This window comes from Vombatus ursinus, unplaced genomic scaffold (assembly GCF_900497805.2).
Source record: "Vombatus ursinus unplaced genomic scaffold, bare-nosed wombat genome assembly UNPS02014786.1, whole genome shotgun sequence".
In the NCBI taxonomy this organism is placed as follows: Eukaryota; Metazoa; Chordata; class Mammalia; order Diprotodontia; family Vombatidae; genus Vombatus; species Vombatus ursinus.
Window position 1 is genome coordinate 8821638 of NW_020954564.1, and position 261312 is coordinate 9082949.

The 261312-nt window shown below is 37.6% G+C and overlaps 2 protein-coding genes and 1 pseudogene across 4 annotated transcripts in view; all 3 read right to left on the bottom strand.

Annotated features, from left to right (window-relative positions):
* The window catches only part of LOC114046851 (CDK5 regulatory subunit-associated protein 2-like), a 144203-nt gene extending 84375 nt beyond the window's left edge, over positions 1 to 59828 (bottom strand). Inside the window, exons 1-12 of one of the 3 annotated variants that reach the window (XM_027867409.1) lie at positions 59691 to 59828; positions 50422 to 50486; positions 46158 to 46225; positions 31110 to 31220; positions 23026 to 23102; positions 21361 to 21484; positions 19744 to 19898; positions 17239 to 17401; positions 16130 to 16183; positions 14565 to 14684; positions 13816 to 13908; positions 9036 to 9254 (exon numbers count right to left, since the gene is read on the bottom strand). In XM_027867409.1, the coding sequence (XP_027723210.1) occupies positions 9036 to 9254; positions 13816 to 13908; positions 14565 to 14684; positions 16130 to 16183; positions 17239 to 17401; positions 19744 to 19898; positions 21361 to 21484; positions 23026 to 23102; positions 31110 to 31220; positions 46158 to 46225; positions 50422 to 50486; positions 59691 to 59746 (1305 nt within the window). In that variant the 5' untranslated portion in view covers positions 59747 to 59828. The remainder of the gene's footprint in view (positions 1 to 9035; positions 9255 to 13815; positions 13909 to 14564; positions 14685 to 16129; positions 16184 to 17238; positions 17402 to 19743; positions 19899 to 21360; positions 21485 to 23025; positions 23103 to 31109; positions 31221 to 46157; positions 46226 to 50421; positions 50487 to 59690) is intronic. The other 2 variants (XM_027867408.1, XM_027867410.1) reach the window with 2 other exon arrangements.
* A 56522-nt stretch (positions 59829 to 116350) lies between these two features.
* Positions 116351 to 242482, bottom strand: LOC114047112 (multiple epidermal growth factor-like domains protein 9). The gene is made up of 6 exons (XM_027867852.1): positions 241945 to 242482; positions 162338 to 162545; positions 136560 to 136699; positions 124380 to 124523; positions 121619 to 121888; positions 116351 to 119508 (listed from the first exon to the last, which is right to left on the bottom strand). Exons 1-6 carry the CDS (start codon positions 242480 to 242482, stop codon positions 119057 to 119059), a joined length of 1752 nt encoding a protein of 583 aa, XP_027723653.1. The 3' UTR covers positions 116351 to 119056.
* LOC114047414 lies at positions 195665 to 195763 on the bottom strand (annotated as a pseudogene).
* Positions 242483 to 261312: the final 18830 nt, after the last annotated feature.

The following is a 261312-nucleotide window of genomic DNA, read 5'->3' on the forward strand; positions in this document are numbered from 1 at the left end:
AGGTTAAGTGATTTGCCCAAGGTCACACAGCTTCCCAACTCTGAGAAGAGCCCTCCATCCACTGTACTGTCAGCTGCCCCTAAAAACAAACTATTTCATCTTTGTAGCTCCTAAGGCACCCACCAAATTATTAACACAGTAGGTGTTTCTTCATTCCCTTCTTTGCACAGGTTAGGGCCACGGGTATGGAACATTACGTGTGCTGTCACTCTCAGCTGATGTGTTGATAAACTTTATTGAACTACTTTTTTTCCCTCTTTTTTATTTTTAATTACATGAGATGACTTACTACATGAAAGTGGAGGAGACAGATTCAGAAATAAAAGTGATATAAAAACAAAAGATATCACTAGGGAAAAAATATAGCAGATACTTAAAAAATATTTTTGAAAAGAGGAAATAATTCCTTTAAAATGGAATCCCTTACTAGACAATACGTTCCACTTAAACAGGAGTCATTTTTTATCTAACCTCTGTATCTCCTCCAATGGCTAACACAATGCTCTGTTCAAAATAGGGACCAAATAAGTATTTGTTCAATGAATAAAAAAAGAAAAATCACATTCAATAAATATAAAGCAATAATCAGACTCGTTTCTCCCAAAAGGTGTTAATCTCAGATTACTATCAAATGTTCTCTTTTGGTGAGGTATAGTGGAAAGAAAGCTGGACTAGGAAGCAGGAGATCTACATTCGAATCTAAGCTCTGCCAGATCTATGACCCTAAGCTAGTTATTTCCTCTCCTACTGGAGTTTCCTAATCTATAAAATAGGTAGGGAGGAAAGAGAAGCAGGTTAAATGATGTCAAAAGTCTCTTTCAGCTCTCATGATCAGAGGCAGCATGATGCTGAATTAAGCACACTGGATAGGAAGTGTGAGCATCTGGGTCCAAGGTTTACTTCTACCACTTACTAGCTAGGCGAACTTGGAAAAGTCCCTTCACCTCTTTGGGACTCAGTTGCCTTACCAGTAAAATGGGGGAAAAAATTTGTACTACCAGTCTCCTAAAGGTGCTGACAAGAAAGCTGTATGTTGACTGTAAAGCACTAGAGAAATGTGAGCCACTATTCTCATAAACTCTAGTTATGCCAAAACACTGAAATGTTACGAGTACGCCTCTCAACATATTTTCCTATAATGGCTATAAAATTAACACGAAAGCCATACCATGATGTTCCTCCCTACCTCTGTGCTTTTGTTTATAATCCATTCTCTTTTCCCAGAATGCCCTCTTACCTCTTTTCTTATCATCTTTATCATCCTTTAAGGCCCAATTCATGTCCCACTTCTCCCAGGAAATTTTCTCTAACTATTCCACCTTTCGCTGATTTTCCTATCTTCAGGACTTCTGCTCTTCAATACTTAATTATGGTGTCTTCTATAGTTCACTGTTTCAATGTCTCTTAGTTTTACTTCCTCAGCTGTGCTTAACTGAAGGTTAAGACCATGTCTTTCACTTTTTGTATGTCATCCTCCTCACCCCAACAGCAACAAACTTAGGGCTGAGTACATAATAAGTTGTTAATAAATACCTATTTGATTTACAAGGTGAAATTCTAGGAAATTAATGAAAACTAGCCTGGTCTTTGAAAATCGGTCCATCCAACATGAAACAGGATCTTCTGATACTTTGATGTAAAATTGGCCTATTTTGGATCCTATCCAAGAGGATTTCATTCCTAAATTCCATTCTAGAGCAACACATGTTATACTAAGAGTTCAGGAAAATAACATTAAGTGAACAACTGAAATTTCCCATGCTTCCTAGGAATTCCATTTCAATACACTGTTAGAAAACTCTAGACCAAAAGAGAGGAAAAAGTTTTGAATGCTACATCCGTCTCTTAACAAAATTAGAACTGTGGACAGAATTTGAAAAGAGACCACACCTACGTATGGGATCTTGGAGTTTTGTATATTTACATAAGAAATAAAAGGCCATATACTTGATTTCTTTCTAAACTGAATTTGTTAAACTTTATCTTTGGTCAGGTAAAGAAGAGGAAGTTTTTCATCCATCAAATTTTATCTTATCAAGTTTCTCTTGTCAGAAAGTCGGCCGTTCTTCTCAGGGAGTACCTTCAAATATTTGCACATAAATTCACTCTGTAGAACTATCATTAATTTTAAGATACCCTCTGAAATTATCCCCATCTAACCAGTAGGAAATAAATCAGTCTGTCCATAAATGAATATCCTCTAAGTACCTGGCCCCACACTAGGTCTGTAAAAGACAAGAAAAGGCAGAACTATGAAAGAGAAAGAGCAATAGACCTACAGTTCAAATCACAACTCTGACACTTACTAGCAATGTTTCTGTTGGCCAGTTATAGCTCCCTCCCCAGCCTCAGTTTCATCATTTGTAAAATGGGAATAATAAAACATCACTGCCCACACAAAACTTAAATGAAGAAAGCAATCTGCAGACAGCATTAAAATGTGAACTATTACATGGAAGAACTGTCAGATATGGCTCTTGTCCTCAAGAACCTTACAAAGTGATTTGGAAGAGAAGACTGACACACAAAACAAAAACAGACAGAATTCTTCAAAGATAAGAGATGTCTTCAATGTGAGTAACCCCCCAAAAGTCCTCCAATACAGACTACAACCCACTGTGACTTAGTAGACTTATTAGCAGCAGCATGACTTCAAGAATGGCTGTGATTGAAAAACTCATCACCCTGCAACCACCTTGGTGATGAGCTTCTCTGAACTGAGCTAAGCTGGTACTCAGATGACTTACAGTCCATTAGCCCATCACTGGCCTATGTCCAAAGCCCTTCCAGTTTGAAGAATTGCCAGAGCTTCTTGCATCTCAGAACATAAGTCCACCTGCACGCTACTATGAGAAGTCCCAGAATAAGACTTCAGTGGTACATACGCTAGAATAAAACCAAGTGAATAAGAAAGACCATAAATATGATAGAGGTAGAGAAACGGGAGATCAGCAAGGCTGATAAAGAGGAAAAGTGGTGTGAAGGAATGTGCCCTAGACTAACATAGGCCTGAATCACGGCTCTACTACTTGTTACCTCTGATGGAGATCTTTAAGCAGTGGCTAAATAACCAATTGTCAACAATGCTGTAAGGTGGAATGCTTGATCAAGTTCAGACTAGAAAGATTCTGAGGTGTTCTATAGTTCTTAGATTCTCTAATACCGATGTGATCTTAGGCAAGTCACTTAACATTTCTGGACCTGAGTTTATTGATCTATAAAAGCAAAAGGTTGGAACAAATGGCCTCTAAGGCATCTTCTAACTTTAAAAAAATCCACAATCCCATAATCCTACACTGGTTATTCTGAAGCTCCATTATAAAAATATTCAGAAACAAAAACCTGAAACAGGACACAAGATTCTAGCCTTCAGTGTCCCAAAAGATGCTGTTCCAACTTGAGATGGCATTAGCTGATGGGAGACTCTTCAAAGATGTTATTGGCATCTGAAGTGCCTGCTGATCCCTTCTCACAGGCCAGTGAAACACTTCGGCATTACTCCAAAGAAGAGTGCTTTTGACTAGCTCAGTCTGGGGGAAAAAAAAAGCTTGAAAGGCACAGACAGGCCCTTTTGTGAAGAACAGAGGTTACCATGGATGCTGGGACAAAAAATTTACTTTTTCTTGCCTTGACTAGTGAATGTTGACCCCAGGAAATCTTACTTATTAATTAGATGTGCTGACTAGATGACGGTAGACTGGTGTACTCCTTAAGGACAGGAATTGGTTTCATGCTTTTGCCTTGTAACTCCAGCTTTTAGCACAGAGCATAGCACTGATTGACTGACTGGTGACTTGCCACAAGAAAGACAACTCTGTACTTCCATTGGAATTAGGCTTTAAGAGATATACCAGATTCAAGTTTCTACTATGACATTAACTCTCATGGTACATATGACCATAAGCAAGGCACTTCACCTCTATGACCCTCAATTTCCTCACCTGAAAAACAAGGATAATAACAGTTACATTATCTAAATTATGAGGCTATTGGGAAGAAAATTTTTTGTAAACATTAAAGCACTACAGAAATGTTGGTTACTATCATTATTGTTGTTGTTGTTACTAGTAGTAGTAGTAGTGGTAGTAGTAGTAGTAGTAGTTTCTGAGTTAGCAACTACCATACATTTAATATGCACCTAACCTGGTACCCAGAAACTTAGAAGGAGCTAGGTGCCTCTTAAAAGAGGCTAGGATTTGCTATGACTGAAATTCCTCCAATTTATCATTAAAAACCACCTTATTCTAGAAAAATACTGATTGCCCTAGCTACATACCTGATACAAATAGCCAAGTAAGGTTTAAACCTTTGTTAAAGCTCATTTCTTCAGGTTTGGGGTACAATACACAGTTCAGAAATGCAAAAACATTTTTTAAGGTGGCACGTTTAGATGATTATTTGCCAAAAGATGTTCCTAATGTTGTTATGATCTTATTTCCAGAAATCCATCAACCAGCAGGAGTGTGAGAAATGCGTACTAGAGGTGTTCTGAGTCTAACTGCCCTAAAATTAAAACTGCTCCCCGTCAAAGTACACTAGATTAGCCAGCCGGGTGAAGGGTACAACTTTAATTAGATTGTTGGTCTTCAGCCAGCAGATATGCCTCTCCAGAGCAAAGACAGCCAAGTATTGAAGAACGCACTTGTCAGGTAAGATGACAAAAGCTCCAGTGACAGATGAGGGCATTATAAGACAGTCAAGGGAATACTCTCTAAACTGATTTCTAATAAATGTTGCTTACAAGGGAGAAGAAAAACAATGTGACTTGCTCCCATCCAGCACCAAATACTGAGAGCCACAGCAAAAGATCACACATCTGAGAGAGCTGAGGCCCTCCTTTTCACTCACACAGGATAAGCATCATTCGTCCTTGCTCTCTCGTTCCAGACATCAGAGCAAAGAGGCAAGTGGAAATTTCAGAGGGAGCCAAGGATGTGTGATTTCTGGCAGCTCCCCATTTCCAGCACAAAGAAGCTGTGACACTAAGTGAAGCTAAGAAACAGATTGGGAAACGCTGAATGAAAAGGCTCCTGAACTTGCTTACGAGGATTTGGGTCCCTCTGGTGGCATAAAGTAACATAACAACAATGCTTTAAATTTTCTTTTTAGGAAGATTGTTTTCAAAACAAACAAACAAAGAAAAACAAAGAAAAAATATTTAGGGGCAGCTAGGTGGCGAAGTGAATAGAGCTCTGGCCTTGGAGTCAGGAGGACCTGAGTTCAAATCCACCCTCAGACACTTAATACTTACTAGCTGTATGACCCTGGGCAACTCACTTAACCCTGACTGCCTTACCAAAAAGCAAAAAAAAAGACTATTTTCAATAGAGAGATACTCCCATATTATTTTCCAGGTTGGTTCAAAAAAGAGACCATAAGGAAAGATGATCATATATTGACCTAATGGCTAGAAACCCGCCAGCTTGATAAAATCAAACTTATTTTAGATAAAATGGTTCAAGTTAACTGGGGGTTTTGTTGTCGTAGTTTGTTTTTTTTTTAAACTTTGAGCTACTGAAAATCATCCTAAAGTACATAACTTTATTTTTCTTCTTGAACACTGCACACTAATGGCCATTGCGGTGCTCTAAGATCATTGTAATGAAAATTAGATCACAATATCCAAGACTACATGTAAAAAATCAAAGGAGAATCTGAGAATATTAGATCTGGATGGGACCTTTGAACACAGAATGTTAGAATATAAGAATATAAACCATTAGAATTAAAAAACCTCATAACATTGAACGTTAGAGCACAGAAAGTAGTGGAAGTGGGGAGGATCTTGGGACATAGACTACATAGAAGGGTCCTTCAAGATTATCGAATGCAACCTCTTTATATAACAGATGAAAGAAAAGTAACTGGCACAGCTAGTTAGTTGCAAAGCTAGCACTAGAATCTGGGCTCCCTAACTTCTAAACATGTGCACTGCCCATGGCTGTGTGCATTGACAATGAATGTGTACTGAATCTAGGACACATTCAAGGAACTGATATTTGACTTGCTTCCTTATCACCTGCCTCTGTGGAAATGTGTTACAAGGAAGAGAGCCTGTTAACAGAGGGTCTTAGGATGAAAGTTTTACTGCATCATATGCAACAGCACGGTAGAGTGGAAAGTAAGAAGCACTGGAAATCAGGAGACCTATGCTCTAATTCTAGCTTTTGGATGTTCTCACAACCTATATTGAAGCTAACATAGGAATACTCTCATTACCGGGAAAGAGGCATCTCCTCTCTTTTTCTCCTTGTTTCTGTATTAGTGGACAAGAATGTCATGACAGGGCAAGAGTCACAGACATCACTCCAAGAAGAGTCTATGAGGCCTTTCTTGGCATACAAAGGAAACAAATCCCTCTTTTCCCTTGCCTACAACAGGATAGGTCACTGAAAGGTCTTGCCTTTAATCCACATGCAGCAACATCTGGTGAGTAGGAAGCTCTTTAGTTAATTAAAGTGCTTAGTTAACTGAAACAAGCTGATAAGACAGATAAATCTAAAGAACTGTGTTCTCCCGCTGCATTCAGCATGCAAAACAAAAATCTTGGCTACATGGAAAGATTCCATGCCACTTCCCAAGCACAAATCGCTGGGCCTCAATTCTCAGCTTGGTCAACATAAGATTCCTGGACACTACAGAGATTCTTAACCTCAAGTTCATGAACTTGTTTATTCTTTTAATACAATAACTAGTTCAATGTAATTGGTTTCCTTGGTAATCTTATGTCCTTTATTTCATGAATTTAAAAATAGTCTGAGAAGAGGTCCATAAGGTTCACCAGACTGACAAAAAGGCTAAGCAGTTATGCTGTAGACAGATGCAGAACTGCTGAAATGGGATAAAATACTGAACTGTTCTAGACATGAGCAAACTCGGAAAATACTAGGTCAGCAGAAGTTAAGTAAAGTTCTCAGTATTAACCTACACTGTAAGAAAACTTATGCAAAAGGGAAAATAAAGTGCCAAATTCCATCTTCCTGTAAAAACAACATTCTAAAAACCTTTCAGATTTGTAGGGCTAGAACGAACCTTAGAATACAGAAATGCTTAAAGCAACCTTAAAATACAGAATGTTAGAACAAGGACAAAAACTTACAGCTGAAAGAGCCCCTGGAAGCCACCTAATCCAATTCCTCATTTTACAGATAAGGGAACTGAGAACCAAAGAAAAGTGCTTCCCAGAGTTACACACATTCATGGCAGAGCTAGGTGTAGAACAGCTATCCTGTCTCCTGGCAAGTGCTCTTTCCACTAAACCAGAAGGCCTTTCACCAAACAATGTTAACACAGAAATCAAGTAGCAACTACTATGAATGCTCTGATAAAGTATTTTTGCATTTCTCTACCTAGGCCAGCAATGCAAGACATGTACCACTCTCTTCCAACCCCCAGGACTAGCGCAGAATGCACATTCCCCAACTACTCTAGCCCACAGTGGTCCTGCCTTTCTCAACTTTTACAGCACCAAGTAATCACTTCATTTTACATACTGTTTTGCACCAGACACATATCCTGTCCTTAGAAAGTTGCACAATAATGGGGCCCTTAACTTCAGAGGCTCACAAACTCCTGCCTGATAACAGCTGGAATTCAGGTGGCACCTTTCTATTTATCACAAAGCACTTTCACATGTGTTCTCATCCGTCCCTTACAATATCCCTTTAAGTGAGATGGTGTAAATATTCTAATACTCAATTTCTAGATGAGGAAACTGAGGCTCAGAGAGCTTAAGTGCTAACTGAAATAGGGATAATCAAGAATAACCATTTTAAAAGAACACAAACACTTGCATTCAGATTGTTTCTTTTTTGGTCTGACAAATTATTTCAAATTATATACATGTGAACCGATGACAATAAAAAATATCAGAAATTATAAGTACTTTTTTTGATTCTTGAGAATTATAGACTCCTAGAGCTGGAAAGGTTCACAGAATACAAAAGAGTCAAACATAAAGAAGAGAAATCAAAATAGCCTGCAAACATTGAGTACAGGGGTCAGCAAACTACAGTCCATAAGCCAAATCCAGCCTTCAGCCTGTTTTTATTCAGCCTGAGAAATATGTATTTTAATATAGTTTTACTGTTTTTTAAAATGTAAAAACAATTCTTAGCTCGTGGGTCACTGGCTGTCATGATTTGCCAAAGCCCAATCTAGTCCAACCAATTCATTTCACAAATGAGGAAACAGACTTACAACAGTTAGCTTTTGCTCAAGGTTCTACAGTCAAATCGAAGACTTAACCTCAAGTCTCCCAGATGTTACTCACATGCTCTTTCACAGCCTCAAGCTGCCGACCAAGCCATCGGCACTTTACTGATTCCCTCCAGAGCTTCTAACATAGCAGCCATGAGGAATGGATGCACACTAAATGGTGAAGCTGGCCACACTACCAGAGTGTGGAGACTTGCACAGGCACGGCTTCCCTTCAATAATAATAGCACCTTTTGTTGAGCTCTTCATGAGTTTAAGATCTGATGGATTTTTAGGTGTTCAAGTGTAAAAGGTGTTTCATTTATATTTTTTTAATATTATACTCACCATACTACACATACTCAGTAAATAAAATTTATATTAAATTTTTTACAAATTTCCTTTTATCTGCATTAACATGTTTCCAAAATTTTATAGCACATCCTTTAAGAGCCACTGATGTGAAGAGAGATATACAACAAAAGACAATGTTACTGATAATTCTTAGTGCAATCATATCCTACAACATGAAAAATCACTGAAGTTAAATGGCTCAAGGATCTGCTCTAACAATTTCTTGCTATGTGATCACGGTCAAGTCATTTCATGCCCTGAAGCTTCTGAAACTTCATTTGTAAGGTAAAAAATTAATACTGCTTATACTACCTATCTCATATGGTTGTTGTAAAGAAAACAAGTTATTATTTGTTGGTGCTCTAGAAGCCTATGTTAGGAGATTCTTTAAAAAAAGGTACAAACATGAAACAACATAAAAACCCCCTAGTGATTGTGCTCCCATCTGAGAACCCCACTAAAAGACAAGAAGGAGTGATAACCACATTGATGGTTTTGTCTCCATGACTCTTCTGTCGCCTGGCTTCATCCAACTCCTTCTCCAATTTCTCCCTCTCATGCTGAAAATCATCTATGTCTTGGCTAAGTTTTTCAATGGTTCGCTGTAGTTTATGGTTCTCAGTATCTTTCCTTCGATTTTCAGCATGCAGCTGTGCTAAAAGGGTTTCTTTTTCCAGCAAAATAGTCTCAAAATCTTCAGTCCCCTGAAAGAGGCAAAGAAATATCTACAATCAGTATTAGACAAACCAATCTAAGCTCCTACTTTATGCTATTTCAAAGGATTTAGGTATTAAAGGGACAAACTTAGAGACATCTGGTCCAACACCCTCAATTTTACCACCCGAGGCTCAGAACAGGCAAATGACTCACCTAAGCTGATGAGGGTATAAGTATCTGAGCAGAAATTTGAAGGTAGGTCCTCTGACTGCAAATCTAGTGTCTAGCAGGGAAAAGGGTACAGAGGAGCTGTAAAGTTAGCTTGACAAACCCTCACAGAGTTTAAAGGGAAAGAGTGGGAAAAGTACTACATGTGCACAAGTCCCTTCCACATGTGAGGCAGCCCTATGCGACCCTGAACAACGCACTTTTTCCACACCAGTCTCCACATTTATAAAGTAGGGATACTCCTTATACTGGCCACTACATGGGGATTTTCAAATCAATCTCACTAACATGTATTAAATTAAGTACCTATTATATACAAAACACTGTGATAAGATAGTTGAAAGGATCAAGAAATAAGTAAAGCACTTTGTAAGTAAATCAAAAGGTGCTACAAAAATGCCATGTATTGTTATTAATAGAGTGGAAATAAAATGACTGTCATCTGAAGAGTACAGATGGATTAAGATCACTTTGTGATGAGCTTGGGGCAAGCCAGCAAAGGTCAAAGGTTCAGAAGAGAGCAGCTGTCAACATCAAAGGGCCTAAGTGAAATGAAAAGATGACAGCTTCAGCAGAGAAGGTATGTATGAGGGCTAAGTGTGCTAAGAACACCTGTCCTTGAGAAACCAGACTGACACTTGGAATTCTATATAGTCATAGGAGACAAAAAAAGCACAAAGACCTCAGGGTCACAATGGAGATAGACAGGAAGGCTAAGACAGTGGTCTGGGCTACATACACAGCCTATGTGAGTAGCTGACCTCAGCCTCCATCAATATTAAGCTGTCAGTTTTCCCCAGAAAAAAGGTTAATTTACAGTTAACCCTTTAAAGGACTATACTCTGAAAAGGAAGATCTACTGTTACAGGCCTGCTATCAAAAGGCACAAGAATTTTGTCATATGTTCATTTGAGCCATAATTTAGAATGCATCAGTGGAGAGTGTGTTAACCCTTTTAATGGTGAAAACCAAGTTTAATGGAAGTATCTGCTAGCGTCTGTGGCAAGACACATCTATCAATGTCACACACACACACACACACACACACACACACACACACACACATTCATCCTCTAAGATAAAGTATAAACTGCTCAACCTTGTATTTAAAGCCCTCTGAAACTGAATCCCACCTACCTTTCCTAATTTCATATCTGTCCTTCATGCACTCTAGTCACTAGGCCAGCTAGCTATTATTGTCCTTAAACCATATTCCATCCAGGATAGTGCCTTGCACAAAGTTAAAGCTTAATAAATGTTTGTTGAATTGAATTAAATAGAAGTTGTATTCCCATTTTACAGGGGAGTAAACTGCAGTGTTATAATTTCATATTCATAGTCTATCTACAAAAACTATCTAGTCTATCTATAAGTTTAAGTTCATTCATTAAATCTATATTTATTAAGTTCTTCCTATGTGCCAGATTCTGGGCTAGATGCTGGAAATAGTACTCATCAGGGCATCAGGAAAGGCCTCTTCTAGGAGGAGGCACTGGAGCCCAGCACTGAAGGAAGTTAGGGGTTTCAAGACGTGGAGGTAAGGAGGGAGAGCATCCCAGGTTTTAGAGATTGCTTGTGCGGAAGCATAGACATGAGAGATAGAATGATAGAAAACAGCAAATAGTCTATGTATGCTGGAATGAGAATTGTGTGAGGAAGAATGAAGTCTTATCAAGTCTGGAAAAATAGGTTTGAATTAGATTGTGAAGGGCTTTAAATGCTGAATTGGGGTGTTACTACCTTAGGAAGCACCAGTGAGGTGGTGAAGTTTGTTGAGCAGGAGAGTGGCATAGTGACTAACTTCATAAATGAATACATAATTCCGTGCTATGAGAACAATTGCCCTGCAATTCCTCCAATGATTTTTACTGTGTATACTAAGAGGAAAAAATTAAATCCAGATTCCAAATTTGGTTCATGGTAAAAGTAATAGGTCAAGGTCATAGGGCTTTGGAAGTATAAATCCATTTTACCTGTGGATTCTCTGACTTGTTTTTCTTTTTTTTTTTTTTTTTTTAAACAGATTGATCAGAAAGCTTAGATTACACTTGATATTTGAATTTTACTTTTTCCGGACAAAACGTAGCATGTTTAAGGCTGAAGCGGTATATTTCACCTTGCATAGAAAATCAAATAATCAACTTGTTAAAGATATTACTGAAAGGGATAAGGTATTCTTGTGGCTGTTTTTTTTCCTTTTTAAATTGGGTTGTAGAAGAAGGAAAAGACTGTAAATGGGAATGCTAATTGAGATTTGTCACAAAGGTTTATTAATTTCATCATTTGTTTTATAATAGCAAGACTTTAGGTTGATTTTTGTCATGAAATTCACTCTGAGATTTATTATATTTCCTCTTTTTTTGAACTTAATCCTCAATCATGAACTACAGTGGAGCTCCTCAGCCATCTGCTGGTTATATTGGGTATTGAGTCTCTCCTCAGTTCAAGGCACTATGCACTCACATTTCATACAGACAATACCTGTAAACATGCACATAGACATATCTACATACAGATTTGTAGGCGTATATGGATGTGTACATGTACAGGTGTCTGTGTCTATACAGGCACAGTCCTGGATGGTGAAGATAAAAAGCCAAAAAATAAAATCATCTTTGCCCTCAAGGAATTTACATTCCAGGAGACAGGGGAATATACAAGTAGACAAGTTGGGGGAAAAAAATTTTTTTTTAAATTTAAAAAAAAAATCTCTTGACAAGTTGGTAAACATGAAGTAATTTCAAAAGAGAGAGGGCTCTTAACTTAAGAGGATGAGGAAAGATCTCCTACAGAAGGTGGCACCTAAGATGGACTCTGAAGGAATGTAGGGAATACATCCTAGACATGGAGAACCATTTGTCAAAGCAGAGTGGGGCAAGACATAGAATATAGTCTAAGGCAGGAGTGGGGAACTTGTGACCTGGAAGCCACATGTGGCCTTCGAGGTCCTTGAGTGCAGCCTTTTGACTGAGTCCAAGTTTTACAGAACAAATACTTTTATTACGGGGATTCATTCTGTGATCAATTCAGTGGCCTCAAGGCCACAGGTTCCCCACCCCCTGGTCTAAGGGTAATAGCTAGCAGGCCAGTGTGACTGGAATCAATAAGACACAAAGAACAGACATACAAAATTAGGAAAGGTAGGTGGGATTCAGTTGCAGAGAGCTTTAAATACAAGGTTGAGCAGTTTATACTTTATCGTGGAGGTAACAGGGAGGTATAAAAGACTGTTTAAGGGGGAAGGGAAGGATCAGATCTGTTCTTCAGGAATATCAATTGGTGGCTGTGTGAAGGATATATTGTATAGAAGAGAGACTGCAGGGATGGGAGAGGAAGGGGAGGGGATAGGGTGGAGACCAATGAGGAGGCTGCCAATAATCTAGATTAGAGGCAATAATGGCCTAAACTAGAGGTGACTATCAGTAAAACAAAAGCAACTTATGTGAAATGTATTGTGCCAATTATTAATCTGTCTGTGAAACACTTCAAACAGCTCTTTTTAAGGAGTTTGTTTCCAAAAAAAAAAAAATACAGAAGAGAGTCAACTTTGTTAACTTTACGATGACTGTACCTCATTTGCTTTTCGGAATATACAAATGCTTTAAAAAGTATTCATATATATCTGAAATCATTTTCTCTACTGAGTTGGTCTCAGTGATGGTAAGAACACAGAATATACTATATTTGTGTGAACTAGCCTGGTCCAAGTTACCTAGAATTTCTGTCTGTCTGACAGTGGTACCAAGGAATATGAGCAAGCATGGATGTCAACAATGATATACTATGTAAGATATTAATAATCAAAGGATCAAAGGATTTCAAACTAGAAATCACCTTAGCTATCTTCTAGTCTGACTTCTTCCTTTTACAGTAAACTGGCTAAGGTTACATAAGCAGCACAGCTAGAATTCAAACCCAGGCCTTCTGACAGCAAATCCAGGGCTCTTTCCACTATACCATAAATAGTTTTAATTAATAAAAGAACTTTACAATTTGCAAAATGTTTTACATACATTCTCTCATTTGAATTTGAGTCTCATTACTCTTGAGAAGTGATATAAATATGATCATCCCCACTGGCTCCAAGTACAATGCGGTCAAACCCAAACAGAAACATGGGCCAGAAATCTGTACACAAGGATCCCTGTGGGCCACACAGTGACTTATAAAATGTAATGTTATCTATAGTTTATTGTATTTTAATTTTGTTAAATATTTCCCAATTACATTTTAATCTGGTTCCGGCAGCATGGGGGGGTGCTGTGAGCTCCTCAGGGAGCAGGTTTGACAACTCTGTGCTACAAAATATTGCCTGCCTCTGTGTATAAATTGAAAATCAATATAACCTAACCAGTGACAGAGCTTTCTTCAGCAGCTTACCTTGATTTTCTCTATCTGGGCACTGTGGGTAGCTTCTCTTGCTTTAGCCAAGGAAGTAGTCAACTCTTCAATTCTGGATGTAAGTTTTTCAGTCTTTCAGAAAACAAGACACAGGAAAAAAAAAAAAACAGAGCAAGAATCCAATTATATTCTACCTACAACAAATTCTTCCCTAAATAGTCTTCTGTGATTATATTAGATGTTATTCTATGTAAGCCAAGTTGGCCGTTACACCCCCAAAATATGACACTTAGTGGTAAATAATAAGTTGTATTTCTTTAAAGAAACTTAAAAATTTCCCTGTCTACAACATAGATCCTTTATAAGGGAAGCTACACAAAGAGTAGTCAATGATTTGAATGAAAAAGACAATCCGTAGATCAAGCCCCATATAACGGGAAGAGAAAATGACAGCAGCAATACACCATCCTAAACCCCAGAGGTAGTGAAATATCCTCCAGTAAAAAAAATTAATTTCTGTTTTCAAGCACACCAAAATGAGTATCACACAGATATGGCCTAGCCCACATGCTAATTCCTTTATGTCAAACCCCTGATGGCTTAACCAGTCACCTACTTGTATAGAAGCTACCCACGGACAAAAGTTCCCATGTCGCTCAACACTTTAAGAGTTCTGTCATGCATTTTTTATATAGGGCCGAAAATTCAAGAAGAAATAGGCTAAAAGCAATCATTTTAACTAATAGTATCTATACTGAATAAATCTAAATTAAAGTAGAGAGACATACCTCTTTATCTTTTGTTTTTAAGGCCACAGTTAGACCCTGAATTGTTTTATCCCTCTTCAAACCATTTTTCCTTTCAAGAGCAATTTCTTTTTCTTTTTCTTTTATGTCCTCCTGAAAAGACTAAATTAGATAAAAGGATTCACTAAGTAGACCAGTCCTAACTGTAATGCATTGTTATACATCTTTAAACATATATTTAAATACTGTTTTATTTATTTATTTAAATGCTATTTTATTCATTTCAAACTGTATTTAATTCCACGTGAAAATAAACATAAAGGAACCAGCTCCAAAGTTACAACACTAGATCTCACAGCAAGAGGACACAGCGAAAGGAAAGGAGACCTGCTACAAAAGTAGTCATCCCCATAGGAAGAACACCAACGCCTTCTTGAATTGGCATATGTCACATCCAAGCAGTGGAGAGCATACCAAATAGTACTGAAAAACACAAACTGCCAATTGAATCCTGGAATGCCACAGAAATTCCCAAAGGATTTGATTTCACAGGATGCTAAACTCTTGAGCTGGAAGGGATCTTGGAGCAAGTGCATCCAGCAAAACTCCTCTCTGAAATATGAATCCCCTCCACAACACGCCTACAAAGTGGTCATCCAAGCTTCCACTTGAATACCTCCAATGTGAAAAATCAGCCTCTCAGACATCACATCACACTACTGAGCAGCTCAAACTTTTAAGAAGTTCTTATAATAAATTCAAATTTACCTCCCTGTCCCTCCTTCCACCTCTTCTGTCTGCCTGATTCTTCCCTCTGGAGTCATGGAATGTAAGTCTATGGGTATAGTATAAAGAGTATTAGATTTGGAGGCACGGATGTAGGTTCAAATATGGGTTCCCTACTACTTGTCTGACCTTGGGCAAGTTTGCTAAATTTCTCTGGACCTCAAGTTTCCTTATTTCTAAAATGAGGGGACTGGCCCACTGATCTCCAATGACTGCCAGTGCACAGCATAATGCCTAGCACATAGGTGCTAATTAATGTTTGTTTACTGATTAATTCCAAGGTCTCTTTCAACTCTAAATCTATGATCCCATGATCTTCCTTATTATATTCACGGACAACATATCATCAAGGTGGCTACACGGCACAGAGTGCTTAGGCCTGATCTGAATCCAAATATGGTCTCAGATACTGTCTATGTGAGTCACTTAATCTCACAGGGCTGTTGTGAGAACCAAATGAGATAATATTTGCAAAGCTTTGCCTGGCACAAATTAGGCACATAATAAGTCTCTCTTTCCCTCTTTTCCATCCGCAACCTCAGTCTTCTTTTAACAAAACATCTTCATTTTCTTCAGGCAATCCTCATGACATGATTTCATATCCCCTCACCACAATCCTAGCTAGATACACCCCAGCTTGTCAATATCTCTTTTAAAACACAGTACCTAAAAACAACTACAACACTCCAGATATAGTCTGGCTATGGCAAAGTACAATAGGTTTGGTCAAATTTGAACTCAGTCATTTATGTTTAGAATGAGAAATAAGGCACTAACAAGTTTATAAATCTTAGATTAATTAAAATATAATTTAAACATACCAGAATTCTCTTTTCAAAGCAATTTCTCTCATTTCTAAGTTCCATTTGAATAGCCTAACAAAACAAAATAAATGTTAACTCCAAAGAAAAATGCACTAAAAATATTTCCCCAGAAGTCCTCTCATTAAATATCATAATCAATTAGAACAAAGCTTCATATACTGAATTTACAACGTTTCATTTTGACTCATTAAAACAAAAGTGTGTTTCTCTCACCCAGTCCCCCTAGTCAAATTAACAAAGCTTAAAAATAAAGCAGGGGAAAAGTGAGCTGACACAAAGAGCCAAGCATGACATGAAGTAATCATTGATCGTGGCTTATTCAGTCCCACAGGGGTTGAATAAATAAAAGACAGAAGATAAATAATAAATAAATAAAAAGAAGAAAGATTGTGAGAAATGCAAGTGAGTTCAGAGAAAAAATAAAAGTAACTAATCATGGGAACAATATTCTAAACCATTAAAATTCCAGACTAAACCTAATCTATAATGCTAAAAATGTACAACTGTTAGTTAGGTCAATGATCTTTCTTAATATAGAAACAGAGAATCTAAATAAATATTACAGATAGCCAATCAACTTTAAATGTCATCTAATATACTGCAGTTTGTATGAAGAGCCTCCATTGTACAAGAATGGAAGGTCACAGCTAACACTTGAACTGTCCAAGTCACTCTTTTTTATGATCTGTTTTTGCACGAATGCTTCTAAAGCTTCAGATAAAGGCTATATGCTTCTAACTGTAATTTTGGAATAGTCAAGAACAATAGACCACATTTTTATCGTAGGAAATCAGAGCATAGAGGGAGGAGAGAAAACTGGAAAAACTCCTCCATGTTAATTCATTAATAATATGTAATTCAACAACTAATATTAAGGCTGCCTGTTCTCACAGACACGTAATACAAATACATATTATTTTTAACAATTCCCAGAATGCCATGACAGCAGTCATTTCAATTACCCTTCAACTGACAGGTAGCTGTGAGTAGTTAGATACTGTATATGTTTATGTATGTACACACAAAATATGGGAAATGTACAAGCACCCTCCATAGAAGAACTACTAATATTAACTAAAGTTTCCATTTGTGGACCACTGCCTCACCTCTATCTCTAATTCCTTTTCTTCCCTGAAAGCAGCAGTAAGTTCTCTGAGTTTTCCAGATGACAAGTTCTCATCAGGAGATCCCATTTGAGATTTTGCCTCTTCAAGTTCCTGAATTAAAGCATCTTTTTTCTTCAAAGTCAGCCTCAAGTCCTCTATCAGTCTAAAACAGAACAAGATGTAAATATTAATTTTATATTATACTCAGCCCAGTGGGACAAAAGTAACTAAGAAATAAACAGTGCCAGACATCTTCCAAGTGGACAATCCCTATACACCAGAATAAAAGGAATCACTCTCTACAGTAACAAGGTCAGTGACCAGAATATGCTCCATTTAGGACAAATACACTGAGGAAAGAGGATGGCACAAAAGCCTATGTTAACCATGACACTGTATCTTTAAACAGCAAAGAAAGGACACTCATTCTTTACCATAATGTTCGTACTAGAAAAGGACAAAGACTAGACCTCAGATTTCACTACTATGGGCAACACCAAGGTGAGAAAACTCCTTCTGCCAATACAGATCAGCATCTTCTTGACAACTTAAGAAAGCTGTCTGGAGAACCGAGAGGTTCAGTGACTTGCCCTGGGTCACATGACCAGTGTTTGTCAGTGATAGGACTTAAACTCAGGCCTTCCTGGCTTAGAGGCAAGCTCTCCACCACTGTGGCATATTGCTTTTCTCATAAATACCACACAGAATTTCAGAACATAAAATATTAGAGCTGGAAGGGACCTCTAGAACACAGGATGCCTGAGTCACTAAAGACTTTAGGTAATATTGGACTGAAGTCCAATCCCAATATTGTGCAGATGAAGAAACCCCCAGAGGTGAAGTGATTTACTCAAGGTTACAAAGGTTACAACGCAACTATTTCTTGTTTACAGGATAGTACATGCAGTCTTGGACTACTCTGCATGCAAAAAGTTATAGCTCTGACACCTCAATCACGCACTCCTAATAAAACAAAGTTGAAGCACTCTGCTGGCCTTATTATTGAGATCCCCAAACTATTATGCTCAAGGATCTCATTGTCTCATTAAGGACAATTCCCCCATTTTGGGCCCATTATCTGCATTCGCAAATAAGAAGAGACTACAAGCCAGGCACCACAAGCACCTGGAGAGGCTCCACAAAAGGGTTCCATTTCCAGAGTAATCATAAGATTAACTTCCCTATACATACATGGAATTTCTTAAGTGGAACAAAAGAAAGCCACCACATTAAGCAGTTAAAATAAACCTCAAAAAAATGCAGAACAAGCATGTTCGAACAGGGATGGGCACGATGTTCAAAACTGGAACATCCTGCCTCTGGTTCAACATTTGGCTGTTCCTTAGTCACACAATGTCACCACAGAAAGCTAGGAAAATATAATGGGAAAGGAGTCAGAAGAACTGGACTCAAGTCCTACTTCTGCCATATTCTAACAGGGTGACCTTGAAGAAGGTCCTTCGACCACCCTGACCCTCAGTTTTTTCATCTGTAAAGTGGGGAAAATACTCATACAACTTAGTTCACAGGGATGTCACGGGAATAAAATGAGCCGATATGTGCAAAGTACTTTCTAAATATAAAGCTCTCTAGATAAATGCCCAAAATTATTATTATATTCTAGCCATAGGAAAGCTGGAACTGCTCACCTTACCAGCAGGGATATAAAGAAACTGGAAGGAAGCAACAGCCACCCCCCAGATAAAAATGAGAGTAGCCAAGCTTCTGAAGTTTTTACTTAATAGTAAACAATTACTTTTAATATTCAGCAACCACAATTCCAAATATCTAGAAAACAGTTAATAACCCAGAAACAAAAAAAAAAAGAGAGAGAGAAATTAATACAGATATCACAAAGTCCATGTAGCACAGCTCACACACAAAATCCTCAGGCCCACAAGGCATTCAGAGCCTATTAGGCTAAAATACAACACATTTTGAATAAGCTTGGTTACACAGTCTCCTAACCCACAGATTAGGAACGGCAATTAAAAGGGAGGTGAGTGCTGCTAAAAGCGAATATACTTAAGTCAAAAAGAAATGACAGATGTTAGCAACAGAAAAGATAGATATACTACAAAAAGCAGACAAGAACTCCCCAAGCACAGCAATATGAGAACATCTAGCATAAAGGCAGATTTTAATGAAAGAGGTATTATACGTAAATGAATTTCCAAGATAACCATAGTTTCCAGTGCCAAAGCTTTATTAGAACTGCTTTGGCAGCTTGCTAACCCCCAAGGCATCAGAGAATTACAGCCCCATGCAATTCCTGGAAGGAGTAAGGACTCCATAAAAGGTAAAGGATGTTCACTGTACTTTAAGAATGCTCCAGGGAAATGGCATCTGTTTCCAAAAGCTTTCCAACTAAAGCAGTTACAAATAACAAAGTTTTGGCACTGGAAAGCATCAGTTATCAGGGAAAATCATTAGTGTATGATGCCTCCTTCCCTACTGATGCTGGATAAATGAAATGTCACTATATCAGAGTGATAAAGGTCAGACCTGTCTTTTTCTTCCTCATCTAGGGCCTCCTCCAGTTCTCCCTGCTGTGCTATCTTCAGAGATGAAAGTTTTTCTTCCAAACTCATTCTGAGAACCTTTTCCTTCTCTGCCATTGCAAAGGCTTTTTCCACTTCTGCTTGGGCTGCTTTGACATCCTAGAGTTAAATTAAATGCATCCAATGTGATTTTTCAATACAATCGGGAACATTTTGAAAGGAAATTGGATTAAAATATAAATATTTATGACTTCTTCTCCAGCAGTTCTCCTTCCCTGAATTGTACTATATACATGGTGAAAATTGGTAATAAATACATTTGCCAACCATTTTTTTCCATTACCTCTTATATACTGAAGAGTTATAAGCGTTTCCAAAGGAAAAGACTTAATTAACTTACAAAGAGCTCTTTTTCTAATTTTTTTCTAAATCAAATCAATATTTACAATTTCAATGACAATGAAATGCTCCCTACAATAATGCATATTTATAAATAAATTCCAAACAAGAACCATACAGTAATTCACCTACAAATTTCACCCCCTCATAGTAACTAGGAACTAGAAAATCTGAACCCACATTTTCTAAATCTCTGTAGTGATTGAGGTGGTGATAAATGCAACACACTCCCCTTGAAAGCTCAAGTAAGCCAATAGGGAATTTATTTGTATCACCAAAGGAAAAAACTCTAAGCCTAAGTCTATAATACAGGAATACATACCAGTGTTAATCAAAATGACTTGGAAGTGAATTGGATCTCAGAGCTGATTATACAAAGTTTTACGCAATGTTCTTTGCTATTTCTATATATACAACAATGAAAGATGTGGTATTATTCTCTATAGTACATCACATTACCGTCTGCCAAAATACGGTTTTGCCTCATGATCGCAAAGATGATGGTGCTTATGTAAAGCATTTTTAAATCTATACTGAGAACTATACTGTTAACTCTGAGTAAAAGGAAGGACTACCTCCTCCCATTCCAGTACAAGCCCAGTATTTTAACTGGATTATAATGTTAAGAAGCCGTGTGGAAAATATCCAAGACCCAAAATCAGAGGACTTGTGTGTAAATCAAGGCTCTTGCCACCTACCAGTTGTATAACCCTGAGCAAGTCACTTCTGCCCTCTGGGCCTCAGTTTCTTATTAAATAGTCTTAATAACATTTGCTGTCCCTAGCTAAGCAGATTATTTCAATGATCAAATGAGATGACATATGTGAACATGTATTATAATTGTAAATAAACCATTATCACTACCTGTACTGTCTTCTCACACACTTAAAAAGGGACATTTGTTCTGGCAGTGTAAACAATAGGAAAAACAAATGACTTCAAGAATTTGATAGCGTAAGATTTTATTTAAAATGGAATAAATATTTAAAAGTCTGTGATATAATAATTTTCTATCAAATAGCAGAAACTGAATTTGCGGATGGAAGAAACCTTTAGAAATAATCTAGCCCATAGATGAGGAAACTCATTACAGATCATCTTCAAGTCCCAGCCATTGCCTAAAAACGAGCATCTAAGCAAAAGTTACAGAATAATCCTAGCCTCTTCCCCCTCCTCAAAGGCTCTAGGAAAGCAGCATTATTCCTCCAGGGTTTACACTTGCCTCTTCTAAATGGAAGATTTTCCTTGTTAGATGGTCTTCAACTTGCTGCATCTTTTTTCGAGCATCTTCTTTCACACGCTGAATTTCTGAGCCACCCCCTTCGGCCAGGCTTTCAACTGCTTTGCTGCAGAGATGTAGGGAAAGCATAAACATTGAGGAGAAGGTGGGTCTAATTCTGACCATGAACAAGCAGACTGAAGACATGAGGTATTGACAACTACCTTTCCAACGTAACACATACAGTTTCCTTTGTAACTGGAAGAGAGGGTGACTGAGCCAAAACCAATAAAAATAAATCTGGAGAAATTAAGGGAGGCTTAATGCAGCATATTGTGCCAACTCAGAGGAAAAGAATTTTAAACACAGCACAATCGATCTGTTTGAGATAGGAGATTGTGCAAGCAAAACAAAATCAGTCTCTGCCTACACACCCCATAGCTATGTGTCATTCAAAACACAAAATGCCAAAGTTATTACTTCTAGAACACTAGGAATGTGTTCTCTGCTTGGTTAATGGTAAATCAGACTTATGCACCAAAACCATGCTGCTGTGATTCCAAACCCAAATCCTTATTTCTTTTTAAGAAAATGATACTGATTAGGAATACATGAGAAATATATTCTAAACATTCCTTAAAAATTCCTCCCCCTCCAAAACTTAGTTTTATGGCAAACATAATAATAAAAGAAATGTATCTGAATTTTTTTGTGATGCCTGGTTTCCTATGCCCTAATGCCTGAATCTTCAAAAAACATAATCTTAAACACACAGAAGTATACAACCTTAGGAATCAGGAAATCAGGAAAATGAGTACTACTCATGGCTGTCATTACTAGCCATGTGACTATAATCAATTGATTCCACCCAGTCCCTTAGTTTCCTCATCTATAAAATGAGAATAAAAATATTTGTTCACCAACATAATAGGGATGTCTGATTCTTTGTAAACTTTAAAGTACTAACTAATTGAGCTATTGTTATCTAATCCCAACTGCACCCAATGCAGGAATACCTTCATTTCGTCTATAAATACTTTTATTTCTTTACCACTGTCTTCCTCTTTATGATTGTCTTCCTGAACCCCGCAGCATGTAAGTTCCTTGAGAGCAGGGCCTATTCATCTTTGCATTACCAGTCAGTTGTAGTACCTGGCACATGGTAGGTATTTTTAATAAATACTTGCTGATTGACTGATTAATTGATATGATCTCATAGTTTTAAAATTATAGAAGCACAAGATTTTATGGTCATATAGGACCTTAGAGATCAACTATCTTATACATCCCCTCACTTCAAAAATGGGGAAACTAGGACCCTGGGCATTGAAGGAGGACGCCTCCAAAAGCAAAGAGGAGTTGGTTCCAGTCTAGATCAAAGCCCAGGGCCAGCTTTTGACACTGCAGAGTACTCTCTCAGAACTTCTAGCCTCTTCTGTTAAAGGAGGCTTTCCACCATTAATCACCACATTTTAAACCAGAGAGGATTGCATGTCAAAGGCAAATGATGTCTTTTCATATACACAAGCTTGGTTGACCACACAGTGGCTAATATGCTACATAAAAAAAATTTATCAAAACAAGAGTTTTATTCATCTACTTGGCCAAAACTTCATTGCCAAAATCACTGAAAAGGTTACAAAGTTTTATATAAGAGGCAGCACTTACGAGGCTTTGATGAGGAGATGCTCCCTCTCTAGCAGTTCACGTTTCAGGCTTTCCAACTCCACCTTCAGCTCAATATTCTTGAAGTCAAATATGAAAGAGAAAGGGTATGTTGTAAAAATACAAGAAAGTACACAAAAGCCATCCACCAAGCAATGTTTCAAGTACATATTCACTATGCATTGCTTATGGTAGGCAGAAGGTATACTCAAAACCTCATTAGCCTTAGGGCACACTAGAAAGGGAATTTATTAAAGATTCTATCAAGAAAAAAGAAAGATTGGAATTTCTCATGTCTCAGAATAATCATGTAAATTTTCCAAGCTTCTAAAAAACCAAGGCATTTAAACATCACCATATAAATGTCATTCAAGTGAAGTTGATTTAAAAATTTTTTGCCCTTTGCCAACCAAATTTATGGGCAATTCTGCAGTTTGTTTTTACCATTCTGAAGCAATTACTTCTGGTTGTTTACAATCCTGCATATGGTTGTCACAGCCGTGGGAATGTGTTTAAGCTTTAAGAAAAAATTCAGGAGGAGGGGAGAAAAATAGCGAACTCTAATCTACTACTTTTAACAAATCACATTACAGAACGAAAACATAAGAAGATACAATGGTGTGATATGATCCATCAGCAACGAACACAAGCTCTCTACCCAGTTTTCCGTGCTCGTTAGTAAATCAAAATGTCCTGATTCAAATGTGGCATGAGACCTACAACTCTCAGCAAATGAGATTAATACAGGAATATCTGGAAATTTTAATGAGCTGGGTAAATAGAAAATATGGCAATGTACCCTACTGATAATATATATAGCCTTAGGTATAACACCTGTAGCACTAAAAATGATGGCTTAACAAAATGGTTTCTTGAGATAGTGGGATCCTTACCAAGAAAAGCATAAACTAGGTGGTCACTTGGCAAGGATGCTGCTAGAGGAGAAGCATATTTCAAGGAGGGAATGGACTAGATGACCATTAAGTCTCCTTCCAACTCTAAGACTCTATGTAACTATCATATAGCAAAATTCCTCTGAATAGCGGACACTTTTTTAATGAAAAGAAAAAAAATTTAAACCTTATCCACTTCTAGTAAGCTCCCCCCCACCAAAAAGTGGTTTGACTTGTTAGGAAAAAGATGACCGTTTTGCTCCATTCACATTACAACATGGTTAATAGATTAATCAGCAAACCCTGACCTGAAAGACCTCTATAACTCCCAATTCAACTATGTAATCTTGTCAAAATTCTATTTGGTAATTTTGATGATATAAAATTACTAAAGAGAATTTTCACAAGATTGCCACTTCATGCCACCTTGTTTCAAGGGCTTTTTCTCTGTTCTCTCCATCAGAACCCTCTTCTTACCCTCTCTCTTCCACCTGTGGGGTTTTTATTCCTCAAACAATTATCAACCATCCTCCCATCTCCCTAAACCTCTTTCTCTCTTCCTACCTCTCAGGGTTATTGCAAGGATCAAGTGAGATAATATTTGTAAAGCACTCAGCAAAGTGGCTGCTACATAGCAGGCACTTTATAAATGCTTGTTCTTCCTTCCCTCTTGTCTTGTGCCAGAAGTCTTAAGCAGCTGCCTGCAATGAAATACTCAAGAAAATCTTGAACAATTCAAGAATATCCCTTAACATATGCATATTGGTTGCCATTTACTTTTGGGGAATACAGTCTCTTTAAGGGCATCTGAAAGTTCTTTTTTTTTTTCCCAATATAGCATGACACTACAAGAAACATGGATATCTGTATTGTGCAGTGGAAAGAACATTGATCTGGAATCAGAGAAACATTAGATTTGGAGTTGGAAGGAACCTTAGAAATCATCTTGTCCAATGAGCCAAGACAATTCCAAAAGACTCATGATGCAAAATGCTATCCAAAGAGAGAATTGATAATCTCTGAGTGCAGATTAAAGCATACTTTTTTTTTACTTTATTTTTCTTGTTTTTGTGTGTACATTTTCTTTTTTAAAATGGCTAACACAGAAATACGTTTTGCATGACTTCATATGTAGTAATGTACAATTAAGGCCTTCTCAAGGTATGAGGGAGGGGCAGGCAGGAGGAAGAGAATTTGGAACTCAAAACTTTTTTTAAATGAATGTTTAAAAAACATTTACATGTAATTAGGAAATATGGGAAGGAAGGGAGGGAGGGAGGAAGGAAGGAATCCTTTAGTCCAATTCCCTTATTTTACCAGGAAACTGAGGGCCAGAGAGGGGAGTAAAATGACAAGTCAAACAAGAAGCAACAGAACTGGAAGTCAAACCCAAATCCTTTGACTCCAAAATTAAGTGTTCTTTCCCTCCACCCCCAAATCTGTGCTCAAGGGCCTGGCTCAGTCACTTACCAGTCTCGTGACTTAGGCAAGTTTAGCTAATGGATCTAAGTTAATTTTCCAAGTGCTAAAAGGAAAATACTCCTATTTGTAGCACCTACCTCACAGAGCTTTCATGAGAAAACTCCTTTGCAAACTATAAAGCTAGAGGTAAAAGTAGGTTGTTATTGTTGGTGTTATCGACTGGACAGAGCACATTTTGGAAAAACAAGAAATTTGCACTCGTGATGCTTGGACCTGCCACTGATTTCACAGAAGACAATAGGTAAGTTACATCACCCTTCAGCATTTCCATTTTCTCTACCTGTAAAATGAGCTACAAGTACAAATGAGAGATGGCCTAGAAAGTGCTTCAGACTGAGATAAAAGCATAGGAAAAGGCAACCTTGACCTGCAAAATTTCCAAAGTTGCCTTGATATAGAAGACAAGAGTTGATTTAAGAGCAAAATAAATCCTATTAGGCCCAAAAGCAAACCTCGAGACACTGCAGAAGATGATATGGACTGAAAGTGATAGAGATCAATGATAGTATGACTGGAAGAGCAATAGCTGACATGGTGCTGAACATGACAAGTTTTGTGTCTTCACTGTCCTTGGAGTCAAAGACAAAAGCTCCTTTGTGAAAGGATTTAAGTCCAACACAACGTCCAAGGCAATGACCAAGTCTTGGGAAATGGAATACTGTAGCACAAAGGGATCACAGAATAAAGGCTATTACATTGAGGAGGGACCCTAAAATGTATAATATTAGAACATTAAACACTCAAGTTGAAGAGGAACTTGAAACTACCTAATCTGACCCCCTTCATTTTAAAGATCAGAAATCTAAAAGTTAAATGCCTTGCCCAAGGTCCCACAATGGTTAGGACTAGAACCATGGTGTTCTAACTTCCAGAACTTTCCTACGATGCCACAGTGTCCCCATGAGAAGCATGGTTCGGAAGTCAGAGGACTGGAATGCAAATTTGATTTTTCACAATTCCTAAGGCCGGGGAAGTCAGATAACTTCTCTGGGCCTCAGCTTCCTAAACTATAAAATGAAGGGATTGGACCACATGACCTACCTAAGGCCTCTTCCAGTTCTATATTATAATATCATAATAACAATAGCTAGCTTTAAAGTTTGCAAAGCACTTAACATTTGTTATCTCACTCTATATAGTCTTTGTTCTTATGAGCCTACATCTTTTCAAACTGCTCAAGAGGTCAGAAGAAATAAATTCCTGACCTTGTAGATGTGATCTGAAATTTAAGCTTTTAGGAACATGCAACTCTTAGTATTGGAACAGAACTTACTTCCAAGGTATGACCTAAAAATAGCTACAACTTGAAATGGTGAAAATAAGTTCATACCAACAAATGAAGAAATTCAACCCTTTTTTTCAGAGAACTACGTAAAGTTATATAAAACTGAACCAATGCCACTGTTAAGTAACACCCAATTTCATAAACAAAGTTTTAGAGAGAACCACACAGGTGATGTAAGACACAACCCAAGAAGCAGAATCTACAATGCTATGATTCTCTAGCAGTTAGGAATCATTGACTGTAGTATGACCAGAATACTGCATTAAGAATGTGCACAGGGGCAGCTAAGTGGGCGCAGTAGATAGAGCACCAGCCCTGGACTCAGGAGGACCTGAGTCGAAATCTGGCCTCAGACACATTAACACTTACTAGCTGTGTGACCCTGGGCAAGTCACTTAACCCCATTGCCTAACTGGAAAAAAAAAAAAGAATCTACACAGCTTTTTCATGGTCTCAGTTACACCACTAAACTGGGACACTGGATAGGTTACTTCCCATCTCTGGGTCTCAGTTTCTTCATCTGTAAAATGAGGGGACTGGACTGAATAATGTCTAAGGTCACTTCCAGTTTTAAAATTTTGGGTTAATTCAGCCCTAATTGCTTACAATTTAGATCTTGAATACCCCTCATGAGGATTTGAGGGAACTTATATTAAAACACAGTGAAAAATAAGACACATAGGGATAATATAATATAGGCCCCAGTTTGATGTTTTAACTTTTCAAATACTGGTTAAGGTGTGATCTGTGTAAAAACTAGGTACAAAACTACTGTCCTAGGTCCTGGGAAAGATACAACATGATCCCTGCCCTCACGGGCAGGTCCCTGTTCTCCTCAGGACCCTAACTCAAAAGAATTTATCATGTAGTCCTTGCACAGAAAATACTAAGGAACATGGTGGTCAATATCTTCAACAAAGTTTTACAGAATCACAGAAACGCTGTTTAGATTGGATTCTTGTATTGACCCTCTAAAAAAGACAGAAAGCATAATATTAAATCATAACTCAGGAAAAGCCAGGAAGATAAAATAGGAAGACTTTTTCACATAATAATGGCAGGTATTTTGCTTTCCGATGCTATAATTCACCCATTCTGCAAGTTTTTGGTACTGGAACCCTCTCCCCCGCCCCCCCTTCCCCTGAGAGCTTTTGCTTATGTAGGTTTTATCTATTGATATTTACCATATTAGAAATTGGGGTAGCTAGGTGGGGCAACGGATAGAGTGCTGGGCCTAAAGTCAGGAAGACTCATCTTCCTGAATTCAAATCTGGCCTCAGACACTTATTTGCTATGTGACCCTGGGCAAGTTACTTTACCTTGTTTGCCTCAGCTCCTCATTTGTAAAATGAGCTGGAGAAGGAAATGGCAAATGACTTCCAGTATCTTTGCCAAGAAAATCCCAAATGGGGTCACAAAAAGTCAGACATGACTGAAACAACTGAACAACAAAACATTAGAAATTAAAACCTATTATTATGGAAATTGTTTTTATCTCATGGACTCTCTGAAAGGGTCTCAGGGACCTAGATCACACTGAACCACTGCTCTAACTTAACACAGAAATAGAACGTGCAAAATCTAGATAAACTTGTTATTTCCCCCACCCCTAAACCTTCTCTCCCCAACTTGTATTTCTGCCAAAGCTACCACATTTCCAGTCGCCCAGGCTCAAAACCTGTCATCCCCAATCTCTCACTCTCTCATTCTCCATATCCAAACTCTTGACAAGACATAGCTATCAATTTTACCTTCATAATATCCCTTGCATATGCCTCCTCCTGTCCTTCAATACTGCCACAGGCCCTCATCACCTCACTCCTAGATTATCACAAAAGCCTGCTGGTTGCTCTCCCTGCCACACGTCTCTGCACATTCTTGTCTGTCCCTCACTCAGCTGTCAAAGCAATCTTCTTCAAGTGCAGGTCTATGTCACCCAGTCCGGCATGCCCCACCTCTCTTAATAAACTCTGGTGGCTCCTATCAACTCCAGGATCTAATATAAAATCTTCTTCTTGGCATTCAAAGCCCTGCACAACCTGAGCCACCACCACCAATGGATGGGCTTCTTAGATCCCACACCCCACCACATATATTCTGACCTGGTGACATTGGACTCCTTCGTGTTCTTGGCTCAAAGATGCTCTGTCTCCTGACTCCAGGCATTTTTATTAGCTGTCTCTCATGCCTGAAATGCATCTTCACCTCCTGACTTTCTTTAAGTCTCAGTTAAGATCCCACCTTCTGTAGGAAATCTTTCCCAATTCCCCTTAATTCTAGTGCCTTCCTTATATTGATCATCTCCAAATTTTATTGTATAGATCTTGTTTGTACATAGTTGTTTCCACGTTGTCTCTTCCACCTTGACAGCATCAACTGTCTTTTGCCTTTCTTTGTATCCTCAGAGATACCTAGCACATAAGTTTTGTTTTTTGTTTGGCTAGGTCATGGGGTTAAGCGACTTGCCCAGGGTCACATAGCTAGTAAGTGTTATGTGTCTGAGGCTGGATTTGAACTCAGGTCCTCCTGAATCCAGGGCCAGTGCTCTATCCACTGTGCCACCTAGCTGCCCCTACATAATAAGTTCTTAATAAATGTTTAATGACTGACTAAGAATATGTACAGTTCAACAATGTCAAATAACAGACATTTTATTCTATATTTATTAAAATTATTATTTTCCTTCAAATATCAATTTTATCACAACCCTAACCTGCTTTAAATGTATAGTGGAAAGAGCTGGTCTTTAATTCAAAGAATGGTTCAAGTACTGGCACTGATACATGTTAACTCTATGATATTTGTAAAGTCATAACCTCTCTGAGCTAGCTGCTCTCCATCCACCTTCATGCCATTACTCGTCACCAATTCAGGCTCTCCAGTTCCCACCCTGGGGCCAGGAGTTTCAGAATAATAAGAAGACCCCATAATTAGATCAACCCAGACCCACCACACCTATACTGAGTCCAAAGCTCCAGATTAACCAAAGTTACCTATAACTTACAAAACCCAGACACATCCCACAGCATGTGTTTCTCTGGCCAGCTTCATCCTAAGTCACAGCTTACCTACCCTCACCCCTTTCCACATCTAGTTCAGAGAATAATAATCAAATCAAAATTACCATTCCTGAAAGACATGTCAATCAATATGGCTCCACTGACTATGCCTGTAGACTCTCCCTTCCAAAACACTCATCGCTGGCCACCACTCCCTTCATATATGTTGTCTTCCCTTATTAGAATGTAAGTTCCTTGGGGGAAGGCCCTGTAGGTTTATATGGGTATTTTTATATTTATATCCCCAACACATTGCATAATACTTAGTACACAGTAAGCATTTAACAAATTCTTTTTCACTCATTTATGTCAGTAAGATAGTACTTGCACTCCCTACTTCACAGAGCTCTTGTGAAAAAATTGCCATGTAAACTTAACCCACCACAAAAATCTGATTTATTATTATTTCACAAAAACAGGGTATTAGACAAAATGTTACAGGAGACAGTCATTTAAACATTTGGGGATACCCCTAAATAACATTGCCCTAAATAACTGTTAATGCCCATGACAATGGGGTTAAGTTATAATGTATTAACAAAGTTACCAGACAGAAGCAAAGTCATTATCTTACTAACTCCATAATAAGGGGTAGAAAGGCTGTCAAAAACAAAGGGGCTTTCTTCATTCTTTAAAAAAAAAAGGGGGGGGACCAGAACCAGAGTAAGTTCTCTGAATTTATAATTGATTAGCTAAAACTCAATAGGGATTTTTTTCCTCCTTCAAAAACGTCTACTGATACTAAGTTCTACAGTGAAAAGACGGAATAATTCCCAGACATAAGGCTAACTATGCTAGAAAAAGACAAAGAAATGTACCCTGAAATACTGTTTGTACTTGTTTCTTTTCAAGAGAGCCAAGAGCTTTTTTTTTTCTTTTTTCAGATCCTATAACAGAAGTTTGTTCTCAGTTAGAGACCTCAGGGTCAAACTTTCAGACAAGAGCCAATTTCTATGACAGTTATAAGTACACAAGGAATAAAGAAGTGTTGCATAATGGAAAAACTGCCACTGCCACAATCTTAACTTCAGGCTTCTGCAGGAAGCCTCAAAAAAATGTAGACAATAATTAGAGAAAGACATACTAGATAAGGAATGAGGATCAGAAGGCACTTCTATAACTTACCAGTCTTTGTTTTATTTTACTCTGCACAAAAAGCCTTCCTTAAATTAAAATTAATCTTCCATATGGCTATTTAATATTAGGGTCATGCTAATCTCTTCTAACTGCCCATAATCAATTAAAATAAAATGAGAATCACTGTATGAATCATACTAATTCAGGGAACAAATATTAATCAAGCAGAAACGTCTGGTTAAATTAACTATGAGAAAAAACAGATGAGAATTCTCTATTTCAAATGCTTACAATTTTATAGACATCTTCATTGGGGCTGTCAAATTTCTGCTGTATCCGTTCCTCAAGGAAATAGATGCGAAGTTTCAAGTTGAAATTTTCTTTCTTCAAGTCAGTGATTTGCTGCAACAGAAATTTAAATGTTTTTTCTTGGGTAGGTAAATCAAGGCAGGGTATTTATACCAAGAGGGAGAGAAGGGGGAGGTCCTGATGACTGCAGGAATTCTTTAGATAGTTAAATGATTAGATCCAGCTTAAAAGGTACCTAATCAGTTCAAAGCTTACTACTAAGACTAGCTTATTACTGTTTCATTCACTCCAGCTGAAGAGATTAGGAGTACATTTTCTGTGAATCAAGTTTTACTAATAGAAATGTCTTGTGTTGCAATATTGCAAAAATAGTTTTATGGAAAGCAGTTTGGTGGAAATTGGTTATAAACCAACATCTCATCTGCATAACACAATAAACTTCAAATGGATACAAAACAGATTTAGAGGTGACATCACAAGCAAATTAAAGGAAAAAAGATGCAATTACCTTTTAGATAAATGGATAGGAGAGTTCGAATTTGTGACTAAACAGAAGACCACATAAAATAAAATGGAAAATCCTGATAATATAAAATTGAAAAAATTTTACACAAACTGAAAAATATCTTTGCAGTAAATTTCTCTTATAAAGATCTCATATCCAAGACACACAAAGGATTGATTCAAATTTATAAGACGAAGTCATTCCCCAATAGATAAATGGTAAAAGGATACAAACAAGCAATTTTCAAAGGAACAAACCCAAGCTATCAATAGCAATATGAAAAAATGTTCCAAATCACTAATACTCAGAGAAATGCAAATTAAAGCAACTCTTAGTTTCCGATTCACAACCATCATGCTGGCAAAAATAGAAAAAGGAAGAAAATTACAAATATCAGAAGGATTATAAGAAAACAGACATATAATGCACTGCTAGAGGAGCAGTGAACTGGTCCAGCCATTCTGAAAAGCAATCTGAAATTATGTTTGACAATTTAATAAACCTTGCATTCCCTTTGAGCCAATTAGGTAACATGTAAGATATGAATGTGTACAAAAATAGAGCAGCTCTTTTTGTAATAGCCAAAAATTGGAAACTAATAGAATGCCCACCTACTGAGGCATGGCTAAACAAATCATGGTATATGAATATAATGGAATATTACTGTGCATAAAAATGACAAAATGGATAGTTTAAAAGGAAACTGGGAAGATCTCTATGATCTGAAACAGTAAAGCAAGACTAGGAGACAAATTTAAAGAATAACATCATAGAGAAAAACAACTTTGAAAGACTTGAGAACTCTGATTAATACAATCATAAGCCATGAGTCTAAAGGACTGAAGATGAATTACACCACCTACCCTCCCTGCCAGCAAGGTAACTGACCTAAAACACAAAATGAGACAAGCATTTTTGGATATGACCAATGTGGGAATTTGTTTTGCTGGACTATGCATGTTTGTTATGAGAGTTTTGTTTTGTTTTGTTTTATTGTTCAGTGGGGAGTGGGAAGGGGAGATATAATAAAATAAAATGGTTGCAAAAATAAATAAATGGATAAGTTTTTTAAACTTAACTTCCAATCCACATTTACAATAATGACAGATTATTTCAAATACTAGAGCTTTAACTTATCAAGACACAAACCAGCTTTATAGGAAGACAACTATGAAATGATTTTAACACAAATAAAGGAAAAAAGAGGTAACTAGGTGATCAGAATCTCCACCCCCCCCCACCCCTCCCCCTCCTCCCTCCCAGATCCTCATTCTACTCAATTTCCATGACCTACTCCTCCACTCCATCTCACCCTGAACCACACCCAGACATAGTCTTGCCCTTGCTTTACAATTACCCATAAGTGTCCCACTTCTGTGCTCAAGAACTCCAAAATTCCTTTCTATGATCATACTCTTACCCTCTGCCTTACAATCCCTAACCCTGTTCTTCAACCTCAGGATGACCTCCCATCACTCTACCCCACATTTCTTTCCCAGGGTATACTCTTCTCCCTTCCCTATCTTGACCATTTTTTGAACCAGTTCAACTCTACATTAGTCTTTACAATAGGATCCTTTATCTATCATGCTCTGTCAAATCCCAACCCCTTGGATTACTCCTACTTACTGTCTACCACTATTCATGTACTTCTAAACAGACCTCAAGAAAAATCACAAAACTAAGCTGAATGGATCCACTACAAATTTATATTAAGAAATCTTAACTAGACCCTCACTGCAGCAAGACATTCCTGTTACACCTCCATAAACAATTCACTATCCCACTCATCACAGCAAACAACTACCAACCTTTTCATGCCTCCTCAAACTTCCTATGGCACCCTCTCCCTTCACTTTCTCAGCTAAGGACCTTGCTTCGTACTTCCCCCCCCAAAAAATTAAGGCTATTTATTGAGGGCTCCATCTTCTCCCCTCTTCCCCATGCCCTCACTCGGAGCTCTTCCTCTACTATTTCCTCCTTCCCCCAAATCATATGAAGAGACAGTCCTCCTCCTTGACAAGACAAACCCCTTTAAATGTAGCTGATACCGTTCCATCTCATCTTCTCCAGCAGACAGCCCCCTCTAACATCCTATCTCTCATCTTATCTCATCCTAATCCTCAGTCTCTATATACTGGGCTGCTTCCCTAATGCCTACAAACATGCCCCCCATGTCCCCATCCTTAACAAAGCTTCCCTTTATCTGAAAATTCCAGGCGAGCTATTGTCCTGGCTAAATTCGAGAAAACTAACTACACCAAGTGTCTCTTCACTTCTCTTCTCACTCAATTCTAAACCCTTTGCAATCTGGCTTCCAACTTCACAATTCAAGTGAAACTCTTACCCTTAAGTTACGTATAAGTATTTAATTGCCAAATCCAATGGCCTTTTCTCAAACTGCATCCTTCCTGATCTCTCTGTAGCCTTTGACACTATCAATCATCCTCTTCTCCAGGCTACTCTTTCCTCTATTTTTTCCTGACACTGCTTTCTCTGGGTTCTACTAATGACCGGACCACTCTTAAATCTTGTCTGCCGGTTTTTCATCCTGGCCAAGCCCTCTAACCACGGGTTTCTCCAAAAAGCTATCCAGAGCCCTCTTCTCTTTTCCCTTTATACAAGGGATTCTTGGGGTCCATGAACTATTTTTTTAAAAAATAACTATTTTAATATTAATAGCTTCCTTTATATTTCTATATATTGTATTTTATTCATTTAAAAATACCACTCTGAGAGGGGGTCTGTCTATAGGCTTCATCAGACTACACAAAAAAAGGTTAAGATTCCCTGCTCTTTACTATCTCTTTTGTGATCTCATCAGCTCCCATGGGTTCAACAATCAGTTCTATGCTGATGATTTCCAGATCGAAATAAATCACCTTAGTCCCTCTTCGAAGCTCCAGTTCCAATTAACCAACTGCCTATTTAAAACATCTCAAACTAGATGTCCTATAGACATCTCAAATTCAACATGTCCAAAATAGAATTCATTCCTCTCAATCTTTCCCCTATTCTGAGCTTATGGATTTCTGCTAAAGATACCAATATCCTCCCAGTCACTCAGGTTCTCAACCTTGGTTTTATCCTTGACTCCTCATTCGCCCTCACCCCACATAGCCAAACCACTGCTAAAAGAGAGGGGATTGTGTATCCAATACACAAAAGAGGGTGTATTGATTGGACAGAGAGCCAGCCAGACCTACATTCACATTCTGGTCTTTGATACATACTGCCCATATGACCCTCAAATTTTTTAACCTCTCAGTTTCCTCCAAACAACTCTAAGCCTATAAATTAAAAAACAGTTGCCTATCTGCACTGGTAGAGGAGGTACCTCCTCCCTCTGAGGGGGTTGCCTACCTTAATAAAATTACAGGTCAAATTCCTCATCTCACCTAAAAAAATCTACAAAAAAATAATGGAAGCTATACATAGGGGAAAAAAGAAAATCAATATAATATACAGTAGAAACAAAACTTGAAAGAAATACACAGAAAAGAGAGTTCTTGGGGGCAGTTAGGTGGCACAGTGGATAGAGCACCAGCCCTGGAGTCAGGAAGACCTGAGTTCAAATACAGCCTCAGACACTTGACACTTACTAGCTGTGCGACCCTGAGCAAGTCACTTAACCCCAATGCCTAGCCAAAAAAAAAAAAAAAATTCTTAAAGAGAAGGAAGCAAATAAGATATTTCTATTAAAGTTATATATTTTTTAAAAAATTATAAATAATCAGAAGTTTGGTATTACATACAATCTTTTTTGTACTTTATTTGAATGTTTTAGGGGCTCTCTGATGGTGAATAAGTTTATAATAAAAGAATTTTTAAAATAAACACCCAGCCCATAGGATTGTGAAATTAAAGCTAAAAAGGAAGCACAGAGCCTGAAACATAGTAAGCACTTAATAAATGCTGGCTGACTGAGAGGTGTTCCTATATTCTTTTTTTAAGTGTTTATAGCTTTATAACTTGTACATCATTCTCAATTTCACCTCTTGTTCTGTCAACTAAACATTAATGAGCTAGAACAACACTAATGAACAAAATCAAAAAGCCCCATTTTATGAGAGCCACCCAACAAAGGAAAATTTAAACTCTCCTCTCTCAACTTCTTACCTTACTCATTATATAATACTAATATATTATTATATCACTAAAATAAATCACTAATAACTGGTTCTCAAACTACTAAGAGTCAATGCTAAGAAAACAGACTCGCAAAAGATTCTATTAGGAAAGGATCTTGGGGACCAGATTAGTCCAACGAACCTCTCTCATTTTACTGAGAAGAAAACTATGGCCCATAACAGGGTAATTTCTTGCCTAGAGTCACCTAGGCAATTAATACCAGGGCTAAGATAAGTTCTCCAAGGTCAAATACTTCCAAGTATGTTGGTGGGAATCCTTCTAATAATGAAGGGCTGCAAGTTCTGCTATAAAATGATATGAAGGGGAAAAAAATAAAACTAATAGGTTTAAATTTGAAGCCTATTCAAGTGAGGAACATATATTTGTCCAGACAGATGCCCCAACTATGACTGAAAGTTAAAACATCATCTTTTCTCTGTAACTTAATGATAGGTAAGAAGAAACAGAGACAGTAAAAAGACCTCAGGGGGAAGAATGTGGTGGCTGGGAAAGTGGATTAAGACATCAAAAAAGCCTCAGCTAAAAAGCTAGAAAACATGTGGGGAAACATTTGATCTCTCTGGGACTACTCACTTACATTGACTTAATTCTTGGCACAATATTTACACTAAATTGAAAATATCTAGTTTGTTTTTCCTACAAGATGATCTTGCCAAACAGAAGGAATATGCCCCTCCAGTGGCAGGGATGTCAGTTAATATGCTAAAAGCTGACTTCTTGTACTTTTGTAACTTTTTTTGTACAACAAAAAAGTCCTCCAAGATCAGGACCCTATTATTATTCAAATGGTACCCAGAATATATAGGTTTATATAGCTCTCTGGGCCACCTCAAATGGCTGGCTTATTGATTATCTTTCCCTTCCTTTTCTTTTACTGGTTTCCCACTTGTACACGGCTCTAACCAATTTCAATTCCATTTCAAACTGACCAAAGAATTCAGTGGGGTATGTAAAGAAAGAGCAGCGGCAGAGTCAAGGTGATTGGGTTCTCTACCACTGACTAGCCAGCTATTTATAACTTTGGACCTCAGTTTCTTCATCTGTAAAATGAGAAATTAGACTACATGATCTCAAAGTCTCTTCTGGCTATAACATTATATAAGTCTATGAATTTATGATTCAACTCCCCTTAGTCACTATGAAGAAACCAGTAAACATATAGCACATTAAATGTATTTTTCAAACTCTCAGCATTTTGCCCTCCCTTTAACACTTGCTGTTTCAATTTTCTGGGTAACAAGAATAGTAAAGGAAATGTTTGTTGGCTTCATTAAGAACCTCCTTTTAAATGTTTTAAGGAGACAGAGCATGAAACATTTATCGAAATAAAAACATGTTCCTAGCCAGATGCATGCTGTAAAGAGAAACATTACTCAGCTACCTATAAAATATTTATGTAGGTTTGCTTTAGAATGCCTGTTGTTTTGTGTGGTGAGTTAAAATTCTTAGCAACACTTCAAAGACTTTGTCCTATTTGAGCTAAAGTAGTCAGGGGGCCTTCAGTTTATGGCCTCAAGCTAAAAGAGATTTAGGTTGGTCACCACTATAAAGTAGGACACCAAAAAACAAATACATTCTCATTCTTTTTGCAAGTCGTTCAAATGAAACCACAGTGAATACTCAGAAAAATAGGTGCTAGCTTTTCTCCATACACTGACAGTCAAGTTCCCTAAAGACAACTGTCACCATTTCTGTAAAAAGAAAGGTTGTTTGTGCTCAAAACACTTTGACAAAACTGAAAATATCTCATCAGTAAGAGTACCTCCACCACCAGTAAAAATGACAATAGCTCACATTTCTACATCTCTTTACAGTTTACAAAACACTTTTCTCACAAGACTCCTGTGAGCTAGGGAGTTCAAGAATTATCACCCCTATTTTACAGATGAGAAAACAGAGCTGAAATCATTACACACACACACACACACACACACACACACACACACACACACACAGTCACAGAACTAGTTAATGGGATCAAATTCTGGGCTCCAGACCCCCAGTATAGTGCTCTTTCCACTATAACATACTGCTTTCCACAGACACACACACACAAAAACATGCAAACTACATTATACTTAGGAATTTAACACAGAAAAGTAAGATAATGCCACAGCTAAAGTTTTCAAATTCATGTCACCTTGGATGAGTGCTCATTTTTTTTGTCAACCACCTAGAATGAAGAACATCAGAAAATTAAAGTAGGTAAATATTTACCAAGGTTAGAAAAAACACTCTACCTCCATGACAAACAATAAGGAAATTAATCACGGGCCTAACTATTCCATGGCCATTCTCTACCATATACCTCACATGGCCAAAAGCTGTGTTAAACCAATCTTTCTGCTAACTCAAACAATTTTATCTCCATCCGTTCTTCTGTAATCCTATTAACAGTTGATACTGGCTTTCAATACGACCCACCTGGACTATTACAATAGCCCCCTAACAGGTCTTCCTGCCTCCATTCTCTCTACCCTTCAATCTGTCCTTCAAAATAAATATAAATTTGATCTTGTCATTTTTCTGTTTAGAAATGTTCTGGTAGCTCCCTACTCTCTCCCAAATAAAATTTCAGTTCTTTTGTCTGTTTTATAAGGCTTTCGATAATACAGCATGACTCAAACTTCAGAATCTTATCATATTTTGCTCTCCTCCATGCACTCTAGACTCCAGACAACTCTATGCAAAGGGCACCTCTTGCTTCCTGGACTCATATAACAGTTACTTCCTTACTTTGTTAGGCTGTTTCCCTAGGTCCCTTAATGTTTTCCTTCCCTCTATTAACCTGATGAATCTCTACCCATAATTTAACTAGGGGTTCTTAATCCAAGGTCCATGAACTTTTAAAAAAATTTTTAACTGTTTCAATATAATTAGTTTTCCTTTCTATGAATTTTGTGTATTTAAAAATATTAATCTGAGTCTGTAGGCCTCAGCTGCCTATCAAAGGGCAGACACCAAGAAAGGTAAAGAATCCCTGCTTGGATGATCAACTTTGATAGACTTGGCTCTTCTCGGCAGTACAATGATCCCAAGACAACTCCAAAAGACTCATGATGAAAAATGCTATCCACATCCAGAGAAAGAACTATGGAGTCTGAATGCAGATCGAGGCATATTATTTTCACCTTTCTTTTTGTTTGTTGTTTTCTTTGTCTTGGTTTGTTCTTTTTGTTCTGATTCTTCTTTCATGACATGACTAATGTAGAAATATGTTTAATATGATTGTACAGGTATATCCTACATCAAATTACTTGACGTCTTGGGGGTAGGAGGGGAGGGAGGAGGGAGAAAAAAAGTTTGGAACTCAAAATCTTATAAAAGCGAATGTTGAAAACTTTCTTTACATTAATTGGGAAAAAATTAAATATTATTTTTAAAAAAAGAACCCCTGCTTGAAGCCCACCACAAATGCCACCTCCTCAGTCCTCCAGACCTCACATAAACATTTTGTTTTCCAATTGTCTAATGCATTTCTCATGTAATATTACATCCTAGAGATGTCTTTGTTGTGAACTTGTTGGGATACAGTCTAATTGGGGGCTAGACCTATAATTTCATTAGTATAGGAAACTCCCTCTACCAATGTAGGTAGGGACTTTCTCTGCAACTTACAGGGTTTCTTAAACTTTTTCCACTTATGACCCTTTTGGCACTTCTTAAACTGTGGGTATCAACCTTATATATGCCCAAGAGCACTCAGAGGCTGGTTATATGACTTGCCCAGTATCACACGGTCAGGAGGTCTCAAAGGCAAGAACTGAGCCCATCCTGTTAAGGCCTACTCTTTAACTATTATGCTCTGCTGCCTCTCCCTAGAACCTTACACCCCCCACACAACTGTTCCTTCCTGGTAGGCACAATGCCTCATCTAACCTTTGTCTATTCTCTCGGACCTGGCCTCCTATGTTTTCCAGCTGATACATCTCATCAAAGTAAGAGCTTATGCACAAAGTAGATGCTTCATAAATATCTGTTACATTATACTCCTATGGAGACAGACTGAATGAGGTCAGGGGGAAGTATAAAGAGGCAGACAAGTAAAGAAGAGGATTATAGATTTGGAACTTACAAGTCCTTAGACGTCTTCCAGTCCAACTCCATTTTCAGATGAGGAGCCTGAGGCCCCAAATAGTTAAGTGACTTGCCCAAGAACTGAGGTAGTAAATGGCTGAGTCAGGATTCAAACCTACAAACTGTGACTCCATATCTTTCTACTGTACCATGGTACCTCCCCATCAAAGGGACCCTCCCTCAACATAATCAAAAATGAAATCTAGGCACAGGAAACAACATTGTCATGGACTGGGCAAAACCAGATGATTATGGTATGGTTTGAGCTACTTTCAATAAATTCAAACATAAAATCCCATTAACCCATTTAAAGCTCCTATTTAGAATAAAGAGAAGTCCCTGGGAGCCACCATTCATTAAGAAAAACAATCTCTCAGACATCTGGCTAAACAGTTGCTCTTCAAATCCAATCTTAAAAGACCACATAAAAGAACATCCAAAAGGGCTGTTAAGTCATTACATTCAAGTCGTACACTCAAAAGGCCAATGACTAAGGCCGGGTGATGCCACGTCACAGGACTACCTACAGTGTCAAAGCCTTCAGCTCACTACGTGGTATTCATGTTCGACACCTAAGGCATGCCCAATATAGAAATTACAAATGCCAACTTCTAATTGAGATAGGGATAGGGACGAAATTCAGTTGGCTCAGGTTAATCTCTGATAAATGCCCCTACCTAATAACAGGGTCTTGCTAAAGGTGGTTAAACGAAACATTAATGAAAAGGAAAGTAACCAGACTAGCTACGGGGTTCAATCTTCACTCCAGTGCACCATGATTCATTAAGAAAACTGTTCTTAGGATACTTCCTGACCTTCTGTTTTGCGTGGTTAGTGTTAAATGGGTCTGTGGCAACCAGCGATAGTCAAATAAGCACGTAAAAAACCATCTTCCCAGTGTCCTGAATAAAGTAGCTCACATTTATAACTCCAAAGCATTCACAAGGTGGTTTTCTTTTAACAAACTTTCGAGGCAGATAGGACAGAGACTCTCTGCATTTGGGGGGAAGTAACTTAACCAGGTACGTGGTGGGGGGAAAGGAATAAGCATTTATTAAGTACCTACTATGTGCCAGGTAGAGCAAGTAGTTGGTGAAGTGGACAGAGTGCTGGGTCTGGAGTCAGGACGACTCACTTTGCTGAGTTCAAATCTATCCTCAGACACTCACTAGCTGTGTGACCTTAGACAAGTCACTTAACCCTGTTTGCCTCAGTTCCTTATCTGTAAAACGAGCTGGAGAAGGAAAGGCAAACCACTCCAGTATCTTTGCCAAGAAAACCCCAAATGGGGTCACCAAGAGTTGGACATGACTGAAATTGTGCTAAGTGCTTTATAAGTATTATCTCATTATCTCAGGGACTCATAATCTAGGTTTTGTGTTTCCAAATCCAGTTGTTTATGCAATTGGCATTTAAAGGGTTTGATAATGGTATGAAAGATGATAACCAGATTCTCCTGTCTTTATTCCCTAGCACTAGGCAGCAAATACTTTCTAAGTAAGTGGTTTTTTGGTATGTCAGTGGCTACGTGAGAAAAATAAAAAGTCAGCCCATACACAAAACTTGAGACTCTGAAACAAAATTTACTTGAATAAAATTATGGAATATATTACACCCTTCTTTGCAGCAATGAAGGATAAGGGATGTAAAAAACTGCACCCATAGTCGAACTTAGTTGATGTATTTAAGGAGGCTTTGCTCAAATGCTTTTTTTCTCTCCTTTTTTTATTCTTTGTTACAAGGAGTGACTTGCTGAAAAGAGAGGGGGATATTTCCAGAAATGAAGATGCTGTTTTAAAAAAAAAAGATATTTAAAAATGTTTTTAAAATCATGGAGTATAGTCAACCGGCCTTAGGCTCATGGCAAGGTACAAGAAGACAGCTGCTGAAAAGGCCCTCAAGGTACTTCTAACTGAGAGAAGGGAATGTTCTAGGCCTAAAACAATCTGCTGACCCCACTAATGTAAGTACCAACAAATGGGACACAGATCAAATCACTGCTAGGTGGCACAGTAAATAGAGTTCTGGCCTTGGAGTCAGGAGGACCTGAGTTCAAATCCAGTCTCAGAACGTAAACCTTACTAGATGTGTGACCCTGAGCAAATCACTTAACCCTGATCACCTCACCAAAAAGCAAAAAAAAAAAAAAAAAAATATAGAAGCTCCTGGCATTCTCTTATATATATAAAGAAGAAGCTTCACTTCCCCCACATAGGCCATGCTGTTCCTAAGTCCTTATTGCTTCTAAGAGTCCATGTTTGGTTCAGGGGGTCAGAGGCCAGGCTTCCATTTAACTTTTCAATTTAACTCCATATTTTCACAGACCTTGGGCCTAAAGCCTTGGAAATCCCTTTATTTGGACATCCCCAAAAGTTAGAGGGGACCTCCCTGCCCTGTATAGTCATTACCAGTGAGAGTTTTACTTTCTCAAGAGTTTAGACAAGGGGCTTGACTGAGATATGAAAGGTGGCAAATAATAAAACAAACAAGAATGAACAAGAAAATGCATGATTTAATTCTTCAATTCAACAAATTAATCTCTAAACCTTAAAAATGCTATAAAAGTATAGTAAGTAAATTAACATTTATTCATGGCTTCATATAGTGTGATATACAGATGGATAAGCAGGCAAGTATAGGGGCATTAAAAAAAAGGCTGCCATTACATTCATCCCTCTCCACTAGAAAATACTTCCAACACAGGCTAACAACTCTGGCTTACCAGGGGTGCCCACCTAAGAATGAACCAAACTCACATTAAATACCAAAGATCTGTACTTGATACTAACTTCCACTTCATGAGGCCTTAAAGTAACATTCCCCTGTCCCCAAACTAATGAAAAGGCTGGTTGCATTACAAAAGGAAGGACACGAACTTGTAAATGAGCTAATACCCAATACCTTCTTGCTCTGTCACAGGTGCGTCACATAACTCAGTGATGTATAATATCTCAGTGTCTCAATTCCTGAGGAATTAAGGAAATGGATAATACTCTATAATACTGAGCTATACAGAATGGCAGAAATGATTGTAAGACACGCAGAAGAGAGCAATAGCATTAAAAGGCTGAACAGGTAGACGTGTAACAATTGAAAGGCTAAATGAACAACTTCTTTCTGAATCGGAGGCTCATCCAACAACTGGATACACACCTCTGCTGCCAGGTCCAGCATGGCCTAAAAGGAAAATATGCTCTCATCCCAAAGTGAGCCATTTATAATTCTAAAGCACCTAAATACATATTTGTATGTTTAATTTGGACATCATTTGGAAGCACAACTATTCCTGGCTGAACCAAAAGCATATGCCACCTGTATGATTACATCCATCACTAGAATGTGTAAAGTGAGGGGCCTAAACTCACTTACCTCTAAGGCTTTCCAGCTCTAAATCCATGATCTAGGGACCCTCAGAAGGCAAAGTAGGGGGAGAGGGGAAAGGAGGAGGCTTTGAGTCATAAGACTCAGGACTGAGTCCTGTTTTTCCCACTGACTAGCTTTTCAAACTTTGAGCAGCTCCCTTTGCCAATCTGTACCTCATCTACAAAATGAGAGCTTTAGCAGTGCAACATCCTTTCCAAGTCTGAAATTCCATGATTCTATGAGTAGGATAAACACACTGAGTTCTTATCCTAGATCTGTCAGTTTATATGAGGTTTCTCCTCTCTGAGACTCAGTTTCATCCACTGCAAAATGGGGTTTATAACTATCTTTCTTAGAATGACATAATGTGCATGAAAGCCATCTGCAAACTATAGAACACTGAATATGTGAGCTATTGCTACCATTAAATGAAGTCATCCCTATCCAGAATTATGTGTACAATTCAAGAAACCAAAAAAAAATGCATCTTTTACAAGCTTTCCAAAGAAATGCTGAAACTATCTTGGGGAAGAAATCAAACATTTAATGGTTCAGCCCAAAAGAAATATTTGAGTGACTTCAAAAAAGAACTGAGAGGGGGACATCTAAAACAGGGTGGCCATTTCAATTTCAACTATGGTATTTGCTCCTGCAAATGCTATAATAAAAAATATTAATGTCATAAAACCTAACAGCAGCCAAAGGACTCCAGTCATAAAGAAAAAAACATAAATCCTTAAAGATATTGGCACCATAGGCAGTAGGCTGCCTTCATAAGCTCACTGGCTTTGCAAGTTATTAGGTCTTCAAGACCACTTTGACTCAGGAAAACTTGAGTCAAATGAAAAATGAACAAGAAACAAGAAAGACCATTTAATAGTAAAGCACATTTTAATTATATGCAACACATGATAATCAAATCTTATCCATTTGAGGACTCAAACACCACAACATATAGTTTGTACAGTTGAAATTACCACCGCTCAAAGCTCAGAAATTACTTGTTTCCATTATAGATCTGACAAGTAATTTCTTCAATTGGTCACTGGTGGTTTGCAGATAACTATTAGAGGTAATGAGTATTCTAAATTAAATCCAAAGACAGCACTGCTCCATTCCAGAAAGACAATCGGGGATAAAGAAATATAATTGCAAAGCATTATCCCATTTGTTTCCTCCAGTCCTTCTTTGATGAATATCTATTCCATCTTCTACACTATGGATTTCAGTTGGATACAAATGAAGAAGGTTCTAATTCATCCTGTGATGAATGAGTGAATCTTACAGTTAACTTGTTCAGAAGAACTAGAGTTGGGGAAAAAAGGCCTATTTTCCTGTTAGCTTACAATATAGTCATGACCTCCCCTACTAAATGGGGAAAACCCTCAAATACAAACTTGAATGTTCTAATACACTAATTAGCAACAGGATATGAAATAAACTCTATATATATTCTAAATAAATTCTATCCACTATTGAACATATACACCAAGGAGTTCAACCATAGGAAGAAAAGATGAATAGCAGCACCTTGTATAGTGGCCAAAAACCTGCAAACAACAAAACGAGTGTCCATCAATTAGAGAGTGGCTAAACTGCTATTTTGTAACAGAATGCTGTTCTTCAGTAGAAAAAAAAAGAATATAAAAATTCAAAGGCACATGGGTATACCTGTAGAGACAAATGTAGAGGGAAGTAAGCAGAACTAGGACAATAATAGACACAATCACAACCCGCTTGTTTTTGTTTTTAACTTGACTCCCTGTGCCAGGGATGGGAAGCCTGAGGCCTTTTGACTGAGTCGAAGTTTTACAGAACAAATCTCTTTATTAAGGGGATTTGTTCTGGGAAGTTTGGATTCAGTCAAAGGGCCACACTTGAGGACCAGGAAAGCTACATGTGGCCTCGAGGTCACAGGTTCCCCACCCCTGCCCTATGGTTTCATCAGTGAGGGAACTCCTGGTGAGGAACTTCTACTAATGCAGGTTGGTCTTCTCTACTATTTTTAGTCATAGAGAGAGGCCTGTGGAAAGGGGTGGTCTACTGACTTGCTCAGGGTCATGTGGCCAGTATCTGTCAGAGATAACACTTGAACTCAGCTCTTCCTGGCTTCAAGGCTAGTTCACTATCCACCATACCATGTTGACTACACTAAAACACCAACAAAAGACAGCTCGATAATGAAATAAAACACCCTCTCTCATTAGAGAAATGGGCGACTTTAGGTATGACACACTGTATTTGCTGTTAGATATTGTTACGCTGCAGGATGGCTTTGATAGACTGTTTTTGTCTGTTACAAAATCGAAAGGTCAATGGGGAGAGAGGAGAGGAAGATGGATGTGGGAGAGAGATATTGGGAAATCACTATAATATAAAAGGGGCAAGGGGCAGCTAGATGATACAGTGGATAGAGTGCCAGGCTTAAAGTAAGAAAAACTCATCTTTGTAAGTTCAAATCTGATCTCAGACACTTAGTAGCTGTATGATCGTAGCCAAGTCACTTAACCGTGTTTGCCTCAATTCTTCATCTGTACAATGAGCTGAAGAAGGAAATGGCAAACCACTCCAGTTATCTCTGCCAAGAAAACCCCAAATGGGGTCACAGAGAGTGGGACACAACTGAAAAACAACTGAACTACAACGACAACAAAAAAAAGGCAATGATAACTTTTTTAAACTAGCAATTCCAAATCTCATTTAGCATCCTGCTTATCTGACACTTAATGCAAAATATCATGTTATACTATGGCCTCACAATAGAGGCCAAAAAGATTTGACATCAATCTAAAGGTGCCACCAGGAAAATGTTTCTTCTCTGCTGGTATTTAGCTTTAATAGTTCTCTGAAAATACAGCTCCCTCTGGGTTCTGGATTGCAGGAGGTAACAAGCTTGATTTGTTAACCAGGGTAACAGAGATAGCTCCACTTACATTTTCAAAGTCTTTCATGTTTCGAACTCTGGTGGGAGACACAGTTTCTTCCGAAGCATTTGGGAACACTAAAAATTAGAAGACAGACACTTGAAAAAAAAGCACAATATGCAAATTACCCAAAATTCATATTGGAAAGGGCCTGAAGAAAACAAAATGAAAAGAAATACACACTGTGCTGAGCCATATAACTTTTTTTTCAGCTACAATTTATTAATGTGGATCTAATTAAATCCCCAAAACACCATATTTAACATTTTTAAACTGTATAAACTTAACCCAAGTGTAAACGGATGATAGAACATGAACTAACAACCTCCAAACAAAATGTTCTATACACATGGTAATATGGTAGCAATTAGGCTCATAGGGCTGGAGAGAACCTTACAGGATAATCGAGGCTAGTCCAACCCCTCTATTTTGCAGGTAAAGAAACAGAGTCCAGACAGGACAAGGTTATACAAGTGGTAAGAAACAGAGCCAAGATTAAAACCCAGTCTATTCGAAGGAAGACAAGGTTTCTGAAATGAGGATGAGGGGAAATTCATTCTAAGCATGGAGGGTAGGAGAGACTGATGGTATAATTTCATGGACGTAGGGGATAGGATATCAAGTTTTGCGAACAGCATACTTTCTGTTTGGCTGAAAAATATAGTCTATCAATGTATATAATGTCAAATGAGATCTGGAGATAAAGGGGATATAGTTGGATTCTAGAATTACCTACAGATAATTGCTCCTATCTTTTTCTTTTCTTTCTTTCTTTCTTTTCTTCTTTTTTTTGGTGAGGAATTTGGGGTTAAGTGACTTGCCCAGAATCATACAGCTAGTGAGTGTTATGTATCTGAGACTGGATCTGAACTCAGATCCTCCTGACTCCAGGGCCAGTGCTCTATCCACTGTGCCACCTGGCTGCCCCCAATTGCTCATATCTTACCAACAATCTGACATTGATGAGTTTTACCTCCTCAACAAAAATCTCATGGACTCATTGAGAGAAGACTACTTCCTGAACTGTTCACTGTGAACTAGGGAAACTGGAAAAAGAAAGGCACATGACAGAACCCAATTTTGCATTAGAGGTTTGTACTTTAAGATCCTTTTATGGGCATTTACATTCTAATCTGTATTCTATTTATCTGTATGCCTGTCTTATTTCTTCCTCCAATATAAAAAGATCAGTGAGAACAGGGAACAGATTTTATTTATCTTTGTACTGTCCACAGAACATTGTAAACATTTGCTGAATAAATGTGTACCCCAAGTTCTATACATTCAATTCAATTAAACAGACATTTATAAAATCACCTAAAAGGATAGTTTTCAAAATAAGTGAAGCTTATCCTTCTATACGCTAAAACTTTTGGAGGGTGTTTTAATCATTTCTCATGGAAATATAAAATAATAATAGTAAAAATTCACATTAATATAGTGTTTTTAAATTTATAACATCCTTCCCCACAACAAGCCAATTATTTAGGTGATTCAAGTATCATTATTCCCATTTCATAAATAAGGAAATAAAGGCTCAGAGGTTGTGACTTTCCCCCAACGTCACACAGCTAGTAAATGACAGAATCAAGACCTGAATCCAGAAACTCTATTTCTGGTTCCAGTGTTTTTTTAATTATACATTTCTGACTTGTTAAACAAGAGTATAATGATCACCAGCTGTGTCACCCTGGGAAAGTCACTTAACCCCATTGCCTAGCCAAAAAAAAAAAAAAAAAAAAAGGGTATAATGATCAGATAAAAAGAAGGAGCACAATATCACAGAAAGAACACAAACTTCTTGACACTAGACTAAGGTTCTCATCACTCTACTACCTAACTCTAAATACCTCTCTGGGCCTCACTTTCCTCCTACATAATATGGCAAATGGGAAAATGGAAAGAGGGTTAGGCTTAAAACATAGTACCTGGATGATACTGGGCAGGTCACTTCATCTCCCTGGGCCTCAGTTTCCATATCTATAAAATGAGGTGAGACCAGTTCACCTATGAAGTCCCTTCCAGCTCTAAAAATCTATAATCACTAATGTCCCTTCCAACTCTCTGACCTATATAACTAATCACTGGACTTTTCATTAAAGATTCAGGGTCATTATGAACATCAATTATTGTACTGCAACATAATGCTATGTTGCCCAGAGAAGTTACTGAAGTACTACAGGGCTGTTCACTCCTATATTAAATAATCCCATATTACTTTGCTTTTTCAAGTTCCTATGTCTACTACTCATCCTATCTCTTTCATTGCCATGGCAGCAGTTTGCTTCAAGCAACTCAGAATTACTCTCCTAATATGCTGTTTCTAATCAGCTGCCAATTGATAAGGAAAACAACAAAGCTAGTTAAAATAATGTGAAAAGTAAAAGTAAATGGACCCTAAATGAGAGTCTCTAGGGATCTCCTATTGGGGGAGGTGGGGGGAGTCTGTTTCAACTACTCAGAGGCTTTTGATCATTTATTGGGTTTTTCACTAAATAGTTGAAATTTCTAAATAAGTGTCCACCAGAGGAAGTGAAAAGTTACTAAATAAAATTCTTACAGATGCATACATGTTCAAGTAAATTTCAGACACATGATTATACATTATTCTGACAAAGTACAAAACACAAAAACTTGAAGGCACAAGGCCTAAATTAACTTTAGGCCAAGAGGTTCTTAGTCTTTTTTTGTGTCATGGGCCACTTTGGAAATCTATGGACCCCTTTTCAGAATAACATTTTTAAATACATAAAATACATGGGATTACAAAGGAAACCAATTATACTGAAATGAAGTTGTCTAAATGTTTAAAAAAAAAAAAAGTTCACAGACCCCCTTAAATCTATCTATTATCTATTGTGGGTATGTGAAGCTCAGGTTAAAAATTCTGCTTTAGGGAGTTTGGTAAAGTACAAACAGCACCCAGCTGGAAATTAAGAAACGGGAGTTCTAGTTAGGGCTGTATGATGTTATGTTCCAGTTATGAACCGCATGATCTAGGGCAAGTCACCTCCCTTTTCTAGACCTATTTCCTCCTTAGGGACAGCTAGCGTCGAAGTGGATAGAGCTCTGGTCTTGGAGTCAGGAGGACCTGAATTCAAATCCAGTCTCAGACACTTGACACTTACTAGCTGTGTGACCCTGGGCAAGTCTCTAAACCCTGACTGCCTTACCAAAAAGAAAAAGAAAAAAATTAAGGGAATGGACCAAGTGTCTCCATAAGCAATTCCAAATCCAACATGTTATTACTGTAAGATATTCCAAGAAAGTAAACTGGTTTTTTTTCAAAGAAGACACACAAATAAAAGCTCTCATTTCTAGAGTACTTTAAAGTTTACAAATTGCTTTCTTCAGAACAACACTTTTAATCAACAGCTCAGCAATAAGCACTTATTAAGCATCTAATACATGCCAGACATTGTGCTTGGTGCTGGGAATCCAAATACGAAAATGAAATTGTTCCTGCCTTTGAGGAACTACATCCTAAGAGAGGGATTAAGCATGTTCACAAGTGAATGAAGGGTATATACAAAATAAATTGAGGGGAGACTGAAACGAGGGCTTGATGAAAACTTAGGGTTCCAAGTGTTAAAAGTGAGGAGATGAGAAGGGAAAGCATTGCAGACTTGCGGATTGACCTATGCAAATGTACAAAGATGGGAAATCAAATATTGTTTACATGAAACAGAAGTAGGCCACTTTGTGTGGTGCACAGGGTAGATGAGGGGGATAGGGCAAGCATCACCATCAACAATTTCAAGACCAGGAAACTGAGGCTCAGAAAGGTTAATGACTTGCCCAGGATCACATACTGCAATAGGCTACAATGAGAATTCAAACCCTGGTCTTCTGACCCCAAGATCAGTTTTCTCTCTCTTGGTATTACATTTATTTTCCACAAAACTGTAACTGCTGATAATGACAGCAAAACACAAACTGCAAAAGAATTTTGTGCCAAATAATCTGGTTTAAGCATGACGTAGTCATTTTTTATAAGAGCCATTCCCTGTGGTCTAGTCAGCTACATGATCCAAACAGTCCCATCTCAAAGTGACTGGAATGCAGCTGGCAGACAAGAGTTAAGCAGTTTCACAAAAAGGATTTGGCAGAACAAAAAACCAAGATACAGTTTTTACTGAGCCACCAACCACCCTTTAGCAAGGGCCATTTCGGCCTAATTTTCTGACCTATCACATAGACATCCTCATAAATCTAAGAATGGCCAATCTAGAGTCCTTCTTAATGAACAAAGCACATCATTTGCTGTACTTACCAGTGCATTCCAGACCAAAATTAGGATCAATGTCTGAACCATCTGGTAAATGTGAAATAAGAATACTAGGAGAAAACATGCACAACAAAGCAAAAGATTAGACAGAGTTTTAACAACAGACAATACTAAGACTGCCTAGGGCTACTAATAAGACATTAAACTATACTAGCCTCAGCTAACAACAAATCAAGAAAATGTGCCCATGATATAATTAGGGAATGACACTACCAACAAATCTTTAGAATGTGACTCAGGAAAATAATGGTCAATTCAGGTGCTTGAAGAATATCATAAAGACCAAATACAAGCACAGAGAACTCATTATCCTAAGAGGTTGTAATGCCTCAAAAAAAAAAAAAAGAAATAGGTTGGAGAAAAAGGGGTAGAAACACATACAAATAGAACTATAATGACTTACTACATGAAACTAGAAGCATTCAAAGAACATTCCTAATTTTTGGGGTGGACATCACAGAGCGCATCATACTGTTAATAATCATGTGAAAAGATGCTTATATTCCTTAAAAAATCAGAGAAATACAAATCAAGAGAACCTTAAGATACCACCTCACATCCACCAAAAGGGAAAAAATTGATAGTAAAAAATGTAAAAATTTCAATATTGGCAGAGTGATAGCGGAAAAAGCCCTTATTACACTGTGGGTGGGGCTGAAGACACATACAAATATTTTAGAGGGCAATATAAGAGTCATTAAACCAATCATACCTTTTGACCCAGTGATTCCATTGCAAGGACAGTATCCCACAGACACCATAAAAGGATAAAAGGGCCTACTTGTACAAAAATATTCTAGGCTATTTTATTTGAAATAGCAAGAGTGGAACTAACCTCTATGTCCAATGATCAGAAAATGGCTAAACAAATTATAGTATGTTAATGTAACTGAATATTATTGTACCAGAAAAAATATAACTATAATGTATCCAAAGAAACATGAAATGGGAAGTAGTGATGCCTGCATTCCCATAAAGGAATTCCACAGAAGAGGAAAAAAAAGTATTCACTTGCATGTCCTAGCAGAAAATTCATAAGTAAGGAATTAATTCCATTTGAGGGGGGAGAAATTAATCAGTAAGTATTTATCAAGTACCTATTACATGACAAGTATAGTGCTGGGACTGGCCACTGAAAGACAGAAATAAAACAGTCCTTGTATTTAAGGAGATTATATTATATTAAGAAAAATGTGCATATAGGTGTGTATGTATATACTTATACATAAGTGTATATATATGTGTATGTATGTTTATATATAGAGAGAGAGAGATCTATATCTCTATATACATACATACACACACAAAATAAATATAAAGCAATGGGGGGGAAGAAGGAACATAAGCAGTTGGCTGGATCAGAAAAGGTTTCATGAAGGCTGTAGCCTCAGACTTAAGGCAAGTTTTGAAGGAAACTAGGGATTCTTAGAGTCAGGGGTAAAGAGGAAGTACATTCCAAGTTGGGAGACAACTTGTACAAAGGCATAGAGATGGAGGATTATTTGTGAAAAACAGCAAGAAGACCAGTTTGGTTGAACCACAGAGTATGTGAAGTATAGTAATAAATAATAAGCCTGAAAGGTAGAATCTAATTCAATTGTAAAGGACTTTAAATGCTAAACACAGAAAATTGTATCTGACCCCAGAGATAATAGAGAACTATGAGAGTTTACTGAGAAGCTAGGTTGCACAGTGAATAGAGAATGAGACTTGGAGTCAGAGACCTAAGTTTAAATTCATCCTCAGCCACTTACTAGTTATGTGACTCTGGGCAAGTCACATAACTTCTCTGTTTCTCAGTTTCCTCAACTGTAAGATGGTGGATAACAACAGCACCTACCTCATAGGGTTATTACAAGAATTAACTGAGTTAACATATATGCATATGTTGGCCTAGGAAACACTATTAAACTGAAAGTAACAAAGGAAGTCCCCTTCAACAAGTGGCAACTAAGCTAGGTTTTAAAGAATGTGTGTAAGTATATCTTTTGACCACACTGGGCTTGGAGTTGGGATAGACGTGGATTTGAATCCCACCTCCAACATTTACTAGCTGAGCAACTATGGACGTGTCTTTTTCTTCATCTGTAAACTGGGATAAAAAATGTTAACTACCTTACTGGGTTGTTCTGGTGAATAAATGAGATAATATATGGAAGCTATATAAATGTTAACTATTATTATTACCAACTCATACAGTTAATTAACTGCTGCCTTATATCTTCAAGTTTGGCAGGTAGCATTTACTACACTTAATTAGCTCAGGTTAACACCTGAACCTCCTGTTTACTCTTGCTTGCTATTTAGCTCGTCCCCTCCCCAGCACCCTCTGCAGAGAAACTATATGAAGCAGAGGCATTTAACCTCAAGCCCTCTGGGCTGCTTCTACTTGGGTTGAAATTCATCAGCCTGAAAGGTCATTCAAAGTAGTAACACTTCAGAGCAGATATTGGGGGGAAAACTGATTTTGGGGACAGGGAAGGATACGATGGAGAAATTGGCTATCTTCTGAACTTTATCAATTCTCAGCATTTAAAATTGGATCCCTTCATGTGAATTTTGTTTGAAAGAAATTAAAGAAGGGCAGCGTAGTGCTGTGCAGTGGTCTCCAAACTTTTTTTTATCCTATGCCCCAACAGTAAAAAATTTTTACACAGACTCTCAAAATACATGGTGTTTTTATTTTTTGTTTATAAATTATATTATGAATCATGGTGATAATTTCATAATTAAAAAATTTACACAAAACAGAGACATTTTTAAAATAAGATAAAGATAAAATAATATTTGAGCTTAGAGCTAAGGAGCTACTAAAGTTTACTGAGTAGAACAGTGACTTGGCCAAACCTGAGCTTTAGAACAATCACTTTGGCAGTTGTGTGGAAAATGAATTTGACAGGAATTAGAGGCAGAAAACCCAACTGGGGGCTACTGTAAAAGTCCAGGTAAAGCCCTTAACTAGGGTGGCGATCATGTGAACAGAGAGAATGGAACATAATGAAGAGCTACTGTGGAGGCAGAAAGGACAAGGCTGAATATGCGGGGTGCGGGTAAATGAGGTGTTGAGGATAACACCAAGGTCACTGAAAGGAAGCTGGCACACTAAGCAGAAATAGGCAAGTTCGAAAGGGAGAGAAGTGGTGCGAGATATGAGCTCTGCTTTGGACATGATGAGTTCAAAACTCTGATGGGACACCTAGTTCTAAATGCTCAATAGGCAGCTGGTGATGTGGATTGGAGCTGAGGAGAGAGATTAGGGCGAGATATAAAGATCTAAGAGTTACCAGCATTAGAAATGACAATAAAGTCATAGCAATTGATAAAGTCATCAATGAGAGAGTATACAGAGAGAAGAGGCCAGAGCCCTGAAATACAGCCACAGTTAAAAGTGGGGAAATTCTGAAGGGGATAATGAAGGGGGGGTTGGGGGGAGAAGTGGAGGGAAGAAGCAGATAACAGAGTGAAATGCAATCCATCTTCCACTTTTTGAATGGCTGATCAACCATTCCTTAGGGTCAAGGCATGGATCCCTTGGGGTAATGGTCATTCCATAGCCCCCACTTTCAAGATCACTGGTGTAATAAGTAAGGGGCAGGCCACACAATCACTAAGCATGTATCAAGTGCCTACTATGTGCCAGGCTTATGCTAAATGCTGGAGTTCTTATCTAAGCTCTGCCACTATTGTGTGACTTCAGACAAGAGACTTTCTTTTCCTGGGCCAAAGTCTCCTCAGCTGTAAAATGAAGTGGTTGGATTCAATCTCTCTAATTCAAATGAACAGAGAAGAAATAACTCTGGACACCCAGATATGTCTCCCTTGAACAAAGAAACCTTATGCTCACCAGCTATGCCTGTCACCATTTCCCCATCTCCTCTCCTCTGCCACTAAAATCCTGACAAAGATGTAGTCTGTCCTTCCCTCCTCCTATCCTCTCAAATGGGTGGGGCTCTTATAGACTGCCAAAAGTTACCAACTTTCACTCAAAGTTGTTTGAGGAGCTCAGTTGCCTGTCCCTCTCCCTCCCAACCAAAGATCCCACTGAAGCAGCTACCATGGGTGCCACAGAGGCTTCCTTCATGTGTTTGCGTAGAATCGTGATCTTCCTTACCAAGTATGGAAGGAAGGAAGTGGCAAGTCACTTGGGGAAAGCTAAGGTGAGAGGAAACAAGAAGCCAAATCACTAAGAAGGCCAAAGCTCTCATCAAATTTCAGAAAAGTGATAAGCAACCTATTAATGAAAATCCAAGCTGAAAACAAGTAAGATAATGTCTGGCTATTTCCTTGGGGCACTGGTAGCTACAATTTCAGTTAACAGGTACAAAAAGCTGAAATATAGTTATCCTTCATAGTATGAGCCCCTGGGACAATTTTGGGCTCCATCAAAGACAAGCTGTCTGTTTAGATCAAGTTTCTGACAAGCCAGTGGATGGGGGAGACAGTATGGTACCATTACAAAAAACAACGGCTTTAGAATCAGACATCCTAGCCAGGGGTAGGGAACAAAAGGATTTGTTCTGTAAAACTTGGACTTTGTCAGAAGGCCACACCCAAGGACCTAGAAGGCCACAGGTGGCCATAGGTGGCCTCGAGGCTGCAGGTTCACCACACCTGTCCTAAGCTTAAATCCTGTCTCTGGTGCTCACGATTTCTGACATTCAGCAAGTCACTTGAGTTCCCTGGGCTTTAGTTTCCTCATCTATAAAATAAGGGGACTGGACTAGCTAACCCTTAGGTCCCTTCCACTTCTAGAGCTAAGATCCTAGGATCCCTGAGAGATAAGAGATCTAAAAAAGTATAGTATCTCTGAAGCCAATGAGGAAAGTATATTCAACAGTAGAGATAGCTAACAGTGTCAAATGCTGCAGAGGTCAAGAGAGACAAAGTGGGAAAAAAAGGTCAATATGTTTCGCAAGTAGGTCGCTGGGGACTGTGGAAAACCTTTCTGATAAAGTGATGAGTATCGAAGCTAAACTGACACGTGGTTAAGAGAGTGGGTGCTAAGGAAATTGATTGTAGGAAACTGATTTAAAGAAGCTTAACTATAAAAGGGGGGATATAGATGGAACAGAATTTTTAAGGGAAATGTTTATTAGGACTTGGAAGGCAGAATGCATATGTATTAACGTATGGAAAGGAACCAAATAAAAGAGAAAACTGAAAATTTTAAAGACTGTTGGAACAAGGTCCTGAAGAAAGCAAGAGGAAATGGGACCAAGAAGAAAGGTAGAGAGTCTTAACCAAGAATAAAAATACCCCTTCTGTGACCAGAACAGAAGATAAAGTGGGCGATGACAAAAAGTTTTAAGGAACAGAAGGGGGAATCTCATGTTATATGATAGCCATCTTTTCAGTGAATTAGGACACTAACTTAGCAGATATAAGTAGACTGTCTTGTCTAAAAAAAGGTTCAGAACAGTCACTGTGGGGAACAAGTCCAACCATTCTGGAGAATAATCTGAAACTACGCCCACAGGGCTATAAAACTGCATACCCTTTGATCCAGCAATACCACTACTCAAAAGAAAAAAGAAAAAAGAACTCTATGTACAAAAATATTTATAGCAGCTCTTTTTGTAGAGGCAAAGAATTGGAAATAAAGGGTATGCTCATCAATTGGGGAATAGATCAACAAGTTGTGGCACATGATTGTGATGGAATACTATAAGAAATGGGGGGAGCAGTTTCAGAAAACCATAGCAAGACCTACATGAACTGATACAAAGTGAAGTGAAAAGAACTGGGAGATCCTGTATACAGTAAATGCAATGTTGTAATAACAATAAACTGTGAAAGACATGGTTACTCTGATCAATACAGTGATCCAAGACAATTCCAAAGTACTTAAGATGAAAAAATGCTCCCCACCTCCAGGGAGAGAACTGATGAATTCTGAGTGCAAACTGAAATATAATTTTCTTGCTTTTTTTGGTTGTTTTTTTATGATATGACTAATATGGAAATATGTTTTGCATTATTTTACATGTATAATTGATATCACATTGTTTGACTTCTCAGTGTGTGGGGGAGGGATGAGAGGAACAGAGAATCTGATACTAAAAATTTAAAAAGAAAACAATTAAAAATAAATAATAATTAAAAAAAATAAATAGAAGCAAGAGAATAATATATCCAATTACAATATAAATGAAAAGATAACTAAAAGTTAACTCTAAATAACAGAAAAAACCAGCGAAGGCCCTAGAGAAGGGATAATGAAACATATCTCCTCCAGTACAGCAAGAATTGGCAGTGACTACTGTATATACTGTCAAATTCAGTCACTGTTATCAGATTTTTCTGTTTGATTTTTTTTTTTTGTCACACTCTTTTATATTCAGTCTAGAGATTCAACCTCATCTTCCCCTCCCTACATACAGGTAGCCTCATTCTTTATCAAGGCCAACCCTCCTACCCATGAACCCTTGATATCATCCCATCTTTGTGTCCTCCAGCTCAGTGAACCTTTAGTCAATTCCCTCCTTAGCCTTTCCCTATCTATTAGTTACTTCTCTACTGCCTACAAACATGTCCAATTCTCCCCCTACACTTAAAAAAAACTTTTACTGGATCCTACCAACCCCTTCACTCCACCCTAAGCTATGGTCCTTTATCTCCTCCATTTGTCAGCCAAATTCTTCCTCTCCTCTTACTCCTCAATCTTTGTATTCTGGCATCTAACCTCATGACTCAATTAAAACTGTCCCCTCAAAAGTTTGTTTTTCTTAAGTCGTTTTTCAGTTGTGTCCAACTCTCCAAACTCTATCTGGGGTTTTCATGGCAAAGATAAAGAAGCAATTTGCCATTTCCTTCTCCAGCTCATTTTACAGGTGAGGAAACTGAGGCAAACAGGGTTAAGCGACTTGCCCAGGCTCACACAGCTAGGAGTGCCAAATTTAAACTCAGGAAGATGAATCTTCCTGTTTCCAGGACCAGCACACATCTAATAAGTGTTATGTGTCTGAGGCCACATTTGAGCTGAGGTCCTTCTGACTCCAGGGCTGGTGCTCTATCCACTGTGCCACCTACCTGCTCTGTCAATGATCTTTCAATTGCCAAATTTGATGCTCTTTTCAGTCTTTTTGTGACACTTTCTCCTGGTTCTTATATTTGTCTGACCACTCTTTCTCAGTCTCTTTTAGTGATTTATCATCTACTCAGGCTTCCCCCCAATTGTAGGTACTTCCTAAGGTAGGATCACTTTTTTCCCTCTACACTTTATCTCCCACAACTATCATCTCTCTGCAAATTACTCTCAGATTTATAACGAGCCCCATTGTCTCTGAGCATCAGTGTCACATCAAACGAGTTATCAGTTCAGATATCTCAAACAACTGAGTCCAAAACTGAACTCATTGTCTTTCCCCCCACCCCCAAATCCTCTCTTCTTCCAAACTTTCCTATTTCTGTCAAAGACACGACCATCCTTCTTAATCTCCCAGATTTGTAACCTGTGTTCATCCTCACTCACCCCCTTATACTACCTCACCTAACATCCATTCAGTTGCCATTTTATGCCATTCCACATTCACAAACATCTCTCACATCAGACCCCTCTCTCCACTCACATAACTGTCACTTCAGTTCTGGTACTCATCATCTCTCACCTTAATTATCACTAACAATGAACCCAAAACTAGTTCCTGCAACCGAAACCATACCAACTCCTATATCTTGCCTTTCAGTGTACCTTAAACTATTTCCAACACCCCTATATACATCCCACTATATGCCTACATGAATCTTCCAACATACCCTCACAAAAACTATCCTCCCATTCAAATTATCCCTACACATGAAATCACTTCACCAAAGTCTACTGTATACACAAACTATTCTTTAATTCCAAGTCACTTTACCCCACTACACCCCCACACACTAAGAATACTTTTCCATACCCTCAAATTCACTCCACCCTAAACTCTAACCCCTACAAAACCTAATTACTCAGTCCTGAATATCCCTAAAACACTCCTTTGACCTCAGCTATCCATATACCCCAACTACATCCCTACCATCTCAAGACCTCATTCATGCCTGGACTATTGCCATAGCCTGCTGGTTGCATGCCTCCAGTCTTCCCCACACAAATACACCACTCAACTGTCTCAGTGACCTTCCTGCAGAGCCCCACCCCCCAATAATCTCCCTACTGCCTCCAGGATCAAATACAAAATCCTATTGGGCTTTTTAAAGGCCTCATAACCTGGCCTCTTCCTATCTATCCAGTCTTCTTACATCTTACATGCCCACTACTTGCAATCCAGTGACATGGCCTCCTTGTGGTTTTTCTCAGATGACCCTCCATCTCCTGACTCTATGAATTTTCCAGGAACTCTAACTCTTCATCTCTGTACCCCTAATTAGCTCTCCTCCTAAAGTACATCTGCCCCTCAAAATCATCACCTCACCCTAGAGTACTATTACACACACAAATCCTTTGCCCTAAAGGACACCCCCTACTCAAATCACTCCAACCAGAAGCTATCACATACACACAAACCACCTCCTCACCCTAAACTACCCCTAAAATCTTTGATTGATCACTCTACCATAAACTCCTATACCCCCAAATTATCTCCCTTCTTCTCAGACTACCTCATATGCCCGCAAAACCCCTAAACTGCTTATGCCCCTAAATAATCTCTTCACCCCATACTATCGCTACACCCCTAAACATCCCTTAACCCATATTACCCCTACATTTCCAATGCATTCCTTTACCCTAGACTACCCCATCCCCCAAAATATCCCTTCACCCTATACTACTCCTAAACCCCAATATCCCTTTGTCCTAAACTACCTGTATACCCACATATCACCCCATCATCCTTAACTATCCACACACTTGCAACTAGCCTGGACCCCCCTTTACCCAAAACTACCTCTACACCCCCAAATTATCCCTCTTCCCCTTAAAATACCCCTACACACGCAAAACACCCCCTTCCCTAAGTATCTCAGCACCTCCAAACGTCACCTGGCCCTAAAGCACCCCTGCACCCCACTGCCCTAACCTACAACCACCCCACAAATCACCCTCATATCAACGACCCCATCCCCTTCCATGCCCCCCAAATCAAACTATTCTGCACCCCGAATTCTCCCTATAAACCATCCCCAGGGACCCCCCCAAAACGGCTCACCCCAAACTACTTCTGCGTCCTAAGCCCCTAACCCGCACCCTCTACGCGGTAACCCCCAAGCCCGTGCCCCGGGCCGGCTGCCGCCCCCTCCCCGCCGCCGAGGCCCACCTGCTGCCGTTGAGCCCCACTGGCAGGGTGACGTCCTCCCCCAGCACCGAGTCCATGGCGATGGCAGCGGCAGGCTGCAGCTCCCCGGGCCGGGCGGGAACTGCCCCCGCTCCAGCCCCGCGGAGCCGATCGTCCGGACTCCTCTGGCGCCGCTAGAATTCAAACCCCAAGCCACCGCCCCCGCCCCGCCAGCACCGCCATCTTCTTGGGCCTTTTGTCAATCTTTTTTTTTCTTTTTGATGGCTTTCTCCGGAAGTGAGGCGGGGCTCCCGCGCTTCCCATGAAGCCAAAGGGGCGGGGCCAGAATGGGGGTTGTCCCATGGAAATCACAGAGGGCGCCATATTAACTGAGGGCAAGCGGCCGAGGTCCAGGCAAGGTTAGGGCAGCCGCCATCATAGCTGAGGGCAGATTCCGCCGCGGACAATGTAGGACTGCCATGTTACTTAAGGGCAGTCAGGCTTCCCAATTCTGCTCGTTTCAAAAAGACGAAAGGAGTCCGCGCTCTGACACACTTAGTCTTCCCCGCGCAAAATTTGTTCTGAGCTACGCTAGGTTGAAGAGTCTTAGCTTCTGGAAAATGGGTGTAACTTATTCCAAATGGCATCATATGCAAAAATCTGGCACTGACCTTAGGTTAGATCAGGGGACAGCCTCGCTTTAAGAAAACCAGATGTACGAAATCCAAACCAACAGAACATATATAAGGTGGACAACGAAGCAAGACCCCTTTTTTTACCAAAAAAAAAAAAAATCCTTGAAATACCCAAACTTGCTTGGAGTAATAAGTGAATATAATAATCATAGCACTGATGTGGGTAGTTTTGGTTTTTTTGTTTGTTTGTTTTGGGTTTTTTTAGATCTGGAAAAAACTTTAGAAATCGTCTGGTCTAAACCTCTCGTTTTTTTACAGATAAGGATACCGAGGCTCCCCCAAAGCAAAATGATTTGTGCATACATTTAATAAGTAACAAAACCTATAAACACAAGTTCTCCTAATTCCAAATTCTGCCTTCTTTCCACTACAGCACGATCTTTCCTTTTTTTTTTTTTTTTTTGGCTGAGGCAATTGGGTTTAAGTGACTTGTCCAGGGTCACACAGCTAGTAAATGTTTGGTCTGAGGCAGTATTTGAACTCAGGTCTTCCTGACTCCAAGGCCAGAACTCTATCCACTGCACCACCTAGCTGCCCAATGTTTCCTTTTAATGGTCTGGAAATAGCTGGGTTCAAAGAAGGAAAGCAAAAGGGAAAGGAGAAAGGGAAATATATACCTAAATAATACAGAATTCCAGAGAATAGCAAGGAGAGGTAAGGTTTTCTTAAAAGAGCAATGCAAAGAAATGAAAGAAAAAAATAGAATGGGAAAAACAAAAGATCTCTTCAAGAAATTTAGAACTCTCAAGGGAGTGTCATGCAAAAATAGGCATGATAAAAGACAAAAAAAAAGATTTAACAGAAGCAGAGAAGATTAAGAAGAGGTAGCAAGAATACATAAAAGAACTATACAAGAAACATCTTAACATCACTGATAATCACAATGGTATGGTTACAGATCTAGAGCCAGACATCCTAGAGAATGAAGTCAAGTGGGCCTTAGGAAGTATTGCTAACAATAAGTCGAATGGAGGTGATGGAAATCTAGCTAAACTAGATCAGTTTACTTCCCAATCCTAAAGAAGGGCAATGCCAAAGAATGTTCAAATAACCGAACAATTGCACTCATTTCACACACCAGCAAGGTTATTCTTAAGATTCTGCAAGCTAGGCTTCAACAATATGAGAACCAAGAAATACCAGACGAGCAAGCTGGTTTTCAAAGAGGCAGAGGAACTAGAGACTAAATCGTTGGATTATGGAGAAAGCCAGGGAGTTCCAGAAAAACATCTGCCTCTGCTTCATTAACCACACCAAAACCTTTGGCTGTGTAGATCACAACAAAATTGGCAAGTCTTCAGAGAGATGGGAGTACCAGATCATCTTTTTTGTCTCCTGAGGAACCTCTATGCAGGCCAAAAAGCAACAGTTAGAATAGAACACGAGGGGCAGCTAGGTGGCACAGTGGATAGAGCACTGGCCCTGAAGTCAGGAGGACCTGAGTTCAAATCTGACCCTCAGACCAAACACTTACTAGCTAGCTTTGTGACCCTGGGCAAGTCACTTAACCCCAACTGCCTTAAAAAAAAAAAAAAAAAAAGAACTGAACATGGAACAACTGATTGGTTTAAGATTGGAAGTCAGAAGAATCAAAAACTAGAATTAAAGTTGCTGAAAGAAATATCAATAATCTCAGATATGCAAATGATACCACTCTGATGGCAGAAAGTGAAGAGGAATTAAGAAGCTTCTTGATGAGGGTGAAAGAGAAGAGTGGAACAGCTGGCTTGACACTTAACATCAAAAAAACTAAGATCTTGGCAACTGGTCCCATCACTTCTTGGTAAACGTAGAGGGAGAAGAAATGGAAGTAGTGTCAGATTTTATATTCTTGGGCTCAAAGATCACTGCAGACAGTGACTGAAGCTATGAAGTTAAAAGCTGATTGCTCCTTGGAAGGCAAGCTGTAGCAAATCTGGACAGCATACTAAAAAGCAGAGACATTACCTTGCCAACAAAGGTCTGTATAGTCAAAGCTCTGGTTTTTCCAATAGCAATGTGTGGATGTGACAGTTGGACTATAAAGGAAAACTCAGTGCTGAAGAATAGATGCTTTCTAATTATGGTGCTAGAGAAGACTTTTGAGTCTCTTGGACAGCAAGGAGGTCAAATCGGTCAATACTTAAGGAAATTAATTCAGGCTGTTCACTGGAAGGTCAAAAACTGAAGCTGAAACTTAATTACTTTGGTCACATAATGAGAAGGCTGGACTCATTGGAAAAGACCTTGATATTGTAAAAGATTGAAGGCAAATGGAAAAGGGAACAGCAAGGATGTGATAGATAGATAGTATCATGGAAATAACAAAAATTAACTTGAACAGACTTCAAGAGATAGTGAAGGATATGGTCTATGAGGTCATGAAGAATCGAATGCAACTGAACGACCAAACAGCAGGGATTTGAACCCAGGTATCACCTGTTTATAAGTTCATTGCTCTGTTCACTACTTCCTGCTACCTCTCAATATATAGCTGTATCCTTACTGCATTTAAAATAGGATTCTACTTACAGAAATTCAATTTACAAAATTTTTCAGGAAGACAGCTATTGTATAATACAAGGTCCATTCCTACTATATTACAGTAGAATATGCTTTTCAGCACAGTAAGTAAAAATAACACCTTAAGTCTACATATAGTTTTCCAAAGCATTTTCTCACAACAGACCCATCAGGTAAGTAAGTATTATCCCAGTTTTAAAGATGAGGAGATTGAGATACAGAGAAGGCAAGTACCCTGCCTAAAGTCATTCTTCATTAATTTGCTTAATACATTTTTTCTTTTTAAATAGTGAAAAGGTAACATCTGGGGTCATATAATATGAATGGATGGAATTCAAAATTAATGAACTCTAAATAACATTGTTACTTCCTCTTCAATAAATAAACATTTCATTGAAAGGCTCTGTGCTTGAGAATATCATAGAAATAACCAGATTGTAATTTATGGCTTATCAGCTTGCCGTAACTCAGTGGAAGATGAGATGCTTACTTTCCAGGGATGCTATAAAAACCAATAAGATAACGTCAAACCAATGGTGTTTATTGAGGACCTCTGGGGATACAGAGGATCATTTGATCATAGGTGTAGGGCTGGAAGGGATTTTAGAGGTCATTGAGTTTAACCCTCTTATTTACAGATGAGGAAACTGAGTCCCAAGAAAGATAAGTGACTTGCCCAGGCTCACACAGCTAGTATTTATCTGAGGCAGGAGTTGAACCCAGGTCTTCCTGACTCCAAGTCTAACACTCTATGAACTGTATCTTGCAGATTGTTCTATCAAGTAAAGTAATTAAGCACTTTGAAAATCTTAAAACACAACATCTATATCTATCTATATAGATATATGTATGTATTATCTGTTATACTATGTAATGTTAACTATTATACTATACTGCCTCAAAAAGTAATGTTGTAGTAGGAGTTCTACTAAAAACCCAGCTAACCCCAAGTCCTCCAGAGAAAGTCTGGTTAAGGTGACCCTCTAATGCATAGGTTAGATTTCTTGGTTAGTGTTTCAAGACAGATGAGGTGGTTAAATGTCATCACTTTAATTATTGCCCTTTTATTCCCCCCATTGAAAATCTGGTATGGGTCTCTAAGGGTGGTGATTGGATGCATTAAAGGTGTGGAAGACAATCCTGATAAGTTAAATTCATTTGTGTCAGAGAAGGTCAAAGAGTCTGGTCTGTGCCTCCAACGCTGATCTGATGAAGTCCAACACTCTCACCTCCAGAAGAGAGGGAAGGGTGAGGCAACAGGTGAGGGAAGGTGGGTGGGAGATGTTAGCCCTAGGGGAGTATGATTGTCATTGATCCTCAAGGGGTTAGCCTGGGGCTTCAGCGAGAGGCTGGGGAGAGAAGAATTATAGCTCTACTTGGTGCTTTTTTTCTAAAATGGATAATACTCCATGTAAAATGCTCCACAAAAATCAAAGAATCCCTGAGTTCAAAGAATTTTCAAAGGTTATCCAGTCAAACCCTTACCTGAACAGAAAGCTGGTCTTTCCACAGTATAGATTAAGATTTAGAAAGAGATAAATTAGAGTCAGGAAAGGATAAACAGCTGGCACTTTAAGTTCTGTTTAAGCAAAGCCGCACATCCCAATTCATCCTCATTCAACTATGTTAAACTTTAATAGTTCAGAACACCATTAGACCTAAAGTTTATACATATGAATATTGAGAATACAATTACTCCTTCCTATTACATAGTAGTAGCCTTGGCTAAAACCCACACATGCTTAAGCACAGAACTTTCTCAAGCTTACATGAGAATTCAACTTCAGAATCAATCCAAACCTTCCATCTATTCATTTAACTTTCCACACTAAACTTGGCCTGATTAATGATCATGTATATACCCATCTATTTACACATTGAATCTCTCTCCTCCCTCCCTCCCCAAGCCAGGCAGAACTTCCCATTAAGGCAGTAACCTCAGTGCACAGCACATTACTAGCTACTAGCCAACACTAAATAAATGTTTCTTGGATGGGATAGGATTGAATGAACTTCATCAGTTCTTCTCAAGGGGAAATCACTATCACCACAAATCATGCTGATGCAGTACTTTACTGCAAGTATTGACATCTCTTTTTACAGAGAAGGAAAATGAGGCTCAAATATACTGAATGCCTTGTAAAGACCACACAGCTGCTAAATATCTGAGCTGAAATGCAAACACAGGTCTCCTAATACCCACTCTTGTGCTCCTCCTAGTATGTCCACTGCCTTTCAAGGTTCTTTACTCACAACAGCCCTGTGAGGTAGAAAATAACAATAACTCACATTTCTATAGTACTTGAAGGCTTACATACTCTTACAAGTCCTTTGTATTCCTCACCACAACATTGACTACAAATATAATTACCTCCATTTTATAAAGAAAATAAGGGGGGTAGCTAGGTGGCACAATGGATAGAACACCGGCCCTGGATTCAGGAGGACCTGAGTTCAAATCTGCCCTCGGACACATAACACTTACTAGCTGTGTGACCCTGGGCAACTCACTTAACCCTATTGCCTAGCCAAAAAAAAAAAAAAGAAAGAAAGAAAAAAGAAAAGAAAAAGAAAAGAAGGCTGAGACAGGAGCTATGACTTGCTCAAGATTGCATAAGCTAATAAGTGGCAGAGATAGGACTCAAATCTAGCTCATGTCTACACATGGCAGAGAGAGAAAAACGCTCATTTAAAACAAAAAGAAAACTCAAAGATCAGATTTAAAATGACACTGAATGGCTCATATTCCATATGATAAACCAGAAGACTCCAGTATTTTATGAGCTTTTTAAAATTTTACCGGGAAACTTTTTAATGACTGAGTAAGGGGTTAAAAGAGTGGGTACTAACAGGAAAGTCCCTGGGGAAAAAGGGATGACAGCAAAGACCCCAAGAAAATCACAGAGGCATGGAACTTTCAAAGTAAAAAGTGACCGTAGAGGTGATCTACTCCAATCATCTAATAATATTTTTCTAGATGAAGAGTCCAAGGTCAGAGATGGAAACTGACTTTTCAAAGGACATACAGCTAATAACTATTAGCTGGGACCAGGATTCCAAACCCAGACCACCTTTTTTTTTTTTTTTTTTAGAGGCAATTGGGGTTAAATACTTACCCAGGCTCATACATCTATTGTGTCTGAGGCTGGATTTGAACTCAAGTCCTCTTAACTCCAGGGCCCATGCTCTCTCCACTGTGCCACTTAGCTGCCCCTCAGGTCTTCTTTTAATGACAAGTCCAATATTCTTTCTGCTGTACCATGAGATGTACTGGTGGAAGTTGCCATCCTTTCTGAACTAGGAATCCTGTCAAACCAAAAAAAAAGAGCCCAGAGCAATAGAAAACTGGCTTGGAGATCTATCAGCTTAGACTTTAAGATCTGTCAGTAAATCCTGACCTATTCAGACCAAACGTCCTTTAAGCTCTTGTGCTCAACACTGGAGATACCAAATGTACAATTTAATTTTTTGTATAGTCTAAGTGCCTAGCACAGTGCAGAATTAAGCTTAGTAGGTACTTAATAAATGTTTGTTGATTGATGTGACCCAAACACTGCTATCAAGGAGTTGACAGCCTAATGGGAGAAAATATTTGTCTATAAATGAGATGTGATGAAGTGGAAAGGAAAACAGTCAAAAGACAAGTTTGAATACTGGTTTTTCAGCCTTCTATGTGCTTGGCCAAGTCACTTAGCCTCTGAGGGACTCATCTGAAAGGGTTGGACATCCAATGATATCCAATGTATTTTCCAACTCTAAATCCATATTTTTGTTCCTTAAGTGTGGTAGAAGGAAAGTGAGATAAGCTGAAAGGAGAGGTCTAGAAAAGAGCTGTGAAAAATTTGAGGAGGCAAAGATCACTTTCAAGCTGGGGAGTGTGAAGGGCTCAGTGGAGTGTAAGGGAGTAGGAGGTCAGGAAAGGTTTAATGGAAAAAGTAGCACTTTGCAGCATTTCTCTGATAATGGACTCTTTCCAAGATATATCAGGAACTAACTCAAATTTGTAAGAGCAAGAGTCATTACCCAATAGATAAATGGTCTAGGATATAAGCAGGAAGTTTTCAAAAGAAGAAATATAAACTATCAACAAACATGAAAAGATGCTCTAAATCACTAATAATTAGAAAATTGAAAATTAAAGCAACTCTGACATTCAACTCTGACAACTCTCATACCTATTACATCTGCCAAGATAAACCAAAAAAGAAAAAAAGAAAAGAAAATAGAAGAAGAAAAAAATGACAGATATTAAGATAACGTGGGAAAGCAGGCACCTTAATTAACTGTTGTGGATTAGTGAATCAGTTTACCCATTCTGGAAACCAATTTGGAACTATGCTCAAAAAGTCACTGAAATGACCTAGTTGTATCACTACTAGGCCCATACCCCAAAGAGGTTAAAGAAAGAGGAAAAGGACTTATCTGTACAAAAAGATTTATTGTAACATTCTTTTTCTTGTGGCAGAGATAGGGGACTGATTAAATAAATTATGATGTATGAATGTAATGAAATATTATTGCACTATAAATAATATTGAATGGGACAGCATCAGAGAAACCTTGGGGGCACTTGTATAAACTGACGCAGAATGAAGTGAGCAAAACCAGAAAAATAATGTATACAATCACAACCTTGTAAAGATAAATAACTCAGAAAAACAAGAACTCTAATCAGTGAAATGACCAAACCCAATTCCAGACTTTTGATGATGAAACATGCTTCAGAGTGGTGATGTATTCAATATGCACAATGACATTTTTTGATATAACCAACATGGGGTTTTGTTTTGCTTGACTAGGCATATTTGTTAAAGGAGTTTTCTATTTTTTTTAAAAGGAAGTTAGGGTAGAGGATGGGTAGGAATAAGGTAACCAAAAATAAGAAGTGAATTCAGAGAAATTATGTAAAATGTATCATATATTTTAAAAGAAGATCAAGTTTTACATAATAGAAAGTATCAGTTTCATGTACAATCTTTTCCTGGCTGGTGTATTTCTAATCTTAAAGATCGAATCTTAAACCTTAAAAATTGGATATCCAGTTCAACCCCACCATTTTATAAATAATAATACTCTCAGTTCAAATATTCAAGTGGACTTGTGATCTCATAAATTTTGGAGTGTGCTCCAATGAAATATATCACGACCCATCCATCAACCAGCCCCTGTCATTCTTGTCCTTGTTCTTCCAAAAGTTTACCTCAGAGGCTCTACCCCACATGCTAGAGGCCTTTCTCACTTTCTCTGGAGTCCTCTGATACTCCATCTCTCTTACTTTTCCCATGTGACCCGTTGATCTTCTCTTCCCACCATACAATTTCTGTTCTTCAGAGTTCCTTTTTGGTCATGTGTAGCAGCCTGCAGCACATAATGTGCTTTTCCATTGCCCTCTGGGTATGCTCATCTTTAGTTCTTCACGGAAGTGTTCCACCTCTCACTGACATCTAGCACCACCAATAAAAGATGGACTTTTGTTTCCATGGGAAATTTGGGGGTAATATACAATAATGTATATAATGACACTCTCTCCCCTCAAGGCTCTACGGGTACCTCTGAGGGGACTATGGAAATAATTTTTCTCTAAGTCTATTAGCTTGAGCCTCCATTCTGGTGTGTTCTCCCTGTGTTAACTTCCTGTGATTAGCATGCTAGTTTCACTTATCCAATTAACATCAGTTAGCTTTCACAAAAGGAAACTTATTGGGAAGATATAACAAGACCAAAAGTTTAAAAGCATCCTTCCCTTCTCCCTGCCCCCAACACCTAGGGGCACACTCTCGCCTATACTATCTTTATCTATAGGAAGAGTAGGCCCAAACTTAAAGCAGTTTCTATGTAGCATTCATCCCACCTTCTTCACCCATAAATATGACATAGTTAATACTATTGGGATGGGTCAAGTGGGGCTCTAGATATTATATGCCTCACTGACTGGTTTCTGGAAAATCCTGGCTTGGACTCCAGTTTCTAGTCTTGTGGTGGCTTACTCTCCTGACTTTCAAAATTCACAATGTCATAGCTATCTCCATATTCTTTCACCCAAAATTGGGAAAGACCAGACCCAAAAGAGACAGAAGCAGCAGCAGGGCCACGTACCCTTGACTTCACACTGAGTCTGGACGAGAGAGGGTCTCTGAGCTTTGCTCTACTCAGAGGCTTTCTCTTTCTTGAACTCTAGCTGGGCAGGAAAGAGCCAGACTAAGAGACTCACTTTGCCTGATTGGTACCTTTTGAATGCACCCCAGTTCTAACTCAGCTGTCAATCGATAGCCCGTTTCTTCATCACGTGGTTAGTAGACTGGTACTAATTAAAGAATGTCTGTGTTTCTTCTATATGAGGCTTTCAATCAGCCAAGATCCGTTGCATAAATATTAGCTTAACGTAATAACAGCTTTACATAGTACTCTAAGTGCTCCAAGTACTAAGTCCTCACTCCAACTTCAGGATCACTGTAGCTATTTTATAGACAAGGAAATTGAAACTCTAAGAGCCCTATTTGCCCAAGGTCAAAGAGGTAGTAAGTGTGAGAGTTGAACACAGGTCTCCTGACTTCAAGTTCAGTGTTTTTTATACCACACAGATAAGAAATAGCAGTCAAGAACTTGTCTGAGATCACATAGCAAGTCAGTGGGTAAGGATGGAACTGGAGCCCAGGCCTCATGATTGACTCAGCCTGAATACAGGGACCAGTCACCTCTACTGCCATAGGAGCTGGAGACATTCCTCTTCCTCACCCCAGCCCTCTAGCATCCAGTTTGCCTGGAGACAGACCAGCACCACCTGCTGCCACCGAAGGGAACCTCAGACCTCTCCTTCCCCAACCAACCCCTTCATTTTCCCATTGCCTGGCTGCACCCACTGTCAGCTGGACACTGACTTTCCCACATACCTACTTCCGCTAGAGCTATGCCAGGGTCCACTGTAATCTCTGTAGGAAATCATCAGCTCCTATCAGGACTCTTCAAGGTTTCTAGGGGCTTTCTCATTTGACCTCTTACTTTCCCTGCCTTAGTTCTTTCTGTCATAAAATAAAGATAAGCATGAACCCTACTTTATGTTTAGTCTCTCCCAATTAAAATGTGACCTCCTTGAGAGCAGGGGCTGTTTCAGTTTCTTAGCTGCTTCCCCAGTGCTTCACACAAATTGCTTTTCAATTCCATTCCAGAATATTCTAGAACACCTATAGAATGGGGCACTGACTTTTCTTTGGCACCCTAATTCCAGTTTTCTGCTCCTGTGATCATACCGAACTTAGAATAGTGAAAACTGTGAGGAGTAGAAAAAACGCAGACATAGGCTTCCCAATTCAGTTATCTTGTGCAGAGAAAAGCCAAAGGGCAAGAGGACCTGGTGTTTTGCCAGAATAATTTACTTAATTGTCTGTTGCTTTGTTGGCTTGTCTTCTTCAGCCGGAGGGGAAGATGTTTGTTCCTCAAATCACGTGTGTAACTCACATCATCCCTGGTGGCACACTGTGTCTTTTTTCTTCTAGTGTAATTGACCACTGATGTCATGTAGTGTGCATTGCAAGGGTTCCACTGCCCTCTCCTGGAATCAGAAGAGTACTGTCTGATTCCCTGCACATACAAAACATATGGGCCTTACCGCCCAACCAAAGAACGTTACAGCTGAAAGGGACCTTAGAAATGAAGCCCTACAAAAGAGGTCTGGAGAGGGGAGATGATTGACCTTAGGTTAACAGAATTCTTCACTAGGTGAGACAGGATTAGATATTCCATCTAATATTCTTCCAATTAAATTTTTGCTGGCAATTTTCTTTCTAACTGTCACCATCCTGTCTCTAGTTGCAATGCCATTTCTGGTCTAAATGGAAACCCAGGTAGAGCTGGATCCTTGGTCCTTTCTGTTTAATATATTTTAAAAAATTAAAAAGTTTTTAAAAATCAATGACCTGGATTAAAGCATCGATGATGTGCTTATCAAATTTGTACATGATACTAATCTGGAAGAGATAGCTAATAAGAGTGAAATTTGGAAAAGTTTGGACAAGCTAGAACAATGGGTAGAATCTAAGAACATGAAACTTTGAAGTCCTACACTCAAGTTTAGGAGAATAAATTGCTCCAGGAGGGAATGAGATACAAAGCCAGATAACAGTTCATGTGAAGACCTGAGAACTTGATGGATTTCAGTTCAATAAGAATCCTCAGACCTGGTTGCAGTTTGGGACTGCATTAATACAAGTAGGTTTTCCAGATGAAGGGAGGTGATAGCTTCTCTGTCCTTTGCCCTGGGAAGATCAAATCTTGAGTGTGGTATTCAGTCCTGGGCACTCCATTTTAGGAATGATATTGACAAATTGGAGCAGAGGAGAGTGACCTTAATGATGAAGCCAGAAATCATGTCATCTTTCCATCTAGGATAAGTTGAAGGAAGTGGAAATGTTTAGCCTGGAGAAGAGAAGATTTAGGGAGGTTATGATTACTATCTTCAAGAATTCGAAAAGTTGTTGCATAGAGGAGGAATTAGAACTTTTCTCCTCTACTTTAGAAAGATTTAGGAGTAAGGGATTGATGTTCCTGGGAGGCAGATTTCAGCTTAATATAAAGGAGTCAACTCAACAAACATTTATTAAAAAACAAAAACAATCCCTGCCCTCAAAGAGTGTATTATCTAATAGGGGAGATAATACGTAAACAACTATGTACAAACAAGATATATACAGGACCAATTGAAGATAATCTCAGAGGAAAACTATTAGCATTAATGGGTCCTAGGAATACTCCTCATGGAAGATGAGATTTTAGCTGATGCTTGAAGAAAGTCAGAGAATACAGGAGGCAAAGACAAGGAGGGAGAGAATTCCAGGCATGGTAGACAAACAGTGAAAATTTGCCTTAGGAAGAAGCAAACAAAACTTTCCCAAAATAGAATGGATTATGCCCATAGGTAGTGAATTCTCTTTCAGTGAAAATCTTCAAAAAGAAGCTGAATGATCACTTATGGGGGATGTCATAGAAACAATTCATACATTAATTAAAGGGTTGACCTCATTAGATCTGAGGTCCCTTTCATCTCTGGGAATGTGTGATTCTAACTTGGTTCCCATACAACTTATGAATACCTTCCTAAAGTTGCTCCAAAGGATGAAACCTTAAGAAAAAGACAGAGAACCACAGACTCATAAAGCTGTAAGTGAAATAACCCAATCCCTTCATTTTATAGATGAGAAAACTGAGGCCCAGAAAGGGAAGTCACATGTTCAATGTCATATAAGTAATTAGAGCCCCAAACTTAGTTCTCCTAACTCCTAATGAAGGTCTTTCTTCCATCACTGATTTTACTCTGCCATTTAAAATGGAGAAATGTATTATTTATTCATCTGCCCATAAGTGGTTAGCACTGAGGATGTGGTCTATGTTTTTTTTTTTTGTTTTTTTTTTTTAGTTTTGCACTACCATGAAAACCAACTCCCTCCTATGTAATGGACTTGGGCTGGTTTGGGGACTTTCATAAATGAGGTGCCATTAATCTTCAAAATATTCCAACCTTTGCTCTGAAAAAGAAAAAACAGAAGTTAAGTGACCTGATTCCCAACTATCTAGTCTTCTTACATTTTACTCCCCTCCACTTGCTTGATCCAGTGACTCTGGCCTCCTTGCTGTTCCACGAAGACATTTTATTTCCTGACTCCAGGCATTTTCATTGGCTGTCCCCCATTCCTGGGATGCCCTCCCTCCTCCTTACCACCTTATGGCTTACTTCAAGTATTAACTAAAATCCCACCATTAATAGGAAGCCTTTCCAGATCCCTTTTAATTCCAGCAATTTCCCTCTGTTGATCATCTGCAATTCATCCTGTATGAAGCTTCTTTGCATGTGATTATTTGCATATTGTATCCCCCCCCATTAGACTGTGAGCTCCTTGAGGGCAGGGACTGTCTTTTCCCTTTCTTTTTAACTTCAGGACTTAGCATAGTACCTAGTAGTAGGCCCTTAATAGACTGATTTTTTCATCTACATTGTCATTGCATTATTATAGTCATTGTGGATTTTAGGGCATACCCTTTTCAGACTTCCAGTGATTAATATACATTTGGTAAGAGCCTGGGGACAAATAGCCATTTTAGACTTTGGCCACGTTTACATTTGAAAAGATCAAGAATTCAGTTGAACAATTCATAGAGAAGATGATGGGCATAGATTATCCTATCTCTTCTCCAATAACTGTAGTATATGCACCAATAGGAAAGACTTAGAATTTAAAAACTTGGGAACCCCAAACTTCAGAGCCCTGTTTAATAATTATTAGGTAAATTATCATTATCTGTTTTATGGCCTAGCCTATGGAGATGAACAATTGTAAAGTGTATAGGAAGGTAACCATAAACTAGAGTGAAATCTTTGACAATGGCTAAAATCAGGAAAAGCAGTCAAAAGAAAAGACTTAGCTTAGGGGCCTTAACTCACTGCTCTTCCCTCTGGTCTGGAGATGGCAAACTTTAGAGCGGGAGCAGAATTGAGGAGTCTTCTGCTGGTACTAGAATAAGGAGATCTGCTCTTTCAAAAAGAGGATAGCAATAATCTAGCCCAGGATTTTAGCTGAGCCAGGAACTGAAAACGGTGGAGACTGCAGCTGAACAGCAACCAGTAGAGTGGCATCTGGCAGAGAGGGGTTTGGTGGAGAGTATGAAACCAAAAGTAGCAAAAGCAGCACAAAAACATCCCTTGTTCTGCAGTCCTCAGAAGTAAGTTGTCCCTCCTTAAACATGCCTTGACCACATGTGTTCCCTACTTGTGGCCTTTCTTCTTGTGAGTCCATTCTCCTTGCTGATGTTGAGTATATTTGTAGGTTCATGGGAGAAGATGTTTTATTGCTATTTTTCTTACTATGTCATTTCAGTAAATGTATTTGATTTGAGTTTATTATTTCCTCTGGATGACTACTGGAAGGTAAACACAGGGACTTATGAGCTGACTTGTGGTCCACCTGAACCTGGATTAGTAATAAGTAGAACCCAGCTTATGAGTATGATTAGAGATAGAGAGCCCAAAAGAGAAACTATACAAATTTTTTTCCCTGTTTCTTGTTTCACTTTGCTTTACAAGTTTTTCATGTTTCTCTGAAACCATCACATATCATTATTTCTTGTAATACATTAATATTCCATCACACTCATATACCTCGATTTGTTTAACCATTCCCCAATCAGTGGATATCCACTTTGTTTCCACATGCTTCATGGTAGCATGGAGATAATACTGGATTCTAGAAGGCTATGTCAGTGGGGTCAGACTCTGGTAGGTACTTTGAAATTGCAAAACCTTCAAGTACTGTACAGGCCTGATGATGGAATTGTACATATATTGTCCAAAGCTAAAGTAAGTCCAGAAAGCCATTATGTTGGCTGCAGGGAGATTTTTATTTTTTGGTCACAGCAACTGTTGGAGACTAACTATTAAGTCATAGAGGGATTGTGATCTATGTGGAGTGAGTGCACCTACATCTATGAAACTATGGATTCTTGAAAGAGATGACAAGATTTTTACTCTTTTTGAGGAAGTTTCTATAGCTACATAGGGCACTGATATTCATTGGTTCTCTGGGGTAGAGATGTTACCTGAGTGACATTCACTTGGCCTAATTTTCTTTTCCTTTGCCTTTTCCTTTGTATCCCTATTCTCAGTGCAGTCAGTCAGTGAACTAGCATTTATTAAGCACTTTTCTGTTTTGTTTTGTTTTTTTGGCTAGGCAATGGGGTTAAGTGACTCATCCAGGGTCACACAGCTAGTGAGTGTTATGTGTCTGAGGCTGGACCTCAGGCACATAACTTGGTCCTCCTGACTCCAGGGCCAGTGGCCCAACTAGTATTTATTAAGTACCTAATATATTCTAGGCACGATGGTAAGGACTGAAGATACAAAGAAAGGCAAAAGACAGCCCTTGTTCTTAAGGATCTCACAGTCTAATGGGGAAGATATAATATGCAAGCAAGTACATGTAAACAAGATATATTTGGGATAAATTAAAGTGTATTATTCTCAGAGGGAAGACAATATAATGAAGGAGAACTGGGAAAGGCTTCTTGCAGAAAGTAGAACTTTAGCTGAGACTTGAAGGAAACCAGAGAAGCTACATCGAGTTAAAGATGAGGAGGAAGAGTGCTCCAGGCCTAGGAGACAGTCATGAAAAAATTTCATTTGGGAGATGGAGTGTCTGGTTTGAGGAACAGCAAGGACATCAGTTTCAGTGGATTGCAGAGTAGAGTTGGAGGTGGTGGGGTGGAGGTAAGGTGTAAGAAGACTGGAAAGGTAGGAAGACACAAGGTTATGAAAGGCTTTAAAAGTCAAACAGATGTTATGTTTGATCCTGGAGACAATAGAAAGCCATTGGAGTTTATGGAATGAGGGCAACATTGTCAGTCCTACATTTTAGGAAGATTATTTTGACAGTTGAGTAGAAGCTGGATTGACATGGGGAAGGGTCTTGAGGCAGGGAGACAATTAACTGCTGGACTATTGTAATATTTTAGGTGTGAGGCGATGAGGGTTGGACAAGGTAGTGACAGCGTCAGAGGAGAGAAGGGGGCATAGTACAAGAGATGCTACAAATGTAGATCAATAGACCTTGGCAGCTTGGATATGGAGGGTGAGGAAGAGTAAGGGGTATAGGACAACAACTAGATTGTGAGTCCAGGAGACTAAGAGAGATGGTGGTACCTTTGACAGTAATAAAGAAGTTAGAAAAGGGGGAAGAGTTTGTCAAGGGAAAGATAGTGAGTACAGTTTTGGAGATGTTGAGTTTAAGATATCTAGGGGACATCCTGTTTAGGAAGTTTAATAGGCAGTTGGAGACCTAAGACTAAAGGTTAGGAGAGGGGTTACATATGGGCAAGTAGATCTGAGAGTCATCTGCAGAGAAATAATAACCAAAATCTTGGGAGTCACCAACTGAAAAAGAAAAAGAGAGAGGAGTATTTAGAACAGAGCTTTGGGGGAGGCTCAAGTTAACAGTTAAAAGGTGTAACATGGTTGAAGAAGATCTAGTAACAGAGTAAGAGAAGGACCAATCAGACACAAAGGAGGAGAACCGAGAGAGTAGTTTCATGAAAACAGAGAGAGAATCAGGGAGAAGAGGGTGATTGACAGTGTCAAAAGCTTTTTTTGCTTTGCTTTTTAATATTTTATTTTTTTAATGAATAAGCACATTAAAAATTAATATGACCCTCTTCCCAGGAGGCAAATTTTCTAAAAATCTGAAAAACAAAATCCTTAATACATAGCTACATAGTTTAGCAAAAACGAATTCCCATGTTAGCTATTTCTGGAAATTCATGTCCTACATTTTAAGTTCATCACTTTTCTCAGGAGATGAGTGGCATGTTATATCTTTATTCTTTTGGACTCTTGATTTACCATTGCAAGTTCTAAGGTCTTCCAGAGTTGTTTTTCTCTATAATGTAGAAATTTTTGTAGTTCTATTCCCTTCTCTCTGCATCATTTCATAGAAGTCTTCCCAGTTTACTCTGAAACTGTTTCATCATTTCTTGTATCACAATAATATTCCATTATATTCATATACCAGAATTTGTTTAGCATTTTCATAGTTTCCAATTTTTGGCTACCATAAAGAGAGTTGCCATAAATATTTTTGCACATAAAGATCCTTTCTTTCTTTCTTTGACTTCTTTGGGCGGGAGAAGTCTAATAGTGGCATAGCTAGATCAAAAGGTATACATAGTACAGTAACTTTCTGGGCTTAGTTCCAAAATGCTTTCCAGAACGCCTGGACTAATTCATTGATCCCCAAACAATGAATGATTATACCTGTTTTCCCACAGCCCCTCCAACATTTGTCATTTTTGCCTATCTGATAGGTGTGAGAAGCAACCTCAATGTTGCCTTAATAATTTGCATTTCTCCAATTATTAGTGATTTAGAGCATTTTTTCATGTGATTGTTGATATTTTGGATTTCTTCCTTTAGAACTGTCTATTCAAATCCTTTGACCATTTGTCTATTAGAAAATGGATCTTAGTCTTATAAATTTGATTCAGTTCCTTATATGTCTTAGATATTAGATTTTTATCAGAAAAAAACTTGTTGCTTAGAATGGTCTTAATTGGTCCCTTTCTTTTGGACTAAGAGTAGGAACTTTCATTTTTATCTCTGTATCTCTGCCCTTCTTGATGAATTGAACTGAATCAGAATTCCCTGGCTGAAGCTTCTCTTCCAGGCACAAAGACATTTTGAATTTGGTTTGAGTACTTGTAATGCTCCATTCTTCCATTTCCTTGCCTCTCCCCAGCCTCCCTCCAATAGCCTGGAACTGTCATGGAACTTTTGTACATAATTTGAATTGTCAAGAGGTCTTAACATTCTGTCTAGACCTTGAACTAGAAAGATCAAAGTCTTTGTTGACCCGTTCAGCTGATCAAAGCCCAGTTGGGAACCCACTTAGTTCTCACTGGTCTGATTTTTTGTGCTACAAAGACCTTGATATCGTCAGTGCCAGGGAACAACTCTACCCAGTACATTAACCTGATTTGTGGGGTCCTTACTTCTAGCACCTTAGCTCTCCTTGATGAAATTATACATTTATATCCATTTACTACAGATTTACTTCAAGACCTTGATGATGATGGTGATATTGGTGAACATTTATAAAGTACCCGCTGTGTGCCACTCACTGTGCCAAGTGCTTTACAAATATCTCATTTGATCCTCACAATAATCCTGGTAAGTAATTGCCATTAGTATCCCTATTTTACAGGTGAGAAACTGAGACAAACAGAGATGAAGTGATTTGCCCAGGATCACATAGCTAGTATCTGAAGATAAATTTGAACTCAGGTCTTCCTGACTCTGGGCCTAACATTCTATCCACTGGCCACCTAGTTGCTCCCCACCCCACCCCCTAAAAGCCTTCCCTAGCCCCTGTGAGGAACCAACCATAGCAGTTAGAATTGCCAGAAAGTGAAATGGGCTGCCTCAAGGGTTCCTGAGCTCACCATAACAGGAAGGCTTCAGGAGGGTTAAATGACCACAAATATCCTTCCAGTCACTCAGGTTTGCAACCAAGGCATTCTCTTCATCTTTTCATAGTCCCTCATCCCCTATAGCCAATTAATTGCTAAGTCTTCTTGAGGCTATAACTACAGTACCTCTCCAACCTGCCTCCTTTTTTCAAACTAGTTACCTTGTTCAGATCCTTCATTGCCTCTCAACTAGACTCTTGTAATAACCTTCTAATTGGTTTGCTTTCTTCCAATATCTCCCTTTTCCAATGCATTCTCCATATAGCAGATAAATTAAAATTCCTAAAGCTCAGCTCTGGGCACATAACTTCTCTTCTCAAGACACCCCAGTGGTCCCATATTGCTTCTAAAATAAGGTACAAATTCCTTTAGTTGGCATAGACAGACAGATGGATGGGTAGTGGGTATGTATATATGTATACATATATACATACATAAATGCACGTGTGTGTATGTATATATACACACACATATCTTCACAATCAGGTTCCCACCTACCTTTCCAGACTGATCTCATATGTCTTCTCCTCATGCACATTATATTACCACCAAATCAACCTGCTTGCTTTTCCCCATACCAGGAATCCATCTCCTACCCCTGGGACTTTTCACAGGCTTTTTTCCATGTCAGAAATACTTTCCTTCACCTCTCCCTCATAGAGACTCTAACTTCTAACAAATCTAGCTCAGGTGCCAAACTACAGGAAGTCTTTCATAATCTCCCCAATTGTCGTGTTTCTCCCCTCTCAACTTTACAGAGTAGAATTCCATGAATCCAGAGAGAAAAGGGTGGCAGCACTGGACCCTCAAGGAGAAGATTATATTTGATCTCAGAAACTCTGGGGATAGCCTTCTGGTATATTGAACCATAGATATCACCTGGGACCAAGAAGTCAGTAAGAATTGGAGTGGCAGCTAGGTAGCATAATGGATAAAGTGTTGGGCTACCAGTTAGGAAGACCTGAGCTCAAATCCTGCCTCACTCACTAGTGTGACCCTGAGCAAGACATCTAACTTCTCTTGGCCTCGATTTCCTCATCTGTATAATGGAAATAATAATAGCACCTACCTCCCAGGGTTGTGGTGAGAATGACATGATATAATATATGTAACACTCTTCACAAACCTTAAAGTGATATATAAATACTTTTATCTATAATCACTTTTACTATTATAATCATGACCAGCCATGTAGCAAGATGGGTTAAAGAGAATGGTATTGAAATAAGGCCTCTTTTCTTCCCCAAGCATGCCTTATGTAACAACAGTCTTTGGGGATATCATTCTTCCTCTCTTCCCTGTGAGAACAAGAATGTTTGATGTGGAAGAGGGTAGGAATGTTGACAATGCCATTCTTAACAGGAGAGGCTGTAGCTGCTTGGGAAGCCTCGATTTCAGACCTCACTAGGAACTATGGAGGTTGACCCACTTGGGAATTTTAAGGCTTAATCTTTTACTTTCAATTTCCTATAGTAAACATGCTCTATTCTAGATTTCAGCAGGCTGTTTTTTAACTACTTTCACGCAGAATTGGGAAGGAGATGAGAATGTCAGATGAGATGGGGGTGAACACAAGCCAAATTATAAACTATTGTTGGAAATTTCCATACTCCAAACTAGACTAGATCAAATCCAAGGTGAGGGTGTTAAAAGGAAAACTGGAGCTTGGGAACTCTGCCACCCCCACCCCCAATTTGTATAACTATGCAAAGGAAGACAAATAGACAGGTCTGAGTCCATCTGGCAGCTTAACCTGGAGATTAAGATTCAGTTGTTGCACCCTACATATGTTTCCAGCTCCACCCCCTAGGAGTCAAAGGAAACATTAGTTGCCCTCATGTATGTGCACATGTGTTTTGCCTACCTTTACTTTACCTTTGTGCTAATGCAAAGCAGGTGCTTCTGTGTACCTCCCCCCTTTATCCCTGAACCCTAGCAACTTTACTTAAAGCATCTTTTCATACATTCCAAAAATTTTTACTTTGAAACAAAACAAAGATGTCCTTCCACAAATTCCTTTCACTTGGCTAACAGATAAGCATCTCATTACACATTTGACCAAGAGTATTGCAACTAGAAGTCATTTGGGCTCATAGTGAACTTGCTTGCTTTGGGAAACTCCAAAGAGAATCATTTGTGCCAAGGGCAAGTTATTTTTATGTTTGTCATGCTGCTATGGAAATTTTATGGCCAAGGAAGACTTGCAATCTCTGATATCCTGGCCTCCCTTTCCGCCTGATTCTGAGGTCAAAATGCCAGCTGTTTATTAGTCTTTAGGTCATTACTATGGCAACAGGGCCTAAACTATGAAGTTGGCATTATGATTTCACTCCCAAGGTCAATTGGAATTGCTAATGGCCTGGGAGGAAGTGGTCTAGAGCCAGATATTTCTGACTGGTGCTAGGCTTGCCTGGGGCAGAACACTCCCCAGATTTTCAGACATTTGGTACATAAACTACCAACTCTGGGGTCCCACCTAGAAACTCACAATCTCTTGGCTGCTCTGATCTGAAAGCCCTTGATACTCCCTGGCTGGGAAGACACTGGCTCTCTTGATTCCAGAATCCTTCCCAGCTAACTCACACAATCAGCAGTCTTTGTTAGGATGCCAGTTCCTTGTGGGTACAGAATGTTTCTTCCTTAAGATGTAGGCTGAGCAGAGGTTCCCTATCTTTTGAAAAAACAAAACAAAGCATTTTGTCCTTTTGTGCATTGTTGATTTTTAGAGACACCACAGCACCCCTTTTTCCTAAGTTTGATGATAAGAATGGAAAATGACTGCCAACAATAACAGTAACAGTTTATTCAACAGTGATTTGGAAGCAGTGATGGAGTTGCCATCAAAAAACCTGGGTTTGAGTCTTGGTTCTAACAGTTGTAGCAATGTGACACTGAGCATTTCGCCTCACTGAGGCTGTTACTTCATTTGTAAAATGGGAGTAATAATGCTTTCCTACCTCACCATTATTGTGAGGAAGGTACTTTGTAAATTGTAAGCATTATAGAAAGAAATTATTATTTATGTAGTACTTACTCTTACAAAGCACTTTCACATCTACTTTCTTGTTTGATCCTCACAAAAGCCCTATATGGCAAGTAGTACCAATATTATTTCCATTTTACAGATGATGAAACTAATCCTGGTGGGATTCATTAACTTACCTAAGATGACATAGCTAAGTATGTAGAGGAGCTAAGACTAGAACCTAGCTGTCAAATCAGAACAAGGCAGTTGAGTGATCAAGGAAGTGTTATAGGGAAATATCTGAAGATCACCTACAAGGAAACACCGGATGAATAGATCTGATTAGATAGTCCCATTTTTTGCTCATGCATTTGTTTGTTTCTGTGTTGGAACATGGCAAGAATGTATGAACTGCCAATTTAAAAGTATCTAAGCAGATCACGTAGTCTGATAGGGAGAAAAAGCAGGAAGTCTGCCTAAATAAATGAAAACTTGTTCAGATACTCCTAGAGACTGAGATCTCTCAGTGTATATGGACCAAAAGAAAACAAAATAATGAGGAGATTCTGTCTTTAAACGTCTCAGTGATTCATGGAAAATCATGTTTGTATATGGCAGTACTGAATAACTTGCATATATGCCCAAAGTGCAGGTTTGTCTCCATCTTGGAGAAGAAGGTGAAGTGCTAAAAGTCAAGTCTCAATTATTACGCACCTACTATCTGCCAGGCTTTGTACTAAGACCTGAGGACACAAAGAAAAGCAAAACAAAGTACCTGCCCTCAAGGAGCTCACAGTCCAATGGGGGAGATTACAGGCAAACAACTCTACAAAAAAGATTTATACAGGGCAAAGAGGAGGTATTCTCCAAGGAAAAGCACTAGCATTGAAGTGATCTGGGAGTCTTCTCTCTGAAGGCAAAAGTACTTGAGCAAGTCAAGCCTTAGGCAGTACAAACAACTCAGGGCCCATTTTTCCTCTCAACTCATAAGCTAAACCTAGTCACGAGGATTCCTCTGGACCTCCAAGCCCAGATCTGAGGCCAAAGGGGCTCAGAGCAGTGTCTTAGACTGGTTATTGGAAGGATAAATTGTTTCTAGAAAGAATGGAAGCATTGGTTTTCTTTTTTGTGTTCTCTTCTTGCATTAGAATGTAAGGTCCTTGAAGGCAGGGACATCTGCTTTCTTTTAATCGCATCCCTAATGCTTAACATAAGGTTAAGAACTTAGTAATGCTTATAGTGATATAATTTTAAATAATGCTTATAACAATAAAGCATAATAATGCTTTGTCATTCATTCAAGGAGAAAATTAAGAAAAAGGATGTGAAGAGGGACAGAATAAGGGGAGAAATGAAACACAAGGTAAGGACTAGAACAATGTGCGTGATGATCTTTTTCTAGAGTGGGAACTGGACTGTCTCAGGAGGAAATATGAATGATAACAATGATATTGTGGATCCTCAGGGGCTACTCGATGCAAGGTCATCAACTAAAGGTCAAAAGAAGAAGAGATGAGAATAGATGGTCAGTACCTCCTGAAGACCTGGAGGGCTTCTTGAGGGCAGAGACTGTTTTTGTTTTGTGATTAGCACAGTGCCTTCATGACAGGTGCATAAAAATGCTTGTTAAAGAATGAATATCTAGTCAAGATGATGAGACTGGAAAATCAGAGGAGTGCTTAGATTTTTAGCCTGTTGTTCATCCTTCATTCTTTTTTCTCTTTTTTGGTGAGGCAATTGGGGTTAAGTGACTTGCCCAGAGTCACACAGCTAGTGAGTGTTATGTGTCTGAGGCTGGATTTGAACTCAGGTCCTCCTGAATCCAGGGCAGCTTCTCTATCCACTGCATCACCTAGCTGCCCCTCATCCTTCATTCTTGAAGAGGATCAATGACATCACGAGCATAACGTCTTGACTTGCATTTTCATTGGATTTGAGTGAGGCAGAGCTGTGCAAAGTCATCAGCCTCGGTCTCTTTTCCAGAATCATCAGAGTCCAGTGGCAAGACAGAAGTCAAGACATCTGGTGATGGCCCAGGATGCAGTGAGAGACCGTGGACTTTCTAAATTAACATCTTTCCCAGGTCTTAGTGTGTCTGAGTCGACACTCATTCAATGACTAAGGGCTAGGCAAGAATTGAGATAAAAAGTGGATCAATTTACCATCCCCAAAATATTAATGTGGGAGGGAAAGACCCTCAGAGTTTTAGGCCAGAACAGAAAATAATTGCTATTTGCACTCATTCTAAGTCATCAAAACCTAAACAATGAGCCAGAGAGGCTATGCCTGGGCCTATTATTGGCCAGTCAATGAAAGCCAAAATGATTTGGGTGTAAAGGCATAGTGGAACATGGAAGAAATGACCTGTCAGATCTATGGACAAGAGAAAAGTTTGTAACCAAACAAGAGATATATAGGTTCATGGGAAGTAAATAGATAATTTTATTATATAAAATTAATACTTTTTGCATATACAAAACCAATGCAGTTCAGGTTAGAAGAAAAGCAGGAAATGGGGGTGAGGAGAAAGTTTTGCAGCAAGTTTCTCTGATAAAAGTCTCATTTCTAAAATATTTAGGGAACCAATTCAATTTTAGAAGCTAGCATTTGAACAATGTTCCTTGTGCTGTCCTGGTGGACAAGCTGGAGACAGGTAGGCTTGATAATAGTGGCTTCTGTTCTTTTTCTTTTGTTGCTCTTCAGATTCAGATTTCCTGGGTACCACATGGACCACACGAAACAAAAAGTTACTGCTGCCAGACCTAGATAGGCATGCAGAGATTCTATGAGAGCAGCTATGCTGCTATTTCTGTTGTTAGAAGCTCATGCAACCAACCAAGACTGCCACAGATCCATGTTATGGAAGTGATTCAGATCAGTCCTAAGACAGTACAGCTACTGTGATGCTTTTGGGCTGGTGAGCTGGAGAGGGAAGATTGCTTCTTTCAGTGCTCTATCCCTGATTTCCCAATTATGTCTCCCAATGTAGCCCAAGATAGCATTAGATTTTTAATTGCTGTTTTTGTTGGTAGATTTGTTGACTTGTATTGAGCCTGTAGTCCACTAAACCCCTAAATCTTTTCAACAAATTGTCTAATCATGTCTCTCTTACCTTGTTCATGTGAAATAAATTTCTAGAACACTTTAAGACTTTACATTTATCATTATTAAATTCTCTCATCTTAGATTCATCTCAATTTTCTAGCTTGTCAAATTCTTCTTGGACTCTGACTCTGTCATTCGTCTATGTTAAAATAACCATCTAACTTGCTTTCATCTACTAATACAATAAAGATGCTATCTATGCCTTTATTCAAATTATTGGTAAAAAGTACTAGATGGTGTAAGACCAAGTATAGATCCTGGAGGAACATCATTGGATAACTCCTTCCAGGGGGGCATACTACAATTAACAATTTCTCTGAGTCTAGCCATTTAGCCATTTCCTTTTTTAAATTAAATTTTCTTTTTTTCAGTTAACAAATATTTATTTTTTTCTCCTTCCCACTTCCTCTTAATGAAAAAAAAAACCCAAAATATGTAACAAATATCCATAGTGAAGCAAAACAAAATTCCCGCATTGGCTATGTCCAAAAAATGTATGTTTCTTTTTTTTTTCTTTTGTAGGCAATAGGGGTTAAGTGACCTGCCCAGGGTCACACAGCTAGTATGTGTTGTGTTTGGTCTGAGGCCAGCCTTGAACTCAGGTCCTCCTGACTTCAGGGCCAGTGCTCTATCCACTGCGCTACCTAGCTGCCCCCTATAAATGTATGTCTCATTTTACATATTTAGTCTGTCACTTCTCAGTTAGGAGGCAGGTAACATTTTTCACCATTGATCCTCTAGAATTGTGATTGGTAGTTGGGTTGATCAGAGTTCTTGTTCTGAATCTGTCTAACTACATTATTGTTCAGCTCACATTTCTCCCTCTTTCCCATAAAATAGGATAAATTAATTTACTGGATATTTGTTAAATTCTTGGCAAACTATATCTGTATTATTACCCTGATCTATCAGTTTAATATTTCTGTCAAAAAAAGGAATTAAGCTTAGTCTGGCATGGGACCACCACTTTCTTTCTTTCTTTCTTTTTTTTTTTGGGGGGGGGCTAGGCAATGTGGTTAAGTGACTTGCCCAGGGTCACACAGCTAGTAAGTGTTATATGTCTGAAGCCGGATTTGAACTCAGGTCCTCCTGACTCCAAGGCTGGTGCCCTATCCACTGCTCCACCTAGCTGCCCCAGACCACCACTTTCTTTCTAGATGTTCACTGACAATCTTTTTAATGCTATGTTCTAAAATTTTCCCCAAAATCAGAATCAGTATCACTAGCCTGTACTTTCCAGGTATTATTCTCTTGTATTTTTAAAATTACAGACAATTGTTCTCCATATCGATGATATCCCTTCCATTGTCTATGATTTTTCAAATATTACTGATAATGATTATTCAGAAATCCCATCCACTGGTTTTCAAGCTCAAGGATATAGTTCATCTGGGTCAGGTGACTTGAATACAGCAATGCCACCTAAATGCTCTCTTACTGACTCCTTGCTTATCTTGGGCATCAAGTCCCTTGACATTTTTGTTCTGGCTGGAATTTATGGCCTCAGAAATCTCTTCCAACTCTTAGATTCTGTCTTCTAATCCTAAAGTCCAGGATTCTCTCAATTACCCTGTCTCTTAAGAGTAGCATGTGGTTAGTTGCTTTGCATATTCCCAACAGCATTTGGTTTCACTGCAGGTCTAGGGTCTTCATATTATTAAACTATACACAAGGTTAGATCCTCCTAAAAAAACCATAGGATTTATGCCTGGGAGGAACTGTGATGCCTATGTGGCAGTTTTGTTGTTGCCAGTCAGAGGTGTCAAACACATGGCCACTGGCTTGCAACACTTCCAACTGTAGCCCCAACCAGATTAAAATACAATTAAAATACAATACAAAATAAATAAAAATACAATAGAATAAAGATAATGCAAATATAAAGTTTTCTAAGTCCATCAACAGCTTGAAGGGATCTTTATGTATGATTTAATGGTCTCCATTTCTATTTGAGTTCAATATCACTGGTTTAAGCAGTCCAAAGAGGCTCATTACTCTCTCTTTCTTAAGCCTGTAGGACAACAGCATGTCCCTGTGAGGGAGTGAAATCTCTGAACTGTCAACCACGAGGCACTTTCTTTGAGAAACCAGTCCAGGAGTTACCTCAATTCCTTTGTGACATACGCATGACATAGCTTTTATAAATGCTGCAATATCCTCACTGTCCACTACAGGGTACTCAAGCTACAAGTGCCTAGGCTGCTCCCCTAGTGCTAAGTGGTTCAAACTCATGGTGACTGGGTATAAAGCAATCTGGGAGATGAAATGGAATATTACTCAAAATATCAAAAATCTTGGTTTTCTTCTTTCTGCTCATGAACCCCCAACATTCATAGGACTCAAATACCCAACATACTATGGCCTCATAATTTGTTGAACAAGATAAAAGTGGAAAGAAAACCATTAAGTGTTCCTAGATGGAGCCTTCTCCCTACAACCATCTCCCAAAGCTTTTTCCCACTTTCCCTCTCAATTCTTCAGGCATTATCCAGGGAATTTCCTGGAACACACATACCTGCAAAGTAATTGGGGGATAGAGAAGTATACCAAGGATCTCAACTTTGGGGACCAAATCAAGGGAAATAGGATATAACAGTGAAAGAAGCAATTTTTCTGTCCAAATCACTAGCCCAAAGGAGTCTTAGCAGCTGCCTAGACCCAGGACTTGGGACTGATCCGAATCATCTCTATGACTTGAGTCTAGGACAGTCTTGGTTGGCTGTATGAATCTTTGCCAACAGAAATAGCAGCAGCTCCTGTTACCCCACCACATTATGGAAGCATGCCCTTCAGTGTCCAGTGGCAGCAGCTTCTTGCTCCCTGTGGCTCACCTAGCAATTAGAGATTTTAAATCCCAAGAGCATCAGATGGAAGAGAAAGAAAGCCAAATCTGGGTGGCAGCATCCAGACCTCAGCCCTTCTATCAAATCAAATAACTTTTTGTTTGTTGGGAGCTCACACTCACTGAGACTCCCAGAGTTGGGGAAGGGGCCAGTAGAGTACAAACACAAATCATCAGACTTCCCCTCACCCCCAATCAACATCATCACTCTTGGCCCAGAGGAAAATAATCATGATTCAAATTTGACAAGAAGGCAATACATGGACACAGGTTATAGTTCTGTAGAGCCTAGTCTAACTCCCTTGATTTTATAGAGGAGAAAACTCAGAGGGGCTAAAGTGATGTGCTTAAGGACATACATTAATAAATAGCACATTTAGGATTCAACCAAGGCCTTCTGACTCCAGAATTTCTGGTCTTTACATCATACCATGCAAAGTGGACTTTTTCTCCAACTTAACCTCCTTGTCTGAGTAGAAGCCTATATCCTTTGCTTTCTGGAATATCAGATTCCAAACTCTCTACTCCTTTTAGATGGTGTTCCCTAAATATTGTGTGATTCTGATTGTGGCTCCTTGGTACTTGACTTCTTCCTTTCTGACTGCTTGCAGGATTTTTTCTTTAACCTAGAAGCTCTGGATTTTGACTATGATATTGCAGTTGCTAGTTTTCATTTTGGAGTTTCTTTTATGAAGTGACCAGTAGATTCATTCTATTTCCAGTCTGCCCTCTAGTTCTAAGAGATCTGGGCAATTTTCTTTCAAGATTTCTTAAAATATGATGTCTAAGTTCTTGTTTTGGTCTTGGCATTCAGATTGATACTTAAATTTTTCCCCTTTGATCTGTTTTCCAGTTTAGTTGCTATGAAATACTTTATATTTTCTCCTCTCTTTTCAGTCTTTTGACTTTGCTTTAATATTTCTGGTTGTCTCATGGAGTCATTGGTTTCTATTTGGCCCATTTAATTTTCAAAGATTCATTGTTTGGTCAAGGTTTTGTACTTCTTACATCAAAAGTATTAGTACCCTTTACAATTCTTCCATAGTTCTCATTTATAATTTTTTTCCTTAAGTGTTCTCATTTCATTTATTTAAACATTATTTATTTTAATTCTAAAAAAAATATCTTTTGCTTCATCTCTTCCGTGAATTCTAGCTAAATTTGTGTCTAAGCTGTGTTTTCTCTGAAGCAATCTCCTTGTCTGGAAACTGTTACCATGTAGGCAGTTTGGGCCAGCCAGTGGCACAGTGGATAGAGCACCAGCCCTGAAGTCAGGAGGACTTGAGTTCAAATTCAGACTCAGACACTTGATTCTTACCAGCTGTGTGACCCTGGGCAAGTCACTTAGTCCCAATTGCCTCACACACACAAAAAAAAATGTAGTAAGGTTCTTTTTCCTTCAGTAAAGTTTACCTGATCCAAATGACAAATGCTATCTAATTCATTCAAAAGAAGGATAATCAAATTTTGCATGTAATGAATAGGCCTCTGGATTTCTAGCTAAAGTTTGTGATACCTGATCATTTTTCTATCTTCAAGAAAGTTCTTTTTTCGTAATTAAGTTTTAATTTTTTCTATAGACAAAAATTGGTTTTCTTGGGGCAGCTAGGTGGCGCAGTGGATAGAGAACCAGCCATGGAGTCAGGAGGGCCTGAGTTCAAATCCAGTCTCAGACACTTAATACTTACTAGCTGTGTGACCCTGGGCAAGTCACTTAACCCTAATTGGCCTCACCAAAAATAAGTAAATAAATAAATGAAAATTGGTTTTCTCTCCCTCCTGCCGCACTATGAGAGGAAAAAAAGAAAAAAAACCCATAAATATGCATAGGCAAGTAAAATATTTTTCCATTGGCAATGCCAAAGAAATTATGTCTCATTCTTCACCATGAGTCCATCAATTCTCTTTTGGAGATGGGTAGCATGTGCAAATCCAGCCTCAGACACTTACTAGCTAGCTGTGTGACCCTGGGCAAGTCACTTAACCCCCATTGCCTCCAAAAAAAAAACCACTTAAATTAATTAAAAGTTAAAACAAACAAAAAAACCCCCATAGAATATCAAAGCGGAAAGAAGCCTTAGAACAAAAAACTGGAAGTGGTCTTAGAAGTTATCTGGCCCTGAAGTCAGGAGGACCTGAGTTCAAATCCAGCCTCAGACCAAACACTTGACACTTACTAGCTGTGTGACCCTGGGCAAGTCACTTAACCCCAAATGCCTAAAAAAAGTTTAAAAAAAAGATGTTATCTGGAAGGCAGTTTCTTTTTTTTTTTCCCAGCCAAAGACAAGGTTTATTAAAGATCCACCATATTGGCCAGACTCTTAAGGAATCTAAACATTTGTGATGCTCGTATTGACAAGTGGACTAAAGTAAATCTCAACCCCTTGGAAGGCACTGTCAAAATAATCTATTACTTTATCTCCTCTCTCCTTCATTTTATAGGCAAGGAAACTAAAATCCAGAAAAATGAAGGGACCTGTCCAAGTTTAACCAGCTTGTCTGTGTCAGAGACAGGATTCAGTCCCAGGTGTCCTGAGGTCCAGTTCTGTGCTCCTCCACACTGTCTCTCTTACATTCTCTTGCTTTCTCCTTTCATGCTTTATCATCGTCATTATACATTCTTTTTTGAATGCCTACTGAGTGACAGGCAGAGAGTTAGGCTCATGATACGCTAATAATTTCCACTGTCTTTGATATAACACGTAAGTCACAAAAGGTAAGCAGACTAGATGGTCTTTAGAGTCCCCTCTAACTCTGAGTTTCCATAAGAATGCTGTATTCTGGCACAGTGCAGCCAAAAGAGCAATGGATTTGGAGCTAGAGTTCAAATCTCAGTTCTGTTACTACCCTACTTAAGAGACCTTGGGCAAATCACTTAACTTCTCCCGCCTCAGTTTTCTCATCTGTAAAATGAAGGGATTAGCCTACATGGCCCCTAAGGTCCCTTTCAGTTCTAATCCCATCAGATAAGGACGACATAGCACCTCAAAATAACAGCAAAAAGCAGTCAATTGTTGGAAGGCAGGGTGGCTTGACATATAGGATTGAAGTAGGGTCTTTGTTCTTTGAAACTGACAGTAGGAGGCACAAAAGACTTCCTCACCTTCTTGGATTATTCAGGGAAACTATACTATTCATAAAATCAATCAAGCGTTTAAAAAGTGCCTGTTGGATAGTAGACAACTTAATATATATGAATATGTACATACACATGTATCTATATATCCATCCCTATTCTTATATCTATCTATAATACTGTGCTAGGTGCTAGATAAACACAAAATATTAAAGCCTGAGGGAACTTTGTTGTTGAGTCAAGTCCTACTCTTCGTGACCTCATTTGGGGTTTCCTTGGCAAAGATACTGGAGTGGTGTGCCATTTCCTTCTCCAGCTCATTTTACAGATGAGGAAACTGAGGCAAACAGGGTAAAGTGACTTGCCCAGGGTCACATAGCTACTAAGTATCTGAGGCTAGATTTGAACTCAGAAAGATGAGTCTTCCTGACTTCAGGCCTAGTGCTCTATCCACTACACCACCTCGCTGCACTATAGGAATTTAGAGATGATGTTGTCCAACTTACCCGTTTTATAGAAAAAACTGAGACCTAGAAAAGAGCTCTGACTTGTACAAGGTCACGTTGATAGACAGGAAGTAATAGAGGGGAGACTAGAGCCAAGCCCAGCTCACTGAGGGTCCAGCACCTTCTCCTCAGCCTCACTCACCCTCCCCATATAATCTAGTTCCCATACATTCACTTGTAGGACCCAGACACAGCAGAGCTCCTTAACAGATCAGGAAGCACAGGAGAAGAAAGACGCTGTCCTAAGCAGCCCAAATTGCTAGGGAGAGTTTTCTAAATTAAAAACAATTTTTTCAGCTACAAACATTTGAATATGAACATCAGTAGTAGCTCCAGGCAAGAAAATCTGATTGAATTAATTTCTTCTGTGTACTTTTAGCATCTTAAAGCAAGTCATAAAATGTTTTGGTTGTGGTTTGTGGGGCAAATAGGGGAGTGATGGTAGCAACCAGTTCTCTGGAGGGAAAAAGTATGCAGGACATACTTTGAAGTTTAATCTGTATTATTAACATTTTCTTGATCATTTTTTTAAGTCTAGACAATCAACAAAACAATAAATTGAGCCTGGTTATATAGTGTTCTCTGATTTCCAAGGCATAAATACACTGAAAATTGAACTTTCTGGCTCTGGAATGGTACAAGCGGGCTTCAGCACACCACTAGAAACACCCAAGGTCAACAACCTTAAAAACTGGTTATCACATGATGTGAGTAAAAGCCCTCTGATTTCTATAATTAAATAGTTGTCAAGCCATTAAATCCTGGATGACTGGCAACTGGACTTGCACTGAAACGGACCTTATAGATAAACTTGACAAGGCTCCACCATTTTACAGAGAAGGAAAGATTGTCATTTGCCTAAAGTCATACAGCTAGTAAGCAGGAGAGCTCTCCTTTTTTCTCCCCATGGTGCAATATGCACTAGCATATGAAACAAGAACCCAATTCTTTGGCAACTCAGTCTCTGTTATTAACTAGCTCTGTTCCTGTGGTTTGGTGGGAAAAGGTCCAGATTTGGAGGCAGAGGACCCAAGTTTGAATTTTGGTTTTGCTAGATATAATACCTGTGTGACTTTTGGCAACTCATTACACTTCTCTGACCTCCAGTTTTTTCATTTGTCAAATAAAGAGATTGGACTAAATTATCTCTAAGGTCCTTTTCAGCTCTAAATCTTATAATCCTGTTACTTCCTCTTTCAAAAACTCAACATTTCCTATCTGTATGAAGGACAACAGCTATTCCCATCATAAAGTGTGGGGGTGGGGGATGGGGGAGTGAACTAAGTTATTTCTAATATCTGTCTCTTGCTTTTGATACCTAATATCTTATGTTCCAAGGTCTCTTTTAGCTCTTATATAATACTTTAAGGTTCACAATATACACATCATGTGATTTGATTGATTATAAGCTTATCTCTAGCTTAAATATTCTATGATTCTAATCAATAATATTTCCATGAAGAATATTTTATTTTATCCCAAATGTGCATGAAACATAGAAGTGTGTTTTTACCTCTCAGACTTTGTTCTCTTCAGTGAGGATATAGGATTGGGCCAGCTCATAAGTCTCCTCTTTTCACCTCAACAATAGAGGTTGATCTTCTCTGGACGTAAAGATAAAATCTTTTCCTTTCCCTTTTTTTTTTAAGGCAATTGGGGTTAAGTGACTTGCCCAGGGTCACACAGCTTGTAAGTGATTGGTCTGAGGTGGATTTGAACTCAGGTTCTCCTGACTTCAGGATTGGTGCTCTATCCTCCTTTCTCTTTTACTAAATCAATCAATCAACCAACTAGTATTTCTCAAGCACCTGCTACAAGCCAAGCACTGTGCTAAGTTCTGGGAATACAAAGAAAGACAGAAAAAAAAAAACAACTATTCCCTGCTATCAAAGAGCAAACAGTCTAATACTAAAAGAAATTCAAACATTATTTTTGCTGTCTGATACAGTTTGTAATGGTCTGGTCCCCTCTTGGAATTTAAAGGTCTCTCCAATTTCAGATAGTCCCTTTAGGCATTCACACTACCACTGGATTCCATCCACTTTGCTTAAATTACCCCAAAGTTATTAGTTCTAGTAAAGGAGGATCTTAATAGACCACCCTTAATGTCTTTATCCTTGTCTGGTAGAAATCTCATCTCTTATTACTACTTAGAAAAAACAGCTTTATTTATTTCAGAGAAAGCTGGGCAATCTAACTGTGGTGATTAAGGGTAACAACAGCTCATTTAGAAAATGTGTCAGGGAAATGAGAGTGGGGAGATGCAGCATGCTTGTTCCGCAAGCTTCTAAAGGTAATGGCAAGAGGGGGTGGTGGGGGCAGTGCACAGCCAGAGAACAGCATTTGTTTGGTTCCTACCCAGTGAGCACGAGGTGCAATGTTTGGGGATGTGCAATATGGTATGTGGGCGAGAACTGCCCATTGAAGGAATGCATTATGTCAGCACAATATCAGCTAGCGAGTGTTGTCCCGTATATTCCAAAACAACCCTCAATCAAGTGACTTGGTGCTATTCCCAAATCAAATACATGTTCTGCCTGACTGAATATGTTTAAGTTTCTTTTTATTCGGCAAAGTTTCCACCATCCTTGCCCACATAAATCAGTGCCATCTTGGCAACTTAACTAATTGAAGAGAATTTGGGGCTCACCAGGCTTTCTTCAACCTACCTACCTACAGTCTTTCCATTTTTTTCTCATAGCACTACATTTCCCCACATTCTATACCTCCCACCCACCCCACTCCATCCCACTAAACTGGTGTACTATCTACTCTCCCTCTCACTCCCAAATATACCGTACAAGCCCGTGCTTTTGTTTATGCTAATCCCTGTGCCTAGAATACCCTCCCTGCTTCTCTATGCCTATTGAATCCCTACCTATCCTATATCACATTGTTTCACAACTCTCTAATGCACTTATCAAATAGGGTTGTTATATTCTGACTATCTCTGTTTGTGTCTCATGCCCCATTAGACTGAAGTTTCGTGAAGGTAATATATGCTTGACATAGTGCTATATCCTAAGGATACAAAAAAAAGGAATAAGAAATAATCTCTGCTCTAGAGTAATTTAGTCTATTTGGGAACCTAGGATGTATGTGTAAAAGGCTATTTAATACCATACCTGCACTAATGCATTTAATGACATGCCTTCTCGAATACTTCATCGAAATGGAGATAAGCCTGGGTCTTCAAAAGCCACGCCAAAAGCTCTAGCATGTCCTACCAAGCTGAAAATAATTTGAACTCAGGCCTAGTAATACTCTGTGTATCTATCATCCAGGGACCAGCCTAGCTAAGTTTGGAGAGGCTAATCAACAGAATATTGACTATTAGGTTCTTAATATTTTTGGATATGACAAATCATGAAAACTGTTTGACTTTTGTGGGTGGAGGAAGGACCCACACTGATGAAATAGTGGATATTTAAAGTACTGAAATTAACTGTAGGTAAAGGAAACACACCAAAAGAAGCAAGAATTCCACGGCAAATCTAAAAAAAAATGAGTTTGGTTGCAGAAGAGGAAGAATAAAGAGGCAAGTCTGTATAGACATGGTAGGGGGCTAGATTGTGGAAAGCCTTGAAAGACTATGAAATTTGGTCTTCAGGCATTTTCTCTGGCTGTCCCCCATGCATAGAACACCTTCCCTCCTCCACTCTAACTACTGACCTCCCTGGTTTCCTTTAAGTTCCAACTAAAATTCCACCTTCTACAGAAAGCCTTCCTCAACCCCTCTTAATTTCAGCGCCTTCCTTCATTGTTAATGGTTTCCTATTTATATTTAATATAGCTTGCTTTGTATATATTTGTTTGCATGTCATTTCCCCCATTAGATTGTAAGTCCCTTGAGGACAGGGACTGTCTTTCATCTCTTTTTTGTATCCCCAGTGCTTAGAACAGTGCCTGGCATATAGTAGACACTTAATAAATGTTTATTGATTGATTGATTGATTGATTGATATAGTTTGTGGGCACTGGGGAGCAGTTGTCTGAAGAACCATATAATTTCAGAACTGCAAAGAACCTTAGAAGACAATATTAGGAAAGGACTTGGGGATCAATATTAACTCCAGAATCAGAGGACTTGGTTCAAATTCCATCTCTGATTTTTACGACCTGTGTGACCTTGGGCAAGTCATTTAAACTCTCTGAGCCTCAGTTGCCTAATCTATAATATGAGAGGGATAGCCTCTGAGTTCACTTCCAACTCTAGATCCATGAGCTTATGATTCTACGATGATTATATAGTCAAGCGGCATGGTAGATTAAGTTCTGGACATGAATTCAGAACAATCTGGGTTCAAACCCCACCTCTGACACTTACCAGAAATGCAAATAGGTGAATCGCTAAATCTCTCCACTCCTCAGTTTCTTATGAGCCTTGAGTGAGCTAAGATAGATGAAACAATTTGTAAACCTTAATGTGCTATATAGGAGAGGCAGTATGGCATAGTGGCTAGGGGGCTATCCATAGAGTCAGAAGACCTGGGTTCAAGTTCTGTCTTTGACATTCTGACTGTGGGATACTGGGCAAATCTCTAAACTTTTCAGTACCCCAGGCAATTCCCTCAGATTAGAAATTACAAAACATGTGCTTATCTGTATTGGTAAGAGAATATCCATATCTTCAGAGGTTAGAGCCTCCAAAGATGCTATGTGAATGACAATTATTATGGGAAAAAGTTATTTTTATTATTATTTTTATGAGAAAAGTTAGGCCCAGACAACTCAAATGATTTGTCCTAAGGTCACAATATAAGTTATTTGTAGATCCAGAAAAAAAAGCACTTTTCCCCCACAAAGCCTTAGATCTCAGTACTTGAGAGATAGTGTACAGTTGAGGAGAAAAAGAAATTAATTTGGTGTCAGAGGAGCTGGGTTTTAATCTTGACTTTTCTACTTTTCTAGTCATGTGACCTCGGGCCAGTCAGTTTATCTCTATAGACCTTAGCTTTCCCTTCCCTAAAATGAAGTGGTTGCAAGGAGAGCAAAGACCAAAACAAAGACATAATATATGCCCAAACAGTCCAAGCTGCATTTTTTGTAGTAGCAAAAAAGTGGGTACCCTGGGGAATGACTATATGGGGAATGCATGTAATAGAATATTGCACAGTAAGAAATGTCAACCATGTAAATTTCAGGGAAACTTAGAAAAACTTGAATAAATTGATGCAGAGTGAAGTTAGCAGAACCAGGAAAAAAAATCAGTCACAGAAAATAGTTGAAATACACCTCATCCCTCTCAGTAGAAAGGTGGGGGGCTATGGATACCAAATGTTGTATATACTATTAGACCCAGTAGATGTATGAGTTGGTTTTGCTTAGTTATTTTTATTTGTTATAGGGGAGAGTTCAATGTGGGGGGGTGCTGGCTAGCAGATTATGAAATATTGTTGCTGTTTGTCCTTCATTCTTGAAGAAGACCATGACATCAGGAAAGTGATGCCATAACTTGTGAGTGAATTGGATTTAAGTGAGGGAGGGCTGTGCAAGGTCACCAGCTTCACTTGCTCCTCCAGAGCCATCTGGGTCCAGTGGCAAGTTATAGATCAGGATAAATAGAGATGGCCCCCAGCAGATTATGAAATAACTATAGTATAAAAGCAAAAAGCATAAATAATATTTTAAATATATTAAAAATAAAATGGGGGTTGAATTAGATGATCTCCATGATTCCTTCTTGCTCTAAATGATCTATGATTTATCCTACATATATTCTGATGCACCTAGACATTAATAGGACTGTAATGGAAAACAGAATGTATTGTACAAAAGAGTAGTTACTCTGTCTAATGATCTTCATACCAATGACATACCAGGTTTATACTGTACAGATAAAGTTGCAGTTCATAAGTTAAGGGAGATACATAATTTTTCAAATACATACCAGACACCCTGGATTTTATTTGTTATAGCCAGTCTGTGTGTCCATATCATAATCTGAGGTCATCAATAGGAATTTTGTCCCCTATTTAGAGGAGAGGGTATGAAAAATTTATCGGATGGTTTGGCAGATTAGGCCTGAAGGGGAAAAAAAACCCTAGAGAAATGCTTTCTTCCCAAACTCTATTAACTGAATCTTTTATAATTCCCACATAATATAATGAAAATAAAATCCTATCTTTTTAACAGCAATATTATTTCTATGATGCTATATACACACACACATAAAAAACTATATATAGATTATAGTATCTGTAATCATATATATATAGTTACACACAATACACATATGTATTATATGTAACTACATATGGCTATATCTATATATCCTCCATGTATATTACATAAGTTCATATTTACACATATAAATGTATATGTAAATATAGATTTGTATAATATATACATACCAGATACCTTTATTTTATTATTTTATTTGTATGTGCGTGTGTGTGTGTGTGTGTGTGTGTGTGTGTGTGTAGTTACAAATACTATACTCTCCAAGGAGTCAAAATTATGTATCTCTCAAAGGATATGCTAGCCCACAGAAAGAGACTAAAGCACATTACAAGGACTTGTACCTAAAAAACTGTGTAAAAAATCATCAAAGAGATATATGACTGGAAAAAGGAGATGGGCTGCTCATTCATTACAAAGAGAGTAGGGGAAATACCATAATGATGAGATCAAGGTCCCGTGGAAATGCTGAAATAATGGTCATTGTTGTTGAAAGAGAATGGATTTTGTCCGTGGTTTCTATGATTACCACCAACCAGGCAGAATTTTGAAGCCTTGGAATTGGTTAGATTCTAGCTTTTCAGAAAGATATGAAAATTGCATAAGTATCATAGCAGGCACACACTTGATGTAAATAACTGCAACTTCAAGCCAAGGACTCAGTCAAGGGAGACAAACAGTGGTGATATCTAGAACTTCCAATATTAAATAAACCAACAGGAAGCCTTTCACTCTCACTTTCTCATGCTCAAATCCTCTTCCTCTTAGGTTCCAATCTCTAAGATGCTTGAAAATGTTTTTACAAGATCATGGATCATCTTATCTTAGGTATAGTTATCTGAGGGGTTATTTCTGTCTCAAAGGAGGAGAAGTGTGAATTTTGTATGATTTCCCAGCTCCTAAATATTTTCCAAGCTTGACAATGCAAAAGAGCTTTGGTCCAAATCAATCAGAGGAAGTTGACAGCAAACAAAAACATTTCCCTCCAAATAGTTTTCTTGCAACACTTTTTTAAATGGTAAACAAGTAACACACTTTAAATTAAAGGAGTATCTGATAATTTTTGTTTTACAGCTGCAAATATTAGGAAACCTGTATAATTTCTATTCATTGCACTTTTCTTCCCCCACAAGGTATTCATGAAGAACTGGCATTCTCTTTGAAATATGACTATTTTTATAATCATTTCAGGTATTTTTATTTCTTCCCATCTATCAAATTTAACTGCCTAACCTCAAGTCACATGAAAGGGTTTTAAAGAGAGGAATATGATAGAAGTTTAAGATGCAAACTAGATATTTCTATTTTTGCCCAGATTTCACAACAACAAAAACAGTTTTTTTTTAAAAAAACTCATCTCTTTTCTTCTTTGGTTATGTACTCAAACCAGTAAGAGACCCAGGGCTGTTTGATGGTTGAGGACACAGTTGGTGGCAAGGAATTCTCATATCAATGAAATCAAGAATAATTTAAATTATTCAAATATATATATACATATGTTTAGATTTTTTGTCCTTATATTCCCAGCCCATAATATAGTGCCTAATGAGTAGTAGTATTTAATAAAGGTCTGTTGAATTGAATTCAATTGGATAGCTAGGGGCGGTTTCAAGCACTTAACACTTTTTTAGTTATAAAGGTAAGACCCATATGTACTTACTGTATAGTTCTGGTTTATATACAGTAGCATCAGTTTTCCTTTGTGATATCTATATTTGACAATAAGACAAATCTATTTATTTAGCACAACTGTAGTATTCTCTAGCTCAGAGGTGTCAAACATGACCTTGCTTTAGCAACACTCCTGAGTATGGCCATTAACAGGTTAAAATGTAATTAGAAAATATTTAATGAAATAAAATTAAAATACAATAAAACATAGATAAAGTTAATATGTGGTATTCTAGGTCATCGTGTGCCCCAGGGATTCTTATATATGATTTAGTGGCTCTCCTTTCTGTTTGAGTCTGATACCATTGCTCTAGCTCATTCTCCCAAGGTCAGGCAAGCTACATGCCTCACAGAGCTCTAGGCCCATCTTGAGAGGTTAAGAGGTTAAGGTATTTCTTCTCTAATGCTATTGACCAGAGCCCCACACCACTTGTATTTCCCTTACTCTTAGCCATCAGTGAGTGACTAGCAACCGTATTCCATTTAACCAATCAACATCAATTAGCTTTCACAAAAAGATACTTATTATGAAGGCATAGCAAGAACAGAAGTATGAATATTACCCTTTCCAAAACCTTGCAGACATCCTCTCCCATATCACCTTGGTGCATTGGGAGAGTAGGCTCAGATTCAGTACAGTTTCAACATAACATTAGTCCCACCAAGTTCACTCCAGATGAGGCATGACTGCTGAGTGAGTTCTTGTCTGAACTACCAGTGGGCTGGGTCCCAAAGGTGGTTCCTGAGGGCATTAATGCTAGGATGACTGCAAAACCTGCCTTGGACTTTGGGATGCCTGGACACCAGGACAACTCACCTGAAATTTCAGCACTTCCAGAGTTATAGTTTCCAATCCCTTTACCTAAAACAAAAGAATAAAAGACCAGGCAAAGGACTGAGTCCTGTTTTCATAAGGCCATACATCAGGCTCAGAGAGTGAAAGCCAAAACCCTCTCCCCTTACAGCACTGTTTCTTACCAGAAGCTATCAGTGAAGGAGTCAAACCAAGAACAAAGATTCACCAAAAGAGAAAGAGGCCAAAGCTGTCTATGGTCTTCTGAAAGTGTCCCCAAGTCCAGTACTTCAGCCAAAGAGGCTGCTGTCCCTCAGTGGTAAGCAGATCAGAACCAGTTATAGAATATCTATGGTTACTCCAAAAACTCTCCAAGGTACTTCCATTATATGTCATCACAACTCCCTAAGAAGCAGGATCCCCAGCCTCTTCCATTGGGGGAATTACATCAGTGGCACTCTGTGTACATGCCATTTCCTGTTACACAATTTATCTTGGCTTCTCTGACATAGGATTTTGGCAGGCTAGGCCATATTGATGGAAATTCTGATATGTCCTACCAAGTTGTAAGAGCTGCAAGTATGGGTGAATCTTGTCCATTGCTTCAGGAACTACCTAGTTAAATGTGGAAAGATAAACACTAGAAGGTAGACTTCTAGGTGGCAAATTTTTTTGGCAAAGGCAAAATGAGATTTTTTAGGGTTTGCAATCTGCTTTGGTGGATGGAATAACCATACTGATGAAACCACAGATCTAAGTGTCAAAGTATATATACATATATTCGCTGTGTGTATAGAAAAATACATTAACTAAAACTATTAAATTGGATATTGTGAATTTAGGACATAAATTGGGTGAAAATTTTGCTTTGGAAAAAAGTGTTGGCTAAGCAAATTAACAGTATAAACATTTCTACCAGGCAAAGTCAATGTAAATTAAGCAGATGGACTATTTTGAAATGAAAATTTCTGGCTTTATTCCTAATGAATCAAATTAGTAAGTTTTGAAAAATTAAATAATTATAATTCATTTAAAGAATAAAAACATAGCCTGGAGTAACATATTCTAAAAGATTCTGTGATTTTTTAAACAATATATAGAAGGATGAATTAATTTAAAAGGAATGCAACCAAATGTAGGTCCTGAGGACTATTTGTCCTAATGTTCATGTTCTTGTAAATGAGTGCAAAGTTTAGCGATTTGTGTCAAATGGTAGAAATTAATTCACTCCTCAGAACTCTGATTTTAAGCTCAGAGAAAGTCCTCATCCTTCCAAATCAGCTTTCAAAGGATGAACTTTCTCTGAAATTCTCTGCCTGGAACTAACTTAAGGCAGCTAGGTGGTGCAGTGGATAGAGTGCTGGGCCTGGAGGTAGGAAGACCTGAGTTCAAATCTGGCCTCAGACACTCACTAGCAATGTGACCCTGGGCAAGTCACTTAACCTCTGTTTCCCTCAGTTTCCTCATCTGTAAAATGACCTGGAGAAGGAAATGGCAAACCACTCCAGTATCTTAGCCAAGAAAACCCCAAATAGGGTAACAAAGAGTCACATACAACTGAACAACAATAAACTAATAGTGATCATAGTGCCTCCAACTTGATAATCTCACAAAACTAGCTTAACTTTATCAAATATGCATCATAATTACAAAGTGCATTATTTTTAATGAGGAATTTTGGAAGAACATTTTCAAATATCTGTGAGTTTGCAGTGGTGAGACCAAAATCCATAGGCTCCCCCTCTATGTCACAATTGAAGACTTTTATCACCTAGTGGACAGAAAATATACAACATGTTTAATTTTTTTTAATGTATTATCATCCCTAGGTTAAATGTTGTTCATGGTGAAACTTTAATTTTGGAGATTAGAAATAAAAACAAGAATCCAGAATCTGGGAGGTTATGATTTTCAAATTTGAAAAATTCACATTTCGGTAGTATTACTGTTAATTGTTCCTTTATTCCTTTCCAATCAGGGGAATTAATGACTAGCAAGATTTTTATCAGTGTCATTCAGAAACACCCCTTCACTTTTGTACGTACTGTGGTAGAGGCAGTCACCGAGAATTACCACTTGCTCACGACAACCAATGTCTCCCTCCTCTGGAGAGAGGTGCCTGGAGTGAGGAACTCTGAAGTAGGATGTGATGGACCAAAGGATGACTTTAACTGGTTCTTCATTAGTGTAATATGCCAGAGCTTTTCTTTAAAAAAAGTTTTTTTTTCTATCAGATTGCATGCTGTCTTGGGAAGGGGAAAGGGGAGGAATTTATTAATTTTTAATTAATAAAAAAATGGTTTTTTTCTGAACTTCAACACCAAAAAAAGAGCTTATCCATAAACACAACAGAACATAAAAGAAGTATTGTATATGAAACTATGAATTTCCATTTCATACTGCTAGCTGAAAAAAAAAAAAGATCTTACTTTTAAATCTGTCCTGTTCACCGGGGTTTCTTTCTGTTCTGGCTAATTTGTTTAGCCAACATTTTTTCCAAAGTGAAATTTTCACCCAATTTATATCCTAAATTCACAATATCCAATTTAGTGGTTTTAGTTAATGTATTTTTCTATACACGTAGCAATTTTATTTTTGGTTTGGCTCCTATTGGTTTTAGTTAATTCCCCCCCCCCAATTAATACAAATCTATTTTCTCTGTCTCCTACCTACTTCCCACTGGGGAAGGGGAAGGGGAAGGGGAAGAAAAACAAAGCCCTTGTAACTAATACGTAGAGTGAACAAAGCAAAATTCCACATTAGCTATGTCCAAAGAATATGTGCCTCATTCTACATCCTGAGTCTACCACCTCTCTGTTGGGAGGTGTATAGCATGTTTGACCATTGTTCCTCTGAAACAGTGGTTCATATTGCATTGATCAAACATCTTAAGTCATTCAAAGTTTTTCTTCTTTACAATGCTGTTGTTGATGTATAAATTATTTTCTTGGTTCTATCCACTTTACTTCGCATCATTTCATACAAGTCTTACCAGTTTCTCTGAGACCACTCTTTTCATCATTTTTTATAGCAAAATAGGATTCAATTACATTCACTTATAATAATTGGTTCAGCCATTCCCCAATTGATGGGAGCCTCTTTGATTTCTAGTTCTTTTCCACCACATAAAAAAAACTATAAATATTTTTGTACATAGGAGTCTTTTTTTCTCTTTTCTCTTTCTTTGATTTCTTTGGCCTCTTTTCCTTCTCCATCCTCCAATTAAAAATGGATAGAAAGAAAAAATAGAACCCTTTAGAACAAATATGCACAACAAAGCAAAACAAACCTGAATTGAGCACATCTGACAATGTATGTCCTGTTGTGTGCCTTGAGCCCATCACCTCTCCATCACTAAGTGGATAGTACATTCCTTCATATGTCCTTTGGAGACACAGTGGGTGTCATCACACAGATTAGAGTTCTTAATTCTTTCAAAGTTGTTTTCCCTTACTATGTGATTATCCTTGCACATATCATTCTTCTGATCCTGTTCACTTTATATAAATTCTTATTATCAAAGATTCTCTGAAATTGCCTCTTCCATCACTTCTTGTAGTGCAATAATATCCATTACATTTATGCACTATGATTTCTTTAATCATCTCCCAGTTGATGGGAATTACCTTTCACTTGAATTCTTTGATTTCCTTTTTTTACTCCTTTTTATCCTCCATCAGGATTGGGAAGATCATGTGCTTGCGACTACTTCTCCCTTTGGTATTATTTCCCTTCTTAGCCCCTCTTCTTCTCCATTCCAGGTTGTTTCTCTGTTGAGTGTGGTATGTTTTTCTTTTCTTTTTCTTTCTTTTCTTTTCTTTTCTTTTCTTTTACTGAGGCGATTGGGATTAAGTGACTTGCCCAAGGTCACACAGCTAGTAAGTGTTAAATGTCTGAGGCTGGATTTGAACTTGGGTCCTCCTGTATCCAGGGTCGGTGATCTACCTACTGCACCACCTAGCTGCCCCGACTGTGGTATATTTCTGCACCACACTCTGTGTAAGCTGAAAACTCCTTTGTGTCAGACAAGTGAAGCTCATTTGATGCCAGCTCCGCTAGCTCCTTCCTCCAAGTCAATATGCTCTTCTTCTTGTCCACCCTAATTATGAGAAATAGCGAGTCCTACTCTCTTCTTCTTCCTTTCTACACGAGTGTACTCCTGTTGGAGGCAGCTAGGTGGATCAGCGGAGAGAGTCAGGAAGACCTGAGTTCAAATCCAGCCTCAGACACTTACAAGTTGTGTGATTCTGGCCAAGTCACTTAACCTCTGTTTGCCCTAATCCAGTGGAGGAGGAGATGGCAAACCACTCCAGTATCTTTGCCAGTAAAACCCCAAGGACAACATGGTCCATGGGGCCATGAGGAGTCGGAGACGACATTCCTTTTACCCTGCCTTCTCCTTTTCTCTTCAAACACCAGAAAGAGCAAGTCTACCCAGGACCTCTTTTTCTTATTTGACTCCCCAGTACCCTTTGAACATATTATGGTTTCCGAGGGGCACTTGTTTCTGCTCTCCCTGTTAGAATCATCATGCAGCTGCTTTCAGTTGCTTAAATAAACTCACCATCCTAGGTTTCTCTGGAATCTTGTTTTTAAATTTTAAAGTTCCTCCTCCACTCTGGTCTTTTCATCAGAAATGCTCGAAAGTCTTCTATTCCATTAAAGATCCATTTTTTCCCAGGGGGAGTATACTCAGCTTTAGAGCTCAAATTATTCCTGGCTGCAAGCTTATCTCCTTTGCCTTTTGGAATATTCCTAAGATCTCTCATTTTTAATAGAGGAAGGAAAAAAACCCCAACTATTTATTAAGCTCCTACCACCATTATGTGTGCTTATGCTAATCACTCATTTGATCCTCACAACAACCTTGGGAGGTAGCTGTGATTAGCATTCTCATTTTACAGTTGTGGTCCTTGAGGCAGATAGAGGTTGAGTGGACTTGTCCAGGGTCATACAGCTAGTATCTCAGGTTAGGTTTGCTGCTTACGCCAGTTTTGGTGCTGGTCTCCTTTCCAAATGCATGTGGGCTTCTGGTTGACTTTGTGTTCAGTTCTTAGGTGGAAGAAATCACTTTAGTTTCTCATTGGATTTCTTGAGCATTATTTGGTTTGCTGGGAATTTGAGGTTTTTGCCGAAGTGGGTATGTAACTTCCAAACAGATGAGAGATTTACACTGTGAATTCTGAAAGAGGGTCATGGACTTCTCAGTTTCTGATTCTAAGCCTTTTTATCTTGTTGATATCTCTGTTTTAGGACCCACTTGAATTGACAAAAACTGAAGATTACAGTCAAGAGGTTCAAAACATGTTGTGCTGTGAGGAAATACAATACTATCAACACGGAAAAATCTATTTTTGCTCTGATTATGGACATGTTACCAGTAGGCTGGTAGCAAAACCACCAATAAAACTCTTTTATATCTACATGGTGAATACTTCCCAACACACAAATATCATTTTATATTCTATCAAAATGAAGAGCTCTTTAAAAGTTTTGTTATTTTCTAAGGGGATGATATTTCTTCTGGCAACCTTCCCCTCTGCAGATGTCCACTTACTTTTATTTTGGTGAGCTATTAATAAGTTTTATCCTGTAAGATGACACTGAACACATCATCAAAAAGGATATTATTATCCCAAAAAGAATTATTAGAAAACAAATGTTTCCCATTCTGAGGAAACCCACCCCAACTTCTGCTGCAGGTATGTTATGCCTGAGCAAAAAGAAAAAAAGATCAAAACACAAATAGATTTCTGCCAAACAGATAACGTCTTCAATTTAGATGTCCTTGGTATTCCATAAACCATCCAAAAATTCAGCAACAGCAGTTACTGCCTATGTTCAGGACACTTTGGTCAAATGAAAAAAACCTCCCCTCCCCCAATAAATAAATCAGATTTTTATTGATTAGAACATGACCAAGTGTCAGCCAGTTTGTTGTGCTGGCTGATCAACTTCTTTGATCAAGGCTTTAGAAACTACAATAACTTAGAATCATAGAATGTTACTTAAACACTTAGGATATTAGAGACTATTAAAATGGAAAGGATCTTACAAGACAATTATTTATTTGAGATCTTGTTCTACACAATTACTGCTCTAAACCCATAAATACACTCCAACTCTTAATGGTTATAGGAGGAAGTTTAGCCTTCTCCTTCCCTAAAGCTACAGTCATTAGCATCATCAATTCAGAGCTAGAAAGGAACTTAGAGGCCATATAATCCAACCCTCTCCTTTTACAGATGAAGAATTTAGACCCAGAAAACTCGAGCGACTTGTTCAAGGTCACATGGATAGTAAATGGCAGAGCTGGAATTTAAATCCAAGTCCTTTTGTGCCAAATCTACTACTCTTTCTAGTGGACCATTTGAGCCATGTTCATTAGAGGGAAGAATTTTTAAAGACTTTCATTTACTCCATAGAACTTCTCACTTCACTCTTCTTTCAATCCTGAAGAAAAGGAAGAAGTATGCATCTGGACAACATACTAGATAAGACGTGGGTACAGAGCTCAGGAATAAAGTTGGTCCTACAGATAGTCATTAGGTAGTTATCTATGTGGCGGTGATAGTTCTTCGCTAAGGCTATGTTCTTTGGTTCCATTTCCTCCCTCATCTTCTAGCAATGATCCTTTCTCACTTGGCTCCTTCCTTCAACCTGCTTGGGTCTCTCCAGTTCTAAAAAGCTGTCCTTAATCCTTTGATCCCACTCAGCTACCATCACATCTCTCTCCTTCCCTTTGCTGTCTGAACTTGGCTATGCTCCTCTGATTTTTTTGCTTCCTCCCTACTCACACTCTCCTCAGGCCCTTGCAATTTGGTTTCTAACTCCATTGCTCTTCAAAAGCTGCTTTGTCAAAGGCCATCACTAATCTAATCAATAGATCCAAAGGCCTGTTTTCAGTCCTCATCCTTCATGACCTGTAGCATCTCCTCATTCTAAAAAAATCTCTCTTCCTATGGTTTCAAGGTCACTACAATCTCTTGGTTCTTCTGCCTTACTAACCACTCCTATCTCCATTGATTTCCTATCTCATATTTCTTAATGTGGGTATTACCAAAGGTTCTATATTCTGTCTTCTCTTTTTTTGTCTTCCTTAGCACTTTCAATCACTCTCCTATGGCTCAACTATCACCGCCACATAGATAACTACCTAATGACTATCTATAGGACCAACTTTATTCCTGAGCTCTGTACCCACATCTTATTTAGTATGTTGTCCAGATAATTCAGACTCAACATTGAGTAGAAAATCTCTCTAATTTCTAGAACGGAGCTTATTTTCTTTTTCTCAAAACTGATTCTTCTCATCAATGACACTACCATTTACCCAACCTCCCATGCTCAAAATCTTGGTGTCAGTGTTAACTCTTTCCTCCCTTTCACCTCTTGCATTGCTCATCCAATTAATTACTGAGTACTACGCATTCTATTTCCATGATTAATAAAAATATATTTTTATTTGTATCTTTAGTTTTCATATCACCTATACTTCCTCCTTTACTCCTCGCCTTTCCCCTCTGAGAGCCACCCCTTATGACAAAGAATTAATTTTAAAAAGAACAAGGAAGAGAAAAACTCAGCAAAACTAATGAACACGTTAAAAAAAAATCTGATGTTATATGCAGTATTCCACACCTGTGAATCCTTCACCTCTGCAAAAGAGTAGGGGGAGAAGTCATCTCATATTACTTCTTTGAGGTCAAGCTTTTTCTTTATAGATTTGCAGCATTCAATTTTTATTGTTTTTGGATGGTTGTCTTTTCCATTTACATTGTTTTAGTAATTTTGTATATTATTTTCCAGGCTCTACTTACTTGTCTTTGCATCTGCTCATGTACATCTTTCTACACTTCTCTATTTATCATGTTTGTCATTTTTAACAGCATAATAATAGAATATTATATTCATGTACTGCAATTTATTAGCCGTTCCACAATCAGTCTTCTTTGTTTCCAGTTCTTTACTATCCCCCAAAATGCTGCTATAAATATTTTAGTGTATATGACACTTTTTCTTTTGTCATTAACCTTCTTGGGGCATTAAGAGATAAAGAATCTGCGGAGATAGGAGTGGTTAGTGAGGCAGAAGAAAATGGGGCCTCACACTAGAATCTCTGGGTCAGGGGGTATGGACATTCTGGTCACTTTATTTGCATAATCCCAATTTGCTTTCCCAGAATTGTTGTATCAGTCCTCACATCTACACACCATTTTTTGTATATAAACCTACTTTTATTCCTATTGCTAACACTCTAGTGTGGTTGTTCAGTCACTAAATTGTATCCAACTCCACATGACCTCATAAACTTTTTCCATGAAGTTTTCTTGGAAAAGATACTGAAGTAGCTTGCCATGTTCTTCTCCAGTGTGTTTCCAATTTACAGCGGCAAATAGGGGTTAAGTGACTTGCACGGGTTCACACAGCTAGCAAGTGTCTGAGGTTGGATTTGAACTTAGACTTTCCTGATTCCAGATCAAGTGCTTTATCCATTGTACCGCCTAGCTGCCCCAACATTCTAGTACAAGACCTTATTACCAACTGTCTGGATTATTGCAATAGTCTCCCAAAAGTCTGCTGGTCTCCCATCTCTCACTATTTAAAACTATTGTCAGACATCTTCCTTATGTATGATGCTGGGTCTAACAACAACAACAATGATGGCAAACATTTGCATAGCATCTCTTATGTGCCAGGCACTGTGCTAAGTGCTTTACAATTATTTTCTCATTTGATCCTCACAACAACCCTGGGAGGTAGGGGCTATTATTATCTTCACTTCACATATGAAGAAACTGAGACAAGTAAAGGTTAAATGATTTGCCCAATCTTATAGCTAGTAAGTTTCTGAGGCTGGACTTGAACTCAGGTCTTCATGACCACTCTTTTGCTCAAAATCCTTCAGTGGCTCCCTATTACCTATCAAGTTAAGTTAAAATGCATTTGTCCATCTTTTAAAGCCTTTTACAACTTTGCACCACCCTACCTTTTCAATCTAATCTCATACTACTTCCCTCTACTCTATCATCCAGTAAAGCTGAACTATTCACCTGTACATGTCCTATAGATGTATACCCTATGTTTTCTCATTTCTAGACCTTTTGTGCTTGGAGTTTCTTTTTGCCTGGGATACCCTCCTCATTCTTCCGTGCTGTTGAATTCCTATTCATCCTTGAAAACCCAATTCAAATGCCACCTCCTTCAGAAAGTCTTCCTTCCCAATCATCAATGATCTTGAGTACCCATAGAGTATTTCTTTGAATTATAGTTATTTGTACATGTATCATATGCTCCAACTAGACTATAAACTCCATGAAAGAAATGGCAGTGTGGTGAATAGAGCACTGGACCCAAAGTCAGGAATATCTGAGTTCAAATCCAGGCTCAGACACATAACTAGATATGTGAACCTGGGCAAGTCAATTAACCTGTCTGCTTCAGGTTCTTCATCTGTAAAAGGTGATAATAAAAGCATCTACCTCCCAGGGTTGCTGTAAGGATAAAATGAGATGTTTGTAAAGGACTTTGTAAACTTTAGAATGCTATGTAAGAACTACTACTACAACATCAACTCCTCCTCTTCCTCTTCTGTATTTTCCCCAGCTGTGAGCCCAGTGTTCCATTATGCAATGGGAACTTAATAAATAGTTGAATTGAATAATTGCAGCTATATTTTCTTTATCAGTATTATTTGGGTATGAGGATAGAGGGGGACTTGGAGTGTATATAATAGAACTATGTAGTCTCAGAATGGTGTTAACATATATTTCCAAATCCATTCATGAAACCCACATGTTACATTAGCTGTTTACTCATTTAGAGCATTGTTCCTATGGGATAATTTCTGCTCAATAATACTTTCCCCTCATCTTACTTTTTTCCGCACCAATTAACTACACTAGGTAAAATAAACTGTATTAACATGAGATATGATTTGAGCTAATAAAAATATGCATTCTTACAGATTCTTATTGGAAAAGGGAAATACATATGCAGGTCTGTCCAGATGAGATGACAAAGGACATAACACAGCAAGTTTACTTTGTAACTGCCAACACATGGTGAGGCTATGGAGAAATAGTACGCTATTACACTGTTGGTAAAACAGCTCACTAGGTGAAACTTTTTGGACAGCAATCTAACAACTTACAAGAGTAATAAAACTGATCATATCCTTTGTCCTGACATTCTATTGGTTTGACTATATCTGACTGTATTTTGAAAGAGAACATTAAAAAGAAAAAAAGGGAGCTGTCAACAATATTCATAGCTGTTTGTTTGTAAAAGATCAAAACTTGAAACAACTTTTATTCCCAACAGTTAAGCAATGGCTAAATGAATTACGATATGTTACCAGGGATAGGGATTGAATCTGTGATTTTATTGGTACAGGGAACTCCCAGGTAAGGAAACTCCTTCCACCAATGAAAGTCCCTGCAACTTAAAAGTTTAGAAAGCTATCTAGAGCACAAAGAGGCGGTTTGTCCAATCACACTGCCAGTATGTGTCAGAGGCAGATCTTGAGCCCAGGTCTTGCTGACTTTGAGGTCAGCTCTCTACCCACTATGCCCTACTGCCTATGGCATGCTATATAATGGAACATTATAATAACATAAAATAGACTTATATGAAGAACACAAGGAACGATGGAAACGCTTAGATGATCTAAGGGCGGATTTATACCCTTGCTCCCACCCTTTCCTGACTCTTTCAGGAGCTTGCATCTTTGATCATCCCTTCTTTAATCTTTTTTTTTAAGGCAATTGGGGTTAAGTGACATGTTCAGGGTCACACAGCTAGTACGTGTCAAGTATTTGGTCTGAGGTTGCATTTGAACTCAGGTCCTCCTGACTATCCACTGCGCCACCTAGTTGCCCCACTTCTTTAATCTTTAGGCTCTCTACCTATCGCCTGTTTTCTTGCTGCCTACAAACATGTCTAGATCTCCCACATCATAAAAACAAACAAAATCAACTTTTCACTTTACCTGCCAGCATCTCAGTCTATCATACTATATTTCCTCTTTCATAACCAAACTTATAGAAAGTTTGTCTATGAGCATGTTACCTCCACTTTCTTACTGTCCACTCACATCTTAAATGCTTATAATCTGTATTACTTAATTGAAACAGTTCTCTCCAAGTTAATGAAAACTCTCATAATTGCCCAATCTAATGATCTTTTGCCAGTCCTTAGTTTTCTTGACCTCTGCAATATCTGATGACCAGCCCTTCTCTTGGATAGTCTCTCCTCTCTTAGGTTTGAGATATTGCTCTCTCCTGATTCTCCTCCTACCTTTCTAACCATTCCTATCTTTTTTCTTGGATCAATACCCATGCCCCACTCTTTTGGGTGTACTCCAGGACTCTGTCCTTGTCTCTTTTTTCTCTTTACGTATTCTCTTACTAATCTCACCAGCTCCCCTAGGTTCAGTTATCAGATGAAACCTAAATTTACATATCCAACCCAATCTCTCTCTCTCTCTCTCTCTCTCTCTCTCTCTCTCTCTCTCTCTCTCTCTCTCTCTCTCTCTCCTTTGTTTTTCTTCATTCTTCATTTTCAAAGAGGACCAATGACATCAGGATGCTGTTATGACTTGTGTGTGAATTGGATTTAAGGGAGGCAGAGTTGCACAAAATCATCAGCCTCACTCTTCCTGAGTCATTGAAGTCCAATGGCAAGACAAAAGTCAGGATGACTGGCAACGGCTTGGAATGCAGTGGATGATGTTGACATGTTCCATCTCTCACCAAGCTCTAAGCACTTTAAAATGTCTGCTTCAGTTGCCTTCAGGGATGTTGGAACAAATTGTTCTCAATTTGTAGAGATTCTTATCAATCCATTCTGCCAGGGGAAGTCTTCACATGCGTGGGGTAGACATCCCCCTAATTCGCCACTGGGTTTGAGGCCTGTTGGTCACCCTCAACCTGGTTTAGCTCATCTGCTGGGTTATTTTAATTGAGTTGTGTCCGCTGTGCATACTATAGCTTCTTGGAGCCACAGGTGAGAGTTGGGTGAACAGTGGACATCAAAGGTGGATGAGCAGCCTTATCTTGAATCCTACATCACCAACTCCCTCTTGAAAATCTCCTACATATCCCACAGGCATCTCAAATTTCTTGTTGTTGTTGTTGTTGTTTTGGCTAGGCAATGGGGTTAAGTGATTTGCCCAGGGTCACACATCTAGTAAGTGTTACATGTCTGAGGCCAGATTTGAACTCAGATCCTCCTGAATCCAGGGTCGGTGCTCTACCTACTGTGCCACCTAGATGCCCCAAGACATCTCAAATTTAATATATACAAAATTGAATTCATTATAGTTCCTTCTACTTCTGCTGATGGCACCCCCACTCCTCCAGTCACCTAGGTTCACAAACTTGGGAGTTATTTTCAAATATTCACTCTCTTCATCCCCCATACTTAATCAGTTGTCAAATCACATAAATTCTTCTTCAATATCTCCCATGTCTGTTCCCTTTTGTATATGCACATAGCCAGTATGCAAATTTACATTTTCACTCTTCCTCTGGATGAAAATAATAGCATCCCAATTGGCTTCCCTCTCTCTAATCTTGTTCCAACCCATCCTTCACACAACTGCCAAGCTGATATTCCTAAAGTACACAGCTATCACATAGGAAAATTTGACAAAAAATGAAAATGGCAAATGTTGTAATGGTAACATTGGGTTAAAGGCTATGTACCTTTTAGTGACTTTTCTGGGATAGTACCAAGTTACTTTCTGGAATGATTGGACCAATTCACTGTTCTGATAGTGACAGTATGCCTGTCTTCTCATTGCTCCTGAAATATTTACCATTTTCATCTTATGCCATAGTTACCTATTTGATGGTGTGAGGTGAAACCTGAGTCAATTTGATTTTCATTTCTCTTATTATTAATGATTTGGAGCATTCTTTCATATAGCTGTTGATAGTTTACATTTTCTCGTTTGAAAACTGCCTGTTCCAGCCCTGAAGTCAGGAGGACGTGAGTTCAAATCCGGCCTCAGACCAAACACGTGACACTTACTAGCTGTGTGACCCTGGACAAGTCACTTAACCCCAATTGCCTTAAAAGAAAAAAAAAGAAAACTGCCTGTTCATAGTTTTTGACCAATTATATATTGGGTTATGGCTCTTGGTCATATATTTGAATCACTTTTTAAATATATTAGATTTTTATCAGAGATAAATTGTGATGGTCTTTCCCCATTGAGTTTTTTCTTGTTGCATTTTGTTCATGCAAAAGCTTTTTAATTTTATATAATAAAAATGGTCTTTAATCTTTTATATTTCTTGTTTTAAAATTTTCCCCATAAATGTACCTTCTTCCACTTTCTAGTTTTTGTGTGTGTGTGAAATGTTACTTTTACATTAAGGTCACATAACCTCTTGTAATTTATTTTGGTATGTGGTATAAGTTACTTATACTGCTCAGTAAACCCTAGTTTCTGCCAAACTCCAGCCTCTTTTTCCATACTGATTTCATATTATTTCCCACCCCACCCCTCAATCAATATTTCAGCCACAATGGTCTACTTGTTCCCTAGACATGGCATTTGATGGTCTTACTCACTTCTTAACCCTTTGCAATCTGGATTTTTGACTTCATCATTCAATGAGGATAAGGAAAGGAAAACTATCTCCAAGATTACCAATGATCTCTTAATTGCTAAATCCATTTGGCCTGTTCTCAACCCTCACCGTTCTTGACGTCTCTGCAGCATTTCACACTTGAGCACCTTTTTCCTCCTGGATACTGTGCCTCTCTGGGTTTTCATGAGTTCATGACACTGCACACTTTTGGTTCTCCTATCTGTTAAGCTGCTCTTCCTCAGTCTCCTTTCCTGGATCATCTATGTCCCATCAAGTGTACCACCTAACTGTGGGAATACCCCCAAAATCAGTCCTGGGTCCTCTTCACTTATCTTTTATTCTTTCAGTGACTTCAATTCCTATGAGTTTAGTTATCATTAATAAGCAGATTCCTCCTAGATCTATATGTCTAACTCTTGTCTGTCTACATCATTGTATACTGAACATTTTGAAATGGATGTTCAAATTTCAGACTCAACATGTCCAAAGCAGAATTTATTATCTTTCCTGCAAATCCTCCTCTTTCCATTTAAAGCCATTTGCCATCTAGTTTAAGTCTACATTTCCAGGCTTATTTTACATTATTCCATTTCACAAACTATATCCAACCAAACCAGTCCACTTGCTATTCAACCATGACATTCTGTCCCCTGCCTTTGCACAGGGCTGACCCCCATACTTGCATTGCATTTTCTCCTCTCCTTCACTCTTTAGAATTATTAGCTTACTTAAATGTTTAATTTATTCATTATCTTTATATTCTTAGCACCTAATACAATGCCTGATACATAGTAGTCCCTTGAAAAAAATGTTTGTTGATTGACTCACAGATCACCTTCTACTTGAAGTAATTTCTAATCCCCTAGTTGTTAGTGATCACTCTGTCTTCAAAGTCCTACTTTTTCTTATCAGGATGTATGTCTTATCATTCTGGTAGAAAGCTCTTGAGGAAAAGGACTTTTGAATTTTGCTTTGTTTTTGAATCCCCAATGTAGAGTATAATACTTTGTATACAGCAAGCACTAATACTGTTGGATTGAATCAGTCACAGAATGATACAGAATGAGGTATAGGTAGGGTAAAGACATTGTTTTGTTCTTGCCAGACCATGTAGTGATCCTAAGCTGGAATGGTAATAGAAGTTTTAACCTGTTGTTTTTCTGGTCTGGGCTGCTTTGCTCCTCCTTAGGAAGCTTGGTGGCTTTGCTCTTGAGGGATTACCACATTGTACTAGACCTAGGGAGGATGCCCATTAGCCTTAGCCCTATTGCAGCTCAAGAACACCTGAGCTCAATCCCCTAGCCTCATCCTCCCCAGCAGCAAGGACTACAGGTATAGAACTCATTTTATTAAAAATATTTATTTTAATCCTTTACTCAAGTCATCCTCTGATGGCTCATTATGAGTGGAGCTGATCCTGGATTTTTGAATGCTGTATCAGCTTAGTTAGATACTACATCAAGCTGGAAAGGTCTCATATGTGGGCCCAGTGAAAGACTATTATTTCTATTTTCTAAGTACCAGCCTAAGTCAGAGAAGCTCATCATCAGACTAGCCATAGGGTGGAGAATGTTTTGGCCACAGCAACTCTTGAAGACTATCTAGGAAGCCATATAGAATGGATGTGAGTTGTATCAGGGAAGGATCACAACAAAATCACAGAGATACTCTTTAAGTATTCTTATGTTTATATAAAAACATTAACAGTTCATTTTTAGGGTTTTATTTGGAGATTTACTTCATTTTGTTGTGAATGCTAAGTTTGTAATCACAAAAATAGATGAATAAATAAAACTTATCTTTATGGTTTGGGAGATTGATTACTGTGTTATTCTCTAAATGATTTATGTGAAATTCAGTTTCACACACACATATACACACACACCCATATATATGTATATGTGAAGAGCCCAAAACATTCATGTTGTATGAAAACCAATTGACTCCCTGTCAGGGACTTATTAAATTAAAACATATTTTTGACCACATCTAAAAAAAAAGGCAAAAAGCCAATATACAATAGGTACAAATTATATACATTTATTTTTAATCATTTTAAATAACACTCTTGTATAAATTCTTTCATATATTCAAATCATACACATTTTTAGAAATTTATTTTGAAGCTAGTACAGTAAATGTGTGAGACATCTTTGTAAATCTGTGTTAGGATTTTAGTGAGATAAAGAGAAGTTCATTTGTTGCTTCAGAGAGACATTTATCACAATAGGTCAACTGGATGACTAGCAGAGCTCTTGTGCCTTTAAGTTAAATTTAGCTTTAAATCATTAAGTTTGACTTAGGCTTGGGACCTGGCTTCATATCTTTTAGTTGATATAAGTTATTTAGTATGTGTAAGTATGACTTTTATCTGATGGAATAAGGATGATACAATTACAACAGCCTTGGAAAATACTTCATTCAACCACTGATACCTTATTGATCAAAAGCCTGGTCCCTAGGATATCATTTGATTCTTTCAGACAAGTTCTTATTAGTGAAAATGGCTCTTGCTTTTCCCCTGGGCAGACATCAGCTAATATCCAGAGTGTAGACTTTCAACCCTGCAAATAACTGTCCTGTTACTGATCTGTCCCACCCACCCACCCAAAGAAGACCAATCATCTCTCCATTTACAAAGGATTTTTGGGAGACTTGTCAGGGTTTCTTTTCCTTCTCTGGATTATTTTCACCTTTCTGCCCTACCTACCTAAAATGTCTTTCAGAACTTTTCCATGAATGGATGAGTTTTATTTTCTTAATGCACATGAACCAGATGATGCTCAGTGTATAATGGTAAGTAATTCAAATGATGATACGTGTTCCTTAATCAAGAACTATCTTCCTTGAGGGATGGGAACATAGATCAACATATATCCTAGGAAGTACCCCCACCTCTATCTCTACAGGCCCAAATCAAATGTCCTATAGTGCTAATTTCAATTCAAGATGCAAAGTAAGGGTCACTGCTTTAGGTCCCTGATTAAAAGGAAGAATCCTAGACAGGATGTATATTTCCTAAGATCTCTGAGGCCAGAAATCATGAGCACAGTAGACATATATGTGGTATGATTTAAGATCCCCAATCCAAAAATCTTTCCCTTCTATCCCCAACATCCACTATCCTCTTTATGTGGTAACATATTGAGTCCCTAAGACAATGAAATTAATTTGTCGATGAAGGAGTTATCTGGGAGTGGAAAAAGCAAGGTATCTGGAGACTACTGGATATTTGGGGTCCAAAAGGTCTAAGAGAACAAAGAAAGGGTAAATGATATTCAGTAGAACATGCAATGCCTTGCATATAGTAGACACTCAGGACACAGTTAATCTATTTAGCAATTTTGCCTAGAGCTGACCCCATTTGGGAATCTACTTCCTGAAATGATGATAGAGGTGGCAGCGATAACATCATCACCTGGTAGCAATCAGCATCTGCTTTTTTTCCCAATCAAATTCACATAAGGTAGTTTTGTCTTATTTAGTGATACACTAATTGTAAAGATTTCTAACACCTGGATTCTTCCAACCATTGGGTTTTCCAAATCATGTTCACCATCCTATAGTTTATGAAGACCTTTTCCCTTATAGGAGTTGATGATGTGTAGAGAAGTCATATTCATTTGTTAGTTTGTAAAATTATAAACTCCAGGGCTTCTAACTTCAAAAATTGATTTGATTTCTTTTGCATACTATTGCAAGTAGTGGCTCAGATTTTAAGTGATTATTACAATAAAGAATCATTTCTAAAAGCAAAGCTAGGGGATACTAAAACATTAAAAGACATTTTATTGGCTGGAGTTACATACACAGGGTGGTATGTGTGCAGGGGAGAATGGGAGTAGTAGCTGATAAGCACTTTCAGTTGTTTACCATTCCTTTTTTAAGGGCTCTATTCTAATATCCACATGTGGATAAAAGACCTGACTGCCTGGATCAAACTTTTAGAAGCTTAAAATTCACTTTATTTCCTAAGTAACTTAATTCTATTCACAAACACTGAATTCCTCCTGTGTCTGTTTTGTTTTAAAAGAACATAAGCTGGCAAGGTGGACATCTTATTAGTTTCATAAATAGAATCAACATCAGTTTCAGTGGAGTCCAACTATGGACTGGAGCTCATCAATGGTGTGTTCCTCTAAAACAATGGAAAATCCTTACAGATGACTTCACCTGTCTGTGAAATTTCCCCCTATTTCTGGTGGCCATGACTGAACGTAGAAATTGACCATCCGTTCTCCCCCCAAGCAACTGCTATTAGGCCACAAGCAGTAAGTAGACTAGGTATCAACTAAAACACCAGCAAAATCAAGGGACTGACCTGGAAGACCTTCTATAGAGTGGTATCTTAGTGCTAGACTTGAACTAGCCTTTGACTATGATCTCATCTAGAGAAAAAAGTCCACTTGAATTCCTCTTTCGACATACTGCTCATTCCATATTGCTTATTGATATCAGTACTCAGAATCACAGAATTCTATACCTAGAAGGGACCTTAGAGATTATATAGCTGAATTGTCTTCTCTACGTAGATAAGGAAATTCAGGTTCATAGATGTTTAGTGATTTAGCTAAGTCATACAGCTAATTATCAATAGAGCAGGAACCAGAATGCAGGTCTGCCAACTCTTAGTCCAGGACCTTTTCCTATATACCCTGCTGCTGCTTCCTTTACCTCTCAATATTTCTTTTAAAAAATCAGCTTGATTGATGGTTTTAACCTGTGTCCAAATGGCTGCTGTGCAGTCAAGACTTTACTTTTTTGTAATATGCTTTGAGACCTGGTTTCCAAGCATACATCATATCTTTAAGTGGGGACGGTGCTTGGACATCTCGCTGCATTGTTACTTTATACATATAGTCACTCTTGGAATGGTGTGTGAAGAAGGGATGGATCAGTATATGTTGTAGTTAGTGAGCACTTTATATCCCTCCAGGCCCAGTCTCCTAACCCCCCGCTATGCAGCAAGAGAAGTAAAGAGCCTATGCAAATTGGACAGCTTGTTATTGCCATAATAAGCAGATCAAAATTGGCACAGTGGACCAACATTTGAGTGAGAACATTTTTTTTGAGGGGGGAGAATTAAAATGTAGACATTTTATAGACAAGAAGAGTAGAGGCCCCTGGTGATATGACAATAACCCTTCATTTCTTTTGAAATGAGGATTCCCCCATTTCCTTTGGAAGACTACCATTTGCATCCAGGAGACTACTAGCAAAATGAAATTTATTTATCAACTACCATTTTACATTCATCTACATGATGTAAAATTAGATGCTTATGAAGACTGAGATAGTATCTCATTAAGTGAGAAGTGACCAGATTTTGCAATCCAAGGTAGCCCTTGACTTCAAAATCTACTGAACCTTATTTCTCCACTATATTTAACTATTCACATCCTTTTTAAGTCAAAAGGTGGGTAATTCTAAGGCTGAATTGCAGGAAGGAGGGACTAAAGGGTGAGAAGATAATAGAAAAGAATACTCAATCTCTTAAAAATTGCCCATGATGTCCATAGAGGAACTTAAAATGATCGATATTCACCAGAGTCCCAGCTCCAGCAATATTGCCATCTATTTTACAGTATTTTAACCAATTCTTGTATTTTCTTTTTTACAATGCCACTAACTTCTGCTGTACAAATAAATTCTAGATGATAAAATATGACATGATTTTTTTTTTTACAAATAGTTACAAATGCAATGTTGATAAGATATGCTACATTATCTATATACACATTGTTTCTAGGAGGCTGGGGCAGTGATAACAAACTGAGACCCTGAGGGGGACCATCGGCTTCCTCATCGTGGATACTGCTTCATTCTCTCTTCTAGCCCAAGAATCTTGCCCTGCACTTTACTGTATCACTAAGTGATAATTCAGTAAGGAGCAACTTTCCAAGAATCTCTTTAGGATTCATTTGTCCCCAATTCCAGAAACAATAGAGAACTGCTTATTGCAATGCTTGTGGCTCATCAGTTTTTTCTCATTGAAATCTCTCAGAAGAGTAAAATGGAGATCCATCCCTGCCCCACCTTGAAAAGAAATGTGTATTAGGAATGTATATGAAGACTTCCGACAGTCCTTTTCCTCCTAAACAAATATCAGTCATCCTGTGGCAGACTGCTTGGTGGACACTGGCTTCCCCAGGAGCTTCTCAGGAAGTTGGATACGAGATTCACTACAGAATTTGGTCTTGCTACACACTCCTGCATGGCTGGGTACAAAAATATATTTTGCTTCAAGTCCTTAACAACAATGAATTGTAGGGATCTTCTTGGGGAAATGAAGGATGTCAGGCTGAAGGCATTACAAATTTTTACCTGAAATTTTGGGATGCACTACACACCTTTGCTTTTTTAGCAAGCAAGGCCAGGCTCTGCCCCTGGGCACCATTGCTGCTGCTGCTCCTCTTAATAAGCACTGTAACTTTAGCAACACTAGAGGAATTTGGTTCACTCTGTTCAGGTCTTAAGCTTTATAGTTATGCATGGGAGTCGTGAGCGTTAGCTGTCCATTGGGAGCCACCTCATTGCCATCGTCTTCCAATAAGCCAGACACGTCAGCATTGGGGATGCTGTCATGGTAACTGCTGAAGCTGATGTTGTCTTCTTTCAGTTCAATGGTCCAAAAGGGGGCATTGAGTTTTCGGTTTTGATACTCCCTGTATGTGTACACAGCCCCCACAAATCCCATGAGCAGAACCACCACAATGATGATGACTGTCAAAATGATGATGTTGAATTGAGTCCATGACACATCAGCTAATGCTGAGGTGCTATTTTCAGAAGATCCTATTGAAAAGATAGGCTGCAGAGTGGTGGGGGTAAATGTACTATTTGCAACCGTAGTGGGTGGTGATGTAGACAAAGTGGCATTAGAAACCAAAGTGGTAGACCCTTCAGTCGTAGTAACAACAATTTCTGAAAATAAAGACAGAAAATGAGCAATAAAACAGAATTATCTAGCTTTGGAGAAGACTATAAAAGATCTCTACAAGAGATCTTAGAACAAAGAACATCAAGATATAGATTAGCAGATCTGGAAGAGACCTTGGAGGGCATTTTGTTTAGTAAATGAGGAAACTGAGAGTCAGAGAGGTTAAATAACTAGACCAATATTGCACTGCTAGAATTCCACCCTAGGTATCATGATTCCCAGTCTACTGCTCTTTCAGCACAAAAGTGTTCTTATCAATGAACTAACATTAAAAAGGAAAGTACTATTTTAAAAAATAAGCATCTTGATAAGGACTAGGGCCTCAAAACCTAGGATGATGAGTGTTACATACATGACTGGCATCTAGTGCATAGATATAGCCACCTTAAAATCTTCAGGAGAATTCCATAGTAAGTATCTTTCAAGATCCTCTTTGGTGGATTAGTATAAATTCTTCCAAGTCAGTGAATATGTCATTACTGAGACCTAAAGCCTATGTTAAGGTAGGTAAAGAGGATGTATCTATATGGAATTCCATGGTAAGCACTTGAACTCAGGTAATGCTAACATACCTTGAGGCTTTTCACAAAGGCAGTAGAGCATAGTAGAATTGGATTTAAGTCTCAGATTTGCCACTTATTAACTATATAACCTAGCAATGAATGTCATCTCAGTTCTTTGGGCCTCAGTATCCTCTTCTATGAAATGGAGATAATAATATTTGTACTATTTACCTCAGAGACTTGTTACAAAAATCAAATGAGATATTAGAAGTGAAAGTATTTTATAATCAAACTATATAAATGTAGGTTATTAATCTAATAATACCTTGAGCATCCTGACATTCTCAAGCTACTATATACCATCCATCAATTTATCTAAATCTGTGGTGACTTTTTATTTTCTACATGCAAAAAAAAAAGCTTTTGTTACACGATAACTTATTTTGAATAGCAAAATGCGTCATATTCTCCCATCTCTCCAGCTAGGAAAATAGTACAGTGTAGTAGAAAACTGGACTTGAAGCCATAACAACTAGGGTTTGGATTACAGCAGTCCCACTTACTAGCCATGTTGCCTAGAACAAGTCATCTAAGTTGACTTAAATCTCAGTTTCCTTTTCCATAAAGTGGGGATAATAATTACTTGCATTAAATAACTTTAATTCTTTGACTCTCAGTTTTCTTATCTGTATAAGGCTGTCATGAGCAACTGCTTGCTAAATTGTTACACAAATACGGGAGACCATTATTTTAATTATTATGATAAAAACTAATGGTGATAATAACAAGAAGAATTCAAAGACAGCTCCTGGAAAAGACTGTAGGCTGTCCGTGAAGTGTTCTAACTATCAAACTATAGTCCTACTTGGAATGAACTTAGATGAGATTGCTAGATGCAGTGTGAAAATATAGAGAACAAAAGATAAGAAGAATAAGCAGATATCTTAATTATTAATATGGAAACAAAACAGGCCAAACGGAAGGGTGTGAAAACCACACAATGACAGCCTAAGTACCAAAGCAAAACTCAATTTTCCTGAGTTTATAATGGAGGTTTAGGAGGGGTGCAAGCAAATTAGAAAGAAGGGAAATTTCCCTGAGAAATTATATGACAAAATCCACTTTTGGAATCCATGAACATAGAGATATGAACAGTTCATTTTGCTGCTGCCAGTGCTCAGATAAGCATTAAGTAAATGGAAACAAAATTTTCGCTACTTGGAAACAGCAGTCAAAGATGCACTCATTTTAGGATTTCCTCTTGCTTTTGAGGAAAGTCATAGCAATTGAATTTGCTAGAGACTCTCTGAGGTCTAATCTTTTTATTTTTATCTCCCACACTACTCTCCAAATGATGGCCATATGTATATAGGATATTCAAACATCAAATCTATAGATATAAAATCTTGCAGAAGCATTGCTTGAATGGAGGGGAGGAAGTGGGAAGGGACAGTGGTGGTAGAAATGGGGAAGAGTGTTGTTGGGGCTAAAGAGAAACTATGGTTGATTTTACGGTGAACAAGGATGAGTGGGCTCTTCCTGAAGGTGTTGCTAGGAGACTTAGAATTTATACTCTTAGCTGAGGGTTTACCTTTCTTGATACAGTTTCCTTTGAGGTCTCTAACATAACCTTCCCAGCAGTTCTCACAGTGAAAGCCAGTGGTATTGTGGAGGCAGTCAATGCATTCACCGCTCTCTGGCTTGCAGATCTTCGGAGTTTTAATAGAGTCCACATGGCCACCACACTCACACTTTAAACAGATGCTGTCAGAGTTGTAATAGCCATTTTCACAGGCATTACAGTTTAGACCTGTGTAACCCTCTCTGCAGCGATCACATCTAGGCACCAACTCCCCTGAATCTAAAAGAGACAAAATATCAACATGTTTTAAAATGTAGGCCTAAAAAATAACAAAAAAATTCTAATCCTGAAATATGTTTTGTTTTGGTTTTGACCAATTCTAATCCTACTTCCTACAACCCAATACCAAGAGATATACAGTGTGAAATTAATGAAATCAGTATTAATTATAATACATTTGAATTCTAGAACAGTTCTGCCAGTAATTTGTATGTGACTTTAGGTAATTCAGCCCCCTTCTTTGGGTTTCAACTTCACAGAATCACAGAGTTTGAAAGTTGAAAAGGACCTCAGCAGCTTATCTGTCCATCGCATACCCCAATGGAGGCCCTGTTATCATATATCTGACAAGTAGTCATTAAGCCTCTGTGAGGTGCTAAGGAGGGCAAAGAGGGCCCCTCCAAGGGGCAGCCCACTTCACTTTGGACCTCTCTAATTGTTAGGAAGTCCTTGATATCAACCTAAATTTACCTCTTTGCAACTTCTACCCACTGTTCTTGGTTCTTCCCTCTGGGGCCAAATGAAATAAATCTAATCTTTTTTCTTCATGATTCTCTCACATTTTTGAAGATAATTTTAATCCCACCCCTACCCACCCCCCTACTCCCTTATATCTTTTTTTTTTCAGGCTAAATGTATCCAGTTTCTTCAACTGATCTTATGACATAGACTCAAGGCCCTTCGCTATTTGGATTGGACAACTCTGCACACTTTCTAGCTTATCAATGTTCTTCTTAAACTATGGTACTCAGTACTGATCACAATACTTCTGGTGTGATATGACCAGGAGTACAGTGGTATTATCATCTCCATATTCCTGGAAGCCATGCTTCTATTACTGTTGTCTAAGACTGCATTAGCTTTTTTGGCCGCCATTGTTGACAAATGAGGGAACAGTACTAGGTGCTTTCTATAGGACCTATCCATTCAGCCAAAAAGCATTTATTAAGCACTTACTATGTGCTAAGCAATGACACAAACACTCTGACACCTTACTACATTCTAGATTCTGAAGCCCCTTATATTCCAAACTTTCTATGCTGCAAGGTCCCTTCCAACTCAAATATTTTAGGATTTAATTATTCTACCAGCTACTTGGCTTCCAAGGAATATGAGGGAGAAATCTGGGTTATCTATTTCAGCAGGAAAGGAATGAAATATGCTCAGAAAGAGAGTCTGAATAATAGCAACATATCAGAGGTACCTAATTAATTTTTAGTCCTAATAGATATAATAAAGTAGGGCTTTAACAATAGTTGACAGAGTAGTGATTGGTTCCATAAACCATCTGCAGAGGCAGATTATATTGAATAATATTTGGCAAGCTGCCTGTTCCTACTAGGTAATATGATAAAAGTTTCAAAACTTCAAAGTAACTGACTGTGTATGTGAATTCGTGTTAAATAACTGGGATAGACTTCAATAGTTTACTTTGGCATAATAAAGAAATTAGGAAGGATATAGCAAGTTATCAGACTAAAATTTCATTCAGGGCAGAGAAATGCTTCCAAGGCAGAGCTCTGACACAGGAACCATTAGCCATTTTATAGGATTAATGATATTACCCATAGCAGTGAGAATACCACCTAAATAAATACTTGTCTGGATAAAATCATCCTGTTATGGCAAGTTAATGATCATATGAAATTGTGCCTATCTATTCCATATCTGTATTAATTTTGATTTCTGAATTTGTTCATGGTATTTTAGAGTTAGAAGTGGACACCTTAAGGGCTATCTACTCTATTCCCCTTATTTGGCAGTTGAAGAAATTACAACAGTAAAGCGATTGGTTACATAGGCAGAAGAGGAAAAGCCAGACTCAGTACAAGAGCTCTGGGTCCAAACTCAGCACTCTTTCCCCTGTACAAGGCCAGTTTTCATCTGGGCCAATAAAGGAGTTTAATTCACCATTTAATAGTCAAACTAGACAGTTTTGTAAGTTGGGTATATCACAATATCTGGCCTGCGATTTTCTTATGTGTACACTAAAAGGATTGGACTAGATGATCTCGAAGGCCTCTTCCAACTCCCTGTGACCCTGTGATCTTACAAAACAGAAGGATGGAGCTGGAAGGTGCTTCCTAGATTATCTAGTTTATCCCGCTTATTCCAGGTATGATATGATCAGGAGTACAGTGGTCTTATCATCTCCTTATTCCTGGAAGCCATGCCTCTGTTACTGTTGTTGCAAAACTAGGAGGCAGCAAAACCATGGAGGCTGTTTACTTTCTTATGAGACCACCTTACACTTGTATAGAGCTTTGAAAATACTGTACATACACTATCTTACTTGATATTCACAATGACCTTGTAAAGTATTGCGGGGGCAAATTCCTTAACATCAATGACTCTGTCTAATTAATCTAATTTTTCTTTCCCACCAGCAGTACCTAGAGTACAGTACTTCAGCAAATGGTTTCTACTACAAATGTTAACTACTGTAAATGTTAAAACTTGTCTAGAATGTAGGTTTATGGAAAAGCCTTACGTATGAAACAGATGCCAGTAGATGTCACTGCTGAGCAAGGGCACCGAAGACATTTATGCAAGGCAGTGGGACTCTTATAGAAACCATCTTTGCATCCTTCACAGTGGTTTCCTTTGCTGTTTCCTTGGCAGTTCAAACAGGTACCTGAAAGAAATTATTTAAAAATATTTAGAGGTGCAGGGGGCTCTTGTTTGTTTTACTCAAGGTAAAACTTAGTAATTCAATTTGACAAGCATTTATAATAAGTGCCTACTAAATGCCAATGCTATGCTATGTCATGGGAATGGGAAGAGAATAGGAACTTTTATAAAGCATTTGGGTTACATAATTATAAGTGTCTAAGGCCAGAATTGAATTCAGGTCTTCTTTACTGTAGACCGGGGTTCTATCCACTGTGCCAAAGCTAAATAATCCCTATTCTTAAGTACCTTACCTTCTACTATGATGGGGATAAGGTGATAGAGCATGTACGCACATGATAGGATCATGGGATCAGAGGTGATAAATAAATACAAAGTAATTCCAGGGGTGGGAAAACACTGACAAAACCGAAGCGATCAGGAAAGGACTTTAGGAGGAGGTGTCAGGCAGTGAGAAGGGAGAACATATAGGCATGCTTGACAGCCTGGGCAATAGTGCAGAGGCAGGAGATAGAACCATGAACTTTTTCTTGTACATGTTTTAAAGAATGTATACTTATATACTAATAAAGATTAGCTGAACTTGACTGAGTTCTAGTGCTAGCCTTAAAAATCTGTTTCTCCCTAAATATTATAGTTTACTATGTAAATATACTAGTAAAATTAAATATTTCTGAAAGGAAAGAGATATACATATATAGGAATATACTGAAAAGTAACACCAATTGTAAATCACTCTCAGGTTATATTTGAGCTAGATTAAGAGGAGAAGTAAAGACTATATTCAGTCCAATAGGAGTTTGTTTGCTTCTGGAGATCTGTTTTGGTGTGGAGGAATCTAGACCTCAGATATCACTGATGTGGGCTCAACTTCTGATGTGGACTCTCTCCCCACAAATGCAGACTGGCAACTCATCTGAAATTTATAGTTGTAGTTGGCATGGGGCATTGAGAAGTTAAATTACTTACCCAGGGTACAAAGCCTGTGTCAAGGGCAGAACTCGAATCTAGGCCTTCCTAACTGTAAGAATGACATCTACTATACAGTCTCTAAACAACCGAAAATGTCTGCTGATCAACTTTAGATTTTAGTTCTAAAACTTAATTCTAGCTTTCAAATTTTTCTGTTCTCTGAATAAACAGAGTACATTACACTGCATAGATTATTTCTTTTCAATAACAGTCTGGTATATGTGGGATGGATGGGGGGTGGAGCAAGATAAGTCAGGTGAGAGAGGTGATCAAAGTCATAGTTATAAACTCTGAGGAGGCTCTTTTTGGGGGAGGGGCTTTTCTTCTGAAGATTGACTGAACTATCCTCTTCCCATCTTCGAATTCCCCTTCCCCATTTAAAAATATGCAGGGATATGGTTTTATGAAAATGCATTCAAGATAAGCTGCTGGGCTATAAGTCCTGATCTGTCAAAACCCAAATGCTAATGCTCAAACAATGGGCCATTGGGAGAGGTTTCTATGACATCCCAATCATTTTGGCATACCTTGCCCAGCCCTGTCTAGAGAAAGGCAAGCTGGCAGCCCTTCAAAGACAATCCAAAGAGTATTAAGCCTGAAAGTGACCTTATTGATTACATAGTCCAATCCCATCCTCATCTTCATTTTGATGGAGGGGAAACTGAGAATAGGAGAGGGGATAGAGTCCACTCAAATTTACACCATTAGCTAGTGATGCCAGAATTAAAATCCAGATATCCCAATTCCTAATCCAATGCAGTATCTACTACATCAGGACTCACAATCAAGAAGGCCTTAAGGAAATAATTCCTCTCATTTCTGTAGTTCTTTAAGGTTTATGAAACTACTTATGTATTATTCACAATAATCCTAGTACTGGTCATGTATTTTCTTTATTTTATGCATAAGAAAATGGAGATTCTGAGTCACCCAGTTCAGATATGTCAGAGATTGGACTTGAACCTTCTGATTCCAAGTCCAGAGCTCTTTCTATTTATATTACATTGTGATTGTAATAAAATTTCCTTGGTGAGGGAGGGAAGAAGTATTTAAGCAACTCAGGTATTCATTAATGGTCTAGTCCTTTAGTAGTCAATTGGCAGGAGAGCCACATTTGATATTAAAAATACATATTGTGCCATAATAAATGTTTGGCCTGAATGGCATGTGGAATCCAATTAGGCTTAAAATTATGAAAGTTGTTTTGTTTATGTGCTAACTTGCTATTAATTTGTATGTGGGCCCAGAATATTTGCAAATACCACAGTGCATTTTATTCAATAAAATCATTTATTTCAAAACATTATGAAGAGTTTCCAGAACAAACAGCATCATATTGCTGTTTTGTTTGCATTATCCCTACCTTGCAATTAGAACTCCATAAAAAATATGTCCTGGATGCTTGCATATGCAACATAGTGAAGTGACAACATCAGAACTTAAAACCCATGGTTTCTATGTAACACAATGTGAAATACAAAAAGAAAAAAATCAAATATTGCAACTGCTTTAACAACCCAACCCCCCACCTTGGCCCATAAGCCTCATTTGGTTCCCCATTCTGCCCCTTTCACTGGAAAACTACAGTGCTTCCCTTCCTCCTTTTGGTCTTTAAAGCTCTGCTTTGGTCCTGCTCAGTTTTATGCTGTGATCTTCCATAAATGCACTCAAGTGTTCCAAATCTCTCTTCTCATTTGTCAAATTTAATAGGATTATTTCTGTCCATATGAAGGGCAAAGTAAATGGTAGGAAAACCTTCCACTTTGTAGAGGTTGTTGGTCACATCATTGGCGGTGGCAACCATCATCACTATTATCAGGTTTTTCTGATGCTTATATTTCTTCCCCAGTTCAGTATTCACACCATGGGGCATAGAACTCTATGAGAATGTCTAACTTGGGGTCCATCACAAAGGAGTAAAAAGTCTTACCTACTACAATAATTTCAGGTTCTTTATTGTTTTGGGGCACAGGTTGGGATTTGATGATTGCCTTTAGTTTTCCTTTTTTGAATGCTAAAACAAAGTCTCGGAGTATATCAGAATCAAATTCCTCTGGTTCTATGGCATACTTTTTGGTACCTTCTGCTGGGATAGCTAGTTGACATCTTCACTGCTGTTGCTAGGTCCCAAGTCCTTCATTTCAGAGGGGTAGTCATCCTCATCAGTAATGGCAAATGTGTACTCAGGGAAGTTTTTTGTTTGTTGTTGTTGTTATTGTTCAGTAGCATCTGACTGTAACTCCATGCACCATAGCATGCCTGACCCTTTCATCCCCCACTATCTTCTGAAGTCTGTCTAAGCTCGTGTTCACAGCTTCTATGACAGTATCTATCCATTTCTTCTTCTGCTGTCCCTTTTCCTTTTGCCTTCAATCAAGTCCATGGCAACTTCCAAGACCTTGTTCCTCTAGTCCTGAGTGGCAACTCTATAGTCAAAACTGAAGTTCGCAGTATAATAGACTATCATCAGAGAACATTTAGCATATCTCTTGGCATTATTGGAAATTGTTCAATAATCAACTAACAGCACAGCGTGCTTCACCACATGGTCTCTGATGGTAGCTCCTTCAGTAGGTTTCTCAGTGTCTAAAACCTTGATTTTTCATTCATATTTGAAGTAAAATTTTTCTGGCTGCATGACAATCAATTTTCCAGAAGAGACATTCAGGAATTTTGCAACTTCATTGTTGAAAATATGGTGGAATTTATAATCTTCCCTTATGTTGATCACCAAATGTTAGCGTTATAAGGGACCCTAGAGATCATCTACGGGGGGTGGGGAATCAGTGACCTCGAAGCCACATGTGGCCCTCTAGGTCTTCAAGTGTGGCCCTTTGACTGAATCCAAACTTCACAGAACAAATCCTCTTAATAAAAGGATTTGTTCTGTAAGACTTGAACTCAGTCAAAAGGCTGCACCCAAGGACCTAGAAGGCCACATGTGACCTCGAGGTCACAGGTTCCCCGACTCTGATTTGAATTTAGGTCTTCTTAACTTTTTTAGTAAAAAGCCCATCTATGATATTTTCAATTCAGTCATGAATATATGCAACAATTAAAGACTAATGCTAGGTAGTACACTCATATGTGTTAAATAGTATGAAACAGAAAGTAAATACTTCTATGGATTTGTTCTGTGAAGTTTAGATTCAGTCAAAGGGCCTCACTTGAGGACCTAGAGGGCCACATGTGGCTTCAAGGCCACTAGTTCTTCACTCCTGATTCTAGTCTAATCCCCTCATCTTTACAGATAAGGAAACAGACTTAGAGAAGTAAAGTCAATTATTCAAAAACACACAATTCAGTAGGATAGCCGGAACCAGAGCACTCATCTAAGTTCTATTCCATCCATAGATTTTTTTTCATTTACAGTAGCTTATTATCTGTAGAGGAAATGGCATAGCAAGGCTAACCTGATTCAATTTCTTTTCCCTTAAACAATGTGAATATCAAAATTTTAGGAACCACCCAGTGTGGCAACAAAGCATGTTTCAAATCAAACAAGAAGAAGGCTTTGGTTCTGTTCTCCCCACTGAACATACTACTTCTCACTCATAAGTCTGGATGTTCAGTGAGGTATATTACCCATTTCAAGTCATAAATGGGCCAATGGATATAGTTCCCAAAATTGTCCATTTGTGATATGAAAGAGTTAATGTGCTTCCTGGAAACTGAATCTACTACCCTGGAATGATGCAAGTCTGGAGAGAATCTGGTTCCTTGAATAAAGGCATTGTTGTTTTTAAGGAATTCCAAATGGAATAATTAATCCTCAGTAATTCTCACTAATTGAATGGAAGGCTGATATGAATTACTGACAAATTTAATTTACATAGAAATGTTGTTTTAACAATTTTAAGTAAGCTTCTGACATCTTCTGGAGTACTGTGTCCAGTGGAGTTATGTTTTAGGAAGCATATCAGCAAAATGGAACACATGCCCTAAAAATGGCAACCAGGACAGTGAGGGGACTGGAAACCAGAACAAGTGAGAATCAATTAAGGAAGAATCAAAACTGAAGAAAGACTTATATATAGGCATGTTTTCTTTTCTTTTTAAAAATATACAAAGGATTATAGGGAAAAGGAATGATCTCTTCTGCTTGATCCAGAGAGTAAAACTAGGATCAACTGCTGGAATTTCAAGGAGGCAAATTTTACCTATGTTCAAAGAATTGAAAAATGTCTTGGGAGACACAGTCTACTTCTACTGGAGATGTTCAAGAGAAGACAACTTGTTGTACATGCTACTAAGATTCATGCCTCCAGGCAAGAGAAGTGCAACATGGGGTTATGGAAAGTACAATGGATACAAAGACAATTCTATGGATCTCAGTTTACTACTCTGAAATATGAAGGGATGATTTCTAAGATCCATTTGAAACAAATCTATGATTCTAATTATTAGGGGTAACTCAAACTGCTAACAAAGTTTGTTTGTTTAGGCAATTGGGGTTAAGTGACTTGCTCAGGGTCACACAGCTAGTAAGTGTCAAGTGTTTGATCTGAGGCTGGATTGGAACTCAGGTCCTCCTGACTTCAGGGCTGGTGCTCTATCCACTGAGCCACCTAGCTGCCCCACTAACAAAGTTTTGACAAGCAGAAGTTCCTGGAAAACATCTATCTTTATTTCTATGTGACTCATGTATTATTAATTAGTAATTATTGTGTGAATTCTTTTATATGCAAACAAATATAGCTTGATGAGTTTATTGTAAGTATGTGAACATTCCTCTAGAAGTAGGTTTGTGCTATTAATGTCATAGTAGACTATATTTTCTATTAAACAGCAAACAGAAGTTTCAGAAGAGCCAGTAAACTCAAGGCCAGTTAACTCAAGAATCTGCACGGGAAAGCTGGCATAGTGTAACACTTGCCCTAGATTTTGAGAGTCTATTTCAAAAAATTTAGCAATAGTATCCTATGGCCTAAAATTTGATAGGGGAAGCTAATCCAAGAGATGTGGGAAGTTTTCAAGGGCAATATTCTAATGAAATAAACAGAAATTAATCTGATGAGGACTAAAGGAGGAGCTCTCTAAAAATACTCAAGTCTTAGTCCTTTAGTCAGGGAACTAATAAATCAACTTCAATATTAAAGATGTGTAAAAGATGGAAGCAAGGCCAAGTTAAAACAAAAGTACGACAAGTTCCTCTAAGAAGCTTTAATGCAAAAGCACTATGGCTCAGAATAAGCTGAAGTTGGTGGTGAATTGTTAAAAATCACTAAAAAGCCTTTTTAAGCTATACTGAAAGCAGCTAGTGGTCAGACAATTTTTTTTGAAGCTCTTTCTTTTTTACAGCACACTCAATTTCTGTAAATACCTCTTCTTTCCTCTTCCAGACTGAACACTTAACTTGTAACAAAGAAAAACCAATTAAGCCAAGATGAACCAGTTTCAAATCTCTTTGAATCTGATAACTAAAGCCAAATACCTTTGGCTTTACTACTCAACTCTTAGTTTGCTTTTGTTTTTTTGCTTTTTACCAAAAAGAATTATCTTCAGACTGGGGATAGAACAAAAGTTATTAGTGAGGAGTTAAAACTCAAGATAAATTGGGGAGGAGGGAGGAGACAATTGTGGTTAAAAATTGGAAAAAAAAAAAAAAAAAGAAAGCTCCTAGCTATCTCAATGAGTTTTAAGTCACCAGGCCCAGACAACTTAGATCCTAGGGTTATGAAACAATCTATAGAAATTACTTCTAAGCTAATATTAGTTATCTCTAAAGAATTGTGCAGAATGACAAGACTGGAGATAAGCAAGTATCCTGATTTTCAAAAAAGGAAAAGGTGAATTTTTTCAATTAAAAAATTTTTTTCTATATTTTGATGCAACAGATATATCTCAACAAACACACATTATACACACCTCCTCCCCACCCCTATACTATTCATACATATAGTATAGTCCCCCAAATATGAGCCAAACAAGCAAAACCATCTAAACTAAAATGGGTTTCACATCATATCTGCCAGTCATTTCTCCATCCTGGAATTAAGTTTTTCTGGCTCTAGAGATCTGAATTTATCAAGGCAGCTAAATACTCTGTTACTAGTTCTTTCCTCACTCATATGGAGTTTAAACTCCTAATTTTCCACTTTTGTACTTTATTGTTTGTAACAAAAGGGAAGCTTGTGTACCTTAACTTTAATAATTGTTGATGCCAATGTTGCCCATTATACTTATTTTTAGTTTGGGGCTTTCCATGTCTTTATTTATACTACTGTAATCATTGTATATATATTCATCTGAAGACAGTGAATTCGATAACATAAAACAATGGCCTTAACTTCAAGTCCTTGCAAAATTCTATAATGTACTATTATTTTTTTTAAAAAAGATTTGATTGATATTTTAATTTTTATATCATCTTCATTTCCCAATACATCCTTCCCTATTCTTCACCCAGATAGCCAGACCTTATAATAAAGAATAAAAAAAGAGAGCAGAAAAAGCACTTCAACAAAGGTAAACAACATATCAATCAAGTCCAACTAAATATATGAAGTATTCCATACCCATAATTCCTACCTCCCACCTTTGCAAAGAATAGAGGGAGATGCCTTCTCATTTTTCTTAATAGGGTCAAGCCTGGTCTAAAATGAATTATTAATGGGATTGATTTACAAGCATTGAGAAAGGAAAACTGTGATCATTAAGATCCTGTACGGGTTCAAGGACAATCTTGATAGACTAACCTCATTCCTTTTTGACAGGATTACTAGAATGGTTAAATGAGGGAAATTCCATAATAGGATTTCAGTCCTCCCTTCCCCCAAAAAAGACAAGAACTCCCATATTGTTTTTAGAGCAAAAATGCAAAAATATGGGGCTGATAATAGTTTTGTTCAAAAGATTCAGAAGTGTTAATAATTAGTGGTGAAAGAGGGGTGCTCTCTTACAATCTCTTGGTGGGGAGAAGATAAATATAAAATCTTGCATTTGGGTTTGAATCAACTATATAATTTCAAGATGAGAAATGCATAACTAGACAAGATTTTGGAAAAGATCTGGGGGTTTTAGTGGATAGAAATCTCAGTAAGTCAAAAGGATAACACAGCAGCCAAACTTATGCATCACTAGAAAGAGAATGTCCAAAATGAGAGAAGTAGTAAGATCAGACCTAAAGTATTGCATGTGATCTTGAGCACCACATTTTATGAAGGACTATGGCAAATTGGAGCAAGCCCAGAGGAAGGCAACCAGGAGAGAGCAAATTAAGGACTAGAGAGCATATCATATATGGAACAGTCGAAGGAACTAGAAATATTTGGCCTAGAGAAGAACAAAGTTAGGGAGCATATTTGATTGTCTTTAAGAATTTGAAGGACTTTCTTACAGAAAAGAGGTAAGATTAGTTTGTCCTAGTCCTAGAAGCAGAATTTAAAACAATTAGGAAAAATTGGACAGAGGAAGATTTTAGCTTGACACAAAGAGAAATATCCCAATAATTAAAGTGGTCCAAAAGCAGAATGTTTTCCTTCGGGTGAAAGTGAGTTCTGTATGACTTGGCAGCAGAGATTGGATGACTTCTTGTCTTGGATGTTATGAAAAGCATTGCATTTCAAGTTTAAGGTCATGGATCTGGGGCTATGAAGGACCTCAGAGGCTATCTATAATCTATAGATTTCTTATCTGTAAAATGGAAATAATACTTTACATTCCCTCAGGGGATATTATTAAGGACAAACTTTAAATAATTCTATAAACAAGTTACTGTTATTACTATAAATAACAGCAACAATGCTTTTTGGATGTTAGTATACCATTAGACACAATCTTAAACAACACATGCTGTATTTAAAAGTCTTTGTCCACTTCACATAACTATTCATTGAAGATGTCCTTGTTAAGAACAGTATTGTTGTTATTATTTTTTGTTTTGGGTTAGGCAACTGGGGTTAAGTGACTTGCCTAGCATCACACAGCTAGTGTCAAGTGTCTGATGTCACATTTGAACTCAGGTCCTGCTGACTCCAGGGACAGTACTCTATCCACTGCGCCACTTAGCTGCCCCCAGAACAGTTTTATTATTATTATTATTATTATTAAATATACTGAATATTAAAATTCTTTCTAAATACCAGTGTTTAGGATGATGGGGCTATTCCAGGTGGTCATATGTAGAGATAAAATGGGAATTGTGATATTGACAGTTTATAAAATAATTTATGGCGCTTCATAGAATCACAGTATCTCAGATCTATCTAACCAAAACTCCCCATCTCAATTTTTTCAAAGTATAGGTACATAAAAAATGTATTCTTTACTGAATTTGGCTCAACATTCTAGCCTATCAAGATCTATTTAGACTCTGTCAACCAATGTGCTGTCTTTCCCTTCTAGCTTTGTGTCATATGTAATTTGATAAGTAGGCATGTATTCAAGTTGCTAATAAAATTCCTTTTTTTCTCTAGAAATTCACTAACTATTCCTTTAATAATATGCCCTAGAATTTTTGCCAGGAATCAAAGTCAAACTCATTGGCCTCTAGTTGCAGATGCCATTTTTCTCCCTTTTTTTTAAAAAAAAAAAAAAAACTGGGTCAGTATTTGCTCTTGTAAGACCTCTCACATGTGCCATTATGTTTCAAAAATCATTCACAATAATTCTGCAATTACATCTGCCCCTTTTTTTTTTAATTCTGGGGGAGCCTCATAACTCCTTTTCCTATTCTTTTAGATGTGACATTAAGTTTTTTAATGTATTTTTATCTATAATCTATAATCATGCCTCCAATTTAATAAGGTATTGTTAAGATAGATAAGATAAAATGGGATATGTGAAAGTACTGTGCGTTCTTAAGGGGAAGGCACTAAGTAAGCCCAAGGCTGCAGATTTCTTTCCTGATTGCTTTTTAGCCTAAAATTGAAGGTATACATAGGCAAAGCCTGGAATAAACGTTTGTTAGTATGGATATTGGTCACCAGGGGGGAGGCCACAGCACATCAGTGATGGGAAAACTACATTGAAGGTGATGGAAAAATAGACAAATTTTAAGTAAAGCTGGCAGTGTTGGGAAAAGTATTAGTGTTCTTCATCTCTGCCTCTCAAAAATTCTCTAATATAACCCAAAATGCACAGGCTGCACCTGATATTTGTAGGAAAAACAAATTCCTACTTCTCTAGGTGTGGTATCTGATAGCACAAAGCAGGGAATTTTGCAAGTAATTTCACATTGGAGGAATCTGCCATTTTGTTCATGATCTCTACAATATTAAATCGGTATATAACCTTTAATAAGCTGTAAAGGTTATTAAAAGGAAAAAAAAATTTCAGCCTGTAATCTAGTCCCTAAAAATTTCTCAAAATTAACTTAAATTAACTCAGTGATGCATCCATTCCTTGCTTTACTCCTGGTAACAAAACCATAGAATGTTAGAGCTGGAAGAGATATAGAACATAGAGCTGGAATCAACTTTAAAGCAGGGAATGTCAGGATTAACCTGTAAAATGTACATATAATATACATATGTAATATACACGTATATAACCAGCTATAATCTAGTTAAGAAGAAATATTATGAATTAATTCGCTGATTCAGATAGTTGCTTTAAAAAGATACTTCCTAATGGGGCAGCTAGGTGGCACACAGGATAGAGCACAGGCCCTGAAGTCAGGAGGACCTGAGTTGAAATCTGGTCTCAGACCAGACACTTGACACTTACTAGTTGTGTGACCCTGGGCAAGTCACTTAACCCCAACTGCCACACCAAGAAAAAGAAAAATATACTTCCTAATAAACCATATCCTCAGCACAAGAAATAAATGGTAAGTGCATTTTCATTTGCCTTAAGAAGCATGCATTGTTTTCATCAGTCTTAATAAAATGATGAGGCTAAGGAGTAAAAAGATCACTTACATATACTTATATTTGTGAATTGCTTCCAAAGTAAAAGCTGTATTTTCCCTCCACGTTAATTTTATGTATATTCACTAATCTGTTTCCCCAATTTGACTTAACAGTAATGGGATACAGGGCAATAGGTAGGGGGATTTAGTTAAGGGATAGGATCCTCACAGATAATGCTTTAACCTAAAAGACCCAGACACAGGCCTGCAACAAAGTAAGTATAAGCTGTGTTAATTACCCAGAAGACACTAGATAAGTACATGGTTTTAATTATACAGTTGGTAATACTTTTTATTTTTGACAAGTCTTTTTAATGAAAGAATTTTCAATTATTTTAGATATACTATTATTAATCATCACAATATTCCTGTGGTAGTTCCATGAATTATTATGAGTCTTATTCTAACTAATAGGGATTAGATGTAAAAGGACTACATGAAAAAAGTTAACAAAGACAACAGAATCTAACTCTTAGTCCTTGTTAACATATCCATCCACAAATTTTTATTGAGCACTTACAGAGTGCATGAGAAGCAGTGTGGTGCAGTGGATAGAGAGCTAGACCTGAAGTCAGGAAGCTTTGGGGTAAAGTTCTACCTCTAACACACACTGGTTGTGTAATCCTGGGCAAGTCACTCTCAGTGTGACCCTGGGCAAGTCACTCAATCCTTCAGTGCTCCTAGACAACTCCCTAAAATGATAAATTGTAGAACAGTTGCAGATTTGTATTAGTAGAGTTACCTAAACCAATGAAATCAGATCTGTACCCCATCCTCTTCCAATATTTAGATGGTACCTGAAGATCATAAATGAAATAAGAGTAGGTCAAATAATCTCTTCTATCCTTAGGGTAAGGTTAGCCCAGGAATCATGTAGATCAAAGCTAATAACAGCCAATATTATTTAAGTGCCTCCTAGGTACAAGGTGCTATGTACTGAAGAGGGATAGAGATGAAGTATAAGACAGAGTCCTTTCTCACTAGCTCCCCAACTGGCCTCCCCACTATAATCTAGTTGAGAAGAAATATTATGAATGAATTCATTGATTCAGTTAGTACTTACTAAGTGCAAAACCTATACATAGGTGCTATGAATACAAATATGAAAAATGCCACATTTCTTGCCCTCATGGAGCTTATAATCCAGTTGCATAGAAAGCAAAGAACAAAAGGCTAAGTACTAAGATCACACCTTGGAGTGAAGATATGTTTTACCTGAGAAGGGATCACAAGTGACAGACTGATTATTGCATTGGCAGGGCAGACAGCCATTCTCATTGAAGCCATAATACCCATCTTGGCAGTGGTCACATTTGGAACCTCCAACACCCACTTTACACTGGCATTTCCCAGAACTGCAAAGAAAAACAGGGAAATTAAACAAAAGTTAAATCATCTCAATTTTTTTTTTTTTACTGCTAAACAGACCACAACAGACAACCCCATTATTGGAAACAAATTTAACTAAGAGCATTAGGAGTGATTTTCATGAACTGGGAGTGTAGAAGCCCTGTGACTAAACACATTCAGTTATTCTGGTGCTGATCCCAATCATTTCTGACACCTTCATCCTCTGCATTCTGGGGTAGCTTAAAATGAATGTTCATAGAACACAAGGTCTCTACTTTCCAGAAGCATTCTTGTTTACCAAGCTCTATATTCTTGTTATATAGTCATCTATTTCCTGGATCATCCTATATTACATTAGAATTCACTCTTCAGGACATGGAGAAATTAAAGAAATATCACTCGTTATTTATTCTATTTCACATCTAACAAGAGAGAATGAAGACAAACACATGTAAGTATGACTTTAAGGGAAAAGCACATTATAAATATGAATTTGTTATTATTGTTATATATGAGATTTAAGAATCACTCACATCTATAGAGGGCTTCACAGTTTGCAAGATTTTCCCTTCAAAACACACAGGTTATCATTATTGCACACAGAGAAAAGGGACATGTGCCACAAAAGAGATGCACTCCCTCCTTGCAGTGGTACAGTGGGGTACCATGACCTTCCCCTTTGGGTGGGGCTGACTACAGACTCCTGGACCTTTTGGGAGATTCCCCCACAAAAGGGCCCACGTAGATAGGGAAATACACCTATTCTCAAGTGGTCAGGCTATGTTTTAACCCATTTTATTTGTAGAGCATTCAAATTGATTTCATTCATTCAAGAAATATTTATTAAGAACCTACCATGTACAGAGTCCTGTGCTAGACTTTGGGGGAGATATAAAGGTTACATAAAATATAGGTCCTCCCCTCATGGAACTGTGTAATATAGTTGGGGGATAAGACTTAAGCATAAATAATTATAATATGTAATACAACATGATAAGTACATTAGAGAGGCATTAAAGTATTTTGTGAGGTCTGAGGGAAAAGGTCATTACCAAGGTGGTAGGAGAGAGAGAGATTAGGGAAGGCTTCCTAAAGGAGGTATCATTTGGAATTAGAATATAGTGCAACTTTGCTTGTTCAAAAATTCCTGACAGCTTTAGCCAAATAGCATTCTGCAAAACTACCAACACAAGTTACATATGCATATCAGTCTGCTTTATGGAGTAGATATTAAGACTCTTATAGAAGGCCTTTTGGAGTAGAAAAACATGCAATTAGTGCCAGAAACAGCTAGCAGGCTCTGGCTCTCAAGTATAGAAACAAATCATCTCTTCATATAGATCAGAAACAATGCTGAAGGCACATCTCTTTTGTTACAAAAATCAAAAACATTTTATCAAAGGAGCCTTCAGGATGATTAAAAGACTACTGGGGAAATGTTTTTTGACTGACAAAAATATGACAGAAGACAAACACAAAAAATTACTTTCTGGAACTGTGTCATATCTATTAAAAAGAAGTAAATTGGCTGTCATGTCTATAGTCCTTTGAGTGCATTGAAACCTTTCATTCTGGCTTTCTATCAACACGTGCAGACACTCCCTGACCAATGCTCTCTCTATATAAATGGTCACTGCTATCCTGCCTCTGCACCCAATACCCCTCCTCAAATGCTACTGAAAAATGGGCTTGTCCGCCTGCCCAGTCTCTATTCCTATCTCCATAATTTCAGGTATCATAGCCCCCACACCTCAACAACAAATGCTGACAGAATTAATCTGCTATGCTGTCATGAGATCTGCCTAGTCCTCAATCCTTAACTTCTTTTGCTTCCCTTAGGATGTAGAGAAGTTAAATATTTAGGCATTGGGCTCAAAGGGTTCAGGACTTATAAGGGCTTTAATAGGATTCTGGCTTATGAGAAGTTCAGGGTCATGCTTCAAAAAGACATGGGACTTTGACTCAGAGAAAAAAATAATAATGAAAACAACAAAAACAACAACTGTTGCTTATCCAGCAAAGTAAGGTAGCATCACATAGTGGACAGAGAGCTGATCTTGCAGCCAGGAAGACCTAGCTATGAGGTTCAGATCCTATGGTATCGGCTTCTGTTTCTGACACGCTGGCTGTATGGACCTGGGCAAGTTATATAACCTCTCCATGTTCTGGGCAACTCTCTAAGATTTTAAGTTCCAGAGAAGGTGCCGACATGAATGGGTGGAGGAATTCTCTCACCAGAAGCTCCCCACACTGATGAAATCACAAGTTCATTCTGTATCTGGATTTGTTTAGCACTTTCAAGTTTGCAAAGAGCTTCACATACTATATGTACTATTTCAGTGGTATAGATTAAATGGCTTTTTGTGGACTGAGAGGTTATTCAGCAACCAACTTACAATCAATATGCTGGAACAAACTTTCAAAAGTTGGAAGCAACCTGTATTGAAGCTACTCTTTCCCGAAGGAAATCTTTTACATTTTATCACCGATCAACTTTGGTAGAAAAATGTGAATGTGACAGAGTAAGATCTATTCAAGTCATCAGTGCTTTGGATTTGTCTTTTCTCTATTCATGTCTACTCTCTCAAAATAGCTTTGGACACAATGTAGTACATTCAGTCAGAGGATAGAGTAAATGTGCAGCTTTGATGTGTGTATTATGGGTGTCAAGAGGCAGTGTTGTAGTGGACAGAGAACTGTGCTTGAAGCCAGGAAGATGTGGGTTTAAGTACCACCTCAGACACTAGCTATGTGACCCTGAGTTCAGTGCTTTAGGCAACTCTAAGGCTAAATTGCAGAGAAGGTGCCAAACTGCCTTAGTAGAGAGTGTTTTCTTTCTTTTTTTTTCTTGATAATTAATTTATTTTTAGTTTTTAACATTTACTTCCATAAGATTTTGCGTTTTAAATTTTCTCCCCCTCCCACTTCACTCAACCCCCTCAAAGGCAGCGTGCAATCTGATATAGGTTCTACTTAAACATTCACATTAAGCATATTTTCCCTTTAGTCATGATGTAAAGAACAATTAGAACTACTGGGAGGAACCACAACAATGAAGCAATAAAACAAAACAGCAAAGGAAAAGAAGAGTAAATAGTATGTTTTGATCTGCATTCAGACTCCACAGTTCCTTCTCTGGATGTGGATAGCAATTTCCATCGTGAGTCTTTTGGAGTTGTCCTAGATTCTTGCATTGCTATGAAGAGCCAAGTCTATCAAAGTCAGTCATCCCACAATGTGGCTGTTACTGTGTACAATGTTCTCCTGGTTCTGCTCATTTTACTCTGCATCAGTTCATGTAAGTCTTTCCAGGTTTTTTGAAGTCTGCCTGTTCATCATTTCTTATAACACAATAGTATTCCATTACATTTATATACCACAACTTGTTTAGCCATTCTCCACTTGATGGGCATCCCTTCAATTTCCAATTCTTTGCCACCACAAAAAGAGCTGCTATAAACATTTTTGTACATGTGGGTCTTTTTCCCATTTTTATGATTTCTTTGGGATACAGACCTAGAAGTGGTATTACTGGGTCCAAGGGTATACACTATTTTATAACCCTTTGGACATAGTTCCAAATTGCTCTCCAGAATGGTTGGATCATTTCACAACTCCATCAACAATGCATTAGTGTTCCAATTTTCCCACATCTTCTCCAACCTTTATCATTGTCCTGTTTTGTCATGTTAGCCAGTCTGATAGGTATGATGTGTTAACTCAGAGTTGTTTTGATTTGCATTTCTCTAATCAATAGTGATTTAGAACATTTTTTCATATGACTGTAGATAGCTTTAATTTCTTCCTCTGAAAACTGTCTGTTCATATCGTTTGATCATTTATCAATTGGGGGATGACTTGTATTCTTATAAATTTTACTCAGTTGTCTATGTATTTTAGAAATGAGGCCTGTATCAGAGGCACTGGTTATAAAAATTGTTTCCCAGTTTTCTGCTTCTCCTCCTAATCTTGGATGCATTGGCTTTGTGCAAAAACTTTTTAATTTAATGTAATCAAAATTATCCATTTTGTATTTCATAATGTTCTCTATCTCTTGCTTGATCATAAATTCTTCCTTTCTCCATAGATCTGAAATGTAAACTATTCCTTGCTCTTCTAGTTTGCTTATAGTATCGATCTTTACATCTAAATCCCGTGCCTATTTTGACTTTATCTTTTTATAGGGTGTAAGATATTGGTCTATGCCCAGTTTCTGCCATACATTTTTTCCATTTTTTCTTCCAGCAGTTTTTGTTAAATAGTGATTTCTTACCCCAGAAGCTAGAGTCTTTGGATTTATCAGATAGTAGATTAGTATAGTCATTGGCTGTTGTATCTTGCATACCTAACCTATTCCACTGATCTACCACTCTATTTCTTAGCCAGCACCAAGTAGTTTTGATGATTGCTGCTTTATAATACAATTTAAGATCTGGCACAGCTAGGCCACTTTCCCTTGCATTTCTTTTCATTAGTTCCAATGATATTCTGGACCTTTTGTTCTTCCAGATGAATTTTTTTATTGTTTTTTCTAGATCTATAAAATAATTTTTGGTAGTTTAATTGATATGGTGCTGAATAAGTAAATTAATTTAGAGTAGAATTGTCATTTTTATGTAAAGAGTGTTTCTAACCCAGAAGATCTTAACGCCAATGATGTAACGGGTCTAGTCTCTATCCTTACCTACTATGGGTATCATTCTCCTGAAAGGGAATGAAATAAGACATAGCTTCTTCCCTGGGTCAGCTTCCTCATCTGTAAAATGAGGGAATTAAGCTATTAAAGAATCACAGTTATCTTGAACCTTAAGTAATTCTCTAGTCACAACCAAACATAGATAGAACTAACTTATACCTCTTCTTTAAAAGTGGTCATTTAGCCTTTCAAGACCTCTAATGATGGAGAGTTCACTGTCTCCCAAGGCTGCTAGTTTCACTTTCAAATAGCTCCATTAGAATGTTTTACTTACATTGAGCCTAATTCTGCCTTTCCATAACTTCCACCACAGCTCTTAGTTGGGCTTCTGGGGCCAGGCAGACAAGTCTAATCCCTCTGCTACAAGACAGCCTTCCAAATACCTGGAGTTAGCTATCATGCCACCTCTAAGTCATGTATTCTATTGCCTGAGATCTCCTACTCTGTCAAATAATCCTCATACGGTATGGTGTCTAGTATACTTAGTATCATGTTCACCTTGTTCTGGTTGTGTTCCAATTTCCTTTCTAAAATATGATACCAAAAACTATATTATATTAGCTGTGGTAGACTACAAAGGGACCATAACTTTCCTTGTTCTGGACACCATACCTCTATTAATACGGTGCTACATAAGTGTAAGTTATTTTTGTTAGTCTGGGCTCTGCTAATACCTAGCACATTAGCAAATCACTCTACCTCTCCTGGCCTCAGTTTCCTCCTCTAAAAAGTAAAAGAATGAGACTGGATGACCTGTAGTGTCCCTTTCAGAAAGTTCTAACATTCCATGTACTGAGGTTCTTTCCAACTTGAGCATCCTATTATACTATCGTTAAATCCTTAGTATGCCTATTTCATGGTTCTAGAAGTATAATCTTAATTGATATTTTTTCTTTTGCCATTAAAAGTTTTATACAAGTTACCTTTTAGTGTTCAAGTTAACATTTAAAAATTTATTTGACTCTATCAAGATAGTTATTAGAAGCCATTTTTGATATTATGGAATGTTCTTTCGGAACATGAAGAATTTTAGTCAATAGATGGATTCCCTCTAAATATGTTTTAGACTACTCACTCTCAAAAGAGCAAAGAATGTTTAGCACAAAGGCCCAATGTTTTCAATGATAAAGCTACCCTTTTTTTCAACCAAAGAAGCTTTGCTGATTGCATAATGATTTCTAAAATATGTGTTGTGCTAGTGGAGAGGGCAATATTAAAAGCATATCTGACACCAAAATGTCAAATCATGAAATTAAATTCCCTTTTTAGGGGAGAGAAAGATTCCAAAGAAAAAATATTTTGTATAAAATCACAGGAGCCAGGATTTGAAATTAAATACTTGCTAATAATTTTTGATTTTGTGTACTTCCCTAAATACCAAAGTTGCTTAGAATTTATGTCCCATGCACAGATATATTATCTTGAATATAGTTAAAATAAGGGATAGCTGTAGAGAGGATCTGTGCTTCAAAAATTATGAAATATCAGAACTTAAAGAAACCTTACAGCATAGAATGTTAGATTAAGAAAGAAACTCATAGATTATCTACCCTAAACTCATTACCCTTAGAAAGGAAAAACAGAGGCTTAGACACAAAATGCCCACATTAATAGAGCTAGTAGCAGAGCTTTACAAAGCACGTCATAATTCACAATACATTTTTCACAATAACTTTATGAGGTTGATAATCCTACAAATATTTTCCCCAGTTTAGAGATGATGAAAATTATGCTAAGTTCACTTTGATAGCCATTTTAATAAGAAATCTGAAACTATCTTATGGAAAAATTTAAATGATTGTTCTAATAAAAACACCACAGGTATTGTGCTATTAAGTACATTTTCTATCTACTTGATTATACTAATCAGGATTCCCAAATCATCTTAGAGAATCAGCATTTAGATCACAGCATTCTAGATTCTAGAGCTCAGAGGCCTTAGAAATCACAGAAAATAGAGTTAAAACTTAAAGGACTCTCAAAATGCATTTTATCTCTTTTTATAATTTTATAAACAAGGCAACTGAGGCCCAGAGAGAGGTAAAGTGCCTTGGATGACACAACTAGTAAGTTGCAAAGGTAGGGTCTGAATTATTGTTTTCTGACCAGAGCTCTTCCAGGATATCAAAACTGGATAATCTTTAAGACTCCTTCCAATACTAACAATCTATGACTATGGAAGGCCAAACAAAGTATCTGAATTATCCTAAAACAGAATAATTAGCTCCTGAATAATTGATACTACATAAATTGAATTAGTTCTATGATTCTGTAATGATTCAGTGATCAAAGATTTTTTAAAAATCTATACCCATATGTAATAAGTAGCCAAAGTTATATAAGCTAGTCATCAAGTCATAGCCAGAGTCTTCAATGAGCAACATCCAAAGAACAGATTCTATCTCAAATCTTTTGTTTCTCACCCTCAATTTTCTAAATTTCTGGCTCCTCATCAAGATCCAATTCAATCCTCCCTCTCCAAGTATGAAACTGTAGGTCTTTTATTTCAAGCTTGTGGATTTTTATGAGCACAATTGGTCTGTTAACAGGACTTTTTTTGTGGCTTCATTGCATTTATATCACTGACCTTTGCTTCGAGGAGTGTTCAACAGTCTCTAATAGAGGCAGAGCATGAAAGGGGGTGTTGTAAAGGCTTTATTCCATAAAAGAAGTGACCACAGGCAAAGCTTTCTATTTGCTGAGTGATTTAATTCTTACACATGCAGAACTTGGCCCTGGGCCATGAGTAACATGTTGAGAAAGCACTACCAGTGCAGCTTTACAACGAACAGTCCCCACTCCCTCCCCCATGCCCTCTCCTGCCCAGGCTCCTTAAAAAAAAGAAAAGAAAAGAATCCTTTTCCTGTTATTTTAAATCTACCCAGGAAAAAATGAAGGGTGGTATCCAGACTGTTCAACTAATTTATCGGCCTCTGTGTGTGTTTTTCCCTTTCTAGGCAGCTGTTGAAAAGGGCAGGCTCTCAAAGCAGAGGGATGCCCACTCAAATCAGTCGGTTGAGTGCCTAGGGCAGAATTACAAAGGGAATACCCAACTGTGGGAATGGAATTCTGAGTGTATTATGGTTACAAAAGTGACTGCCAACTAGGATAGGTAGTAACTAATGTTTTTTATATTGAATATCAATACAAATGAGCTTGTTTCAGCTTTCCCTCTTGAGCAGTGAGTTTTCTAAAATCTTCCTTAGAAGTGTTAAGAAAGCTTTAGGAAGACGGAAGTAATATGAGACTGTCAGTCAATATATCTAGTTACTAGTTCCAGTTCTGCCAATCACTCACTGTGTGACCCTGGGTCTTTGAGTTACTTTCTTCATCTACAAAATGAGGAAACTGGATTGGATGCTCTATAAGGTTCCTTCCAGCTATAATGTCTTGTGCCATAAGGTTCTTCCCAGCCCAAACATTCTGTGGTGGTAGAAGGCTAGTAATCCTACTAAGCACTCTGTAATTTTAATGATATTAGTTTGCAAGGACTTGAGATGGCTGATTCTTTCTTGTTGTCTTATCATTTAGCAAAACTAAAATTTGAAGTTAGTTAAATGCAATATTTTTATTTTCTATATTTATTAAATAAAATGATTGATTGAATTATGAGTTTATTATCTTTGTTAAACACAATATTCTTGTTGTATGGGTCTTTAGGCAAACCTCTGATATATCTGGGATCATTTCCTGGTGGATTTTTTTTCATGTATCTATTTTGTAATTCTATTTCCAAGTGATCCATACTTACTATAATCAGAACCGGTTTTAATGAAGAACCAACTGAACATTAGAATTGTTTTAGAGTTATCTTTTTCAACTCTTCTCAAAGGACTTCATTAGGCTGCTCTTTCTCTAAAGGCAGAAGTTCTAAATTTCAGGTACAGAAGAAGTGAAATATCTTAGTAAGAAACCTTGTGGTTGTCCTGAGTGCGTAGGGAACATGATTGTTGAAAGCCAAACTACTGACCTGTGAGTAAGCAATCTAGAAAAGGGGAGAAGGGAGAGAGACAAGCATTTATCAAGCACCTTCTGTGTGTCATATACTATGCTAAATGCTTAACAAATATTTTATCCTCACAAGAACTTTGTGAAATAGATATTATTATCTTCATTTTAAAGTTGAGAAAAATGAGGCAGATAGAGGTTAAATGACTCGCCAGGATCACAGGTCTTTCTGACTTGAGTCCTGGCACTCTATTATACATAAAAATTCCCCAACATAATACTGTACTTACAGATCTATTCATAGCATGACCTAGCTGCCCATTCTCTATTTTCAGAAGACATCTGGTAATAGGGAATAGAATTTTTGGCATAAACTGAAGGCCAGAAGTTAATACTACCTTGAAATGCTTCTTATTTAAGCTCATTAAATTAAATAATGATGATGATAATGATGATGATGATGATGATGATGATGATGATGATGATGATTATGTTTCTCTGGCATGCTCCACTTACAGATTTGGGAAACTGAAGCTCAGAGGAAAGGAAGTGACTAGTCCAAGGTCTCATAGAGAACTGGGACTAGAATGAAAATCTCAACACCCAGTCTAGTATTCTATTTCACTATTTTCACTTTATTATTGAAACAACAATGAAACAATGAAAAAAACAAAGCCTTGAATTACTCATATTATTCAGCACATTAGTGCCTAGGTTCAACATTTACCTTTGAGGGGAGCTTATTATGTAATTAAAAATAAACAGGTCACAGAATAAAATAAATGTGAGGTGAACTTAGAAGTGTCAATATAACATGCCTTGTATCAGCACTTTATTCTCCAAATGTTGCTCACAGACTACATTTTGCTTGTCAACACTAGCCAATAAAAGATAAATTTGTCCCTCAAGAGATATAGCTGACAGTCCATTAGTTCAATCATGATGACATACTACAAGTTTTGCTCAACTGTTATATAAAAATGGGCACTGTCTTTCATTATATACATCTGTAGATTTTTCTGAGTTTATGATTTTAGATGTCAACTTCAGGGCACTTGCAGTACATGGCAGAAGAATCTGTCAAAAGCAAGTCCTCTTTCAGTATCTGAAAACACAGTTTGTAGAATAAGCTGTGGAGCAAAAACTCAAGAAATGACTAGAGAAAAGACAAGGAGATGATAGAAAGGGAAGGGACAGAAAGGAAAGAGAGGAGAGGGAGAGAGGTGAGGAAAGAAAGGATTTATGTAGTTCATATGAAATGTAAGATGTAAGGTCATTTTGGATTGGAAAAGTTGGAAGAAACATGAAACACTCACAATAGAGATAAGCTGTCAAAATGTGTCAAACGAGATACTTCATGTAAAACACTTGGAAAATCATAATATCTTATAAATGTGAGCTGTAACCAATACCCAAAATACAGTCATTAATTTTTTAACCATCTCACCTTGGGCGTATCACTTCTTTTGATCTATAGAATAAGGGACTAAATAATAACTAAGGTCCTTTCCAGATCTAAATTCTGTAAGTCATCCTCTATGAGCCTGCTTTGATGGTCTAAGAGGCTGCTATTTCAGCAATATGACACTTAGAATCATAGAATCTCAGAGCTGCAAGGGAGGTTACAGATCATCTCTCATCTAGCCCTCCACTCTTATCATCTTGCCATCTGCCCTGTCACTGATACCATACTTCTCTCTACCTGTTCTGGCACCTACACTGGGATCTCCAGGATCTATGTCACCAGTCCCTGGAGAAGTTAACCCACTGAGCTCTAGAACTCTTTCCCTAAGGCTAAGCCATTCATTTAACACTCCCCTCTCCCAACTTTTCATCTCTTGCCTAGGAATAGCAATCAAATCAATATTCATCATTTCTAGAAAAGGCATGTTAACTGACTACTAGACCATGTAGCTAACTCATGATATCTCTGATTCCCTAGACTCCCCCAAATTCCCAGAAATGGAATTTTAATTGTCTCCTCTGCCACCATTTCCCTAAATGGTGTGCCCTCTCCCTATTAGATTATAAATTCCTTGAGGGCAGGGACTGTCTTATTTTTTGCACTTTTTTATCCTTAGAGCTCAGTATGTTGCCTGACCCATAGTAAGTATTTAATAAATGCTTCATTTATTACTTCATTCAACAAGCATTATTAAGTATTTACTATATGCTAGGCACTATGCTAAGAGTTGGGGATACAAAGAAAAGCAAGAACATGATTTCTGCTTTCAAGGGGCTCACATTCTAATGGAGACAAGATGTAAATACACACACACATATATATGAATGATATATGCAGCACAAATGAAAAGCAATCTTAAAGGAAAGAGGGGAGGAGGTTGGGTCATAAGGAAAGCAAACACCTGGAAAGGTCTCCTGTAGGAAGCTGGGAAGCAGAGGTGAGAAGAGAGAATAGCACAGGGAACAGCCAAGGCAAAGGCATCGAGTCAGGAGATAGAGCATTGTGTGTGAAGAACATCACAGAGGCTGCTGTAGCTGCATTACAGGGTGGGCTTGTGTGTGGGAGGATGTAAAATGGACAAAGATCAGAAAGGTAGAAAGGGGCCATGTTTTAAAGGGCATAGCTCCACACATATTACCAACTACCTCTTGGACATCTACCTCAAACTGAATGTCCCATAGGCATCTCAAACTTAACATGTCTCAAAACAACTCATTATTTTTACTTCTTTTTGATTTCCTTAATAGTGTCTAGAGCTCTAGCATTCTCCCAGTCACTGAAGCTCCTAACCTTGGTGTCTTCCTGGACTTCTCTCTTGCACTCGCTCTATATATCCAATATGTTGGTGAGCCTTGTTATTTCTACCTTCTTTACAACATCTCTCAGTCAGTCGATAGACACTTATTAAGTGCCTACTATATATGCCAGACACTGTCATAAGTGCTGGGGATACACTAATGGAGGAGAAAACAAGCAAACAAATATGTACAAACAAGCTACATACAGGATAAATAGGAAATAATTAAGAGAGGAAAGGGACTAGAATTAAGAGGAGCTGAAGAAGACCTCCTGTAGAAGGTAGAATTTCACTTGGAACTTGAAGTAAGCCAGGTAAGTCAAGAGGCAGAGATTCAGAAAAGGGAAACAGCCAGAAAACATGTCCAGGACCAAGAGATGGAGTATCTTATTCATGGAACAACAAGGAGACCAGTGTCATTGGATTGAAAAGTACATGGCAGGGAGTAAAGTGTAAGAACACTGAAAAGGTGGGGGTGGGGTCAATATATGAAGGACTTCAAACATCGAAAAGAGGATTTTGTATTTGATCCTAGAGATGATAGGGAGACAATGGAGTTTATTGAGTAGAGTGGATGACATGGTCAGTCCTCCACTTTAGGAAAATCATTTTGGCAGTTGAATGTAGGATGAACAAGAGTGGGGAGAGACTTGAGGCAGCTAGATTGAAGATAAGTTATAAAGAGGAGATGACAGAGGGGAGAAGCTGTTAGAGGAGTTATTATGTGTGTGTGTGTGTGTGTGTACACATACACATATATATAAATAAATATACACACATATACATATATTATATACATATGTGTGTATGCACGGTTTCTTTATTCACATAGCTACCACACTGATGCAGACTGTCATCATCTCATGCCTGGATAGCTGCAATAGACATATGATTGCTCTCCCTGCTTAAAGATTCTCCCCACTGCAATCCATCTGTCACTCAGCTAGTAAAATGATCAAAAATATAGGTTTGACTACGTCATACCTCCCTCGTGTCCCTCCCCACCCCACTACATACACACACTCAAAAAACTCCAATGGCTCCCTATTACCTCCAGGATCAAATATAAAAGCCTCTGTTTGGCTTTTAAAGCCCTTTACAACCTTTAAAGACCTTGAACCTTTCCAGTCTTCTTATATTTCCCCTTTCCCGGCTCAGTGATCTGGTGACACTGGTCTTGCTGATCCTTGGAAACAAACCTCCATTTCCTGACTCTGTGCTTTATCACTTTGATGTCCCCCATGCCTAGAATGCTGCCCCTCCTCAACTTTATCTCTAGGCTTTCTTCAAGTCTTAACCTAAATTCAGCCCTCCATTAGAGGCTTTCCCCTTTCCTCATCACTGCCAGTGCCTTCTCTTTGCCATGACTTCCTGATTACACTGTATTTCTCTTGTAAAGTTGTTTACATGTTTTCTCCCCCATTAGAAGATGAGCCTAGTACATAGGAAGCACTTAATAAGTGCTTGTTGACTGATAAAAGTCAGAGGATTTTATATTTCATTTTATATTCAACTCCTACCTGACACGTGAGTCTCTTCTATAGTACTGTTGACAAATCATCACCCAACAAGTTCATGAAGTCTTCTAGTGATAGTAAACTCTCTACTTAATGAAGCAGCCCATTCTGTTTTGAGACAATACTAATCAATGAAGTTCTTCATGCTCAGATTATAGAATTGCAAACTCCTAGCCTGTTTTGGATATCTTTTTTATCTGCAGTTCTGAAGGGAGTCTCTAAAACTGATATTGGTGGACTCAGGCTAGAACAGAAGGACCCTTGTTTTACAGAGAAAGCCCTGGCTCCCCTACTTCCATTGGAAAATCTAATCAGTGCTCCTTTTTCCAAGGCAGCTGTGTTTTTCAGGACATGAAATATGTTACCTAGAGGGTGAAGCAGACCAAAATACTGTTGAGCCCTTCTACCTAATTCAGTGTCTGAATTGTAACATTGAAGCATTTGGCCTTGAGTTTCCCCTGGTTTCCCATAAAAAAGGTATAAATGCTTCAATCCTGTAAGCCTCAAACATGAAGCTTATAGAACCTGTTTAAAGAGCTATTCATTCCATTATGACCGCCAAGTATGGAAGGAACTCATTCTCTGATATAACCATTCTATGTGTACTAAAAATTTCTCTGATATAATACTGTATTTATAAAAACCAATGGGTTTCTAGGATGTTTCATGATGGCTTAATATTTGAAAAGCAAATTCGCTTCTCAGGTGAAGCACTTTGGATTTAGAGCCAGGAGACTTGGAACTCAAGGCCCACCTTTGCTACCTAGTATCTTAAACTTCAAAAAGACTTTTCTGATTAGGACATGATGGCTATTGCCAAATGCCTGAAGGACTATAGTGTGGAAGAAGATTAGACTTGTTCAGCTTAGCTTCCTAGAGCAGAATTAGGACCAAAGGATTTAAAAAAAAAACTATAGGGAGAATGATTTGGGCCCATAAGAGGAATCAGAGCTGTCCAAATATTAAATAAATTACATAAGTTGCCTTGAAGTAGATACTAAGCTCCCTGTTGCTAAAAGATCTTTAAGACAAGGCTAGATGGTCACCTGCTGGGACATTATATAAAAGATCCATGCTACAGAGATAGGTAAGAGTGAAATTTTATCTGATGTCTGAAGGGAGATTCAAGAAGTAGCATATGCCAGGCCAGTCAAACTACCACTATCATCTTGACCAAACTCCACTGATGGAGGCAGCCCAGGATATTGAACCCAAAAAAGTCTTGGGAATAGGCTTCCAACATAGTGCTTGGAGCCACTATACTGTGAGGCAAATTCTGTGGAGCTGTAACCTGTCAACTTCTCCTGAAGGTGCTAAAGCCACAGCCACTGAAGATCCAGAAAAGAAGATTCTTACCACCAAAGTCTTTGGCACTATCAAAAGGTTAGACAAAAGAAATGGGTATTTTATCAGTGGAAAAAACATTAAAGAGGTATTACCATCTATTTTACCCTAAGGACCATGGGACCTTTCCATCTGATGCAGCAGAAACCTTTCATATACATTATCTCTATTAGAATGTGAGCTCTTTGAGAGTAAGGATTGTCATGTATCCCCAGTACTATTTGTATCCCCAGTACTTAGCACAGTGCTTTGCACAGAGTAAATGTTCAATAAATGCTTCATTCATTCATTCTTTCATTCATGTTCCTTCCAACTCAACAATCTATGATTAAGACCCTTAAGCTTTCTGAGACTAGTTCCTAATCAGCAAAATGGAGTTAATACCATCTTCTCTTCCTGCCTCACAGGCCTATTGTGTAGCTGAAGTGATCTAGTAGACAGGATGGTGGGTATGATCTATACTTTATCCTGTCCTCACAAGGTTTTGATTTCTTTCAAAAGGTCTCTACATATTGAAAATTTCATTCAACATAGCTTGAAGATATTGTAATAAGCATTTGTTTATGGTAATATCCATTCTAAAACGTTATTCTTAAATTCTTATGGATTAGGACTACAGACAGCTTATGGTGAAACATGCTACCTACCTCCTGAAGGAGGGGGTGATAGACGCAAGGTACAGAATATGAGACATAAATTTCTGACATGGCAAATGTGTTTGTTTTACTTGACTATGTTTTTAATACACTCACACACACAAATTCAAAGGGATTCACATTATGTTCAGATAATCGTGGGCAACAGTTTTATCTGGGATGATGTTCCTGTTCCAATTTGTTGAATTCTTAAGTTGTATTTGTAGTGTGGGGGTTTGTCATCTGTTAAGTTTGTGAATGATAGGAGGCTAACAGTAGCTAAATTGCCATAGCACTTTAACATTTGCAAAACACTTCACATACATTATCTCATTTGATTCCTACAATAATCCTGTGAGATGGGTTGTAATTTGATCCCCACTTTACAGATGAGGAAAACAAGGCTAAGACAGTTTGTTATTTGCCCATGATCACATACCTAATAAGTTTTTTAGGTAAGATTTGAACCCAGGTCTTACTGACTCTACATTTGGTCCTCTATCTACTATATGCCTACTCTTTAGGAAGATATGAAAAAATGCCCACAACAAGAACACATGGATTTACAACATGAAAAAAAGAATACTCAGCAGGGTTGACCTAGAAGATACAAATATCTCAATGGCTAATATTATCGCAAAACCACAGCTAGTTATGCACGATTTTTCAGAGTATGACACTGTAAAATTAGCAGTAAGTAAACTGAGGGCATTGGTTTTAACAAACAACATTCAAAACCCTCATATTAGATGAGGCATCTTATTTCTCTTTCAAAAATGTATTTTATTGATGCCTTTTAGCTAAACTGCAATTATTTTACACACCCCCTGTAAGTAAATCCTCCCTTATAATAAAGAAAAATATTTAAGCAAAATTATCTGACACAGTGACATAATCTGATAATGTATACAATATTCTAAGAAAGTTCTTCACCTCTCCCTGCCGTGATGGAGGAAGCATATCATTCAAGATGTTCACTGTTTTTCCCCATTACTCACGCTTCACTTTCTTTTTTTAGCAATCTTTTCATTTACATTGTTATAGTCATTGTATATATCATTTTCTTGGTAGCTGTTTATTTTTCGCTCTACTGCAGTTCAGATAAGTCTTTCCACATTTTCTGAGTTCCTAATATTTTCATTTCTTCCTGTAAATTAATATTCTCTTTCATACCCATACTATATATTTTTCAGCTATGCCCCAATAAATGGGCACCCACTTTATTTCCAGTTCTTTGCTATCAAGAAGAATGCTTCTGTGAAAATTTTGATATACATTGCAACTATTTTTGTCTTTGACTTTCCTAGAATAAATGCCCAGTTGTTGGATTGCTAGGTCAAAAGAGAGGTGCAATTTAACTATTATTCTTTCATAATTAGAAACTGATATCTACAATGGTGGGACTACTTCACGGTCCACCAACAATGGATGGGTGTGTCTGTTTTTCCTATAGCTTTTTCAACATTTACTGTTTCCATCTGTGACAAGTGACATGATATATGGTGAAACTTCAGGACTGTTTTAGTTTGTTTTCCTATTCTTGTTATCTTTGTCTATCTTTGGTTTTGTTATCTTTGTCTATATTATTATGATGATTGTTTTTCTAATGTTAAACCATCCGTACATCTGTGAAATGAATCCAACTTGATCATTATTTTCCAAAAGTATTTTATGGAAATACTGCTGTAGTTATGCTGATAGGATTTTATTTTTCAACTTTTGTTTCAATATGCAATATAGTTACTATGTAATTCTCTTTCTGTGGTTTGCACTGTATTTTTCTAATTAGTACATCCAGACCTAATATCCACTACTTCTTAATTTTAAATAAATGCCTTTCATTATGAAAGAATGACCTTTTTACACCTGCACTTTAAGAAGTTTTTTTTTTTAACTACAAGTATATGCTGCATTTTGTCAGAGCCTTTTCCTGCATTTATTGAATTAACTATTTGGTTTTGTTATCTTTGTCTATATTATTATGATGATTTGGAGTACATTTTCATGTTGTCATTTATAGTTTGAAAGTCTTTTTTTTTTTTTAACTGTTTGTTCACATCCTCTGACCACTTATCTAATGGAGAATGGCTCTTGGTGCTACAGTTTACATAATTTCCCTAAGTATTTTAGAAGTCAAACTTTTATTGGTGATATTCAACACAAATATTTCCATGCTTTGCCATTTAATTTAGCTTTTAATTTTAATTGACTTTTAATTTAGTCCTCATTGATATTATTCGTGCAAAATTTTTTAAAAAGATTTTATGCAGTAAAACATTTTATTTTATCTTTTATGATCTGATTTATCCTCTGTTGGTTAAGAATTCTCTCCCTATATGAAAGTCAAAGTTGTGAAAGATATGTGATGTTAATCTCTTCTTTTTTTTATAGTACATAATTTTTTTAGTTCACATATCCATTTTGAGCTTATTTTGGTATAGAGAGTAACCATTCATAATGCTATGCCCCCTTTCCCTTGAGATTCTAGACCTTTGGTGTTTTTTTTTTCCAAAATGAATTTTATTTTGTCCACTTCTAAGCAGTAAATAAAATCTGATGGTATAGCTCTAAATCTACAGATACATTTGAGGATGATAGGATCATAGACATAAGAGTTGGAAGGAATCTTATAGAACATCTAATCTAAACTTCCCGATTTTACCAATAAGGAAAATGGAGGCCCAGAGAGGTTAAATGATTTGCCCAAGGTGGCAGATGGGATTTAAATCCTACTTCTCTGGCTCCAAATTCAATACTTTTCCCACCATACCAAGCTGCTTCTAGTTGGTATTGTTATTATTATCATATTGGTGTGAACCGACCATGAAAGGTAAATTGCTCTCAAATTACTTGTCTCCTTTTATTTCTGTAAAGAGTATTTTGTAGTTTATTATAATTACATATTATAGTATAGTTTACATATATAAACTTGTATGTTTTGGTAGGTTAACTCACATAGTGTTTATACATTTTGTAGCTACTTTTAACGGATTTTTTGGTAGTGTTCCTGGTTTTTATTAGTACTGTATAGAAAGGTTAATGATTTTTGTGGATTTATTTTGTATTCAGTAATGCTAAAGCTATTAATTTTCTTAATTTTATTACTTATTCTCTGAGGTTTTCCAAGTATGCCATCATGTCATCTGTGAACAGGGTTAATTTTTTCTTATTGTTGCCTGTGTTTATACTTTTAATTTTGTTCTTGTTTTATTGCTATAGTTAGCTTTCTAGAATTATGTCTAATCACAGGGGTGGGAGGGGTTATCTCTTGTTTTATCCATTTGTATGTGGGAAAGTTTTAGTGTTTTCCCACCACCAACAATGCTACTTCTTAATTTTAAATAAATGCCTTTCATTATGAAAGAATGACCTTTTTACACCTGCACTTTAAGAAGTTTTTTTTTTTAACTACAAGTATATGCTGCATTTTGTCAGAGCCTTTTCCTGCATTTATTGAATTAACTATTTGGTTTTGTTATCTTTGTCTATATTATTATGATGATTGTTTTTCTAATGTTAAACCATCCGTACATCTGTGAAATGAATCCAACTTGATCATTATTTTCCAAAAGTATTTTATGGAAATACTGCTGTAGTTATGCTGATAGGATTTTATTTTTCAACTTTTGTTTCAATATGCAATATAGTTACTATGTAATTCTCTTTCTGTGGTTTGCACTGTATTTTTCTAATTAGTACATCCAGACCTAATTGTCTCATAAAACAAGCTTGGTAGAGTGCTCCTTGTCTCTATTATTAAGAATAATTTTGTAGCATAGGTATTAATTACTCTTTCTATGTTTGACAGAATTCACCTGTAAATCCATTTGGCTGAGGCTTTTTCCTCCCTTCAACAATTCATCTATCGCTTTCTTTCTTTCTTTTTGAGATTGAGTTAACATCTCTGTTTTTTGTTACTATGGATATTTTATATTTTTCTAGAAACTATCAGTTTCAAGTTTTGTTTTATAAATTGCACATAATAATATTTGGTAATTCTATTTCTTTTGTTATGAATTTCCATTGTTCCTTTTATATTTTGGTGATTTGATTTTTCACTCTTTTTTAAAAAATCAATTCAAAAATCAAGATTGTTAAAAGTTTATTTTGTTTATTTTTATACTAATATAGCTCTTACCAACTTATCAGTTTATCAATTTTCTAGGCCTTTTTTCTTTTTAAAATTTAAAATTTTTTAAATTTAATTTAAAATTTTCTTTTGTATTTGTTTAAGGCTAAGTGATTTTTTTTTCTAGTACTAGTCTAAATTGCAGGCTCAGTGAATTTATCCTTTTTTTCTATTTGGTCAATATAAATTCTCAGAGATTAACCATTTCATCTGAGGATTGCGTTAGTTACATCCTCTATGTTCTGATATGTTGTCTCATTGATATTATCTTTAACATAATTATTTATTCTTTAATTCATTTATTATTCTGGATATTATTAGTTGGCCTCTGGTTTAGATTGACATGTTTTGCTCATATTTACTTTCTTTATTAATAATATCATTGCATTACGGTCTATAAACAATGCATTTATTATATCTTTCCTTTATATTTGTTTATGTTCCTTTATGATTTTGGGGGGTAGAGGTACTGGGAAAGTACCAAAAGCTATGGGCTCATAAATTGAGTTTCAGTGACTTTCTATAACAATTACCTTGGGGTGGGTTCTTTTACTCTTCCTCTTCTTATAACTGCTCTGATTTGTATATTTTGGGGCTCTTAATTTGTTAACTAATTAGTTTATTTCTTAATTAGTCTATGTGGAAGAGGAAGAGCTACCCTAGGAAATCTCTTACTCCATCTTCTCAGGATCCCCACACAGTTTTCTTTCAATGAACATTTATGTGATTTGGTAAAATTTTTTGAGCAGATACCTTTCATGGCAAGTTTTACAGAAACATGATATAGTGGAAAAGTCTTTCAATGAAGAGAATCAGGAAACTTGGATTCTAGCCCTAGTTTTGTCTCTAATTCATTGCATGACCTTAGACTAGGTTCTCTGGGCTTCAGTTTCATCATCTAAAATGAGGCAGTTAAACAGTTTTTAAAGTCTCTGCCACCTTTGACATTGTGCTCTAAGATTCCTTCCAACTCTCACATTCTAAGAGTCCATATGTTGCTAGATGTAAATGCCTGGATCTAAAAATGTGTCAAGGAGAATTCTTAACTAAGGGAACTAAACAAAATTTGGATGTAGGTTTCAGGCTACATAATAACACTGATCTAGATACTTAGTAATAAATAATAAATACATAGATATATAGATAACTTTACAGCTCATTGTCATTTTATATCATTTGATAAAATATCCCTTTGAAGTAGGCAAGGCACATAGACACAAGTCTGTATTAGACAAATAAAGACATTGAGTCACAAAGAGATTTGCCCAAGGTCACAAAATTAATGGGAAGTAGGAGTGAAACTCAGATTTAGGTCAACTTCCAGTCTTGTGTATTGTCTCTTATACCACACTGCCTCTCATTGTGGAAACAGAAATTATACAGAAAAAAACCCAAAATAAAACATTATACAGAAAAAAAAGCAGAGGCTTAACACAGCAATGGAGACTACTCCACAGCTCTTTTACATCAAGGAAAAAGCACTAACTTTCTGCACTTCTAGGCTCAAGAGAGCTGCCATATTCACTTTCCTCTTATACCCCCAAGATTATCTGGTAGAAGATGGGGTGAGTGCACTTCATTTCTGACATTCCAAATATCTCCTCCTTAGCTGTTCTAGCCAGCCTTACCACCCTGGGGAAACTTCTGTCCTAGGACTATCTCTTGGGTTCTACCCAGATCATTATTTTAGGAAACTTTCCAGTCATCTCCTCCATAGACTCACCAATTGCCTTCATCTCTTTTCTTACTGTGGCATTATTTATAGATGGTGTATCAATTTACTTCTCTAAGGCTTTCCTCATCATCTTTGTAACTATATAGACCAAATAGCCCCTTCCCTGGTGACCCTTGATGTGTTGCCTCTCCCACTAGAACCTAAGTTCCTTGAGATTGTCTTTGTTTTCTAAACTTGTATCCCTAGTACTCAGTACTATCCTTGGCAAATAGCACTTAAATGCTTTTTCATTGATTCATTCAATGAAGCTGGATGAATCAATCTTGTGATACTGAATATTACATTTTACTAATTTGGCTATTTAGGGAAAGGATGATAGATAAAAGTACTAGTTTTAAAAAACCAATCTCTTAGAATAGTCAAGAAGTCTTTGCTAGAATTTTCTAGTAACAAAATTTTAACTTCCAAAAATTGCCTTTAAATATTCTTCACTATACCAGGAATAGTTAAATAACCTTAACTACAGAATAAGAGTCTGCAATATAAAACAGTATAGAAAATTTGTTTACAGTACTACAAAAAAATAAGAGTGATGCTTGCAATCACAATGATAGCATGTCAGACCAATGTTCACTAAGATCAATGTCAGATCTGAAGAGTTTTCCTCTCCCTCTATTTAGATGGCTGTAGCAGATGTCTAGTTAATAATTGGTAGACTGAATGGAAAGGTTATGCACTATAAAGGAGAAGGTGCCTTAAGACAGAATGTATTAAAAGAATATACAGGCTTTCTGGACCTTTAGCCATGCATAATTTGAGCTTAATCATAAAACCTATTGTTTTTTCTAACAAAACCCAATTAGGTTCTTTATTTCCTTTAATTGGAGTCTTAAGCTACAAGTTTAGTCCAGTTTTGCCTTGAACTCACAGGATGAACTGAAGTTGGAAGGGACCTTAGAACACAGCATTTTAAAGCTTAGAAGGAACTCTAATTTTACATAGGTGACAGAAAAGGAAAGGTGAATCAATTTATTTGCCTCAAGTTGTAGCTGGGACCAGAACTCTAATCTCTCAGCTTCCAGTCCAATATCCTTTATACTATGCCTGGCTTAGGATAGTGCTTGGCACAATGTGTTGGAAATATTTTATTTGACCCAAATGAAATAAAGGAGGAGATTATTTTGTCAATAGTTTTCAGTGGTTATCTTTTAAAAAACTAAACCTACATGTTGAAATATCAGTATGTTATCTTAAATGAAAATTGGGTATATTGTAGATCTGTAAAGAACTTTCTTTTTAAAAAGAATGATAAGACAGTAACCAGTATGCCTTTGTATTATTTTCCTAGAATAGACAGAGTGGGATTTTTTAGGATTGGTAAATAACATCCTATAGAAAGTTTACTTAAATGGAAGTATTTGTTTTTAGTTATCAAGTAATTTTCAATGAATGTTGGAGTTGAAATGGACCTGAGATATGATCTAATCAAAGTCTTTTCCTGATTACATGAAACAATTCTATGACATTTCTGAAAAATTCATTTGGCCTCTGCTTGGATACTTCAAGTAATAAGGAATTTATTATTTCATTAAGCAGCTCATTTCACTTTTGGACAGCTCTAATTGTTATGAAATGTATCCTTATATTAAGCAGAAATCTGCTTCCTTTTAATTTCCTCCCATAGAACCCAGGGTCGCCTTTTGAAGGCACAAAGAACATGTCTGATGCCTCTTCTACACGGTAGCCTTTCAGATATTTGAAGTCCCAGTTTCTTCAATCCATCCTTATGGCATTATTTCAAGTCAGCCCTTCTCTAGATTTTAATAACATCTTCAAGGATTACTAAATAAAAATTTATAAAATAGTTGTTATTCCACAGTAGTGAGTAAAATGTGATTAAGAATCCTAGATAAAAATCATTCCTGGATTTCACAGCAAGATGCAATGTAAAACTGGTACATGTGCTTGGTAAGTATTTCATCATCATCTCAGCCAGCATGTATTTGAGCATCAGTTTATTTAAGAGTAAAAATTACATATGTCCCAGGATAAATTCACATAATTAAAAGTTTAGCAAAAGATGAATAGTGAGAACTCAAGAGGGGCAAATGATGGCTAATTTTTAGGGTTAATATTAGAGAAGAAGAAAAGTGAGGGGGAGGCAGTAGCCTGAAAATGTACTGAGTAGTACAGGGTTTGTAGGTCTCAATGAGAGCAAAGAATAGATTTACTAAGGGTGAAGCATAGGGAGAAATTGCTCTCCAGAATGGTTGAATCAGTATACAACTTCACCAACAGTGTATTAATGTTTCAATTTTCCCTCATGCCATTTCCTTTTCCAGCTCATTTTACAGATGAGGAAACTGAGGCGAACAGGGCTACGTGACTTGCCCAGGGTCACACAGCTGTTAAGTGTCTGAGGCTGAAATGGAGCCTAGGAAGATTTCTGACTTCAGGTCCAGCCCTCTATCCATTACGCTACCTAGTTGACTCTTTTAGGAATATAGCTTAGGATAAACTATGCTTCAGACTTTATGGGAAATCCAGTTTACCATTTAAATCAGGAAAAGGCTAAACCATCAAAGAACAAGTTTCCTGAAACTCCAATAGTGTGTTAACTACAAATAACAAGATCCTTACAAACAGCTTGAGCTTTCAAGACAGCAGATTTCTTTTCAGTGATTTCTTTAAGGGAAATTCAGAGAAGTCATCACAAAGCTACATGCATGACAAAGGAACTTTTGAAGTTAGGAACCAGGGGCTTAGTTGTCTATCCCAGAGGAGCTAGTTTTTTAGACCATGATAAAGAAGAACAGCAGCAAATAGAAGACTGAGAAAAGAAAACAACATACAGTAGTTCGGTGCCTGTTGTATTACACCCATGGCATCCATTTTTGTCAGTTTGTCTTGTGATTGCATGGTGTAGTAGAAAGAGCCAATAGACGATGAGATGGAAGACCTGTGCTTCAGTCTGCCACTTGCTAGGTGACAGGGGACTCATACTCTCTGAGCTTCATATTTATGATCTATAAAATAGGGCTAGTAATAGTTATTTCATAATGCTATTATGAAGATCAAATGAGATTTGTACATGTAAAGTGCTTTGTAAACTGCAATATGCTATACATACATATATGTATGTAGATAGATAAAAATAGATATTTTAAGTTATTTTAGACAAGGACCACCTTAGAATCTCAGAGCTGGAATAGATCTTGGAGGCCACATCTCATTCAAGCCATACTTAAGCAGGATTCCTCTCTACAACTTTTCCAACAAGGAGTCATCCAGACTCCTGTTTTTCATTTTTTGAAAGCTATTAGGAAGTTTTTCCTCATATGCAGCCAAAATTTGCCTTTTTAAAACTTCTACCCTTTGCTCCTACTTCTGTCTTCCAGAGCTAAGCAGGACAAAAATTCTCTCTCTTCCATATGTCAGCCTTTCACATAACTGAAGAAAAGAACATATCCTCCTCTTGCCTCCTTCGTCGTCTGTTTTCCAACACAAATAATCCAGTGTTTGTTGTATAGCATGATTTCTAGGCTAAAATGGGCAATCCAATAGAATGCAAACTCTTTGAAAGCAATGTCCCACATAGCACCAAGTGTGTTATATGTTAAACATGCAGAGATCCCTAGCACAGCAAGCCTAATGAAGCAATTCCTTTCCTGCTCTCCCACACTCTGATTTCTTGAACCAGAGCCCATACAAAAGAAGTAGTCATTGCAATGCTGCTCCATAGGGTTTGGCTACCTTTTGGATGACAACTAGCTTAAACTCTAGCCACTGACCTCTGCATTTTAAGGCAAACAAGTTGAAAAATGATGGACAGACCCTATATTCCACATACAAAGGCTACACTATTGCCTTAGTAGGAAAGTTAGTTAGAGAAGTGGTAATGGATTTGTCTTCATTTTTTCTTTCAAGTCATAGACTTATGGACTATCAGAGCTAAAAGCGAATTCTGGGATCATTTAGTCCATCTCCTTCATTTTAACAGACAAGAAGACTGAGGCTCAGAAAGATGAAATGACACTTGTCAGAGGTTACATAGCCAGTTATTGATAAAGCTGAGACTAGAACTCAGGTCACCTGACCTCTAGGGCAAGATTATTTTCACTATACCATGCATTTGGAAAGTGGTTAGCTAGGGTTAGAGGTATAGTCTCTGGTTGGGGAAACAAAGGAAATAAAGGTCAAATCTACCAATAAGACCACATTTACATAACATTTTAATAAAGTCTTTCCCTCAGAACAACTCTGTAGACAAACCAGTGTAAGTACTATTATTGCCATCTTAAAGATGAGGAAACTGGCTCAGAGAGATTAAGTGACTTGCCCAGGTCTTTTTCTGCCTTCAAGCAGAATGTTCCTTCCATTAAACCATACTGCCTTCCAAAATCTGTGTCCTGAATTGATTCACATAGTATTTTAACTAAGAAGTGCACTGGAATTATTTTCTGGGTTTTCTGTAAATGGAAATCAAAGGAGCCAGGTTCTTATACCAGTTCTGCTACTTATTTACTATTTGTCCATGGGCAAAACACTTAACTTTTCTGAAGTTTAATTTCTTAATTCATAAAATGGAAATAATAATATTTTCATTACCTACCTCATAGGTGTGGTGTGAGAATCAAATGAGATAACAGATGCAAAAGCATTTTAGTTATGTCAGCCATCATTATACATTGTGTAGTTAACAGAGAGAAAAATAGTAACAACAGGGGAAACTTTGACCAAATTAAGTGGATTGCAGATTAAATGGTAGACAATGCTTGGTCTCATGTTAGATGTAAAGCAGACATCCTTCTCCCTGTGAACATTAAGACTCCATGTGGGAAATTAGCTAAGACCCATTCCAAGTGACCTCACTTCTCTGGGAAGTAGAAACTCATTTCCCCAAAAGAGCACCTTCTTCTCGTACTTCATCTGCTTACCTGCTACAAGTTGGGCTGATGGCTCCATGGGAATTGCAGTCACAAGAGAGACAGAGCCCTTGGACATTGGTGCTGGTTGGGTAAAAGCCCTCCTTGCAGGAGTCACAGTGAAGCCCTTTGTAGCCTGGATGACACTCACACTGCCCTGTGGTTTGGTTGCATCGGTTCCCATCCAGGCTTCCAACTATACTGCAATTACACATGTGTTCTGCAATAAAAGAAGAAAAGAGTTTTCATCAACCAAGCATCTAATGCTTTCCATATATATAGGGTCACAAGCTTTTTTTTTTTATATAAGGCTTCATAAGGCTTATAAGAAGAGAGGCAATTAATTTAACCTCTCTTTCTTCTTGAAGAAATGACTTCTCAACATTCATCTTTTGGCCCCTAAGTATGTCTGTACTTTGTGTTTCTTTGGAATGGAAATATCAAAAACAGGGCCTCCATTTCTTTCAGTCATAGGCACTTTCTTGTATGACATGAGTGATGAACACAGGTTTATTCAATAACTTCAATGCACAGTTGCATAAGCATCCGTAGATGGATAATTATAGTAAGCTATAGCAGGATACAGAAGATAACAATATGGTCACATTTACATTGTGTTCTATGGTTTACAGAGTACTTTGCCCACAACTCCTCTGTGATGTAGGTAGTAAAAATAGTCTCATCTTTATTTTACAGATGAGGAAAATGATATTTAGAGAGAAAAACTGAACTTCCCCAATGACTTACCACCTAGTTGGTAAATGATACATCTGGCACTCATACATACTCAGGTCTTCTGACTCCCAGTCCAATGCTGTTTTATGGTATATCACATCAACTCTCACAAAATATTTCCACAGCCAGAGTCAGAAGATGTAGCTATTAAATTTCTAGTAAATGGTTTAACATGTTCTTCCCACAACAAGAAATGCAAAAGATAATTCATTATTTAAGGATTAGTACATCATGGGCTCTTCACTAAAGTCCTCTATTGCCTCATCCTAGAAGGGAAGTGACCCTAGCTTCTTAAAGGCTAGGCCGTTAGAATGTAGGTTCTGGCAGCCCTGACCATACTGGAAAGGCTTCATGAATGAATCATAATGAACTACTACTGTTCTGTCCCTCAAGTACCAGTTTAGCCAAGTTCAAATACATTTTCATTACCAGTTTGGCGACAAGGTGATGAATCTTTTTTTTTGTCCACAGCATTTTTTATAGACATCAATTAAGTATCCAAACAAATAAAATGACAGATCCTTGAAGTATATCACAAGCAATAAATATCTAGTAAGGTATACAGGTTCATCTTGAATAATATTTTAAAATTATCCATACAATTCTGAGACTATGGAATTTCCCATATAAAACAACTACTGGAAAGTAAACCTTTTATTTGGAAGCATCTTAATTCAAACATTTGTAGGGCTAAAAACATTTCCAATTTGAAAATATTCATCCTTTCAGTAGAACACACATGGTAGGGGGAAGGAAGGACAAAGAAGACTGATAGCCAGGATTCTTTGGAGCTGTTTTGCAAATACATCCATCCTTTGTGTGAACAGCCTTCCCAAGAGTCATTAATACCATTCGGCATATGTAAGAATTTCAAAAGGCTTATTGCTAAAATGAAGTGTAGACAGGATCCAGCCAAACAGAAGCAGTGTAAGTTGAAAAATACAGGGAGGTTTAAAGTTCATTGTATACTTAAGGGTTGAAAATTTTGGATTTGAGTCTATGCACTGTCACTGAGTAGTTATGAATAAGTCTTCTAACTTCCATGAACCTTAGTTTCCTCATCTGAAACATAATATTTATGTTACCCACGGCTTTACCCTTCTATGTGATATAAAGTGTAGGTTATCTCAAGCCTGTGTCTAAGCTAGACCACCAACTTCCTTCCACGATGAGGATTATGACTGTGATTACAATATCTATGTGTGACATCTCTTTGACAGGGTTCCCTTTTTCAGGGTTTCATTTCACTCTTTTTGAATATGTGGTTTTCTATTTATTGGCATGAAAATCTGCCAAAGGTAGTTTTGTGGCAAGACTCTCACTCCAAAGAATGAAAACAGCTCTGAGAAGGACATTTCTATTTCTTCTGGAAATTGGCAGAAGTACACCATACATTCAAGCTGCTTTTGCTTGACCAATTTTACCACACATTAAACTAACCAAACTGGACTGGCTATGGGTAAGCCTATCTCAAGTGACAAAGACCAACAGACCCTATAATCAGTGTGGAGTATTTTATTCCATTATTCCACCAATGATGCACTTCCATCCTGGAAACTGAATCATTGTCCCAAGTGGGTAAGATAAGATTAGTGACTGCTCTCCCGCACCCACCCTACCAAAAATAAAATAAAATAAAACTAAGTGAGCCTAGGTGCTATGGAGGAAGGGAAAGCAACAATAAAACAACAACAAAAACCATCCAATCGTCTAACAACATGAACAATAACAGAACACCCAATCACCCAAAGCTAATGGATAAACTTTCAGTGGTAACCAATCATCTAATGATCTGTCTGAACAAACAGGATGGTCTCTTTATTGCCCTCTAAACATGCCAGCAATTTTGTAGATGGGATTATTGGGAAATTGGATTAGGTGTCCTTTAAGGTCCTCTCCAACTAATATTTGATATTTTAAAATTTGGTGCTCTGCGCTCTAATGTCCATTCAAACTCAATCATTCAATGATGCTATATCACTTTGTTCATAGTCACAGACACAGAGTAGAAAGTGGTCAATTATTTTAAGTCATTCATAATTTACAGATGCCAAGATCTGCTTTAACTGCCTAGGGTTTTTCTTTCCACAGATAAACATTTTTCTTCAACTATAATGGGCAACTGTTTTAAAGATGGTAAAATTCAAGACTAAAACCTACTAATATATTTTGCCTTTTAATAGTATATAGAGGTCAGAATAGGCCATCAAGCAACACCTGTTCTTTATAACTTTGACATAGCCTGAAAAATGAGGCTTATAGTGGGGGGAAAATATAAAATAAGAATAATTAGTCATCTTAAGACTTGATAATAAGCTTGGCATATCAAATTTATCTATACTTCTTTCAGTACAAGAATCACCACTTAGAAAACTGTGAGTAAAAAGGAGTAATGATGTCTATTGCTTTACATTCAAAGGATCTTATTGCAACAGGAGCATAACATCATAAATCACTTTCCTCCTTTCCATAGAGGCGAGCATTTGCTCGAGGCCAAGTTGCTTCCAGCAGCTTTCAGCAACTTAAGGAGTTCTAATTTGATGTGTGTGCAGGACAAAAGATCTGTGCTGAGAAGTTACTGTTGATGAGATACAAATAAACTGCTTCACTTACGCTGAGCTGTGCCAGAAAACCCAAATATATTGGGGGCAAGAGAATGGGACTAATTCTGAAATCTAGCTTACCACGAAAAGTCAAGAACTCCAGAGTAACCAATGCAAATGCAATTTCAGTAGAGGATTCAGAAATTGCAGTAACAATATGTACCATACGCTGAGTAATCCAACTCTAGGGATAAATTCATTCTGTTCATTACTATGATGGTTTTGGACAAGTCCTGGGAAACTGAATTAGTTCTATGTTCTACAGAAATTTAAAAGGGGCATCAATTTAAGGGAGAAGTAAAGGAATATCTATGACACCAAGCTCCATATTCATACATATATAACCTGTCCTACAAATTAGGAGACAACATGATGTAAAGAGTACAGATTTAATAATAAGGTTCAAGTCTTGACTATGATGTTTATCAGCTGTCTGATTATGACCTGTGTGATCCTTTACTGTTTTGAAACTATGTTTTCTCATCTGTAAAATAGGTATAACTATAACTGTTCTATCTACCTCACAGTAGGGGTATGAGAAAAGTGAATTCAAAATTTTTAAGCACTGTGAAAATGGGTTATCACAATATGCTAGGGTTTCAGAGAATGTTAAAAAAAAAGTAAGTCAAATGTTGGCATTTGTCTACCTTAAGAAGAAATGAGGTCATGGGCACATATTTAGGAAGGGGAAGTAGACTAACGTGGGAGAAGGAAAAAGATGTGCAAGGGTACTCGAAGGCAAAGATCCCTAGTCTCTGTCTTAAAACGCCCCAAAGCAAATCTAACCACTGCTCAATTCCATTGGCAACCTCAATATGGGATGCACCTTGCTAATTACCTAAGTCAAACGAGTATTAGCTAAATTAATGCAAAGCCCAGTGTGTAGTGTGGCAGAATTGATATTTATTAGATTCCAAATGAAGCCAGATATTGTGGGATTTTAGAAAAGAATGGAACCATCTAATCTTCTCCGCTTAGTTTCTTTGTTAGGAAACCAAGGCCAAGGGGAGATAAATAATTCACTCAAGAGAGGAACACAGGTCTGATTCAGCTTTTTTTCCTTTATAACCATGGCCTTGGTGATCCTTAAGTAACTAATGGAATTTAATTGCTAACCATTAAGCAGGCCGCACCCATATTTTCTCTATGTGCTTTTGAACTTGAGATTCAGAAAACCTAGTGGTATAACAGAAAGAGAACTGGATTAGAAGGCAAGAGACCTGGATTTTAATCCCACTTCTGCAGTTAACCAGTTATGTGACCATTGGCAACTCACTTCACGTGTCCAGTCAAATCAAATCAACAAGCATTTATTAATTGTTTACTATGTGCCAAGCACTGTACTAAGTGCTGGGGATATGATCACAAGTAAAAAGAAAGGCAGTCCCTGCTCACAAGGAGCTCACATCCTAGTGGGGGAAGACAATACATGAAAGGGAGCTAAAAAAGCAGGGGTGGAATTGGGTGGGTAAGGTACACCTATGTAGAGGAATAGTAGCAAAGAATGAAGAATGAAGAATGCCTGGTCTGGGCCCTTCCCCAAAATGGGGGTTACATGAAGATTTCACTAATGGAAGAAGGTGGCTACAAGGGAAGATGCAGCAAAGTATGGAGAATATTTAGCTATAATTTTCCTCATTTGTCACATGAGGGAATTAGATTAGATCATCTCTGCTATCCTTCCTAGCTTTCACATTTCAAGGTTCTAGTCTGCCTCTCACTCTTATCAGATGAGGCTAGTCAGTTATCAAGCATTTATTAAGAGTTTAGTGTGTGCCACAAATTATGCTAAGTGCTGGGATAAAAAGAAAAGCAGGAAAAGTCCCTGATCTCGTGAAGTTAATATTCTAAAGACCGAAACAAACATGAAAATAACTAGATACATACAAGATATAGACAGAAAAGATGGAAGGTAATTTCAGAAGGGAAGACACTAGCAGCTGGGGAAATAAGGAAAGGCCTCCTGTAGAGGGAGGATCTGAGTAGGGTCTTGAAGGAAGGCAGTGAAATGAAGAAGTGGAGGCGAGGAAAGACCATCCTAGACTGGGAACAGCCAGTACAAAGGCATGAAAATGAGAGATGAAGTACCAGGTAACTTGAGTAAGTACAAGTAGGCCAGAATAGCTAGATTATAGCGTACATGGAAGAGATTAAAATGTAAGAGGACTGGAAAGATTTTAAAAGGCCAGTTATTGTATTATTATAGTCAGAGCATTAATATTTGATCCTGGAGATAATAGGGAGCCACTGGAGTTCAGTGAAAAGGGGAGAATAACATGATGAGACTTATACTTCAGAAAAATGACTTTGTTACAGAAGGCCATTTTGTATGTTACTATGTTCTGTACATGATGGAATTAGAGAATTTTTTAAAAAGTCCTCTGATGATCATCTCCATAGATGCAGAAAAAGCTTTTGACAAAATATAATACTCATTCCTATTAAAAACTCTAGAAAGCATAGGAATAAATGGAGCTTTCCTTAAAATAACAGTAGTATTTATCTAAAACCAACAGCAAGTATTATTTGCAATGGGAATAAGCTCAAAGCCTTCCCAATAAGATCAGGGATCTTTGATCAATGAATAAATTATAAAGGAATCAGTGATGCCTATTATCACCATTATTATTTAATATTGTACTAGAAATGTTAGCTAAAGCAATAAAAGAAAAAGAAATTGAATGAATTAGAATAGGTAATGAGGAAACAAAACTTACCAATCTTTGCAGATGATATGATAGTATACTTGGAGAATATCAAAGAATCAACTAAAAAACTAGTTGAAATAATTAACTTTAGCAAAGTTGCAGGATATAAAATAGACCTACATAAATCATCAACATTTCTATATATTACCAACAAAGTCTAGCAGCAAGAGGTAGAAAGAGAAATTCCATTTAAAATAACTGTAGATGATATAAAATACTACCTACTAAGACAAACCCAGGAACTATATGAACACAATTACAAAATACTTTTCACATAAATAAAGTCAGATCTAAACAACTGGAAAAAAATTAGTGGATAGGCCAAGCCCATATAATAAAAATGACGATTCTACCTAAATTAATCTACTTATTCAGTGCCATACCAAATTACCAAAAATTATTGTATAGAGGTAGAAAAGTAATAAAATTCATCTGGAAGAACAAAAGGTCAAGAATATCAAGGGAATTAATGAAAAAAAGTGTGAAGGAAGGTGGCTTTAATTGTACTAGATCTTAAACTATATTACAAAGCAATAATCATCAAAACAATTTGGTACTGGCTAAAAAATAAGAATGGTTGAACAGTGGAATAAATTAGGTACACAATACAAAGTAGTAAATGACCACAGCAATCTTGTGTTTGATAAAAGCAAAGATCTAGACAAGAGCTTACTATTTAACAAAAACTTCTGGGAAAACTGGAAAGCAGTTTGGCAGAAAGAAAGTGCAGACCAATAATACATCATACCATATACCAAGATAAGGTCAAAATGGGTATACAATTTAGGCATAAAGAGTAATGTCATAAGCAAATTAGGGAAGCATGGAACAGTTTACCTGTCAGATCTATCGACAAGGGAAGAATTTATGACCAAACAAGAGATAGAGAGCATGACAAGATATAAAATAGATAATTTTGATTACATTTTTTTTGCATAAACAAAACAATGCAGCCAAGATAATAAGGAAAGCAGAAAACTGGGGGAAATTTTTTACAGCATGTTTATCTGATAAAGGCCTCGTCTCTCAAATATATAGAGAACTGAGTCAAATTTATAATAACATGAGTCATTCTTCAATTGATAGATGGTCAAAGGATATAAACAGGCAGTTTGCAGAAGAAAAAATCAAAGTTATCTATAGTCATATAAAAATCTCCTAAATCACTATTGATTAGAGAAATGTAAATGAAAACAATTCTGAGGTATCATCTCATACCTATGAGATTGGCTAATATGACAGAAAAGGAAAATGACAGATGTTGGAAGGGATGTGGGAAAAGCACTCTTGGTGAAGTTGTAAACTAATCCAACCATTCTGGAGAACACTATGTCCAAAGGGCTATAAAACTGTGCATACCTAGTAATATCACTACTAGGTCTGTATCCCAAAGAGATTAAAAAAAAAAAAAAGGAAAACTCCCTATACATACACAAATATTTAAAGCAGCTCTTTTTGTGGTGGCATAGAATTGGAAATTGAGGGGATGCCTATCAATTGGGGAATGGCTGAACAAGTTGTGATATATGATTGTTGTGAAATACTATTGTGCTATAAGAAACAATAGGCAGGCTGCTTTCAGAAAAACCAGGAAAACCTTACATGAACTGATGCAAAGTGGAGTGAGCAGAACTAGGAGAACATTGTATACAGTAACAACAATATTGTACAATGGTCATCTGTGAATGACTTAACTATTCTCAGCAATACAAAGATCCAAGACAATTCTGAAGGAACTATGATGAAAAACGTTATCCACCTCCAGAGAAAGAACTGATGGAATGTGAATGCAAATCAAAGTATAATGCTTTTTTAACTTTATTTTTCTTGGGTTTTTTTTGGTCTGTGTATTCTTTCACAACATGACTAATATGGAAACATGTTTTGCATGACTGAACATGTATAACCCTTTATCAAATTGCTTGCCTTCCCAATGAGAGTGGAAGAAAATTTGGAACTCAAAATTGTAAAAAAAAAAAAAAAAAAAAAAAAGGTTAAAAATGTTTTTACATGTAATTGAAAAAAACATTAAAAATTTAAGGAAAAAACATTCCTCTGATTATATCAGTTAGTCAGTAAATAAGCATATATTAAGCATTCATCTTGTGACAAGAATTAGCAAGGAAGCCAGTGTCACTGGATCACAGAGTATATAGAGAGGAGTAAAGTGTAAGAAGACTGGAAAGGTGGGATGGCATCAAGTTATGAAATGTTTTAAAAGTCAAATAAGATTTTATATTTGATCTAGGAGGTAACATAGAGTCACTGAAGTTTGTTGAATAGGGAAGTGATACGGTCAGACCTTCACTTTAGGAAGATCACTTTGACAGCTAAATGAAGAATGGACTAGAATGGGGAGAGATTTGAGGCAAAGAGACCAAACAGAAGCCTACTGTGATTGTCCAGGGATGAAGGGACAAGAAGCCAGCACTAGAGTGGTAACAGTGCCAGAGGTTACAAGAGATGTTATGAAGAAAGAATTGACAAGATTTGAATGAAGAGTTGAGGATGAAACCTAGGTTGCAAGCCTGGATGACAGAGAGGATGGTGGTGCTCTTGGCAATAATAGGAAGTTAGAAAGAGGGGAAGGTTTGGAAGGAAAGATGAGCTCAGTTTTGGACATATTGAGTTTAAGATGTCATCCTATGTCATCCAATCCAATAACTCCCTGGGAGAACAATCTTACTGAGGCAGATCAGCAACTGCTGGTCTGTAACACACACTTAGAGATTTGCCTGGACGCACTGAGTTTAAGTGACTTGTCCATGTCAATATATTTAATATGTGTCAGAGGCAAAACTTAAACCCAAGTCTTCCTAACACTGAGGCCAGAGCCACTATACTCATAATAATAGCAACATGGGCAGGATACCAGAGACCCTTCAGTGGAGGAGTTAAACCATTCTGCTTTGGAACTCTTTCTTTGTAGTCATGCTATTTCGACTGGTGAGAGGCTACTATGTCTAGAAGAACCAAGATCCAATTATTTTCGCCTCAACCATCTCACCATTCATGTTTGCCTACCTCTCCCTCTTGTACTAGTAATAAAAATAAAATTAGTGCAACTCTTGCTTTCTTGAAAGGGTGTGTTTAATAGACTACCCTATGGCATAACCCACCATTGTTGACTATAAAGACCAAAACACCATTTCCTGGTCAATACTCTCCCTTATGTGTTGTCTTCTCCTATAAGAATTTAAGTCTCTTGAAAGAAGGAAAATAGTTCCTTGAAATGTATGTTTATATTTGCATCCCCAACACTTAGCATATTGCCTGGCATATATTAAATGTTTATTAAATTCTTTTAAATTCAGTTATTCACTCATATGTGATAAAGTGACCATGTAAAAGGCATGAAAGTCAGTAAATGGAGAGCTCAGTCAATGCTTTAGCATCCCTTAGATATAATTTTTGTATTGAGTAGATCCTATCTATATGAGGAAAATACGGACAAGAAATGAATAAAATGAGTATACAAGGAAGGAGTGAGATAAACTGTGAAGGGAATGTCCACAGTAATTCTATGGTACACTTAAAAGTTTACAATATATCTCACATACATTATTTAATTTGATTCTCAGTCATTTTACATCATTCAAGTAGTACAACTAGTACTTTTTGTAGATGGAGGAACCATGGGCAGAGATGTACAGTCAGACTTGACAATGGTCACATAATTATTAGGTAGCAAAGCAAAATGCAAATCCAGCTTTTCTTGAATGCTTTTTGCAGTATCCCATGTGACTTCTATTTGATTTAGTAGATATGCTCAGATAACCTAGCTAAATTTTTCCCTAATTATGTATTAAGTATGGCAATAATGCAGTGCCCTCACTTTAGGACTTGTAGTGTCAGATAGAAGGAAACTTTCATCTGATTGAAAAGAGGGAAGGACCAACAATATTGCTTTTTAATCTGGCCAATTCTTATACTCCAGAGTAGCACAAAGATGACTGTGGCATGACTGATGGCATGTCACCAATGTGCAACGAAGAAGAGGAACAAGATAGGAAAGAAGGCTTAATCACACTATCTGGAATGAAACACTGAAAAGCTCATTTGCTTGCCTGGCAGAAAAAGCAGCATACTTCTCCATCACTAAGTCATACTTTTCCTTCCAAGGCCCAGTAAGTCTTGGGGAATCCTACAGAGTGATGAACAGAGTAAAGTGTAAACACAAAGGCTAACAGAGGAGCATCGTCAAACATAGAGAAATGAATCCTTGGCAACTTACTCATTTAGCCTATGAAAGGTAGTATAGAATTCTTGTCCAAGTCCAGGAGATGAAGGATAATCTAAAAGCTCTTATTAAATTATGTGAGTACTTGAACATAGAGATATGAGCATATAAGTAAAAAAAAAAGGTGGGGGACACTAAGTAGGGTGTCCTGTTCATCCTAGTTGTAAAGAGCCCCCTGTGAATTTGTTGCATATTTTCATTGTTTGGTATAGTCACTATCCTATAGTAGTGAGAACACAGGATTTGGTGTTATAGAGAGCTGGGTTTGAATTCTAGTTCTATTTTCTACTTTAATATTTTCAATGTTTCATTGAGTTTAAAACTCAAGTCTTGATGCTCCCAAATATAGTGCAAGTGCTTTGGGCTCTAAGTCCAAGCATGCAAAGTCAATGATGCAGCTTAGTGAGAAAATAAAGATGTTAGATAATAAACTTCATGCCAGAATGTCTGCAACTGTCGTCGGTTATGAGTTTGGTGTTAATGAATCAATGATTTGCTATACCACAAAAAGGAGGAAAGTATTCACAAAAGTATTCATAAAACTGCTATAGAAAATGCTAAGGTAACCCGTCAAGTGCACAATGAGGGAATAATTCCCTCATATGATCATCTGACACTTTAGAAGGTAAGATTCAGGTTAAAAAAATGTTTTAGTTTTAAGAATTTTATTGCCATATGGTATTTATGGTACTGCAGATTGAATGCATTATACAAAGTGAATATTGTCTGAAATCAATGGTATTTTTTATTCAGATGTTAGCACAAAACGTCACAAAATTCTAGAAAATTACTATTGAGAAAAAATGTTTTGCATGTTACCAATTTTATTTTGTGCCCTGCATTATTTCATGGTACTGTGTTAAGAAAAATGCATTTTATTAGAATTAATTTTTTAATAAAGAATTCTATGCATAAAAGTGTATTTTCAACAATCACTATCAAAAGATTACAGTTTTTGGTGGTCTTGGGAACCTAACTCCCTATTTCCCATAGTTTCAATGTATCAGCATACGTTTTTTGACTTTTGCATCATTTTCTAGGAATGTTACCCCAACAAAAGCTGAGGATTGACTATGTGTACATATGTGTATATAAACACATACATACACACATATTACTAGGCATTGGTAAAGAGGTAAAAATGAGATAAGACATAATTCCCTGCCCTGAGGAAGCTTACAATCTATTGGAGGTAAGACAAGTATATAGATAACGCCCATAAAAGTTAAAATATAAGTACATAGTGTAGGTCCAAAGAGAGATGTGAGATATTCCAGGAAGAAGATACCAATCTTTTAGCTGGAGGGAAAGGGACTGAAGAGAAACAGGTAAGGCTTCATTAAGTGGCTGGCACCTTAGTTAGGCCCTGGAGGAAAAGAAAGATTACAACAGGTAGAGATGTGAGAGTTTATTTCAGAGATAGTCAACAGCATTCAAAAAGACATATTTGGGAGGATGAGATCAGAGAAGGAGAGAACAGTTTGGTATAGTCACTATCCTATAGTAGTGAGAACACAGGATTTGGTGTTATAGAGAGCTGGGTTTGAATTCTAGTTCTATTTTCTACTTTAAGAAAGTCACTTCCCTTTTCTGGGTCTCAGTTTCCTGTAAACTGATGAAAGTGGAGAGATTGGGAGGATGGGCATAGGCAGAGTTAAAAGAGATGAGCTCTAAGGCCTCTTCAGACTCTAAATCTGATGACCCTATAATCTTGTGAGCAGTTCTATTTAGCTAGATCTTGAAAGGGAATATTATAAGATAAATCTGGAAAGGCAGACTGGAACATCCCATAAAGATTTCCCAAATGAATCGCAGGATGTAAAGTTTTAAACCACTATGCTATCATCTGTCCCACAAAAGCAGTCACCATCTGACTTAAATCCTAACATTCAGAATCAAAGAATCTCCCCCAAAGTCCCAACTTAGTTTTAGAAAGCTAGATCCCATGCCCATCAGGCCCTAAACCAATTGGACAATGACATAATGGTTGTAGGACCACAGCCACAGTAGTGTCTGGATTGAGGGGACAGAGGTCAAACTACTGGCCCAGACTCTTCCATTTATTGTACGCACAATATAAATACTGTCAATGTGCAAAAGGAAAAGAAGCAAAATATCAAACTGTGCATTAGCTAAGGAAACTGACAGAGGTGAAGTGACTTGCCCCTGAGTCACATGATTAATAAATGGAGAAAGAATGACTCAAATCTAACTCCTTCATCCAAGTCCACTGTTCTTTCTGCAGAAATACAGCTATCTTTGAATCTAGACAGTCCTGAGTCCAACAAAGCAGCCTTTCTTCACAAACCCAATATGGGAGCTAGAAAAATAATATGCTCTCCTGATTTTAAGATGGTGTGAAAAAGACAAACTGATTAACAAACTGAAGGGAGGAGAACCAGGCATTACCTAACAATTTACTTCGGCCTATACGTCAAAAGATGAAAAAGCCCATGTGACACTAAGCCTGGCTGCTAGCCTGATTTCCTGTGTGTATGGAACATTTATTTCCAAATATACACTTTATTAGGCCCATATTTCATCTTCATATGTTTACAATGGAAGGATCTTAGAAAAATCCTGATTTTAGGGAAAAGGAATTATCAGCAGAGAGTTTTATGTTTTTATAAGGCTCTTGCTCTAGCATAAAAGTGAAGCTCAAATTACACTTCACATTTATGAAATACCAGGGCTGCCTCTCACAAATCTTGCCATAGCTGGGAAATTTAGGAGTAAAGCTGATGAATTTCTGGAGGTAAACCAGGCTTGTCTAGAAATGTGGAAATTTACAAGCTAAACTGTCAAAGAAAAGCTTGATCTCTTAAAATAAAAATTCATCCACATAAAAAAATTCCAAATGCACATTCATGAAATGCCTTTTGTTCACTTTACATCCATGCCATGAAAACAAAGGAGTTTAGCCCAAGCTTCTGTGTAAAAAGTTTTGATCACACTTGAAGCACTAGGCCATTTGCCCAAGAGTTCAAATGTTAGAACACAGACTGTTGCAGTTAGAAGGGACCTTAGAACAGAGAATGGCAAAATATAGAATGTGCCAGGATGGTGACTGGAAAGAACACTAGATTTGGAGTCAGTATACCAACTTTAACACTTACTGTATGACCTAAGGCAAGTCATTTAATTTTTCTAAGCCTATTTCTTCATTTATTAAATGAGAATAAGAACACTAGGACTATCTAATTCATAAGGTTGTTGTGTTGAAAGGGTTTTGTAAACTGTAAAGTGCTACAGAAATGTGAGCTACTCTTTTATTTTGGTCTGAACTGCGATTTCATTGGTGAAGGGAATTCCCCAAGAGGAAATCCCTGCTACAAGGCAGATGACCAACTGTTCTGACAACGTTGAGAGTTACCCAGGGCACAGAGGGGCTATGTGACTTTTCTATGCTCATAATGCCAGTAAACATCAGAGATGGGACTGGAATCCAGATCTTCCTGATTCTAAGGCCAGCTTTCCATCCACTAAACACTGTCCCTCATTTTTATTTGCCTCTATTACTATCATCAAAAAAATAACAGAATGTTAGGAGATTTTTGAGTTGAAATCCTCTAGTCCAAGCTATTTATTTTAGAGATGAGAAAACTAAGGACTACAGAAGAAGAGTAATTTGTCCAAGGTGATAAAGAGAATAAACAATGCAGCCAGGATTAGAACTCAGCTCTCTTTAGACTCCCAAACCAGTGCTGTTTATGCTGTAACAGGTTGCCAACAGCTAGAATGGGGACTTAAAGAGCCTATAATCAAGACAAGTCAACAAGTATTTATTTATTAAGTCCTTACTATGTGCCAGGCATTATGCTAAACACTAGATATAGTCCAATTCCTTAATTTCACAGATGAGGAAACTGAGGCACAAGAACCTAAGTGTTAGACCTCAGCCCTCCTGATTCTCTTCTTTCCACTCTATTCTGCTACCTTCCCTAGGTCTTCAGTCAGTAAATAACACTGTCTCCAACTCTCCTACTGCCTCCCTCTTTAAGGCTGGGCTTCATTTTATTCAGAACCTTTAAATTACACATGAATAATTCAAGTAAATGAATAATTCAAGTGACACTTTCTCTGCAACATTTACAGAGCACTTAACAAGGGAGGATAGAGTATGTCAACAGTAACATTGAGGAAACATTCAAAGCAACATGCAGTAACCTAAAAGAGAAAAACAAAATCACAGAACTTTAGAGCAGTCAGGTACCTCTGGTATCACTAGTCTAATCAACTCATTTTACAGATGAAGAAACTAAAGTTCAGCGAAATGAGTTTCCCCATCCAAAGTCACAAAGCTAGTCAGTGGCATAGCTTAGACACAAAAGAATAGAGAATGTATGCCAATCTTGTTTGATAAAATAGCTTTCCTGTATGCTAATTGTTCCCTGCTTCTGGGGATAAGCTTCACTGAAACAAAGAATATCAGTCACAAGGGTCAGAAAAGATCCCCCAATCTAGGCCCTTCAATTTATAAATGAGGAAACTAAGGCCATAAAGGGAGAATTAATTGTCTAAGGTCATACTATTATTAGAGGTTATTTTTTGATTTCCATTCAATGATATTTATTTAAAAAGGAAAACTTAGCCAGAGGAAATTTTGCCTAGGATACAGAAATGAGACTTATGAATGTGCTACAAATTTAGTATGGCTATGGAAATCACTTCTGGTCTCTGGGTCTCAGTTTCATCATATGTAAAATATAGGACTTTGAAAAGATAATTTCTAAGAGCCTTTCCGGCTCCAACATTCTGTGTTTTGATGTCTTATTTAACTCTAAACTTCCATATTCTATGTTCCTATTCTCATTTTAAGTTCTAAGACCCTCTTCCAGCTCTTATATATATATATATATATATATATATATATATATGTATGTATTTTGTTTTGTTTTGTTTTGTTTTTTTGCTAGGCAATGGCATTAAGTGACTTGCCAAGGGTCACACAGCTAGTGTCAAGTGTCTGAGGCCAGATTTGAACTCAGGTCCTCCTGACTCCAGGACCAGTACTCTATCCACTGCGCCACCTAGCTGCCCCCAGCTCTACTATATCTTAAGACCCCTTTCAGTTCTAACATGCTAAGACTACGTGGCTGATCTCCTGAACTCTGTTTCAGACACTAACTAGTACGGAAGAATGCAGTGCCCAGGTGGCCTAATCTAGAGTTGACAAGGATTGAAGGGAAGCAATCTGCAGATAGAAAATTATGCAGGTAAGGTCAAATTTTGAATAGGATATTAGTTAAGCCACATGACTTCACAGCAACTCTTTCTTTGTATTCTGTTATTTACAGTGCACACTCAGATATTTTTGATCATGTCCTAGCAACATCTGGTGAGGAGCAATGTCCCTTTTTTTCCTGAGCTTTTTAATAAACTTCTTCTGCTACACAACAGAACAAGACTCTCACCTGTGCCTTCCTCAGATATAAAGATGGATGTTCCTGATGCTGACCCTTAACAAGAGAGAGGAACCAGTACCTTGAAGGATGGAACAGAATCTCTTTAGCTATCCAATAAAAATGAAATAAAAATACTACTGAGAGGTTTGTACATTGGACATGTGGCCATCTCCTAGTAAAACGTTAGAGTACTTTTTAAAGAGAATAGTTATTATCATTGCTGCAGTAACTAACTAGTTTTCTCTCCCACCCATCAAATTTGATTTTGGATTGTCTTGTTTTTAAACAAATGTTATTTGGTTTTGCACAAAATATACAAAAGATAATCAATGTCTGTCCTCTATGAACCAATATTATAAATGACCAAGGGGATTCAGCTTACTTGGTTATAGGAACATAGTAAATCAGAAGAAATAGAATCACTGAATTATAAGATATTAAAATATTAGATCTGGAGGAGGCTTTAGAACATAGGGTGTAGAGGTATGGAGTAAAAGCAGTGACTTACTTGAGCTGTCCTCCAAACCCCTCCAAATACCTGTAAAAAATGACTCTAAATAAGTTCTAGAGCAACAGAACCCACAAGAAGACAGAGTGAAACAAATTTCCAGCCCAAGACAACCTAGGTGGTTGATGGGAAAGGCCTCTGACACCAGGCTGGGAGAGGAGTGCAGTTCAGCTTGGGCCTCAGGCAAAGACAGGTGCCCCAGCAAACCTGGAGCAGGCCTCAGGGGACTGAATCACAGGCAGCTGTGGAGGTTTCCAGACTTCTCAACCCACAAACACCAAAGATAACTTAGAAGGTCAGTAGGAAACGTCTGTCAGATCTGGGTGAGAGAGGAGCATGGTCTGGTCCCAACCCTGGTGCAGCCCCCGAGGTGGTGGCAGCAGCTGCTTCCAGAGCTCTAGGCCAAACAGTGGGGAGAGTGAGCGGCTGATCAGAGGGGGATTGCAGGGATCTCTTTGCTGGCACTGAGGCAGGATTCTCTTGTTTTTTACCTGTGCTTGGATCTGGGTTGCAGTCCTGGATGGAGGTCCTGGGGTGAGGAGGAGTGCCGGCATGGTGGAGCTTGTGGCAGCAGTGGAGAGGTAATCCTCCTCACAATTCCAAGGCAGAAGAGAGTGCTTATGGTCACCCATAGAACAGAGCACAGGCCAGGAAAGGAGTAAACACCACTCCTTTGATCATACCACCTTGGAAGAACTGAAAATTTACAGGTCCCTAGAAGTATCTCTGAAAAAAGCTGCACAAAACCCCTGAAGCTTGGGACAGTACACCCTCCACACTGGAAGCAGAGCTCTACCTTAAGAGTTAAAAAATCAAGTAATTGGGTGGGAACATGAGCAAACAGCAGGGAAAAAAACAGGCTATAGAAACTTACTTTGGTGACAAAGAAGATCAAAACCTACAACCAGGAGAAGACAACAAAGTCAAAGCTCCTACATCCAAAGCCTCCAAGAAAAATATGAATTGGTCCCAGGCCATGGAAGAGCTCAAAAAGGATTTTGACAAGCTTAAAGCAAGAGAAGTAGAGGAAAACTTGGGAAGAGAAATGAGAGTGATGCAAGAAAATCATGAAAAATGAGTCAACCGCTTGCTAAAGAAGACCCAAAAAATACTGAAGAAAATAACACCTTAAAAAATAGACTAACCCAAGTGGCAAAAGAGGTCCAAAAGGCCAATGAGGAGAAGAATGCCTTAAAAAGCAGAATTGGGGGGCAGCTAAGTGGGGCAGTGGATAAAGCACTGACCCTAAATTCAGGAGGACCTGAGTTCAAATCCGTCCTCAGACACATAACACTTACTAGCTGTGGGACCCTGGGCAAGTCACTTAACCCCATTGCCTAGCCAAAAAAAAAAAAAAAAAAAAAAGCAGAATTGGCCAAGTGGAAAAGGAGATCCAAAAGCTCACTGAAGAAAATACTTCCTTAAAAATTTGAATGGAGCAAATGGAAGCTAGTGACTCTATCAGCAATCAAGAAATTACAAAACAAAATCAAAAGAATGAAAAAACAGAAGATAATGTGAAATGTCTCACTGGAAAAACAACTGACCTGTAAAATAGTTCCAGGAGAGATAATTTAAAAATTAATGGACTAAAAATTAATGGATCAAAAAAAGAGCCTAGATATCATCTTTCAAGAAATTATCAAGGAAAACTGCCTTGATATTCTTGAACCAGAGGGTAAAATAAAAATTGAAAGAATCCACCAATCAATTCCTGAAAGAGATCCCAAAAGGAAAACTCCTAGGAATATTATAGCCAAATTCCAGAGTTCCCAGGTCAAGGAGAAAATATTACAAGCAGCCAGAAAAAAACAATTCAAGTATTGTGGAAACACAAACAGGATAACATAAAATTAAGTAGCTTCTACACTGAGGGATTGGAGGCTTAGAATATAATATTCTGGAGGCCAAAGGAGCTAGGATTAAAACCAAGAATCACCTACCCAGCAAAACTGAATATAATCCTTCAGGGGGAAAAATGGACGTTCAATGAAATAGAGGATTTCTGAGCATTCTTTTTTGTTTGTTTGTTTTTGGTTTTTTGGGGGTTTTTTGTTTTTGTTTTTTTTTAAGTAAGGCAATCGGGGTTCAGTGACTTGCCCAAGGTCATACAGCTAGTACATGTCAAGTGTTTGATCTGAGGCCAGATTTGAACTCAGGTCCTCCTGACTTCAGAGCCGGTGCTCTATCCACCGTGCCACCTAGCTGCCCCTCCAAGCATTCTTGATGAAAAGACCAGAGCTGAATAGAAAATCTGACTTTCAAATACAAGACTCAAGAGAAGCAAATCAGAGCAATCGGAAGCAAACACTTTTGAGGAGGGACAGGGTCAAAGGAGAGAATAGAATAAATGGGGGGATAGGATGGAGGGAAATATAGTTAGTCTTTCACAACATGACTATTATGGAAGTGTTTTGCATGACTACACATGTATAACCTATATCGAATTGTTTGCTTTCTCAATGAGGGTGAGTGGGGAGGGAGGAAGGGAGAAAATTTGGAACTCAAAGTTCCAAAAACAAATGCTAAAAATTGTTTTTACATGCAACTGGGAAATAAGATACACAGGCAATGGGGTGTAAAAATCTATCCTGACCTACAGGAAAACGGAAGTGGAAGGGGATAAGAGAAGGGAGGAGAACAGAAGGGAGGGCATATTGGGGGAAAAGGCACTAAGAATGCATGCCATCTTGGGGTGGGGGGGAGGGGAGAGATGGGGAGAAAATTTGGAAATCACAATCTTGTGGAAGTGAATGTTAAAAACTAAAAATTAATTAATTAGTTAATTAAAAAGTAAAGGCCAGAAAGAATCATGGACAAACAGTACAATTTTGAAAGTTACATGTTGAATTTGCTTTATATTTTAAAAGAAAAGCATATTTATAATAGATATCCATAGTTTCATGGACAATCCTCTTTTTCTATACCACTATGTATATGGAAATGCCCAATTTAATTGATATCTATTAAGTTCTGAATAAAAATAAATGCATTTTTTCAAAAGAATTATAAAAAAAAGAACATAGGGTATAAAAGTATAGAATCTCAGAGCTGAAAGAGACTTTAGAGAGCATCTAGATCAATTTCCTCATATTATAGACAGGAAACCCAGGTCCAGAGAAGCAACATAACAAATAAGATCACATAACTAGTAAATGATAAAGCCAGGTCCCCTGAATCCCAGTTCAGGGTCTTTCTGTCAAGGACAAAATTTTTTACCACAATTTTGGGTAATCTACTTTGTGACTTTAAGAAGGCCATCAATTAGTTAGTAAATTATTATTACTCTCACATTTACCTTCTATATTTACACTTCTGTACTGTCCTGGAATAATTTAACTAATGACTTCAAGAAATTGATCAGTCAAGATTTTATTCCTCATTGTGTCCTGGCAAATAATGTGCCCCACAGTTTTCAGTTCCCTTTGATTTGCCAAAGGTCTGTCACATAAGGATACAATGAAAATTAATGGAATGCAGGGCAGCTAGGTGGCGCAGTGGACAGAGCACAGGCCCTGGATTCAGGAGGAGTTGAGTTCAAATGCGGCCTCAGACACATAACACTTACTAGCTGTGTGACCCTGGGCAAGTCACTTAACCCCATTGTCTAGCCCCCCCCCCCAAAAAAAGAATACAAAAGAAAATTAATGGAATGCTTTGAAATTCTGTTCATGGTGAAAAAAAAATCATCATCTAATTGTCAATCTTGTTCTGATGAGCCTCCTCATACTTATCCATACTTATCAATCAGCATGGTTATAAGGAAACAAGTGTATGTGCTTTACATGTGACTAGTAAGGACTATTTATGTTCTTAAATGACTTTATCCTGACATATATAAAAAAGCTTTCAAAACCATTCAAAGAATCTCGGAGTTGGAAGGGATTTACAAGTCTAACAAGAACTTGAATAGGAAGTCCCACTAAAATAACTGACATGTGGTCATTCAGCCTTCAACTGAAGACATTTAGCAAAGAGGAACTCACTGCCTCCTGAGGCACTATATTGTACTTATGGCTAGTTCTTACTGTTAGGAGTCTTTCCTTATACTAAGCCTAAATCTCACTTTTCACAACTTTGATCCATTACTCCTAGTTTTGCCCTCTGGGGCCAGGAAAAGGCATTCTAATTACTCTTCCATTTGCCAGCCCTTCAAAAACTTGAAGATAGGTCTCCTGACCCGTTACACCCACCCCAAAATCTTCTCTAAGCTAAGCATTTTGAATCTCTTCAACCAATCCTTATGTAGTATTATTGTAAGACTTTTCACCGTAATAGTTATCCTCTGAATGTTCTCTGGCTTACCAACATCCTTTCAAAAATGTGGTACCTGGAATGAAACAGAAGACTCTACTGAACTCTACAACTCTATGAAACAGAAGATTCAGTCAGAATACAGTGTGACTATCATATCTTCATGGTTCTAAATACTACAAATCTCTCTTAATGTGATCTAAGATTATTTTGCCTTTTTGGTTTATCATATGACACTATTGATTCCTATTTACCTTGCTGTTCACTAAAAATCCCCAAATCTTTTTCTGATGAAATTCTACACCACCACACGTCTTGTACTTTGGAAGTTGATTTTTGGAAACCAAGTGTAAGACTTTATACTTATCCCTATTATGTTTCATTTTGAGAGGGAAGGAGGTAAGCATTTATATAGAGCCTATTATATGCCAGGCACTATGCTAAGTGCTTTACAAATATTATTTCATTTGATCCTCATAACAGCCCTGCAGGGTAGATAGATACTGTTATGACCCCCATTTTGCAGTTGAGGAAAATGAGGCAAATAGAAGTTAAATTACTTGTCCAGATCACACAGCTAGTAAGTATCTGAGGTTGGATTTGAATTCAGGTCTTCCTGACTCCAGACCTAACATTCTATATCCACTGTGCCACTTAGCTGCAGAGTATAAGGGGTAGAGAACTGGCCTTCAAGTGAAAAATATCTGGGTTCAATTTTTATCTTTGACTATGGGTAAGTCATGTCCTCTCAGTGCCCCAGGAAACTATCTATAACTTATAAAGGTGCCATTTTGCATTGGTGAAGAGAGTTTTTACACTGGGAATTTCCCATATCAATGAAATCATGGGTCTAGACCAAAAAAAGAACAAGTTTACTCTTATTTGATATCACCCATGGTCTAGCTAGTCAATGCCCTTCTGGATGTAGATTCTGTTAACTATCTCTAGTTTTGTTTCTTTTGCAAATTTGATAAGTATGCCAACTATGGAGAAGTTTTGAATTCTGTGGATAAGTTCACTTACCTTGGTAATATACTTTCCAGGAATGTACACATTGATAATGAGGTTGACGCATGCATCGCCAGAGCTAGCTCAGTGTTTGGGATGCTCCGAAGAAAACGTGGAAGAGAAGAGGTATTAGACTATCAAACTGAAGACCTACAGAGCTGTTGTGCTGACCTCATTGTTGTATGCCTGTGAAACCTGGACAGTATACCAGTGCCGTGCCAGGAAACTGAATCCTTTCCATTTGAATTGTCTTAGGAAGATTCTGAAGATCAGCTCGAACTAAATTGCCAAGCATTCAAACTCTACTGCATAAAACACATCTCTGATGGGTTGGCCACATTGTTCAAATGCCAAACATACACTTGCCAAAAAGACTATTTTATGGAGAACTCACACAGAGCAAGCACACATATGATGGTCAGAAGAAGCAATACAAGGACACTCTCAAGGTCTCTCTTGAGAACTTTGAAATTGATTGTGTGACATGGGACACACTGGCACAGGACCACCCAGCATGGCATGCCCTCATCAGAGAAGGGGCTGAGCTCTAGGAGCAAAGCAGATTTGAAGTAGCTCAAAAGAAATACAAAATGCGTAAATTTAGAGAATCCACCCCAAATATTCACATTTGTCCCCAACCTATGGTAGAATAGTCTGAGTTTGTATTGGTCTGATCAGCCACAGTTGGAGACACAGTAACTTGACTCTTGCATTGTGATGTCATTTTGGTCCTCTTTGAAAGCAAAGGACAACAACTAAGCAATAATAAAGTGCCCGAGGCCTAGTGCAGATCTCTGGGGCACTGTAGTGCTTCACAACTTCCTCTAGGTTGACAACAAACCATTTGTGACTAATATGTGGGTCCAATCATTCAACCAGTTCTAAAACCACCTAACTGCCATTCTCTAGTTCTCATCTCTCCAACTTGCCCACAACAATAACATGAGAAACTTTGTCAAATTATTTTCCAAAATCTAAGTAAACTCTATCTATAGCATTCCTCTGATCTGTGAATCTGGTAATCTTGCCAAAAAGGGAAGTGAATTTAGTGTGGCATGACTCATTCTTTCTGAAGTCATGGTGGTATTGACCATCATCACACTTTGACACAGTAATTCTACTTTTGGGTGAATACCCAAAGAAAATAACTCAAAAGAAAAAAAATACTTTGGAATGTAGCACCAAGTTGAAAATGAAAGTGCTAGAATGGACCTTAGAGATCTAAAGGGGTTTAAATTTACCTTCAAAGTGATAACCTAGTATAGGAATTCTTAGGCCAGGGTCTGTGAATTATATTTTCATATAACTAGTTTCCTTTGTAATTCTCTTCATATTAACTTTGTGAATATAAAAATTCTGAGAAAAGATCCAGAGGCTTCAAAAGACTGCCAAAGGGGTCCATGGTACACAAAAAGATTAGGAACCTCTGAAAGGGAGAAGGTTAGAACTGATTATCACTAAGGTCCATTTTAACCCTAACAGTCTATGGTTCTAGGAAAATCTTAGTAATAATGTAGGCTGCAGTGTTCAGTGGTTTCATGGACATGGGATTTCATGGATAAGGTGGAACATGAGCTGAGCCTTAAATGCTAAGTAGGATTTGAAGAGGTAGAGAAACTCTCCTATTTCTTCAGGATATAAATTCATCTAAGCCTTTTACCTCTCTACAATTACTGTACTATATTTACAATCAATTCATTCAAAATTAATTGTAATAATGCAAAATGATATAGCTTTGAAAAATATTCAGTGAAGCTAAAACTTAGCATATAGAAATCTGCCTTTGTCCTTTGCTGTTAAACTTTGGCAACAAATTCAAGTGTAGCACTTAGTCACATACTGGCCCACAATAACCTCCAGCAGACAAAGTTCAAATTGTACCTACTAACATAATATATTGTCTGCATCCTTCACAAAATGTATTTTTAAAAAAATCAACAAAATTACTTTGCCCAAGTTCTAAGTAGTTTTTATACAGATAGACATGTGAAATAAGTTTTTGTACTGAAACATAGAAGTGATTCAGCAGTAGAGATTTGTATTCCTTACAAAATAATTATTATCACAAGCTTCCTTTGGTCTTTATGCAATAAGAGTTATTAAAAGAATTGTGTCTTTATTTAGCAATTTAAAACAAACTGGAGGAAGGCATGCATTTCATGGAGTAATGACATCTTAGAGCTAGAAGGAATCTTAGAAATGTTAGAATATCATCATGATCCATTCCCACTTACAAATCACTTTAGGTTTACAAAGCAGCTTCGCCACAACAACTTTGGGACATAGTTAGAACAAGTATTATTATTACTATTTTGCTGATGAGGAAACTGAAACTCAAAGTGGTTAAAGGACAAGCCTGTCATAGTAAATATTAGGCAGGATATTTTGAGGCCCAGGGTGGGGAAATGACTTGCCCAAGGTAACATGGTAGGCTTATCCAATGATAAATCTTTAGGCAGAGGTAGAAAAAAGCACTATGATAATAAAAGGGAAGAGGATCTTTATTTTTGTTGAGAAATAGTCAAAAAAAATTAAAGACCACTAAAGTCAGTTACAGGACCCCAAAATCTAGGCTCCTGCCTCAAGCCAAGAATTTGTCTTATTCTTCTTTAGACAGATGAGCACCTATTCTACTATGAAAATTTTGCAAGCAAGATACCTTCATAAGGAGAGGTTACCAGCCAAGAGCAGCTGGGTTTATACTAAGTTAAGTTCCTACCAACTCTTCCCTGTGCCTGTAGGGTCATTGTTCAGATCTTATCTAAAGTATTACTAAGTATTCCATATTATCAATTTGACCATCTGATCATGGGAATTCTAATACCTGTCTGATTTTAATCTACTTGTCTGGCCAATAACTGGGAGACAAAACATATGCTAAGCATGCCAGGTATACATACATCCATTTCCAGAGGTAAGAAAATATGTTAATTCAACTCCAATAAAAATTTAAATGACTCTATCACTCAGACCAGTGGTCAAATTCAATTAGAAATGGGGGGGGGGGGGAGTCACTAAACCATTAATAATGGACCATATATTGACTTAGAAAACGACATTAATACTATCAATGTTTTATTGTATTTTTATTTATCTTGTTAAATATTTCCTAATTACATTTTAATCTAGTTTGATCCACACTCAAGAGTGTTGTGGGTTGCATGTGGCCTGAGGGCAGTCTGTCTGGTGCCTCTGACTTAGATCATTCTGTACCTATGACCTATTATTATAGTTAACTAATTCTGCATAATTAGAGAAAATCGTAATCTAACAATCATCCAAATTCCAAATCTCCATCTCACTTGATACTTTTCTATTTTGTATTATATTTACACAGAAGCTAGGTGATACAGTGGATAGAGAACTGGACAGGAAGCCCTGAATTTAAATCCAGTCTCAGACTAGCTGTGTGGCCTCCCTGAACAAGTTACTTAAAACTCTATTTGCTTGAGTTTCTTCAACTGTAAAATGGGGATAGATAATAATAACACCTATCTTGAAGGGCTGTTGTAAGGATCAAATGAGATACTTATAAAGTGCTCACCATAGTGCTTGGCACTTAGTAGGCACTTAATAAATTCTTTTTTCCCTCTTTTCCATTCAGTAATACGGTGGTTTGTTGTTGTTGTTCTTTCATTTATATCGGTCATTGTTTTCCTGGTTCTACTTACTCTACGTCATAGCAATTCAAATCTCTTTTCATACTTCTTTGAATTTGTCACATTCATCATCTCTTATTGGCACAACAATAGTCTATTATATTCATATATCACAGTTTATTTAACTGTTACCCAATCATGGGTATCTACTTTGCTTCTAGGTCTTTGCTACTACGAAATCTGCTAGTATAAAAATGTTGGTGTATATAGGACCTATCTAGCAGTGGGATATTTGAGTCAAATAATATGGACATTTTAGTGATCTGGAGTAATCTTTCATATGGTTGTCTAATGATGTTCAATTCTTTTGAAAAGTGTTTATTCATCTTTTGACCACGTTATTTGGAGAATGGCTCTTGGGCTTATATGTGCATTAACTCATTATATATCTTAGATAGCAAACCTTATCAGACACACATTTATGCAGATTCTCCCTCATTGATTGTTTCACATCTTATTCTAAATGCATTAATTTCATTAGTAAAAAAAAAAGTCAATTTTATGCAATCTAAATAAATTTATTGTATATTTTGTGATCTCTTCCATCGTTTGTTTAGTTAAGAACTCTCTCTTAGAATAGTACTTCCAAACCTCAGATTATATCATGAAGCAATAATCATCAAAATTATTTGTTACTGATTTAAAAAAAAGATCAATAGACAAAACTAGCTAAGGAAGAATAAGAAATAATTAAATTCAATAACCCATTGGTTCAATAAACCCCATAACATAAATTCCACAGGAAAAAACTCCCTGATGTCAAGAATTGCTAGAAGGCAGTCTGATGTAAATTAAGTTTAGGCCAACATCTTAGATCATATGCCACAATAAACTCAAAATAAGAAGTGATAATAAAAGAAAATTTTGATTATATAAAATTGAAAAGCTTTTGCATGAATAAAATTAATGCAACTAAAATAAGTGCAATATTTGGCTGGGAAAAAACATATATCAAATATCTCTGACAAAGGTCTGCTATCCAAGAACTGTAGGAAACTAACAGAAATTTAGGGACTGGACCTGTGATTTCTGATTCTTTCTTAACCAATCTGTTCCACTTTTTTCCCACCAGTACCAAATAGTTTTAATAATTATGGCTTTACAGCATAATCTGAGGTCTGAACATGTTATTCTCCCTTGCTACTGCTTCCCTTGAGATTCCAGTCCTTTTGTTCCTGCCAAATAAATTTTCATTAATTTTTTCTGAAATTTGTAATGTGACTTTTAATTTGATTTCTTGTAAGTGTAGCAGAATGTTATGGCAGAAAGAGAACTAGATTTGGAATCTGATGACTTGACTTACAATCTTTCTTCTACTGAATACCTGTGTGACCTCAAGCAAGTCTCTAGCCCTCAGTTTCCTCACTGGTAAAATGAAGGGGTTAAACTGGATGACTCTAAAGTTCCTTTCTAGCTGTAAGTCCTATAATTGTATGATTTTACAAAGTGCTTTTCTTAAAACAAAAATAATAGGAAAACCAAAGATCAGTTTGAATGTTCTAATGTTAAATCTAACATCCTATAATTTTCTTCCTTCCTAAGGAAAAAGTCATTCTCCATTCTGCAAAACAGAATAATCAAAACAGATAGGTAAGAAATTACTTCTAGCAAAACAGTTCTTGGTAACTTTCAGCAAATGTGTGAAAGAAAATGAAGGCTTGAATTAGTTTTCTCTTAATTTTCCTCTTGAATAAAAACTACTCCTTTGGCTTTGAAGGTGCTCTTCAAATAAATAATTTTCAAATACATCATTTCTTATTTATCCTGTATATAGCTTGTTTTGCATATACTTATTTGAACATTGTCTCCCCCACTAGAATGTAAGCTCCTTGAGGGAAGGGACAATCTTTTGCTTCTTTTTGTATCCCTAGTACTTAGCACAGTGCCTAGCACATAGTAGGCACTTAATAAAAGTTTGTTCAATTGAATTGAATCTTATTTGGTAGAAGAATAAGGCAAGTTAGGAGATCTTCAAGATCAAAGTATACCTGAATTATCAATAATAATTCTCCTATGGATTAGACTGAGAAAATGCACCTCCCTTCCTTCATTGTAGTAATACAGGCTATCAGATATTGCATACGCTGCCAGGTATGGTTGATGGGTTGGTTGGTTTTACTGAACTGCTGAACTCTTTCTTTTCTTAATCTTTGTTAGAAGGTATAGCTTTGCTTTGTGAGGATGGGAAAGATATATTCTGAAATGAATATGATGTAAAAACAAAAGGAATTAATAGAAATAAGATAAATTTTTAAAAATATATTCAGTGGAGCTATTTTTCAACATTCCTTCCAATTTCAATTTGTGTCCTAGGTTCCCTTCTATCTTTAATACTTTATGTTCCATAGTTCTTTACGGCTTTTATTTGTTGAGAGAGCAAGGTAAAGTATGAGGTCTCAATCTGTGCAGCTTAGTGATGCTAAATATGCTTTAAGGTATCCTCATCCTAACTCTCACTCTCACAAACGAGTCAGGTTTCCAAGCTAGGCTGGCTATATCTCCCCCAAGGGTTCTCGGGATCAGGGGATTTTCAAATGCCATTGGTTCAAGCCTCTACTAGTGTGCTTACCTTCAAGATTATCAGCTGAAAATACTTATTTAGTCAGTCAGCCCTAAGTAGCTTATAAGAACAGTTGGTACAAAACATCCTCCCAAAAGTCTGTACTACCCTCTCCCACAAACAGAGGAAAGTGAGCTCAAACTAGAGCCCATGTGACTAAAGGGTGATTCAATTTCTGATTGCTAGAAGTTCTTTTTTCCATCTACGGGGTGCTCAAGAAGTTTTCTTTAAACATAGTGTAATCTCTTTGCTGGTCTTTGCTGGTCTCCCTGAAGAGGCCTGAGTCTGGTCTGTCCTTGGCTTCCAACGATAACCACCAAATGATCTGGGGATACTATTTAGGGCTCTGATGAGAAAATGGTGAGGTCCAACATCTTTAGAAGCTGGCAAGGTCCAAAGAAAGGGAGGGGAAGAAGGAGACCTAACCAAGTCCAAAGCTGAGACTTTTCCTTTTCCCCAGATGGTTCCAGAGACTCAGCTAGAGCTCCACATTCACTTCAATTTCTGGAACTCCCTCTTTTCAACTCAGTTTATTATTTATAGATGATCTCTGGGGCTTGGTCAAATTTTCTGGCCTCTTTGAATAGGACTTTTGCACAATGTCATGCTAGTTCAAAGACTTGTTTGTATTTAGTCTAAGATATTTTGATTGAGCCTTGTTCTCATCTAGTTAAGGTATCAGAGACAATATGGAGTGGAGTGGTTTTGATCCCTCCCTTACACTAACATATGAAGAAGATTAAAGAAGTAGCAATAAAAACAGTTTACATTTATAAAACATTATATATAATACATACATACATAAAATATATAGCTTCAAAATGCTTTCATACTCATTATCTCACATGATACTAACTTCAACCTTGTGAAACCAATAGAACAAGTATTATTAGTTCCATTTTACAAATGAATAGACTGAAGCTCAGAAAGTTTAAGGGGTTTATTAATGGTCATATAGTTATTAAGTTGCAAAGCTATGTCTCTTACCTAAGACCTTTGACTCCGAGTTCAGTGTTCTTTCCACTATGCTACTGCCCCTTCCACTCCTACATCATGGTGCTGAATGACTAAAAGACAGGGTAGGATAGAAGTAAAATCCAAAACAAAGTTTAAGTAATTTATAGATTATAAGTTGTCCTTTAAAAAAAGATATGATCTATATAATTATCTTGGAATATAGCCTTTAAGATAATGATAACTAATATGTCAGCCTTCTGATATATCTTAATTAAGCGACCTAAATAATAAAACAACTTTGATATGAAGAGATGTCTCAAATGAGGGAATTTTTATTTGGAATATTTACACCTCAGATCCTAAGGTAGGTACCTAAGGTAATCCATAACCATCCAAAGAAGCAAGGAATCGTTACTGGCAATCATACTCATCAGTGCTATTCAGGACAAAAGATTAGCATGTGAGCAGCTCAGATTTTACTTAATTTCCAATGTAGAAACTTACACTACTTAATATATAGAGGTAATTTCTTGGAAGAAAGTATAATTGAGATGATATGGTTGAATGAATTTGGACTACTGGACTTGTTAAGTAAAAAGACACTATCTTAGTTGTGTTTATATCTTTCTCACTGTATAGCACATAATGGAGAAGGAATGTAGTCGAGTTAAATGGGCTCTGGACTGAAGTTGGAGAACCTGGGTCCTAGTTGTATCACTTTTACTTCCCCTTACTCAAAGTTTCTTCATCTATAAAATTAGAAGGTAGGACTGAGTTATTTCTAAGGTCCCTCCCAGTTCTGATTATTCTAGGATCCTACAGTTCTAGGATTCTAGTATATACTTAATACATGTTGAATGAATATATATGTTAATGAATCAATCTTATAGTACCCATTCAATGAATTCTTTAAATAATTATTCCTTAAAATAATTCTTTAAATAAATATTTTCTTTAAACCTTTTTTTAATAATTTTGTCTTCCCTCCACCTCAACAGCCTGCAAAAAGACAAACTACCTAAGACATTGATTCCAGTCCCAAAGCAAGTTTTTATTCTTTATTTTAAAAACAAATACATTATAAAAACCAACCTAATTCTGATTAAATGCAGTTTTTTCCTGAAAACCATTTGATTTGTAAGCAAGATACACTAAGTCAAATGATTACAAGACAACATAGTTGTGCTCGATTTGGTGAGATGGAGAACTTTGTATCTGATTCTGGCAAGTGAATCCTTCATCTAATCACAATGAAATTAAAGACCCACCCACATGATTTAATATTTGTCATCTGTTAATTGTTAAAATATGTTGTCAGGGCCAAAAGCATATTGTTAGTTGATAGTTTGGTTCCAGCTAAAAATAATTTCTCTCTTTTCTTTAGAACTGTCATTTGCAAAGAAGTAACTTGAGGCGCTATTTACAAATTCAAATAATTGTGGTACTGGATAGGGCTTTTAAAGGTCAATGAATATATTTTTATGTCTCTAGGCAGGAATGTATGCATACTATAACCTAGACAAGATGATAGATCTGGTACATTCTGCTAATTGTACCAAGCCCTAGAAAACCGCAAAGCTTCATGAATGAGACCTATGCTGACTCAAAAGAGTGTGGCCTAACTATTCACATAAGAAAAACTAAGTGGATGGAGACTGTCTACTGTCCGGACTATAATATGCTGTTAGATAGATTCTCATATTCCATCAGTATGTAAAACTTGGATAGACACCACATGTGGGCAATAAAATAGGCCCAGAATTGTAAAGGAGGAGGCAAGTAAATTGGTTTGTATTTGGGAAACTGCACAGTGCTTTTAATGAGTTCAAGCTTCTCCCTAAAACACAAACCATCTTCTAAATATAGATACACTTCTGCCAAAAGATACGTGGCTACAAAGTATGGAATACGGCAGTATCTGAAGAATTAGAGTGTCAGAAGGAGGTTAAAGGTTAAAGGAGGGTCAGAATAGAATGCAGCATACTATCAGCAAAGAACTGTGGACATATAAGAAGTCAAAAAAAAGACATGATTAGAAAAGGCAGGCTAGTCATGTAGCAAGAGAGGGATAATTGACAAACAACCTGTGTTTTCTGCTCAAACACATGCAATGTCAGGACGTCTAGAGAAAGGACCCTAGAATGGTAGGTAAATCAACCTACTCTACACTCCCAGGGAAAACTTCTGAGAGAACATGGACAAGAGTCACAGAAGATGAGAAGTAGGTAAAAATCAAGATCAACCCAACTGAAAGGAGCACCCACTTAGATGAGATGACAGCACCTTCTAAGTAATAAAGCAGCATTCAGTACACACAAAAGCTTGCTTCTGTTTTTAACTTGGAATCTGTGAACTTTTTAAAAAAATATTTTGATAACCATATTTCAATATAATTGGCTTACTTTGTAATCCTGTATATTTTATTTTATGCATTTCAAAATATTATTCTGAGAAGAGATCCATGGGCTTCACTAGACTGCCAAAGAGGTCTATGACACAAGAAAAGTTAAGAATGTGATCTAGAGGGTTTGTATGCAATGACTAAGATCTATTTATGTATTTATCTAAGAATTAAGAGTGTTGGCTTTCTAGGAGGAAGGGAGAGTGCTAGACTGGAGACTCAGAAGAAACAAATTTAAGGAATTAAGGGGTTTTCCTATGGTTGTAACAACTCAACACTAACTAGTTTGCGCCAGATCACTACAGCTTCCTAGGACTCAGTTTCTTACTCTACCAAATGAAGGGTTGGGATTAGGTGAGCTTCTAATGTCTCTTCTACCTGCAGCACACTAATGTAAAACAGTACTCACTCTCTTTGAAATTGGAAAAGCCAAGTTTTGGTGCCATCTCTGCTACTTACTAGCAGAGTGAAAATGTTACTAGTCAAGTTACCTCTTAGAGTCTTATTTTTCTCATATCCAACTTCTCAGTGTTGTGGGGTGGGAAAGCCTTTGTAAATTTGGAGGGGGGTCATGCAGGTCTGGGATTTCATTCACATAGAAAACTCCAAATGAGGAAACTCTCTCCAAAAGTGGAAATAAGGAACTGTTCTGCAACTACTTCTAATCTTTGGGAGATGTCTGAGGGTACTGAAAAGTTGAGTGATTTGTCCAAGATCATACAGTCAGTTATATAGGTAGGTCCGATTGTTAAGCTCAGCCACTATCCACTACATGAGGAATTTAAGGTATTACTACTATTATTCTGCATTCCAAGTTCTAATATTTTTGTGATTATATGATTCTAAATGAACTTAACCAGATTCTATAGTTGTTTGAATGCCCAGAAATGTAGCAAGTTTATACTTGTTAGGTTGTGTTATTCACACTACTTTCATAAAGTAGAAGGGGGGGGAGTGGGGAATGGGGCATGAGTCACTCCCAACAACCCTTTAAAGAACTAAGGCTGGCTTTTTTGAGAAAAAAAATATTTTTGCCTCATGTTCAGTATTTAATCTACTTAATATTCAAAATGTTGACAAATTTCCTGACTTCCTTGCCATTCTTTACCATTATTCAACCCTTACCCAGTGTAAACATTTCTCTCCAGTACAAGCTCTGAAGCTCTTTATCACCATGACTAAGCATTTGGATAACCCTTCAACCCTTCATATCCAAAAAAGAGCTTTATAACAGCAGAGATCACATCATCCATTGTTCTCATCACCTGTTCCTTCCCCTCTAATAAACTGAGGGACTGAAAAGATTAATATTTCATAGAGTAATAGAGGGGAATTGAGTACAACCCCATGCCTAGTGGATGAATCTCTTCTACAATATCCTTAACAAAGGCTAATATAGTTTCTATTTGACCATAATTTGACATAATGCAAAAAAAAAAGAGCTCACATTTATAAAGTTTTACAGTTTACAAAGTGCTGTCCTTACAACATCTTTGTGAGGTAAGTAGAACTATTTTACAAATGAAAAAACTAAGGTCCAGAGAAGGGAAATAACTTACCCAGTAACCAAACAACTGGTTAGGTGCATACCATTGTAACTGGGCTACAAGTCAGAAGATCTGGGTTCCAATTCCTTCCTCCCTACCCCAAGTTGTGTGTTGTTAGGCAAGTCATTTAACTCTTCATTTGATTAAATGATTTTGAAAATCCTTTCAGTTATAATCATTTTTGGTTCTATGACACAAATGTAGATACCAGGTCTTGAACTAAGCTCTACTTAAGACAAGAGTGCTCTTTTAAGAGTTCCCAAACAGTTATAGACAACTTTCTATGTTCTGCCATTATCATAAACTGTTCCCTTGTGGTGCTGTCAGAGACAGAATGTTAAATGAAAGTAATGGACCTAATATGTGATTTCTTATGTGATTTAGTTCATAAGTTCATAAATTTAGAACTAGAAGGGCCCTGGCAATCATGTAGTCTGATGTCCTAATTTTATAGATGAAGAAACCGAGGACTTAAAAGGTTAAATGATTTGTCTGGAGTCACATAGGTAATCAAGTGGCAGAGGTGAGATCAAACCTAGATCCTCTGACTTGTGAATGTTCAGTTTTCCACTAAATCTTGATGACTTTCTCATTATAAAGTAGAACATGGAGTATCTCAGATCTCAGCTTACCTCTCTCTTTTATAGATAAGGTACAATAAAGATCTTGAGTAATTAAAGAATTTGTCCAAAGTGTCACACCTACTTTGTTCCTAAGCCAGATGAAAACCTAGCTCTTCTGTCACCCAACAACAACAACAAAAAAATGTTTCATGAATTTACATGTCATTCATGTTAAGGGGACATGTTATTTCTGTATCATTCCAATTTTATTATAAGCACTGCTGGTCTGCATACTTTTTATTTGAACATTTCCTGTTAATTCAATTCAATAGACATTTATTAAGTGCCCACCATGTAGAAGGCATTGGGGGAAACAGAAACAAAAAAGGAAACAGAGGAGGTCAGTTAAGAACTGATTCCTCTAAAAGTATTATACAATCTAATCATAAGAAATTTTCCCTGAAAGAAGGAAAGAGATTTTGTTCTGACTACCTTCTAATAAAGTTTCTTTAAAAGGGCCAGAAGGTACTTAGACATGGTGACACTATTCTTCTGTGTGTATAAAATACACACTCAATTTAAGATGAAAATGTTAGTTATGTTCTGATGATACATACAAGTGAAAATAATTTTTAAAAACCACCAAAAAGATAATTAATGAGTATTATTTCTAGGGTTTGTTGGGAGGAAAAAAAACCAGTACAGGAAAGTAGCATGGGCTCTAGAGTCAGGAGCCTTGAGTTCAAATCTCACCTCTGAAGTTCACTACCTATGTGACCTTAGGTAAATTATGTAACTTTCCCAGACTTTGGTTTACTTATTTGAAAAATGAGGGAGTTTAGGTCTAGCTGGCCTCTGAGGTCATCTTCTGTCTCTAGATGTATGAAACTGCTACTTGTAATAATAAAAAAAAACCCTCTCCTATTTCTGAAGGTTACAATGATATTAGATAGAATATGTTACTAAAGGAGGTCTGGGATCTTATGCTGGGATCTCATACTCAAACATTTTAGAATAGGCTAAACAGTAAGCCATTTGTAATATAATACTCTACAAGCATTGTCTCAACCCTGGTCATAGAAACAGAAGACATGAGTTCCAGTGCTCCCGTTTACTAGCTGTGTGATTCTGGGCAAGTGACTTCATCTATCTGAGTCTCAGTTTCCTCATCTATAAAATAGGGGTAATATTTGATCTACACTTGTCTCACAGAATTGTTGTGAGGAAAGCACTTTATAAAGTGCTACAAACTTATAAACTATAAGCATTATAGTTTATAAACTATAGTTTATGACAAACTCTTAATATATTATGACTCTGAATGAAGCTTAAAGGAAAGGAAAGATGAGAATGAGAGAAGATACAGGAGGCCAGAATCTGCTCTCTGGTGTTGCAAGAAGATAAATGAACAGAAAGACATACACACAGAAACATGTATGCCTATTAGGACCTTGGGGAAATCTATGTTTATCTGGGCCAGACACTACTCATTGTCTAATCATTCTAGTCCTCTTTCCAATCCATTCTCCACATAGCTGCCAGAGTAATATTCCTAAAGCCCTGGGTGGACCATGTCATTTTCTTGCTCAAGAAACTTCAGTGGCTCTCTACTATTTCAGTGATCAAATAAAAACTTCAGTGCTTGGTATTCATAGTACTTCAAATTTGACTCTAACATATCTTCCTAAACGCATTTCATACTATTCCTCCTCACACGCTATTCTCTAGCCAAACAGACTTCCTTGCTGCTCTCCATACACAATATCCCATCTCCTGCCTCTATGTCTTTGTACTTCATGTCTGAAATGTTCTCTCTCCTCATCTCCCCTTCTTGGGATCCCCGATTCCCTTCAATGCTTAGCATAAGGTTCCATTTGTATAGGAAGCCTTTCCTGATCCTCCCTTCTCTCTCTCTCCTTCTATTCCCTTCTTCCCCATTCCCTGCTCTCCCTTCAGAAATTATTATGTATTTTGCATATATGTTAAACTTATTTGTGTAATTACTTTGTATTTGTTTTGTATATATTTTGAATTTGCTTATTTTAATCTGAACTTAATCTGTATAAGTTGTTGATTATAATAGAATATAAGTTCCTCTGGGGAAAGAGCTGTTTAATTTTTATCTTTCTTTCCTCAGAACTATTACAGTGCCAGATCCATAAAAGATACTTGGTAAATACTTGCTGAATTAAATTTTGTTATCCTTTCATACTTCAAATATTCATAATTTAATTGTTTTAAGTACACACTTCCACTTATACAGTTCTTAGTTCCTCCATGATTAATAATTTTTAATAATAATTATTATTAATAATAATAATCAATAATTAAATGGTTAATAATTTTTGAGTTGCTACGGGTGTCATTTGAGTTAAGATTTAAAAGGTGGACAGGAATTCAATAGGAAAAGTGGGAGAGAGGATACCACAGTCATCAGAAGTAGCAGGAGCAGATGCACAGAGCTGGGAAAGTAGAGAGTATGTTTGAAGCATAAAGGGATTTGTTTAGCCATAGCTTAGAGTATACAGAAAGTCACCGAGTATGAAGCTGAAAAAGTTGGGAGGCACCAGGTTGTGGAAGGCCTTGAATGGCAGGCAATCAAGTCTGAACTTTATTCAGTCCACAATAGGGAGCCACTGATGATTTTTGAGCAAAGCAATGATATTGCCCAGCTCTATGCATAAGACAGATTATTCTGACAACAAGAAGGAGAAAGCAGAAGGGGAGAGGGTAAAAGAAGACCTATGAAGAGGCTATTCATATAGTCCAGGAAGATGGTAACAAGAGAGAAGTCTATCCAGGGCTCTCTCAGTTAGGACAATCAAAGGGAAAAAAAAATATTTCATCTATGCAAAGGAGTACTATCAAAGGCATCCTTCATCATCAATATCATTCCTATCATTTGTTGAATGGACGTTGTACAAAATAGTCAGTGAATTTGTTTTTCTTGGCTGCACATATTTGCAATGAGTTTTGCTTTTCTTGCTTGCTTGATGGGAAAAGAATGTGGATCTGAAAATAAAATAAAATTGAAAAAAATAACAACAACCTAGGGTGGTATTCATGAGAATGGAGACGGGACATATATGAGAGATGCTGTAGATATGAAATCCAAAGGACATGATGACTGATTGGATAAGAGAGATGTGAGAGAGGGAAGAGTGTGAGATGACTCTAAAGTTTCAAACATGACAGTTTATCTGTTCCCCAGAAGATAGGAAAATTGCATAAAATCAAATGGACCTCCTAAAACAGTTACATAAAGTGTTACCATACTTGCATTTTGTGACTATATAAAGAGAAGACTAAGCTTGACTATCATTAGTCATTATGGTCTTCTTTAAGAGGGTGCCTTCATTTGAATATGATACCCAAATGTCTGAGAACAATATGCATCCTTTTCACTCCCTCAACAATTTTTTTCTATTCATTTTAACAACTGCTAGAGCTCTGAGATGCTTGTGTTGTGTAAGAAATGAGATGGCTGAGTAAATGAGGGCAGACAATGAGAGCAGTATGGCAAAAGAGTCTGCCCACGCAGATGTTTTCCAAAGTAGGAGTCTATCCAGGGCACCCTCATTTAGGGAGACCAAAGGAAAAAATGCTTTATTTTTGCAACTGCATTACCAAAAGCCATCTTTTATCAATAGCATTAGTCTTATCACTTGTAGAATAGATACTGTAACACAACACTGAAGAAATTATGAGGGCAGGGAGGCTTAAACACCAAAGTAATAAAGGAATTGCCATTCAAGACTCTCCATAAGCATTACCCTATTTTTCCAATCTTATGTTACATCAATGAATTCCCATTTAAAAGACTTAGAGAGTAAGTTGAACTGTTGAGAAAGTTGTTTGTTGTTGTTGTTTTACTGATGGATCTGACACCTCAAAGTAACTTCCCACCCATGGCAACCTGGAGAAGAACTGGTATTCATCAATAAGTACTATTCTGTAGTATAGGTGGATGTATAAATAGCTTGGTTTGCCAGAAAGAATACTGGCCTAGGACATCAGAAGACATGGATTATAGTCCTGGCTCTGACACTTAATTTTTTGTTGACCTTAGGAAAGTCATGTAGCCTCTCTGATCTCTGTTTCCTTAGTTGTAGAATGAAAGGAGAGGCTCCTATACTTCCTTCCAATTTTGAGATTCTATGATTCCATGACATAGAATCTATGACTCTGTGGTATGTTAAGTCAATAATATAAAATAGCACTACTGAAGGTGATATTTTATGAGGGTTTTGATTGGAAGGCTAATACTGGATCTATTGAATAATTAATACTCATTAGATACAGTGATGAACATTTAGTTAAGTGAATCTTCCCTGGTCCCTTCCTCCTTCAGGATAAAAATTCTTAGGTACTATGGTATTTTTCACTGGCAATGCTACCTATACAATGACTAATTAACCACCAAAATTTTTTGGTATTGAGGCACCCCAGTATTAAGTAGGACATTTTCTTGAGTTCAGCAATCATTGACATATTTCTCATACTGAACTTTGCTAGAGAATAGAATTCCCCTTAACGTAAGTGAAGGAGCACTTGTTTTGGCCCAGATAAAAGAAAAATGCTGTCATATTCCAGAAAAATATAAGCATGATGATCAAATGGTAAAGTGGGGAAATGCCAGTATTATAAGAAAAATAATGTAGTAGCAGAGATTATATACGAAATGTGTTTCTAATGGAAGTGACCTTAGAGTTCATCTCATCTGATCCCTTATTTTATTTTAATAAATGACGTTATAAACTTAATACTAAACATCAATATAATTAAATTTGTTGGGCAACACTTCCATTTAAATAAATGAAACTCAATGCACAAAACATCATAACTTATCAGTCACATATGCTAAGTCTCCATCGAGTCTTTTTCTCTATTCATTCCTATTCATTTTTTCCTATATGTCACCTTGGTTAATGTACACACTGTTCTGGTTTATTTGTTTTTGCTTCCATATTTCTTCCTCTTACTTATCAATCTCAGTTGCAGTTTAACTTATCGATAGACATTATAAGGTTGTTATAAATATCTTTGGACTGCTGATATTTCTTCTTAATAAATTGTCGGAGTTTATTCCCAACAATAGAATTATTAGGCCAAAAGACGTGATTTTGGACCTTTTGCTGCATGCTGAAAGGTTGCTTTTCTAAAAGATTCCACTAATTTTCAGTTGTACCAGCAATGAAAACATGTGCCTGCTCCTCTGCAATCCCACCAGCAATGAATTTTCTTTTAAATTATTTGGGTCAATTTAATGGACATGAGGAGGTTCCTCAAAACTTTTAATTTGCATATTCTTGATTGTGGTAGACTACCTTTTCAAGTGATTAACAATCTAGAGTTGCTCTTCTGTAAAAATATTTGTTATTTTACATCATTTGATATAAACACTACAGTTCATAACATTTGTCCTATCACTAATTTTAGCAATAGAAATCTATGTGTGCTACCAACAAGTCAAGCAAGTTTCATGTGTTTATTTAATAACAGAAATGAAAAAAGCTTGCCTTGCTTTGTTGTATAATCATAACTCTATAAGACTTTTAAGTAAATCAATCCTGAGGCAGATTTAAAGGAACAGGAAGAGACCTCTCATTATCTTTGTTAGAAATGATCATATTTAATGATTCTTAAAGTACAGAGAGAGTTGTACTAGATAACCTCTAAGGACCTCTCTTCCAGCTTCCTGATTTCATGTTCTAAGGTCCTTAACAGTTCCTTCATTCTATGCTGTAACATTCTACTATAATATATATAGAAGTGTGGGACACATGTATACAGTGTTATTTCTCTGTCTGCTAACTCTATTCTCAGAATCTGCTCCAGATGGTATTTTGTAAAGAACTCTAAATTTAAAAGTATTGGCTCTACTACTTAACTGAGTGACTCTGAACGAGTCACTTTACTTCTGAGCTTCATTTTCCTTTTCTATAATTTGGGGACCATAATATCTGTCCTATATACCTCATAGAGTTGTTATGAGGATCAAACATATAAACAAAAAATATAATGAATATAAAATGCTTTGCAACCATATAGAATAAGTATTAACTCCTATTATTAAACAGCTACTCCTTATATATACATGTTAATATAACCATATATTTTTTAATTCAATTTTATTTTATTTTTAGTTCTGATTCTTTCCCTCTCACCTCCATTTCCCACACCCATTGAGAAAGCAAGAAAAACAAAACCTATTACAAATATGTACAGTCAATCCAAGATGGCAGGGTGAATGGAGGTAATACAGCCACACTCCCCTCCACAAACTTCTCCAAACAGATCTATGGACTAGACTGAATCCAGACGGTAAGATCCATAAAAAGTTACAATTAATCATTTTTCTAGTCCATCTCAGCCCAGAGAGACAGATAGGGAGACGTATGGACCCTGAGAATAAGGTCAAGCAATGGGCATGCCCCTCACTGAGCACTCTAGTTCACAGGGAGAAGCTATGCACTAGGGCAGAAGGAACGCAGACCCAAATCAGGGTACCCTGAGACCCATACAAGGTGCCAACTGGCAGCTTTGTCATTCACTACTCAGTTCTCGTCACAAATCCAGGCTGGACTTAAGCAAGGGAGTGGTATCTTCTTGTAGGGAGGCCCTGTGCTTTGTATGGAGAAAGGAGGAAGTTCAGAAGCCAGTAGCAGCATGGTATGTTTCAGACCTCAGGCACAAAGCAGGATCTCACTTCTAGCATCTATCCTAGTCTGTACAAGAATAACCAGGGTAGAAATCTCAGAACAAAAGGGAGCCTATAATTCTGCCACTCTGTTGTTTTTTTGTAAAACAATAGTACTTTCCAGCTGGCTGATAGAGGCTGAGTCCAGCAGCAGTGTATTCTTTCTTACACCCAAACCCACGCCCATCACTTGCAGAACTGAGACTGCAGGGGGTGGGGGTGGGGTGGAGGGGCAGCAATCAAACTCTGCCCTGGATCCAACCACTTTGAGGGCACTGAAAATTTGTAGATCCCCAGATTGTTCCTGACATCTTAAAGTAATACAACATTCAATAATATCCCAAGAAAGTAGCAACATGACCAGCCTAGACCTTCCCTCCAGAAATTCTGGCAGGACCTACCATAACATCAAGTCCAAAGTTAGGAAGTAGGCTAGAAGAATGGGTAAACAACAATAACAACAACTCACCAAAATGAGTTATGATGATGGCAGGGACATTCAAGACACAAATACAGAAGAAAATAATTCTAAAACATCTACAAGCAAAAGTCTTAGAAGAAAAACACAGCTTGGGGACAAACTATTATCCCTGGAATAGATGAAGCAGTAGTTTTTTTTTTTTAAGAGTTAAAAATGTTTTCATAAATAGAATGTAAGGGATTGAGGGGAAAATTTGGAAAAGAAATGAACGCTATGGAAGAATTAAAAAGGAATTATCAGCTCAGCACAAAAGGTACACAACTTTGCCTAAACTCCCTAAAAACTCGAATGAACAAAAATGGAAGCAAATTAGCCCATGAAGCAACAACAAAAATATTAAAAGAAAGTCAAAAGGGTGAAAAAATAGAAGAAAATGTAAGATATCTCACAGCAAATATAAATGACCTGGAAAACAGATCAAGAAGAAAAAAGAAAGTAAAAATCACTGGACTGTATGAAAGCCAAAAAAAACAAAGTCTAGACATTCTATTTCAAGAAATCTTAAAAGAAAACTGCCCAGATCTTTTAGAACTAGAGGACAAAGTAGAAATAGAAAGAATCCACCAGTTACCTCATGAAAATAATCCTAAAATGAGAACTCCCAGGAACATCATAGCCAAAATCCAGAGCTTCCTGGTCAAAGAAAAAAAAATACTGCAAGCAGACAGAAAGAAACAACTCAAGTACCAGGGAAACATATCCAGGATCACATACAATTTAACAGTCACCACTATAAAGGAGAGAACTTGGGATATTCTGGATATTCAAGAATATCAAGAACTGAGTATTCCAGAAGGCAAAGGATATAGATTTATAACCAAGAATAACTTATCCAGCAAACTGAGTATATGGCTGGAAGGTGAGGGGGTCAGGGGAAGGAGGAGGTATTGGACCTTTAATGAAATATGGATTTCCAAGCATTCCTGATGAAAACACCAGAGCTGGAGAGAAATTCTGAAGTTCAAACATAAAACTAAAGAGAAACATAAAAAGATAAATATGAATAAATAATGATAAAGAACTAAACAAAGATAAATTGCTTATATTCAAATATGAGGAAATGATACATGTGACTCCTCTGATCCCTACTATTATCAGAGTTTATAGAGGGAATCCAATTAGAGAGAAGGCCTAGGAGTGGTTCCGGAAAGAGAGAAGAGGAATTCTCTGCCATGGTTGGAGTTGGGGGGATGGGAGGAAGGTTAGGGGAAATTGTTTCATGTAATCAGGGTATACAAGTAGACATCTATACAAGAAAAAAGAAAGGGTAGATGAGAGAAGTGGATGGCTCTTGAAACTCACTATGATCTGAACTGGTCAAAAGAAGGAAGAATATACACACAGTTGAGAACAGAAATGGGAATCTGAAAAAATATGAAAAGTGCTACGGTATGTAAGTGGTGATGGAATACTCTGGTGCTGAACTCTTATCAGCATAATGACTAACTAGTATTTCAGAGGACTAATGATGAAAACATGATCCTCTTCTCCTGATAGGTGAAAGACTCAGAATGCAGAAAGATCTATATCTATATCTATATCTATCTATCTTTCTATTATCTATCTATATTAGCATACAGCCAATGTGGAAATGTGTAATGACTATACATTTGTAATGGAGAAAAAATATGTAAGCAAATTCCATGTTTCAAAAGAAAAAATCTACACTCTGAGTTCATCACTTCTCTCTCTCTGGAGATGGACAACATATTTCATCATGAGTTCTCTGGAACATTGGCTAGTTCCATTATATTGATCAGAGTTCCTAAGTCTTTCAAAGTTGTTTGTCTTTACCATATTATTGATACTATGTAAATCATCCATATAAACTGATACCATATAAATTAGAAGTTTTGCTCACCTCACTTTGAATTAGTTTATACAAGGCTTCCTAGGTTTTTCTAAAACCATCCCTTTCATTGTTTCTCAGAGAATAATAGCATTCCATCACACACATACACACTATATATGTTCAGCCATTCCCTGATTGATGGATACCCCCTCCGTTTCCAATTTTTTGACACCACAGAAAGAGCTGCTATAAATATTTTTGCACATATGGGTCCTTTTCCTCTTTCTTTGATCTCTTTGGGGTATATATACTTCCATATAATATACACACAAATAAATAAAGAAAATGAGAATATGGATGGTAATGATTTTTTTAAAATGCTCTTTACAAATTTGCTCTAACTCATCTTTCCAAACTGATTTCAAACTGCCAATCCATTTGCCCCCCAAAACACATACTCTAGATTCCAGTTAAAGAGAAGACCTACTTGATGGCCCCTATAAATGACATCCATTTTCCTCCCTCCAGGCTTTTGCACAAGCTATCCCTTATGTGTGGAATGCTCTCTCACACTCACCTCTTGTCCAATCACACTGAAGTCATTCTTGATTTTAATAAGATACCATTACCTGATACTTATTGTTCATGGGTAGGTAAAGCCAATATAATTAAAATGACAATTTTACCTAATTGATCTCTTTATTCAATGCCATCCCAATTAAATTACTTTTAAAAATATCTTACTGAGTTAGAAAAAATAATAGCAAAGTTCATTTGGAAGAAAAAAAGGTCAGGAATTTCAAAGAAACCAGGGGGAAAAAATATAAAGGAAGGAGATTCAGCAGTATCAAATCTAAAAGTATATTATAGCATTGTTGAAGTGATGGATAATTTCAATTATTTTTAATTTAAAATTTCTTGTATATATAAAACCAATGTTGCCAAGAATAGAAGGAATGCAGAAAATTGGGGGAAAACTTTCATGGACAGTCTCTCAGAAAGGATGTGATTCTGTTAGAATACTGCTGTAACATAGAAAATGATGAGCTGGTTGATTTAGAAAAATATGGAAAGACTTGGACCTATGGAGGAAGATACTATCTACTTCCAGACAAAGAGATGACAAGTAGAAATATGCATAGTATGGGATTACATATATGTGTATGAATATATGTGTACATATGTGTATTTTTATAGATATCTGTGTGCGTGTGTGTGCGTGTGTGTGCATGTGTGTGTGTGTCCTTGTTTAATTGTAGCCTTCTTTGGGGGGAGGGAAAAAAAGTGCATAGCAGAGAACAAAAGAAAACCTATAAGGAGGCAAAGAAAAGCTGAGTAGCTTTGAAAGCAATGTGTACTATTTGTTATATAGGTTTATTTGAAATGAAAATTTATTATTTTATATTGAATCCTCTCATGTTTTGCTATGTACATGGAAGTGTTCTTTTCTTTTCTCCTGTTGTATTTAAGTTTAAAATGAATAAAAACATTTACCAAAAAGAAAAAAAGATAGCATTACCTGAATTACTTTTCTTAGTTTCATGATAAATGTACTCCAAGTTGAACTGTGTATAGTTCATATTTCTGAATCTTGTTTTCTGGTATCTCATTTTGTCTAAATAGAGATCAGATGTAAAGATCAAAATCTGTTGCTTGATTCCTCATATGATCCCTAAATATTTTATACTTCCCTAATGCTCTTACTATAGTACAATGAATATTACACTTCTGTGCACATTTTATCTTGCCTGTAAGACATAAACTCTTTGGACATACATATATTTTATTCATCTTTTCATTTCTACTTCTAGTCCAGTGCTTTCCACAAACAGGTACTTAATAAATGTTTTCTTTTTTTTTAATTTATTTATTTATTTTTAGTTTTCAACATTCACTTCCATAAGATTTTGAGTTTTAAATTTTCTCCCCCTTCTTCTCCTCCCTCCTCCCCAAGACAGCATGCAATCTGATGTAGGCTCCACACATACATTCCTATTAAACATACTTTCACATTAGTCATGTTGTAAAGAAAAATTAGAACCAATGGGAGGAACCACAAGAAAGAAGAAACAAAACAAAACAACAAAAAAAAGGGAGAGCAAATAGTACGCTTCCATCTGCATTCAGACTCCATAATTCTCTCATTGGATGTGGATTGCATTTTCCATGAGTCTTTTGGAGTTGTCTTAGATCCTTGCATTGCTGAGAAGAGCTAAGTCTATCAAAGTCAGTCATCACACAATGTGACTGTTACTGTGTACATGTTCTCCTGGTTCTGCTCATTTTACTCAGCATCAGTTCATATAAATCTTTTTAGGTTTTTCTGAAGTCTGCTTGCTCATCATTTCTTATAGCACAATAGTACTTCATCGCATTTATATACCACAACTTGTTCAGTCATTCCCCAATTGATGGACATCCCCTCAATGTCCAATTCTCTGCTACCATAAAAAGAGCTGCTACAAATATTTTGTACATGGGGGTCCTTTTCCCGTTTTTATGATTTCTTTGGGATACAGACCTAGAAGTGGTATTGCTGGGTCAAAGGATATACAGTTTTATAGTTTTTTGGGCATAGTTGCAAATTGCTCTCCAGAATAGTTGAATCAGTTCACAACTCCACCAATAATGTATTAGTATCCCAATTTTCCCACATCTTCTCCAACATTTATCATTTTCCTGTTTTGTCATGCTAGCCAACCTGATAGATGTGATGTGGTACCTCAGAGTTGTTTTGATTTGCATTTCTTTAATCAATAGTGATTTAGGGCATTTTTTCCTATGACTATAGATAGCTTTAATTTCTTCCTTTGAAAACTGCCTGTCCATATCATCTGTCAATTGGGGAATAACTTGTATTCTTATAAATTTGACTCAGTTCTCTATATATTTTAGAAATAAGGCCTTTATCAGAGACACTGGCTATAGAAATTGTTTCCCAGCTTTCTGCTTCCCTTCTAATTCTTGGATGCATTGGCTTTGTTTGCGCAAAAACTTTTCAATTTAATGTAATCAAAATCATCCATTTTGCATTTCATAATGCTCTCTGTCTCTTGTTTGGTCATAAATTCTTCCCTTCTCCATCAACCTGACAGGTAAGCTATTCCTTGTTCTCCTAGTTTATTTATAACATCCACCTTTATATCTAAATTGTGTACTCATTTTGACTTTATCTTGGTATACAGTATAAGATGTTGGTGTATGCCCAGTTTCTGCCACTCTGTTTTCCAGTTTTCCCAGCAGTTTTTGTTAAATAGTGAGTTCTTTTCCCAGAAGCTGGAGTCTTTGGGTTTATCAAACAGTAGATTACTATAGTTATTGACTATGTGTACCTAACCTATTCCACTGATCTACCACTCTATTTCTTAGCCAGTACCAAGTAGTTTTGATGATTGCTAATACACTTTAAGATCTCATATGGCCAGGCCACCTTCCCTTGCATTTTTTTTCATTAATTCCTTTGATATTGTGGACTTTTGTTCTTCCAGATGAATCTTGTTATTACTTTTCCTAGCTCTATAAAATAATTTTTTGGTAGACTGATTGGTATGGCACTGAATAAATAAGTTAATTTAGAAAGAATTGTCATTTTTATTATATTAGCTCAGCCTACCCATGAGCAACTGATAGTTTTCCAAGTATTTATATCTGACTTTATTTGTGTGAAAAGTGTTTTGTAATTGTGTTCATGTAGTTCCTGGATTTGTTCTGGCAAGTAGACTCCCAACATTTTATAATGTCTACAGTAACTTTAAATGGAATTTCTCTTTTTACCTCTTGATGTTGGGCTTTGTTAGTAATATATAGAAATGCCAATGATTTATGTGGGTTTATTTTATATCCTGCAACTTTGCTAAATTTGTTTATTATTTCAAACAGTTTTTTACTTGATTCTCGAAGTATACCATTATATCATCTGCAAAGAGTGATAGCTTTGTTTCTTCTTTGCCTATTCTGATTCCTTCAATTTCTTTTTCTTTTCTTATTGCTAAAACTAACACTTCTAGTACAACATTGAATAACAGTAGTGATAATGGACATCCTTGTTTCACCCCCAGTTTTATTGGAAACACTCCTTTCTAGCTTATCTAAATGTTTTCTTAATGAATGTATATGAAGGAATGAAAATTTTAGGCTATGTCTAAATTACAGTGATGGAGACTATAAGTCCAAGGAAATTATAGGTTCAGGTGATTTCAAGAGAAAAGAGAGAACTAAAGGATTGACTAGAAAAATTGGGGAACTACCATGTTAGATTTATTGAGCAAAAAGAAAAAAAAAATTTTTGTGAGGCAATTGAGGGTAAGTGACTTGCCCAGAGTCACACAGCTAGTGAGTGTTATGTGTCTGAAGTCACATTTGAACTCAGGTCCTCCTGACTCCAGGGCTGGTTCTCTATCCACTGCACTACCTAACAAGCACAATAACTTGTTGACTTTACCAACTGTATTTCTAAATCAATGATTTTCCATGAAGTAGTAGCTAAAGATACAAAGAGAGAGTGGTCTGTTTAAAATATTGGCAAAAAACCTGCTAATAACAAGAAATTGATTTAGATAATAGAATCTTAAAATTGGAATAAATCTTAGAGATCATCTAGGTAATTTTACAGATAAGAAAACTGATACTCAGAAAACAGAAGTGATTTGTCCAATGTTCTCCAGTTAGTTAGTAACTCAATCCAAATTTCCTCCCTCCCAGTCTAGGGTTCTTTCCACCAACCACACTTCCTCTAAAATCAGTCTTTCCAACGTGTGACTTTATGGTTGCCTGGATTTGAACATGAATAGGCAAACCTACACTTTTTGCAAAAGGAATACACTTTACTGAAACACCAAATTTAGGCAAAAAACAAACTTTTTTTGGTTAACAGTCACCTGGAATCAGTCCTTAACTTGGGGCCCAGAACTTATTAAAATATTGTAATCATGGTATTTCTTTTTTTTTTTTTTTTTTTTGATGAGGCAATGGGTTTAGTAACTTGTCCAGGGTCACACAGCTAGTAAGTGTTGAGTGTCTGAGGCTGGATTTTAACTCCTGATTCCAGGGCCATGCTCTATCCACTGCACCACCTAGTTGCCCCCTAATAATTGGTTTCATTTGTAATTCTATGTACTTTATATTATGCATTTGAACATTTTATTCTAAGAAATCATTCACAGGCTTCACCATACTGTCAAAGGGGGAGGGATTTCATGTTATAAAAAAGATTAGGCACCCCAGTCTAAGTCTTTAGAACTGTATTACTACCTGCTCTCAAATAGATTAATTAAGCTGCCAAAAATTAAAAGTAAAATTGCCTGGTTAACATAAAAAATTCCTCCAAATCGCTAATAACCAGAGAAGTGAAAATCAAAATAACTCTTGAGGTTTCACCTCATACTCAACAAAGTGGCTAAGATGATAAAAGATGGAAATAGTTGCAATTGGAGGGATTGTGGAGGAAAGACAGGTACATTGATACACCATTGATGGAAATTGTATTTTGATACAACAATCCCGGTCGGCAATTTGTGATTATGCTAAAAAAAAAAATAAGTGTCTGAAATGTCCATATTCTTCACTGCAGTGGTTTAACCGCAACCTCCTATATGTAATGCCATAATTTTAGCAGCACTTTTTACAGTGGAAAAAAAAAAAACAACTAGAAATTAAGTAGATGCCCATTAACTAGGGAATGGCTAAACAAACTGTGGTATATGAATATAATGGAATATTAATGCTCCATAGAAAATGATGAATATGAAGGAATTCAGAGAAGTATAAGGAGTCTTATATAGACTGATATAAAGTTAAGCAGAAACAGACAAATAGCATGTACAATAACTAAAACAATGTAAATGGAAAAAACAACAACAAATGGAAACTGAATGCCATATAATTATAATAAGCAAGTTTAATGCCAGAGAAGAGATACAACAATATATCACTTCATAGAAGAATGTACCTTTGCTGACTGATTTCTTGCATGTTAGGACTCAGGGGAATCAAAATCCCCAACAAACAATACTGTAAAGCTGGAAAAATGAACCATGAAGAATGCATCAATATTTATACTTCACATATGCAACAAATAGCACAGTATATACATGCTTAAAAGAAATGTTAGTCCAGCTGGAGGGAGAAGCAGAAATAAAACTAAAATAATGGAACAGAGGTAAGATTTCACTTGAAAACCATCAGATTGCAAGGATGACTAAAAAATTGACAATTGTTCAAGGGGCTGTGGGAAAACAGGCACATTAATGCATTCTTGGTGGAGCTACTGGCTGGTTGGGCCAGTCTGAAAAGTAATCTGGAACAATACTCAAAAAGTTATTAATTGTTTATACCTCACTTGACTACTAGGACTATCCCACTGTTCCTCCACCCCCACCAAAGAGAACAAAGAGAGAGAAAAAGGACCCACATGTACAAAATTATTTATAGTAGCTCTTTTTGTTATAGCAAAGAGTTATAAAGTAAGAAAGTACTCATCAATTGGGGAAAGGTTGAACACGTTATAGAATATAAACACAATGGATTGTTATGGAGCCATTGAGAAGTGACAAGGAGATGGATTCTGAGAAACCTGGGAAGACTTGAGCAGAAGAACAACTTCCCCAATAACAACAACTTTGTAAAGACAAACAACTTGGAAAGACTTAAGAACTCTGATCAATGCAATGGCCAGTCATGATTCCAAAGATGATAGATGCTACTCACCTCTTAATATAGAGGTGATGGCCTCAACATACAGAATGACACTTATGTCTTCAGACAAGGGTCAATTTGGGAATTTGTTTTTCTTGACTATACATAGTTGTTACAAGGATTTTGTTTTATCTTTTTAAAAAAATTGGAGGAGTGGTATAAGGGAACAAGTATTTATTAAGTTCCTAATATATTCCAGGCACTATGCTAAGTGTTTTACAATTATCTAATTTTATTCACACAACTCTGGGAGGTAGGTGTTATTATTATTCCCATTTTATAGCTGAGAAAGCTAAGGCAGACATAGTTGTTAAATGAGGCTAAATTTGAACTCAAGTCTTCCTGAATCCAAGTCCAGCGCTCTATCCATTATGCCACCTAACTACAGGGGAGGCTATCCATAGGGTAGCCCAAAAAAATAAAGAAAAAGAAAAGAGGATCATTGAAATCCTTTTTTAAATGTGCAGAGGAGAACAGAAGGCCAGAAAGAAACACATATACACAGGCCAACTTTGAAAATTACACAATGCATTTATTGTTTATGTAAAAGAAAAAGCAAGTTATATATAATAGCATTTTATAGTTTCAAGTACAATCTTTTTGTGTTCTATTTTGTATATGGAAATGTTAATTTTATTTAGTATTTGCTAAGCTCAGAATAAAAAAAATTTATTTTATTTTATTTTATTTTATTTTTTTAGGCAAATAGGGTTAAGTGACTTGCCTAGTCAAGTGTTTGGTCTGAGGTCGGATTTGAACTCAGGTTCTCCTGACTTCAGGGCCAGTGCTCTATCCACTGCACCACTTGGCTGTCCCCCCAAAAAAATCTTTTTTTTTTTAAAGAAAGAAGGTACTTCTCTTCTTTATTTGCAGAAGTAAGTCTATAGAACACTACATAAAGTATCAGACTTGGTTGACTATTTGTTAGTTTTGTTCAACTGCCTTTTCTCCTTTCTTTTTTATTATTCATTTTGAAGAATAGCTCTCAGGAGGAAAGCGGGGAAAACATACTGGGAATCAAGAATGGAGGATGCTATTAAAAACAAGACATTAATTAAAAAATAGCTTTTTTAAAAAAATGGATTTATATGAGTCGTCAGGGTTGGCTTCTGAAGAAATGCTTCAATCTCTAGTATGAACAACAAAAACTTCCCATATACATTGTTTTATTCATTGTATGTGTCATTTGCCTGTTTCTGCTTAAGTTTACATCAGTTCATATAAGACTTCTCATATCTCTCTGAATTTTTCACATTCATAATTTTCTATGGTACATTAACATTCCATTATATTAATATACCATAATTAACACTATGCTAGGAGCTAGAGGAGATGCATAAACAATGTTCTTGTCCTCAAGAAGTACACAGTCCATCAATAGAATTTTTAAAAAGCTGTTACTAAGTACAATATATTACATATTGGAAGTACATTAGAAAGTACTTTGTTTTATATCTATGTTAGATCTGACAGGGAAGGTTATCACCAACCAGGAGGATCAAGGCAAGCTGAATAGATGATGCAGACTCTACACTGTGATGGATAAAGAACTTCACAGCAGGGAGGATGAATGTTCTAGACAGCAAAAGCAACCCAAAGACGCACAGGACACAGGGCAGGTGTAGAGAACAGAGAACAGTCCGGTGTGATTGGAGTGCAGAGTTCACGGAGGGAACTGGAAAGGCAATGTAATGCCAGACTGTATCAGTCTTTAAATGCCAGAGTGAGGAGTGTGAACTTGGTAGGCAAAAGGAAGCCAATGAAGATTTCTGAATAGGAGAGTGACATCTGATATCCATATAACCATAAAGGAAACTGAGGGGGAAGATAAACCAGAAGTAAACTGATGCAAATTTAGGGTATCCACAGGGGAAAAACAAACATATAATAACTGAAACCAGAAAGAAAGAGGCATTAAGAATAGATACAATGTAACAGAGGAAACAATATTGGTTAGCAATACTAGGTCTCATGTACCAATTTATTTCAGTAACTTTATTCCAGTTTGTGTTAAATTAACCTGACCTGAATTAATCTGACCATTAACTAGACACTGATGGTCATCTGTTTCCCCAGAAAAGCTATCCATTAACACAGTAAAGAACTCTTGGACTCAAACAGGCAACATACATACAGGATCTATGATAATTTGATAATAATAAAAACAATGATTAAGTGCTAGCTTATGTTGATATAGTCCTTCAAGGCTACAAAACATATTTATATAGTGGTTTTGAGTAGTTTGTGTGTGTGTGTGTGTGTGTGTGTGTGTGTGTGTGTGTTTTCCCCCCTCAGGTCATTTCATAAATTTGGGCCTCAATTTCTTCATCTGTTCAAAGAACCTCAATTTCTTCATCTTTTCAAAGGGCTTCAATTTCTTCATCTGTTTAAAGGAAATAGTGCTGCCACCCTGAGCTGTGTTTTTTTTTTAAACAGGAAATACTGAAGGAGATTTGCCTGAACAACCCCTTTACTCTAAGCATAGATACATCATCATATACTTGACAAAGGTTTCAAGTATGACAAAGTAACATAATGTTAAAACTGGAAGTAGATCTCAGAGATAATCTAGTCTACAGGCCCCCATTTTATAGATGTGTGAACTGAGGTCCAGAAAACACTTGCCCCAAATCACCCAGCAAACTTACAGTCAGGTAAGACTAGGACCAGGGCCAGGTCTTGTGAGCCCCAGAATTACAATATTTTTTCCATTATGCCACAATGCCTTCACCAGGCTGACAGAGGAAAAGAGCAATGGAATACTGGTATGGGTAGCTCTGAGACAAGACTTCAAACTAATCTTCTTGACACTCTCCATGGAACTAACTTTGAAAAAAGAAAACCAAATACTTAATTAAACATTTTGCCAGGAGAGTTGCTGTTACAATAAAACACATCTTGCACCATTTCTCATAGCAATAAACGAGATCACTAATTTGTTATGAAAACAAAGGTATGGAAAAGAGCACGTTTCTACAGCCAAATGAGTAAAAATAAACCAACCATGTTCAATCTTGCCATTTTTGTTGTTTCTTTAGAGTGAGAATGATTATAATACCAAGATGATTGTTAATCATTGGCAATATTTTTAAATGGAAAAATTAGGCCACAAACTCATTCTGATTGTTTTTTAATTTGGGAATCTCAGGTGGAACCAAATCAGTATTTCATAGGATGGGAATGTCTGAGTTTGAAAAGGTGAAAGAACATAAACTGTCGAACAATATTATGGTAGAATGGAGTGAATGCTGACCCTAAAATCAAAAGAACTGGGTTCAAGTCCTAGCACTACCACTTACTATGTGAATATAGACAATTAACTTCATCTTGCAGAGCCTTTGTTTTCTCATCTGTAAAATGGGAACAACACTATTTCCACTCACAAGGTCACACTACAAAAAGGTGCATGCTACAAAAACATGAACTGTTATTATCCAACTGAAGAATTTGTTTGTCCAGGAAGGGGGAAAACAATGTCAGAGTAGGAAAAGAACTTGGAATATATAATACCACAGCTGGAAAGTAAAACACAAGGTCAAGCTGGAAAGGACCTTAGAATGGTAGATATCAGAAGATAGAACTTTACCATATTGGAATGCGAAGGGGCATTAGAGAACATCTAAATCCAACCCACCTCATTTTAGAGGCATTGAAACTGAGGCAAAGTAAATTTTTCAAAATCATATAGTAAGGCAGTGACAGAAGCAGAGCTAGGCCTTTGACCCAGCAATAGCACTTCTAGGGCTATATCCCAAAAAGATCATAGCAATGGGAAAAGGATCCACATGTACAAAAATATTTATAGCAGTTCTTTTTGTGGTGGCAAAGAATTGGAAATTAAGGGGATGCCCATCAACTGGGGAATGACTGAACAAGTTGTGGTATATGAATGTAATGGAATACTATTGTGCTATAAAAAATGATAAGCAAGCAGACTTCAGAAAAACCTGGAAAGACTTGTATGGACTAATGCTGAGTGAAGTGAGCAGAACCAGAAGAACATTGTACACAGTAATAGCCATGTCGTGCGATGACTAACGTTGATAGACTTAGCCCTTCTTAGCAATACAAGGATCTAAGACATCTCCAAAGGTCTCATGATGGAAAATCCTATCCACATCCAAAAAAAGAATTATGGCATTGAATGCAGATTGAAGCATACTACTTGCTATTTTTTTCTTCTGTTTTGATTTGTTTTCTCTTTCTGGTGGTTCCTCCTATTGGTTCTAATTCTTCCTTACAACATTACTAATGTGAAAATATGTCTAATAGCAATGTATATATATAGCCTATATCAGACTGCGTACCATCTTGGGGAGGGAGGGAGAGAAAAATTTAAAACTCAAAAACTTACAAAAGTGATTGCTGATAAATCAAAATAAATTAATAAAATTTTTTTTTAAAAAGCAGAGCTAGGATTTTACTCTCCAGACATACAGACTAGTGTTTTTAACTCTATACCAATGAAGTTTTAAAATCATCATTTTCAGGTCTAGGTTCAGAGCAATCCTGTTTTTTCTTCAGTCCAGATGGCCCCTGGGAGGCCAAGGCAGCCCTGGAGGCAATCCAGGCATTTGCTAGCAACAATCATGTGGTGGCAGATGTCAGTGTTCCATCTGTCAATTTATTAACACTGCCAATAATGTCCTATATACTCCTCTACAGGATATACCAAAGTGTGGTACAACAGAAAGAGCACCACACATGGATAAGAAGACTTGGGTCCCGGTACAAGCTTTATTACTAACTTGCTGTGTAAGTTAGGACAGTCACTCACTCTAGGCTTCAGTTTCTCCATATGTAAAATGGAAGTAGATAGATTTGCCAGATGATCTTAGGTCACTTCTGACTTTAACATTCTATGAGTCTATCAGTCTATTTGGTTCTTATATAAAAGGAAAATGACCCTGTATTTTTTGCAATATCAAATAAGAGATCCAGGGATGAAAGTGTGACAATCACCACTGAAAACCTTGCATAATGAACATGTATATGTTGGTAATTTTACTAACACAGCTTCTACCTGTATCTCTCAAGTTACATGAATCACTTTCATAACAAAGCAACCATCTCCACCTTGTGAATTTTTCAAAGAGAAAAAATAAAAAACCTCCTTTTTATAAGTATAAATGGACTGTAACATGTATTTGTCATCAATGGTCTTTGAAAGTAAAACATAAAGAATTTTGTCTGCCATTTCAAGGGCAGTGGAACCCAACTAGTCTTTCTGACATAATCTATAGACTCCTAGAATCACAATAGTATACAGGAGGAGTTGCACAGTTTATAGATGCTGAAATGACAACCCTTTCCAATGGCTGGTCTGAGTCTCTAAAGAGTGGACCCAGTGTGTTGGAAATCTTCTATGCTTTCCGAGTGACCTAAATCAAATGAGGATTATCTCAATCCAGTTGCAAAACACAACAGTAATGGTACTGCCCTGACAAGGGCTAAAAGGAGGTTTATTTTCAGAATGTTAAGCGAAGGCTCCAGGGAATCCTCTCAAATAGCCATTGTCCATATCTGGCAGTCATACATTTCCTTGTGATCTTCTTATGGGTATCAGAACTTGGTTACAAATACCCTGTTAAAATGGTAAAAAGTGGGACTGGGGAAAGAAGCAACCACAGAAGTCCATACTTTAATAATGTGTGTGTTACTAAATTAATAGGAAGGAAATGTCAGAGTTGGAAAGGATTAAAGAACATAAACAGTCAAATAGTATATGGTGGAATAGAATCAATGATGACCCTAAAGTCAGAAGAACTGTATTCACATCCTAGCATTGCCACTTGCTAGCTATGTGAACTTAGACATTTAACTTCATCTTACAGAGTCTTTGTTTTCTTATCCGTAAAATGAGGATAACATAAAATTGGAATAACATAAAAGCTAAAATTCAACAACAGAAAAATCCATTATGTAGGGGTGGTCACAATGGTTAAGAAATAATATTGTCTACCATTAATAAGCCCCTTTGCTTACATATTATTTACATATTCCAATCCTGGGACCATGCCGTCCTGATGGGTGAACATGTGAGCGCAAACCCACATTGCCCACTGTATCTAGATCTTTGACCATACTTTACCCTAGTCATCATGCCATGACATCTAGCCATTGTCATTGATTCATTCCCCCTAATTGGTATGTATTATGTGTATATGTATGTATATGTCAATGGGCACTTAATATCTACTTAATTGAATTAGTCCATGCACATAAACACATACTATATACACATATGTATGTATGTATACACAAAGGCAGCCAGTGGCTCAGGGGATAGGACTCTAGGCCTGGAGTCAGGAAGACTCGAATTCAAATCTGGCCTCGGACACTTACTCACTGTGTGACCCTAGACAAGTCACTTAATCTCTGTTTGCCTTAATCCACTGGAGAAGGAAATGACAAACTACTCCAATATCTTTGCCAAGATAACCCCATGTACAGCACTGGTGTGCTACAATCCATGGGGTCATGAAAACTCAGACACGAATGAATGACTGAACAACTTATACAATATATAAATGTTTTACATAGATAAGTGTGTATGTACATATATATTCAATCCAACAGATACTAAATGTCTACTGACCATGTTTCTCCTTTGAATTAGGCACACAGAGACTGCTTAGCCATCCAAGCTCTGCGCACATACAGAAAAGAGCTCACTACTTATGGTCAAAGTATCTGGATAGGAGTTCTGACTGTGACATTCAGTAGTTGTGTGACTTAAGGCAAGTCACTTCATCTCTTAGCCCTATTTACTTTTTACTTATTATTTGTTTTGCTTACCCTCACAGAGTTGGGAAAATTGAGAGAATGAATGGTTGAATGAATGAAAGAAAAAAAAGCATTTATTAAGTGCTTGATATTTGAATGACACTGTGCTAAACACTTAGTACAAATACAAAAGCAAGACAGTCCCTGCCCTCAAGTAGCTTACATTCTAATAGAGAGAGACAACTGAGAAACCTAGAAAAACCTTTATAAACTGATAGGGAGAAAAGTGAGAACCAGGAGAGCAATTTATACAATAACACTATCATTAAAAAAAAACTTTGAAAAATTTAAAGTTTTAACCAACAAAATGACCAACCACAATTCCAGAGGTCTTATGATAAAGCATGCAAACTACCTCCTGAAAGAGACAGGTGATGAACTCGTGATACAGACTGAGACACATTTTTTTGGCCATGATCAATGTAGAAGCTTGTTTTGCTTGCTGATGCATATTTGTTAAAAAAAAAAGTGGGGGAGAGGTGTTTTTTCTCTCTTTGTCAATTGTGGAGATGGGAACAGAAGAGAAAGGGAGGAGGGAGAGAAGATGAGTTTTTGTTCATTGAAAAAATAAAATTAAGTTTAGAAATCACATAAACACAATTGTGTTCTTCCTCATTTTAAAGGCAAATACTACAGTTTTGCCTCTGAAACTTCTTGTGATCTAACTGCACAAATTACAGACTGATTTTGATGAACATTAAAAAAACAAGGCAACTAGCTAAAAAAAGATCCTTTAGGTATAGGCAAAGTCTTCATAGGTCACATGGTTCGAATCTGAAGGGGCCTTATGAGCCATGACTTCAATACCTTCATAAAGAAACTGGGCCCAGAAAAATTTGACCCTTGCCAAATATCACAGAGGTAGTAGTAAATGGCAGAACTGGGATTTGAACTGAAGTTCCATGACTCTAAAATCAATGCTATTTCCATTGCACCACGTTGTGCCACTTCTGTGATAGAAGGGCAGATTGGCTAACTTTACCAAGGTAGGACGGAAGTAGGAGGAAAATTTCCAGGGAGTCAGCCCAATGAGAAAAGAGATGTTCAAGGTATTTGTTACTTTGTTTGTATACGATCTCCTGACTCCAACTTTACTAACCAGCACACACATTGAGGAATGTGGGGAAGGAAACAGAAGAGAAGGGAGTCTAGAGCAATATCAATCATCTGTGATGAGTTTCTCATCACAGAGGCTTGATGAACACTTACTTATCAGGAATATAGTAAGGAAGATTCCTATTCAGGTACAGGTTCAGCAAGACAACTTCTGAGATTTCTTCCAATTCTAGGATTCTATTATTTTGTAAGGTTATTTTGCAGTGTCACACATTAGATAACTCAGGAACCTCAGAGCATATTTCAGGTATCCATTTTTATCACAATTAGCACATACATTTGGCCCTGTTAGTGCTGACCCTGTTAGAAGTAGCATATTATAATTTGAAAGAAGCCTAGATTTAGAGTCAATTTGGACTTGGATCCTGAATCTTCCACATGCTAGCTCTTTGACCTTGGACAAACCACAACTTCTCTGGGTCTCAGTTCCTTCTACTGAAAAATGGGGGTGACTGGAGTAGTTTCTAAGAATCTTTTCAGTTAAAGTCTCTATTTCCTCATCTGTAAAATGGGTGTACTATTACTTGAAGCTGAAAGGCATTTTAAAGACAGAAAGACACAATTCACTAATGTCAAGAGATAGGTGTCCATTAAAATACATAGAAGGGAAACATATATTCTGAAATGCAGAAAGGCAGGGATGAAAGGAATACATTTAAGAAATAAAAATACTGTGAAAAGTAGCACTACAATTTTCCACAGAGTAAACAAATATCTTTACACTACAGCATTAGAAGAATACATGTTACATCCCATCTAGTTTACGCAGTGGTCTGGAATGGAATTGGCCTCCTCCATACGGATAAGTTCAAGCCAGGTGAGAGTCACCTCCCACCAAAAAAAAAAAAAAAAGTCCTCAAGTTTCTTTGGGTCTCATGGAGATTTTCCTGGAATGGAACCTCCTTCCACACTGAGTCCTGAGTCAAGAGTTGGAAGAAACCTAAACAGAGTAGAACAGACCCAAACCTTGCTGGAGAGGTGAAAAGGGTCACCAGAAAGAGGTCTGAATGTTAATTTGCCCATTATCTCCAGACACTCTCCTTCAACATAAAACTCTTGGGGGCCTATGATTCAGGGAGCTGTACTTCATAACACATTATTTTTACAGCTTTCTTTATGGTTCTTTCCAGCCTGGTATAAGCTGTGTGGCAGGGACAAGAGAGGCAGGGTGGTGAAGTGAATAGTGTTCTGAACTGGTAATCAGGAATGCATGAGTGTGAAGGTCTCTGATTCTTGCTAGCAGTATGACCATGGCAAAGTCCATAAATCTCTCTGAGACTCAATAGTCCCAAGTATCAGTTGTACAAAATAATGCCAGCAATCATCAAAACTACTTGGTACTGGCTAAGAAATAGAGTGGTGGATCAGTGGAATAGTTTAGGTACATAAGACACAATAGTGAATGACTACAGCAATCTACTATTTGATAAATCCAAAGACTCCAGCCTCTGGGATAAGAACTCACTATTTAACAAAAACAACTGGGAAAACTGAAAAATAGTATGGCAGGAACTAGGCATAGACTAAGATAATGTCAAAATGGGTACATGGTTTAGATATAAAGGTTGATACCATAAGCAAACTAGGAGATCAAGGAATAGTTTACCTGTCAGATCTATGGAGAAGGGAAGAATTTATGACCAAACGAGAGATAGAGAACATTATGAAATACAAAATAGATGATTTTGATTACATTAAATTGAAAAGTTTTTGCACAAACAAAGCCAATGCAACCAAGATTAGAAGGGGAAGCAGAAAACTGGGAAACAATTTCTACAGCCAGTGTCTCTGATAAAGGCCTCATTTCTAAAATATATAGAGAACTGAGTCAAATTTATAAGAATACAAGTCATTCCCCAGTTGATAAATGGTCAAAGGATATGAACAGGTAGTTTTCAGAGGAAGAAATTAAAGCTATCTATAGTCACATGAAAAAATGCTCTAAATCACTATTGATTAGAGAAATGCAAATCAAAACTCTGAGGTACCACATCTTACCTATCAGACTGGTTAACATGACAAAACAGGACAATGATAAATGTTGGAAATGTGGGAAAATTGGAACACTAATGCATTGTTGTTGGGAGTTGTGAACTGATCCAATCATTCCGGAGAGCAATTTGGAATTATGTCCAAAGAGCTATAAAATGGTGCATACCCTTTGACCCAGCAATACCACTTCTAGGTCTGTATCCCAAAGAGATCATAAAAACAGGAAAATGACCCCCATTTACAAAAAATATTTGTAGCAGCTCTTTTTGTGGTGGCAAAGAATTGGACATTGAGGGTAATGCCCATCAATTGGGGAACGGCTGAACAAGTTTTGGTATATGAATGTAATGGAATACTATTGTGCTATAAGAAATGATAAACAGGCTGACTTCAGAAAAACCTGGAAAGACTTGTATGGTCTGATGCTGAGTGAAGTGAGCAGAACCAAGAGAATGATGTACACAATAACAGCCACATTATAAGATGACTAATATGGATAAAGTTAACCCTTCCCAGCAACGCAAGGATCTAAGACATCTCCAACGGCCTCATGATAGAAAATGCTATCCACATCCAAAGAAAGAACTATGGAAGTTGAATTGCTCTTCTGTTGAGTTTTGTTTCCTCTTTCTGGTAGTTCCTCCTGTTGGTTCTAATTTTTACTTACAACATCACAAATGTGAAAATATGTTTAATAGGAATGTGTATGTATAGCCTATATCAGATTGTGTGCTGTCTTGGGGAGGGTGGTGGGGAGGAAGGAGAAGAAAAATTTTAAACTCAAAAGCATATGGAAGTGATTGTTGATAAATCAAAATAAATTAATAAAAAAATAAACTATTTGGACTAAAAAAAAAAAAGTAGAGTTTCACCTCAGCCACTGCCTTGAGATCTGTATCTTTGAATTGATGGTCTGAAACCAGACACTAATAAAAATGCCTTGAGTCTGTAAAGCCAAAAAAAAAAAGAAAAGAAAAGAAATGATGAGCAGGCAACCTTCAGAAAAATCTAAAAGGACTTATATGAACCGATGCTGAGTGAAGTGAGCAGAACCAGTAGAACATTGTACACAGTAACAGCCACATTATGTAATGACTGACTTTGACAGACTTAGCTCTTCTCAGCAATGCAAAGGCCTAAGACAACTCCAAAAGACTCATGATGGAAAATACTATCTACATCCAGTGAAAGAATTTACGAGTCTGAATGCAGATGGAAGCATAGTATTTGCTCTTCTTTTTTTTTGTCGTTTTGTTTTCTTTTTTCTCCTGGTTCCTCCCATTAGTTCTAATTCTTCTTTACGTCATGACTGATGTGAAAATATATTTAATATGAATGTATAATAGAGCCTATATCAGATTCATGCTGTCTGGTTGGAGGGGAAAGAGAAGAAGGGGTAGAAAATTTAAAACTTAAAATCTTATGGAAGTAAATGTTGAAAACTAAAAATAAATTAATTAATCATTAAAAAAAAAGAAGATGCCAATAGTTCCTAACTCACAGAGTTGTGAAGGTAAAATTAGATCATGCATGTTAAATGCTTTGTAAATCTTAAAGGGTAATAATAATAACAAACAAACCAAATAATTATTGTTACAAAAAGAATACATGCTACATTAAGACAACTGAAAGGATAATGTGTATTCATTTAGCTTTTTTTTAAAGATCAAAACTATTTGGTTACATTATATTATTAGGTCATGTAACAAGTAACAATAAAGGAAAACAACAAATTCTTAGAGCCTTTGGAAAAACTCAAAGTAACTCACATATTTTAGTTACTTCATACTGAGCATTAGAATATAAACTCATTGCAAATAGGGATTCATTCACTCTAACCTTGTATCCACAAGCACAGTGCCTGGCACAAGGTAGCCACTCAACAAATACTTGTTGATTGATTCATTGAATCACAGTAGAAGATATTAAAGAAAATAGAATGTTGGAGATGGAAGGGATCATAGAACATCGAATGTTAGAATTTAGTTAAACAAACATTTATTAAGCACCTCCTTATATACAAATCACTGGAGACAAAAGGTGACAAGGAGCAATACAAATTATTAGACTGAAAGAGACCTTGGTGATCGCCCACTCTATAGATGCAGAAATTCATCTGGGTTGATCTTTATATCAGAGGTCAAGTAAGTTGGCCAACGTGAAATGCCAGGCTTAAAACCCTGGCCTCCTAACTCCTAGTCCAACGTGTTTTTACATTGTTCCACAGCTGCCTTTCTCATTTATAGCTAACATCCTGAGAAGCTGAGGAGCAAATAATAGTCTCCATTTTTCAGAGAGGGAAACTAGTAGTCACAAAGAGGTTATAAGACTTGCCCCAAATCACATATAATTCAGATCTTCTGATTCCATTACACTGGTTAACTGAACCACATTGTCTTATATTTTTGGAAAACTATAAGCAACAGCCTAATTTAAAAACCAAAACCAGTTAAACAGGATAGTTTTGTAGTTAGTACATCAACAATTCAGTATAATAACACCCAACAGTTAGTGGGCTTTGTGTTTTCAGAACATTTTATAGGTATTCATTAACCTGCCCAACATAACAGGAAGGTGAAGTTATATACTAAACTCTGTTTTAAATTGGAGTAAGCCAAAGCACAGAGACAAATAGTGACTTATAAAATGAAAAACAAGTCTGCAGCAGATGTTCCAAATGCTTATCTCTATCCAAGGCTTACAGAAATGCAGAATTTTAGAGTTGAAGGGACCCTTCACAGATCATCTAGTCCCTATATCTGAAGATATACTGCAACATTCCTGGCAAATGGTTGTCTAGTCTTTGATAAAAGATCTCTAGTATTACATTTAATCTATCTAACTCCACTTAGTGGCACACCTCAAACAAGCCTACATCTTCTAGTTTTAGCCTCTTCTTGTTGATACTCATATCACTCAATAGTCATTTCTATGGGCACAGCTATCCTGCATAATTTTTAAGTCACATATAGGAGATACTTTATTTGAGGAGAGTCTTAAAAACTTCATTTTATTCTGCCTAGCCAAATGCTCTTTTTTAAGAGCCACAAAAAAAATTTTTAATGGGCAGGAAGATTTTATATTCTCTATACTTATGTTAGTTATGCAACTGTGAAGATGTCGGCTACAGAAATCATCTTTGAGATTTTAACTATTCTTTTCTCATGATGTACAAGTGACATGAAAGACATAAGAGCATAAAACTTAAGAGTTGAAAAGGACGTTAGTGATAATCTAATTCAACTCTCTCCCCACCTCCATGTTACACATTAGGATTACTTATGTATATAGACTGGGAAATGAAGGTGATCAAGTTATGTAGCAAAAACATGGCAGAATGAATATAGTTTGGGTGCCACACTTTTAACAATAAAATGTTAAAATAGCAAGAATGTTTCCAGCAGGTTGGGTGCAGAAAGAATAAAGACAAGTCATAGATAGAATGAAACAGAAAGAATAAAGACAAGTCATATATAGAATGAAACAAAAAGAATAAAGACAAATTATACACAGAATGAAACAGAAAGAATAATAACAAATTGTGTACAGAATGAAACGGAAAGAATAAAGACAAATAGCATACAGAAGGAAACATCATAGAGGGACTATACCAGTGGAAGGATACCAATCACACCAATCATATGTGGCTGGGTGGTGTAATGGAGAGAGTGTTAGACCTCACAAAGATCTGAGTTCAAATTTTACCTCAGACTCATACTAGCTGTGTGACCTCGGACAAACTATGTAACCTTCACTTGCCTCAGTTTCCTCAATTGTAAAGTGGGAATCATAATAGCATCTACTTCACAGGATTGTTGCAAGGATCAAATGAGATAATATTTGTAAGGTTTCAGCACGTTGCCTGGCCTTTAATAAATACTTATTCCCTTCCCTTCCCAATGATATATCATAGATCTATCAAAGCAAGAAGTCATGGAGGGATTTTAATCTACACCAGTGGAAGGGAATGATCATTGATCTATCAAAGTGTAGAAGTATCCTATCTTTAAAAAGCATTCACAACAATAACTGGAATTTGAAATTAATTGCTTTCTTTTCAGTCGATCATTTTATTTTCATGTGTATAGAACCCTCACCCTTGAGTGTTGGCTTTTTTTTTTCTTTTTTCTTTTTCAAATTTTGAACTTACTCATCAAGAAACATTGTTGATCTACCTGATCTATCATGAATATGAATCTACCATGTATAAGCCTGTTTATTATCAACTTTAAAATAGTAGTTCTCTGTGTCCCTTTCTGAATGTCCTTTGTTCTCTTCTATGTGTTTTTGTGTTTCACTGATTTCCTTTTCTGTCTTTCCTTCTTTTTCCATCACTATCACTCCCCTCCTTGACAAAATCTCTACTCCCAAAAAAGCCCTCCCTTCTAACAAATAAGTCAAGAAAAACAATTTTGTGTTATATTGCTCATGTTTGAAAATGTATATCTCATTCTATGCCTACAGTCCATGACCTCTCTACCAAAAGATAATGGTAAGCTTGTTTCATGAGTTGTCTGTCACCATGATTAGTCATTCTATTGATCAGAGTTAAAAGGTACAGAGCTCAGATTTTACAGCTAGTTCAATGCAAAAAGTTTCCTAATAATTAGCACTGTCTGAAAATTAAACTATCTGACTCAAGTTAGTTTCCTGTTACTAGAAGGAAAACATGCAGAGGCTAGAAGACCATCTAAGACACTTCTCTGTCAGAGATGCTATAAAGGACAGTTTTATATTTCAGGTAAAGATTGGGCTAGATAATTTCTAAAGAGTCTATGATCTAATTTTATATATTCTAAGCTCCCTTTTAGGTCTAAGATGCCATGATTATTTTCCTCATACAAAACAAGAAAAAGCACCAGATATGAAAAAATAGAAGGAAACCAGATCCAAAGAGATCCCTGGTGGTTTGTTGATTTCTAAGAAGCATGCATGACTAAAACAAAAGAAAATCCTGACAGTTTCCAACTTCAGTTAGCTAAAGGTTCTAAAATGTTCCAAATGGGGTTATTAGTTTACACTCTTCAGCCAGGTTCAAAACAGCCCCACTCACATTCTTTCCCTTGTGGCTAGGCAGGGCTCACTCCATTTCCCAATTGTGTAAGTTCTTTCTTCACTCATAGTTTAACTGGAACAACTATTTTATTATCTTAAACATATATACACAAACATACCTACACACACACAGAGTAAGAGAGAGAGAGAGAGAGAGAGAGAGAGAGAGAGAGAGAGCTCCATCTGATTCAATTCAACAAACATTTTCATATACCTGCTATATGCAGAACGTACTATTCTAGTGCAAGGGAAAACAGAAATATAAACAAGCTAGCCTCTGCTCTGATAGATTTTATCATAAAATATTGAGAATATGACATATATATAAATGACAATCTAGAAGTCATAGAACCTAAGAATTAGAAGGGTCCTAAGAAGACCACCTATACTAACACATACCTGACCAAGAATCTCCTTTATAACAACCCCTAAAAGTGGCCAATGAGCTTTGAAGACCTCTAGCCTTCACAGGAGAAATCTATTCAAAACTTTTGGAGACAGCCCCATTCCTCTTTCACATATCTCTAACTGTTAGGAAGTTATCCTTAAATCGAGCCTAAACTTGCCTCTTTGCAACTTCCACCCACTGTTCACAGAGTTCTGCCCTCTGGGGCTAAGCAAAACAAGTCAAACTTTTTCCATATCACAGCCTTTCAAATACCTGAACATAACTTTACCCTACCCCTATCCCAAGTCTTCTCTTCTCCAGGCTAAACAATCCCAATTCCTTCAACTGATTCTTATATGAGATGATCTCAAGGCCATCACAATCTTGTCTCTTCTGGATACTTTCTAATTTATGAATATCCTGCCTGAAATATGAGTTCTAAAACTGAACATAAAATATGGAGATAGTCTGAACTATCACTTCCTATTTTTATCACCCTATATCTCTTTCAATGTAGCCTAAGATCACCTTAACTTTCTTGATTATGATGCACTGTTGCCTTGTACTAAGCTTGCAATCTACTAAAATTCCTAGGTTTCTGCTACATGAACTTTCATCTAGCCATGCCTCTCCCATCTTGTCCCTTCAAAGAAGATTTAAAAAAAACAAAGAGTAGCACTTTACATTTTTCTTCCTAAATTTCACCTTACTCAAACTGGTCTACTTGTTCTATCATGTCAAGTTTTTTTTTTTTAATCCTAATTTTGTCATTCCACATGTTGACTAACCCTCCTAGCTTCCTGTTATTTGTAATTTTGATAGGATCTGCAGGAATGACTTTATCCAAGTCACTAATAAAAATATTAAGCAGCACCAGAGAGGGGATAGGGAGAAAAAAATCAAGAAAAGCCTTATGAAGGATCATAAATTTACATCTAAAAGGACTCTCAGAGATCATATAGTCCAATCTGCATTTTACAGATGAAGAAACTTAGGTCCAGAGAAGTAAGTGACATTGGAGCTGGACCTTAAAGAATGAAAAGGATTTCAATAGCAGTGTTTGGGAAGGAGAGAAATTCTGGTGTAGGGGATTATATGAGCAAAAAAAGGTGTTAAAGAATGAAAGCACAAGGTATACATAAGGGTTAGGAAATCAATTGGAGTGTTGGATAGGGTAAATGAGGCAGACAAATGTGAGATAAAGTTGCAGAGGTAAGGTAGAGGTAGAGTCAGACTACTGAGAGCTTCAAATGTCAGGCTAAGGAGTTTAGACTTCATGTAGTAGGACTAAAGGCAAAACAAACTAGCAGAATGAAACCAAAATTAGGGGGGACAGGGGAAGGTTTCTATATCAATTAGCAAATAAGTAAATAAATGACTTCTGATGCCATAACTTTAAATTTTCTCAACTGACTTTAAGCATAACAATGTATTTTACCAAGCTAGAAATTATATTTTATTTATCTTAATCTATTTCTATTGTGACACTATCAACTTACCAGTTACCCAGGTTGGAAGTCTCAGAATCATCTTTGATTCTTCTCTCTCCCTCAGTGTCCACAATTCTAATTAATTCTATACCCACAACATATTTCACATTCATCCCCTTATTTCCACTCAATTGCCACCACCCTAGTTCAGGCTTTCAATCACCTCTAACCTGGACTATATTGTAAAAGCCTCCTAACTGGTTCTGCTGCCTCCAGTTACTCACTTCTCTTTCCAATCCATCCTTTATACAGCTGCTAAAATAATCTAAGGCACAGGACTTGACCACATCACTGCCCTACTCAAAAATACAAACTCCTTACCTTGGCATTTAAGGCCTACCATAATCAGGCTCCAATCTACCTTTAGAATCTTATTTCGCAATGCTGGTCTAGAAATTATTCCCTAAACATGTACTCTCCTGGCTCTATACATTTACACAAGCCATCACCCATGACAGAAAACTACTCTCACCTCATTACTCTCATTCAGAATCTTCATCTTCCTACAAAGCTCAGATCAGGAACCTCTCAGGAGGCCTTCCTTGATCCCCATTTACCCTAGAACCAAAAAAGTTCTTCCATATTTTTATAGGGTAATTTATTCAGATATTTCTTTTGCGCACCTAATATTTATACTTAGCTGTATACATGTTTCATCCTCTTCCTTAGTAGAAAGTAAGCTCCTTGAGGAAAATAACTAAGCCACTGCTTTCCTTTGCATCCTCAGAGCCTAACACAGTGCTGCATCCTTCACCAACCTGTGATCTATCTATTCATTAATTCTAAAGGATAGGAGTGGTAGTGTAATAAAGTTGAAAGAGTATTTTAATAAAGGTCTCCCAACAAGTCTAATCAAAACTCAGAGTCAGAAGACTTTTATGCCCAAGCTCTTCTGGTGACCCGCTATGGGTAAGCCTCCTCTCTTAGGGCCTTAGTTTCTTCCTCTATAAAATGAAGAAGTTGGACAAAATCATTTCAAAGGTCACTTCCAGTTATATGTTCTAACATTCTCTGTTTTAAGATCACTTCAGGTGCTGAGATACTATGGAATTTTTCAATTAAAATTGTGTGAAATAGAAAATTCACCTCCTTTTTAATCACTTTCAGAAATTCATTGATAAGATTTACTGGTAGCTCAATTAAAAAAAATAGGCATTAATCTTGGACATGACATCTTTGGCCCAGATAATTAAAACATATTCATTTACACATTTGCCTCTCATAGAGAACAAGCAAACAACTTTGAGGAGAATTAATTGTTGCTGAATCATTGACAGAAATTACAGTTGGTGCTTAAAGTTAAAGAAGAAGCAAGGAATAGCCCTGAGGAAGGTCAAGTGATGTGGATTAACCTCAACACAGATTTAACATCTTTTTACAGTTTTAGAACTAGAAGAGCCTTGAATAATATACTCATGGAATTACAGAATTACTATGACAGGGATAGAGTGATCCCACAGAATCTCCAAAGTTGAAGAATACATTAATGAAAATTTATTAAGCATTCACTATGTGCTAAACACTGGGGATATAATGAGAAAAGCCAATCCCTGCTCTCAATGAGCTCACACTGAAATAGGGAAAACCAAAAGATATAGGAAGTTTTTGCTACAAGTCAGATAGCAATGCACCTTCTTCAGTGCCGTTTTCATTAGTAAACCATATTAGTTTCTTATGTTGAACCATGTGACAATGTCAAGTTGAAAACTTTCTTCTCTGGATCTTCACTATCTATGGCTGCTGGGGGGATGGGAGTCGGAGCACATGCAGAGGCATTTGCCAGGCAGTATGTTCACAAGGACTGCTCCCTTGAACGATGTCTGTGGGGCCAGGCTGGTAGATGTGCCATTGTTCTAGGGGTTCTTGAGTTTGCCTGCCCTACGAAAGTAAAAGACTTTAGTGGCCATTTTAGGTCAATATCTCACCTAATTTAGGCATCCTTTCTATAGCAGCCTGGACTGATGATCAACTAGCTTCTGCTTGAACACTCTCAGGGACAATAAATTCACTATTTGATAAGAAAGCCATTTGAGGATAAGAGGATCATAGAGACCTTAGAAATCATATCATCCTATCTTACAAACAAGGAAATTGAGACCAGGGACATTGTGATTTGCCCAAGGTGACTGAGGTAGTAAGCAGCAACACCAGGAGTTGAAATCCAGGTTCTCCAACTCCAGATCTCTTGCTCTTTCCATAGCACATAAGAAGATCAAGGCCCAAGGAAGTCAAGTGGTTTGCCCAAGATCATCCAGGGAATGATAGAGCCAGAGCGAGGATTTAGGTTTCCTGACTCTTAACTCTGGGGTCCTTCTCTTTAAAACTCAGATGTTTCATTCTGTGAAAGGTTATAGCCATGATTGCTTTTATTTTTTATTTAACAGGGAGAAGTTCTGAGACTTTATTATGAGAGAAGATTATACAATAATAAAGAAGCCTTTTCATTAAAGCAGGTCAGACTCTAAGGAGCTCTACCTCTCTCAAAGCCTTGTGTGCATAATCATTCCCATGAGCTGAAAATAAAAGAAAGTGCAGGGATTATTCTAGATTTTACTAGGAAATTAGTGCACTGTCAGATTAAGTCCCCCCCCTAAGGGTACTTATATTGCTCAAATACATACAAGAGCAGCACAAGTAGTTCCTTTTTATCAATAGTAATATGTTTGATTGGATAAGAACTCACTGAAGGCTGTGAGAGAAGATGAGCAACAAATCTCAACTAGTACTTACTTGACTAATCTTCCCCAGCAAAGTGGCCTGTAAATTATATTTTAAACCTGATCTATGATTTCACTGGTGCAGGGAACTTCATTTCCCATTAACTGTACTCTTCTGGCCTTCTCCGTCATGACTTAAAAACCTCTTCATTGTGAAAGATCATGTCAGTGCTGGAACTCAGTAAGTACCCTCTGCTTGTGGAGCCCTTCCCTCTGATCGGAATCCTCCTCCCAGAACCACCATTGAAGGAGAGTGCCCAGGCCAGCTATCTCTTTATTTCCCATCAGGCTTCATTCCTCTGGACTTCTCCATCATGGCTCCATGTCATATACCTTCTCCACCCACTTTTGCTTTTTGGCTTCCTTTACTGTGTTGTCTTTTCCCTTAGAATGTAAGCTCCGTGAGGGAAGTACTTTCTTTTTGCTTTTATTTATATTCCCAGCATTTAGCACAGTGCCTGGCACATAATAAGTGTTTAATAAATGCTTCTTTGACTGATTGACTGACTTCCAGGGAGGAAATTACATCTACCAATGTAGATCTGCAACTTCTCTACAAGTTTTAATCTCAGAGAGTTGGCCTGGGGCAATAAGAAGGTAAATGACTTGATCAAGGTTATAACACCAGTATGTGTGTGAGAAGCAAAACTTGAACACAGTCCAAGACTGACTCTCTAGCCACCATAACTCCCTGCCGTCCACCTTGTACACAGTAAGTACATAATATCTGTGAAATTATTAGATATGTACTTAATAAGTTACATATAGTATAATAATTCATATACACAAGCTAAAAGAAAGTAGTAGTTGTTGTGTCAGAACATATAATGAATAATGTTAATTAATTTCTGGAATTCTCATTTCTGTTTACTAAACAATCCATTCAAACACCTCAGCAATCCATGGCAAAATGAAACTGATATCTCCTAAGATTTCTTTCCTTCAGCATCTTAAAGTAGTTAGTTATCTGCTATGGTCATAAGCCAGACTGGGGATAACTCGCAATATAGTACTTATATATGGTATTTCCTTTCCATTTTGCAATTTAAACATGGGGAAGGAGGACCTCGGGAGAAGGACCTGATGACTCCCGTAGCCCCAAATCACGTTTCCTTATAGGAATAAATAGACAATGAGACACTGATAGCCCTATACTCTTAGCCCAGGGAATCTAAGAAAGAAACAGATAAAAGGGAAAGGATGAGAGGCAACTGGAAAGGTATGTAGACTAATGTTCTTCAACTTTTTTTTTTTCTCAGTAGAAAACCTACCTTGCTTTTAATACAGGAAAAGGTATACAGGGAATTTAACAGCAGGCTCAAGTTTACCGGTTGAATGAGACTGACCAAAGGCGGGCAAGGGGTCATGTCAGTTTCCCACAACTTATAAACAAATACAATCTTATTACTTACTCCAATAATCTCCAAATAAACTAAATGTTAAAAGATCATATTATTTTTAAAAAAAGGAAACTAAATGACAATATTTTTAATTCTATGGGTTAGGGTAAGAATTCATATATAAGGAATAGAGATACATACATAAATATATGACTATAGTCATTACTAGATAGATAAGTAGTTGAAAGATAGAGTTTTTAAAAGAAATGCAAATTATCAAGTCATATGAAAAAAATCCAATTAACCAATAAGATGCAATTAAAACAATTTGAAGGTTTCGCTTTATATCTGTCAAATTTGCAGGCATAAAAAGGCTGTAGGAAGGCAAGAACATTAATTCTCTTTTAGTAAAACTATGAATTGATCCAGACATTGAGGAAAATTATTTGGAATTATGCAAGAAGAGTCATGAAATTTTTCATACCCTGGCCCCATGATCCTACTACTAGGTATACCTCAAGGAAGTCAAAGATGAATAAAGGTTTAATATATACCAAAATATTCATGGAAGTACTTTTTGTGGTATCAAAAAAACTGTAAATAAAGTGAGTGCCTAAAAACAAAGGAATGGCTGGACAAATTGTGTTATATGAATATAATGGAATATGATTGCTCTGTGAGAAATGACTAATATGATAAATCTAGAGAAACATGATAAGACCCATGTGAATTCATGCAGAACAAATAAAATCAGAACCAGGAAACAACATCCATAACTATTACAAAGTAAATAAAAACACTAAAAGGAAGCTGAATTCAGATTAAATGTAATATCCAATCTTACTCCTAGAGAATGGTATAACACACTTCCCTCTTCTCCATAGAAAAGTGGAAGAGCCCAGTGTAGAATGCTATATATGTAATACACAAATATATGTAAGATATAATATAAATATATAAAATATATGTATATAACATTCTACATTATATTTAGATGATAGTATGCATATACAGTCAGATATAATCATAGTGTTTGTTTTCTTAGCTATTTTTCTTTTTTTCAAGGGAGAGTTCAATAGATGATTGAGACAGGTTACATCAGCAAATAATGGAGTGTTTTTATTCTTAAAAGCAAGCATATATTTATTAAAATTTTTATTTCTTTGGGAAGGAAGCCCAGAGTCTTACCATATTATTTACTTGTTTCAGTCTGCTATGCTTTGCTAACCTGGGAGCTGTTCCTGATTATTTTTTAAATAAAATTTTCTCCCTCCTTCCCTCCTCTAAGATGGAAAGTAAATTGATACAGGTTATACATGTACAATCATGTAAAACATATTTCCATATGAGCCATGTTGTGAAAGAGGAAACAGAAAAAGGGGAGAAAAACCAAAAAAAAGTAAAAATAGTATGCTTCAATCTACATTCAGACTCCATCAGTTGTTTCTCTGGATGTGGATAACATTTTCCAGTATGCATCTTTTGGAATTGTCTTTATCATTGTACTGCTGAGAAGAGCAAAGTCAAGCATAGTTGATCATAGCATAGTGTTGCTGTTACTGTGCACAATGTTCTCCTAGTTCTACTCACTTCACTTAGCTTCAGTTCATATAAGCCTTTCCAGGTTTTTCTGAAATCTGCCCATTAGTTACTTCTTATAGCACAATAGTATTCCATTACATTCATATATCACAACTTGTTCAACCATTCCCCAATTGATGGGCATCTCCCCAATTTCCACTAATAGAGGTATTTTTTAAAGATGATGATAAAACTTAAAAGAAAAAAATACCTACATCTATTTCTTAGTCTGTTTTTAGGGGTCAACAAAATATCAAAACAATGATTAGTAGGAAAAAAGGGATTTGAGAATAGATAACAGGGCATGAGTATGAAAAGGACGAAAGTCTCCATGCTGTTCTCAAACTGAACTGAGGCAGTGCAATAAAAGTAAAATAGTAAGTTAAGAACAAAAAGATTCCTGAAATAGGGAAGCAATAAAGATATTTCACTTCCAAGAAATAATGCTTAGCATGAAGTCACCCATGTCCTAGGCATTAACATTAGTAGAAAGCACACTGGGGATTGAGAGTAAGATGATCAGAGTTCAAATCCCAGCTCTGCTATCTGTGTGACCTTGGACAAGGCACGTAACTTTTCTGGGTTAATCACTACCTCAATATTGATAAATATAATAACAAAATAGGCTTCATATAATAAGGTACTGGCTTTAATATCCTCTGTGAAAACTAAACCTGAAAAAAGTTAAAATTTAACTTCCTATATTACTCCCAAAGTACATGATTTTAGTAGAAAAATAAAATAAATATACCATAAACTGTAATGGCCCTGTCTTTAGAAAGCACACAGAGCAGGATGCCATATGGCATCCAGTAAGGTAGCTCAATCAGTATTACATGGGTATCCAGGTAAGTGAATTTCCAAATTGTTTAGTTTATTTTTAAACAGGAAATTTTGTAATTTAAATGATAGAGTACTTTTTTCCTCTTAAACATTTTTCATATGTAATTTCATATCCACTTGTTAATAAGAACAGCCTTTGACACACATAGAAGAGAATTACTGCTTATCTTTAGTAACGAGTCTACTTATAGTCAGACTTTTTTGTTTCTGTTAGGAAAGTACTTTCTTTACTCTTCCCCTGAAACATATTCAGTAGAAGTTGGGAAGAAGAATCATAGAATGTCAGCACTGTAAGAGAGATAGTGAGTTCCCAATCACTGGAGTTTTCAAGAAGAAACCAGGTGACCACTGAGATTTGTACTCATATATATGTTAGACTTCTGAGTTCCCTTCCAACTCTAAGATCTTATGATTCATTCTACAAATATTTAATAAGACTTGATACCCAGGTGTGTGTAGAGAACACTGTACTAGGCACTAAACGAAGTTTAGATAAACATGGTTCTTGTTCTCATGGAGCTTACATTCCAAGAGGGAAGAAAGGCACAAACACAGATAGCCATAAAATATTACCCAATAAATAACCGTATTCGAGACTGTGCCTCTATCTTGCCCATGTTGGAAGTTTACCAGCCATTTATTGCCTTTACAACCAGTTCAGGCCTCTTACATAGCCTGGGGGCCCACTGCTTCTCAGGGGTTCACTATATTGGTGCCAGTCTTTTCAGACACAAGATCAGCTTTAGTCCTATGGCAGCTCAGAATTCCTTAATTCAATCAATCCACTAGCTTCAGCCTGCCACCGTAGCAGGGCTTATAAGTTTGCAAGACAAAGGGCATTATAAGTACATTAGAGATATGTAAAATGAAATATGTGAGGCCTGAAGGAGAAAGTCATTACTCGCTGAAAAATCAGGGAAGACTTCATGGAGAAGATGCTGTGTGTTAGGATTAAGAATTCACCAGTCAAAGGAAGAAAGGAAGACATTTTAGGCATAGGAAACAGCATGAACAAAGCCCAGAGTTAGGAGTTTCAACTTTACTTAGGAAGCAATCATGAGCTATTGAAAACTTTTGAGTTGAATGACATAACTAGATCTATGCTTAAGAAAAATTATTCTGGCAACAGCATGCATGATGGCAAAGAAAAGGGGGGGGGGGGAAGTGGAGGAGGAGTTAAAGGTTTAAATTTAAAACACAGGGTAGAGAAAATGAATGGACAGTTTCAGTAGTCCATGTGAGGGTTAATATGAGTCTGCAATAGGGTGGCTAGAGTAAGAACAGAGAGAAAGGAAGGAGATTCAAGAGATGCCTCCTACTTGACAGGTCTTGATAACTGATTGGATATGAGAAGTAAGGGAGAGGGAAGAGACATTACCAAGGTTATGAACATAGAAGACAGAGGAAACGGCGGCATTATAGAAATAATAGTCATGAGAAGAAATAGGGTTTAGGAGGGGAAAATAACATGACATTAGAAGAGAGAATAATAGAATTAGAAGGACTCAGAAATTGTCCAATTCAACCACCAACAGATGAGGAAGCCAAAACTTAGAAATATTTAATGTGCCCAAGGTCACACAACTAGATAGTAGAAGAGCTAGGACTAGAACCCTGGTATTCTGGATACCTAGTCCGGTCATCTTTCCACTACATCAAGCTGTCTCACAATGGCATGTATGGCCTCATAGTCTAATAAGGAATAGCTAATATTTGTATAATAAAAAATATTGATTACCCACAGACTGAACACATTCACGACCAAATGACAACACAGTTCCTTATGTTTGAGATTGTTGAAGATATCCTTTATTAGAATATCTCATAAGACCTTTCAATTTTCTAGAAAAATCTTCTTGAAAGAATGGGATATAGAAAATAGTAAATTGTCAAGTAGAAAGAATAATTTGCTTCTATAAAGACCATGGGGCAAATTTAGAGAACTAGACAAAAAATATAGGAATAAAGGGAAGAAATAGAGAAATTTTAACTAAAATGAGCTAGAAAGGAAGAAGACAAGATATAGACAGAAACATAAGAAAAGGAATATGGAAAAAGATTTCATTTCTTACATTAGTTTGACTTGTGGCTTGGTGGCATTGAAAAGATTACTGTTATTCATCTGATACAAATTAACCATACGGGTATTGAACATCACACAGTATGCATAGTGATAAGAAAAATGATTCATGTGGGAAACTTTTTTATAGTGATTCTAACAGACTACATGCATGCAATCCTAAAGCTTATAATATTTATCCTCTCCATTTTTAAAAAACCTTTGTCTAAAGCGGTCAGAGCAGTAGAGGTAGTTAGCTCAAGGAAGAAAAAAAAATCAAAAGCTGTGGTTGAAAAAGATGAAGACACAGAGGAATCTGTAGTAATATCTCAGGATCAACAAATAAAAGGTTTTTTGTCTCATAGCTAAACAGAAAGTCAATGGCAATAAAAGAAACTCAAGGAATGCTAAAGCTAGAAAGAAACAGAACAGAAAATGTCAGAACATACAAAGGAGAAAGCTATTGGGGTTACTCAGTAGACAAAAAGCTCCATGATGGCAGGGACTATTTTGTCTTTTTTTCTCTTCATCCTCAGCTCCCGGCATAGAATTGTGCACATATATGCTTGCTGAATTGTTGAACTGAAGCTAGTCCAATCCTTACATTTGATAAAGGAGAAACTGAGGCCCAGAGAGAATGATATATATTTGATTAAAAGTTCGTAACACATTAAAAAAAAAAGTCATCTCAATTTGATATTCCTGTCTTTCAGACAAGTAAGATCTTTTGCTTTTATTTTAATTCTGTCTCTCTTAAAACTGGCCAGTGCAAAATTTACTAATAGTAAGTTCTGTAATATCTTGTGCTGATTAGTAAAATAGGCAAAGTAATATTTTTCTTTCCTTTTTTACTAGGGTGCCAGGAGATGAATTAATATTTGTGACAGATTCTGAGATTAAAGTAGTGAGCCCTTTATTTCTATTAATCTTAAGAAAAATCAAGACACTAAAGCCCCAGTCATATTCTTCCCGTATATTTGTAGTAGATTGTGGGCTACCCACAAACCCTCTTGGAAACATGATTCATCAAACTTAAGACTGTAGCTTCTCAAGGCTGGTTATGCTACTCTGACAACTGGTCAGGAGATTGAAGTATTTCAAGAGCTGTGTGCACCTGTGTCAATGATGGGACACAGAAGATAGCTGTGGAAGGACACTAAACCTGACCCAGAGTAAGATGACTACAAATGATGTTTTTATTCATCACAGATCACAATAGAACCTCTTGAAAGGATAACCAAAAGCATTCATGCATTTTTTTTTTGGCATTATAGTCTACAAAATATTCCCAAACAGAAAAGAATTGGTAGAGGTAATTATTTTGTAGAAGGTCTAAAGCTGAAAAACACTAGAAATTTCAAAGATTAAACTCAGATTCACTATTGTTTTCAATACAAATTTCTTCCTCTTTTGCATATAACAATTTGTTTTCATGAGAGCTGGCAGGTACCTTAGAACACAGAACGCTCTTTATCTCCTTGTTTCCTAGGGCCTTAACGTATTTTTTTCAGTTATTAAATGTAGATGACCTCTTCTAAAGCTTAGCCAAGTGAGACTCAAAAGCAAAGTTGCAGGGAATTTTAGAATAAAATTAACAATTACAGCACAGGTAAAAAGGACCTGCATTTTTAGACCTTTTCTTTCATTATCTGAGTGTTTCTGCCATACTATGCTCATATGACACTATTTAGGTTTCCAAACCCTGGAACTCTAATCCCAGCTTAGACACTGATTTCTTTCTTGTAACTCAAGTCACAGATAAACAATTTTAATGACTTTGGCCTAAATAATGGCCTACAAATAATCTAAGAACCATGGTACTTGAAAAGGGACTCTGACAGCTTACTACTTTCTAACCTTCACTCCTATACCACCTAAATTCATTTTGTTTTTATCTATGCAATCACACTTCCTATGAGGACACAATAATCTGTTCTGACTTGCCCTCAGATTTCTGTCTATAGAAAGATCTTCCATGTTCACAGAATACAAGCATTCATAATTGCATCAGTATCTTCTTGCTCTGACCTGAATGGTACCCTAATGATTATTATTGTCTACTAGTATCAAAGCCTTCTACTTCACCTTCTCAAATGTACAAACTAGTCTGATGTTTTGCGCTGGTAGGAAGAGAATGGTGTCTGCTGGATGGGCAATTAGTTTCAGTTTGCAGAGCAGTGTCCCAGAAAATAAAAGGAGGCCCTAACTGAGAAGCTCTCAGCTATAGGCTTAAAGGAAAGAAACTTTCATTGATTCAAAATGCAGCCTTAAGACCTAATCTAAAGACAGTTTTGTAAGAATATTACCAATGGCAGTGAGCCCTAACAGGAATAAATGCCAGCCTTAGCTATCTTCTCAGAAGCCAAAGAAACAAACACTGCAAGCCAAACTAGCTTTGTTGAGTTGAATCAAAGATTTCTCTTCAAGCAAGGGCAGGCAACTGCTATCCTATTAAAAGCAGACCACTGAGCAATCTCTGGTATTCTCTCCCTAGGAAAAGTCAGTACCTGATTACATTACTCTCTAGTTGGAACTAAGTCTGTTAACCTGACCCAAGTCTTTTCAGCATCAAGAGTTAATTACATGTTCTTATTCCAGCATGAATTACTCAGAAATGCATAGTTTCTAAAGCAGAGGAGAGCTATTGAAGATTTGTTTTATGTGACTTAGGTTACTTCATGATCTGTGGTAATCATGCTATGGGCCTATTGAGTATTAATATTCTAGATAATACTGAATCATTTTACTTGATTCCATTCCACTTACCAAAAGAAATAAAAACATCATAATTTTTAAATGATTTTTAATTAAACTGGATTTTTTTTTTTAATTTCCAAACTTGGACTTTCATTTAACCAGTCATAGTTTATATATTTACACAGCGCTTTCACAAGTATTCTACAAGTATTTCACAGTACTTTCACAAGAGTAATGGAAAGAAAACTAAATTGAGAGGACATGGGTTCACATAATAGCTATACAATTTACTGTGTAAATAGTATTCACAGTTTTAGTAAATTGAATATTGTTTACCTATGTACCTTTGAGCAAGTCACTTCATCTCTCTGGGCCTCAGATTCCTCATCTGTAAAATGGGGGTGTTGGGCTAAATTACTAAAGTATATCTATCAGCTTTAAATCCTATAGTAATAAACTTCACAGGACGTTTACTTGAGGTTTTTAGGTACCATGGTGGATAAAGTACTGGATTTGCAGTCAGCTCAACCCAAATTCAAATCCTGCCTCAGAATATTTGCTAGCTATGTAACCCTAGGCAAATCACTTAACTAACCTTTTTCAGCCTCATTTTCCTATCTCACAGGGTGGTAGTGAGGATTAAATGAGATTGCATATGTAAAGTGTTTTGCAAACCTGATGGCCCTAATATGGGTATCCATTTTTGTAACCAAGGAAACAGGTCTGGAAAAGACAAATTGAGTATGTGGCAGAACCCAGACGTGGAACCAGTTCTTTTGACACTTGAATGTTTACATTTGGCTGCTGATAATAGTTAATACCTTTTATTTATGTAATGCTTTATAGTTAGTTGCAAGTGCTTTTCAAACCCAGAGATCTGAGTTCTACTAAAGGGGGAGAGTGTGAAATCTATCAGGTTTTTCAGATGATTAACAATTCATACATACCCAAGATCAAGGTTGGACCATTTATACAAAAATGTTATCCATCTCTAAGCATACAGAAAAACAAAAAGCTGTATAAAAATGTCTAAGCTAGTTTATCATTCTCCCTCTTTGAATACAACAAACTGAAAAAGAGAAATCATTCTCAGGGGTGAATAAAAATTTATAATTCTATTTAGAATAATGCCCAAAAAATATAAGGCAAGACCGTGATCTGTCATATGCTTATAAGCTCTGGTAAAAACTCAAACAGGGCAAAAGTATGAAAAAAAAATAATTCTACAGCTGCACTAGCAGTGAAGGGGCTCAGAAAAAGTCTTTTTAAAAGTAGTCTTGGACAATAACTTTAAAGTTATCTGCCTTGTTCAATTTCATTCCTACCTTAGCCAAGAAACCAGAGAACTTAAATTCAATTCTTGGATCTAGATCAAATGAAGTTCATTACTTGCAGGAACTCGGGCAAGTCATTTAAACTCCTTTGCCTCAGTTTCTTGTCTGTAACAGGAGGAGGTTGGACTAAATGATCTCTGATGTCCCTCCCAGATCTAAAGTCATGAACCTATGATCTTAAAATATGTTTTAAATAATAAGTTTCTAGAATATCTTCTTTGAATACCATAAGAAAATTTCTTTTACAACATGGATTGAGAAAATATCATTTGTGATATATGTAAAGCACTTTACAAATGCAAAACTAAAAATATAAGCTACTATCATCAACAGTAAAATCTAAACAACCAAGTTTTTAGAAAAATGTGGATTCCTGCTCAGACTTCTAATCATCCAAAGAGCAAATTAGATAAACTTGTGGTTAGAGAGGCAAGCAGGAAGGGAAAGAAAAAACATAAAAGATTTTTAACCTATTTTTAAAAAGTGTGTTCACCCAGATACTGTACTGTAATTTCCCCTACAATCAGCACAAGGATCACACAAGATCTATCCATGTCATTGGACAACTTGGATCCTTATGGTTTTTATTTTGTGAGTAGTCTCTACCACTGTTTGTAAACATGATTTTCTCAGTGTTTTCTCCACCTGTCACATGCAGATCCAAAGTTTAAATAAATAAACAAACAAAAAAGCCAACAGAATAAGAAAATTGAGGGCTTTGGAGGTCCTGGATACACAATTTTTCACCAACGAAGCAAGGTCTTCTTATAATCTTTTCCATTTCTGGAAAAGAGAGAGCACTAACTCAGTCAAAATTCATGAACCAAAAGTTTGCCCCGATTCAGTGTCTGAGACAAAAGCGTATGAACTAAGGATGGGAATATATGTCCTGCATCTTTCACATCCTCACCAAGGAGTAAGTGGCCCAGAAAGGGTGAAACTATACGTTGGCCCAGGCGAAACCGAAGTTCCCCTGGGTTTTCAAATCATTACCACCTTAAAAGCTTTTGGGACAAGAGATAATAAATGATACTCCAAAAAAAAAAAAAAATCAAGACCATTTACTAGGACTAAAAGAGAGGCAAGAAAGGTCGGGAAGATGTTACTCCTTTGGGTCCTTCCACAAGACCTCTTTCTTTTGGGGATCGGAGAAACATGGGGAAGGTTGGGAGTAGTACCTCCTCTTCTCCTTGCTTTCCCATAGCCCTTTAGCAGTGGGGTTGAAGACAGCACTCAGATAATCTTGGGGTGGAAGGCCGCTCTAAGCCTGTTTTAGGGAGGGTAGCAACACCAGTGTAAAAATATGGGGTGACACCTGGCGTAGTTGGGGCGGGGAGGGAGGCCAGGAGCTTCCTCCCCAGAGGGGGAGGGGAGAAAAGGAGAGGGTGGGGCGGGGCGGCTCCTCACCTCTGGGCGTGGGGCCGGCAGGCTGGCCAGGCTGGTCCGCAGGTGGGGTGGGCGAGGGGCTGTTCCAGAGCACAGATCGGGTCAAGGTCAGGGTCGGGGTCTGGGTCGCAGCCACGGTCTGGGTCGTCGTAGTCAGAATCAAAGTTGGGGTCGGGATCAGGACCTGGGGGGCTGTGGTCAGGGAGCTGCCGGGGTCCGTGGGGGCGGCTTCGGTCCTGAGGGGCGTGGGCTCCGGCTCAAGCTCCGGGGTCTCCTCTGCCGCTGGGCTGGCGGCCGCGCTGACTGTGATGGGGGCGTGACTGACCGGCTCCTCCACCTGCTTCTCAGCACCCCGGTCCCGTTCCCCGTCACCGCCGGCGTCGGTGGCTCCGGAGGGGGGAGGCGAGGGGGCGCGGTCCCGTCCCCCCGCGGGGGTCGGGACCGTCCCGGCGGCAGAGGCGGCGGGGGAGGCGGAGGCTGAGGCGGGGACCGAGGTGGCGGCGGCAGCCACGCAGCAGCAGAGCAGGGCGATGCCCCCCAGGCTGGGCAGGCTCCTCATGGCGCGCGCGGCAGCGGCGGCCCCGGCCGGTCATTCATTCAGTCAGGCGGTCACTCGCGCGCTCGCGCTGGAGGTAAGCGCGGCGTCCGGCCACGAATCCAGCCGAGACGAGTCAAGTCGAGAGACCGGAACGGAGAAGGAGACGGAGACGCCGCCGCCCGCAGCCGCACCATCCCTGCCTCCCGCCCTCCGCCTCCCTCTGACAGGCGGCCGGCCGGGCCGGCGGGCGGGCGGGCCCGGGAGGAGAGCGACGTAACGAACGACTCCGCCCCCTCTCCGGAATCGACTAGCCCTCTCGACCAATCGTGGGCCACTACAGCCCACGTGACGACACCGCTTCCCGACCTCTTTGTGCCCCGACGACCAATCAAAGGAGGCCGGGAGCGAGGAGAGGAAGGCGGAGAGCGTCGGGAGGGGGAGGCGCGAGCTCGAGCTCTAGCATCCCCGGCCAGCGGTGGTTGCGGCTGCATTGTTCGCTGAGCGAGCGAACGAGCTAGCGGGGCGCGAGCTCCCTCCCTTCCTGCCGGGCGTACGGGCTGCAAACAAAGGATGCACCCCCAAGTCCGTTGTTTTCTAACCCTGGGTGCAGGCAGTGTATTGTTTCTTTAAACTAGCCAGCTCGGCCTAGGGTAGGGGCTGTCAAGTGTTTTTCTCTTCCCACACACACACCCCCCTTTCGTTCTTCCACGCCGGAACAATGGGGTGGGGGGTGGGGAGCGCTGGGTCAGCAGCCCCAGCTGCTGTTTGCCTCCCAAAGGGAGGTCGTTCTGTCCCTGCAGTATCCCCAAACACTCATGCAGCTCCGGGATTCAGAGAATGTACCGAAGGCGTGAGATGGAGATGCAGCCACTTCTGAGAAGGCAAAGGATGTCCCAGTTTTGGATGGATGGGAGCCCAAAGCCCTGGCTAATTTCATTAAACAGAAAGCAGTCATTACATGATCCCAGGGAATTAGCACCTCACAGTAATAACACAATTCACTTTTCAAGCTATTTATACAGTGTTTTTCTCACAACAATTTTATAATATAGTACAAGTAGCGTCATCGTCTGTATTTAGCAGATAAGGAAACTGAGGTTCAAAGAAGCATAGTGGCTTGTCCAAAGTCATGTAGTTAGAATCAGAGCTGGATTTGAACTCAGGTGTTCTAGCTCCAAGTCCAGTGCTCTTTCGTGTATTCTACAGTGCCTTGCAAAATTACCGGGTTTTGCAGGGAGGGTCAAGTACTGAGAACTCACAGTAGAAAGAGCACCGGATTTGGAGTCAGAAAACTTGACTCTGCTGCTTAGTATCTGTGAGATCTTGCCCAAGTACTTCTATGGACTTCAGTTTCCTCATCTGTAAAATAAAAAAAGATGATTAGATGATTTCTAAGGTTCCTTCCGTGTCTAAATCCCACTATCCTATGAAGGGCAGGTAGACTGCTCTGTGGGCTGGAAAAATCATTTCAGGCTATAAGGCCTATTCTCTACCCAGAGGGGCTAAACTCCCCCACACAACCCCCACCGAGGAGCCCATTCCTAATTATATTGTTAATGGGAGCTGGTGATTTCCTTGCTTCTAATGCTCAGAAGCCCCTGCTCCCCAGTCACAATGCACACGAAAGTGATAAAGGAGGAAAAGAACTATCTATCATCCCTCTTTCCCTTAAAACCTGACTCCACATTCCAGTAAGAAACTCCTTTATTTTAGGAAAGAAGCCCTTCCTTTGAGGGTATAAGGTATGTGTCCAGGACAGATCCCATGCCTATTTTGCTTCTATAGGTAACAAAGTATAGTGCAAAGTATGAATGATATTTATACTAGAAGATAGGAGACCCAGGTTCTAATCTTGGCTCTGCCAGGAACTGACTGACACAAGTCACTCCCCTTCTCTGGTCTTCAGTTCCCTCCCCTGTAAACTGAGTGTTGGATGAGATGATCTCTAAGAGCCCTTATAAATCTTAACTGTCTAAAAACCTCTCAGATTCTACTGTCTCACTTAATAGCATTAGATGTGTATAATACATCAAGGTGTGAGAGAAGATGTGTTTCAATTGAAAAAACTCATCATGACATCTGGCTTCTCTCTTCCTGGCACCACCACCAACTCAGTTCTGTGACCTTGGGCACATCAAGTCATCTTTTTGTGAAATGTTTCCCAGTTAGTTAAATGGAACCAATGTCCCCCTTACCTTCTTTACAAAGCTATTGTATGGATAAATTAGATCATATCTGTAGCAGATGATGAGTTCCTGCAAGAAGAGCAGAATATCATTTCTTTATGTTTCCATTCTAAACCAAACCCTGTCTTCTGAAGAAAAAAAAATCAAAATTTTATCATGTGTTGCTTATACTTCTATTTTGAGGTATCATTTCATTCATTCATTAAACATTTATTGGGTACCTACCATGAAGTACATCAGCAGTCAAACTAGGTGTTATGGAATATATACATATATATATATCGTATATATATACATATATAGTGTGTATGTATATATATACACATATATACATATATACATATATATACACATATATACATATATATATATACACATATATACATATATATATATGTATATGTGTGTATATATATATATATATATATATATATATAGCCGAATAAGATATGACCTCTGCCTTCAGGGATCTTTCAGTTCAGTAAGAGGGATGAATCATACTCACATAACAATACAAAGTAGGGTGTTATAAGTAAAGGAGGGGAGTTAAGTTAAGAAGTGTTTATTAAGCACTTACTATGTGCCAGGCACTATTCTAAGTGCCAAGGATGCGCATGCAAGCAAAAAAGAAAGACAGATCCTACCCCATGCTCAAGGAGTTTACATTCTGATGGGGAAAGACAACACATAAAGAAGCAAGTGGGGCATGGTGCTGAAGTGTGGAAAATCAGAAGAGGAGCTAGGAGAGAAAGGAAGGCTAATTAACCTGGACCCTTTCTCAAAATAAAGTTTCTAGGAGGAATTTATCAATGGGAGGAGGTCATTGGAGAGAAGGGATATTCCAATGAGAAGACCTCAAGGGGAAAGGGAACTTCCAGAGTGAGAAGGCAGCTGAGCTTCAGTGGTAAAGTAGAAAGGTCCGTATGAGTTTAGGGGAAGAAGGTACCTCTTCTGTTTGGTAGGATCAATGAAAGTAGGCTAGAATGCAGTATCATTTGAACTAGAACTTGAAGGAAAAGGTAGGATTTCAACCCACAGAGATTCAGGGAGCTGTTGTTGTTCAGTCGTGTCCCCAACTCTTTGTGACCTCATGGATAGCATACTAGCATACATAGCATGCCAGGCCCTTCTCCCAGAGTCTGTCCAAGCTCATTTCATTGCTTCCATGACATTATCTAATCATCCTCTGTCATCCCCTTCTCCTTTTGTCTTTAATCTTTCCCAAAATTAGGGTCTTTTCTAATGAGTTCAGTCTTCTCATTATGTGGACATAGTATTTAAGCTTCAGCTTCAGTATTTGTCCTTTCAAAGAATAGACTGGGTTAATTTGAAGTATTGACTGATTTGATCTCCTTACTGTCCAATGTACTCTCAGCACCAGAGTTCAAAAGCATTGATTCTGTGGTGCTCAGCTTTCCTTATAGTCCAACTCTCATAATGATATATTACTACTGGAAAAAAAAAAAACCATAGCTTTAACTATATATGGACCTTTGTTGGCAAGGTGATGTCACTGGTTTTTAGTATGCTGTCCAGATTTGCCATAGGTTTCCTGCCAGGGAACAAGCATCTTTTAATTTCATGACTGCAATCACCATATGCAGTGATCTTTGAGCCAAAAAATATAAATTCTCACACTGCTTCTATTTCTTCTCCCTCTGCTTGTCAGGAAGTGATGGAACCAGTTGCCATGATCTTAAGTTGTTGTTTTTTTTTTAATGTTAAGCTTCAAGTCAACTTTTTCACTCTCTTCTTTCACCCTCATCAACAGGCTTCTTAATTCTTCACTTTCTGCCATCAGAGTGGTAGGTATCACTTGCATATCTGAGATCATCGATATTTCTCCTAGCAGCCTTAATTCTGGCTTTTAATCCATCCAGCCTGGCATTTCACATGATATATTCTGCATATAAATTAAATAAATAAGGTGACAATATACAGCCTTGTCATACTTCTTTCTAAATCTTAAACTAATCAGTTGTTCTACATTCAGCTCTAACTATTGCTTCTTGACCTACTTACAGGTTCTTCAGGAGACAAGTAAGATGATCTAGTACTTCCATCTCTTTGAGGACTTGCCACATTTTGTTATGACCCACATAGTCAATGGCTTTACTGTAGTCAGTGAAGGAATAATAATTTTTTTTCTGGCATTACCTTACTTTTTGCATAATCTATCAAATGTTGGCAATTTGGTCTCTAGTTCCTCTGCCTCTTTGAAAATCAGTCTACATTTCTGGTAATTCTTGGTTTACATACTGCTGAAACCTAGCTTACAGAATCTTAAGCATAACCTTGCTGGCATGTGAGATACAGGGAGAGGACATTCCAAATGCAAGGCACAGAAAGATCATAAAAAGATATTGAATATAAATGGGAAAGGATGAGAAGCAGTGAGGTATAATGGAAAGAGCACTGGATCCAGGTTAAAAGACATAGATTCCACTCCTGGTTCTGCCACTTACTACCTGTGTGACTTTGGACTAATCACTTCATGGGGGATGGGGAAGCTCAGTTTCCTCATTTGTAAATTCAGGGGTTAGGAAAAAATAATCTCTAAAGTCCTGCCTAGTTCTAAATCTGCTATGACCTCTGGCCCTGTTCATGTTCAAGAAACAGTGAATAGCCTAGCTGGCTAGAGCATAAGGCACAAACATGAAGCTATTGAGAATACTGGTGCCCCCCAGGCCACCTGCCTTGCTTCCAGCCTAGACCCAAAAGCCATCATTCAATCAAATAACCCTTATGGAAAAGGGATCTACCCTCCCCACACACACATATACACACACCCCAGCAACAACTATCTCCCAGATGTATAACCAAAGCCCTTAGAATAGCAGCATCTCATTTCCCCAGCTCTCCCACTATGCTTCTAGGCTGCCCCCAGCATCCATTATCCAGGGGAGCAACCCTTATGGAGATTCAACCTAGCAACTGCCTCTGTAGGCACTGCAGTGCCTATCTCCTCAGCAGCCAAAGATACTAAGTTCTTACCACCGAAGACCTTGGCGCTATCAAATGATTCAATATCAGAAACAGATATGATTTTATAATGGAAATGGTATTAAGAAGGTGCTAAATTACCATCTGTTTTGCTGCGGTGCCTTAAAGGTCACAATGCCTTTCCAAATACTTGGAAATGGAAACCTCCTATATATGTCTTCTCCCCTAATTAGAAGGTGAACTTATTCATTCATTTGGGAGGTAATAGAGTAGCATTAAAGAAGTTACAGGAATGGTCATGTATTAGAATTATTAATCTGGTAGTGGTATATAAGATGCATTGAAGTGAAAAAAGGCCACTTTAATGGTCAAGGTAAGAAGTAAGGAGAAACCAGGCTGTGGTAGTGGCAGTAGGAATGGAAAGAAGCTAATTATTTGTTAGAATAAGACAGACCATGAACCCTGGAGGTACATGTCAGCACAGGAAAGTTTCTGATGAGCCTGTGTTCCCTACTGAAATGTAATCCATGTTAAATTCAATAATAGTTTCTCAAGTCAAACAATATAATGCAACCAAGTAATAACCCAATTCTATATTCTTTGGATTTAGTTATTATGATACTAGCTCCAGTTTGTATAGTGCTTCATGGTTTACTAAGTGCTTTCCTCATTACAGCCTTATGAAGTAGGTTGCACAAGTATTATTGATTCCATTTGACAGATGAGTAAACTAAGGTTCAGAGATGTAAAGGGTCTCAAAATGTAACAACCACATGTGGTAAAAGCCTGATGTAACAGTCAGCAAGGTGGACATTAATCTTGTCATCTAGCACCAGAATCATAGCACAAAGGGGTCTTACTATACTTATGAAGTTACAAATGAATTTGTGCTACTAAAGAGCACTAAGGACTTTAATGACGACTAGCACATAGAGTTCTGCTTTTAAATGATTTACTTCAATAAAATTAAGTGTATAAAGCCACAATTCATTAATTTGAGACTTATTCTTCACTTCTATAGTTTTTAAGTGGAGTCAATGGTTGTCATCATCATCCTTATCCTGGAAATAAAAAAAAATTCACATATATGTCATTCTTTGCACATCACTTTTTTTTTTCAAATGATGTGCCCTAGTGCAGTGGTGGATACTTCTGAGAAGACATATAAGTATGAGACATAGTTCCTGCCCTCAAGGGAAGGGGCAAGGGAACAAGTATTTATTAAGCACCTACTATGTGCCAGATATTGTGCTAAATGTTTTACAAATATTATCTTATTTGGTTTTCATGACAATCCTGGGAGATAGATGCTATTAGTATCCCCATTTTACAATTGAGGAAAGTGAGGCAGGCAAAGGTTAAGTGACTTGCCCAGGGTCATTCAGCTAGTACTTGCCTGAGGTCATATTTGAACTCAGGTCTTCCTGGGTCTGGGCCTTGTGCTCAATCCACTGCACCACCTGGCAATACAAGGAACTTAAAGTTGGGGAAACAAAATTAGAGAACAAATGGGTGCTTTTGGCTCTGGTAAGATGTATGTCAATTCAATTTAGTAAATGTTTTGTAAGTATCTACTGTGTGCAGAGAGTTATGTTGGTAGAATTTAGGAGAAACAATCCCAGACTTTGAAAGCAGGAAGGGAAGCAGTGAGATCCCCAATATTCATTTTCAAGTGGAAAGTGAATGACCACAGAAGGGATTCATATTTAGGTATGGCTTATACTAAATTACTTCTGAGGTCTTTTCCAATTCTAAGATCCTCTGATTTTTCCATTGGGCATGTACTAAGACCTTGATATGAACTAAGCATTGGGGTAAGTGTTGAGGAGATACAAAGTTTGATAAGACATGGCCCTTGACCTCATGGAGCTTACCTTACTGGAGGGGGATAAGACATAAATATAGATGGCCATAATACAGAATGTTCTATGTTAAGGGTCCTGGAGAGAGGAAAGGAAGTGCTATGTATAGTTCAGGGGGGAAATCATGGAAGATTTCCAACATGGTCTTATAGCCAAGATTCCTGATTTTTATCCAGGTTCAACTCCCAATGTGGGAAGTATTTTGCATATAGCTAAGTGGCACAGTGGGTAGAATGCTAGACTGAAACCAGGAAAACTTAAATTCAAATCCTGCCTCAGAGACTTAATAGTTGTGTGGCCCTGGGTAAGTCATTTAACCTAGGTAGCAAGGTGGTGCAGTAGATGGAGCACTGGGCCTGGAATCAGGAAGACGAGTTCAAACTTGGCCTCAGACACTTACTGTGTGACCTGGGGAAAGTCACTTAACCTCTGTCTGCCTCAGTTTCCTCAACTGTAAAATTGGGATATTAAAGCACCTACCTCCCAGGGTTGTTGAGAAAATCAAATAAAATTATAGTTATAAAGCATTTAGCACAGTGTCCGGCACATAGTAGGTACTTAATAAATGCTTGTTCCCTTCTCCTTCTCTTAACCTCAGTTTCTTCATCTGTGAAGTAACGGGTTTGGATTAGAGGCCTTCAAGACACGTTTCAGCTTTGATTCTATCTATGATTTTATGATTTCCTTCAGGAGATGCCATTTGAGTAGGGTTTTAACAGATGGGTTGAAAATTAGCCAGCAAAGAAGGAGAAGACATTTCTGGTCGAGGGAACTCTATAAACAAAGGCACAGGGATGGGAATGTGTAGGACATGTTCTAGGGACAGACAGTAATAATCTAGCTTGACTGGAATATAGAATACACTGCTGAGAATCATAAGGGACAATGTCAAAAGGTTGTATGGTATTAGTTTGTCATCTACTTTTAAAACTGGAAGGGAGTTTAGAGATCATCCAGTCAAATATTCTCACCTTATAGGTAAAGAAACTGAGGTAGAGGAAAATCAGGAAATCAGTGAACATTTATTAAATGCTTGCTTTGTGCCAGGTATTATGCTAAGTGCTGAGGATACAAAGAAAGGCAAAATGCAGTCCCTGCCTTCAAGGAACTCACAGTCTAATAGGGAAGACAATATGTAAGCAGTTATGTATGAGCAACTATACACAAGTTAAAAAGGGAGTAATCAGCAGAGGTAAGGCACTAGAATTAAGAGAGATTAAGGAAGGCTTCTTGTACAAAGGTAATATTTTAGCCGGGACTTGAAGGAAGCCAGGGAAGCCCAGTGTCATGGTAAGTGATAGAGTCCAGAGCTAGAACTAGATTCTTCTAATCCTAAATGCTGTATTCTTTCCATTACATCATGTTTTGGGGGTTGTTTTTCTGTTTGTTTTGTTTTGAGATCTGGTCTCCCTATCTCACCCAGAATGAAAGTATAGTAGCTACTCATAGGCCCAATCCCATTGCTGATGAGTGTGGAAGTTTTGAGCTACTTTGTTTCCAACCTGGGCCTCTTTGCCCCTCCTTAAGCAACCTGGTGGTCCCTCTGTTCTCTAAGCTTATCACATTGGTGCCAGATTTAGTATTGGTACCCAATCAGCTCAGCCCAATACAGCTCAGAACTCCAGAGCTCAAGTGATCCACAAGTCTCAGCTTCTCCAGGAGCAGAGATCACATGCATCAGATACCACACCTAGCACCATATGGGTTTGCACCATATATTTATATAAAACCGTCCAAATGAAAAGCCATCCATCTTCCAGCCAGTCCTAGCCTTGAGCCTTCCTGATTTTGCCTTGCAAAGGAGAATCCCTTTATATTATCAGTTTTTGATCAGGCGAGGTGATCCTCAACTGTTCTCCCCATCCATGTGCTTCCTGGTTAATATTTACCCCTTTATCTTCCTGATATTTGCAAAATGTTGGGTCAGCTGTAGCCATGCTTCATCAGAAGTTCTCTGCTGAGCAAGAAAAAGCTGATGCAGCTCTGGTATAGAGTGTGCAGCAAGTATCCCTTATGCCCATTGATGACTAAAGACTTGGCTATAGGGCAAAATCTGAGGTGACACTTGGATCTAGATTCTGAAATCATAAAGCAGAGTACTAAATGGACTGCTGAAAGTCACGGGGGCCAGAGCCCTGCCTCCAGGCAGATGCTACCTATTCCTGTGTTCCCTGACATGTGATCCCAAGTAATTAAACCATAAAGTCCACAGATGTGCTTTTAGATGTTGAAATCTCTTTAGAAGTAGATAAGATAGGGGACAGCTAGGTGGCGCAGTGGATAGAGCGCTGGAGTCAGGAGGACATGAGTTCAAATGTGACCTCAGATACTTGACACTTACTAGCTGTGTGACCCTGGGCAAGTCATTTAATCCCATTGCCTAGCCCTCCCCCCCCCAAAAAAAGTAGATAAGGTTGATATTTTTCAATAGCTACTAGATCACAGAACACAGAATATGAGAGCTAGAAAGGATTTAGAAAGTATAATTATGGAATGATAGAGATGTTGTTGTTCAGTGTCTAACTCTTCATGATCCTGTATGGGGTCTTCTTGGCAAATATATTGGAGTGGTTTGCCATTTCCTTCTCCAGTGGATTAAGGCAGACAGAGGTTAAGTGACTTGCCCAGGGTTACACAACTAGCAAATGTCTGAGGCTGGATTTGAATTCAGATCTTCCTGACTCTAGGTCTAGGGGTCTATCCACTGAGCCATCTAGCTGCCTTGAAAAGTTGTAAAGAACCTTAATGACCATTTAGTTTGAACCTTTAGTTTTACAGATTAGGTCCAGAGAAGAGAAATGGCTTAGGATCAAAGTACTCACAGGATTAAGACCTGAAACATATTAATGATTAGCTAGTTCAGTACTTATATTTAACCACTGAGAAAACTGGGGTCCAGAGAAATAAATTGAGTTGGCCACAGTCACCTCAATCAGTGCTGTTACACTCAAGTAGAAATGGGGGGGCCACATAAGGATCTCTGAGGGCCATGTATTGACTTAGAAAACCATGCTAATATTATCTATGTTCTATTGTATTTTTTTATTTTGTTAAATATTTCTCAATTACATTTTAATCTGGTTCTGGTTGTACTTGGGAGTCATGTGTCTGACATCTCTGGCCTCAATAGCAAATAACATAACCAGCATCCAAACCCACTTCCTTTGACTTCACATCCACAAGGTAGTAGGTAGTAAGCGGCAGAACCAGGACCAGAACCCGTGTTTTCTGATTCTTCATCAGGTACATTTTCTACTACACCATGTTGCCTCTTTCATTGTTCCCAAGATCTTATTAAACTACAAATAATTTCTGAATAATTAGGAACAATGCTTCTTATACCTCATTGACTTTAAAAATAGATGTGACCCATAAGAGGGATTAGAATAGAAACATTGGTCCCTGGCATATCAAAAATTAGATAGGTATCTCTGATTGGTATCCTAGATAAAGGCGTCATCCTTCAGTCTCTGGGGCAGGAGATCTTAGCTCCAGCAGAACCGATCCACTCTCTGTCTCCTGAACACACTATACCCACACTTGTTCCCATAGTTCCTTCTACTTGGATGGTCCACATTACTCTTCTCTCTTTATCAAAATCCTCCCTTCTCCTAAAGGTCAGCTCAAGTCCCACTTCTTCTAAGAAGCCTCAATACTCTGTCTTCTAACCTCCTATCGCACTTACTGTCTTCATGACTCCTGTGTCATTTACTAATTTTTGTTATGAGTTGTGTTTAATTGCATGACCTATGGCCCCAACTGGACTGAACCCTGCTTGAGGGCAGGGACAATGTCTTGTGCTTCTTTATTCTATTGTCCCTTCAGGTGCTAATGTCCATTTTTTTCCTAAGCCCCCCCCCCCAATCTAGGTTCTAGGGTTCTTTCTAGTTCTAATTCTCTATGAATCATATTCAAACTTTCTATTACAAAGGCAATGGTGAGCATTCCATGTGCTAACATTCTAAGTATTTCCCTTTCTTGTTTCATGGAAACAACCTGAGTGAGCAGTTTCTAGACCTATCCAAAGCCTTGCTTCTTGTTTGTGCACTAGTAGCCACAGTTAAGTGCTGGGAATGATATATTTTGCAGTTGACTTCAGTGATCCATTGAGCTGCTATTAAAATGTCTGCCCAATTTGTTTAGTACTGTGGGTGTGTTTACAGGCAACACACCTGCTCTGTGGCATCTTTATATGATGACAGGAAGTTAGATGTAATGTGGGAATCTAAGCCTCCTGCAAAGTGACGTTTAAAAATAACAATGTCAAATGTTAAAGAGATACTTCTAAATGTTTCTGCTATTAAAAGAAACACAGTAACTTGTTGTATTTGTATTTCTCGTGCCTAGAGCTGTGCCTAACACATGGTAGGTGCTTTATGAATGCCTATTGATTGAATTGTTTCTTTAACTGTTCTTGGGGATCCTCCTTAGGGGAATATATCTAGTAGTGGGAATAGTATCTAACATTTATCTAGACAACAAAATTGTATTAAGTGCTATGTAGAGAGCAAAGAGTTAGATGGGTAGAAAGAACAAGCATTTATATAGTGCCTACTATGTGCCAGGCACTGTGCTAAGCACTTTTTACAAATATCTCATTTGATCTTTATAACAACTCTGCCTGGTAGGTGCTATTATTATCCCCATTTTGCAGTTGAAGAAATTGAGGCAATCAGAGGTTAAGTGACTTACCCAGGGTCACCCAGATTTCACCTCAAATCTTCCTGATTTCATGGCCACCATTGAATCAATCCATACTGTCATCCAGCTGCCTCCACAGGCAGGTAGTGCGTGGGGGTGGGGAAGGAGAGAAAAGGGGAAGGAGCAAAGGCAGTTTGATAAAGAGAAAATGCCCTGGTTCTGAAGTGCAAAGATTCTTTCACTTATTAGGTGTATATCTTGGGCAAATGACTACACCCCCCTGGGTCTCAGTTTCCTCATCTGAAAAAAGGAGATGCTAATAATGCTTATTCTATATCTTATTGGGTGATTGTGAGTAACAAATGAGATCATGGACATAAAGTTCTTTGCAAACCCTAAGGTACTATAGGATACTATTATGTCAGAGTCTCACAGTTCATTTTTTTTTCTTTTTTGGTTTTTCTTTGTTATTGTTATCTGACACACAATTTACTAGCGTAAACATTGTCTTCCCACATGCTGAGCAATGGCAGGCATAATCTATTCTGAGCTCAAAGACAGTGAAATCCTAGCTTCCCCATGGGAGTCTTACTTGTATAAGGTTTGCAGGATTGGTCTCTGTGACCTCAGCTCTCATAACGAACATCCTACATTGGTTGCCCTGCACCTGTCAATGTCCACTGTCCAATATTCTGCATAAACCAGCCCTCTGTGAAGGCGGGAATGGGGTAGATCAGTGTGGAGAATGCAGAGGGAGTAGACAAACCTCCAGCGATTCCTTTTTTCAATTTTTTTTAACCTCAGGTGTCCCTTGAGGAGCTGCAGGCTTTGGTGACGTCGGTGCCTTTTGTTGGATGAACTCGTGGCCGAAGCATCAATTTCAGGGGAACCTGAAGCCGGAATGAAGAAGACAGCCAGCCCCCAGGTGTGTTTCCTCAATGATGTCAAAGAACTACAGGCACTTTTCCTTCCCAAAACACAAGGACCAGAGGAATCATGTTGTAAATAGCACCATCCCCAATTCCCTTTAGTGTATATTTCAGAATTTAAAAATAGTAATAATCAGAGTCTACACTGGACACCCAGAGTCTTAGAATACTAGGATAATCAATTAGTCATATATAATGAATATTATAATAAATAATAATGATAATAAAATAATAATTGTTGTTAAGTCATGGCCAACTCTTTGTGACCCCACTTGGGGTTTTCTTGGTAGAGATACTGGAGTAGTTTGCCATTTCTTTCTCCTGCTCATTTTACAGATGAGGAAACCGAGGCAAACAGAGTTAAGTGACTTGCCCAGGGTCACATAGCTAATTAGTATCTGAGGCCAGATTTGAACTCAGGAAGAAGAGTCTTCCTGACTCTAGTCCCAATACTTTATCTACTACAGCACTACCCCCAATATAATAATAACAAAACCTGAAAGTGCTAAAAAAAAAAAGTTAGCATTTTAATAGAGTAATAATAAAATGCTACTATTTTGGTAGCATTTTCAGGTTTATGAAAGATTTTAGGGATGTTATACCATTTGAGCCTCAAAACAACCTTGTGAGGTAGATGCTATTAGTATCTCCATTTTACAGATGAGGAACAGAGGCTGAGAAAGGTTAAAAGACTTGCCTGGGTCACCTGGCAAAATATTAAAATGAGAAGGGACATTGAATATCAGAACATTGAATGTGAGAGCTGAAAGACACCTTAAGGATCATTCAGTCCAATCCCATCATTTTAGAGGAGACAATCAGGCCCATAGAGGTGAAATGACTTGTCTTACATACAATAAATTCTGCAAATTCCTGACTCCAGTCTATGACTGTTCTTTTGTACTGCGCTGATGCTCATAAAGAGAATATGAATTGTAACAGCTTTGAGGACGTTTCTAATTGCAGTATGTCTTAAATTAGAATAAAAATCCAGGGGCTGAAAAACACGTCCTGTCTTACCAGAGTCAATTTAGAAAAAAACTTTGAGGGCCCTAGAAGATCAGGCCATATCACCCTGTCTTTTCCTCTTCTTATGAAATTTTTGCGTATGTATGTGTATGTATGTGACTATGTAAAAATGTGTACAAATACATTATATATATGTATATATATATTTCTTATTATCATTTAGTATACCTTGAAGGTCCACAATATTGTAGGTATGCCCTGGAACAGGAATATGTGGCTTCTAAAATCCCTAACTTGCAGAGTGGTCACTTTTAAAAAAAATCAGAGGCCTAAAGAAATCCCCTTAAAACAACATTAAATTTTGACTGCTGAGTGTAGATTCTCTGACCAGGGGAAGTTGCTCTAACGATTTATTCCAAGAAACACTTTGGAACTTTTCTTTCTCTTTAACAAACATGAGGCCTTCCTGGCAACCCCTAGGGGATTCTTGGCTTCTAAGATCACATTCTGAATTTCGAGCAAAGATGAAGTCAGATGTAGTCATAAGAATATGAACAATGCCCATTTCTAAAATTCTTTGTTGTTTACAAAGCACTTTTCTTGCAACAACCCTGTGATGTAGGCAGTGCAACTGGTTGGGGTTTGTTTTTTTTAATTTTTATTGCACTTGTGATTTTGTCAGTATAGGATGAAGCCATTGCTCTATCAAAGCAGCTCAGCATCTCTGCTGTGATTCGCATTCTTAAAGAGTTGCCTGGGCTGAAGTGACTTGCCCAGGGCTACACAGCCTGTGCTAGTCAGAAGCTAAACTTTCACCCAGGGCTTCCTAATTTAGAGGCCAGCCCTCTATCCACTACTCCACTCCTCATTTTGAAAACATTATTCCCATACTTATTTTACAGATGAGGACATGGAAGCTCTAGGAAATGGATTAACTTGTTGTGGGTCATGTGACTAACATGAGCAAGGGCCAAACACCATCCCAGATCTTTGGATTCCAAGACTGGTATGATTCCTAAGCTACACTGCCTCTTTCCAAATCTATCTTTGATTTCAGTGCTGATTCAAGAAAAGAGATGCCCCTTGACAACTAATCAGGATCCATTTTTAAGTCTTATTCCTCCCAAACCCAGAGGATAGGGCGATGCTCATACTAGATATTTAAGGAATAATTGTTAAATGAATGAATAATTCATATACAACTTCGAGGCATTTGCATAATAAGTTTCCTCCCTCTGTAGGAAAGAAAAAAATATGGATCTGACTCATGAGGTTGCAATGCCTTTTAGTGGAGATAGTCAAGATTAAGTATAGGACTGAGGAAGAGATCACCAAGTTATCACTACCAGGCCTGCACTTTCCGCCACCAAAGCCTGTAGTTGAGTAGAAGTCTGCCAGCCCCCTCCAGAAGAACAAGGAGCCCAATTCAGCAAATTCCCATCTCCCCCTCACAGTCAGCAGGAGGACCACCTCCGCCTGCCAGCTAGCCAGAGCTAAAAATAGCAGAGCACACAGTAGCTCCATCCAGACTTTAGGGATAAACAAAAAACTGAAGCAAAGCCAGTGGCGGGGAAGGGAGCTTGTCATTTCTAAATAAACACCATTACCACTCTTGTTTCGCCATCTGATCTCTGGAGTGCTTTTCTGCCATTTTCCCCCCTAATTCTTTTGCTTATGATCAGCCCAAAGAGACTGCATCTTAAACATGGAGCATTCAGAAATGTGGAGGCTTCTTTTACATTAGGCGGGAGTTTGGGGGGAAAAACATTTATTTTTAAAAATTACTGATCCTTCTCCCTACTGCCAGGAATTGGTATTTAAATTTAAAATGCTCTCAGCTCAATTCAATAGACAAACATTTGTTAGGCCCCTAATTTTTGCAAGCCCTTGATCTAAGTGATGGATGTAAGGTGGTAGGTGGAAGGGGGAGAATCAGGGATACTCAATTCAATTCCACATTTGCTGAGCTTCTGCTAAATGTAAAGCCCTTTGCTAACTTCCGGTCGGAGCTATTCAGCAGTTCACTTCCATCCAACAAATTTGTATTCACAGGTGTGCCTACTCTGTGCAAGGCCTGAGCCAGGTCTGCTAAGTGAGCTAGATTTAAAAAAAAAAAAAAGGGTCTGTGCCCTGAAGAGCTTGCAGTCAAAGAAGGGAGATAAAATATCTTTACAAATGATCAATCAGTCAGTATGTATTAAGTGCCTACAATGTGTCAGGCACTGTGCTAAGTGCTGGGGATACAAAATAGGCAGAAGAGTCCCTGCCCTCAAGGAGCTTACAGTCTAATAGGGGAGAGAACAGGAGAAAACAAGCAAACAAATACACAAAACAAGCTATATACAGGATAAATAGGAAATAATTAAGAGAGGGAAGGCATTAGAATTAAGAGGGGTTGGGAAAAGCTTCCTGTAGAAGGTGGGATTTTAGTTGGGACTTAAAGGAAGCCAGAGAAAATAAAATATGATAAATTCATGAAAGGTACAAAGTACTTTATGTACAGATTAGGGAGAAACACTTGCTAATGAGGCTTTTGATCCCTATGTGTAAATGTCAGTAAGTAGAATATACTTCCCTAACTAGAAAGAGGGATTGTTGGGTATGTGCCACAGGAAAAGGACTGATGCCCTTTGGTATAGTGGAAAGGCAGTGGCTTTGGAGCCAGACAACTAGGGTTCAAATCCTACCCCTATTATTTACTATTTGTATGAGTGGAACAAGTGACTTAACTCTTGCAGCCTTGGTTCTTCCAAGTGTAAAATGAAGGGCTTGGACTCTGTGGTCTCAGGTGTGGCTTCAGTTCTAGATCTATGATCCTCCGATCATCAAAGCAGCTTATCTTACCTGCTGCTACAAGCATCCACCCCACTGTCTTGGCTCAGATAACTCAAGGCTCAATGTAGGATTTTTAATATAAGCCTTTCATGTATAAAATTCTATGAATTTATCACAGCTTTGGCTGGTATTTTGCTCCAACCAGGAATTTGCTTGAGGAGAAATCTCCAAATAGAGATTAGTTATAGCTTGTGATTCCTTTCCTATTAAAATTCCTGTCCTCCATTTCTAGTGACCCACAAGGAAATGCACACACATTATTAGTTTAGTCTATTATTATTATTACATGAAACCAAAAAATAATAAAATAAAGTATTGACACTCCCCAAACCTACTGCTAGATGCTCAGGTAAAAGATTCAGATAGTTCCTATGCCCAGCAAAAGCTACCACCTTGTTAATGGCTGAGTTCATGTGTTTATTCTTCCCAAAAGAATTGCTAATGTGGCATAGATTCCCCTCCCCCCCAACCAGGTTATCCAGTATCTGCAATTAGGCCAGCCTGGATGCTTTGATAGGTTTTAGGGAATTTATCTCTGTGTCCTGAGTCAAAAACTCAGGAAGAATGGGACAGAATCTTTTAGTCAGTAACCACTCCAGCTCCTGTACCCTGAGTTCCCAAAACTCCAGTTGTAGTTGATATTACTCACTTCTGGGTACTCTGCTCTTTAGAGAAACTAGATATCTTCTCTCTAATTTTCCCACATACGCCCTCTCTTCCACCCTCCCTCCCCCAAAGATTCACTGCCCTTGCCCAGCTCCATGCCTTTGCTCTTGATTTTTCCAGTGTCTGGAATGCCTTCTTTTCTATCCTTTTCCCGTTGAAATCATTCCCATCCTTAAAAGACCAACTGAAATACAACCATCTCCTTGAAGCATTCCTTGATGTTCCCCCAGTCAAAGAACCCACCTTTCCAGAGCTCACAGAGCTCTTTGCTTTGTACACTGATAATTTGCCCCTATTTTATTGAATATTGTTGCCCTTTAAGTTTGCATCTTATCCCTTCACAAAATTTGAGGGCAGGGACTGTGTCACATATAAAATTTGTGTTCCCAGCACCAACAGCTCTTCTAGGTATACTCCGAAACAAAGATCTAAGAAAGGGTGCCCAGAATTTTGTAGCACCTGAATTGGAATGCTCCAGGGAGGCCTGAAGCCTGCCAGTGCACTGTATTCAGACATACTATGAGAAGTGGAAATCAACAGTAGGAGCACTGGAAATTAGGGACAGGACCAAACAGGGCCTAAAAACCCAGTCCAAGAGTGTGGGAAGGGGTGGAGCCTGGCCCTGTAACAAAGTGCTAAAATAAAAACCGAGGCTGGAGATATGACTAAACAGAAGACAACACTCAATATAATAAAGAGATGTTTTAGAGACACCAAATTTTAAGAGTCACTCAAGAGGCAAATCCAGAAAAAAAGATCAACTCCATAACAACTACAAGCAGACCTTCTGAGGAAAAGAAAAAAAAAAACAAGAAGAAAAATGGCTTTGCCACAGGGACTAAAAGAGCAACTAGAAGAAAAGAAGCAAGAAAATAAAAATTAAATAAGTGCACTGGAGGAAAAAATTTGGAGAAGAAATAAGTTAGAATGGAAGTTGGAAAACCTTACCCAAGTAGGAGACACTTGGACAAACAAAATGGAGCAAACAGTGACTTTAGGAGAAAACAATAAATATCAGAACAAAGTCAAAGGCTGAAAAAAATAGAAGATTATGTAAGATATCTGCTATCAAAAACAACTGAACTAGAAAACATGTTGAGGAAAGATAATTTAAGAATATTTGAACTCCCTGAAAACCATGACCAAGCCAAAAAGAAAAGCCTGACTATCTCTTTAAAGAAATCATAAAAGAAACTGCTCAGCTCTATTAGAACAAGAAGGCAAAATGAAAATAAAATTCACCAATCACCTCCTTACCAAAAGGCAAAATGTAAAAGACTTAAGTATGGTGTTGTTGTTGAGGATAGTCCTACAAAGAAAAAAAACATCTTCCCCCCCCCCGAAAAAAATATATTTCCAAGGATTCCTGATTTGAAAAAAATAAAAGCTGACCTGAGTAGAAATTTTGAAATGCAAACACAGGAGCCAAGAGAAATTTCCAAAGGTAAGTACATTTGAGCAACTAGACGGCTTGAAGTTGGTGATCTCACATTTCAATAGGTGGAAAGGAGATAATTATCCTTTTTAAGGCCCCTCTGTCTTCAAGAACCAGAGAGAGTTAGGAAAAACAAATGTGGAAACTAGCAGTAACTTTGTTGTGCTTTGATGGTTTTAAGATGGGAAAGAAAAGGGGAGTAAAAAGAATACACATGGGAAGAAATGGAAAAGAAGGAGGAAGAACTTACTATTTCTCATCATTGGAGTGCTCTAGAAGAAGAGTATACAAACCCATGGAGGGAGCAGTTCTCTTCCAGTTAAAGGAAGAACACGCATATTCTCTCTCTCTCTCTCTCTCTCTCTCTCTCTCTCTCTCTCTCTCT

Bases quoted from the DNA above. Each gene is read 5' to 3' on its own strand.
- LOC114047112 (XM_027867852.1), bottom strand. From the start codon at position 242,482: ATGAGGAGCCTGCCCAGCCTGGGGGGCATCGCCCTGCTCTGCTGCTGC. The intron at 162,546-241,944 runs GTGAGGAGCCGC...CTTTTATTGCAG, and splicing joins TGCCGGCCCCACGCCCAGAG to AACACATGTGTAATTGCAGT. The intron at 136,700-162,337 runs GTAAGCAGATGA...TTTTCTTTGCAG, and splicing joins ATCAGCCCAACTTGTAGCAG to TTCTGGGAAATGCCAGTGTA.